This window comes from Cervus elaphus, chromosome 28, assembly GCF_910594005.1.
Source record: "Cervus elaphus chromosome 28, mCerEla1.1, whole genome shotgun sequence".
In the NCBI taxonomy this organism is placed as follows: Eukaryota; Metazoa; Chordata; class Mammalia; order Artiodactyla; family Cervidae; genus Cervus; species Cervus elaphus.
In genome coordinates this window covers 17,286,745-17,575,102 of record NC_057842.1, presented here as the reverse complement: position 1 = coordinate 17,575,102, position 288,358 = coordinate 17,286,745, and the positions used below count along the sequence as shown (strand labels likewise).

The following is a 288,358-nucleotide window of genomic DNA, read 5'->3' as shown; positions in this document are numbered from 1 at the left end:
TGGGAATATTCTTATTCATATTTTAAATGGCATTTATCCTGTGATTGTGAACATTAAGGGGCTAAATCAATTTTTCTCATTGAATGAAAGGCATATCTCTTCTCCATATGGAGGTAAACTGTGGGGGATTTACCACAGGAATTTAACAAATCATTATAAAGTTGTTATGAACATTTTCAAAAAATAGTATTACTTATAAAACTGATGTGTAGCCAAAATATACTAGGTTGAACCCTTTAATTAAAGTCAAATTTGTATTCAAGAACATACCTGTATGTCTGAATTCTCAACCACTGAGGAGTAACTTTATTAAAAAGTATTATTTAAACCTGATTAGCTGCTGACTCTGCCAGAATGTCAAAAGAGAAGGAATTGTAAACCTTTTGGGCAGGGTACGGGTTTGGTGAGAAGACTTTCTAGCAACACTGTGTTCACAGACATGCAGTAAACATTCTGTCTACCCAGAATGTACCTCTCTGCCAAAATTCAAACTAGTTTGATATTCATGATGTTCATAATGTTTCAAACATCCAACTAGTTCTGATGTTTATAACAAATAAAAGGGATTTAGTTATAACTTGTAGTGATACAAGCTGTTCTTTAAAGGACTCTTTCAAAAACACTTTTTATATGAAAACAATTATTAAAAGCAGCAGAATGATAAGTTTTAATGAAATGTAAACTTATATGACATTGTAAGAGAGGTATTTTTATATCTTAATGATGAAAATAATACTTAAGGACTTCTTTCAACTATATTGACAAGAGTAATTTGTTCAAAGTAGATCTCTGCCAATGTTTCCTTCTAATGAAAGGTTTTGAGCAGAGTCTCAGAAACTGGCATAAAGATTTTTGGGTCATATAGCTACCCCAGAACTGGAGCCAGCCATAGGATATGAACAATTCTGGCACAGAACTTGATAAACAAGCTTAGTACAAAAATTTCCAATGCCAAGACAGTTAATTAATATATATCAAACTTCTTTGCATAGCTAAACATGCCCTTTTTTTTTTTTTTTTTTTTGCTTTCTCATAAAAATTTTTTCATACTGTTGATCATCGTTGAATCCTTGCCTCTCATTATTTCTATGTTATCTTTCTGTCTTTGGGAATCTTTTGCCTCACCACTTAAATAAGAGATAAATCCATGCACCTATGGGCACCTTATCTTTGTCAAAGGAGGCAAGAAATGGAGAAAAGACAACCTCTTTAACAAGTGGTGCTGGGAAAACTGGTCAACCACTTGTAAAAGAATGGAACTAGAACACTTTCTAACACCATACACAAAAATAAACTCAAAATGGATTAAAGATCTAAATATAAGACCAGAAACTATAAAACTCCTAGAGGAGAACATAGGCAAAAGACGCTCTGACATAAATCACAGCAGGATCCTCTATGACCCACCTCCCAGAATAATGGAAATAAAAGCAAAAATAAACAAATGGAACCTAATGAAACTTAAAAGCTTTTGCACAATGAAGGAAACTATAAGCAAGATGAAAAGACAGCCTTCAGAATGGAAGAAAATAATAGCAAACAAAGCAACTGACAAACAATTAATGTAAAAAATATACAAACAGCTCATGCAGCTCAATTACAGAAAAATAAACAACCCAAACAAAAAAATGGGCCCAAGAACTAAACAGACATTTCTCCAAAAAAGACACACAGATGGCTAACAAACACATGAAAAGATGCTCAACTTCACTCATTATCAGAGAAATGCAAATCAAAACCACAATGAGGTACCATCTCACACTGGTCAGAATGGCTGCTATCAAAAAGTCTACAAGCAATAAATGCTGGAGAGTGTGTGGAGAAAAGGGAACCCTCTTACACTGTTGGTGGGAATGCAAACTAGTACAGCCGCTATGGAGAACAGTGTGGAGATTCCTTAAAAAATTGGATACAGAACTGCCATATGACCCAGCAATCCCACTGCTGGGCACACACATGGAGGAAACCAGAATTGAGAGAGACACGTGCACCCCAATGTTCATCAAAGCACTGTTCACAATAGCCAGGACACCAGTGTTCATCACAGCATTGTTCACAATAGCCAGGACATGGAAGCAACCTAGATGTCCAATGGCAGACGAATGGATAAGAAAACTGTGGTACATATACACAATGGAATATTACTCAGCTATTAAAAAGAATGTATTTGAATCAGTTCTAATGTGGTAGATGAAACTGGAGCTTATTATAAAGAGTGAAGTAAGTCAGAAAGAAAACACCAATACAGTATTTTAAGGCATATATATGGAATTTAGAAAGATGGTAACGATGACCCTATATGAGAGACAGCAAAAGAGACACAGATGTAAAGAACGGACTTTTGGACTCTGTGGGAGAAGGCGAGGGTGGGATGATTTGAGAGAATAGCATGGAAACGTGTATATTATCATATGTGAAACAGATCGCCAGTCCAGGTTCGATGCATGAGACAGGGTGCTCGGGGCTGGTGCACTGGGATGACCCTGAGGGATGGGATGGGGAGGGAGGTGGGAGGGGGGTTCAGGATGGGGGACACATGTACACCCATGGTGGATTCATGTCAATGTATGGCAAAAGCCACTGCAATATTGTAAAGTAATTAGCCTCCAATTAAAATAAATTGATTTTAAAAAAAAGATATTTCTTCTCTCTGTTACTTTTGTTTCTTTCCCTATTCATAGTTGGACTCCAGAGGGCCACCCGTAATGACCCCAGAGAATCATTTCATAGGATATAGAATTGAAAAGTAAAGTGATTTTAAACATCTCCACACTGAACTGTAGTATGCCCACATAAGGGCATAAAGTCATTCATCTTCTGACTGGTGTAGCTACAATGTAAGCATAGTGAAAATGGGTGCTGTTTACACTCCTGCAAAAGAATGAAATTTTCCTGTAGAAGGAATTTGATTCTCAATTACCTTTGCAGTCATCTAATGCAATTCCTTACATTATTTTAAAAAAGATACATATTTGTTGATTAATGAATGATTGGGTATTGTTGCAGTTGCAGAATCTGGATTATTTCATTTGCTTAGGACTGCTTTTAGTTGTTTAATCAGGACTAATTTTGCATATAGGCAAATGATGATCAACTATGCAGCATAATTTAGGGTGGAAATATTATTTCATAAAGAATAAAGGTTTCAAAATCTAGTCCTATCCCATTAATCCAGTAGCATAAATTATATATCTGTATCTATAATTGTTAGACTTTTAGCCCTCTTAGAAATAAGTGACTTAATGACACTTCCTAAGTGACAGTGACATATATCCAAACAGTTCTGATGGAGAAGTGGTGATAATGGTTAAGAAATGATCTGAGAGAAATAGACTTAAAGGTAATAAGATTTAGGGTTTTTTAGCAATAGCTGAAAAGCAGAGGGGAATGGTATATATGAAAATGGGAGACTATAAACAGTTAGTGAGTTTTTTAATTAAAAAAACTGCCAAATTCACAACATAAAGTTGATCGTATTTGTGATTTCATGGTGAATATAAACATGATTCTTAGCAAGATTCACAAAAGCTTTACAGCTGTACTTTGACTTGGAGAAGATTTCAATCTTCTGCTTTCAGCATCTATCCTTCAGTTAGAGTCTGTTCATCTCAAAAACAGTCATAAGGTCCAGCTCACTTCTCTCCTAGATTCTTTGAGTCGTGCATTTTTTAAGAAATCCCAGAAATAAGACTGAGTGACTGAACTGAACTGAAGTGAAAATGCACTATAAATCCACAGATTTCATTATAGTGTTGACTTAAATTCTATGTTGTCTGATGAAAATATTGTTACCTCAGCTTTCTTTTCATTTATTTGCGTGGAATACTTTTTTCCATCCCCTTACTTTCAGTCTTTGTGTGCCTTTAGATCTGAAGTGTCTATTATAGGCACTATATACATGACCTTGCTTGTGTATCCATCAGAAGACTCTATGGCTTTTGATGGGGGCATTCAGTTCATTTTCATTTAAATAAGTACTGATATGTTTGCTTTTATTGTCATTTTGTTAGTTGTTCTCTGGTTGTTTTATAGGTTTTTTTTTGTTTGCTTCTTCTTCTGCTCATTTTCTCTGTGATGTGAACTGATTGATCTTTTTTTTTTTTTTACTGTTATTTTTGGATTGTGTGTGTGTGTGTGTGTGTGTGTGTGTCTGTGTGTGTTAGATTCTTGTTTTGCAGTTACTGTGAGGTTCATCGTTCATCTATAACCATATATGTGTGTGTGCATGTGTCTGTGTGTGGGTATGTGTGTTAGACAAGTTGATGGTCTCTTAATTTTGAACACATTCTTACAATCCTTCACTTTTGCCCCCTCACAGACATTTAATGTTTTCAACATCATGTTTTACATGTTTTGTTTTGTGTATTCCTTAGTTATTTATTGTGGATAGAGTTGATCTTACTATTTTTATATTTTAACCTTCTTATGAGCTTTATAAGTGGTTCATGTTTGCCTTTACCAATGAGATTTTTATTTCTTGTTTATATTTCCTGGGTGATTTTTTTTTCTGCTTAAAGAAGGCCCTTTAGCATTTCTTATAAAGCCAATTTAGTGGCACTAAACTCTTTTAGCTTTTGCTTGTCTGTAGAATTCATCTGTCCATCAAATAGAATGATATATTTGCTGGGTGGAGTATTCTTGATTCTAGGTTTTTTCTTTTTGCCACTTAGAATGTATTGTGGTATCCATTCTGGAGGCTTCAGAGTTTCTGCTGAAAAGTAAGCTCATAGTCTTATGGAAATTCGTTTGTACATAAGTAGCTAATTTCCCTTTGGAGATTTTAAGATTCTCCCTTTATTTTTAATTTTTGTTATTTTAATTACCATGTGTCTTGATGTAGACTTCTTTTAGTTTATCATGTTTGGGAATTTCTTTGTTTCTTGGACCTAGATACCAGTTTCCTTCCTCAGGTCCTGCGTTATGACAGAACGTGGAGAGAAACTAAAGAGCCTCTTGATGAAAGTGAAAGAGGAGAGTGGAAAAGCTGACTTAAAACTCAACATTCAAAAACCTAAGGTCATGACATCCAGTTCCATCACTTCATGGCAATTAGATGGGGAAATAATGGAAACAGTGACAGACTTTATTTTCTTGGGCTCCAAAATCACTGCAGATGGTGACTGCAGCCATGAAATTAAAAGACACTTGCTCCTTGGAAGAAAAGCTATGACCAACCTAAACAGCATATTAAAACACAGAGACATTACCTTGCTGACAAAGGTCCGTCTAGTCAAAGCTATGGGTTTTCCAGTAGTCATGTATGGGTGTAAGAATTGGACCATAAAGAAGGCTGAGCCCTGAAGAACTGATTCTTTTGAACTGTGGTTGGAGAAGACTGTTGAGAGTCCCTTGAACTGCAAGGAGATCAAACCAGTCAACCCTAAAGGAAACCAGTCCTGCAAATTCATTGGAAGGACTGATGCTGAAGCTGAAGTTCCAATACTTGGCTACCTGAGGTGAAGAACTGACTCATTTGAAAAGACCCTTTTCTGGGAAAGATTGAGAGCAAGAGGAGAAGGGGGAAACAAGGATGAGATGGTTGGATGGCATCACCGACTCAATGGACATGAGTTTGAGCAAGCTCTGGGAGTTGGTGATGGACAGGGAGGCCTGGTGTGCTGCAGTCCATGGGGTCTCAGTGAGTCAAACACTACTGAGCTACTGAACTGAACTGCACTCCCCAGGTTAGGGAAGAGAAGTTTTCAGATATTGTTTGTTCAAATAAACTCTCTGTCCCTTTCTTTCTGCTGTCTCCTTCTGGGACCCTGTAATGTGAATGTTAGTATTCTTGATGTTTTCCCAGCAGTCACTTAAACTGTATTCATTTTTCTTAATGGTATTTTCTGTTGAGCTTGAGTAATTTTCACTATTTATCTTCCAGTTCACTGATCTATTCCTCTGCATCGTTTAATCTACTGTTGATTCTTTATATGGTGTTCTTCGTTTCAGTTGTATTCTTCAGCTCTGTTTGATTCTTCTTTACATTTTCTAACTCTTTGTTAAAACTTTCAGTGTGTTTATTCATTCTTCTCTTGAGTTCATTAAGCATCTTTATTCTCATTACTTTAAGCTCTATCAGTTAGGCTGCTTATCTCCACTTTATTTAGTTCTTTTTCTGAGGTTTTATCTTATTCCTTCATTTGGAACACATTCCTCTGTATCTTCATTTTACCTAATTCTCTGTGTTTATTTTTAAATTGCTATGTAGTTCAATTACATTTCTCAGTCTTGGGGAAGTAGTTATGTTGGAGATGTCCTGTGAGGACCAGTAGCACACTCTCCTCTAATCACCAGAACAACATGCTGTAGGAATTTCCCTTTTTAGGCTGTGCAAGCCCTTCTGCTGTGGTGAGTCTAGTTATTGTGGATGTGTAGGAGGACATTACTGGCTTTCAGCCCAATTTGGCTGCCAGGCCTTGTTTTATAGAATGGTTGCCAGCTCCCTGGTTGGTGGGGCCAGGTTCTATGTAGCTAGCTCTGAGACCTACAGGCTCCCAGGATTTGTGCTGGCTTTCTGGTGGGCACAACTGGGTCCCAGAAGAGGAGCTGCAGGACAAGGGGTGGGTGGTTAAGCCCCTGGCACTAATAGGCTACAGGAAGAACTCTCAAATGGCACTTGCCAGAATTAGTGTCCTCACAGAAGAGTAAGTTTTTCCAAATGGCCTTGAATCTCTGTCCCCAGGGGGAGTTCCAGTTAACGTCTGCCTCTCTAAGAGGCTTGCCACAACCAGCAAGTGGTTTGGATCTAGGCTTCTTTCAAACTACTGCCCCTGTATTAGAACTCAGAATGTATGAGATATTTGTGTGTGCCATTTAAGAAGAGAGTTTCTGTTTTCTGCAACACTCTGGCTCTTATTTATGCAAGCCCTGCTGGCCTTCAAAACCAGATGTTCCAGGATCTTGTCTTCTAGGCTTGGGAATCCCAGGCTTTGGGGCCCAATAGGGGCTCAGACCCCTGTTTCTTTGTGAAACACCTCTACAGTTATGATTATCTTTCCATTTTGGGGGTCATCTCCCCAGGGGTGTAGGTCTTGACTATACGGAATCTTTGTCCCTTCTACCTGTCTCATTGTGGTTTCTTAATTATGTCTTTAGTTGCAGAGAAATTTTTCTGCTAATTTACATGTTGTTATCATAGATAGCTGCTTTGCAAATAGTAAATTTGGTGTGCCTGTGAGTGGAGTGAGTTTGGAGACTTCCCACTCCACTGTCTTGGTCACACTCTGTACACATTAAACAGAGGAGTTATATGCTATGTACATCATATCTCAGTAAAACCATTATTAAAAATATATAATAGGGGCTACTTAAACCAATCATTTAAATAATACATGTGGAAAAATTGAAAGAACAGTTGCAGAAACTGGTCAAACAACAGTTTTCACAGTAAGCAAAGTTTCATGTTATCAATGGACTATTGATAATCCATACTTCTGATCAGTCAACCAACAGAATTAAAATTTTCCCTAAAAGGATAAAAGGGTAACTTCAAAAAAGAGATTAAGGTCTCATTGCCTATTTGAACTGTTGTCCAAGGATAATTTGTTTGAAAATTAATATGTGGGTAGTAATGTCTCACCAATATCAAAGTGGATCCAGAGAACATCATATATCTTATGAATATTTTGTGTCATAAATACAAAGTGACCTCACAAGTTTAATAGGGCACTCTCATCTTCAGAATCTTTGGCACAAAAATTGACTGAAGCATTTAGAAGCCTTACGCGAACCAAAAAGGAATATTCTACCTTGTCAAAGCAAAAATGGTCTTATGGGGATACTTTATTAATTAAATTTAATTAATTAATTAATTATAATTTTTATGATCAGTTAATTAAATATTTTATTTATTGATTATTATTTATTCCAATATCAGCATGTTCTAGCTTTACTAGATATCATAATCTCCATAGATCCATTGATCAGGAAGGCATAGACAATGAGAGATGTGTGGGCTTGTATAAAGACCTTGAGAATACACCTTGAAGGAAGAGTAAGAATGCATCATCTCTACTTCTGTCCAAAGGAAATCTGCCTACTTCACCAAGACCACAGATATCTACTCTGAGTAATTAACTATAACTACAAATCCTCACCTGGAGGAGGGCATGGCAATCTACTCCAGTATTCTTGCCTGGAGAATCCCATAGACAGAAGAGTCTGGTGGTCTATGGTCCATAGGTTTTCAAAGACTCAGACACAACTGATGCAACTCAGCATATACACATGCATAAATCCTCAGTGTTGAAATGTGTGTATTTGTGTGTATGTGCCTGCCTGTGATTGAACTCTCATAATTGATTAACATATTTTAAAAAATATATCTAGCATTTTATTTCTAGATACTTTTTCCTAAGCTTTCCTCTCTAAATTCTCCTATTTGTAGAAATAACATTTCCCTCTTCATTTGAAAATAGGCCTCAGGTCCTTTTAAATATCAAATTATAAGTGTTATTTAAAAACCCTGATGATAAAGAAAACCATCTGAGCTAGTTCATGCACCTTGTCATAGGAACTCATCATCGACTTAAGATTACCTAGTCAGAAGATGTAGACCTAAGAGAACAGACATGTGGACACAGAGGGGGAAAGGGAAGTTGAGATGAATTGGGAGAGTAGGATTGACATAATTTACTATGTGTAAACTAGATAGCTAGTGGGAAGCTGTTGTGTAACACAGGAGCCTCAGCTCAGTGCTAGAGGGATAGGGTTTGGGGTTTGTGAGGGAAGTTTAAAATGGAGGGGATATACATATATACATATAGCTGATTCACTTCATTGTACAGCAGAAATTACCACAACAATGTAAAACAATTAAGCTCCAATTAAAAAAGGAATATAATTCACTGAAATATGTATCTTAGACACATATGTTTAAAATAAATTTTGAAATAATAGTGGTTGAAATGTGATGTGTCCCAGAAAATGTCAAAACACAGACATTGCCAACAGTAGGTCTTTCTACTGAGGAAATGTTAGCTCAGAGTTTATTCTTAAAATTGTGTTCAAATTTCACCTTTATCTCCCCAAAGTAATTGGTTGTGTAACTCATTGACCATAAGAGCAATTAAGTCATAGTCCTTTCACAGAATGGCTTCCCTGGTGGCTCAGTGGTAAAAAAAAAAAAAAAATCTGCCAGCCAATGCAGGAGATGTGGGTTCAATCCCTGTGTCAGGAAGATCCCCTGGAGAAGGAAATAGCAACCCACTCATGTATTCTTGCCTGGAAAATACCATGGACAGAGGAGCCTGGTGGGCTACAGTCCACAGGGTCCATGACTTAGCGACTAAACAGCAACACCTCTCACAGAAACAGTTTATGCAACCTTTGGCAATTGATAGCCCTGTGATAGCTCTGATGAAACACTGCAATTTCAGAAGCCTATATCACATACTTTTTCTTATGATAAACATATCCTGATTACATTTCAACTTGGATTTTATTGCATGTTATTGATAATTATAATTATAAGCCTCTTTTTGTGGTTTGAAAGTTGCTTTTATACTATGAACCTAATCTGTGATCATTTGCCAAGTTTAGCTTAGTAAACCCAATATGAATCATTTACCATATTAGGTAAAAAGACTAAAAATGCAGTCTTTTTTCAACCTCAGCATTCCAAATGAATGAAATTGGTGCATTATCTTGCATAAAGCAAAGTCTGTTTTTGAAAGATGAGTGAAAAAGTACAATCCTCTCTGAACACATAGTTTGGATTTTGAGTAAGTTATCACCTAATATTAATATTTAATTGATTATATGAGTACATTTTAAAGGAGAAAAGAATGTGTAATTTACAAACATTTCCTTAAGATAAGACACTCCCCTAGAGGAAGATTTCAATGAACAAGATCTTATGTTCTAGAGTCTGCACCTTACTGATGACAAGATACTAGGTAGCTAGAAATCTGGATGAAAATAGTGTAACACTTCGACTTTTGAATGAAAATGTACAAATATATTTGTGGGACAGAGTAGAACACATCCCTTTATAGCTGGTTAAGCATTTTCAAATTATCCTAGAACCACACTCATATTAAACCCAAGCAATATCAGGAATCAAATCAAATCCATATTATGATACCACACTAGAAACTTCATGTCTAAACTAAGAGATCAGTGGGAACAATGCCGTGTGTGTCTTAGTCAATAGTGAAGCAAATATTTTGAATAAATAAATGTAAGATCATGAGTTGTGCAAGATAAAGCAAGTAAATACAAAACTGAGAATTAAAATCTTACCAAATTACAAATTTGATTAAAAAAAAAAATCAGCAATGTGTGAAAATATAGCCTACATGTATCCAGAACAAAACGTGGATGTTGTTAAGCGTAAAGAAGCCTTGCGATATCTGTGTTCCTGCTAATTGGAGTCTGACTGAAAAGAAAGTGAAAGTTGCTCAGTTGTGTCCGACTGTTTACAACCCCATGGACTATACAGTCCATGGAATTCTCCATACCAGAATACTGGAGTGGGTTGCCTTTCCCTTCCCCAGGGGATCTTCTAGGGATGGGACCCAGGTCTCTCACATTGCAGGCAGATTCTTTTTGTGACTGAAATAAAGAGCAAACTAACACCTTTACACACTCACATGCATGCACACACACACACACACACACACACACACACACACACACCCCTTTTAAGATCACAGTATGTTGACATGACTTCCATTGATGTCTTTGATGTCTTTGGAATGCCTCAAATCAGTCAGTTCTAATGAGGTAGATAAATTGGAGCCTATTATATAGAATGAAGTAAGAGAAAGAGAAACACCAACACAGTATATTAACGCATATATATGAATTTAGAAAGATGGTAATAATGATCCTATTTGCAAGGCAGCAAAAGAGTCACAGATGTAAAGAAGAGACTTTGGGTCTGTGTGGGACAAGGTGAGGGTGGGATGATTTGAGGGAATAGCATTGAAACATGCACTTTACCATATGTCAAATAGATGACAAGTGCAAGTCTGATGCTTAAAGCAGGACACTCAGAGCCGGTGCTCTGGGCCAACCCAGAGGGATGGGGTGGGGAGGGAGGAGGGAGGGGGTTTCAGGATGGGGGGACACATGTGCACCTGTGGCTGACTCAGGTCAATGTATGGAAAAAAACACCACAATATTGTAAAGTAATTATTCTCCAATTAAAATAAATAAATTAATTTTAAAAAAAAGTAAAGTAGTTTCTGGTGTGACAAGTAAATTCCTGATCAGGAGAGCCCAATTATAAAGTCTTTATTGGCAATGAACTTGGAGCAAGTTCATCAGTGAAACTGTTAGTCACTTCGGTTGTGTCTGACCCTTTGTGATCCCATGGACTGTAGCCTGCCAGGCTCCTCTGTCCATGGAATTCTTCAGGAAAGAATATTGGAGTCGGGTAGCCATTCCCTTCTCCAGGGGGTCTGTTTGACTTAGGGATAGAACTGAAGTCTCCTGCATCGCCGGCAGGTTCTTTACCTTAAGAGCCATCAGGGAAACCCTAAATTCATGAGTGAACGCTTAGAATGAAAGTGGGTCTTTCACTACTGACCACATAAGAGTATGATAAGTATATTTCACATAACCAACAGTGTGAAAAATAAAGTTGAGCTACATAAAAGAAAATGTGCCATGAAGAAACGGTGTTTGAGGCCATGATGAGTGGTCCACATAAAGATCATTAGGATATGAATAATGCAAGAAGTGAAATTCACTCAAGAAGAGACGATGATCTTAACAAATTAAGAGATTTGCATTAATTTCTTATGTGAAAAATTAGTATAGATATACAATTATAGTAACATTTCATAGTAAATGGTACACATTTTTCCTCAAAAAAAATCTGATAATTTCAATTAATTATAATTCTCATAGATTTCCAGGTTAAGTAACCACATTATGTTCTTCCATGTATGTAACAGAAGGAGACTATCACCCCTGACAATTGTCTTCAAGATTCTGGCTCCCACAGTGGGAAAAAACAAAAAGAGTTACCCCTAACAGAATGGCAACTTATTTAGGTTTACTTCTGACTAGAAACATGTTAAAGCATCTGCCTGCAATGCGGAAGACCCAGGTTCAATCCCTGGGTCAGAAAGATCCTCTGGAGAAGGAAATGGCAACCCACTCCAGTATTCTTGCCTGGAGAATCCCATGGAGGGAGGAGCCTGGTGGGCTACAGTCCATGAGGTCACAAGGAGTCGGACACAACTGAGTTACTTCACTAGCTCACTAGCTAGAAACAAAGAAATCACTGGAATAATAATAAAATAATAATAGGAATTTTCATGAATTCTTGCTGAATGCCAGACATTGTTCTAAATGCTATATTTTGACTCATTTAAGTAACAACCCTGTGAGTTAAGTATTATTATTAGCCTCAATTTATAGAAAAAGATAAGACAGAATGGTTGCAGAACAATAAAAAGGAGAATGTTCTAATCTGGCCTATGAATCGAACAAAGTTTCTTTACAAAGAAGTTGAGCCTCTGCTTTCCTATAATGATTAGGGAAAATGCTTAGGGAGAATTATTGGGTATGTTGACACTTGGTTAAGATGAACCAGTTATGATGGTGACTTGATATTCTGGATGAGACAGAATTTCTATCCTTCTATATTCATGTGATTGCTATATGTTATTATACATGAAATAATCTGATTAAGAGATGAAGATATTCTGGCAATTAATTCTAGATATTATAACTTCTGATGAGATCAAACAGATGAGCTTATAGCAACTTTAAATTCCTCATCTGATTTTCACTCCTTCTTAATGCATTCCACTGGATCACTAGCTTAGCATCACTTAAAATATTATCAAATAATATATGATACAGTGGTTTCCAAGCCTGGTGGCACATAAAAATCAGGCTAGGAGTGTATAACATCCAAGATGAAATAAATCAAAATGTCTTAAAGAAGCAGTCCAGAAAATTTAAATTTTTAACAAACTCCCTAGGTGATTCATATGAATCTTAGGCTTGCAAACAAATAATTATGTACAAGACCTAAAGTAATCTGGGATGTCTGAGACTGTATACATCAAAGTTTGGAAGGGGTCATAAAGAAGAATAAAAAAAAATTAATCCAAACAATTTCCTGAAAGGATTATTAATGAAGGAGGCAATATAAATGTTTTGTTTAGCTTAGACTTGAACCAAAAACTGAATAATGCAAAATGAAATATGTTGGTGTCCAGATGTGCAAAGTCACAAATATAGAAACATGTCAAGGCTATAGTCAAAGCAAACTCTAAAAGGAGATTCAAAACTGGTTTTATGTCAACATTTATTAGACAGAAATTATTTAAGTTCCAAACCGTAAGTCTAACAACTAGAACAAACTTCTTGACATGATTAGGCAATCATAAAGAAAGAAAAGTTTTATACAAATATATACTAGCTGTTTACAAAATACTGAAGATTTTAAGTTTGCCTAAAAAATTAATTTCCATGAAAAACGAGAAGAGTATCTTAATTTTTGCTGATGCCAAGAAATCCATTATTCTGTCCACTGTATATATTATGCAAATATGTGCAAGCTATGGGAGAAAAAAAGAGTGTATCTTTAAGCAGTGAGAAGACTTCCTAGCCATTTACAATTTTGTAGATTAAAAAAAATTTAACATTTTCTCAGTAACATTTTTCACAGAGTATATTTCTCTCCAAAAATAGGTTCCTGGTGAAGTCTGTAAATCACCACTTGCTATTCAGCCCCTGTTGCTTCTGCTGCTGCTGCTAAGTCACTTCAGTCGTGTCCGACTCTGTGTGACCCCATAGACGGCAGCCCACCAGGCTCCGCCATCCCTGGGATTCTCCAGGCAAGAACACTGGAGTGGGTTGCCATTTCCTTCTCCAGTATTCACCCCCTATAGGATATTTATAACATACATTAATACACTATAGATTCTAGATAGGCCTGCCATAATCTGTTCAATTGTATTTAATTCAGTGTTTCTCAAACTTTTTTTCACTATAAACATCCTTTAAAATTTTTAAAACTTCTCATTACCTTAAAAGGAACATGCTCTGGAAAACACTGAGTAGACAAATTTGAAAATATAACCTTATGGGGAAATTGGTTTTCACCAAGAAAACAGCTCCACAAACAGAGTAGAAGGAATAGTCTCAAAGACTTTTAAAATATTATAGTTGTTTAGACAAATTAAGACAAAAAAATTAGCAAGTTGTGTCTTCTTAAGAGGGGTAAATGTTTTAGCTTTCTTTTTTCCTTTTATTAGCTATTTTTCAATAAACATGGCATTTTACGTAACCATATTTTATTTGAATTCTTCCTGTTTTAAATCTTTGGATATAACTTCATATATGTGACCTCAATACAACGAGTCCACTTCTAAATATAGAAAAATGTATAACAAGCTAGTTCAGAAAAGTAGGTTAAACAAATGGTTCTAATAGAATCCTCATTTTTAACTAATTTTTACATCATGTAGGGAAAAAGAGCTGAAACTCCAATACTTTGGCCACCTGATGTGAAGAACTGACTCTTTAGAAAAGACCCTGATGCTGGGAAAGTTTGAAGGCAAGAGGAGAAGAGGCCGACAGAGAATGAGATGGTTGGATGGCATCACTGACTCGATGGACATGAGTTTGAGCAAGCTCCAGGAGTTGGTGATGAACAGGGAAGCCTGGCATGCCGCAGAGCATGGGGTTATAGAGTCAGACATGAGTGAGTGACTGAACTGAACTGCGGGGAAAAAAACAAAAAACAAATCCTAGGCTGTATTTTTTCTTCAGCATAAATAAAAGCTAACAATCAGTCAAAATTTAAGATGCATTGCAATATGTTTATATATAGGTAAATAAAGTCTATATATTTTTAATTAACTTTTGTAATTTACCAATGCATAACAAAATGCAGTTTAAAAATGAAAGGAATTTTAGAGACTGTTAGTTTCAAACTCTTCATATCTTTATGAGATAGAAGGTGGTCCAAAGTGATAAAGAATTTTAACCAAAGTCATATCAGGCTAAAACCCTCTCTGGTAACATTCAGTTCTATTTCTTAATGTAATTAAGTTCATCCAGCATTTATTGAGCACTTAATATGAATCAGCCTTATCCAATCCCAATTATAAGCACAAAGCTACTGAGGCTGCAGGATGTTGATGTTGCAATCACTCAGCAAACTTATCTGAAAGGAAATGAAAGAGGCTAGACAGAATTCTGGCCAGAAACCCTCAAATCACTTAGAAAATATGACTGTAAAGGGTATCCTGGGAAATGAGCTCCCCAATGCAAAGTGTTTACAAGTTAAAAACAAGTTCCTTCTCAGAAACAATAAATCGCCTCAGAAGAATCCCCCAAGAGTTCTCTGAAATGGCAGCTGGTGGTCTCTGCAGAGCCTTCAGAGATTTGCGGGTCATGCTAATAACATGTCTGAAAACCTGAGGATGAAGTAGCAGACTCTTTTCTCTCTCTTCCCTCTCTTAAATGTAGAAATTTCAGTAAAAAAAGAAAAAAAAAAAAAACTATGATAGATTACAAAATTGGGGGTTTGGGGCTTTGAAAGCTAGCATTATGGAGTTTTGCTAAACACTCACCCTCTGATGGTGGGAGGCCACAAGTGCCGCTCTGGCTGAGCCTCCTGTTTACACAGCCGTATTCACAGGGACCCTGAACTCCAGCGGGCTTGAGAATGTGTGATGGTGTTCAGCCCCTGAGATGCTGAAATGAACCGAGATCCAGAAGAATGTATTGTTTGGCTACAAGGAGAACTCAAATGCATAGTTATCACCCCTTGCTTTCCCAGTAGGGAAAAACAAACTTTAAATCTTTGGGGATCAAAATATAAAACATACACAGTTAAAATACTCACACTCTTTCCCACACTCAACAGCTTTTGTGCCACTTCTAGATATTTGATATCCAAAATTTCCACAAAAACTTCTTTTTTTTTTTGTAATGGTGATGGGCAGAAATTTTAAAGCTTGCTATCTGTGTATTTAAAGATGTCCCCATTTCCCCTTCCTAACAAGAGTGTTATATCAGGATGTGTAGTAAATATATTTTGTTTCCAAAAATGCTTATTTTACTGTTTTAGAGCCTGCAGCTCTTTGTGGTTCAGTTCTCTTTGCCTTGTGTTAAAAAAAAAAAACCCAGTTCCAGTCACATATGAAGTCCAGTGGGGCTTGACTCTGAAATACCTAGATAGGGGACTTGTGTAGCTATGTCAATACGGTCCCAAGGCCTCCATGTCTAGTCAAGATGGGTAGCAGATCAAACTCTGAAATTCAAAAAGGTGGATAGGGACATGGAACAACTGATAGAAGCTATTGAAACAGGTCTCCAATTCCACTTTGCTATTGCTCTTACATGCTGTGGCCAGAATTGGTTCTGCACTCATACAAGGGAGTGGTCATTTATACAGTCCTAGAATAAATAATTATATTTAGCAAAATCATAAGTAAGAATTCAATATAAAAAATCAACACTCTTTCTATATACTTATAATTAGTCATTGGACTGTGTGGATCACAACAAACTGGAATATTCTTCAAGAGATGGGAATAATAGACCACCTGACCTGCCTCCTGAGAAATCTGTATGCAGGTCAAGAAGCAACAGTCAGAACTGGACATGGAACAACAGACTGGCTCCAAATAGGGAAAGGAGTACACGAAGGCTGTATATTGTCACCCTGCTTATTTTTAACTTATACACAGAGTACATCATGAGAAACGCTGGACTGGATGAAGCACAAGATCGAATCAAGATTGCTGGGAAAACCATCAATAACCTCAGACATGCAGATGATACCACCCTCATGGCAGAAAGTGAAAAAGAACTAAAGAGCCTCTTGATGAAACTGAAAGAGGAGAGTGAAAAAGTTGGCTTAAAACTCAACATTCAGAAAACTAAGATCAAGGCATCAGGTCTCATTACTTCTTGGCAAATAGATGGGGAAACAATGGAGACAGTGACAGACTTTATTTTCTTGTGCTCCAAAATCACTGCAGATGGTGACTGCAGCCATGAAATTAAAAGACGCTTGCTCCTTGGAAGAAAAGCTATGACCAACCTAGAAAGCATATTAAAAAGCAGAGACATTACTTTGCCGACAAAGGTCTGTCTAGTCAAAGCTTTGGTTTTTCCAGTAGTCATGTATGGATGTGAGAGTTGGACTATAAAGAAAGCTGAGCGCCAAAGAATTGATGCTTTTGAAGTGTGGTGTTGGAGAAGACTCTTGAGAGTCCCTTGGACTTAAAGGAGATCCAACCAGTCCATCCTAAAGGAGATCAGTCCTGAGTGTTCATTGGAAGGACTGATGCTGAAGGTGAAACTCCAATACTTTGGCCACCTGATGCGAAGAGCTGACTCATTGGAAAAGACTCTGGGAAAGATTGAAGGCAGGAGAAGAAAGGGATGAGAGAGGATGAGATGGTTGGATGGCATCACTGACTCAATGGACATGAGTCTGTGTAAGCTCCGGGAGTTGGTGATGGACAGGGAGGCCTGGCGTGCTGCAGTCCATGGGGCCACAAAGAGTTGGACACAACCGAGTGACTGAACTGAACTGATAATTAGAAATTGGTGTTTAAAAACAACAATATAATCCATAGTAGCATAAAGGTATGAGATGACTATGGACAAGATTAATAAAATACCTGGGAAAGATATACCCTAGAAATGACAAAACATTTCATTAGAGAAATTAAAGACCTAATTAGACTGAGAGACATCCCAGGCTCAGGAATGGGAACAATCAAAATTAATGTCATTTCCTCAATTTGATTTATAGACTTATGAAAAGCCTAAAAAAAATAAACTCCAGGATGTTTTGTTGTTGTTGACATGAGCTAATCTAAGTATTTGTATGAAAATGCGAAAGAAAGAGAAAGTGTTAGTTACTCAATTGAGTCGGACTCTTTGTGATCCCATGGACTGTAGCCAGCTAGGTCCCTCTCTCCATGGAATTTTCCAGGCAAGAATACTGGAGAGGGTTGCCATTTCCTTCTCCAGGGAATCTTCCTGCCCCGGTAATTGAACCCAGGTCTTCTGCATTGCAAGCAGATTTTTTTACCATCTGAGCTACTAGGGAAGCCCATGTGGAGGACCTAGAATAACCAGAACAACTTTGGCAAAGCAGAATGAGGTCAAAATACTTACATTATCTGACATAAAGACTTATTATAGAGCTAGAATAATAAGACAGTATGGTATTGGCACAAGATCAGACACAGATCAATGGAGAAAAATTAAAAGTCCAGAAATATTCTACACATACTTGGATAACTGATACTCAACAGAGGCGCAAACATAATCAACTGGGGTAAAAGATGTCTTTTCAACAAAAGGTGCAGTGATAATATATGTCAAAAAATAAAAAAGAACTTAGCCCATAAATCACACTGGTATTAGTATTACAGACCCATTCTACTCAGTATTATAAGTTCAGTGTTACTGACCCATTCTACAGTTGCCACATATATAAGATGATTTAAAGAAGTGAATTTGGGTAAGTCACCTCTTAGATCACCATTCGTCAAATGAAGGACAGGAGAATTTCTATTCTCTTTTCACTAAGAAAATGTGTGTTGTTCTACAAAAGACAAAGTTTTTATCTATTACAGACATAAACATTAATATGCTACATTTATAAATGTTTACATGCATTGGAACTTTAAAAAAATTCAGCATAACCTAGATGTGAAACTTTTTATAGCAACCAAAACTGATAGTAAGGGACATTTCACTATGTACAATGCTTAATTCACCAGTTGTTTGAAAAAGCAAAAAAAAAAAAAAAAAAAGAGTTCCTCAGAAACTGTGTGTATATGTATGTATATTTCTCTCCAATTAGTAATTTTGGGCATTTTATGCCATAAGTAAAAAATAAGAATTCATGAGTTCCCATGACTTGGTCTCATGGGTCTGATAGTTTCTTCTTGAAATTTAAAGATATGAGCTTCCTCATACGTACTTGAGAATGAATTATTTCCTGAAGATGTATAAGAATTTTTCAGTATTCGGTTATTGATTGAAAATTGGAAAATTATGAAAATATGTTGGATAGCCAAGAGCTCCGGGAGCAGCTAACAGAAAAAAGAAATTTCTAAAGTACTTAAAAAGACATTGTTTATGAGATGGAAAATTGCTGTGATTTTTATAGAAGTCTCCCTATTAGAATTCTGCAACGTTTTTCTTAAGGAATTTTTCCTTTTAAAAGTGTGGTTAATACCCATATTACACTCTAGGCAATCAGAATTTTTTTATTTAATGTAGAAATATATTCTTCAAGGAGTGTTTCCACTCCAGTGAATATTTAAATATGCTCTAAGGTATTTGGGGTATTAAGGAATGCTCGAGGAACTATATGAGCATTTGTTTTTTCAGAAAGCCAGACAAGGAAAATGGATGAGGCATAAAACCTGAAAAGACCAAATTTCCAAACACAATATAGAATGTGTCTTCCACTCCCTCTTTTTCACTATAAAAAAAAGGGAATAAAATAAACATATCCTTCTTCTAAACTTAAAAGTTCAAGTGGATGCATGAGTCAGACTCTGATGAGCTGTACATTTTGCAAGTTATAACAACACATAAGCAGACTACTATGGAAAAAGTCTAGCCACAAGCTGCTTTTTCCTCCTTCTTCTATATAAATTAGGTTTCTAAAACCAAACCAAACTCGTATGCATTGGTTACAAACTTTAATTTTTGTTTCATTTTTAAATGACCCAACCAAAAATCCCTAAACCGAAATACCACAAGCAACTTTCTGACTTCTCCTTTCCAGTTTACCCAAAATAGGATTCTAGAGCTAACTATCTTGATTACAATTACATAGTCATTTTAAATGTATATGGTGGTCCTATTCTTGTCTTTGAGGTATACTGATATTTTTGAGCATAATATATTATCAATATTAACTCTCTGGTCCCCAAAGGAAACTATTTTTCTTCAAAAAGTGATCTCGTTAATCACTATAGAGTGCAATCTGGCAGCATCTACCAACATCTATCATTTATTTCTCACAAATATACTGATTCTTCTACTAGAATTTCATTGTGAGGAATTTATCCTCCAATTGTATTTCAAAAATGTTGTACAGGTATATGTACAAAGATATTTGCTGCAGCATTGTTTTGTAAGAGCAAAACATTGAAAACAACTCAAATGTCCACTGACATAGGGCTATTTAATAAGTGAAAGGAGGTCACTACAATGGAAAGTTGTTCAGAAGTTAAAAAGCATAAGGCAATTCCAATTGGATCTATATGGAATACTCAATAAGATACATTATCAAAAGAAGAAAACTAGGTTTTATAGAGGTATGCAAAGTATACAAATGTTTATGGTTATAAGTACATATATATACTCATAAATAAATATGATATCTCTGGAAGAATACATAAGAAATTGGTAATAGAATTTGCCTGGGAGGTGGGATCAAATATCAACTAGCATACAGAGTTTTATTAGCTTTAAAATATAAATTATGTGCCTATATTACCTATTAAAACAAAGTAAGCATCTTAAAAGATAAGATTCATCTAAAAAGCATTGTTTGCATTGAAAATGATGAAGAAGAGAAACACTGCTTATGAGAAAAAGAAAATAAACATGCTAGAGAAAATAAAACCTGGCCGAAGAACACAAATGACTTCAAGCTGTTAGTATTTAGTGCTAACATTTAAAAATATTACTGAGAAGATTGCAGTGTGGTAAAGATCACCACTATTTGCATACATTTTGTTGTGGCAAAGAATTGGAAAGAGAATACTTGTCAGCATCAATTAGAAAGAAATTAAAAGTAAAATACTGTTGGCCGATTGGATATTTTCAAACCACACATGAGGAAATAAAATTTACTCAAAGTGTTTGGAGTAAAGGAGAGCAAAGTTCCTAGAAAGAAGCTAGACTTTTCTTTCATGAGTCAGAAGCATTGCCTGTGTCTTTATTACCATCTGTATGTTCCTACAAAGTGAGGTTCAGGTGACGTGAACCCTAGCATTTCTTAATTTGTGAAAGAATGAGCTGTAATGAGAAGTCTCCTCTAAAAGCTTAATTTGATGGTTGGGAGGGAAGAACTGCAGTTCACTCTTCTAGAGCTATAAATCCATGACATATCCAGCCAATTTATCAAGCTGCTTAGAATTATATGCTGTGCTTTTGACTGATTGCTTCTTGATTCTTCTTGTCTCTAATGCTTTCCAACAATTTGGGATCATTTAAATAAGGTCTAAGATTTATAAAGTTGGACTGAGCACAATAAGACCTTAAAGAAATGAATTATCTGTATTCCCACCTTCACACATGGCTTCAACATCTTTAGTGACTTTTGACAGATAACAACAGGGACATTCTATCTGTTGTAGGGAAAAGAATCATAACACTTAGACTTTTGAAAACAAATATCTTTAACTTTTAAACTGAAGTAAACCCAAGTAACAGTAAAAAAACTTCTAAACAGCAAATATGCATCATTATATAACATATGCATCTTTTTGTTTTTTATTATCCTCCTCCTCTGCTCTCAGTAACCCAGATCCTTTTTCCTAAGCCATATTCTCTATGCAACTTATATTTAGTTGTTATTAAGTAGGTAAACATCATTTTCATAACAAAACTTATATTTTAATAACACACATAATTTAATATGTATTGACATGCATTATTTTATTAGGATTTTCCAGTAAGTCCGTAAGGAATTCAGAATAAAAATAATTAGTGGCATAACATTTTATATGAGGAAACTGATGTTTGTAGTTTTGTTTTAAGAAAATTACTTAAAGTTCTATGAATAATATAGAATAAAAGAGAAAACACACTCCAGTCTGATTTCTCTTCAACTGGAACAGCAAATAAGCCCCTCCTACCAAAAAAAAAAAAAAAAAAAAACCTGCCAGAGAAATTGGTGCTAGTGGGACAAGATAGTACCTTTTTCTTAAGGATTTAATAAAAATTTTAGTTAGTAGGCCTTATTAATGAGAGGTCAAGTCACTTATCATACAGTGCTCTGAAAGATCCCCTGATTTACTGAAAATCTCTTTATTATCACAGAGAAAATTCTTGTCAAAAGGTTTTATCCAGTGATAAGAGGTGACTGAAAGTACTGTCTTTCATCCATCACTGTCACCACACAGATTTCCAGACGAAGAACTATCATTGTTCAACACTTATTTTATTTTCTTTACAAATATATAATGACATACAATGAAATATTTCAAAGTATTTTTGATAAGCATTTGTCCCTGGAAAAATATCTACTAAATAATAAGTTTAAAAATTAAATTAGAAAAGCAATGGCAAAGAGTTATTTCCACAGTTTCCTTATTTCTTAATTACTATTACAGGTTGAACTCTGTCCTTTTCAAAAACAGATTTGTATATTGAGGTCCTAACTTCCAGTACCTCTGAAGGTAACCCAATTTGAAAATATAGGGTAGTTACAGGTGTGATTCATTAAGATGAGTTCATAATGGAGAAAGTTGGGTCCCTAATCCAATATGTCTGATCCATTATAAGAAGGAAAATTTGAACACAGACATGCACACAGGGAGAACACCACTTAGAAATAAAGGAAGAAATTAGTGATGCTTCCTTAAGCCAGCACTTCCCTGATGGCTCAGATGGTGAGGAATCCGCCTTAAAAGTAGGAGACTTGGGTTTGACCCCTGGGTCAGGAATATCCTCTGGTGAAGGGATGGCCACCCACTCCAGTATTCTTCCCTAGGAAATCCCACGGACAGAGGGATGTCTTTCACTTTCATGTTCACTCACTCTATAAGCCAAGGAATGCCAAAGATTGCCAGCAAATCACCCAGTTCAGTTCAGTTCTGTTGCTTAGTTGTGTCCCACTCTTTGTGACCCCATGGACTGCAGCATTCCAGGCTTCCCTGTCCATCACCAACTCCTGGAGCTTGCTCAAACTCATGTCCATCAAGTTGGTGATTCCATCCAACCGTCTCATCCTCTGTTGTCTGCTTCTCCTCCTGCCTTCAATCTTTCCCAGCGTCAGGGTCTTTTCCAATGAGTCAGTTCTTCTGACTCAAAAGTAGGTAAAACTCATGGAACGGATTCTCCTTCACCACCATCAGAAGTAGCTGCTCCTGTGGTCACCTTATCTCAGACTACTAGCCTCCACACTGAAAGACAATACATTTCTCCCCCCCCCCCTCCATTATTTTTATTAGGTGGAGGCTAATTACTTTACAATATTGTAGTGGTTTTTGCCATACATTGACATGAATCAGCCATGGATTTACATGTGTTCCCCATCCTGAACCCCCCTCCCACTACCCTCCCCATCCCATCCCTCTGGGTCATCCCAGTGCACCAGCCCTGAGTATTTGTCTCATGCATCCAACCTGGACTGGATCTGATTCACACTTGATAGTATACATGTTTCGATGTTGTTCTCTCAGATCATCCCACCCTCGCCTTCTCCCATAGAGTCCAAAAGTCTGTTCTATACATCTGTGTCTCTTTTTCTGTCTTGCATATTGGGTTATCACGCACTTTGAGGTATTTGTTCCCACAACCCTAGCAGACTAAAATACCCACCAATACCCACCAAAGAACAGGATCATCTTCTCAGTTTCTTTCTTTTCCAATTTAAGAATTCCAGGAGCGTATTTAATTTTAAGATGCATAGCTGGCAATACTGGGGAATTAGTAACAGAAATGACCAAGAGAAGAAATAATCAAGATTGAAGAAAAGGGGAGGGTGAGAATGGGAAGAATGAGAACCCATGCAGGATAGATGAAAGAAGAACTTCCTGGCTGAGAATTAAGTATATGTGAGAGAAAGGTGTTGGGAAGGGGCTACTATAACAGATTGTGAGTCAGACAGTGACAGAGAAAGAGGAATTTTAAGCTGTTTGTGTACCCAGAAAGTGCTCCCACAAACTCCCAACACATGCATACACCCTTCCAACTTTAAACATTTGTAAAAATTAAATAAAAATATAGATGATAAATATACGGATATATTTAAGTATATATGTATGTATATTTTTCCTTGCTAAATGCTGTTTCTTCAAATCAACACTGAATGAAGACTAAGCCAAAATTTATTACGTGTATGCCTATTACATTCCATTAGCTATCAACTACATTAATGCATATCTTACATTTATATTATATGTATGCAAAACATAGTATATGTATTGCAATATTTTATTGGATTTTAAAATATGGATTATATGAATATATATAAAAGTACAGATACCACCGGCCCACCTCACAGGCTTTATATTTCCATCTTATTTAATGAAACAAAGCATGAATTAATTTCTTCCACTATCATCATACTGGACTTCCCTCATAACTCAGTTGGTAAAAAATCTGCCTGCAATGCAGGAGACCTGGGTTCGGTTCCTGGGTTGGGAAGATCCCCTGGAGAAGGAAACAGCAACCACCCACTCCAGTATTCTTGCCTGGAGAATCCCACGGGCAAAGGAGCCTGGCAGGCCACAGGCCACGGGGTCACAAGATTCAGACATGATTTAACAACTAAACCACCACCATCAGTATCATCATAAGTTACCACAAATGTAGTGGCTGAAACAACACACATTTATTATTTACTGTTCTGGAGATCAGAAATCTGACATGGGTCTTACTAAGCTAAGATCAATGTGCCAGCCAGGATGAATTCCTCTTGGAGGTTCTTGGGAGAGAATCCTCCCTTTTCCTTTTTCAGTTCTTAGAGATGGCCTATATCCTTGGTTCACAGTCACTTGCTTCATCTTCCAAGACACATGGATGGGTCTAGTCCTCACACCATAGAGCTCTGCCCTCTTCATTTGCCCTTCTTCCTCCTTTGAAGACTCGTGTGATTACACTGAGCCTGCCCAGAAATCCAAAATGATTTCCCTATCATAAAGTCAGCCAAATAGCAGCCTTAATTCCACCTGCAAACTTCATCCCCACTTGCCACATAAGCTGAAGTTTTACAGGATCCAAGGATAAGGATGTGGACCTCATGGTTGGGGTGACAGCATTATTCTATCAGATATTGTCGTTCAGTCACTAAGTCACGTCTGATTTTTTGCAACCCCATGAACCTCAGCATGCTAGGCTCCTCTGTCCTCCACTGTCTCCCAGAGTTTGAATGAGTTCATGTCCTCTAAGTTGGCAATGCTATCTAAACATCTCAGCCTCTGTTCCCCCCTTCTCCTTTTGTCTTCAATTTTTCGCAGTGTCAGGGTCTTTTCCAATGAGTTTGCTCTTCACTGCAGGTGGCCAAAGCATTGGAGCTTCAGCATCAGTTCTTCCAGTGGATATTCAGGATTGATTTTCTTTAGGATTGACTGGTTTGATCTCCTTACTGTCCAAGAGACTCACAAATCTTCTCCAGCACCACAAGTAAAAAGCATCCATTCTTTGGCATTCAGTCTTCTTTACGGTCCAACACTCACTTCCATATTTAATTACAGGAAAAACATAACTTTGACTATATGGACCTTTGTCGACAAACAGATATCTCGACTTTTTAATATGTTGTCTAGATTTGTCATAGCTTTCCTTCCAAGGAGCAAAAGTCTTTAAATTTCATGGCTGCAATCACCATCCACAGTGATTTTGGAGCCCAAGAAAACAAAGTCTGTCATTGTTTTCACTTTCCCCTTTCTATTTGCCATGAAGTGTTGGGATCAGATGCCATGATCTTAGTTTTTTGAATGTTGAGTTTTAAGCCAGTGTTTTTGCTCTCCTTTTTCACCCTACTCGAGAGGGTCCTTAATTCTTCTTCACTTTCTGCCATTAAACTGGTACCATCTGCATATCTTAAGTTGTTGGAATTTCTTCTGGTAATCTTGATTCCAGCTTGTGAGTCATCCAGCCTGGCATTTTGCATGATGTACTCTGCATTTAAGTTCAATAAGCAGGGTGACAATATATTTTGCTTGAATAAAAATGTCTTCATTTTTATTTTTGAGAAGTAAGGGTTTTATTTCATTTAAATTTTAAATTTTAAATTGTATGAGTTTTACTTTTACCCTGTGGAAATATTGCTTGCAGCCAACAATATCTTTCAAAGCTTTACACAAGAATGTCTCCCACCTATAAGTCTTCTACAGTATGACCTTGAACTTTCCCACATTGAGAATGGGAATCTATGTCATCCTACTGCCCCCACCAAATCTGGCAGTTTTGTGACTCTCTTGTAACCAGTAGACTAGCAAAATGTGACTATATAACTTTCATGTAAATTCAAAAATGTTTATGCAAATTTCACCTTTTTCATAGATACTTCTTCTGAGTTCTGAGTGGCCATTTTGGTCTCACTATCCTGAGGCCACTTGGGGAAGTATAGGCCACTAGGAGAGACCACATACTCTGGTATGATCCCTGTTAACAACCAGAATCAGCCAAGACACACATGAGTGAAGACTCCTAAATGTCTCCATTCCCCAGCTGCTGAGTAACCCCAGCTGTCTTGTCCTAGACGAGGATTCAGACATTTGGAACAGAAACAAGCCCTTGGCTCCATGCCCTGTCCAAATTCCTGGCTCACAGATTTTGTGAGCACAATAAAAAGGTTGTTTTAAGACACTAAGTTTTATGGTAATTGGTTATGTAACCATAGTAACTGGAACACTAGTGAACCATCTTTTGATCTATTTTTATTGTTCCAAAAATGTCTTGGTCTCATTTCTCTTCATATAATATGTACCATCACTCTGGCTGCTTTCAGATTTCTCTTTTTGTCTTTGAGAGAGAAAGACATTTTCAAAGAAAAGTAAGGTATACCATAGGAACAAATAAAGAAACAAATGTAGGTAATATGAGTTTAAATAAAAACACCGCTTACCTCTGCTTCTGGAATGCAGAATTGCTTCTAACAAAGCAAACCTCCATTTGAGAATGCCTAGAAAACTACCTAAAATGTTTTTAAAGTGTGTTTGACAATGTTAGAGAACAATCAAGATAGTAAGAACTTGAGCGGCAAGATCCTGTAAAGAAGGAACGTAGAGAAGTGAGCCCAAAATTCAGTGCTATTTTTCTCCTCAAAGATTTTGCTGATTCATAAATAGACACCTATTCTGAGAATTTCAAGTAGTTTAATAGGAATATAAGGACCAAAGATTCTGAAAGCTTCAGATGGTTTAATAGGAATACAAGGACCAAAATTCAAGTTCATGGCTTCCTAAGGAGATGTTTTTGCGCCAAGCTTTGAAAGATATTGTTGGCCACAAGTAATATTCTAGAGGGTAAAAGTAAAACAAGTACAATCTAAAATTTAAAAAAAATCTTAGTTCTTAAAAGTCTAAATAAAGACATTTATTTTCAGAATTTTTATTTATGTTCAGGTATTTTTTCTTCAGAATTCCATCAGGTACTAAAGAACTATAACTCAGGAGAAAGTTGAAAAAGTAAGCTTCTTATTAAAAAAAATTTAAAAAATTAAGATTTATCTTAGAAGTTTTTCAATACCAGGCTGGATTAAAATGACCTTCCTCTACTTAACTTCCTGTCAGTTTCAAAGTAAATGACTCGGCAAAAGGATGCTTCCTCTGTCTGGCCCTCAAGGATAGTCTCTTTTTCTTTCATTCAAAAATATCTTAAAGTCATTGAACTCAATGGGTGGGAGATCATGGGGAAAAACTGCTACAGGAAGAGACAATTGCTGATTCTTTTTCCTTGAAACATTGTTCATTTGCCAGGTAGCCAAACCAGAAAGAAACACAGCTAAGGAATTAGCCATGACATTTGGACCATGAAGAGAGTCAATTTTGAAATTTCTGATAAAAAATTGGCTTTTTAAACAATTAAAGCCTTTGGCCAACTATACTTTCAAATCACTGAAAGTCATCCCTTACCCTTAGATTATTGTACTAGAACTTACTTTTTCAGCAACTTAACTTTGTGAAATGTAGATGCAGTGTTTCACTATGTTCATTTCATTTTCAGCATTGCAATAGAAAAAGTCAAGTTCAGTCACAAGATACACTCTGAACATGCCAAAAGAGGACAATCTCTAAGATCAAGAATTTGTAATTTCATCTCTATGTGGCTGCCATCATTGAGTTTCTTAGCTAAATTGTGAAAAATATGTGTAACCCCAAAGACGTTGGAAAGGAAGTTTCTTTCTTTTTGTTTTTATCTTCGGTTCCATACTTAGAAGAATTGAATAACATCATGTAGTACCTGAACCCAAATTTATTCTTCTGTCTTCTTTCTTACTCCATTCCTTTCTTCAAGTTCTAGTTCTCTGGCTATAAACCTTAATAGATTTTCCTTACTGTGTATCTCAATTAAAAAAAATTTTGTTTCTGTCCAAAATTTTAAAAAAAGAAAAAAATTAAATGACTCCAGAGAAATTAGCATCATCTAGAGCAGAGATCCCCAACTTCCAGGTCACAGATGGCAGCCCTTGTCAGATGAGAGGTGGCATTAGATTAGAAACAAAGTGCACAATAAATGTAACGAGTTTGAATCATCCCCCACTCCCCAGTTCATGGAAAACAGTCCTACAAAACTGGTCCCTGGTGCCAAAAAGATCGTGAAAGTCGCTTGGTCATTTCTGACTCTTTTGCTACCCCGAGGACTATAGAGTCCGTGGATTCTCCAGGCCAGAACACTGAAGTGGGTAACCTTACCCTGCTCCAGGGGAACTTCCCATCCCAGGGATTGAACCCAGGTCTCCCACATTACAGGAGGATTCTTTACCAGCTGAGCAACAAGGGAAGCCCAAGAAGACTGAAGTCGGTAATCTATTCATTCTCCAGTGGATCTTCCTGACCCAGGAATTGAACCAGGGTCTCCTGAATTGCAGGTGGATTCTTTACCAACTGAGCTATCAGGGAAGCTGCCAAAAAGATTGGGGGACCACTAACTGGGGGAATGCTAATCTAAAACTATAAATAATTTCTATATTTTTATTTTATTTTATTTCAAAATCTTTTATTGGCATAAAAATGAGAATGTTGTAAATAAATTGGCACCAAATACCCCCAACACCCAGGAAAGTGGGCAGAAGGGGGAAAAACAGCAAAGAGGGATAGTTTTTTTGACCCCAATACTGTAATTCACATTTAAATAATTTCTATACTTTTAATCATCTTACTTGGCATTAAATGAAAACATTACTTTGAACATCATGTAGTATGACCAAATAACCAAATAAATAAATATATATCATGCATCTATTTCTGCTTTATTGACTATGACAAAGCTTTTGACTGTGTGGATCACAATAAACTGTGGAAAATTCTGAAAGATGGGAATACCAGACCACCTGACCTGCCTCTTGAGAAACCTGTATGCAGGTCAGGAAGCAACAGTTAGAACTGGACATGGAACAGACTGGTTGCAAATAGGAAAAGGAGTATGTCAAGGCTGTATATTGTCAACCTGCTTATTTAACTTATATGCAGAGTAAATAATGAGAAATGCTGGGCTGGATGAAGCACAAGCTGGAATCAAGATTGCTGGGAGAAATAACAAAAACTTCAGATATGCAGATGACACCACCTTTATGGCAGAAAGTGAAGAAGAACTAAAGGGCCTCTTGATGAAAGTGAAAGAGGAGAGTGAAAAAGTTTGCTTAAAGCTCAACATTCAGAAAACTAAGGTCATGGCATCCGGTCCCATCACTTCATGGCAAATAGATGGGGAAACAGTGGAAACAGTGATTGACTTTATTTTTCTGGGCTCCAAAATCACTGCAGATGGTGATTGCAGCTATGAAAGTAAAAGACGCTTACTCTTTGGAAGGACAATTATGACCAACCTAGACAGCACATTAAAAAGCAGAGACATTGCTTTGTCAATAAAGGTCCATCTAGTCAAGGCTATGGTTTTTCCAGTGGTCATATATGGATGTGAGAGTTAGACTATAAAGAAAGCTGAGGGCTGAAGGATTTATGCTTTTGAACTGTGGTGTTGGAGAAGACTCTTGAGAGTCCCTTGGACTGCAAGGAGATCCAAGCAGTCCATCCTAAAGGAGATCAGTCCTGAGTGTTCATTGGAAGGACTGATGCTGAAGCTAAAACTCCAATACTTTGGCCACCTGATGCGAAGAGCTGACTCATTGGAAAAGACCCTGATGTTGGGAAAGATTGAGGGCAAGAGGAGAAGGGGACGACAGAGGATGAGATGGTTGAATGGCATCACTGACTCAATGGACATGAATTTGGGTAAACTCCGGGAGTTGATTATGGACAGGGAGGCCTGGCCTGCTGTGGTTCATGGGGTCATAAAGAGTTGGACTGAGCAACTGAACTGAACTGATATCACACATAAAGTTCTATTGAGGCTTCCCAGGTGGATTTAGTGGTAAAGAATGCACTTGCCAATGCAGGAGACATTAGAGACATGGGTTCAATCCCTGGGTCAGGAAGATCCCCTGGAGGAGGGCATGCCACCCACTCCAGTATTCTTGCCTGAAGAATCCCATGGACTGAGGAGCCCAGCAAACTACACTCCATAGGTTCACAAAGAGCTGGACAGGATTGAAGTGACTTAGCATGCATGCATATAGTTATATTAATATATGTGGTATGCATTTTTATAATATATTAAATATTTATTTAAATATATTTAAAAATTAAGCTGAAGCTCCAGTACTTTTTCCACCTGAAGAGCCAACTCATTGGAAAAGATGCTGATGCTAGGAAAGACTGAAGGCAAAAGGAGAAGGGGGCAACAGAGAATGAGATGGTTAGATAGCATCATCAACTCAATGGACATGAATTAGAGCAAACGCCAGGAAACAGTGGAGAATAGATGAGCCTGACATGCTACACTCCATGGGGTCTCAAAGAGTTCAGTGTGACTTAGAGGCTTAACAACAATATGATATTTAAAAATTTAAGAATGAATGTATATATCAACCACAAATGCTAGAGTTAAAAAATTAAACAACTGAAACTAAGACTCCATATATGGTTTTAACAGGAGAGTAGGCCTTACCATAGAGAAAAATAGAACACTGAATGGAATAAAGATCAATAAGAAATACCCAGACTAAAGCAAAGATAGATTAAAGGATGGAAAACAGATGGAAAACATAATTATTGAGAAGGAATATAATCAATAGTTTTAACAGATCTGTAAATGGTGCTATAGGAGAAGACATAGAAAAAAATGAGCAGAAACAATATTTTAAAAGATAATGACTGATAATTTTCCAAAAGCCGCAGATTTAAGATATGTAGCAAAGAAAACTACATCGAGACAAAAATAGCAACTTTGCTGAAATTCAAAGAGAAATAGGACATATGTTAGTCAGCCAGAGAATGAAACACACATAACTTTCAAAGAAGCAACAATATGAATCTCAGTGTATTTTCTTTTCTTTGCTTTTGATTCTACTTTTTAAAAATATTTAGTTGAAGTACAGTTGATGTACAATATTATGTTATAGTGTACAATATAGTGAGTCATAATTATTAAAGGTTATATGCCATTTATAGTTATTATGGGGCTTCCCAGGTGGCACTAGTGGTAAAAAAAAAAAAAACAAAAAAAAACTTCCTGTCAATGAAGGAGACATAAGAGATGTGGGTTTGAGCCCTAGATTGGAGAAAATCCCTTGGAGGAGGGCATGGTAACACACTCCAGTATTTTTGCCTGGAGAATCGCATGGACAGAGCAGCCTAGAGGGCTACAGTCCATAGGACTGCAAAGAGGGACTTGGCTGAAGTGACTTTACACACAACATAGTTATTGGCTCTATTCTGCGTGTTGTACAATATATCCTTGTAGATTATGAATAATAATTGTGCTTCTTAATCCTCTACACCTATGTTGCCCCTCTCTTATCCCATTCCTCCTGGTCACCACTAGTTTGTTCTCTATATATGTGTCTGCTTTTTATTGTTGTTATATTCACTATCATGTTATATTTTTTAGATTCCACATATATGATATCATACAGTACTTATTTTCTCTTTCTGACTTATTTCACTAAACATTATACCCCATCCATGTTGTTGCAAACGGCAAAGAACTCATTTTTTTTTTATGGTTAAGCAGCATCCCTTTGTGTGTGTGTGTGTACCATACCTTCTTTATCCATTCATCTGTTCCATGATGGAAACAGGTTGCTTCCCTATCTTGGCAACTGTAAATAATTTTGCTATGAACATTGAGGTGCATGTATCTTTTCAAATTAATGTTATAGAGGCTTTTTTTGGGGGGTATATATCTAGGAATGGAATTTCTGTGCCATATAATAGCTATATTTTTAGTTTTTTGAGAAACTTCAAGACTCTTTTCCAGTGTTGCCCTAATTTACATCCAAACCAACCATGTGCAAGAGATTGCTTTTGTCCACAGCCTCACCAAAATTTGTCATTTGTGTTAGTTTGCTATTAGCCATTCAGACTTGTATGAGGTGATGTCTCTTTGTCAGTGAACTTTCAAGAGAGATATAGTAGCCAGAAGACAATTAGCCTTAAAAATAAATAAAGAAAATTACTGACAACCTACAATACTATATAAAGCAAAAATACTCTTTCAAAATGACATTGCAGGTAACAAAAATGAAAAGAATTAATCAAGAAGATCTGTCCAAAAAATAATTAGTAAAAGGAATTCTTTAAAGAGAATAAAATAATTCTGGATAGAAACACAAGTATATATGTAAAGAACAACAGAAAATAAATATGTGAGCAAATCTAAAATAATACTGACTGTATAAAACAATGAGGGGCTTAATATATACATATAATTATAACAGACAACAAAGAAGTATAAAAGATGAGTATGCTAATAGAATTAAAATGTTCTAAGCTCCACTCAGTGTTCAGGAATTGGCAAAAGTATTTATATTAGATGTTGATAAAGTAAAGTGTAGATTGCAATTTTAGGTTGATCATCAATAAAAATTTAAAATTTCAGCTAAGAAGTGAACTCCAAGGAAAAATAGAATAATAGAAGTATTTAATACATCCCCTAAATGTAAGAAAGGAGAAAAAAAAAGAGAATATAAAACAAGTCAGAGAACAAAAAGTGAAATGGTAGACTTCAATACAAATAAACCTATAATTGAATTGCATTGTATTAAGATTAAATTCAATTATAAGAAATATGGTTCAATTTTTAAAAGTTAAAAGAAAAATATTTTCAGATTTAAAAAGTAGCAAGCACGCAAGACCACAAACTAAAGAAAACTTGTAAAGCTAAAAAATACAGATGTATGTCAAGAGGACATGAAGGCAAGAAGTAAAATAAACAAAGTGGGATGTTTAATAATGATAGAAGGATCAGTTGGAAGTAAAACAAATTCTACATATATATGCATCTCATAATACAGATTCTAAATACATCAGGTGAGTTAAAGGGTTAAATAGAAAAACATATAATCATAGTGCAAGATTTTAATGTACCTCTCCCAGTAACTGATAGAACAGGCAATCAAACAATATAAATAGTGGATTTAAACACCATGACTACCAACTTGGCCAAATTGCCGTTGAACCTAACAATCACAGAATACATACTCTACCAAAGTGTATATGAATATTTTTCAAAACTTATCATATGTTGGGCACAATGAAACCTCAACAGTATTAAAAATATTAAAATCATTAAGAATTTGATTTTTATTATAAGGACTCCAAGCTAGAAATCAATGTTTAAATTATTTCTAAGTCCCAAAATATTTAGAAATTGAATACTAAGGTTTTATTGACCCATAGGGACTTCCCAGGTGGTGCTAGTGGTAAAAAAGAAAAACCCATCCGCCAATGCTGGAGATGTAAGGGACAAGGGTTCAATCCCTGGGTTGGGAAGACCCTTTGGAGGAGGGCATGGCAACTCACTCCAGTATTCTTGCCTGGAGGACCCCATGGACAGAGGAGCCTAGAGGGTTATAGTCCATAGGGTTGCTGAGTTGGAAATGACTGAAGCAACTTATTATACAGGCACAGACCCAGAGATCAGAAAAAATACAGAAAGTTTAAAATAGAAAATATTTTTTAAGTTAAGGATAATGAAAATACAATATATTAAACCTTGTGAAAAGTAGGCAAAGCAATACTAAAGGAGAGATGTAGTCTTAGATGCAAATATTAGAAAAAAGAAAAGATTCAGTGGGAATTAACGGTATAAATATTTTTGTGTTTTGAAAAAATTTTAAAGCAACAAATTAAACACAGAAAGTAGAAGGGATAAAATGATAAGAAAAAAGGAGAGCCTAATTAATGAAATGAAAAGCAAATGTACAGCAAAAAGAATAAACAAAGCTAAATTTGGTTGAACAAAAGAAATTCTAGTAATCCCTACTGAAAGTGATTATGTATAAATTACCTACTTCAACAAGGAAAAGGCATACAACTTTAAGATCTTATCAATACTAAGGAAGATATTTTCATGAAATTGACAAATTCTGAGAAAAACATTGCCAATAAAAACTGAGAAAAGCATAACCAATAAAAACAGACAGGCAAAACTGAAAAACTTAATAGTCATGCATCAAAGAAATTAAATATCTTCGCACAAAGAAAACTCTAGACACAGGATTCTGTACTAGTAAATTCTAAACATGTTGGGGGAAAATCACTAATCTTACACAGGATTGAAATTACTCTTTGAAATTATATATTAGGAAAAGAGAAAATATTTCCTAACTCACTTATGAGACCAGATAACTCTAACTTCAAACCATAACAAGGACATTATAACAAAGGAAAATTATAGGTCATCCTCATAATCATACCTGCATACTCAAATAATCAAAATATGAGCAAAATAAATCTATCCATACATGAGAAAGGTAATATATCATTACTGAGGGGGTTTTATTATTATTATTTCAAGATTGCCATTGTCTACTCCTAGAAAGCAACCAATGTAAACACTGTTTTGGTGAATAAAAGGGAAAGTAAACTTGCTACTCTGGATAAATGAAGTTTAATCCCATGGGGAAACTTGGAGAATGGGTGTAAAATACAAACTTCAGAGATATCTAATTGATTAGCAAAGGAACTGCACTACTCAACAATTCTCATTGGGTTGAGTTCTCCTAACAGAGTTAATTCCTTGGAAATTCTGATTTGCTATTGCAAGCAGCAGAGTCTCCAGGGAACTGAGAATGTTTTCAAGCACAACAACACAGACACACACACACACACGCAAAGTAGGTGTTGTCATTTAGAAGTTGAGCTGATGACGTGCACTAAGAGGTGAAGACAAGAGGACCTGGTTGGGTTCCAATGAATCTACTTCTGCCTAAATAAAAGGTATACCATGTTTTAGGTTTTTAAACAATGTTATAAATGTATCAGTTATCCTCAGAGTAACAGTGATTCAATGAAATCCAATTGAAAAATCCTAGAAATGTTTCCATTAACTGGCTATTTCCAAAATTGATATGGAAATTTAAAGAGCTAAGGACAGCCAAAGCAATCTTGATGATGAACAAAGTTAGAAAATTTACACAAACAGATATCAAGACTTATTTTAAACTTACAATAACTAAAAATATGTAGTATTGGCACAAGAACAGACAGACACTGAAACATCAAAAAGAATCAACAAACAGCCCTACATATACATAGACACATGCTGTGACAAAATTTACAATACACAGTGCAGAAGAATGCCTCTGCATTTTCCAGAGAAACACATTGGAGTATTTAAAGATACATACAAAAATATAGCAGCAATTTTTCTAAAAGGAAAAACTGGGAAAGGTAAAATAGGTTTTTAAAATATGATATATTTATACAGTGAAACAATGTAGATTGATGAAGTCAATCCAGCAACATGGATTCATTTCTCAAAAATAATGTTAAAAGTCAAACACAAAAGTACACATGATATGATTTCATTGAAAAATTTCTAAAACACATAAAACTAGTCTCTGGTTTCAGTGGTGTTAAAAGTGAGACTCAGGTCTCTGAGAAAAAGAAAGAGGGGTCCTATGAAGCAGTATGAAGGAGTCTTCTGTGATATCGGCAAGCATTTAAAATTTACCTACCTGAGAAGAGGTGATGTGGATATGCTTATCTGTGAAAACACAGTAAGCCTATGATTTGTTTGGCTTCCGTGGTGGCTCAGATGGTAAAGAATGAGCCTGCAACACAGGAGACCTAGGTTCAATCCCTGGTCGGGAAGGTCCCATGGAGAAGGAAATGGCAAGCTACTCCAATATCCTTGCCTGGAGAATCCCATGGACAGTGGAACCTGGTGATCTACAGTTCATGGGGTCGCAAAGAGTCAGACACGACTGAGCAACTAACACATGATTTGTTTACAATTTGTTCACTTACAGTGTGCTTGTTTTTCTACATACACGATTTACTTTCATTGAAATGTTTATTGACAAAAATATTTTAAAAACAAATAACAGCCTATTCTTTATTTTTAATTTTCTTAATGTTAAATATATCTTACTAAGGCAAATATGACTTGAGTAAGGAAATTTTTATCAGATTTTGCCCACTTCTTTGAATGGATTTCTTTTCTTCTATTAATTACTACTGAGTTCAGTTGCCCAGTTGTGTCCAACTCTTTGCGAACTCATGGAGTTTAGACTGCCAAGGTCCTCTGTCCATAGAATTTTCCAGGCAAGAAACCTGGAGTGGGTTGTCATTTCTTCCTCCAGGGGATCTTCCTGACCCAGGAATCTAACTCGTGTCTCCTGCATTGACAGGAAGATTCTTTATCACGGAGCCACCTGGGAAGCCCATTAATTACTACTACACATAATATTTTATTGAATAAAATTATGGTTTTGCGTACTTATCTATGACATATTTATGCATGTATCATTCTGTGTGTAGCACAAAAAGTTGAATTAGAAGATAAACACAAAATAGTAACACTTATTATTTAGTTGTTTGTTGTATTCAGTATTATTTTTTATTTTTATATTGAACTCTGTAAATTTAGCAAAGGTAATAAAAGATATGCTTAAGAGAAATAATTCAACCTCTTAGGTAGTTTTCAAGTCATATCTTCTAAGTATATTAAATATATCATTTATTAAAACCATATTTACTAACATTTCTGCCCCATGTGTTGTTCTTTCTTCATCCTCTCCATCCAAGATAATCACAAAATAAAATACTTTCAGACTTTTGAACTATGTGGGAGAAGGAGAGGGTGAGATGATTTGAGAGAACAGCATTGAAACATATATATTACCATATGTAAAATAGATGACCAGTGTAAGTTCCATGCATGAAGCAGGGAACTCAAAGCCTGTGCTCTGGGACAACCCAGAGGGATGGGGTGGGGAGGGAGGTGGGAGGTGGGTCAAGATGGAGGGACACATGTACAACCCTGGCTGATTCACGTAGATGTGGCAGAAACCCCCACAATACTATAAAGTAAGTATACTCCAATTAAAATAAATTAATTTTTTAAAAATTAAAAATAATTTAACAAAAGAAATTTCAAACATCTTCAATTTATTATTCAATTTCACTTTTTAATCTTATTTCTTACTACTCAACACTACCTTTCAATTATTTTTCTTTTAAAAATTCCTACTGAATTCCCTTCAAATTTGCATGAATGATTTTTTTAGGGTCATTTGAGAGAATGATAATTTTATGTATCATTGTCCATGTTCCTCAAGCAGGTCACTAAAATTAAGATATATTTGCATATCTACACTAGCAAAAAATAAACAAACACATAAACATTTGCATATGTTTTAAACCTTTCAGTTCAGTTCAGTCACTCAGTCATGTCCAACTCTTTGTGACCCCCATGGACTGCAGCACGCCAGGCCTCCCTGTCCATCACCAACTCCCGAAATCTATTCAAACTCATATCCATCGAGTCAGTGATGCCATCCAACCATCTCATCCTCTGTCATCCTCTCCTCCTCCCACCTTCTATCTTTCCCAGCATCAGGGTCTTTTCAAATGAGTCAGCTCTTTGCATCAGGTGGCCAAAGTATTGGAGTTTCAGCTTCAGCATCAGTCCTTCCAATGAACACTCAGGACTGATCTCCTTTAGGATGGACTGGTTGGATCTCCTTGCAGTCCAAGGGACTCTCAAGAGTCTTCTCCAACACCACAGTTCAAAAGCATCAATTCTTCGGCCCTCAGCTCTCGTTATAGTCCAACTCTCACATCCATACATGACTACTGGAAAAACCATAGCTTTGACTAGACTGACCTTTGTTGACAAAGTAATGTCTCTGCTTTTTAATATGCTGTCTATAGATCTATATTTAGGTCTATGTCTACCTTATGTCTAAAGGTCTATGTTTATACCTTTATACTGCCTTTTGCTTCTCACTATCAATTTATCAGTTAAGGATAGAGAAGCACAGATTTCAAGTTAACTTTGGGAAGCTCACTATGACAACATTCTCTGCCTGCCATGGCTCTCCATAACCCAGATGATCCTTTACTTAGTTGCATATTTTTCTGATTTCAAAGTTATGTACAAACTTCCTGTTTTTATCTACTGAACCACATTCCCAATTGAAACCATAAATTTATAAAGACTACATCTTAAAACTACCAGTGAGCAACAATCCAAAATTCACATGCAAAAAGTACTCAGAATTTTTATTTTTGTCTCATCAGGAAATTTCTAGTATTTTAAACTTGTTTCTAAACATGCTGATGAAAAAACTGTGGCTGGAAATTGACCTAATTTTAGGAGAAAATATGTGCTCATGTACTCAAAAGCAAAAAGAAAAAAAGTCTCTGATTTTTTGAATGACAGACTTGCTTTTCAAAAATGTTACCACATAATCCTTTCTGAACTCATGCACGCTGCTGTTGTCTGCGCTCACGGGCAAGATCTTTTTACGCATTTCTGATGCTTTAAGCATAATCTTTCACATTACAGTGGTAAATGGATTGACAATGATAAGCAATGGTAAACAAGATGACCTCTGGGCTAAAACTATAAGATCCCTCATTAACAAAATATTAAATTTCTAATTGCTCATTAAACATAAAATGTATTTGTTTTTTGTTAAATGTGAGATTTGTTAATATGAATCCTGCCTATTTTCCTTTATTATATTATTTATTGGCTGTGCTGGTTTTTCTCTAGTTGTGGTGAGCAGGGGCTACTCTCTTGTTGCTGAGCACAGGCTTGAGGGCACACAGGCTTCAGTAGCTGGAGCATGTGGGTTCAGTAGTTGTAGCTCCCAGGCCCTAGGGCACAGGCTCAATAGTTGTGGTATATGTGCTTTGTTGCTTGGTGGCTTGTGGGATCTTCCCAGATCAGGGACCGAACCCATGTCTCCTACATTGACAGGCAAATTCTCTACTATTGAACCACCAGGGAAGCCCCAATTTCTCTTTTGAATGAAATTAAAACAGTATTTTAAGTGTGAACAAAATTTAAACTTCTTTCTCTATGCTTGTTTGTGTCCCCAGGATAATTCCACTTACCCAAAGAATAGAAGTACCACAGGGGAAAGGTTCAAAATGTTATTGAGTCCAAGTTTATACTGCTCATTGCATGGCGGGCCAATAAATTGAGAGGCGGGGTGTTAGGGCAAGGAATAGCAACTTTATTTGGAAAACCAGCAGACCAATAGGATGGTGAACTACTGTTCCAAAGAACCATCTTACTGAAGTTAGAATTCAGGCTTCTTTTATATTAAAAAAGAGGGAGGGCGGCTATTGCAAACTTCTTGGTGCTGGAATTCTTTGGTCTTGCAGTTGTACATGCAACTCTGGTCACAGTGTTCCTGTAAACCTCCAACAAGACAAATGTTGCTCTCTGTTCTTATGCATTTAAAGGTAAGGGCCTTGAGAAAGGGCTATCTTTTATATCTCAGACTATAGGCAAATTTATTTTACATTTGCAGAGCCAGCATAACCAAGCACAGACAACGTATCACAAAGGTTAGGGCTAAAGAAGTGGATCCAAGATGGGATCAGGTTTGATCCCTGTTACAAAAAGAGACCACTCCACCAACTTTCCGCTGAATGGATTAAATCCCTTTTATTTATTTATTTTTTGAGACTCAAGCATCATCCAATTCATTTCACTGGAGATTTGAGCCCAAAACACTTGAAAATTGCAGAGTGTGCAGAGTCTCTTATTTGCTTGTTTTAGAAATAAAAAGGTAACAGCATTCATGCACCCAGAGTGCATGAGCCTGCTCATCTCTAACATGAAAATTAATCAGTTAACCGGTGACAAAGAGAGGTCCCTACACTATGTATTACTGTTTTACTGGAACAAATAAATCAGCATATGGGCAAAGTATCTATAGTTTAGATGCACTTTGCCTCTTTGTATCTAAGACTGTCCCTAACAGTAGTGACTTGCACACTAAAATCCAGTCACAACAGCTTCCTTTCAGTTCCTTTCCATCCCAGGATATTTTCACAAGTGCTTTTCTTTGTCAGAAATCACATACTCACACACACGTACTCACTTTACCTGGCTGGTCAATATTCATCTTTTGGATCTCCATGGTCACATCAAATTCAATGCAGCCCACAATTATCATCATGTTTCCTAATTTGTATTACTTCATCATTTAAAAAAAAAAAGCAACTTGTATATAAATTAGCCAACAAAGGCGTACTGCATAGCACAGGGAACAGTACTCGATGTCTTATAATGACCTATAAAGGAAGAGGATGTAAAAAAAAAAAAAGAAAAAGAATATTGGAAAAGACCCTGATGCCAGGAAATATTGACAGCAGCAGGGGAAGCAGGCAATAGACGATGAGATGGTTGGATGGCAACACTGACTCAATGGCCGTGAGTTTGAGCAAACTCTGGAAGATGGTGAAAGGCAGGGAAGCCTGGCATGCTGCAGTCCATGGGGTCTCAAAGAGTCAGATATGACTTAGTGACTGAACAGCAACAATATGTATATGTATAATTTAATCACAGCATTGTAAACTATACTTCAATAATTTTTAAAAAATAATTTTAAAATAAAAAATATTTCCATATTTATTTTTCTTTGCATAGAAATATCATTTCATATTATATGGAGATGACATCAAGTGCTTTGGCCTTGGAATCAGATAGTGTGAATTCCCATCCCAACTTGGCCACCTACTAGCTATAGGGTCACAAGATACTTAATCTCTCTGAGCCTTCATTTTTTGATGCTTGACAACAATGACAGCTCCTATCTAATAGGGACTGAAATAGCATCTAGCACTTTGTAATTACTCAACAAACACTATCATTGACTCTTTTCTCCATTAATTTTTAGATTAAGCTAATTGACTTGGTCAAGATTAGACAACTAGGACCTCCTGGTGGTGCAGTGGATAAGACTTTACCTGCCAATGCAGGGGACACGAGTTTAATCCCCAGCCTGGGAAGATTCTACTTTTCATGGAACAACAGAGCTCTTGCACTATAACTAGAGCTTGCACTCTAGAGCCCAGGAACTACAACTACTGAGTCCGTGTGGTGCAACTACTAAAGCTGATGTACCTAGAGCCTGCACTCCACAACAGGATGAGACATTGAAGTGAGAAGCCCGTGAACTGCACCAAAGGGTAGTGCCCACTTGCAGCAACTAGAGAAAGCCCACACAAAGCAACAGAGACCCAACACAGCCAAAATTAAACAAACAAATAAATAAAAAACCTTTAAAGTTAGACAAGTAATCCTTAGATTGATTTCACCTGTTGTTTTGAGGGCTTTGTTTTTCAAAGCAGACTCATCTTTGCAATAATCATAAACAACTTAAAAATTTAGCATTTCTTTCCAAGAGATTGTATGGGAAATTTCACTGAATAAAAGTCCTGCCAAGAAGCACTTAATTTCCGTTTTCTAAATGACTGTTTTAAAATTTACGTTCAAGAGAAAACATTTTTCAGTGTCCTATTTTCGGTCAAATCCATTGACATTTCCTACAGATGACATGCTGTACCAACTGAAACCAACACAAAAAAAGAAACAAAGGTTATGACATTTAGCACTGAACACCAAGCTCTCCCATCATTAGCAAACAAAGCCTCTTTTTGTTCATTTCTGCAATCAGAAGTCATGACTTTTGTCTCCTTATTCAGTAATTAACCTAAACTTATACTATTATTGTGTGCAATTTCTTCTTAGACACTTGCTCTTTTTTATTTGCTTTTTTTAAAGTTTATGTTATTTCATTGTAATTTAGGGAGAAAAATATTGTCTTCACTTTCTTTTTTTAAGTTGACATTGATTTCTAACAATTATCGAGTAGAAATATAAAATAAGGAGAAAATTCCCATATTGATACTACTGTTTTTTTTTTTTTTACTTTTTAAAAATGAATTTATTTTAATTGGAGGTTAATTACTTTGCAATATTCTGGCGGTTTTTGCCATACATTGACATGAATCAGCCACAGATGTACATGTGTCCCCCATTCCAAAATTCCCTCCCATTTCCCTCCCCATCCCATCCCTCTGGGTTGTCCCAGTGCATGAACTTTGAGTGACCTGTTTCATGCATGGAACTTGGACAGGTCATCTATTTTGCTATGGTAACATACATGTTTCAATGCTATTCTCTCAAATCATCCCACCCTCACCCCTCTCCCACAGAGTCCAAAAGTCTGTTCTTTATATCTGTGTCTCTTTTGCTGTCTTGCATAATATTTTTCCTTACACAGGAGAGCAAGAAATGTTATCCCCAATTTGCTTGTGAATTCCTAGAATTCTTTTCCATTAAAAGTTACTGAAAAGCTAAAGACTTCTGGGAGCCGGGGTTTTTGCAGAATGCTTCAAGTTCTTAATACCTGAAATTATTGTAATATTTGTTACGTAAATATGATCATACATGTCAAAGGTGACTGTCAAATTATATAATTTTCCTAAGTAACTTATTTGTATGTCTTCATTTCTCAATGGTGTTTAGAAATCTAAGTTTAGAGTGCAAATCCAATCTTAATTGTTCAAATTTTTGTAAAATGTTTTGTAATACCAAAATTTATACTCAGTGATTTCAAGATTATTCACGGACATGTGCAGATCTGAAAAGTCACCCATCTTTATCAGCTGAGGTCAAATAAAGAAATGCTCTGCCTTCTTGCAGATCTCATACTGTAAATAACTGGGTCCTTTTCAGTCAATTTAATGCCACAGTTTTCACATTTTTGTGCTTTTTGTTGGTGATTTTGCTGTTTACAATGGCCCCCGAGTAAGTTGTTGAAGTATGGTCAGTCTCTAAGCAAAAGAATACTGTAATATGCCTTAAGGAGAGAACGTGTGTTAGGTAAGCTTTGCTCAGGCATAAGTTACAGTGCCATGGGCTGTGTGCTCAATGCTAATGAATCAACAATACATATTAAATAAGGTGTCCTTTAACAGAAATACACATAAAATAAGAACCAGGAAGAATTCAGCTCTGCAAAATGGAAGTTTTTGCCTATTCTACTTTTCCCACCTCCAGTAGGTATTATGAAGACTGTGGGATGGAGCCTGTCCATCATCACTGGCCTGCGATAATAAGAGCAGGGATAACTCTTCTCCTCTCCATAGAGTAGGGACTTGAGAGGCATGTGAGGAGATACTGAGAAAATATGACAAATAACTTGATACCAATAAACTCAACAATTTAGATGAAATGAACAAATTTCTTGAGATACAAACCACCAAAATACCCTTAAGGAAAAATTAAAAAAAAAAAGTAGACTTAATAGTCCTATATCTATTAAATACACTAAATTTGTAGAAAGAATATCCAAAATGAGACATTCCAATTTCATATGGTTTTACTGGTGAATTTCACAAAATATTTAGGGGAGAAATAAAACCAATTCTACACAGTCTCTTTCTCAAAATAGGAAGGAACACTTTTCAAATTGTTTTATGTGGCTGGCATTATCCTAATTCCCAAACTAGACAAAGATAGAACAAGTAGGAGAAAGCTATAAACAATATCTCTCATGAAGATAGACATAAAATCCTCAACAAACATGAGTAAATCATATCTTCTAATATATGAAACAAAACTACAACATGACTAAGTGGGGATTATTCCAGGAATGCCAGAATTACTTAAAAATCAATCAATGCAATCTACCATATAAACACTGTATAGGATAATAGCCACAGTTTCATATCAATTGATACAGGAAAACCATTTGAGAAGATTTACATTACCTTTTTATAATAAAACTGTCAATAAATTAGGAAAAGAAAAACACTTTTTCAATTGATAAAGAGCATCTATAAAATAACTGGGAGCTAATATCATACTCAATGGTATAAAACTAAATAATTTCCCTCTAACATCTGACAAAAAGAAGATATTCCACTTTTACTACTGCAATTCAGCATAGTATCAGATGTCTTAGTTGAGTAAAGCAAGGAAGAAAATAAAAGAGATACAGGTTAGAAAGGAAGAAGTAAAGCCACCTTATTCACAGATGATAATTAGCTATGTAGAAAGTCTGAAAGAATCCACCTAAACCAAAACAAAAAATTCCTAAAAGAAACAAGCACATGTAACAAGGTCAAAGGATACAAAGTCAATCTACAAAAATTGTGTATTTTTCTATATGAGAAATTAATAACTAAAAAAGCAAATTTAAAATAAAAATCATCTACAATAGCTTAACAAAAAAGAAATACTTAGATGTAAGCCTAATAAAATGTGTGCATAATCTGTCTGCTGAAAGCTACAACATACTTCTGAAAGAATTCAGATAAATTCTAAATGAATAGAGAGACAAATTATTTTCATGGATTAGAAGACTCACCATAGTATCATGTGAATTTTCACTAAATTGATTTATGGATGCAAACAATGTCTATCAAAAGACTTTTGAACTCTGTGGGAGAGGGTGAGGGTGGGATGTTTCAAAAGAACAGCATGTATACTATCTATGGTGAAACAGATCACCAGCCCAGGTGGGATGCATGAGACAAGTGCTCGGGCCTGGTGCACTGGGAAGACCCAGAGGAATCGGGTGGAGAGGGAGGTGGGAGGGGGGATCGGGATGGGGAATACGTGTAAATCTATGGCTGATTCATATCAATGTATGACAAAACCCACTGCAATGTTGTGAAGTAATTAGCCTCCAACTAAAAAAAAAAAAAAAAAAATTCCAGTAAATTTTTTAGATATATAAGCAAGCAGTTTATAAAATTTATATGGAAATATGAAGAGACTATAGAAACTGAAACAATATTGAAAAAGAGAATCTGTTTGGAGGAATCATACTACACAACACTAAGACTTACTTTTCTTCTGTGGAAACCAAGAAATGTGAAATTGGTAAAGTAGACACAGAGATCAAATGAGTAGAATAGAGCCCAGAAAGAGAACTACAAGCAGGTCTGCTTTTGACTTTTGGCAAAAATACAAAAATAGTTCAATGGAGAAGAATTTTTTTAATGAATTGTGTTGAAACAATTGGAATTCCACAGGCAAAAGTATAAATCCTTAACCCTATAACTTGTAACAAAATAACTTAAGATGGATCATAGATATCACAGAAGAGTGTATAGCTGTTAAAGTTTTAGAAAAAAAAAATCTTAGGAAAAATCTTTGTGACCAGGGACTATGGAAAGAGTTCTTAGACAGGATTTTCACTTACTTAGACATCTAAATCACTATAGACTGAAAAAATAGATTTCACTCAAATCAAGTATTTTAAAGACTTTCCTTTATGACATAACCCATAATAATGATTTAAAGACAAGCCACGAACTGGAGAAAAATATGTATAAATCATATATCTGATGACAAATTGCATCACAATACATGAAGAGATCTTTAAACTCAATACTAGAGAAACAAAGAATTCATTTAGAAATGTTGAAAGACTTGAACAGATCTTTTATCAAAGAAGATACATCAGTGTCAAATAAGAGAATGACAAGATGCTCAGCTTCATAAGCTATTAGACAATCACAAACAAAAACCACTTTGAAATACACCTTTACTATAGCAGCAAAAATAAAAATACTAGTAATATCAAATACTATTGAGGAACAACCAGACCTTTTGCTAGAGAGAACATAAAATGATACAGCTCTCTAGAAAACAGTAAAGAAGTTTCTTATAACTGTACTCTTACCATGTGTCCCAGAAACTGCACTTTTAGGTATATGTCTTAAGAAAAACTTATGTTCACATGAAAATCTGAACGAATGTGCATTGGAGCTTTGTCCGTAAGAGCCAAACATTGAAAATATTGATAACATAAATATTTTCAAAAGACAAATAAACTGTGATATAATCATAGAATGAAAAAATATTCATTAATTAAAATACATTAACTACCGATACAGGGCTTCCTAGGTGGCACAGTGGTGAAGAATCTGCCTGCCAATTTAGGAGATGTAGATTCGATTTCTGGTTTTGGAAGGTCCCTTGAAGAAGGAAATGGCAACCCACTCCTGTAATCTTGCCTGGGAAATCCCATGGACAGAAGACCATGGAGGGCTACAGTCCATGGAATCACAAAAGAGTTAGACACGACTTAGCAACTAAACAACATCAAGTCTAACCATGGAGGTAAAACACTTGTACAGTGTAAACTATAAATTATAGCTGAAAAAAATTAAGACATATTTCTCATAGATGCCCTTAATCAGGTTGAGGAAATTCTCAGTTATTCCTTGTTTGCAGAGAGTTTTTTTTTTTTTTAAATCATGATAGGATATTGAATTTTGGCAGATGCTTTTTCCAATGTTTATATGGTTTTACTTTTTAAATTATTCAATATGGTGAAGCAGTAGTTTTATGTATTAGTGTTAAATAGATTTGGCATTCATAATGGGTTTCCCAGGTGGCACTAGCGGTAAATAATATGCCTGCTGATGTAGGAGACACATGAGACCCAAGTTTGATCCCTGGGTCAGTAAGATCCCCTGGAGTAGGAAATGGTGACCCACTCCAGTATTCTTGCCTGGAAAATTCCATGGACTGAAGATCTTGGCAGGCTACAGTCCACGGGGCAGCAAAGAGTCAGACACTATTCTCAGATATTCCTTGTTTGCAGAGAAAAGTTGGGGATTTTTAAAATCATGATAGAATATGGATTTTTGGCAGATGTTTTTTGTTATGTTTATATGGTTTTACTTTTTAAATTACTCAATATAGTGAAGCAATAGTTTTAAGCAATAAGATTAAATAGATTTGGCATTCCTAGGATAGACTCTATTTTATCATGATGTATTATCTACAGGTAATCCCATTAAGAGTACTTTTTTATCTCAAACATTAAAATTTTCAACTCTAAAAAAAAGGAAGACCTAAATAAATGGAAATACATTTCATGTTCATGGATAGAAACACCACAAAGACAGACAACAAAAGAAAAACAGATAAACTGGAGCTCATCAAAATTAAGAACAGTTTGTACATCAAAGGATACTACCAAGAAAGCAAAAAGAAAACTTACTGAAATAGAGAGAATATTTGCAAATCATATACATAGTAAGAGACTAAAATTCAGAATAAGTAAAGAATTATTATAACTCAACAACAAGAAGCCAAACAACCCTTTTCTTTAGGGCAGTTGAAAGAAAAATGGACTGTGACCTTGAATAGATATTTCTTCAAAGATACACAAATAATCAATAAGCACATAGAAAGATGCTCAACATCACTAGTAAATAGATAAATGTAAGTAAAAATCATAAATGAATAATATTTCATATCTACCTGGAAGGTGATAATTGCTTAACAATGGAAAGCAACAGTATTGATTAAATATGGAAAAATTGAGCACTTGGGAATTACTAGTAGCAGTGTAAAATTGTACAGCCACTGTGGAAAAATAGTATGGTGGTTCCATGAGCAATATATATGGTTCCTCAAAGTATACAAAGCTAACAATCTCATTCCAAGCAATCAATCTAAAAGAATTGACAGTAAGGACTCAGACATTTGTACACCATATTCATAGCAACATTATTCACAATATCCCATGGGTCCATTGATATATGAATGTATAAGCAAAATGTGATACACACACAAGCACACACACATACTGAAATATTATTCAGTCATAAAAAGGAATGGAGTTTTTTATTTTTGTTACAACATGGATGGACCTTGAAAACATGCTGAGAGAAGAGGTAAAGTTGTCAGTGTAGAATGATGCTCACCTCCCCTTGAAAACACATCAAAACTGAAACTACATATAGAGTGACTTTCACTGAAATCTACCTGGGGACTAGCAGAACAGTGCTACTGCAACCAATTCTGTAAAGAAACTACATGGATTTGGGTAAGAAAGGAGGAGAAGCAATCTGGTCAGAACCCACAGCCTCAGCATGGGAAACAGAAGAAGAAGGGGATATCATAGGCTCCAGGATCCTCCCTAGGGAGGAAGAGGTTCAAGAAACATATTAGGCACTTCAGCCCTGGGGTCAGACCCTAAGAAGACAAGCCCCCTCTGCTGGGGGCTTCCTGGAGGGCTAAGAAACTGATACTTAAGTCTTGGAGAGTGTAGGTATATTTGACTACTTCCAGTCGAAGTGCAGAGGCAGCAGATTGAAAGCTGCTTGAGGCTCTACCCTGCTTTTCAGGACCACCCCAACATGCCCCCCCAACCTGCACCAGGCACTTGTTCCAGATGCATTTGCTCCAGCACTGCATTCCACGAGGGCAGAGGCCGCCATTGCTGATAAGCGTGCACTCAGACAGTGACAGTCATTGAGCATAGAGAAGGTTGGCTTCCATCTTAACTCTGGCTCTAGCCCTCAACTCCAACCCTATCTCCCACCAAAAAGTAATCCTACCAAATGTATAAAAGAAGAGTTAATGCTTATCTTTCTCAAATTATTCCCACAAAAACTGAAGAGGCAAGAACACTCCCAAATTCATTCTATGAGGCCATCATTACCCTGATACCAAAATGAGATAAAGATACTACAAAATATTGCAATCCAATATCCCTAATGAATATAAATGCAAAAATCCTTAACAAGATATATGCAAGTTAAATTCAACAATATATTAAAAAGATCATACATCATGATCAAGTGGGATTTATTCCAAGAATGTGAGGATGGTTCAATATTCACGAGTTAATCAAAGTGATATGCCACATTAACAAAAAAGAGGATAAAAATAACAGGATCATCTCAATAGATGCACAAAAAGCATTTGGCAGAATTCCATACTTATTTGTGATAAAAAATTCTCAAGTTTGGTATAGAGGCAACAAATCACCATCTATGACAACCCCACAGTTTATATTACAGTGGTGAAAAACTGTAGGCTTTTCTTCTAAAACTAGTAACAAGGATGCCCATTCTCACCATTTGTAGTCAACATAGTATTGGAAGTCCTAGTCATAGCAATCAGACAAAGAAAAGAAAAAGGTATTGAAATTGGAAGATGAGGTAAAACTGTCACTATTTACAAATGACATGATACTTAAAATTTCCACCAAAAAAAGAATTAGAATTAGTGAATTAATTTAGGAGAGTTGCAGTATACAAAGTTAATATACAGAAATCTGTTGCTTTTCTATGCAATTAAGAAACATCAAAAGAGAAAGCAAAAAATCCCATTTAAAAATGGATCAAAAAGGGTAAAATATAAAGGAGTAAACTTAACGAGGTGAATGACCTATACTCTGGAAACTATGACATTAATGAAGCAAATTGAAAGCAATACAAATAATGGAACACCATCCCTTCTTCATGGATTGAAAGAATTAATATTGTTAAAATGTCCATACTACCTAAAGCAATGCACAGATTCAATTCAATCCCTATCAAAATACCAATGGCATTTTTCACAAAATTAGAACAAATAATTTTAAAATTTCTATGGAACTATGAAAGACCTCAAATAACCAAAGCAATCTGGAAAAAAAGAAAAAAAAAAAAAAAGAACAAAGCTGGATGTATCATGCTTCCTGACTACACTACAAAGTGACAGTAATTAAAACAGTATGCCACTGATACCAAAACAGGCACACATATCAGTGAAAAAGAACAGAGAGCCCAGAAATAAACCCTCACACCTATGGTCAATTAACCTATGGCAAAGCCAGGAAAAATATCAATGGGAAAAAGAGAGTCTCTTCAGCAAGTCAAGCTGGAGAATCCAGGTAGCTACATGCAAAAGAATGAAATTAGAATATTTTCTCAATCAGAAATGAACTCAAAATGAATTAAATGCCTAAGTGTAAGACATGAAAGCATAAACTCATAGAAGAAAATATAAGCAGTAGACTCTTAGACATATAAAAGTAACCATTTTTTTTTTATTACTTCTGTCTCCTCAGACAAGGGAAGTAAAGGCAAGTATAAACAAACGGAACCTAATTTTTATAATTTTATATTATGTGCTGTTGTGCTTAGTTGCTCATTTGTGTCCAACTCTTTGTGACCATGGACTGTAGCCCACCAGGCTCCTCTGTCAAGGAGATTCTCCAGGCAAGAATACTGGAGTGGGTTGCCATGCCCTCCTCCAGGGGATCTTCCCAACCCAGAGATTGAACCCAGGTCTCCCACATTGAAGGCAGATTCTCTACTATCTGAGCCACCATTTACTCCCACGAGGGAAGCACATGAATACTAGAGTGAATACTATCCCTTTTCCAGGAGGTCTTCCTGACACAGGAATTGAACCAGGGTCTCCTGAACTGTGGATGGATTCTTTACGAGTTAAGCTACCTATATTACTGTAATTGATTTCCCATTCATGGATCACAGCCTTCTCATGTGAAAGGGTTTGTGTAATTCAGTGAAGCTATGAGCCATGACTTGTATGGCATGTCTCATGTATGTCCATCTTGGGTGCAAGATGGACAGGTCAGAGTGAAGACTTCTTAAAAAACGTGGTTCACTGGAGGAGGAAAGGGCAACCTGCTCCTGTATTCATGCTGTGAGAACCCCATGAACAATATGAAAGGCAAAAAGATATGACATCAGAAGATGAGCCCCCAGATTGGAAAGTGCCCAATAGGCTCCTGAGAAGATTGGAGGCAATTACTAATAGCTGCAGAAAGAATGAAGTGGCTTGGCCAAAGCAGACATGATGCTCAGTGTAGATGTGTCTGGTGAAGAAAATAAAGCCTGATTCTGTAGAAAGAAATATTTCCTAGGAACCTGGAATGTCAGGTCCATGAATCAAAATAAATTGGATGTGGTCAAGCAGAAATGGAAAGACTGAATATTGACATCTTAGGAATCAGTGAATTAAATGTACTAAAATCAGTGAAGTAAAATTAAATGCATGAATTTAATTCAGATGACCATTATATCTACTAGTGGGTGCAAGAATCCATTAGAAGAAATTAAGTAGCCCTCATAGTCAGCAAAACAGTCCAAAATGCAGTACTTGGGTGCAATCTCAAAAACAACAGAAAAATCTTGGTATGTTTCCAAGGCAAACCATTGAACATCACAGCAATCCAAGTCTATGTCCCAACCACTGATGCTGAAGAAGCTGTAGTTGACCAATTCTATGAAGACCTACAACATCTTCTGGAACTAACAGAAAAAAAAAGATGTCCTTTTCACCATAGGGTATTGGAATATGAAAGTAGGAAGTCAAGAGATACCTGGAATAACAGACAAGTTTGGCTTTGGACTACAAAATGAAGTAGGGCAAAGGCTACCAGAGTTTTGTCAAGAGAACACCCTGGTCATGGCAAACACTCTTTTCCAACAACACAAAAGATGACTCCACACATAGACATCACCAGATGGTCAATACTGAAATCAGATTGTGTTTTTTGCACCTGAAGATTGAGAAGATCCATACAGTCAGTAAAATCAATACCTGGAGCTGACTGTGGTGATCATGAGCTCCTTCCAGAAAAATGCAAGCTTAACTTGAAGAAAGTAGGGAAAACCTCTAGGCCATTCAGGTATGACCTATATAAAATCCCTTGCAATTATACAGTACAGGTGATGAATAGATTCAAAAGATTAGGTCTGGCAGACAGAGTACCTGAAAAACTATGGATGGAGCTTCATAACATTGTACAGGAGGGAGTGACCAATACCAAGCCCAAGAAAAAGAAATGCAAGAAGGCAGAGTGGTTATCTGAGGAGGCTTTACAAATAACTAAGGAAAGAAGAGAAGTGAAAGGCAAGAGAGAAAGAGAAAGACATACTCAACCGAATGGAGAGTCCCAGAGAATAGCAAAGAGAGATAAGAAAGCCGTACTAAATGAAAAATACAAAGAAACAGAGGAAAATAATAGAATGGGTAAGGCTAGAGATCTTTTCCAGTTGTCATGTATGGATGTGAGTGTTGGACCATAAAGAAAGCTGAGCTCCGAAGAATTGATGCTTTTGAACTGTGGTGTTGAAGAAGACTCTTGAGAGTGCCTTGGACTGTAAGGAGTTCCAGCCAATTCATCCTAAAGGAAATCAGTCCTGAGTGTTCATTGGAAGGACTGATGGTTGGATGGCATCACCGACTCAATGGACATGAGTTTGGATAAACTCTGGGAGTTGGTGATGGACAGGGAGGCCTGGCATGCTATTGTCCATGGGGTCGCAAAGAGTCGGATACGACTGAGCAACTGAACTGAACTGAGCTATTATCATTAAGAAAAAAATGTAGAATTTTAAACTGGAAAAATTTGTGGTCTGCCTCTACATCTTCAAATAAAAGAAGGACTCTAAGTAAGTTCCAATCATACATCTCACCTTTCAAGCTTCACTGTTAAATAAAATCAGCTTTAGAGTCTACCCAGAATTCCTACGACTAGCCTTTGTCCCCTTCTCCTCTTGCCTTCAAGCTTTTCCAGCATCAGGGTCTTTTCTAATGAGTCAGCTCTTCACATCAGGTGGCCAAATATTGGAGTTTCAGCTTCACCATCTCATCCTCTGTCGTCCCCTTCTCCTCCTGCCCTCAATCTTTCCCAGCATCAGGGTCTTTTCAAATGAGTCAGCTCTTCGCATCAGGTGGCCAAAGTATTGGAGTTTCAGCTTCAACATCAGTCCTTCCAATGAACACCCAGGACTGATCTCCTTTAGGATGGACTGGTTGGATCTCCTTGCAGTCCAAGGGACTCTCAAGAGTGTTCTCCAACACCACAGTTCAAAAGCATCAATTCTTTGGCACTCAGCTTTCTTTATAGTCCAACTCTCACATCCATACATGACTACTGGAGAAATCATAGCCTTGACTAGACAGGTCTTTGTTGGCAAAGTAATGTCTCTGCTTTTTAATATGCTATCTAGGTTGGTCATAACTTTCCTTCCAAGGAGTATGCATCTTTTAATTTCATGGCTGTAGTCACCATCTGCAGTGATTTTGGAGCCTAAAAAAATAAAGCCAGCCACTGTTTCTACTGTTTCCCCATCTATTTGCCATGAAGTGATGGGACCAAATGCCATGATCTTAGTTTTCTGAATGTTGAGCTTTAAGCCGACTTTTTCATTCTCCTCTTTCTTAAAGATGTTATCATTATCTTTTAATGACAATAGTAGCGAGTATTAATTTTGTAGCATCAATGGTCTTGCAAGTGGTTACAGCTTGTGCTTAATGAGTTCAAAGGAGGGCAAGCTTCATAGCAGATGTGACATATCTCAAGTACAAACAATTTAGTGTGCCAAATATCATTGAAATGGTAAACTGTTGAAGCTTCATTTCCTCTCAAACCTCAGTATCTCACAGTGTTTAAGTGCATGGATTACAGAACCTCTTTGCACAAGTTCAACTCTCAGCTCTATCATCTTTTAGGTTGTAAGCTGGAGGAAGAGTCTTATTCTTTGTGGTTCAGTTTTCTTGTCTATAAAGTGGTGGGGTAATAGTATTAACAGTTAGCTCATAGAATTGTGATGAGGCTTAAAGGTAAAGTATTCAAAACAGTGCTTGCACAGGTAAACATTTATAATTAGCAGCTAGCTTTTTCAAAAGCTACATATCTTTCCATTCAACATTAATGTTTTAGATTAACACTTCAATTATGTGTTGTACTTAATGAAACTTTCTTACCTTTACTACCATATTGCTTGCATTTCCTGAAAGCACTCTTTTGGTCTTTTGGCTTCAGTCTGTTTATTTGGGGGTTGAATGTTTCTTCCCAGGGACCATACGCTTTCCATGATTGACTGTGATGTCATCCTAACTAAACCAGGGCTCCTGTTTCTGGTACCCAAACAACCGTCTTTGTTTATAGAGGAGTTATTAACCTATGATGGTGTCAGGCAAAAATTTACTAAAAATGATGGGATCTTTTGTTTGGTTCTAGTTTATATGAAAAGTTAAATTTTAAAAATGTTATTGGTTATCATCATATCCAGAGTCTTACATATCTTTTGTTAACCTTAAAATGCCAGAAATCATAGTTCACGATGTCTATTGGTTGCAAGAATAAAAAAAATTCTCAGAGAAAACTTCTAAGGGGTTGGCTACTTTTCTTTATTTTCTTCATGCATTATACAACATTGAAAATGAAATAATGACTGGCTCTTAGATTCTTATTTATTAACAGAAGAAAATGTATAGCACAGATTAATATCATCAATAACTAGTATGTTTGTTAATTGCAACAGACACTCCAGTACCCTTGCCTGGAAGATCCCATGGACGGAGAAGCTTGGTAGGCTATACCCTATGGGGTCACAAAGAGTCGGACACGACTGAGTGATTTCACTGTGTATGGAAAATAATGACAGCATTATTTATATATTTTAAACATTATAAATCCTCTGGAATATTCCTAACCACATCTTGGTTATTCTTTCTGGAAAAATCTCTTGAAAATGTTCACCATCAAATCATGACTTGAGTTCATTCAGTTCAGTTTAGTAGCTCAGTCATGTCCGACTCTTTGCGACCCCATGAATCACAGCACACCAGGCCTCCCTGTCCATTACCAACTCCCAGAGTTTACTGAAACTCATGTCCATCGAGTCGGTGATGCCATCCAACCATCTCATCCTCTGTCATCCCCTTCTCCTCCTGCCCCAACCCCTCCCAGCATCAGGGTCTTTTCCAATGAGTCAACTCTTCGCATGAGGTGGCCAAAGAATTGGAGTTTCAGCTTTAGCATTAGTCCTTCCAATGAACACTCAGGACTGATCTCCTTTAGGATGGACTGGTTGGATCTCCTTGCAGTCCAAGGGACTCTCAAGAGTCTTCTCCAACACCACAGTTCAAAAGCATCAATTGTGTTCATTGCATGCATGCATGCTAAGTCACTTCAGTCCTGTCTGACTCTGTGCGACCCCATGTATAGCAGCCCTAGGACTATGTTAATAATTTGAAATATTTCTAATTCTGAATTCAATACATCTTCAGTGTTTTTCATTTGAAATAATCATTTCTATATAAAATATTTTAATTGTAATATACCAACATATAACATTGTGTAAATTTAATGTGTACACATTGACTTGATACTTTTATATATTACAATATGATTACCATGATAGCATTAGTTGACTCCTCTATCATATTACTTATTTATCATTTCTTTTTAGTGGTGAGGATATTTAAGATCTACCCTTAGAAACTTTGAAGAATATGATGCAGCACTGTTAATCATAATCACTATGCTGTACATTAGCTCTCTAGAACTTATTTTCTAACTGCAGGTTTCTACCCTCTGATCAACATCTTCTCAGTTCCTGCCCCACTATTCCCAGCTCCTGGTAACCACTATTTTAATCTCTATCTTTGTAAAATCACTTTTTTTTTTTAGTTTCTACATATAATTGACATTATACATTTCTTTTTCTGTCTGACTTATCTTACTTAGCATAATTCCTTCAAGGTGCATCCAAGTTGTTGAAAATAACAGATTTTCCCTCTTTGTTCTGGCTATATAATATTCCATTGTCTGTGTATGTATGTGTGTGTATATATATGATGTTTTCTTTATTTCTTCATCTGTTGACTTATGTTGTTTTCACATTTTGACTGAACAAAGCTACAGTAAACAAGCAGATATCTTTTTGATTTCCTGTTTTCATTTCTTCTGGATACATACCCAGAAGAGGAATTGCTGGATCATATGTTAATTCTATTTTAAACTTTTTGAGAAATTTTCATACTGTTTTCTATAGTGGTTGAAATAATTTACATTTCTACCAATAGTACACAAGTCTTTGGGGGTTTGTTTGGGTTTTGGTTTTTTTTTTTTCCACATCCTTGTCAACACTTGTTAATTCTTGTCTTCTTCTCTAACAGGTGTCAAGTGATATCTCTTTATGATTTTGATTTGCCTTTCCCTGATGATTATTGATGTCAAGCATCTTTTCATGTAACCTGTTGACCATTTTATGCTTTATCTGGAAAACTTAGTCAGTTCCTCTCCTCTTTGGTTAATTGTTTTTTGTCATTGAGTTGTGTGTTTTCTTCTGAAAATTTTATGGTTTCTGCTCTTATTTTTATGTGTTTAATATATTTTGAGTTAATTTTTGTGTGTGGTACAAGATAGAGATTCAATTCCATTTTTCTATATGTAATTACCCAGTTTTCCCAACACCATTTATGAAGAGACTATTCTTCTCCCATTGAGTATTCTTGGCTCCCTTATCAAATGTTAAGTGAGCTTATAAGTAGGAAGTTTTATGGATTCTCTTTTGTCTCATTGATCTATGTGTTTATTATGTCAGTGCCATGCTCTTTGTTTACTATAGCTTGTAGAATGTTTAGAATCAGGAAATGTGATGCTTTCAGCATCATTCTTTCTCAGGATCACTGTGGCTATTTGAGATCTCTTGTGGCTTCAAACAAATTTAAGGGTTTTTTCCTATTTCTGTGGAAAATATCATTGTAATCTTGATAAGGATTGCTTTGAATCTATAGATGGCCTTGTTTAATATGAATATTTTATCTGTGGATTTTTCTGATCCATAAATATAGGATAATTTTTCCATTTATATCTTATTCAATTTTTTCATCAAAGCCTTATAGTTTCCATTGTACAAATCTTTCACTTCTTTAGTTAAATTTATTTCCAAGTGTTTTATTGTTTTTTGATACTATTGTTAATGGAATTGTTTTCTTTATTTATTTTTCAGATATTTAGTTTTTGATGTGTAAAAGCACAACTGATTTCTGTGTGTTGATTTTTCATCCTGTAGCTTTACTGAATTCATAGATTACTTCCAGCAGTGTTTTGGTTGAGTCTTCAGAATTTGCTATATATAAAATCATATCACCTGTAATTATAGACAATTTTACTCCTTCCTTATTTATTTGAATGCCTTTTATTTGTTCTTTACCACAAGCACTACCTGGGAAGCCTAGGATCCCCAGACTATATTGAATAAGAGTGATGATAGAGGGCACTTCATCTTGTTCTTGACAGAGGGAAAGCTTTCAAGCTTTCACCATTACATACAGTATCAGCTGTGTGTTTGTTATACATGGCATTTATGATGTTGAGGTATGTTCTTTCTATACACAGTTTATTTAGGTTTTTTTATCATGAAAGGGTGTTATATGTTGCCAAATACATCTCTTTCTACTATTAAACATAAATTTAACAATTCCATTCCTATGGATGTTAGAAATAAAATTATTAGAAGACTGACAAAAGAACCTTATCAAATAAGATATATTATTAAGGTTTTACATTAAAGCCAATTTTCCCCTCAGATTTACTTCTAAATCAATGAGTGAGTGCATGCATGCTCAGTCATGTCCGAGTTCAGTCATGTCTGATTCTGCAACTCTATGGACTGTAGCCCACCAGGCTTCTCTGTCCATGGGATTCTCCAGGCAACAATACTGGAGTGGGTTGCCATTTCCTCCTCCAGGTGATCTTCCTGACCCAGGGATCAAACCTGAGTCTCCTGCATATGCTGGGGACCCAGTGAGTACGTTGTCTAATACAAATGCTTCTGAATTCCTAACACATTTAATAACAGGGCATCTTCAGAAAATGTTCCCATTATCTCCTTATCCCAGTTATTTATAAATGGCTGGTCTTGCTCTCCCTCCATTGAGAGAAAGAATTTAAAGCAACTTGTTAATAAACTTTAAGAAGGAACTTTAGTAATACAAATGTCAGTACTTTTGGCTTGTCTGAGGAGAATGAACAAAACAAAGAACACAATGTTAAATACTCATAAGACTTTCAAGCTTTGAAAATATTTACTTAGATGATTTTGAAAGTTTGAAATATACCAAACAAGTTCTTAGTCAAGTCATATTTCTTTCATTCTTTCTAAATCAAGCCTGAGTTCATAGTACCAAAAATAGTCAAACAATGGTCCTCACCCCTTTTTTTCTATCTTCCAAACAGATAACTGCAATAAAATTGTTTTAGGAATAGAGGCCCATGAAAGCATTATCCTGTGGAAAAATAGGAGAAGATGTAATGGAATGGGGTTTTATACCAAATGGAAGACTTGGTGTTTTTGCTCAAGCTATACAATTGTCCTGAAATTCTTTTCCTCTTAATTTTTGTATATGCACATTTATCCTATATTTCTAATCCAGCACCATGCTACCCACCTACCTCATAATCATCCAATAAGAAGCTCTTCCTTCCTTCTGGTAAGGTTCATACTATTTTGCTTGTATCTCTTTTGTGATATTTATCACTTTCCATTATAGAGTATGGTTGTTTAGAAACTTCTTTAGTTCTTCTCACAGGAAAGGGCTATGGCTAATTCTTCTACTTAGTTTAGTGTTTGAAGAACAGCAGGTGTTGACAGAAAGACAGATTCTCTCCTATGAATGAAATAAAAGGTCCCAGATTCCTGCAGATTTTTGGGAATGTGAAGTGAGTCAGACAATTCTTTTTAATCCTTAGTGTAAAAATTCTGCCTGGAGAGAAATGTATTGTACACCATCATGTCCCTTTCTTTCACACTGAGAATCTCAGAGGCTGCATGTGAAGCACCTTTAGAACTTGAGCGCTGAGCCTCTTTTAAAGGACAATGAACTTGCTCTTAATTCACCCTGTGGAACCACTTTGTATCTGGTTTGGAGGGAGGGGACTTGTAGAAGCCCCATTCTAATTTACTATCTTCCTGAAGTCGGATACAAATACTATCAACACTCAGAACACTATCCTTGCTGATAAAATTGCATTATTATCCCAAGTCCAAAGGGATGGGGTAAGGAGAAAATATTTCCAAAACATCTGAAAAACAAAACAAAAAATTAAATAACATCAATACCTGCAATATAAAGAGAAAAAAACATAGCAATGCAGGCAACTGTAATGTCCCAGAATAACTCATTGGCAGAACTGAGACTTGAAGACTATAGATTACTATTACTATTTGCACTTGTTTCTGCTCTCTTTCTAATTTTCCTTCTATGCCTTCATTAAAAATATTAATGTGTGTGAATCATCACAAAAGAGAACAGTCAGTCCCTTTTAATTCATTATTTCATTAAATATTATTAAATACCTCCTGATTGCCAGAACAACATTCACAACAGGCAGTGGAGTTATTAATCCAGAGTCCTAATTCCACTAAGTCAGTTATATTCAGGGTAACATAACATTCACTGAAAATGTATGAAAATCAAAGTTAAGAAAAAAATACCTTGTCATATAAAATATTCTTCCCTGAAGGTATACTAAATCTTTGGAGGTAGACAGCAGAATGATAAGCATCATATCTTCTGTGTATTATTCATCAAGAAGAAAATAAGATTATAAAGGGGTTGTGAAAAGGATTTTCATGTTTCTTGCTTGGTAGAGTGAGATAATAAAGGAGGATAATTATTAATACGCCCTTCACTTGGAATTTTTGCTAATTCTGAGAATATCAGATATGTGTTAAAAATGAGAGTCAATATTCAAAAGTTTGGTCAATTCAATTTAACCCCATTATTAAATATCCTCCTGCAGAAAAATAGCATTTTCCTACATTTTTAACAATACATACTTTTAACATTTTAGCATATCTGAAATTGGGATTTGCCTTAAAGGTGTTTGGTGAACTTATCCTCTTATTATTTGAGTGGTACATCTTATAGCTGATTGCTTCCCAGAATCTAAAAAAAAACATAAATAAGAGTCAAATAATTTTCAGAGCTTTTTCAGGTGAAACTTACAGAGACGTATCGCACAAAGTACCCCCTGACCAAGTGAGTACCTCATGACACGCTTGAGCAGTGCTATAGTGATCTCAGCTGATACATAGACCTCATGTCGCACATGCTCAGTGCTATGAGTGATCTCAGCTGTTACGTAGTCATTATTTACAAAATGTGGCGCAAGAGAGCCTGAACATGCCATCTTGGCTAATTTGCTCTCTCCCTACAGAGCAACAATTAAGTTGTGTCATAAAATTTTTATATTTTAAATCTTTAGTGATTGATAATCAAGTAAGATTCTCAATAAAAAGACTGTAATAACATATATATCTTAAAACAAGAATGAAATAGTGCATATCTGTGCAATGAACATTGAGTTTTACATAAGGATTAAATGTGCCATCTTTTTTGTTTTATTAACTTACATTGCAATAGAAAATAAAAGTAATTTGAGTAAGATGCATTAAGCAATCTCTTATATCAATCAACAATTTCGTTATTATGGACTGATCTGGCATTTAAATATTAGGCTAAAGAATTGGCATTGTTATGAAAATGGAATAGTCCACAGTAAATTTCAATATCATGTGTTTGATGACTAGTAGATCAAGAATGGAGTGTAAAAAAACAGAAATGCTTTTGTCTTAATTTGTAGAAAATGGAAATCAATATACTGACTGGATTTTGCCTGAACTTTCACAATCTAAATTAAAAATGTTACTTGGATGGAAAGTTTGAATCTTTATCTACATCTGGAGTCAATTCTAGGAAAAATAGCAGTTGGCTGATTCAATATTTCATGTCTACTTCTGTCTTCTCCAAGCATCTTATCCACGTTTGCTTGCTTTCCTAGGAAGAATATGTATTATAAGGAATAGAGTGTGCTCTTTACAGTCTTGAAAGACCTTAAAAATCCCAACTTTTTAGGGGGCTGACATATAACTAACTTTGGGAAAGTTGCCCTCTGAAACTGCTCATTTGTAAAGTGGCAGCATGGATAACCTCTTAGGTTTGTTTTAATAACTAAATATTACAGGAGTATTGTGTGTGTGTGTGTGTGTGTGTGTGTGTGTGTGAGATACACAATAAACATTAGCATTTCTCTACCTTGAGTAATATTAAATTAGCTACCGAACTTTTCATAGTTCATGTAGTTATTTTGTTCTCCAAATAAACATAGTTGGGACCAGGCTTGACAGAGTCAGTATAGAAAAAATACAGCTTTTCCAATATAAAAACTGTTTTCTTTGCTATATTTGTTAAATAGTCATAGTGGGTAGAAATGATCAATTTATTTTATTCATGTTGTAAGAAAACACATGTCTAGTATTATTGTAAATAACCTTTAAAAATACTAGAATCTGTGCAGAAATTTACCTTTACTGCATTTTTCTTTTCCCTAGATAGTTCCTATGATTTTAAAACTGAAATTTAATTTGAATTTAATCTAAAATGTATCAAAACAATAACCAATTAAAAGTTTTATAATTAGATAATCATGTGAATTATATTTATTTCTATATTGATCACTTCTTGAATATTTTAGTCTTTTCCATCACACCTTTAGAATTCTTCCTTTACTGTTGAATCCTATAAACAGGGGACATGAAATGGATAATCAATGAATGTCAAGCTATAGGAGCCAGAGAAATACAAGAAAAAGAAAAAGAAAAGGAAGGGAAAAGAGAGAGGGGAATAAGGGAAAGAAATGTAGAGTGAGGATGAGGAAGAGACAGAAAACGGAGGAGGGGTATATATATGATGAAGCCATGTCCAGTAGTAAGTACCTCATATCAAACTTCATGCAATACATTTTAAAAGCAATTTTTGGTCTGCTATTTGATTAGGGCTTTGAAATGCAAGGCATTTGCAGATAGAGAGTAAAAGTTGTCTGTAATTTTCTTTTAACACAAGACCTTTTAGCAGCTCTATAGTCAAGGAAGCATCCCCTGGTAGAGATCTCAAACATTCCACTAAACCACAGCAACCTCACTCTCTCTACCCAACTCTGTATAGTACTTGCTTCTCTGTGTAGAACCTAGCTTTGCCTGAAACAATGATGCATGGATATTGTTTTCTATCTCCTGTTCTAGAAATTCCTATAAGTCCAGGGGTTTTTGTCATTCATTTTTCATTGCATTATAATACCTAGAATAGTGCTTGATACATATTAGCAACTTCATATGAATTTAGTGAATAAATGAGCTTAAGAAAGTGACCATAGCACAGTCCAAGGAAATGGAGAAAGAGTGTGAGACTCAGGGCAGATCACTCAAACTAAGAAGAGTAAAGAAACAGCAAAGTTGCAGTCATTCCCAGAAGTAAAAAACATATAAAAGAAACAACAAACAAACAAAAAAAGCCCTTTATATCTAAACAGAGGCCTTACCAATTTCTAGAGAGGGTGAACTATAAATTCATATTAAAACCCACTATTAGGTTTTTAGAATGTGTTTTGCTATTTGTAATTATGCTTAGAAGACTATGGTAATTAATACATAGTTTTCCATCTACAAAGTGGATCAGCCATTTCTTTCTTTTTTTTTTTTTTATTTTCCAGCTTTATTGAGATATAATTGACATACAATACTGTGAGCTTTAGACTTTCCTGGTGGCTCAGATGGTAAAGAATCTGCCTGCAATAGGGGGCACCTAGGTTCAATTCCTGGGTCAGGAAGATCCCCTGGAGCAGGGAATGGCTACACACTCCAGTATTCTTGCCTGGAGAATATTATGGACAGAGGAGCCTCATGTGCTACAGTCCATGAGGTTGTAAAGAGTTGGACATGACTGAGTAACTTTTCCTCACTTTTACTGTGAGTTTAAGATGTACAACATGTTGATTTAAAACACATATATATTGCAAAATGATTATCACCATAGCATTTGTTAATATTTACATCATATCATATAACTACCATTTTTCTTCGTAGTGAGAATACTAAAGATCTACTGTCTTAGCAACTTTCAAGAACATAATACATAATTATAATCACTATGCTATAATTAGATCCCTAGAACTTACAGCTGGAAGTTTGTACTCTGACCAGTAATTACCCTTTTTCCCCCACCTTCCAGTCCCTGGTAACCACCACGCCAGTCCCTTATATGTACTAGTTCAGCTTTTTAGTTTCCACATATAAGTGATACCATGCAATATGGGTCTTTCTCTCTTAGCCATTTCTAATGAAGGTCTCCTGTTGTATTTATAAAGACATGTATTAATTCACTCGTTTAGACATTGCTTAAAAATATATGTTTGAACTTGACTAAAACTTAACAACTGTAACTTTGGTGCCCAGAGCAGACAGATCTTTAAAACTGGTGCATTAGCAATACTGCCAATGGTGCAAACCAACACAGAGATAGTTTTGCTAGCTGATTGTGAATACCAACTTGATGGTCACAGAAAAGGAGTTGTTATTGTACCTTTCCCTTCATAAACCATGAGCTGTAACAGAAACTGATATCAGAACCTATTCCAGAAGTCAAAACAAAGAAGAGAAATAGGGCTTTATATAGTTAATCTTTCTTATGCCCTAATGGCTTCCCTGGTGGCTCAGAGAGTAAAAAATCTGCCTGCAGTGCAGGAGAACCGGGCTCTATCCCTGGGTCAGGAAGATCCCCTAGAGAAGGGGATCTACCACTCCAGTATTCTTGCCTGGAGAATCCTATGGATAGAGGAGACTGGTTGGCTACAGTCCATAGGGTCACAAAGTCAGATACAACTGAGTGATTAACCTTTCACTTTCACTTTCAACTATATGCCAGGCATGAGTTTAAATAGTCAAAATAACCATATGCTATTCTTATTAAGAATGGGGAGATAGGCTTAGAAATTTTAAATGCTCATCCAGGTTCACATAGAGAGTGATGAATCTGGGATTTAAACCCAAATACAATCAGAAGATCAGCTACAAAACTCACTCTTTGCAATATACTTCTTAAAATGCATAAAGTTCATTTCAAATACTTCACAACTAATTCTGTGTTAGTTTGTATTCTGTAACAGTAATCATTTCTATTGCATAATCCTCTTTCTCAATGCAAGTATATGGATCTGTTTCTTCAAAGAATGAATCTACTCCAAAAATACACTGAGCAAATTTTTAAAAGACAAAATGTAAATTCAAACCATTATTTCTTGTCAATAAATTCATTGAAGAATATGGCACTAAAATCAGGTCTAGACTACCTTTTCATACAGTTGATACAGTGACATAAATGATATTATTTCACTGAATAAGAAGTGAAACAGAAAAGGGAATTCGTATTTATTTACTTGAAGTTTTTTAGGTACAGTGTATATTTTCTATTATAGGCACAATTTTAAATAACACAAAGTAAGCTACAGATTCTCAGTTGGAAGCTGTTTCCCAAAATAAGCTTTTATTTTTTCAAAATAACAATAGTATTTCCAGTTTTTTAAGAAATCTCCACACTGTTTTCCATAGCGGCTGTACTAGTTTGCATTCCCACCAACAGTGTAAGAGGGTTCCCTTTTCTCCACACCCTCTCCAGCATTTATTGCTTGTAGACTTTTGGATAGCAGCCATCCTGACTGGTGTGTAATGGTACCTCATTGTGGTTTTGATTTGCATTTCTCTAATTATGAGTGATGTTGAGCATCTTTTCATGTGTTTGTTAGCCATCTGTATGTCTTCTTTGGAGAAATGTCTGTTTAGTTCTTTGGCCCATTTTTTGATTGGGTCATTTATTTTTCTGGAATTGAGCTTCAGGAGTTGCTTGTATATTTTTGAGATTAATCCTTTGTCTGTTTCTTCATTTGCTATTATTTTCTCCCAATCTGAGGGCTGTCTTTTCACCTTACTTATAGTTTCCTTTGTAGTGCAAAAGCTTTTAAGTTTCATTAGGTCCCATTTGTTTATCTGGGCATACACACTGAGGAAACCAGATCTGAAAGAGACACGTGCACCCCAATGTTCATCGCAGCACTGTTTATAATAGCCAGGACATGGAAGCAACCTAGATGCCCATCAGCAGATGAATGGATAAGGAAGCTGTGGTACATATATACCATGGAATATTACTCAGCCATTAAAAAGAATTCATTTGAACCAGTCCTAATGAGATGGATGAAGCTGGAGCCCAGCTGGAGCCCATTATACAGAGTGAAGTAAGCCAGAAAGATAAAGAACATTACAGCATACTAACACATATATATGGAATTTAGAAAGGTGATAACGATAACCCTATATGCAAAACGGAAAAAGAGACACAGAAATACAGAACAGACTTTTGAACTCTGTGGGAGAAGGTGAGGGTGGGATATTTCAAAAGAACAGCATGTATACTATCTATGGTGAAACAGATCACCAGCCCAGGTGGGATGCATGAGACAAGTGCTCCGGCCTGGTGCACTGGGAAGACCCAGAGGAATCGGGTGGAGAGGGAGGTGGGAGTGGGGATCGGGATTGGGAATACATGTAAATCCATGGCTGATTCAAAGAATTAAAAAAAAAATAAAAATAAAAATAAAAAAAAATGTAAAAAAAAAAAAAAACAATAGTATTAATTATTGAATTGTTGTTTAAACTGAACATCTTAACAAGACCAGTATATCCCCATAAAATGCCATTTATCTCTCTGTATTTCTGTAAAGTACATTTTTTAAAAGGCTAGAAAATTTAACAAGTAGAGAAAAGGTTCTTGAGACTTGCACAGTTCCCAGTCCTTAGATGGTATAGTTCAGTGAAAAGACCACAAAAACAATAAATTTTTATTTAAAAAGGATGAGGAGAAGATTGGCTCTGAGAGCAAATATGATCTTTGGTAAGCCATCTGATTAGTCCAAGCCTCAATTTCTCTCCTCTGTAATATGGATTGAGCAAACACCTGCATTGCTTTCTTCATCTATGTCAGCATCCATCCTCTTCCAAATTCCTTCTTTCTACACAGAGAATTCTAACTAATAAAGTCTTACTGAAATGACCCCAAAATGCCAGTATCCATTGAATCATCAAAAAAGTGAGAGTTCCAGAAAAATATCTACTTCTGCTTTATTGACTATGCCAAAGCTTTTGACTGTGTGGGTCACAACAAACTGTGGAAAATTCTTAAAGAAACTGGAATATCAGGCCATTTGACCTGCCTCCTGAGAAATCTGTATGCAGGTCAGGAAGCAACAGTCAGAACTGGACATGGAACAACAGACTGGTTCCAAATTGGAAAAGGAGGACATCAAGGTGGTATATTGTCACCCTGCTTATTTAACTTATATGCAGAGTACATCATGAGAAATTTCGGACTGGATGAAGCACAAGCTGGAATCAAAATTGCCAGGAGAAATGTCAATAACCTCACATATGCAGATGACACCACACTTACAGCAGTAAACAAAGAAGAACTAAAAAGCCTCTTGATGAAAGAGGAGAGTGAAAAAGTAGGCTTAAAACTCAACATTCAGAAAACTAAGATCATGGCATCTTGTCCCATCACTTCATGACAAATAGATGGGGAAACAATGGAAACCATGAGAGACTTCAGTTTTGGAGGTTCCAAAATCACTGCAGATGGTGACTGCAGCCATTAAATTAAAAGACACTTGCTCCTTGGAAGAAAAGTAATGACCAACAGAGACAGCATATTAAAAAGCAGAGACTTCTTTGCCAACAAAGGTCCGCTTAGTCAAGGCTATGATTTTTCCAGTAGTCATGTATGGATGTGAGAGTTGGACTATAAAGAAAGCTGAGCACTGAAGAATTGATGCTTCTGAACTGGGGTGTTGGAGAAAACTCTTGAGAGTCCCTTGGACTGCAAGGAGATCCAACCAGTCCACCCTAAAGGAAATCAGTCCTGAATATTCATTGGAAGGATTGATGCTGAAAGTGAAACTCCAATACTTTGGCCACCTGATGTGAAGAACTGACTCATTGGGAAAGACCCTGATGCTGGGGAAGACTGAAGTGGGGAGGAGAGGGGGACGACAGAGGATGAGATGGTTGGATGGCATCACCGACTCAGTGGACATGAGTTTGAGCAAGCTCCAGGAGTTGGTGATGGACAGAGAAGCCTGGCATAATGCAGTCCATGGGGTTGCAAAGAATCGGACATGACTGAGTACTGAACTGAACTGAACTAAACTGAAAGGCCTTCTTCTGTTTCTGTAGCATTAATCCAATGTCATCTTTACCCCTTGAACTAAACTAACAGCTGTAGAACATTGGAACTTCATACATTCTGCTCTCTTAACTGAGAATAGAAAAGAAGTATTTTTTGTGTTTATTCCTTGATAGACATATGCTCCTTGAAGAAAACAACAAAAGGCCCCACCATATTTTATATAATTTAATACACCTTCACAGTCTCTAAGTACAAAAGAAGTACTACTTTAATTATAGACTGGTGGTAGTAATAGTCAAAGGCATAATCAAATGCTAAAAACAATCATAAAATTACATTGTATCACCATGCTTCTTTTTCTTTTTTCTTGGAGGAATTTGATTCTGTTCTAAATGTTAGTGGTTCTCAATTGTTAGGGGCTGTATATTGCAACCTCATAAATGGGGAGGATTTCTTTAATATCCTTACCAAAACCGATCTGTTAACTTAGGAACTTTTTTTTTTTTTTTTTAATTGGGTGGGGGAGTAGGCTCTGATGCTTCTCAGGATTTGGGAATGGAGATCCAAAATGGAAGACCTCTGATGATAAGGAATTGACAAATCACTGACCTGGTTTGAGAAAGGGTTGGAACAGACAGATTACAGCAAAGAGATAGATACTTATTAAATTTTGGGTTAGTTAATTGAGCATGTGCTTGGTCACTTAGTGGTGTCTTACACTTTGTGACCTATAGACTGCAGCGTTCCAGGATCCTCTGTCCATGGGATTCTTGAGGCAATATTATTGGAGTGGGGTGCCATTTCCTAGTCCAGGGGATCTTCCTGACCCAGGGATGGAACCCGCATCTCTTACATCTCACGCATTGGCAGGTGGATTTTCTACCACAAGTGCCACACAGAAAGTCCTAACTGGGCATAATGTTGATGAAAACAAAATAAATAATTTCAAATTTTAAATGATTATACCACAATCTGTATACTGTTTCCTATGTTTGGAGACAGAATCAGTCAATCATTGCTCCCACCTTTTTGACTTATGTGAGCTCATTCAATTAACATTCAGTAAGAGTTTTTTTCTTATTTCCCAAGTGGTGTTAGTGGTAAAGAACCTGCCTGCCAAGGCAGGAGGAGTAAGAAACATGGGTTCAATCCAAGGGCCATCAGGAAGATCCCCTGGAGGAGGGCATGGAAACCTATTCCAGTATTCTTGCCTGAAGAATCCCATAGACAGAGGAGCCTGGTGGGCTACAGTCCATAGGGTTGCACAGAGTCAGACGCAGAGTTCTTTTTCACTAATAAACACTTCAGTGAGACATTTTCTCCTCTAATTCCAATAAATGTTCTCTTAAAATTGGCAGTTATTTACAATAAAAATAAAGCAAAAAGTACAAAACAAACATCATTATTTTGTGGTTTCATATGGAAATATCAATAACCTCAGATATGCAGATGACACCACCCCAGTGGCAGAAAGTGAAGAGGAACTAAAGAGCATCTAGATGAAGGTGAAAAAGGAGAATGAAAAAGCTGGCTTAAAACTCAACATTCAAAAAACTAAGATCATGGCATCTGGTCTCATCATTTGTGGCAAATAGATAGGGAAAAAATGAAACAGTGACAAAATTTATCTTCTTGGGCACCAAAATCACTGCAGATGTTGACCTCAGCCATAAAGTGAAAAGATGCTTGCTCCTTGGAAGAAAACCTATGACAAACACAGATGGTGTATTTAAAAGCAGAGACATCACTTTGCCAATAATATCCATATAGTCAAAGCTATGGGTTTTCCAATAGTCATGTACTAAGCTGATATTTCGACCATCAGGAAGGGTGAGCACTGAAGAATTGATGCTTTTGAACTGTGGTGCTGGAGAAGACTCTTGAGAGTCCTTTGAACAGCAAGGAGATCAAACCAGTCAATCCTAAAGAAAATTAGCCCTAAATATTCATTGGAAGGACTGATGCTGATGCTGAAGCTGAAGGTCCAATATTTTGGCCACTTGATGTGAAGAGCTGACTCATTGGAAAAGACCCTGATGCTGGGAAAAATTGAGGGAAGGAAGAGAAGTGGGTGACAGTGGCTGAGATGGTTGGATGGCATCATCCACTCAATGGACATGAGTTCGAGCAAACTCAGGAAGATGGTGAAGGACCAGGGAAGCCTGGTGTGCTGCAGTCCATGGGGTCGCAAAGAGTTGGACACAACTTAGCCACTGAACAACAACAAAATGGATCATGAGTCCTTTATCCTTTCTGCCTTTAGAAAGTTGGATATGACAACAACAAAGAGAAAAATCCAAAAACATGTTTTCCCTCATTGTGTCACCCAGTCCCTCTATCATGGCATCATATTGATTAAATCCAAGGAGCACGAATTTCCTGGTTTTACTTTTGGAACCCTGGTCATCATCAAGAGAAACATTTCTCATAAGGACATGGGACGGGAGAGGAAGCTCAGGCAGTCACTAGTTTCCCTGAGACCTATGACCTGCTAGATCAGAATGGACTGAGCTCTTTCCTCTGGTCTTTCCTTTTTTTTTTTTTTTTAACAGTGTCCTCGAATATATTCAACTATCAAGCCAAAACATTTTCCTGCAGGAAACAGAATTTTCCCACCACTCCAAAGAAGTCCAATAAATAGCTTTACAGTGAAGGGTCCGAGGAGAACACACATGAGTGCCCACAGGTCCCCAAGTAGCCGCAGGGCTGAGGCACCCAGGGCGCCAACGCCTCCACCAGGTCACCCGCCATTTTGTCTTTCTCGGACGCAACCCGCAGGCAATCACCTCACCCTCACCCCCACCCCCACCCCCACCCTCACCCTCACCCTCACCACTGCTTTACAGAGTAAGTCCATCTGGTCAGCCCAGGGGCGAGTGAGGCCACAGAGCACAACTCAAGAAGTGGTCATAATCAGGTCTTCTGTCAAAGACCAGAGAAAGGCTTCAGGCTGCAAGTTCTTCAGCAGTGCATCCTCCCAGAGGACCGAGTCTCCCGCCACAACGTCACGCCGGGAAGAGCTCCCGAGGGCCCACTCCATAGCAGTCCTTTGCTATGCGATCCCTATAGGTGTTCTAGTGCTGCACGCTCTGAGATGAGGTCCTGCGTTTAGCCAGACACAATTCAAAGAGATCTTCGACTGCCATGAAGAGGTTCTGGAATGCCACTGCTGCCCGGCTACGGAAGAAAGGCTAAGGGAGAATGGCGCCACGGCAGCCATTGGACGAGCAGCCTTCACAGCAGTACTGCTTCATGCCAGGGACGTTGACGTTACATCAGCCATTCACCAGCAAATCTTTCCTCTCACAAACCTAACCTGAAAGTCAGAGACCAGTTCATCTGTAAGCATGTGTTTCCCTTGAACGGAGTTCAGGCACTGGTTGCTGGGCCTACTGCTATGGCCCGAGTTCAACTGCACTTTCCACGGGGGACAAGGTTGATCGTGGTCTTGGACCTGGAGGAGATTCCGACCTCTCACTGCCCTCTCCTCCTGCTTGAAGGTGCTGGTGACGAAGTAGACCAAGAGAGCCTGAAGACGAGGGCGAGCACCCACCTCTTCCGCAGGAGCCGGCACCACACCGAAGCCGCCAGGTTCACCTTCCCGGTGAGGAGCGCGGCAGGCCCGGCGGCCCTCAGCCCAGCCAGCTCTTTGCTAGGCTTTTATCATCACATTGAGAATACTGACTTTTTTCACACTTGTTTAAAGGTGTGTCTCCTTCTCTTATGCTCTCAACTTTCCGAGTAGAAGAATATAATAACCAGTACCTGGCACACAACATAGCACGTTGGATCCCATACCTGTTTAACTACGGAGTACATAAATAAATTAAGGAAGAAAACTCAGATGTTTTTCTTCATTGTTCTTTTCAGGAATCACTTCTCTTGGGTCATTCAGTGCATTTTCAGGCCTGTAATTAAGGTCATCTGACAAGCACAATTCTGCTTAAATACATATATCTTCCTCCTTTTTGACTTTATTTTCTTTAGTATAATATTCCACAACCTGGATGAGCATAATTTGATTCCTTTTCACAATATAAAGGTCTTGTAGTCTATACAACACCCCATTCTTAATCTAATTGTTTTATTATTATTTCAAGGAAAATAAATATAGGCATCCAAGCAGGAAAAATTAATTTCAAATTTTTAAATTTAGTAAATTCCCTGGTGGCTCAGATGGTAAAGAGTCTTCCTGAAATGTGGGGGATTTGGGTTCAGTGTTGGGGTGGGAAGATCCCTGGAGGAGGGTATGGCAACCCACTCCAATATTCTTGCCTGGAGAATCCCATGGACAGAGGAGCCTGGTGGGCTACAATCCACAGGATTGCAAAGAGTCAGACATGACTGAAGCAACTTAAGTACAGCACAATTAATTTTTTAAAAGGGTTGCTCCTTATTTATTTTTTATTCTATAAAAAATTGAAACTGATAGATGAACAAGTGGCTTTGAGCAAAAATGTTTATAAGCCAGTATTTTTTAATCCAGAAATTGTTTTTTCTTATATTTGAAGAAAAAAAGATAAGCATTCTTAGATAGTAAGGATTAAGGAAATATTCTACAAGTAGGCTCAAGTTGAAAATGCTTCTTAAATATGTACTGAACATTAAAACTGCTTAATTATGAAATTTAAACTAAATAGTTTTTGTGAATATAATTATAAAATTATTCAAATGTTTTTAAAAATTGTAAGAGAAGACATAAATTGCAAAGCCCAGTAATTTAATTAACAACTTCATTTGAGATGTGAGATTATACTAACACAAAGATGAGAAATGCAAGTGATAACATTCTCAAATTATAAATGAAATAAGAATCAGAATAATTGAAAGATTAGTACAATACCTTTTTCAAATACTTAAGGGTAGCAAAGAATAAGTGAAATGTTAATTTATTTTACATTACTATTGGAAAACTTCAAAGAGAAAGAAAAAACTAACTCGTAAGGTAAAAAACACAAAACACAGAGAACAGGAAAGGAGTATAAAAATTATAAATAAGTTGATTTCAGTAAAAATCGATAAATCTGTTACCAAAATACATACAAGTGCTTCCAGTCTTCTCACAAAAGACTTGTGACTCTTAGGACTTGTACTTTGGCCTCTCCATTAAAAATAAAAGAAAAAAAAAACTAACCATGTGTTTTGTAAAACAGACAATCTAAAATAAGTAGTTTGGAAACAGTCAAAGTAAAAGATTGGATGAGATATTTAAATTTTTTATATTATATATGTATAGTATTTTATATTATTTTTATAAAATCTATGTGTCTACAACACTGGTCAAGCTTTATGGATAATTTAGCATTAAAACTGAACAAAAAATAAAAGATTTAGAAGTACAGGAAATAATAGTGAAAACAAAGTAAAAGTACACAAAGTTGGTGAAAATAGAGTATAAAAAACTGACTATAAAGAAACTGTTATTGTTCAGTTGCTAGGTCATGTCCTACTCTTTGCAGTCCCATGAACTGTAGCTCACCAGGCTTCCCTGTCCTTCACTATCTCCCTGAGTTTGCCCAAACTCATGTCCAGTGATGCCATCCAACCATCTCATCCTCTGTTGTCCCCTTCTCTTCCTGCCCTTAATCTTTCCAAGTATCAAGGTCTTTTCCAATGAGGTGGCTCTTCACATCAGGTGGCTGAAGTATTGGAGCTTCAGCATCAGTCCTTCCAATGACTATTCAGGGTTGATATCCTTCAGGATTGACTGGTTGGATCTCCTTGCAGTCTAAGGGACTCTCAAGAGTCTCCTCCAACATCACAGTTCAGAAGCATCAATTCTTTGGCACTTAGCCTTCTTTATAGTCCAACTCTCAGATTCTTACATGACTACTGAAAAACCTATGGCTTTGACCAAAAACAGAGGTCTCTGTTTTTTAATATGCAGTCTAGGTTTCTTATAGCTTTCCTTCCAAGGAGAGTCTTTTAATGTCCTGGCTGCAGTCACAGTCCAGGGTGATTTTAGAGACCTAGAAAATAAAATCTGTCACTGTTTCCACTTTTCCCGCATCTGTTTGGCATAAAGTAATGGGACCGGATGCCATGGTCTTAGTTTTTTGTTTTTTGGTTTTTTCATTTATTTTTATTAGTTGGAAGCTAATTACTTTACAATATTGTAGTGGTTTTTGCCATACATTGATGTGAATTAGCCATGGATTTACATGTGTTCCCCATCCCGAACCCCCCTCCCACGTCCCTCCCCATCCCATCCCTCTGGGTCATCCCAGTGCACCAGCCCTGAGCACTTGTCTCATGCATCCAATCTGGACTGGCGATCTGTTTCACACTTGATAATATACATGTTTCAATGCTATTCTCTCAGATCATCCCACCCTCGCCTTCTCCCATAGAGTCCAAAAGTCTGTTCTATACATCTGTGTCTCTTTTTCTCTCTTGCATATAGGGTTATCGTTACCATCTTTCTAAATTCCATATATATGCGTTAGTATACTGTATTGATCTTTATCTTTCTGGCTTACTTCACTCTGTATAATGCGCTCCAGTTTCATCCATCTTATTAGAACTGGTTCAAATATATTCTTTTTAATGGCTGAGTTATATTCCATTGTGTATATGTACCACAGCTTCCTTATCCATTCGTCTGCTGATGGGCATCTAGGTTGCTTCCATGTCCTGGCTATTATAAACAGTGCTGCGATGAACATCGGGGTACACGTGTCTCTTTCAGATCTGGTTTCCTCGGTGTGTATGCCCAGGAGTGGGATTGCTGGGTCATATGGCAGTTGTTTTTTGAATGTTGAGTTTTAAGCCAACTTTTTTACTCTCCTCTTTCACCCTGATTCAGGGGCTCTTTAGTTCCTCTTTGCTTTCTGCCACTAGAGTGCTATCATCTGCATATCTGAGGTTGCTGATTTTTCTCCTGGCAATCTTGATTCCAGCTTGTGAGTCATCCAGCCCATCATTTCACATGATGTACTCTGCATAGAAGTTAAATAAGCATGTTGACAATATACAGCCTTGATGTACTCCTTTCCCAGTATGTGGTTCTATGGAAGGTTCTAATTCTTGCTTCTTGACCTCATACATGTTTCTCAGGAAACAAATAAGGTGGTCCACTATTTCCATCTCTTAAGAATTTTCCATAGTTTGTTGTGATCCATACAGTCAAAGGCTTTAGCAAGTAAATAAAGAAGTTTTTCTGGAATTGTCTTGCTTTTACTGTGACCCAGTGGATGTTGGCAATTTGATCTCTGTTTTTTTTGCCTTTTCTAAATCCAGCTTGGAACTTCTTGGTTCATGTACTGCCTCAAGGCTAGCTTGAAGGATTACCTTGCTGGCTTGTGAAATGAGCGCATTTGTATGGTAGTTTGAAATTTCTTTGGTATTGTCTTTCTTTGGGATTAAAATGAAAGCTGCCCTTTTCCAGTGCTGCCTGTGGCCACTGCTAAGTTTTCCAAGTTTGCTGACATATTGAGTGCAACACTTTAGAATCATCATCTTTGGGGATGTTTAAATAACTCAGCTGGAATTCCATGGAAACTAAATTTTCAAAAGAAACTCTTATGCAAAAAATTTTTGGAAGAAGTAGGAAATTATCCTGCAATTATAGGATATTTAGAAAATAATTGTTAGAAGACAATTTATATAAAAGAATACATGGTCAAAGATTTTCCCAAAACCAAATGCATGGCTTTAAATACATTTGTTATTAAAAATGCTAGGAACTAGATATTATATAAAACCTAGATAATATATCTTAAAGGAAATATATATATATATACACACAAACACATATGTATATATATAAAAACAAAAAATAGAAGGGATAATAGAAGGAAATTAGAAACCATGTTCAAAATAAGTATATTTTGCCTAATATATAAATAAAGTGCTGGATAAGACACTTGAGAATCCCTTGGACTGCAAGGAGGTCAAACCAGTCAATCCTAAAAGAAATCAACCTGAATATTCACTGGAAGGACTGATGCTGAAGCTGAAGCTTCAATAATTGGGTCACCTGATGCAAAGAGCTGACTCATTGGAAAAGACTCTGATGCTGGGAAAGATTGAGGATAGGAGGAGAAGTGGGTACAGAGGATGAGATGGTTGGATGGCATTACTGACTCAGTGGGCATGAGTTTGAGCAAACTCAGGGAGATACTGAAGGACAGAAAAGCCTGGCGTGCTGCAGTTCATGGGGTTGCAAAGAGTCAGACACAACTTAGCTACTGAACAACAACAACAAAGTACTGTGAGGTTTTAGAGTGTAGTATATACAAGGCAAGTCTCTTATATTCTAATATATTATATCAGAGTTGGAAGAAGCTTCAAGATTATTCCAATAATGTTTTATTATCAATCATCCCTATGTTAAAAAAATATCGTCATAAACCTTAATAAAGACAGCAAATAAAATTATGCACTTTAAAAGAAAAGGATATAACATCTGAAATAATTGATAATACTACTCTACTTGCATTCCCAATCATAAACACAATTGGCTTTTCAGCACTTACTCTCAAGTTACCAAGCCATGATATGCAACACGCTGAAAAGAATCTGTCACACACTGAGTTGTCTATTCAACCATTAGTAGATCTAGACTATGGGTGTTTTGTATCCAGTAGTTTACCACTAGAGAGCTGAAACAGCAATAATAAATTGAGTTTTGACATAATGTGGCAAAGATATAGGACTATATCAAATTTAGAGGAGACTTGGGATGAACAGAAAAAAAAAATTCTGATCATTCAGAAAACATGCTTTGACCTACACTGTAAGACAGGTTTCAAGGTTAATTCTATATCTCCACAGTGAATATACTGGCTATTTAATACATCATGTTCTGAAATTGCTGGGTCATATGGCAATTTTACCTTTAATTTTTTGAAGAATCTTCTTCCTATTTTCCATAGTAGCTGCACACATTTAGAACCCAACCAACAGTGCGTGAGGGTTCCTCTTCCTCACGTCTTTGCCCACAGTTGTCTTTTCTTGTTTTGTAATAATAACAATTTTATAATAGTTATTTTATAACTATTACATAATAGTTATAAATATAATATAATTATAATTTTATGTTTTATAGTCATATAATTTTTATTAATATAATGTAAGTATTTTACAGCTTTTATAATAATAACTATTCTGACTAGATGTGTGATGATATATCATTGTGGTTTCCCTTTTCATTTTCCTGATTATTAGTGATGTTGAGCATCTTTCCATGTGCCTGTTGGCTATCTATATGTCTTCTTTGGAAAAATGTCTTCTCAAGTTTTCAGCCCATTTTTCAGCTGGCTTGTTTGATTTTTTTGATGTTGAATTGTGTAAATTCTGGGGGAAACAGAAATTTGAAAATATATATGCACTTTAATGTTCATTACAGCTTTATATACAATAGCCAAGATATGGAAACAAGTTGAGTATCCATCAACAATGAATGGATGAATAAAAATGTTATTTCTTGGCAATATATAATGGAATATTTCTCATCCATAAAACATAATATTTTGTCATTTAAGACAAATGGATGAGTCTAAAGGATATTATGCCAAGTGAAATAAATCAGAAAGACAAATGCCATAAGATCTCACTTATATGTGGAATCTAGAAAGCAAAACAAAACAACAGAAAAACAGACTCATAGAAACAGAAAACAAAGAGGTAGTTGGCAGAGGGGAGTGAGGTGGGGAGACGGGTGAAATAGGTGGAGAGGATTAAGAAGTACAAATCTTTAGTTATAGAATAAACAACCCATGGGGATGTAACACAGAGCATAAGGAATATGCTTGATAACATTGTAATAACTTTGTATGGAGACAGATGGTTACTAGATTTAACATGGTGGTCATTTCATAATGTAAGGTCAAATCACCTTTTATACAAATAAATATGTGCAACATAATATTGCATGTTTACTATATTACAGTATAAATAAATAAATGTGTTATGTTCTAACCCTCTTTTTAAATTTAAATTTATTTTTAATTAAGGATAGTTACTTTAAAGTATTGTATTGGTTTCTGCCATATATCAACATGAGTTAGCAATAGGTATATGAATGTTCCCTCCCTCTTATAACATCTGATTTTGAGTTTTAATTTCTAAATTTTAATTTAATTAATGAAGAAATACTAAACATATGAATGCATTCTTATACTTTTCACATTTTCCCTCCATGAAGCTTTTGGGTTTCTCTAGGTTCTGTAAGTCACATGTAATATATGAGGGAAGTATGCAGATGCCAAACCTCTGTCTGCAGAGACAACTTTTTCAGGAGATGGAAACAGAAATAGAGCTTGCTAAAAAGTTTCCAGGCCTGGAAGTCCAAGGAGGTGGGTTGAAATTTGACCTCTGTAGAACTGAGACTATGGGGTAATATTTAAAAGCAAAATGTGGGCTTTAAATAACATTTCACATGCTGGCTATAGAACGCGGAAACAACTTCTGGGTGTCCAGGACATCTGAAGTCTTTAACAAATGGTAACTCGCAAATCAAGTCAGACATGGGACCAGACCAAGAATAAAAATATGACACTGCACTGTTATGGAAAGGAGTGAAATTTTAAGTCTTTAATTTCTTGGAATTGGGGGGGTGGGGTTTGTTTGTTTGTTTTGGTTTTGGTTTTTTTTTTTGTTGTTTTTTGGTTTTTTTTTAGTTTTAGAAACATGCACACTATAAACAGGATATTACTTGCTGTTTTTTCCTCCAAAGTGAGGTCTTTTTACATTTCAAGGGCATAGATAACAAATTTATTTTTAAAAAATCTTTTAAAACTCATATTCTGAATAAATACATTTTGCTTAATATAGAAGTAAAGAACTATCAGGTTTTAGAGCGTGGTAAATGCAACGCACCTTTCTTACTTTAACTCATCTCTTTCATTACCCTGTCCCACCTGTAAAGACAAAGTTCACAGCTCCGGTACATTTAATTAAGTTGCAAAAGGCACAACTGCTCCATTTTTACTCTTCTTCACTTCTATTAAATTATATTTGCATTTAAAGATATAAAAAATTAGAGCTGAAAGCAACCATAAAATCATCCCTATTGCCCTGTGAGAGTTGGACCGTAAAGAAGGCTGAGTGTCAAAGAATCGATGTTTTCTAATTGTGATGCTGGAGCAGACTCTTGAGAGTCCCTTGGACAGCAAAGAGATCAAACTAGCTAATCCTAAAGGAAATCAACCCTGAATATTCATTGGAAGGCCTGATGCTGAAGCTGAAACTCCAATACTTTGGCCACCTGATGTGAAGAGCCAACTCACTGGGAAAGACCCTGATGCTGGGAGGGATTTGGGGCAGAAGGAGAAGGGGGCGACAGAGGATGAGATGGTTGGATGGCATCACAGATTCAATGGACACAAGTTTGAGCAAACTGTGGGAGATAGTGGAAGACAGGGAAGTATGGCACATTGCAGTCCTCGGAGTTGCAAACAGTCAGACGTGACTGAGCAACTGAACAACAATCCTTTGCCCTAAGTGCTCCCAGCATAGATGATTAATAGAGCAGGAGAAAAATCAAATGTGTTGATTACAAAGCTGATGAAAAATACCACTGATTTTCCTTTTGCTTTGCTTACTGGTGATGCACATTTGTGGGAGAGTTGAGCCTCTTCATTCCCGAGCCTCTGGCTCTGTGGGGAAGGTGAATGCAGTAAAATCAGACCATTCATTGACTCACTGGTCATTGCTATGAAGCAACCAGTCTCAATACTGTATGGGGCTCACCCTGTTAGAGAATCTGCTTGCAGGTTGCCTTACTGCAGACTGCAGGAAAGATGCAGCTGCTTTACCCTGGACTCTTGGCTTCTCACCAAACATCTTTAGTGACCTGGTTTTTCTTGGTCTTAATTACAATCCCCTGGCCCTGGGACTCTGATTCATCCAAAGAAAGTGAATATATAACATTATGCACTGAATGCTGTGTCCCCCAAGAATGCATGAAGCCCTAACCCCCAAATGTGATGACATTTGGAAATCTGGCCTTTGTGAGATAATTAGTTAAATAAAGTCATTATGGTAGAGCCCCAATGATGTGATTAGTGCCCTTACAGGAAGAGGAAGGTAAACCAGATCTCTCTCTCTCTCTCTCTTCCCCTCTCTCCCACCTCTATCTCTACTAAAAAGGACATTGTAGGAAGGGGCTACTTGGTAAGCAAGAAAGAGAATTTTTACCAGGACCTAAATCTACCAGCACCTTGATCTTGGACTTCTCAATTTCCATAACTGCAAGAAATATATGCCTTGCTGTTTAGGCCCCTCAGTTTATTAGATTTTGTTCCAGCTGCCTGAGCTAAGAACAGGCCTAATGCCAAGTGAGAGCACTTTCCCACATCCAGCCTGGATACCCTAGATGTCTCTTTTAATGCCTTGAATACTCAGAGATGACCCTTTTTCTCCTGAGGACTATCAGGTGGGCCTGGCAGTCATTCTCCACGTGCCCAGCTTATTACTTTTCTTAACCAAACCCCTCTAATCAGAATGATAGACACAAGTGTTTATAGGATATGCAAACCAAGAAGATGAAAATAAGTCATAAGTTGTCATATCTATTAGTGTGGAGTATAACAGAATCATGCAGTTATAAAGCTGAGCTGTAGCTTGGAGATCACCACTACTGCTTTATTCCCTAACAGAAGAAAGTAAATCTCAGTAAGGATAGCTTACCTAAATCCACATTGTCAGGGTAGAAACAGGCCCAGGAATAAGATTCTGTAAATATATTTTGCTCAGCTCATTTTATGCTTTAAACAACAATTTTTATTGTATAAAATGTCAATAAAATGATTAGCTTAATTTTTTCAATTTCACACATGTATATCCAACCTGGTCTCATTTCTTAGGGTTTGGAAACACTGATATTACCATATGTACTTACTATTCTGCCACATGCTGCAATTACAGCATGACAAATCAAAGCCATAATAGTAACCATAGCTTCTTGTTCTTCTAATTTAAGTTGTCATCCCCTAAACCAAATGTCTTCCACATAAACTGAAGCAAAAATCAGGCAGGCATGTTTACATGCACTTGAAGATGGAGAGATAAACAAGGCAAGTTGTGACTTAAGCAAAACACAGCCCACTGGTAGAGACTGACAGTTGCAGGAAGTCTCTCAGAAGGAAATAAGTTGGGGTGGTCTCTAAGGTGCTATAATCAGAAACCAAATTCTCACAGTTGAGCAAAGGATGTAGGATCATTTCTTTCTTTTTTTTTTTTTTTCATTTATTTTTATTAGTTGGAGGCTCATTACTTTACAATATTGTAGTGGTTTTTGTCATACATTGACATGAATCAGCCATGGATTTACATGTATTCTCCATCCTGATCCCCGCTCCCACCTCCCTCTCTACCCGATCCCTCTGGGACTTCCCAGTGCACCAGGCCTGAGCACTTGTCTCATGCATCCAGCCTGGGCTGGTGATCGGTTTCACCATAGATAGTATACATGTTTCAATGCTGTTCTCTCGAAACATCCCTCCCTCGCCTTCTCCCACAGAGTCCAAAAGTCTGTTCTGTACATCTGTGTCTCTTTTTCTGTTTTACATATAGGGTTATCATTACCATCTTTCTAAATTTCATATATATGTGTTCGTATACTGTAATGGTCTTTATCTTTCTGGCTTACTTCACTCTGTATAATGGTAAAGACCATTACAGTATACTAACAGATAAAGGATCATTTCTTTTGGGAAGAATCAAGGAAGATTTCAGGCCAGAGGTTTCAAATGGTAATTAGAATTTAGAAGAAACAAAGCAGAAGAAGGCATAAGAAAGTAAAAGAAATGCTCTGAGAAGGAAGTGCCTAGAGGTGGACAGTGACAGTATCTTCCAGCCAGCAGTGACCAGGTCAGCATAGCAGAGGGTCATGGAGAATGGACGGGGTGGTAGTTAGATCAATAACTGGGGAGGCAGGTCAGAGCCAGCCAGATCATGGAGGACTTATAATCACATGCTAAGGAGTTCATTTCAATTTAGTAAACAGGGGAGCCAAGAAAAATAATCCTTAGCAGAGTAATAATCAGGTCTCTGTTAATTACAAAATCACTACAATGAAAGCAAATAAAGAGTAATAGCAAGCAATTTGCTGATGGTCTCCTTGCTGCTTATGTACAGTCAGAATCTGAGTCCTCCAGTTTATCACCAGTTATCGGGGCAATCTTATCACCAGAGTTATCTTCTCATTGTGATCTGCTTAATCTTTTCAGAATCTGCTGATGTTTTCACTCTTTGGCTGCCAAGATTCTGGCTTGGGCTTCAGTCCTCTCTTAACCGCTCCTTGGCTGCCCTTCTCCATTCATCCATCACATGCTTAAAGCCCATCCAAAATCTGCAGTACATCTCACTTTTTCCATTTCTTGTCACACTCGTGTTACATTGGCCTCGTGTACACCTGAAAATTAGATTCAAGCAATTTCTGGTTCTGATGTTTCAAACACTTCATGCCTTTGTGCTTACAGAGTGCCCCTCAGAGCCCTGATTGCACCCTTCTTGTTGAGTCTGGACTTAGGGAGTTTTTACCATCAAGATTCAGCCTATCAAAAAGAACAAAGGATCACCTTGGACTTGTCCGTGAAGTTGAGTTAGAGAATGTCAGGCTACTGATTAATATGCTGGGTTATTCCCAAAATTAACTATTATATTACCTGCCTCCTCTCCCTATAAACATTTTTCATAAATCTTAAGCCAGCTTAACTATTTAAGTGTTCTGGTGGTAGCTTCTGAAAATAGCAAAATCTTTTAATTTCGTGAAAAGACAGCATTTAAGTGAAATATGCAAATACCTGTTTTGATAGAGAAATTCTTATTCCCATGAATAAATTCCTCTAGAAACTCACCTATTGCTTCTCTCTCTCTCTCCCTCTCACTCTCTGTTTCTCTCTCTCTGCCCACCTACTTATCTTGCAATTTTTCATCTCTAACCATTTATCCCAAATGACTCCCTCAGCAATTCAATTGTTTCAAAGATCAGAGGACATTCCTTAGAGAAATAGGCCCATGTTAGAGATGAAAACTGAAATACAAGTAAGTCATATTTTATTTTTGCTTGTGAAGGTAATTACAAACCTACTATAGAAACTCAAAGCTCTCAAACCTCAGTCCAGCTGAGAAAGTTATAGCCCTGATTTATAAATTAGCTTGAAAGAGATGATGATTCTTTCTCCTGTCCTGGAAATAATATTGGTTTCTGGCTAAGAAATCAATTACATCATATCAATTAACTCAAGGACAGAAAAACTTGTCTAAAACTTGGCTGGTCCAGCACTTAGAAAAAAAAATCCAGCTTTGACTCAAAGAACCTCTTATACAAATGAACTAGCCTCAGTAGCCACTGCAGAATCCTATCATTTGCTTAAATATTCTTGTACTAAATTCTCGATTTAGTAAGTGCTACATAGGCATGATATGTTAGTTTTAGGTACTGAGAGAAATATTTTCATTCAGTTTAGAAAATAATTTCAGTTTGTCTGTATATAGAATGTTGCTACATATATATTGATAATTTTTCCTCTGTAATTTAATTTCATTTTTGCACAGCTTTTTCCAACATTTTTTAATTATAAATCTTGTTTTAATTTCTGAACATTATAAAAATAACTCTCAAGGCCATTATTACATCTGCAGTAAAATTGTATCACTCATTCATTTTTTATGGAAATTGTCAGAATTTTTGTCATTACCTTTACTAATAATAAGTGTGGAAATTATCAAGCACATGAATAATAAATAAAAAAGAATAATAAAATGATTTATGATTTATAAAGTAAATTGGAAGTGATTTGTATTATGTAAAGAGATATGGCTTTGGAATAAGGCAGACTGAAGCTTGACCATATTTAGGGCTTAGTCAAGTTATTGCACATCTCTTCACATGAAATATGGGTTTCTGATTACAATGATGTTGTAAAAAAATAATGTTATGAATACAGTAAAATTTCCCAGCTCAGGGATGGCTCATATTATGTGTTTAAAAATACTAGTACCCTTTCTTCTTTCCCAGGATATGCACCATTGTAGTAATGCCTTTCATGTTAACCCTACAGTTTCACTAGAAGTGACCATTCTTAGTTTCAGTAAGTTTGCAAAATTAATGAAAGAAGAAGGAATCCATTTACTTCTTTCTAATTGCAAAAGCATTTTGCCAACAGAGATCTAAAAAGAGGAATGTTTTAAATTATACTGTATTTTACTCAGCCAACTAGCACAGGGGGATTTAATCCTAATTTTACTTAACTTAAAAACTCCGGGTTGTTTTATTAAGCCAGAAGAAACTATTGCCTATTTACATGTCTAGTATTTACGTGAATGAACATTAATGAGCTCATATTTTTCTGAAGTATTTTATGTCATGTTTCAAATCCATCTTGAGAACTCAACAAAATGAAGATTTAATTTTAAACCTATGACTAGACATCAAGGTAATTTACTAAAAGAAGAAAAATTATAAAGGAGGTTAAAAGGGGAAAACAGAAGAGACTGAGGAGATCAAGAGAAAAGTGAAATGAGTCAGAAGAAAATTAATTAAATATTGAATGTTTAGTTGTCTCACAAAGCTAGAGACAGGGGTTAATTCAAGCTCTAAATATATTGATGTAAATGTACCTATGTTGCAGTCCAGGTATGCAATTTCAAGAACCCACTAACATGCTTTAAAAAAACACACATGTGAACAAAAAAAGTCTGTGTTTTATTAAAATGTGTTCATATTTGAACACAACCTGAGATATATTCTAAACATCAAAGACCTTCTTTACCTGAAATCACTCAAAGCAGTAGAAGATTTAGTGGAGACAGGAAGGTCTAACACATTGGAGTAGGTATTATACATGTTCCTTTTTTAAAAAATTGCATACCTGTAAATTTGTAATTAGATCTAAATTCCAAGTTAATTACTTATTATGTCAACACATTTTATCTCAGATCTATAAAACATTTTACTTTCTCACTAAACTGCCAACTCTTTGAGACAGAAGCCATTATATGTCTTTTGCTTTTCCTAGAGAACTGAATACAGTACTCAGCATAAACTAGCTAGTCCATTTATCATTGAGGAACCAAACTGAATGTGATGTGTCCATGACTGCAGTGTCATTCTCTTCTTGGGGGCCTTAAAACCTTGCAGTAGTTAAGACCAGCACACTCAGAAATGGAGAGAGTAGCACGGAAACATGTACATTACATTAACATATGTAAAACAGAGAGTTAATGGGAAGTTGCCCTGTAACCCAAGGAGCTCAACCCAAGTGTTCAGTGACAACCTAGAGGGCTGGGATGGAGTGGGGGGTGGGCAGCAGGTTCAAGAGGGAGGGGACATACATATACACTTATGGCTGATTCACACTGTTGTAAAGCAGAAACCAACACAACATTGTAAAGCACTTATCCCCCAGTTAAAAGTAAATTAAACAGACACACAGAAACACATACATAGGAAGAAATCATGACATAGGTGCACCAAGCAGGAAAATATTTAAAAAATACTTGCTTCAGTTGCTTCATTTGCATTATAGGAAACCATGAACACAAATAGAACAGTGACTCTTAGCAGGAACTGAATAATCTGCCACGTATATTTTACTACTGAAGCCATCACTCACTTTCTTTTACTCCATTTAGCTTGCTTTTCTCTTCCTTTATTCTACATTTGTTTCTGTATTTTGTGCTTTCATACCATTAAGTGTTAGTCACTCAGTGGTGTCTGACTCTGCAACCCCATACACTGTAGCTCACCAGACTCCTCTGTCCCTGGGATTTCCCAGGCAAGAGTACTGGCATAAATTGCCATTTCCTTCTCCAGAGTGTCTTCCCAACCCAGGGATCAAACCCAGGTCTCCCACTTTATAGGCAGATTATTTACCTCCTGGGCCACAAGGAAAACCATATATATATATATATATGCTATACATACATATACATACATATGTATATTGTTATAAATACATTTAAGTTTTGTAGGCATTTTTATAATTACTCAGTGAAATGAACATGTACGGAGTCTTGACTGGGTGTAAATCAGAGCCCCATTTGTAAAGCAAGTATTATGAGCACTTAAAATGGACGAAAGATTATAGAAGGGGAGGAAAAGTCCACTAGACAAGCCATTTTAAAAAAACCCTTGAATCTGTTTTCTTTAACAAGCTTACAAAAGGTTAGTGTTTTGCCATGACTTTGGCTGTATAACAAAGTAAAAATGATTTATCTCTCTGTTTACCAATGTTTGGTCTTGAACTTAATATTCTTATTTATAAATTTACTCTCAAAATCATTACTTGGTTGTTTAGACAATCTAGAAAATGTTGGATATAGTAGAGAAAAGGTGAAATTAGATGCATGTTGGACTAAGTAACTTAAAATGTTTTCCAAACACTTTTGGTTCTAAAAAATCTAAATTTATTTTCTCAGAAATCAGCTGCTTGTTTGTATTGAAAAAACATGAAGCCATTTTCCAATCTCTTTCATTTAATTCCTACTGCTTTTTAAGAACTATTTATTATACAGAGAGACTGAGTTTCTTTGAAATTACTGTTTTCTTTAATACAGAAAGAAAAAAAAACTGAAAATCTAGTAGGTATAGGTAGCTCTTAATGTTCATTTTTACTTGTTGAAATTTATGACATTGTTTTTGGTAAGTAGGTAGAAATCTAATTTCCTTGAAGATCCCTTGGATAAGCAAAAGAAATTCTAGGTAAAAGTGTTATTCTAGTGAATGAACCTCAAAAATGTGATTTAAAAAAGGTATCATTAAGTTCAGCTGGTAAAGAATCCACCTGCAATGCAGGAGAACCCAGCTCAATTCTTGGGTTGGGAAGATCCCCTGGAGAAGGGATAGGCTACCCAATCCAGTATTCTTAGGTTTCCCTGGTGGCTCAGACAGTAAAGAATCCACCTGCAACGCGGGAGACCTAGGTTTAATCCCTGGGTTGGGAAGATTCCCTGGAGGAGGGCATGGCAACCCACTCCAGTATTCTTGCCTGGAGAATCACTATGGCCAGAGGAGCCTGGCAGGCTACAGTCTATGAGGTCGCAAAGGGTCAGACATGACAGCGAGTAAGCACTGCACACAGCACCATTATGGAATTGCAAAAGTACCGTCTTCCCACCTGATAGGTAAGTTTTATCTGTCATAAAAAGGAGCCAATTTAGAGGAAAAAAATTGTCTTTTGTGCACATAAACACCTTACACTTAGAAAATTCCAGTGCAAATAGTAATACTAAAACTAGTTTTCTGGTAAGCATAAATTTTCTTCATATATCTATGAAAGAATTATATATTCATCACTACTTCATTCTTTCCGAAAATATTTATTGAGACAATTATATGTGGTTCTAGAAACATAGTGATGACAAGAAAGGGTTTCTTCTCTTGTGGAGTTGACATTACAATGGGAGACAGAAGATTATAAATACAGCAATTTCAGAAGAAAATCAACAGTTGATAGAGTACATAATGATAGTGAGAGAAAGTACATTTAGATAAGTCAGCCAGAAAAGCTTTTCTGGAATGAAGAGGCTGAGCTGAGATTTGAAGGAGTCAGTCATGGAAAGATTTGGAAGAAGAATTCCTGGAAGAAGGAACAGGCATGAAAGGCATTTAAGGAGAATAATCTAAGAGTACTCCCATAGTCAATTAAAGGTAGTAAATTTTTAGACATTTTTCCATTGCAACATAGCATCTATTTTCCCTCCCCTTGAATTGAGGTAGGTTTCCAACTGCTTTGACCAAAAGAGTGTTACAAGTGTTCCGGACTCGTCTCTCAGAGAGCTGGTAGCTTCCACCTGGTCTCTCAGAGCCCTTAGCAGACATGTAGCTCTAGAAATTCTCCCAGAGAGAACACAGGAAGAGCACAAGATGAGAAGCAGGAGCAGATGGAGAGGGGCCCAGCTGAGTGCAGCCTTCCTGCCTACTCTTTCATGGCCTCAGACACAGGACAGGATCTTTTTTTTTTTTTTTTAACCTCCCAAGTCCATTTGAAAACACCATGAAAAGCAGAAGCATCACCCAGCAAAGCTCTATTGGAATTCCTGACTCACATGTGAAAAATGATAAGACAGTTGTTGTTTTAAGCCACTGAATTTTGGAGAAGTTTGTTATGCCCTAAAGGTTAACTGGAACATTTCCTAGAGCTGAAAAAAGATCAGTATGGTAGGTACATGATGAATCCAGGAGCCTGTGATCTGGAACGGGGTCAGGTTTTACTCACGGTTGCCCCGGAGTGCAAGACTGAGGAGGGAGTATTATTCTTACCTTACATACATCTTTAAAAATACATCTCTGCAACTTTTCAGAAAATAGGTTTTAAAGAGGTAAGAGTATAAATAATCAGGAAGATCAGTTTTCAAAAACGCATTGTAGTCGAGGTATTCCATTTAATTCTCTCAACACTGAGCTAGCAACTTGCAATGTCTTTATTTTACAAACAAGCAGACTAAGGAACATAAATAATTAAATAATTTGCCCAGTGTTGCACAGATAATAAAAGGTAGAAGTATAATTGAAAGCCAGGCTGGTTCTAAAGCATTTGATGTAGAATCACCAAACCACAGGTTTGCAAAGAGTGGTCCCTGAACCTGCAGTATAAGCCATCACCTGGAAATCTGCTATAAATGTAAATTCTTAGGGCCTACCTCAGACCTACTAAATCAGGAATTCAAGAGTGGGACACGCACTCTGAGTTTTGACAAATGTTCCAGGTGACTCTGCTGCAAGGCAAAAACTGTCCCTGAGACAAAGAAAGAAGACTCAAAGTTGAGCTGAAAGGGAACTTTGGTATTTGAGCTTTGACCAAGAGACTGAAGGAGGATAAGGAGAATGAAGAGGGGTCATTAGTGGAGTAGAAAGGAACCCAGGAGACCCCGATGTCAGTCAAGTCAAGAAAGGACTGTTTCAAGGAGACATGGTTCCATTTTTGTCAAAGGTCACTGAACAGTCAAGTGAAGGGAGGACACACCAATACCAGTGGACTTGCCATGATAGGTTGAAGCTCTTGGTTACCTTGAAATAGGTTATTTTGTGGATTGGTGAAGAAAGCTTGGTTGGAATAGAATAAGGAAAGGATGGAGAGGGAAGAAATGAAAAATAAAACAGTAGTCAATCTTTTTGAGAAGTTTTTCTATGAAGTATAGAGATACGGTATAAGAGAAGTATTTTTAAATGTGTGTCTTTTACTACAAAAAAGATATGAAGGTTTTTTCATATACCATGAGAAACGATCCAATGTAGAGGAAACTGAATTTGATAAAAAGAGCAAGACACAATTATTATAGGAGGGAAGGTTCTTACGTGGACAAGAGAAGGGTGTTTGTCCTCAGTAAGATCACAGACTCTTCTTAACAAGAAGCGAAGCAAAGAATCTTGGAAAAAATGAAGACTGTCTGAAGACGTGGTGGTAAGGTGAAGAGGGTCACGTCAGCGAACTTATAGCTTATTAGTGCTGTCTGTTCTGATGTCATATGTCACAGTTGGGAGTGTCATGAAGAAGAGAAGGTATAGAATAGCTTAGAATGTAGGGATGGAGATGTAGTAGAAGAATGGAGAAGAACTACTAGCCAAAGCTGGAGACCATCTGGAATTTGTGATCATTAATTTAATATGAGGACATTAAGAAGAGTTTTTTTTTTTTTTCTTTCCCCAGCGAGCTATATCCAAGGCTGAGTTCTTTCCTGGTTAATATAATGAAGTGAGACAGGGGAAAGACTGTTTACAAGAAAGTGATTATAGTAGTGGACCATAGAGCCACTATAGGATTTCACTGTAAGGAGGAAATTGAACTATAAAGAGGATGCTGTAAAATAAATTGGAGATTCGAAGAGGTGAAGTTCATAGAGGCGTTGAAGAATTGTGGGTGTAGGAGTACTGGAACAGAAAAGAAAAAATCTGATTCCATACCTGATCTATTCCTCTAGCTCTAACACTGGTGCTCTGTTGCCTGAACTTAGTCATGCTGGCCCTGCACCTTCCTAAAAGAATGTTGACTAGAGCCTGAAATATACAACAGCCTATTCTCAAGGCTTGGACCATTAAACGTAAAATACCTTTCCATTCACACAGAGATTAAAAAGTTGCAAAACAGGAAATAGCAATAGTCTTTTTGGCGGTTAATAGGACCATTTTGACCAGACCTAGGTGGACAGCTGCAAGAATAAGGGACTCCTGCAAGAAGTTTACAACAACCAGTCATAGCTCCTCCCTGTTTTAGTATTAAAAAAAAGTCTGAATTCTAACTCAGGTAACATGCTTCTTTGAGACACCAGCTAACCATTTTCTCAGTCTGCTGGGTTTTTGAATAAAGTCACTATTTCTTGCCTCAACAACTTGTCTTTAGATTTAATGGTCTGTTGTGCAGCACTGTGAGCTTGGACTCAGTAACAGTACCATTTAACTAAGCCAGACGGATAGCAGGGACTCAGATCCCAACACAGAGTTTGGAGTTTATATAGCCATTATTGATGCAGATATACATAAAAGATTATGGGAGTAGGGAGCTAAGGTGAGGAAAAGAACACCACTGGATTGAGGAAGTGTGGAGTGAACAAAATGTCAAGTAGGCCATAAAGGAAAGAGCTGATGGCAAGAACGATGGCATGACCAGCGATAACATGACAATAAATGAGGTTGGCACTTCAGTGTGTATGTGCTCATGCATAAACATAAAACAGATGTTTTAACTTTCCTTCCAAAATGTGAGGTTCTTGAAGGTAAGGTCCCTCGTTGATTTTGGTCTTTCTTGTTGTGCTAAGTCTAGTGTGTTACATGTAAGATAGAAATATACTTAAAATATCTAAATATCCCTCTAAAGTGATATGGATAAAAAGCAATTGCTAGCAATTTAAGAAAACTAACCAGCAAGATAGAAAGTTTTAAAAGTAAATAACATTTATTTAAAACCTGATAGGCATAAGCAACTACTAATTTCCTACAAATATATTCTTACATCAGTCTTAAAAGAACACAACTCTATAATTTGTTTCATTTGTTCTGCCTACGAGTATGCTCAAGGATAGTACTGTTACCAAGTCCAAGCTCATAATGCTTGCTACACAACAGGTCACTAAATCTTAAAAAAAAGAAAAGAAAAGAATTACTTTCAAGAATTGCCATATATAAAATCGACAAGGACCTAGTGTAGGGAAGGACCTAGCACAGGGAAGTCTACTTCATATTTCGTAATAACCTAATGAGAAAAGAGTCTGAAAAAAGAATAGATATATGTATGTTCCTGCTGCTTGGTCACTTAGTCGTGTCCGACTCTCTGCGGCCCCTTGGAATGTGGCCCGCCAGGCTCCTCCACTCATGGAATTTTCCAGGCAAGAATACTGGAGTGGGTTGCCATTTACCTATTCCAGGGAATCTTCCAGAACCAGGGGCAGAACCCATGTCTCTTGAGCCTCTTGCATTGGCAAGTGGATTTTTTACCACTAGCACCATCTAGAAAGCTAGACATATGTATACATTTAATTGAATCACTTTTCTATACATCTGAACTAAAACAATATTATAAATCCACTAAAACTTAAATATATAAATATGTATGACAAAACTTTTTAAAAACATAAAACATATTTATATAAGATAAAAACTTCAAAGAAATAATTGTCCTAGTTGTCAAAATGTCCAATAAGGTCAAGTTCCTATAAGATCAGTAACTTTCAGGATAGCCAAACATGCCAGTTTTTTTTAATTTATGTTTATCTTCCAACTTCCATCTGATTAAGAAATTTTCCCAGATTAAAAATAATAACAAGATTTGATTATTAAAATAAGCTTTCATTGGTTTGATTCTACTCCATTTGGTAGTTCTAACTTCTACCACAGTCTCTTACTGATGAGTGTGTGAGACGCACATGAAGTATGCAGGGACTTCACAGACTACCAGAGTCTACCGTCTTTTTTTTCTCAACTGTTTCCTAATGTGAGGAATTGACACCTTGATTGCCAGGGCACCTTGCATTTAACCGGTTAAATGCTTGAATAAAGGACCACTCACAGCTCATTTCAGGTAATGACTGGAGGAAAACAACTTGGCATTCCAGCCAGGAGGGCCATGATTGTGCAGTTACTCAAGCCACCAGTAGGTGGGGCCAGTGGGAAACCCAAGGGTAACTGGAGGATGCATATGTGAAACACGTGTAAGAAATAGAGGGTTACAAATAATAAATGCTAGAGAGGGTGCAGAGAAAAGGGAACCCTCTCACACTGTTGGTGGGAATGCAAACTAGTACAGCCGCTATGGAGAACAGTGTGGAGATTTCTTAAAAAACTGGAAATAGAACTGCCATACGACCCAGCAATCCCCACTGCTGGGGATACCCAAGGAGGAAACCAGAATTGAAAGAGACACATGTATCCCAATGTTCATCCCAGTACTGTTTACAATAGCCAGGACATGGAAGCAACCTAGGTGTCCATCGGCAGATGAGTGGATAAGAAAGTTGTGGTACATATACACAATGGAATATTACTCAGCCATTAAAAAGAATGCATTTGAATCAGTTCTAATGATGTGGATGAAACGAGCCGATTATACAGAGTGAAGTAAGTCAGAAAGAAAAACACCAATACAGTATATTAGCACATATATATGGAATTTAGAAAGATATTAATGATGACCCTATATGTGAGATGGCAAAAGAGACACAGATGTATAGAACGGACTTTTGGACTATGTGGGAGAAGGTGAGGATGGGATGATTTGAGAGAATAGCAATGAAACATGTGTATAACCATATGTGAAATATATTTTCAGTTCAGGTTCAATGCATGAGACAGGGCGCTCAGGGCCAGTGCACTGAGATGACCCTGAGGGATGGGATGGGGAGGGAGGTGGAAGGGGTTTCAGGATGGGGAACACATGTACACCCATGGCTGATAATGTCAATGTATGGCAAAAACCACTACAATATCATAAGGTAATTAGCCTCCAATTAAAATAAATACATAAATTTTTAAAAAAGAAATAGAGGATAAGTCCTACCACAAGAGATGATAATCTGAATGCTCCTGCATGCTGTTTGTCATTTACTGGATGATGCAAATCTAAAGCAGTTACTTTTTTTTTTCTTTGCAGCACTTTTTAATTTTTAATAAACTTTTCAACAACAATGAAGTCAGCAAAAGCAAAATGCATATTAAATAAAAGATTAAATATAGAGTTCTTATTTCTCAAGAAGTTTTATGGTAAATGTGTGACATACATAAAATGTTTGTTGACAGTCGCTATTCACCATGAAGGTCATATAAATATTACTCTAGCAAAATAAAAGATACAAATACACTGAAAAAGCATGGGTATCTTTTTTTGAATATCATTCTTTTAAGGATAACTATGTCAAAAGATAATTTAATATGCATAGTTGTAGAGATGTGTTTATGTGTTTCTCTAGAAGCATGACTTTTTCATTCAGATCAAGTGGATTATTATTCTAAATAAGTTTGTGCATTTTATATTTCAAGTGATTTTTTACACACAAAGAAAAATGAAGCAACTGTTCTTAATACCTCAGCTTCATTAGCAGAGGAGAAATCATCACAGACAGAAAAATCATAAACAGTTAAAAAAAAATCATCATCATAGAGAAAAAGCAATGAGCTTGGAAAGTCATTCTGTTCAAGGTAAAATATCTGACAGTATTATAAATACTGTTATAAATTCATTTTAAAAGTTTGCAAAGAAGATAAAATTATGCTTTTTTGCAGTAATATTACAAGTATTAATTTTTTTGGAACAGAGCAAAATGGTACGAATGCTATTTTTTACTAAAAAACACAAGCATCAAGAATATACCTAGAGTTGATTGCTGTATATATACAGTTTACAATTTTGTTCAAACATGATTCTGTCGATATAAATGGAAACTATAGTCAAAATTAACATTTTTATATATTTTTATAGAGCAACTATACCTCAAAATTTTGTTACAAAACAGTTGTTGAATACAAAGTTTCTTTAGCATGCCAAAAAGCACTTTTTACTTTCTGTTACTTATCATCAGATATTTAAATGTTTGGAATTTTAAAGGATTATTCTGTATATCAACATATCCTGCAATTCATAAAAAACATTTTATAAATGAGTTCTTTATACTTCTACTGTGTAGAAATTATCTGGAATTTTCTAGTTAAATTATTCAACAAATAGAGTACCAAGAAAGCTTTTAATGATTTTAGTGAATTGCTTTTATTGTAAATCAAGCTTGCAACTGAGAAGACATCAATATTTATTCCTATAAAAGCACAAGAGTAATTGAGTTAATCAAACGATAACAATTTAAAAGTGTACAACATTTAATTTTGAAATTTTATAATTTCTCTTTGGAGAAATCTTTTTATATAGTCCCCTTATTTCACTGGATACAAGTGTATGCTTATGATTTTGCAGCATCTGACATTTACTTTGATTTTTGACATTTACTTTGATTTTCCTTATAAAAATAATTGCTGAGATAACTAAATAAAAGTTTGAAATGAAAACAACATCTGTATTTTGACTGATATATTTACATACTTCAATATAAAATTGGAATTGAGAATGTCCTATATTTAGCAAGATATGCACTTAACTTTCCAGGTAACTTGGTATTTGTAGAGAAAATATTTTCTCAATTAAGATTATACAGAGAAATATCTAAAGTACGAAAGCTTTTCATGTTTATTAACCACAAATATAACTTTGAGCAATTTCATGAATAAAAGATAATAAGCCTATGATGTAAGAAAAATTACATTCATTGGGAAAATCCCAGTTACATAGTTTTGAGATAGATATGGATTTTTTAAAAACCTGATTAAAGTTCTTGAATAACTACTTATACAATCTTTAAAATTAAAATGAGCAATATGAATCATTATTTTATACTGCTTATATGTGTAAAATATTACTGTAAAAATAATTTTGTTTTTTAATAGTTTTTAAAAAGAACTATTTTATCAGACTACAACTATAATAATTTTTCTTTAGTTAATAAATATCACAAAAGCTTATGTATTTTAAATTATTGTAGCATCCGTCTAAAAAATGCTCTGGCTTTATGATAAATTATACAACAGATATAGGTTTTTTTTTTATAATTACTCTGTTACTTCATTTTATTCACATTCAATTTTTAAGCAATTTTCTGAAATTCAAATAAATGTCTACTCTAGATGTTTTTTTACTAGAGCTCCCCCCAAATTTTAGAACCAAGAGAGATCATGGAGATTTTATAGTACAAATTCCACATTTTACTGCTAAGAAACCAAAACTTGAGGTGCTAAGTATTCAACCCAAGTGCATACCTCTAATTAGTAGCCAAGTTGGGCCTGGGAATTCTGCTCTTCTAAAGTCAGTCTGATGGAGAAGGCAATGCCACCCCACTCCAATACTCTTGCCTGGAAAATCCCATGGACGGAGGAGCCTGGTGGGCTGCAGTCCATCAGGTGGCTACGAGTCGGACATGACTGAGCGACTTCACTTTCACTTTTCACTTTCACTCATTGGAGAAGGAAATGGTGACCCACTCCAGTGTTCTTGCCTTGAGAATCCCAGGGACGGGGGAGCCTGGTGGGCTGCCGTCTATGGGGTCACACAGGGTCGGACATGACTGAAGTGACTTAGCAGCAGCAGTAGTAAAGTCAGTCTGAAGAGAAACCAGAGCATCATGTGAAACACCGGGCTGGATGAAGGACAAGCTGCAATCAAGATTGCCGGGAGAAATATCAATAACCTCAGATATGCAGATGACACCACCCTTACGGCAGAAAGTGAAGAGGAACTAAAGAGCCTCCTGATGAAGGCGAAAGAGGAGAGTGAAAAAGTTGGCTTAAAACTCATTCAGAAAACTAAGATCATGGCATCGGGTCCCATCACTCATGGCAAACAGATGGGAAAGCAATGGAAACAGTGAGAGACTTTATTTTTTGGGCTTCAAAATCACTGCAGATGGTGACTGCAGCCATGAAATTAAAAGATGTTTGCTCCTTGGAAGAAAAGCTATGACCAACCTAGACAGCATATTAAAGAGCATAGACATTACTTTACCAACAAAGGTCTGTCTAGTCCAAGCTATGGTTTCTCCAGTAGTCACTTATGGATGTGAGAGTTGGACTATAAAGAAAGCTGAGTGCCAAAGAATTGATGCTTTTGAACTGTGGTGTTAGAGAAGACTCTTGAGAGTCCCTTGAACTGCAAGGAGATCCAACCAGTCCGTCCTAAAGGAGATCAGTCCTGGGTGTTCATTGGAAGGACTGATGCTGAAGGTGAAACTCCAATACTTTGGCCACCTGATGTGAAGAACTGACTCATTTGAAAAGACCCTGATGATGGGAAAGATAGAAGGCGGGAGGAGGAGAGGATGACAGAGGATGAGATAGTTGGATGGCATCACTGACTCGATGGATATGAGTTTGAGGAAGCTCCAGGAGATGGTGATGGACCGGGAGGCCTGGTGTGCTGCAATCCATGGTGTCGCAAAGAGTCAGACACAACTGAACAACTGAACTGAACTGAAAGTCACTCAGTGGTCTTTCCCACACACCAGGCTTCGGGTACAAGCTTTCTATTTAAATGGCCCTACAAAGTGATGGTCATTTCTAACTAAAATGGAATTATGTTTGGCTATTATGCTCTCTGTTGGTTTTAACTTTCAAATGTATGAGTCAAGATTACATGTTTCCATCAACTTATTTCTTCCTAAGAATTTTTCCATGTACTATCCTGATAAAAACAATTGAATATGTAGTGTTCAAAGGTTGTTTTTTTTTTTTTTTGGTTTGGATCATTCTGACTTTTTTCATAACTTTACAATGAAATGAAAGCAACAATTTAAGGTCTTGACATTCAATTTGTGGTTTAAATGCTGACATTAGGGAATGAACTGTTCTTATTTATCTGAAGACTGCTATTATGATGCAATTTCTTTTTTTACAAAGCTTAGAAAATATGACCAACTCAAGCTTTTATTGATTTATAGAGGATGAAATCATATTTGTATTTCAAGTGGAAAAAAAACTCACCAAGCTAAAAAGCAGGTTGTCTCCAGTTGCATTCTATTCTCAATAGTTATGTGTGGGAATTAATATGCTCCCATTTTCATAAATTCTGAAGAACTGATTCTTTCAAATTGTGGTGTTGGAGAAGACTCTTGAGAGTCCCGTGGACAGCAAGATCAAACCAGTCAATCCTAAAAGAAATAAACCATGAGTATTCCATCAGAAGGACTGATACTGAAGCTCCAATACTTTGGCAACCTGAGGTGAAGAGCTGACTCATTGGAAAAGACACTGATAAGGTGATTGGATCGCATCACTGACTCAATGGACATGAGTTTGAGCAAACTGATAAGATAGTGAAAGACAGGGAAGCCTGGCATGCTGCAGCCCATGGGGTCTCAGAGTCGGACACAACTCAATGACTAAACAACTGAGCAACATTTTCTGCTAGAAAAATCTACCTAAGACACTTCTGAACTTCTCTCTCGGGTTATGAGAAAAAAGACACTAGCATGCTCTGTCCGTTTGCTGATAGAAGCTGACACTTTCTGGCTATTCTTTCCATGATCAATTGACACTTTCACTTTGGTTGGAAAAAAGAAAATGTCAATTTCCAAGTGAAGATGAAAATTTTCCATCAGATAATATATTCAAACAGTCATTATCAGTATTACTCTTGGAAAATGTTGCAGAGAAAGTGTCAAAAAAAAAAAAAAAAAAGATCTTTTCCCTACACAGCGCTAATGGAAAATTCGAAAGCAATAGCAAAAGCTATATATATATATATATATGTATATATATATATATATACACATATATATACACACACACATAATCCTTATTATTCAAGAACTCCATATTGCAAATTCATCTCCTTCTCTCTAAGATTTATTTGTAATGGCAAAATCCATACACCCGGCCTTCTGCCAGAACATTTTCTTGCTTTTCGTTGGTGATTTCCTTGTTTAAAATGGACACCAAGAGTAGTGCCACAGTGCAGTCTAGTGTTTCCAAGAGCAGAAAGACTGCCATGCATGTACCTTTTGAGAAAAATATGGGTGTCAGCAAACCTTATTCAAGGCAAGTGTAATATCATTCAGTGTAAATGAACCAATAGCATTTTTAAAAGGTGTCTAAACAGAAAAAACACACTTTAAAAAAGTCAAGTATTGATCAGCTGACAAAAAGTAACCAGAAGTTCATGTGAACCTAATCCTGTATTTCCTGTTGGAGCAATGCTTCAGGATTCACTAATTCCATGTCCACAGCAATTTCAGAGTATATAACCACTGGGGAATAATGAATCGAATGTGCATACATGTACATAAACAACACAAATACATGTATGAAGCAAAACCTCTAGCTGAGCATACAAAATCTAGGAGACATTATTTGTGGTGTAAACCTCTTCTGACTGCTCTGACTGTACTACCTTTAGGATTCCATTAAGGTCAGTTCTGAGTTTATTATGAGAAATAGAGAGCTTAATGAAGAGTCGTTTTCTTCCCTTCATCCTTTCATCTCTAGATTCTTGAGAATCCAGGTAAAGAACTCTCCATAAATAAAACTCCCAGGATCTTGTTTCTGAAGAGGGTCAGATAATGGCCCCCACAAAGACTCTTTCTTCTCAAGGAGGCCACCAAGCAGACTCTTTAAGATCCAGGAGCCCCATTATACACCTTTATACAACCTACTCATCCTCATTACAGTCATGAACATGTAAAACCCTCTCACTATTTACAAAAAGAAATTACAATCTCAGCACTTTGTTTTTAAAGAGAAAGCATCATTCCCCAAACTGTAAGATGTCAAACCTAACCCAATGCAAAAGGAAAAAAAAAAAGTTTTGCTAAGGGTAGTGTGTCTTTTATTGTTTTTCAAGGGGAAGATACTGTCAGGTCATTTGTGAAAGTCATATTACAGTTCATCTAAATGAAGATAAATCAAATGAAAATACTTAACAATGTTTTCCCAACACTTAAGTTCCACACATTTTAAGAGCCAGTTTTACAAAATATTTTAATTCATATTCAGGTTCAGATTATAGTTTTCAAAACACCCATTTTATGGCTTTGGATGTTTGAGAGAGATTGGTCAACAATGCAATACAATTAAAACATGTTTACCTTGACCTGTCTCTGCCTTTGTGATACTAATCTGCCTGGGAAAGTTGTACCGTCTCCCACACAGCCTCGCTGGGTCAATGAACCCTACAGTCAAGTACGAGTGAATACGGTCTCTGAGGACTTTGGATCTGTCACATTTCATGCATACCTTTTAACACACCAGAATGTGTACATTTCTACCTTATTGTTGGGATAACCTAACAGAAAGTTCTAGAACCTAGAAACTGCTTAACTTTTTATTAAAATGGAAATATAGATGTACACATGCATAAAAACAGCAGTATCACCACAAAGAGTATGACTAATTAGATCATCTCACTCTTTTGCATAAATACCCCCTGCACAAGGAATAAGTCCAAATACTCTCCTGTGGCCCACAAGACCCCACTTGACGTGTCTCCTGCTACCTCCCCAGGCATATCTCCTGCCTCTCTTCTCCTCGTCACTTCAGCCACATTGTCTTTCCTTAAGTTCCATGAATGGCAGATTTTGTCCATGCTTTGTCCACGCTTCTCAGTCTTTTCACTTGCTCTTCACTCTCCTTGGAATGTTGACCCCATGTCCTCATATTGTTAATACATTCTTATTTTCAGCTCTGATTGCAAAACATACCTTTTCATTGATTACCCATCCAACTGAAACCCAACATCCTTCTAACCCTCTGTCGTAATACCCCATCTCACACTTACAGCCTTCTGCTGCTTCTGCTTAGTTGTTAAGTCATGTCCAACTCTTTGTGACTCCATGGTCTGTAGCCCACCAGACTCCTCTATCCATGGGATTTCCCAGGCAAGAATACTGGAGAGAGTTTTCATTTCCTTCTCCAGGGGATCTTTCCAACCCAGGAATTGAACATGTGTCTCCTGAAATGTCAGGTGGACTCTTTACCACTGAGCCACCTGGGAACTCCCCTTCACAGCCTTAACTCTATCTAAAATCACCTTCCGTTTATTGGTTCACATATATTTTGCCCATCTACCTCCTTGCCCTATTCTCCACTATATCCTTAGCTCCTAGAACGCTGCTTGTAACATAGTCCAGCTCCTCATATAGTTGCTGGAAAGAGTAAACAAGATATTCAAACCATTTAAATGTAAAGTATAAACTCTCGGAGAAGATTAAATATACTCACATCTGGATGGTGGCAAAAATTGCTGTTGGGAAACCTTAAAAATCCTTTCTTTTATCTGGTTGCTCTGCCTATATAACAGGTAAAAGAGATTTGCTTAGCTTTTTTTTTAGATTTTCTTTCCATTAAATTTCCAGTACCAGCCAGACATGCCACAAACCTTTGCATTAACTTCTGAGGGTATAAAGAATAGCACATTGTATATTCTTGCCTCCTTTGCCGAAGATAAGGTGTCCATAGTGCTCGGGGCTGGTGCACTGGGAAGACCCAGAGGGATCAGGTGGAGAGGGAGGCGGGAGGGGGGATCGGGATGGGGAATACATGTAAGTCCATGGCTGATTCATGTCAATGTATGGCAAAAACCACTACAATATTGTAAAGTAATTAGCCTCCAACTAATAAAAATAAATGGAAAAAAAAAAGAATAGCACAGCCTGCTCTAAAGTGATGGAAACACATTTCCTTGAATCATCTGCATGCTTATGTACTTTCAAATGTAGGAGATCTATGTTATGGGGAACATTGTCAACTGTGAAAACACTGTAATAGACTGAACTGCAGGTAATTGCAAAATCCCAACCCCCATTTCTGTTAAAGGAGTAAAGAGAATTATAAGTACAGTAGTAGAGAAAATATAAGATGAGTAGCATTGTATTTCATCTATACTTAAATCTATGTCTCCAGTTTAATCTCTGACCTGCACTTCAACCCATGTCAGAAGATATCTAAAGAATGTTCTAAGATACCATGAGACTACCCAGGCCTCAACATATCTACAGCTGGATTCATTTTTCTCCTCCACAAAATGGCTCCCTTCACACACTATGATACGTGCAATCACCTTCCTGCTTGTCTCTTACTGTGCCACATGTTCTCATATACCCCAGATCCACCCCGTCTCTCTGCTTGAAATGTCTTTTGACTTTAGTCCTTATCTCTGTCCCAGAGCCCCACCTGACCTAGATCCATGTCATTTCACATCAAGACTGATGATTTCTCTTCTTCTGAGATGGGATGGTGGCCCCAGAGCTTGACTCTAACCCCCAGTTGAGGTTGGGACTATAGCCTTGCTTCTTGAACTCTAACATCAGCTTTATCCTCAGACTTATGTCTCAGTAGAAATGGCTTAGCAGAGTTATCTGATTGGAATGAGGGGTTATGGGACTTATTTTGAGGCTTCATGTGTATAGCACTTAAAACAAAGCCAGGGGGAAATATTCATTATGTAAATCAAATATTAGGTTGAAGGACTGATGGAAATGATGGGGATGACGAAGAGCTGAAAGTCACCAAAGCCACTCCTTGTCACCCCTGATACTTAGGATCCAATGTGCTCTATTTCTATACATACTGACCATGGTTTCTTATTCATGCAGAGGAAAGCACAGTGTTTAAGAGCCCAGAACTGTAGACTACAGGATTAGAACCAGATCTCCTAACTTAAAGTCCTAGTTCTTGTTGCTATTCGAAGGTCTCATTCAAGTATAAACACAAACAGATATGACAGTGTGTATGCATATCTTATTGTTTCTAAAATGAAACTAATATGCTTACTGATCAACTTAGGGTAAGACTAAATTATAATTTTAGAAGTAATTAATTTAATTAATACATCTAGTGTGCAGGCATGCTTAGCTGTGTCCAAGTCTTTGCAACCCCATGGACTACAGCCTGCCAAACTTCTCTGTTTGTGGAATTTTCCAGGCAAAAATAGTGGAGCAAGTTAACATTTCCTACATCAGGGGATGGTCCTGACATGCTGATCATCCAAATTTTTAGTGAATTTCATAATAGATGGAAAAAGATATCTGCAAGCTTAGTCAAAAAAATAGTTTTTATTTCATTTGTTGAGGCCTATGGATATTTTGATGAAAAGGCTATAGCCTAATTCAAAACTAATTGTTAATTCCTCAGTAACAAACCTTGAACTTCAATAAATGTGTATATTGTGAAAGAAGGTACAAGAAGTTGTTACTAGAGGTGATTAAATCCTTTGTAACAATGGTTGCTATAATACGCTAGCTCAGCTGGCAAGCGCAGAGCTGATCAGGCTGACAGTCAGGCTCACCACACGTGGGGTAGTTAGCTCCAGTTTGCTCCATAGCCACAAATTACATGCCTACCTCTTGTCTACCAATTAAAGTGTATGACTGTGGTCGTAAGGATGGCCAAATCAAAGAATGCAGCCCCTTGTGACAACATCACTACTGGAAAAAAAGCACGTTAAGTTCTATGCCTTATTGATGATGAATAAATGGTGTCATTGATGCATAAACATAGACAATGTTTTAGCATACTCTTTAAATCTACTCTTGGTGTACACTGTTTTTATAAAAAGGAAAGATGAACCAATTTTTCAGTGTCCAGAAAGTAGTCTTTTTTTCTGAAGGTATTTATTCTGACACTTTCCTAATACATCTAATTCTTTATTTCCAGTCACACTTGCTCAGTTGCAGATTGGTTTCTGTTGATGAGGCTAAATAGGAACTAGTACAGTGTGTGCATTTTCAAAATGCCTCCTTCAGAACTCTTTTCTGGGAACACACGTCTGAAAAGCAGAAAGTGTCTGCCCTCAAAGTTTTACAAGAACAATCAAAACCACAAATAACTTAGAAAAAAGTTGGTAAAATGTAGACGTACTTTCTTTCTGTATGACTAGATAGTATCCATCCATATTTTAATCCTCATTGGAAACACTGAAAGAGGAAAAGAAGGGTAACAAATATGGGGTCTGGAGAACCCCACATACTTATCCCTTCACAACACCTCCTCTTGGTAATTCTTAGTTTAATTTTTCTTTAGTTTACCTACCAGTCAAGATCCCTGTATTTCACTAATATTGCCATCAGAATGTCACATATTAGCTACTGGTAATTATGAGGCTTGCTTAACTAGTGGCACTTGGGGTATTCTTTCAGGAATCCTGTTTACCCTACCTTCATACTGTGAGTTTTCCCATATCTGCAACTTCTTCCAACACCATAATGGTTTATGTACCTACAGATCTTTAAAGAATGGTGATTGACCACAAGTTTGACATGTCTTCATTTGTGTCCAAATAAACATCCATATAAATTGATACATAAAAGTTTTACTTAACATTAAGAACAAGTATGAGAAGGAATGTGACATTTATGAAAGTACATCAGGCCAATGTTCTAAATGGCCCTTACTCAGCTAGGACCCAAATGAGATGGTTCAGTATCAAGAGGCATGTGCAGGCAATTCAGAGGTGTCAATCTTATGAGAACATCATCATGGGGTTCTAGTGCTCCCTACTGGATAGATAATAGATCCAGTGTTCTCAAATGAGCAAGTTCTTCAGAAGAGAGTGAACACATTATTTTTTTATTTTATTTCTCTTCTCATATTACAGAGATAAAGATTCCATTTCCTCATTCTACTTCTTTACCTGTAAGAAGACTATAATTTATAACCCACATCCTGAATGTATGAGTATCTCAAGATGATAGATGTAAAATGATATATTTATTTTAAAGTTTGCTTTCTGTTATATTTATTAGTCACTTTCAGGAAATGACATTAGTATCATAATTTCTTTCCACATGTATAGTACTCAACGTTCAACCAACAATATGTTGGTGTTGTTAAAAGGAAATCCCCTATCTGTAACACACACACACATTCATGAAATACTAACAATGTTCGGATGATATTTTTTTAAGTTTCAAAACTAAAAAAGAAAAAAACAGACTTCACTTTTGAAAAAGAAGCTAGAAATTAGGGCTTTGCAAGAGAAACATGATGCCTCTCAGACATTACCATCATAAAAACAGAAAAGGTCACTCTGTTTTCCTGATTAAGGAGACTTTTCATTCCAAACACTGATGTCATAGCTGCACTCTTGTCCAGAGATAGTTGATTAAGAAACAGTACTTACTCCTTCGTCTATCTGCCTCTGTGTCATTACACCAGTAAAAAATAAATGCAATTCAAAAAAAAAAGAAAGGAAAGAAGGAAAGAAAAAAGGAGGGTAGAAAGAAAAGTTTGGTGATATGAAAGAATTTCCACTGGCACAAAGACAAATCAAAGCAACTAACAAAAACACCGTACCACTTCAAGAACAGTGGGTTGCATTCTGTCAGATTGCATCCAACATCCACTTTATGCTGGGCACCTTTCATGGACTAGAGCCAGGGAAAAAGGAAACGGTTGCAGAAGACACTGCCCCAGACTGAAGGAAAACTTCAAGCATGGGGCACTTTCTATTTATTGCCCCCAAAGTAAGATACCTGAAATATAAATCAGCAAGATTAAAGCCCCCCAAGGCTTCCCTGTCACCACAGAGCATCACCTAGGCATGTCAGCATAGCAGATTGGCCTGCCACAGCTCTTGCCGATGCTCAAGCCCACTGTCCGCCCTCTTTACTTTGCATTTCATAGTGCACTTACACAAGATTGCCTACAATATCCCCCTGTCTGTCCCTCCTTCCTCAGCTTCTGTGCTTACTGTTAATACTTTAGAGTCCAATACAGGTGCCAGATCTCCTAATGTTGTAGGAAAACTGATGTGTGAGAGGATGGTCACTTCCCAGGCGTCCAATGAGTCTCTGGGATCAGCCGGCAAGTGAAGGTCCTTGGCTTCCTGCAGGAAGGAATGTAAGAATGAGCCACAGTAAAATGAAACCAAATTTATTTAGAGAGATACACACTTCACAGAGTTTGGGCTCTCTCAGAGGCTGAGAGGAACCAGGGCCTGGGGTCTTCTAGAAAAGTGGGAAAGGCGAGAGATGTGGGAGTGGTTAGTTTTTATAGGTGGGTAATTTTTAACCAGATGATCAAGAATGAGGAAGACTGGCATGCTGTAGTTCATGGGGGGCGGGGGGTGGGGAGGCAAAGAGTTGAACATGACTGAGTGACTGAACGATAACCAACAATTTTGTAGGCTAGTGAATGGGAAGAATATTCTAACTTCCGGAGAAGGGATAGAGATTTTCAGGAATTGGGTCACTGCCCACTTTTTGGCCATTTATAGTCAGCTTCATAACTGTGATAGCCCTGGTGAGTTGTGTCATTTAGATGTTAATGTATTATAATGTATTATAGTGTATAATGAGGCTAAAGGTCTATTGGAAGTTGAATATTCTGCCATCTTGAGCCTAGTAGGTGCTAACCAGCCTTTGTCATATCCTGTTCTTCTTAACAATTGTACTGTTCTTTTAGTGGTTGAGCCCTCTCCCTTCCCTCTTGCCTCACTAAGGGATCTTCCCTGCGCATCAGTTCCTTTTATCCCAAAGCTAGAGCCAGATTTTAATTCTTTAATCCCACAACAAGCATTTTTTTCCCTGATTTCATCACGTTTATTTTTCTTTTAACTCATCTGTTAATATGTCTGTCTCATATCAAGTGAAAGGACAGAGTTTGTACCATCTTTATATGTTCAATTTCTAGATTTTCAGTTGTTATAGGACTCTCATTTGTCAACTGAAGTGGTCTGAGCTATGCTAAAGCTGCTCTCTGGCCTGGCCAGTGAATCAAAGCTGTTGGCCTAGGCTTTAAAAGACTGCTGAAATGTCTTTCAATTTTAATATACTATGGTTTAAAGCATTCAGATCCTGCATTTAGAAACAATTTGCACTCTTGATTTTAACTGATATAAGACGATCCCAGACCTTCAACTCAGACTGCATCTTGCACCAGAGAGAGCACTTTTTTTCTAGAGCAGTTTTTTGATCACCTGCTCTTTGTAGTCATTCATGCCTATAACTCAGAATGGCTGGGCATCACTCCTGGCCTCTCTGCACAAACCTTCCCTAGTGTCTGCATCCTGTTACTTCCATGAATACAATATGGGGGAATCATGCCATCTTATGTTTGTTCCTATTTTTACTCATGTTATTAATGCCTGTACAAAATCTCTCATATTTTCTCCTTATTGTCTCAGGCCAATATAGTTTAGCTCACAGACATAGAGCTCTAGAAGAGTAATTTCCTTACAGAAGTTCAATCTTCATCTCCCCCTTCATTCACTTTTCTTCTTGCATCACAAAATAAGATCTAATATAAGATTATTCCTCTTTACTTCAGACTTACTGACCCTAAAGTGTTCTGTACCTATGGGGTAGGAAGTGAAATTCAACAAGTTTTTTTTTATCAAACACCTGCAAGTAAGATAGTCTTGGTAGACCAGCAGGTAATTTTTGAGATGCTATCTCTAAAAACTTGAACCTAGACTATACATAGGGCATGAACATAAGTACTATAAATAGGGCATGAACAAATCATTGTAAAATAAGAATACTATCCTAAAGCTTCTAATAAGTACCATATGAGAATTAAAGTCAAATGCTGTAGGAATTTGGAAAAAGAGTTCATTTTCATCAAAATGGCCAAAGAATGCTTAGTAAGTGACTTAGTAATTGGGATGTCCTTGCAGAGTCAATAGGTTTGTGGTAGGTGGAGATAGGAGGAAGGAGGAGGACAGGGATAAAGGAAGACATGAGTACAGAAAGGCTTGGAGGCCAAGGATGGCATCAAATTACTGAGCAACTTGTTTTGTTTGGAATAGCGGGAAACATCTGAGCTTTAGGCATGCAAACTCGGTTGGAGAGAGATCTTAGGCTTTGGTGATTCAACCGAGGACATTTAAGGTCTACTCAGAAAATGAAATGTACAAGACCGGTGAACTTTGTGAATTGCCAAAGGGGACTAGAACTGGAAACAAAGAAGCCCTGAACTCTTGAGTGTGAGGCCGACAGGAGGGCAGGTAGATGCTGCCCCATGTCTTCTGGCTACATGAACTGGCATATCCTGCTCCTCAGTAGTGAAATGCAGAGTTTGCAAAGGACAACTTTGTAAGATAAAAGAGGATATATTATTAGTACCTTTCCCTTCTAGAGGTAGTAAAGATTAAAAGAGATTAGTCATATACAGTACTTAGCACAACATCTGCACATAATAAAATGTAAATGCTCAGTAAATGTTAGCTATTATTTAATATTTAAGTATTTTAAACATAAACTCTAAGTACCTGGTTTTTGTCTCTGTCATATTTACCCAATTTCAAGAACTTCTCAGATTTTTTCAGCAACCCCAAACAATTATTATCTGTCACCTGTTCCCATGGCCCAACAAAAATGATCACATAACATACTGTGTGAGTTAATATAGTCATAGAGCAAAATTCTAGGAGGCAAGTACAGAAGACTGCTAATTTCCTAGATTTCTCTAGAAGCTGAGTATATATAGGGTTCTTACTTTCTACCATAAACATACTTAGGATGTTAACATTTGTTAACAATCACTAATTGATTTCATAAGAAAACAACAATTAAAAAATAAAAATATATAACAAAGGCAAATGGATATTTTACTTTAGTAATTCTCTTAGTAGCAACAGATAGTGTTCTCTATATATTCAGGACTACATCTCTTCTCAGAATCATAGTATACTATGCTTTATCTAGTCTTCTACTAAATCAAATTTCAAGACACTAGATTTAGAAATTACAGCAGAAAATGGGAGCATAAAAGACAGAAAGTTGGAAAAATGTTAATAATTTGGCAAATACCCTGTGAAGTTTCTAATACCATATGAATTCTTAACCAACTATTCAACTGTTTATCTGAAAATAAACATTATCAAGTACTTTTTCTCAGTTCCAGGAAATGAGTTAACTTTTTCCATCTTTCCCAAGAATAATTTCCATGCTTTCCTCCAATTGGTTAGTACTGAAAGCTAATTTGACATATTTACATCAAGGACTTTTTTTCTGTTATATGCACATATAGTTATTTTGGGCTTTCCAGGTGGCACTAGTGGTAAAGAACCTGTCTGCCAATGCAGGAGACCTAAGAGACAGAGGTTTGATCCCTGAGTTGGGCAGATCCCCTGGAGGAGGGCATGGCAACTCCCTTCAGTATTCTTGGAGAATCCCATGGACAGAGGAGCCTGGTGGGCTGCAATCCAAAGGGTCGCAAAGAGTTGGACAAGACTGAAGCGACTTAGCATGCACACACACGTTTATTTTAAAGAAATATTTTGGTGTGTGTTTTTTTTTTTTCATTTATTTTTATTAGTTGGAGGCTAATTACTTTACAATATTGTAGTGGTTTTTGCTATACACTGACATGAATCAGCCATGGATTTACATGTGTTCCCCATCCTGATCCCCCCTCCCACCTCCCTTCCCATCCCATCCCTCTGGGTCTTCCCAGTGCACCAGCCCTTAAAATAAAATCAGTCTTTAAGAAGTTCTCTAATAATAGCCTATAAATCTTATATACATTTTAGAAAAATTGTTTTCTAAATAACTTAGAATCCCCAAAATAATACACTTAGAAGGAAATTCTTAAGCCATGTAGGCCCAGAGACAGATGTGAGTATCTCCAGGACATATTAATAAGCCAGTGTTGGCTAGTTACGGGGCCTAAATCTCCTGACACTCAAAACTATGCTGTCCCTTCACAGTAGTTTTTACGTGCAGAAAAACTCCCTAATCTTGATGAACCCTAACCTTATGTGCAAGACATTTCCTTTAAAAAGGAATTTCTTTGAAAAAGGTTCTACAAGAAGAAGTGGTGCTAAACTTTGTTATTGTATTTTAACATACAAGTCACACCCTTTAAATTTTCTCGTCAAGATTTATTCTCTATGCTTCTGACATGTAAGTCAAAAGCATTTAGGAGTTTACTGCTATGGTTTTAAAAGATTTCAGAATGTGGTACAGTCATGTGAATAAGTCACGTTGTTGTTGTCGTTCAATTGCTATGTCACGTCCGACTCTGAGACCCCGTGGAATGCAGCCTGCCAGGCTCCTCTGTCCTTGGGATTATCCCAGCAAGCATACTGGAATGAGTTGCCATTTCCTTCTCCAGGGGATCTTCTCTACCCAGGAATGTCATATTGCTCTGCAAAGTCAGAAGAGGAAGGAAGTGAAATGTCCTGTTTTGACTTTGGTCTTTCTTTAAGATGTTCTACCCAGCGTCTGATCCTAGAAAACAAGATGATGGTTCCTATCCATCTGCCCTTTGATCCACTGGAGTTAACATGTTGTTGGTTAAGATTATTATTCACTGTGAAGCAGAACCACTATTTCTAGGTCTAGATCCTCAAGCCTAGTGGCTTCCCAGGTGGCACAGTGGTAAAGAACCTGCTGGTCAATACAGGAGACACAAGAGACGCAGGTTTGATCCCTAGGTCAGGAAGATCCCTGGAAAAGGCAATGGCAATCCGCTCCAGGATTCTTGCCAGGAAATTCCGTGGACAGAGGAAGCTGGCAGGCTACAGTCCGTGGGGTCACAGAGAGTTGGACACAGCACACACAGTGATGAGCAGTTGCAAAGACAGCTTGTTTTGCCTTTATGTGTAATCATTAGACTCTATGATATTAATTTAAGTTTTTGCATCTGGCTTATACTCAGAAATCTATACTAATATTCTTTTTTAATATATTGCTATATCTTATAGTTTACAATACAAAAGGTCTTTTCCCCCCAAAGTAAAAGCTTTTACAATGAGGGGAGGAAAAAATACTCTCAAGTAAAGTAAGCTTCTAGAATCTACAGAGAAATCAATACAATCTCTAGTTATTTGGAATATTCCTTACGTATAGAATTTCAGAAAAACAAATTAGGTTTATTTATTAATAATTCACTGAGTTCAAGGTTTAATTAGAAAAATGCTTATACCATTAATTTAGTTTATAAGTTTTTAAAAATTCACTAATTCACAAAAAAATATATTAAATGAAATACTGCTGAATGACTAGTAATAGAATTAAGCTAAATATTTCAAATAACATTGGAAAGGCTAGTCCTAAATACATAAGTAATATTCTACATGAGACCTTACTATGGGATATATGTTCCTTATTTACTATAACATTTTATTAGTATGTAACATTTCAAACTTTTGTAAGTTATTAACTTAGAAATAAATGTTTGAAGTACTCCTTTATAGAATTGTTTTACTGATGAAAAAGTTAATTATTTGGAAATGTATTCAAATGTAGTCAAGATGTATTGACTAAAAAATGTAGTCAAGATGTATTGACTACAAAATGTAGTCAAATGTATTTCAAATGCATTTCAAAATGTAGTCAAGAAAATTGTTTCTATCTACATTTATTTAATTGTGATGATTTCTACATCTAGTCACCCAACATTTGTTAGATTTATTCTAAAGAATCCTCAAGTGTGGACTTTGTTAATGGGTCTTGTGTATATTAATGTCAGCATTCTTTGGGGAGTCATTTTCAAGGGAAAGGAACACACAATTTTCTCTGAGGAGTATCTCTAGGCAAAGCACTTTCAACTGCTTCATGGACCACATTCAGAAGTTGCATTTCCTTGATATTCAGAACAACATGTGTTGCTCATGTGAATTATGGCTGTGGTAAATCTAAATAAAACTAGAGAATGTATAGGAGTGGAATATCCAATAGATTTCATTTTATTTTAAACAGTTTAAAAAGAAATCAAAGGGAAGGGAAAGCAATTTCTTAATATTTCTAATCTATATATTTTCTAATGTTAAGGAAACAAAAATGATATCAAATCCACCCAATAGTTTGAACTATATACACTATATTCAATAGCTATCATTTACAAGTTTTACAACTTAAATCATATGTTGTATGATACCTATAAATACCAAGGCTTTATAAAGCATTTTTTCTTGAAATTAAAATGGCAGGAGGATAAATAGCCTTTGGTTTTTATTTAGTTGATATTAAAATGTGAAGTGACAAGTCAGTGGGCTTGTTAGAGCAGGGCTGTGTTGGGCCTCCAAGTTCTCAAAGCCAAAGGGACCACAACCCTAGCAGTGTGCTTTTCCCAGCGTAGGACTGAGCAAGAATGCCTACAAGGACCTACAGGTACACTGATGGCCTGCATCAGGATAGCACTCATCAATGTCGTGAAGGTACAGTTTTCCTGACAATGTGGTTTGGCAAATCTGCAAATCTTCAGAGTCTCAGATCCAACCAATGGTGGATAGATTGGGACCACCCAGCACGTACATCTACCTGTTTATATCTGTAGGAAGGTTATAAACAACAGCCTGCCATTTCCTCTAAAGTGCAGAAGCTCTTCATCTTCTTCCATTTTTTCCCTCTAAGTCCTATCTCCTCCTTGAAATTTTCCTAGGTTTCCAGCTTATGCCTAGAGAACTTTTGAGAGATTGCTGGGTTATAACCAGTAATTTTCATTTAAACAACTACCCAAGATGATTCAGTGGCCCAAATATATATATATATATGCAGAATTGCTCTCTAGTAAAAAAAATTGAGAAGCTTTTACAGAATTTTATGTAGAATAAATGGCAAAAATTAAGTTATATTTTTCTCTCTTTTTTAATTAATTTGACTTTATTGAAGGATAATTGCTTTACAGAACTTTGTTGTTTTCTGTCAAACCTCCACATGAATCAGCCATCGGTATACATATGTCCCCTCCCTTTTGAACCTCCCTCCCATCTCCCTCCCCATCCCACCCCTTTAGGTTGATACAGAGCCCCTGTTTGAGTTTCCTGAGACATCCAGCAAATCCCCGTTGGCTCTCTATTTTACACATGGTGATGTAAGTTTCCATGTTATTTTTTCCATACATCTCACCCTTTCCTCCCCTCTCCCCACGTGCGTAAGTCTATTCTCTATGTCTGTTTCTCCATTGTTGCCCTGTAAATAAATTCTTCAGTATTATTTTTCTAGATTCCATATTTTAAGCAATCACTCTGGCCACCTTATTGAGAACATAGTAAAATCAAGAAGACACAGTGAAAGGTTTTTGCAGTGATCTAGGCAGGAGATGATAGTAGTTCCCACCTTGGAGGTCAGCAAATTCTGGATATACCTTGATGAAAAATTCAATGGAAATTTCCTGACATATTGAATGTAGGGTAACAATTAGCACACAAATACAACTCCACAGTATTCACCTGAACTAAAAGGATGTAATGCTAGTAAATGAAATGAGAGAGGTTTTGGGTGAAGTTGTTTGGGAGAGTAAAAAGAATCCCATTTGGTTTTGGAAATTATGAGTTTGAGAAGATTATTGGGCATTCAAGTGGATATATTAAATAGGCAATATGATATATAGGAGAGTTCTAGGCTGGCGAGTTAAAATCTTGGAAACTGTCAGCATACAGATGGTATTTAACACTATGCAAATAGTCAACTGGCCTCACAGCTTAACTTTTCCTTCTTTTCAATCCCAGCTTCCTTCCCTTTCTATCACAAGTTGATCTCCTGGCTATTCCTTAATAGAGTCCTGCATACTAAAGTCCATCTCTGAGTCCACTTCCCAAGGAACCTAACCTGGTACAAATTTTAAATAACATTATAATTTAGTATTTTTTCCTGACTTAGTTAAAATTTGCCTAAAAATAAAATCCACACACAGCCCAAATCTTTTGTCTGATTCTTACCAGAAAAGACTCAAAATTCCAGAGTTGTTCATTTTAATGTATTCACTTTCTCTTTTATTTATTTCAGAACTATTTACTGACTACCTACAATGTGCTGGTTACTATCCTAAGAACTAAAGGCTTAAGGGCTACTTAGTAGTAAGCAACTAAATGAGTTGTATGGCTTCCCTGGTGGATCAACTGGTAAAGAATCCACCTGCAATGCAGGAGACCTGGGTTCTATCCCTCAGTTGGGAAGATCCCCTGGAGAAGGGAAAAACTACCCACCTAGTATTTTTGCCTGGAGAATTCCATGGACAGAGGTTGCAAAGAGTTGAACGTGACTGAACGACTTTCACTTCACTTTCAGTGGCTATCTATAAACAGAAACTAGAGCATGACTTTACTGGGGCACCACATTTGAAGTCTATGAAGGATTCTGACACCAAGCATCATGTAACAATACAACTCATACTTGGCACCCAAAGTCTCAGGTAATAGGATTTTCCATAATGTCAGAGGATGAGCCTTTTCTTATCAGTAAATTTTAAGTGTTTTCTTCTATTGGTGATTATCAATTGCTACCAAATATTCATAGAATTATTGTTAGATTTCTCTCTTCAATAATTTCCCTTGTTTTATTTTTATTGTCTTAATTCTTTGTTGTTTTCTTCTAGTAAATAAAAGCCATGTGAAATAGGTGGCTGGTGAATTATTTGCCTTATTCAATAGGGCATAGTCCAAGAAAAGTTTTGAGAACTAGTAGCAAAATATAATTACTGATACCCAGGAGCTCACCAATCTAGTATGACTTTACAAGAAATGTGTAACCCAATGTGTTTGCTTGCAAAGTAGATACAAAATTATATATTCATAGGTGTACTATTTCAAGTAGAACATAATTAGTAGGTTCCTATTTAGGGGAAAAATAAACCAAAAAAGACAAGTGTGTGTGTGTGTGTGTGTGTGTGTGTGTGTGTGTGTTAGTAGCTCAGTCACGTCTGACTCTTTACGACCCTGTGGACTGTAGCTCACCAGGCTCCTCTCTCCATGGAATTCTCCAGGCAAGAATACTGGAGTGGATTGCCATTCCCTTCTCCAGGGGATCTTCCCCACCTAGGGATTGAAACCAAGTCTCCCGCATTGCAGGCAGATTCTTCACTATCTGGGTCACCAGGGAAGCCCTAAAAAAGCAAGTAGTTTATGTGTTATTACTTAGAGCAAAATTGCTTCATCAATTTGCATTCCAAAGTATCAGCTATCTGTGAGCAAGATGGCAGAAGAGGCAAATTTAGAGAGGGTAGGGAAGATTTAAATGATGGTTGATGGTGTTTAACCTAAACATATTTTTTTAAACCCTAAAACCAGGCTTTGGGAACTATGTTCAAAAAAGTTGCTCTGTAGGTCTGTGTGATCAGGAAGTTCCTTAGAGCACTGTCTTCCTACTTCCCACATCCTGTCTACCTGACTCTGTGCCTTTTAGCATCATCCTGTCTTTGTCTCCTGACTCTGGCTGCATGACCATCTCAGAAATCCCAAAGGAGTTATTAGCAGTTCCAGGTTCACACTCCCAAACCAAGACTGTCACTCTAGTTTCCCATTTGGTTTGGAGAAGGAAATCGGAGAGTAAACATAAGTTAAGAGCAAGGAAAGTTGGGTAAAGTGTCAAACAGGTAACTCACACAAGCAAAAGGGAAGAATGAAGTGTTGGTGCAACAAAGAGAAAAAGACCAAGATAAGGGTACAGTAGAAAGATAAAAAGGACAAGAGAAGGTAGGCAGACACAGAAGTCTCTGAGAGAGTGATGTCAGTAGCATGGCAAAGTGAGGAACTTGCTTTCTCTCTCCCCTTTAACCTACAACCAGCAAAACATCAAAGGTGCTTCTGCCCAACATACCAGGACGCCAGAGAATTCCATCAATCTGTATAGGTAGAGGTGGGTGGACCATAGAGAAGGTGAATGGTGGAGGAGGTTCTTTTGATTCTGGCCTTCAGATATGGCAGCTGAGCCCACAACCTCAGAGAACCTGGCAATAGCATGGGGACGGCGCACACGACTCCAGCCTCCTGGCCACAGCTCTACCCGCGGTAACTGCGCAGCAGCGGCCGTGGAGACTGAGATCACATCTTTTCCGCCACTGAGGTGCCCATGACTTTGGGATCCCTGCCCCTACCCCACTCTCAGTGGTGGAACTTGAAAACCTTGTAACATAGGGCACTCTAGAGGAGCTGGGGCGACCCCGGCTTCCCTGTCACCCACTTCTTCCCTCCAGGGGTGGAGCTTGAGATTCAGGGGATCCTGTGTGCAGAGGGGAAACTCACCATTCCAGAGCCCCAGGTGGTGATCAAGCACCACCGGCAGCTGGTAACCCCTGCGGCACAAGCAGCCACAGGGCGAGAGCTTTGACAGGCAGTGGGGAGTGGGAACGGCAGCCTCTCAAATAAAAGCAGAAGCAGTTTAGGCAAGGGGTCAGGGAGATCTCCTGGAGAAGCAAATGGCAACCCACTCCAGTATCCTGGCCTGAAGAATCCCCGTGGACAGACGAGCCTGGCAGGCTACAGTCCATGGGGTCGCAGAGTCCACCACTGAACTACTAATCATCAGCAGAGGCCTAGGTAAGAGAAATCAAAAACTTGTGACATAGCGCCACCTAGAGGAAAATGGAGGCAATGTCTCTATTTTTTTAATCCATTAAGTCATTAGAATCGAGTACAAAGGCGTCCATGCAACAAATGTCCCAGCGGTGAAACAACTCATCAAGCGCTATAAAGAAACGTATAACATCGTATCATGAAAAGAAAATGACAATTCTCTAGAAACCAAGCTTAAAGTCACAGAATATTGAAATCTAACTGAGAATTCGAAATATTTGTCATAAAGAAACTCAATGAGCTACAAGAAATGTCTGAAAGGTAGTTCAATGAGCTCACGACTAAAATTAGTAAACAGAAGGAATACTTTACCAAAGAGTATGAAACTCTAGAAAACCACTAAACAGGACCTTTGCCATCAAATAAACTAGATAAATAAAGCATTAGAAAGCATTAAAAAGAGAGTAGAACTCATGGAAGAGAGAATTAGCAAGATCAAAGACACAAAAATAGAAACAATACAATAAGAAGAGGAAAGAGAACCAAGACATTAAAAAGTGAGGAAATTTTATAAGAGCTATTCAACTCTTTTAGGAAGGGCAGCATTTGAGTAATGGGTATCCCAGAGGAAATAAGGAGAAGAGATAAAAGAGTTTATTTAAATTAATAATAGCTGAGTTGGCTGTAGCAACTCAGTTTGAGTATAGTTAAAATATTTTGAAGGCACACTTCAGATTTAATTAAAATTAAACTTTGTAATTGCAAAAGTAATAATAATAATAATAGCTGAGAACGTCCCATACTTTAAGAAGGAACTGGATATACAAGCTCATGAAACTAAGGACACATCTAATTAACCTCAGTGTCAAAAGGCCTTCTCCTTATAAGACAGATTATATTAAAGTTGCTAAAAGTCAATGACAAGGACTTTCCTGCCAGTCCAGTGGTTAAGACTTTGCCTTAATGCAGGGGCTTTGGGTTCAACCCCTGGTTGAGAGCTAAGATCTCACATACCTCATGGCCAAAAAACCAAAACATATAAAAGAAGTAATATTGTAAAACACTCATTGAAAAAAATAAAAAAAAAAATCTCTTTAAAAAAATCAATGACATTTATCTTAAAAAGTCAATTATCATTCACATAAAGAACAAATAAAGTTTTTAAAAAGTCAATGACAAACAATTTTAGAGGCAGCCAGAGAGAAAAAGGATGGTAACCTACAAAAGCACTCCCACTAAGCTATCAGCAGATTTCTCAGGTGAAATTCTATAGGCCAAGAGAGAGTGGAAAGATATTCTCAAAATGCTGAGAAAAAAGCTATCACCCAAGGACACTCTATCCAACAAAGTTATAAGGTCATTCAGATATGAAAGAGACATAAAGACTTTCCCAAACAATCCAAGCATGAGAGAATTCATTACCACTAGGCTTGCTTTACAAAAATGTTGAAAGATGCTCTTCTACCAAACACAAAAAGACAAAAGTACACAAAACTTTATGGTAATAAATAGACAGAATAAGAAAATTGCAACTCCATATTAGAATAGGTTTTAAAACGTTCTATCATAAAATAAAGGTTAAAGAAAAAAAAACAGAAAAAGCTAGTTCAATTGGTAATGACCTCAAACATTAAAAAATTAATCACTTGAGACAATAGAAACACAAAAAGGAAAGTGAAAAAGGACAGAATCCATATAGGTCAACAAAGATAAGGTACAGTCAGCAGAAAAAGGATGCTTTTATCTATGAGAAATTTTTTCAAACCTCATAGTAATCACAAAACATAAATCTAGAGCAGAGACATGAAGCAGAAAAAGAGGAAACTGAGAAAAACATCATAGAAACCCTCCAAGACAAATGGTAGACAGAAACACAGGGGGAAAGAGGTATAGAGCAACCAGAAAACAAAAGGTAAAATAGTGGTACTAACCTTCATTTATCAATAATCACCCTAAATTTAAATAAATTTGATTCACTAATCAAAAAACACAAAGTGTCTGCGTGGTTTAAAAATCAAGACCTGAGTATATGCTGACTACAGGACACTCACCTCAGCTCTAAAGACAAACAGGCTCAAGGTTGGAAGATGATACTCCAAGCAGATGGCAGCTAAAATAAAGTGTGAGCCAATGCAGGAGACTTGGATTCAAACCTGGGTTGGGAAGATACCCTTTAGAAGGAAATGGCACTCCAGTGTTCTAACCTGGAAAGTGCCGTGGACAGAGGAGCCTGGTGGGCTATAGTCCATGGGGTCACAGAAGAGTCAGACAAAACTTAGTGACTAACCAACAACAACAAACGCATGCTTGTGTCAAACAAAATAGATTTCAAGCCAAAAAGGTAATAAGAGACAAAGATAGACAGTATATAATGATAAAGGGGAAACCTCTTCAAAGCAGTTCTTATTCATATACATCAGAACAAGGCCCAGATTCCCCCAGTCAGTCTCTCCCATCAGGAAGCTTCCACAAGCCTCTTATCTTTATCCATCAGAGGGCAGATAGAATGAAAACCACAATCACAGAAAACCAACCAAACTGATCACATGGATCACAGCCTTGTCTAACTCAATGCAACTATGAGCCATGCCCTTGAGGGCCACCCAAGATAGACAGGTCATGGTGCAGAGTTCTGACAAAATGCGGTCCACTGGAGAAGGGAATGGCAAACCACTGCACTATTCTTTCCTTGAGAACCCCAGGAACAGTAAGAAAAGGCAAAAAAGATAAGCTCCAGGAGTTGGTGATGGACAGGGAGGCCTGGCATGCTGCAGTCCATGGGGTCGTAAAGAGTTGGACATGACTGAACGACTGAACTGAACATAGGAAAACAAAAATATGTAAAAAATTATTGGCAGGCCCAATGGGAGAAATCTGCAACAACATAATAATAGTAGGGGAATTTAATACCTCATTTACAGAGAGATCTTTCAAACAGAAAGTCAACAAGGAAACAGTAGCCTTAAATAAAATATTTTGACAGGACAATTTGGTAGATTTGTACAGAATATTCCATTCAAATGCAACAGAATACTAATTCTTCTCAAGTGCACATGGAACTTTCTCAAGGATAGGCCATCTCATCTGCTGGGAGGGAAAAAAAAAAAACAAGTCCTAATACATTTTAGAAGATTGAAATAATATTAAGCATCTTTTCTTGTCACAATGGTATGAAACTAGAAATAAAGCTACTTGAAGAAAGCTGCTAAATCACAAGTTCATAGAGAGAGACTGAACAATACACTAATGAATGACTATTAGTAAAGTGAAGAAATCAAAAGAGTAATCAAAACTTACCTGAAGACCAATAAAAATAGGACATACCAAAATCTGTGGGATTCAGCAAAAGGGTTACTAAAAAGGAAGATTTAGCTATATAGCCCCAACTCAAGAAAAAACGTTTCAAATAAACAATCTAATCTTTCTTCTAACAGAATGAGAAAAAGAACAAATGAAGCCTACAGTTAGTAGAAAGAAGGGAATAATAAAGATCAGAGTAGAAGTAAAGATATAGAAAAGATCAATAAAACTAAGAGCTGGTTCTTTGAAAAAACAAACAAAATTGATAAACTTTTAGCTAGACTCACAAAGAAAAAAGAAAGATGTCTGATAAATAAAATCAGAAACAAAAGAAGATAAGTAACAATGGGTAACACAGAAATATAAACAGTTATAAAAGAATATTAAGAACAGTTATATGCAAACAATTTGAATAACCTTGAAGAAACTGACAAATTCTTAGAATTACAAAACATTCCAAGACTGAATCACAAAGAAATAAAAAATATGAATAAGCCAATCACTGGTAGAGGTTGAAATGGTAACCAAAAACCTCCCTCACTCCCAAAATATCCAGGGTAAGATGGCTTCACAGGCGAATTCTACCAAACATTCAAATAAAATTTAATACCTATTTTCTCAAACTTTTAAAATTTTGGAAAAAAGGAAATGCTTCCTAACTCATTTTACAAGGCCAACATGACCCTGATTTCAAACTCAGACAAGGATAGCACAACAAAAAAGAAAATTACAGGCCGATATCTCTAATGAACATAGACACAAAAATCCTCAACAGATTATTAGCAAACTAGTAAAACAATGCATTAAAAAGATCATCCAAAAATAACCAAATGAGATTTATTCCAGGGAATTTAAGGATGGTTCAACATCCACAAATCAATCAATGTGACATATTAACAAAATAAAGGGTTAAAACCATTGACCATCTCAGTACACAAAGAAAAACCATTTGACAAGATTCAGCACCCAATACAGTGGGTATAGAAGGAACATATCTCAATCTAATAAAGGCTATAAATGTAGCTGCAAACCCACAGCAAACATCATACTCAATGGTAAATACCTAAAAGCTATACTTTTAAAATCATAATAAGACAAGGATGCCCACTCTCACCACTTTTATTGAATATAGTTTTGGAAATTCTAGCCACAGCCATCAGATAAGAAAAAGAAATGAAATGCATCTGAATTAGAAGGGAAGAAGTAAAATTGTCACCATTTGCACATAACATGATTTTACATATAGATACATATATGTATAGATTCATACATATAGGTTTTTTATTTCTAAAGCTTCTACCAGTATCTATTAAAAATAATAAATGAATCCAGAAAAGTTGTGGTGTGCAAAATCAACATACAAAAATATGTTGCATTTCTATGCCCTAACAATGAGCTAGGTGAAAGAGAAATTTAGAAAGCAATTCCATTTAAAATCACAGTAAAAAGAAAAGAATAAAATATCTAGGAATAAATTTAACCAAAAAGGTGAAAGACATGTATACTACAAACTATATGAAATTGTTAACAGAAATTGAAGAAGATACAAATAGAAAGATAGTCTATGCTCATGAATTGGGAGAATTAACATTGTTAAAATATCTATGTTACATAAAGCAACCTACATAATCAATGAAATTCCTCTCAAAAGCCTAAGGACATTTTTCACAGAGTAGAACACAAATTTCTAATATATATATAAAACCATACAAAGAAAATCCCCAAATAAAAATAAGACACCAAGAAAAAAGGACAAAGCTGGAAGTATCACATTGTTTGATTTCAAACTATATGACAAAGTCATAATAATCAAAATGGCATGGTATTGAAAGAAAAACAGATACATAGATCAATGGAACAGAATAGAGAGCCCAAGATAACTCACATGTACATGGATGATTAATTTATGTCAAAGGAGTAAAGAACATATAATGAAGAAAGGATAGTCTCTTCAATAAATTATACTGGGAAAACTGCATTGCCACTTGTAAAAGAAAAAAAAAATGAAAGAAATCAGGCCACTATCTCACTATACACAAAAATCAGCTTAAAATGTATTAAAGACTTGAATGTAAGACCTGAAACCATCAAATTCCTAGGAGAAAGCATATGCTCTTTGACACTGATCTTCACAATATCTTTCACATCTGTCTCTTCACACAAGGAGAAAAAAAAACAAAAACAAAGATAAATGGGGCTACATCAAACTAAAAAACTTCTGCACAGCAAAGGAAACCATCAGCAAAATGAAAAGACAACCTACTGAATGGGAGAAGATATTTGCAAATGATATATCCAATAAGTTTAATATCCCAAGTATATAAGGAACTGATACAACTCAATGATAAAAAACAAATAACCCTATTAAAAAATGGACTGATTTTCATTGTTAGTATATAGGAATGCAAGGGATTTCTGTGTGTTAATTTTATATCCTGCAACTTTACTATATTCATTGATTAGTTCTAGTAATTTTCTCGTAGAGTCTTTAGGGTTTTCTATATAGAGGATCATGTCATCTGCAAACAGTGAGAGTTTCACTTCTTCTTTTCCTATCTGGATTCCTTTTACTTCTTTTTCTGCTCTGATTGCTGTGGCCAAAACTTCCAACACTATGTTGAACAGTAGTGGTGAGAGTGGGCACCCTTGTCTTGTTTCTGATTTCAGGGGAAATGCTTTCAATTTTTCACCATTGAGGGTGATGCTTGCTGTGGGTTTGTCATATATAGCTTTTATTATGTTGAGGTATGTTCCTTCTATTCCTGCTTTTTGGAGAGTTTTAATCATAAATGAGTGTTGAATTTTGTCAAAGGCTTTCTCTGCATCTATTGAGATAATCATATGATTTTTATCTTTCAATTTGTTGCATTCCTATATACTAACAATGAAAAAACAGAAAGAGAAATTAAGGAAACAATACCATTCACCATTGCAACAAAAAGAATAAAATACTTAGGAGTATATCTACCTAAAGAAACAAAAGACCTATACATAGAAAACTATAAAACACTGATGAAAGAAATCAAAGAGGACACAAACAGATGGAGAAACATACCGTGTTCATGGATTGGAAGAATCAATATTGTCAAAATGGCTATTCTACCCAAAGCAATCTATAGATTCAATGCAATCCCTATCAAGCTACCAACGGTATTTTTCACAGAACTAGACCAAAGAATTTCACAATTTGTATGGAAATACAAAAAACCTCAAATAGCCAAAGTAATCTTGAAAAAGAAGAATGGAACTGGAGGAATCAACCTGCCTGACTTCAGACTCTACTACAAAGCCACAGTCATCAAGACAGTGTGGTACTGGCACAAAGACAGAAATATAGACCAATGGAACAGAATAGAAAGCCCAGAGATAAATCCACGAACCTATGGACACCTTATCTTTGACAAAGGAGGCAAGGATATACAATGGGAAAAAGACAACCTCTTTAACAAGTGGTGCTGGGAAAACTGGTCAACCACTTGCAAAAGAATGAAACTAGAACACTTTCTAACACCATACACAAAAATAAACTCAAAATGGATTAAAGATCTAAATGTAAGACCAGAAACTATAAAACTCCTAGAGGAGAACATAGGCAAAACACTCTCCGACATAAATCACAGCAAGATCCTCTATGACCCACCTCCCAGAATATTGGAAATAAAAGCAAAACTAAACAAATGGGATCTAATGAAACTTAAAAGCTTTTGCACTACAAAAGAAACTATAAGTAAGGTGAAAAGACAGCCGTCAGATTGGGAGAAAATAATAGCAAATGAAGAAACAGACAAAGGATTAATCTCAAAAATATACAAGCAACTCCTGCAGCTCAATTCCAGAAAAATAAATGACCCAATCAAAAAGTGGGCCAAAGAACTAAACAGACATTTCTCCAAAGAAGACATACAGATGGCTAACAAACACATGAAAAGGTGCTCAACATCACTCATTATTAGAGAAATGCAAATCAAAACCACAATGAGGTACCATTACACACCAGTCAGGATGGCTGCTATCGAAAAGTCTACAAGCAATAAATGCTGGAGAGGCTGTGGAGAAAAGGGAACCCTCTTACACTGTTGGTGGGAATGCAAACTAGTACAGCCACTATGGAAAACAGTGTGGAGATTCCTTAAAAAACTGGAAATAGAACTGCCATATGACCCAGCAATCCCACTTCTGGGCATACACACTGAGGAAACCAGATCTGAAAGAGACACGTGTACCCCAATGTTCATCGCAGCACTGTTTATAATAGCCAGGACATGGAAGCAACCTAGATGCCCATCAGCAGATGAATGGATAAGGAAGCTGTGGTACATATACACCATGGAATTTTACTCAGCCGTCAAAAAGAATTCATTTGAACCAGTCCTAATGAGATGGATGAAACTGGAGCCCCTTATACAGAGTGAAGTAAGCCAGAAAGATAAAGAACATTACAGCATACTAACACATATATATGGAATTTAGAAAGATGGTAACGATAACCCTATATGCAAAACAGAAAAAGAGACACAGAAATACAGAACAGACTTTTGAACTCTGTGGGAGAAGGTGAGGGTGGGATGTTTCAAAAGAACAGCATGTATACTATCTATGGTGAAACAGATCACCAGCCCAGGTGGGATGCATGAGACAAGTGCTCCGGCCTGGTGCACTGGGAAGACCCAGAGGAATCGGGTGGAGAGGGAGGTGGGAGGGGGGATCGGGATGGGGAATAAGTGTAAATCTATGGCTGATTCATATCAATGTATGACAAAACCCATTGAAATGTTGTGAAGTAATTAGCCTCCAACTAATAAAAAAATTTAAAAAAAAAAAAAAAAAAAAAATGGACTGAGAATCTAAACAAACATTTTTCCAAATAAAATATGCAGATAGCCAACAGGCACATGACACATGCTCAAAATCACTAATTATTAGGGAAATGCAAATCAAATCACAATGATATATTACTGTACACATTAGAATGACTATTATCAAGAAGGCAAAGAATAATAAGCGCTAGTGAGGATGTGGAGAAAAGGGAACCCTCATTTACTGTTGGTCTTGTCAATAGGTACAATGACAATGGAAAATAAAATGGAGATTCCTCAAAAAATAAGAAAAGATCTACCATAGAAATTACCTATTCCTTTTCTGGGTGTTTTTCCTAAAAATATTCAAAACACTAATTCAAAAAGATACATGATCTCCTATGTTTATCACAGCATTATTTAGGGTAGCCAAGATATGAAAACCACATAAGTACCCATTAACAGATAAATGGAGAAAAAAATGTGGTGCGCGCGCGCGCGCACACACACACACACACACACACACACACATTGAAATACTAACCAGACTTTTAAAAAAGAAAGAAAGAATGAATGAAATCTTGCCCTTTACGACAGCATGGATGAACCTGGAGAATATTATACTAAGTGAGATAAGTCAGGTGGAAGAAGACCTTATGATTTAACTCATATGTAGAATAAAACAAACAAAATAAAAGAACAGACAAAAATAAACCCATAGAGAACAGAGTAGTGATTACCAGAAGAGAAAAGGCAGGAGGAAGGCAAAATGGGTAAAGGGATCAACTCTATGGTGATGTGTGATGTTGTTCAGTTGGTAAGTCGTGTCCAACTCTGCAAACCCATGAGCTGCAGCACACCTGGCTTCCCTGTCCTTCACTGTCTCCCAGAGTGTGCTCAGACTCATATCCATTGAGTCAGTGATGCTACCGAACCATCTCATCCTCTGCCACCCCTTCTCCTCTTGACCTCAATCTTTCCTGGCATAAGTTGGCCAAAGTATTGGAGCTTCAGCTTCAGCATCACTCCTTCCAACGAATAGTCAAGGTTGGTTTCCTTTAGCATTGACTGGTTTGGTCTCCTTGCTGTCCAAGGGACTCTAAAGAGTCTTCTCTGGCACTACAATTCAAAAGAATCAATTCTTTGGTCCACAGTCTTCTTTATGGTCAAGCTCTCAGATCTGTACGTGGCTACTAGAAAAACCATAGCTTTGAGTATAGGGACCTTTGTTGGCAAAGTGATGTCTTTGCTTTTTAATATGCTGTCTAGATTTGTCATAGCTCTCCTTTCAATGAGCAAGCATTTTTTAATTTCATGGCTGCAATCACTGTCCTTAGTGATTTATAAGACAGGAGATGGGTGATGAACAGAAACTAAATTCTAGGTGGTGAGCACACTATGGTGTATACAGAAGTATTAATAGCAATATAATGTTGTATTCATGAAACTTATACAATGTTATAAACCAATATTATCTCAATAAAAAATGAAAAAAGAAGTCTCTGAGACTACAATTAAAATTTACCTGAAGGAACACATCAGGAATTGACCGTTTTCTACCTTTAAAATGAGGACATCCTTGGGTGGAGCCCTGAACTCACCAAGAGGAAGGGTTGAAGGCATTTTTCTTCTAAAAAACATTTTCAGACAGTAAGTTTAATTTTATAAAGCAAGCTATTGTCTTTTAAATCTTCTATTAAAAACAGAAATCCCAAAGATATGGGGTAATCCTACAAAGACTACTGGTGGGTTGTATTTAAGGTCTGTAGGATTTAATTTATGAGTCCAGTGTTTGTCAACCCTGATTGAGACTGACAACCTGCTTGATGTTGTTCTTGACAAGTGGCAGCTATGAAGGACTGTGTCAATAGCACCTAAACTGCTGCTAGTGCAACTGGGCACGTTGCTTACATAGGCCAGTGCTAGGCATCTTTAGAAAGCTAGTCAGTATCTTATGTCCTCAAAGATCCAGTTATCAGTTCCAAAGACTTCAGCCAGCAGCCTATTAGGATTTGTGGACTGAGTTAAATATCTGCTACAATATCTCTTGACTTAAATTACAAAAACAAAATCCCTTTACCCCACGTTTCCTTCAAGTCACCACATTTTATAGAAAAACTTCTCAGGATCTAATTTCTTTTCAGTTCTCCTTGAATCCACTTCAATAAAGCTGTTGTCCCTGCTATTTCACCAATTAACCTCAAGTTGCCAAACCCAGTTTAAAATTCTTAGTTCTCATTTTACATGATGTAACAACTTCTAACATGGTCGATCAACTTCCTCCTTCCTGAAAATGTATTTCATTTTCCATCTGGGACATTACTGTTTTTAGTTTTTCCCACTGGCTACTTTTGCTGATTTCTCTTCATCTTCCTGACTCTTAAACAATAAAGTGTCTCCAGGGCTCAGGCCTTGGAACTTCTTTTGACACTTACACCCAGAGTGATCTCATCCAGTCGTGGCAGTCAATGCTCTCTATATTCTGATGGCTTCCAACTTTATTATTCCTGCCTGAATGTGCCTCTAAATTCAAGCATTAAATATTCAACCACATTTTTCTCATCTCTACTGGGATTTCTAACAATCATCTGACAATATATCTAGAATATCTTGATTTCCTCCCCAAATCTGCTCCTCTAAAAGTCTCCCCCAGTTTATTATTGGGCTTCCTTGGTGCCTCAGATGGTAAATGTGCCTGCAATGCACTAAATAATCCTCCTGCAATGGAGACCTGGGTATCATCCCTGGGTTTGGAAGATCCACAGAGAAGGGAATGGCAACCCGCCCCAGTATTCTTGCCTGGAGAATTCTATGGACAGAAGAGCCTGGCGGGCTATAGTCCATGGGGTCGCGAAGAGTCAGATATGATATAGCAATTAACACTTTCACTTTAGTATTGGAAATTATGACCAATTCTTCCCCCTGGTCAAGGATCATACTTAACTCTTTCTTTCTCTCATACTCTACATCCTGTCCAACCTCAAGTCATTCATACCTTCTAAACACATTCAGAATTCAACCACTTCTCTCTGCCTTTCCAACTCTCACTTTGCTTTAAATCATGAACATATCTTAACTGTATTATTTCAATAGCTGTTCCCCTATAGTCTATCCTCATACAGAGATCCCCTAAATACTCATATCAGATCAGGTAGAAATTTGAGACAAAATGGTACAATGATTTTTCCATCACACCCAGAATGGAAACCAAAATTCTTACCTTGACTTATCAGATCCAGTTCTGCATCCTGTCTGACCTCATATCCTCCCTGCTTCATTCTATGTTGTTGACACTGTTGCCTTCCTCTTCTTCAAACACAAGAAGAATACTTCTGCCTCAGGGTATTTGAACCTGAATCTACTTCTACATGGAGCAGTCTTCCCACATATACCCTCACGGCTCAATCTTACTTTCTCCTGACTTTATTCAGTTCTCACCCATCACCTTTTTGGGAGAAGTTTTTCTGTTTTATTCCTAAATGTTGCTCTAAAAGAGCAATTTCCTTTCTTATTTACTTTCTATTTTTCCTGCCCTGCTTGAATTTCCTTCAGGAGTTTTATTACTGCCTGGCATTTTATGTAATTGCTGGCTACCTATCTCACCCTCATTGGAATGGACACTTCAAGGTAAATATTTCATTTCTATGTTTCACTGCTATAGCCACAGTACTTAAAACAGCACCGGGAGCTAAACAGAAGATACTTAACAGATAGGAGCTTAATTATTGAAATAATTAAATAAATGTCTTTACAGAGTCTATTTAATGCCAGCTGGAATCACTTTTCCCTCCCCAGTGTTGCCTCCTAAATCCAGCTGCCAGTACTGGGGAATATCTCTGAATGCTGGCTCAGGTAGCCATCCTAATTCCACATGCCACAGAAATATTTCTGCAGAGCATGGTACTGGGGCTTCCTAAATGGTGCTAGTGGTCAAGAACTCACCTGCCGTTGCAGGAGACATAAGAGATGAAGGTGAGATCCCTGAGCCTGCCAACCCACTTCAGTATTTTCCAGTATTCTTGCCTGGAGAATCCCATGACCAGAGGAGCCTGGTGGGTGACGGTTCATAGGTCTGCAGTCGGACATGAATGAAATGACTCAGCACGCACACAGCATGGTATACAGGAGAAAGAAATATATTGAGATTTGCCTATTTAATCATCATAGCTCAGTTGGTAAATCATTTGCATGTGATGCAGGAGACCCAGGTTCAATTCCTGGGTCAAGAAGATCTCCTGGAGAAGGAAATGGCAACCCACTTCAGTATTCTTGCCTGGAGAATCCTATGGACAGAGGAGCCTGGCAGGCTACAGTCTACAGGATCACAAGCGTTGGACACAACTTAGCAACTAAACCACCACCACCATTTAATCATCAAACTGACCCAATACCTATGCCATGCACTGGGTATTCAGAGATGACATCATTAGAAAACATACTATGAACAGTTTATAGAGTGTGTAAAGGGTTCTATGGGTATATAAAAGAGGGCCCTAATCCTCACTATGGTGATCAAGGAAGTAAAAAGTAAAGAATGTCGAAGATTGTGAAGATTTCCAGGTTGTTAGGACACTCTAGGTATAAAACAATACCTGTGGAGAGTCTTTAAGGCATTAAGAATACTGCAGAGCAAGAGATAAGCTAAAGAAAAAGATGAGTCAGATCAGTAAGAACGTGAATACCGTGGCAAAAGAGCATATATTTTATCTTGAAGTTGACAGAGAGCCACTGAAAGGATTTAAGTGAAAGAATGAAATGACTAAGATTTAGTCCTGGCTCTGCTTCCCACTGAGTAGGATTTTAGGTCAAGTTATTTGATTCAATTTCTATCCAATTGTTTTAGCCAAATAAAAGCCTTCGTTCAAACAAAGGGTATCCAGAACCAACACATAAATCAGATAAAACAGAGCATTCTGGTTGAAGACTTGCCTATTTGGCCCCTTTACACTTTGCAGCAGTCTCCAAGGCCCCTCCTTGATATCTTCAGAGCTCCATGGATTACAGGGTAAAAAACCACTGACTTTACATTTCTCTTTCTTTCTTTGTGCCAAATTCTACAATCTCTAGCAGGCTTAAAATATGTCTTTTCTATACAGTCTTACACAATTGATTTCCCCAGAGGCACTCTAAAGCCATCTTTTTAGGTCATTTGATTTTGCAAAGGTGTCAAAATTTTATTTTTACTTAAGCACAAAATAGCTTGTTTTACTAAAAAAAAAAAAAAAAACAAAAAGAATTCTTCCAGAGTGACTTTTATACTAAAAAGGAGGGTTCCAGATATAATTGTTAGATTAATCATAAGAACCTCATTGCATCTTCATCAACTGTGCATATTAAAGCAGAAGCAGAAGTATGGGTCAGCTAACCAGTAGAAACAAATCAATGGAAACATCACAGTTATGCTTCAAACATAAAGTCATTTAAGTATATTATTAGAAAAAACTAGTTAATGAGGTTTTGTTGCCCTTCGGGTTTATTCTTCTCAGATACTGTACTCAGATGCCATCTTTTGATGAAGGCATTATTTCTTTTCATTTTGTTTAAAATGTAATAGAAGCCTTCTGCTCTATGATTCTGTTAGTTTGATTAACACTTTCCTGAAGAAATACTCCAAATTCTCTTATATGAGTAAAGAATAGGCATTTAGAGATTAGGAGATTAAAGCATGAAGAAAAATGGCATTACAGTGGAGGTACCAAGAAATGTGTTCAGTTCCCATCCCATGGTACTCCATGGCTCTTCTGATCTAGGGCATTCTGGCTTTTCTGCCTAAAGGAAGGAAGGCTACAGCAGCAGAAGAAAAACAATCTGGGATTTACCATCTCAGAAATAACCAATAGCTTAAGTATGGGAAAAGTTTCAAATTTAAAAATTCAAAATCCTGTAGAACTCAGGGCTTGAAATTTATGTCCCCAAATTAAGTATATTTGTTGAGTAGAGGTCACCCAAAGACATCAGCCCTCTAGTCTTGAGAAATTGAATACACATGTCAAAAGGCAAATATGACTCAGCTAAGGACCTTGAAAAGGGAAGATTATCCTATATCATCCTGATGGGCACAATTGATTAAGAGAAAATAATAGGGCTTCTGAGGTGGCTCAGTAGTAAAGAATTCTGCCTGTCAATGCAGGAAACACAGGAGACTTGGGTTTGATCCCTGTGTTGGGAAGATCCCGTGGACAAGGAAATGGCCACCTGCTCCAGTATTCTTGCCTGGGAAATCCCATGGACAGAGGAGCCTGGTGGGCTACAGTCCATGGGGTCTCAAAGAGTCAGACATGACTGACTGACATGTAGAGGAGAGTTAGAGTTAGAAAACATGTTATGATGGAACAGAGGATTAAAGCTAGAAAAATAGCATGTTTCTGGCTTTCAAGGTGGAGAATGGCACTACAAAAGGACTGTGGCCCTGTCAATCTGTTTTGGATTTCTGACTTTCAGCTAATTATGTTGTTTTAAGCCAATAAGTATATAGCAATTTGTTTCAAGGAGAATAGCTAATAATACAGATTTTGGTACTGAGAGTAGGGTACTGCTATTGCAAGCACTTAAATATATAGAAGTAACTTGGAAATTGGATTTTGGGCAGAAGCCTGGAGAATTTTGAAGAACATGGTAGAAAAACTCTATAGACTGTATTGAACACACTGTTGATAAAAACATGATTAAAGGCATTGCTGGTGAAGGCTCAGAATGAAGTAAGGAATGTGTAGAGAAATTCTGTATCATCTTAGTGAATATTCAAATAATCATTAACAGTCTGTAGTTAGAAACATGAACTTTAAAAGTGTGCTAGTAAAGGATCAGAAGAAAATGAGGAACATGCTATCTAGAACTAACTGGAAGGGGATCTTTTTCACATAGAGGCAGAAAGTTTAGTTGAATTATGCCCTACAATTATGCCCGGTTATAAAAAAAAAAAGCAAACTTATAAAGGATGAACATATATATTTAGCTGAGAAGAGTTATAGGCAAAGTATTGAAGGTCAAGCCCACTTTCTCCTTGATGCTTATAATATGAAAGGAAAAGAAATAGATTGAGGGAAAAACTGTTAAGCAAAAAGGAACATGAATTTAATAATTTGTGAAATCTTCAACCTAACCAGCCTATCCTAATTTTAACTTGCAAAACATATTAAAATTATGAGATTTATTACTATAAAAGTGTACTCTGAAGAGAAACCTAAGACTGTGAGACCTGTTACCAGGATATCAGAAAGGTCAAAAGATCTAAATACACATTCTTACAGAAGACTCCAAGAAGAGATTAGACATGAGACCCATGGACCCTCAGCTTTCTAAGAAGAATCAGTCAGTAAAGATAAGATTACTCAGGAAACATCTAAGGATCTTTGTCTAATAAATAAATTCCTGCAATATACATGGGAGATAGACAAGATTCTTAAGAAGATATGTCAGCAGAAACAATGCCAAATTAGACTGAAAAAGATTGATAAGAGACAAAATTGAAGAAGTGTAGTGCCCAAACACTACAGGCAGGAAACGGCCTGATAAAACTACTCAACTGCTAACAAATATTGCCCTTGTTGAAAAAGAAAGATAATCTGAAGGTTGAACTGCAGAACCATTGGACAGAGCCATGGACTCAAAGGTTAGAGAAGTGGGTTATTCCCAGGCCTAATGGAGTTCCCCCAGGTGGGCTTTGAGAATTCTTAGGAACATGACTCTTTTTTTTTCTTTTCATTATATTTTATCCTTTTTTAAATGTGACTGTCTTTAGCTATTATATTATGCTTGTCCCACTATTGTACTTTGGGAAAAGATGATTTGTTTTCTTGTTTCTGCTTCAAGGGAGATAAAAATCCAATAAAGAAAAACTCTACCCCTAAGTTATATGAAGTAGTCTGTGGCTAACAGACACTCATAACAGAGATCAATTAAAGCCTGGGTGAAATGCGTGTGTTTAAAGCTACCTGAGAGCTACAGAAGAATTGAAGACTAGGGAACTAAACATTCAAAGAGGAAATGTATGCCAATCTGGAGCAAAGATGTTGTCTGAGAATTAAATTTAAGCCCTGGTAGAGCACTTTCGGGGACTTCCCAGGCGCTAATGCAGGAGATGTGAGAGAAACTGGTTGGATCCCCGGGTTGAGAAGATCCCCTGGAGGACAGCATGACAACCCACTCCAGTATTCTTTCCAGGAGAATCCCATGGACAGAGGAACCTGGTGGGCTATGGTCCATATTATCACAAAGAGTTGGACACGACTAAAGTGACTTAGCATGCATGCAGAGTACTTTAGATGTGGAATAAAGAAATCAGGAGAATTTTTGTGTTCCCACAGTACCAGAGTGATAAAATTAGAGGTTTGATGGGTCTCCACACAAAGGCAGCTTTCCCCTTCAAAACTTTTGTCAGAGTTGAAACTGTTCAAGATAGAAGATATGAGGAATACATGTAAATCCATGGCTGATTCATGTAAATGTATGACAAAAACCACTACAATATTGTAAAGTAATTAGCCTCCAACTAATAAAATCAAATGAAAAAAAAAGATAGAAGATTAAAAGCTAAGACAAAACTTTTGAAAATCAAAGCAGAAATTGCAGCAGTCTTCATTCTGAGGAGACAAAGGCCCTCCATGAGAAGAAGTTCTGTGAACAGAGCAAAAAATATATATATATATATAAAAGCACAGGACAGGGTTAGGGAAGTAGAAGAGAGTAAGCTGACAACTGCATCCAGTTTTTCTCTTGGGCTGCTTGCTGACTCTGGAGGCAGCTAGACTCTGAGAATCAAGGCTTAGTTGGCCCCTGGGAGGAGGTTACTGTGAGGCGTAGGGAAACCAACATATATTTGTGAGTCATGGAGATGGATGCAACAAAACTAGAGGTCTCAAGCACACAACCAGTATGTACTGTTAGATATTTAGTGAATTTTGAAGCTGCACTAAGTAGGAAGTCAAAGTCAAAACTGAAAATGTGTAAAACGGGGGGGGGGGGGGGAGGGAGGGGGGGGCAGGGGGGGGTTCTCAAACCTCTTGGTGTTAAGAAAACAAAGATCAAGTAAATTTCCCCTGAAGATTTGTAGTAGTATACCTTAGAAGAAGAGATAAACAAGAGGTAGATCAAGGCTTTATAATATTGCATTCCAGGTGAAATTTGGTTTAGTTACAATTTCCCACTCAATGTGCTTAATGGAGGAAATTTTATCCTCTTAATTGGACATAATATTACCTGATTTTTATAAGGAATTCTCTACATGCAAATCTTGATTTTTTTGAACTTCATTTTTCTGTGTTTCACAGATTTTTTTAATTTTTTTTTTACAAATTAGTTTGTGGCAACCCCATGTCAAGCAAGTCTATGGTCACCATTTTTCCAGCAGTATTTGATTACTTCAACTCTCTATGTCATATTTTGTTTTTTTTCACAATATTTCAAACTTTTTCTTTATTATTATATTTATTATGTAAAGCAGAAGGAGAGTACTAGTTTTTTGTTGTTGGTCTGTGACCAGTGATCTTTGACATCACTATTGTAGTGGCTTTAGGATACCAGGAAACATCCCCATATAAGACAGCACATTTAATTGACCAGTTCAGTTCGGTCACTCAGTTGTGTCCGATTCTGCAACCCTATGGCCTGCAGCACGCCAGGCTTCCCAGTCTATCACCAGCACCCAGAGCTCACTCAGACTCATGTCCATCAAGTCGGTGATGTCATCCAACCATCTCATCCTCTGTCATCCCCTTCTCCTACAGTCTTCAATCTTTCCCAGCATCAGGATCTTTTCTAATCAGTCAGTTCCTCTCATCAGGTGACTGAAATATTGGAGTTTCAGTTCTAACATCAGTCCTTCCAATGAATATTCAGGACTGATTTCCTTAGGAAGGACTGTTTGGATCTCCTTGCTGTCCAAGGGACTCTCAAGAGTCTTCTCCAACACCACAGTTTAAAAGCATCAATTCTTCAGTGCTCAGCTTTCTTTATGGTCCAACTCTCACATCCATACATAACTACTGGGAAAACCATAGCTTTGATTAGACAGACCTTTGTTTACAAAGTATTATCTCTGCTTTTTAATATGCTTTCTAGGTTGGCCATAGCTTTTCTTCCAAGGAGTAAGCGTCTTTTAATTTCATGGCTGCAATCACCATTTGCAGTGATTTTGGAGCCCAAAAAAATAAGGTCTGTCACTGTTTCCACTGGGAGAAAACAAAGTGATGGGACCATATGCCATGATCTTAGTTTTTTGAATGTTGAGTTTCAAGCCAGCTTTTTCACTCTCCTCTTTCACTTTCATCAAGAGGTTCTTTAGTTCTTCTTTACTTTCTTCTATAAGGGTGGTGTCTTCTGCACTTTTGAGGTTATTTATATTTTGTCCAGAAATCTTGATTCCAGTTTGTGCTTCATCCAGCCCAGCATTTCACATGAGGTACTCTGCATATATGTAAGCAGGGTGACAATATACAGCCTTGACATACTCCTTTCCTAATTTGGAACCAGTCTGTTGTTTCATGTACAGTTCTAACTGTTGCTTCTTGACCTGCATACAGGCTTCTCAGGAGGCAGAGAAAGTGGTCTGGTATTCCCATCTCTTGAAGAATTTTACACAGATTATTGTGATCCACACAGTCAAAGGCTTTGGCATAGTCAATAAAGCAAAAATAAAACTCTCTTGTTTTTGTTTTTTTGTTTTTTATGATCCAACGGATGATGGCAATTTGATCCCTGGTTTTCTGCTTTTTCTAAATCCAGCTGGAACATCTGGAAGTTCTCAGTTCACATACTGTTGAAGCCTTGCTTGGAGGATTTTGAGCATCACTTTGCTAGCATGTGAGATGAGTGCAATTGTGTGGTATTTGAACAATCTTTGGCATTGCCTTTCTTTGGGATTGGAATGAAAACTGACCTTTTCCAGTCCTGTGGCCACTGCTGAGTTTCTAAATTTGCCAGCATATTGAGTACAGCACTTTAACGGCATCATCTTTTAGGATTTGAAATAGCTCAGCTGGAATTCCATCACCTCCATGAACTTTGTTCATAGTGATGTTTCCTAAGGCCCACTTGACTTCACATTCCAGGATGTCTGGCTCTTGGTAAGTGATCACTCCATTGTGGTTATCTGGGTCATGAAGATCTTCTTTGTACAGTTCTTCTGTGTATTCTTGCCACCTCTTCTTAATGTCTTCTGCTTCTGTTAGGTCCATACTGTTTCTGTCCTTTATTGTGTCCGTCTTTGCATGAAACATTCCCTTGGTATCACTAATTTTCTTGAAGAGATCTCTAGTCTTTCGCATTCTATTGTTTTCCTCTATTTCTTTGCATTGATCACTGAGGAAGGCCTTTTTGTCTCTCCCTGCTATTCTTTGGAACTCTGCATTCAGATGGGTATGTCTTCCATTTCTCCTTTGCCTTTAGCTTCTCTTCTCTTCTCTTCTCAGCTAGTTGTAAGGTCTCCTCAGTTTAATTGATAAATGTTGTCTATGTTCTGACTGTTTCCCTGACCAATAGTTCCTCTCTCTCTTCCTCCTCTTTGGCTATTCCCTGAGACACAATAATATTTAAATTATGCTAATTAGTAACCCTACAATGGCCTCTAAGAGTTCAAGTGAAAGGATCGATTTTATGTCTCTTTCTTTAAATCAAAATTTAAAAATGATCAAACTTAGTGAGGAAGACATATTGAAAACCTAGATAAGGTGCCTCTTACATCAAACAATTAGCCAAATTGTGGATGCAAAAATAAAGAAAAGAATGTTTTTGAGGAAAATTAAAGCTACTACTCCAGTAAACACATGAATGATAAAAGAAAATAGCCTTGTTGCTCATATGGAGAAAGTTTCAGTTTATCTGGATAGAAGATCAAATCAGCTACAACATTCCCTTAAACAAAACTGAATCCAGAGCAATGCCCTAACTCTCTTCAATTCTATGAAAGCTGAAAGAGATGAGGAAGCTACAAGGGAAAAGTTTGAAGCTAGCAGGCATTAGTCCATAAAGTTTAAGGGAAAAAGCCATCCCTATAATGTAAAGTATAAGAGCAAGCAGTAAGTGCTGGTGTAAAACTGGAAAATGTTATCCAGAAATTTAGCTAAGATATAAATTTAGCTAAGATATAAACTTAGCTAAGATAATAAATGAAAGTGTATACACTAAACAATGGGGTTTTTTATTAAGTTTATTTATTTTTAGTGAAACAAAGATGAATATTGTTAATGATGAAAGGTACAATTCACAAAGATAGACAATATAAACCATTTGACACCTAATGACAAAGAAACAAAGATATATAAAGCAAAAATCAGAAGAAATATAAGGGAAAATAAAAAAGATACAAGCATAGACATATTGACATTTCTTTGAGAATACTTTATCAAGTGCAGAAAATAAAAGAATAGTAGCATCTTGAATGATGTCAGTAATTATTTAAATATAATAGATTTCTATTTACATTAATTTATATTAACCTTATATTCTACACAAATATATTTAAAATTTTGTATCTCATACATTGTTGTTAGATGGCCATAGGACATTTAGCAAAACAGGCAGAAAGATATACATTGCTAAAGTTCAAAAAGTAGGATTGGTTTGTGTGTGTGTGTGTGTGTGTGTGTGTTATACATGTACATATATATATATGTTATACATAGACACATATATTATTTTTGAAATTATTTTCCATTATAGATTATTACAAAATATTGACTATAGTTCCCCATGCTATACAGTAAACCTTTGTTGCTTGTTGCATATCTACTGTTTTAAATTAGAAATCTAGAAATTCTATTTCTACTAAGTCAAAGAAGTGGAATGAAATTCTTTAGTTAAGCAGAAATTCAGAAGTTTTCTAAAATATATATATTCTACATATTATTTTTATATATGCACATAAGAGATTTTCTGCTATGCTTGATAAAGGCTTAAGAAAGAATTATCAAAACAAAAAGAAGAAGGAGAGATGGAAAAATTGTAAAACATAAACTAAATGAAATGAGACACTAAATATGAAATAGAAAAAGTGAAGCAAACTAGAAAAAAGTAAAAGATCCTCATTTAGTCCAGTTGTTTTCAAGCACGACTGCTCATTAGAAACATATCTAGCACTCTGACCAATAAAATACTATACCTGGGGATTTGTATTTTTCAAAAAATTCCAAGATAATAGATCTGATATGAATCTTGATTTTTAAAAGTGATTACAATTTTTTCTATTAGATGGTAGTTTTGGTGATGTAGACTTCTATTATTTCTCTATTGACCAATCATGATACAATGGTATTAAGTGAGTGATAGTTACATAATCACAATAGTGAAAGATGTTTATCATTTTTCACAATCAAAAGCCAGACAAAAAATAAAAGATAGTTATATGTGCAAGCCATAATGGGAACATGGTTAACTAATATTATAAAATAATTACATACATTTTGAGGATCAAGCAGAGCAATATGGTAAGTGAAAGTGCATACATGCACAGGTTTTCATCTGCTCAGCCCGTCTATGTCTTTTGGTTGGTACATTTAATCTATTTACATTTAAAGTAATTATGAATATGTATGATTCTATTATCAGTTTCTTAACTGTTTTGGGTCTATTTTCTGTAAGTAGTTCTTTTCTTTCTCTTGTTTCTTACCTAAAGTTCATTTAACCTTTGTTGTAAAGCTGGTTTGGTGGTGCTGAACTGTCTTAACTTTTGCTTGTCTGGAAATCTGATTTCTCCATCAAATTTGAAGGAGAGTTTTGCTGATATTTTTGGTTGTAACTTCTTCCTTTTCATCACTTTAAATCTATCATGTCACTCCCGTGTGCCTTATAGAGTTTCTGATGAGAAATGGTAGTTTCAGATGGTAGCCTGATGGGAGTTACCTTGTATATTAGTTGCCGTTTTTCCCTTGTTCCCTTTAATATTTTGCCTCTGTCTTTAATTTTTGTCGGTTTGATTGCTGTGTGTCTTGGTGTGTTTCTCCCTTGGTTTGTCCTGCCTTGGACTCTCTGTGCTTCCTGGACTTGGTTGACTATGTCCGTTTTCATGTTAGGGAAGTTTTCAGCTATTATCTCTTCAAATATTTTCTTAGGTCCTTTCTCTCTATCTGCTCCTTTTGGGACCCCTATAATATGAACGTTGGTGTGTTTAATGTTGTCCCAGAGGTCTCTTAGGCTGTCTTCATTTCTTTTCTTTTTTTTTTTTTCTTCCTATGCTCTGTTCTCTGGCAGTGATTTCCAGCATTCTATCCTCTGGGTCATTTTCCCATTCTTCTGCCTCAGTTATTCTGCTATTGATTCCTTCTAGTGTGGTGTTCATCTCTGCTTGTTTGTTCTTTAGTTCTTCTAGGGCTTTGGTAAACATTTCTTGCATCTTTTCAAACATTGTCTACATTCTTTTTCTAAGATCCTGAATCATCTTCACTATTGTTATTCTGAATTCTTTTTCTGGAAGGTTGCCTGTCTCCACTTCGTTTAGTTGTTTTTCTGGGGTTTTATCTTGTCCCTTCATCTGGGGCATAACTTTCTGCTTTTTAACCCTGGTGAACTTTCTGTAATGTGGTTTTTGTTTTATTTGCTGTGGGACTGTGGTTCTTGCTTCTTCTGTCTGCCCTCTAATGGATGAGGCTAAGAGGCTTGTGTAAGCCTCCTGATGGGAGGGACTGTTGGTGTGAATAACTTGGTCTTGCACTGGTGCCAGGCCTTATTCAGTAAAGCTTTAATCTAATTATCTGCTGATGGGTGGGGTTGCACTCTCCCTGGGAGTTTTTTGGCCTGAGACAACCCAGTCTCTGGCCTATGGGCTCTATGGTTGGGGTTAATGGTGAACTTCAAAAGGGTTTATGCCAAGGGAGACCTTCCCAGACTGGTGCCCCCATCTCTGTGGTGAGTCGCTGCTGACCCATCCTCCACAGAAGACCCTCCAACACTAGCAGTTTTGGTTCAGTTTCCTGTGGAGTCACTGCTCCTTTCCTCTGAGTCCTTGTGCATGCAAGGTTTTGTTTATGCCCTCCAAGACTGGAGTCTCTGTTTACCCCAGTCCTATGGAAGTCTTTTAATCAAATCCCACTGGACTTCAAGGACAAATTCCCTGGGGATTACCAGTCCCTTTCTTGGATCCCCAGACTGGGAAGCCTGACATGGGGTTCAAAACCCTCACAATAGTGGGAGAACTTCGTTGGTATTATTGTTCTTCAGTTTGTGGGTCACTCACCCAAGATTTGATTTTATCATGAATGTGCCCCTCCTACCATCTTGCTGTGGCTTCTTCTTTGTCTTAGGACATGGGGCATCCTTTTTTGGTAGGTTCCAGTATCCTCCTGTCAATGGTTGTTCAACAGCTAATTGAGATTTTGGTGTTCTCACTGGAGGAGATGAGTGCACGTACTTCTACTCTGCTATCTTGAACCGGCAGCCTAAACAACAGGTTTTTAATGTAAATACAACAGGCTTACATTGAAAGATGATGCCATCTAGGATCTTCATAACTAGAGAGAAGTCAATTCCTGGTTTCATAGCTTCAAGAGACAGGCTAACTCTCTTCTTAGGGACTAATGCAGCTAGTGACTTTAGTTTGAAGCCGATGCTCACTTAGCATTCTGAAAATCCTAAGATCCTTAGGAAATATGCTAAATCTACATTTTTTATGCTCTATAAATGGAAAAACAAAACTTGACAATAACACATCAGTGTATAGCATGACTTACTGAATGTTTTCAATCCAGTGTTGGATCTACTTCTTAGAAAAAAAATTATTTCAAAATATCACTGCTTATTGACAAGGCACCTCATCATTCAAGAGATCTGATGGAGATGAACAATGAGATTATTGTTTTTACACCTGCTAACATAGTATCTATTCTGCAGCCCATTGACCAAGAAGTTATTTTTACCTTCAACTCTTGTCATTTAAAACATATATTTCAAAGGACTACACCTGGCACAGATAGTGATTCCTCTGATGAATCTCAGCAAAGTCAAATGAAAACCTTCTATAAATGATTCACCATTCTAGATGCCATAAAGAACATTTGTGATTCATAGAAAAAGGTTAAATATGAACATTTGAAGGAGTTTGGAAGAAGTTGATTTCAACTCTCATGGATGACTTTGAGAAGTTCATGAATTCAGTGAATAAAATACCTCCAGATATAAAGGAATTATCCAGATGAGTTAGCCAGAATCAAAAATGGAGCCTGAAGATGTTACTGAGTTGCTCTGTCTCATGACAAAATTTCAAGAGAAGAGTCCTTATTTCTTACAGATGAGGGGAAAACAGTGGTTTCTCAAGATGAAATCACAGTGAAGATACTGTGAAGATTTTTGAAATTGCATAAATTTCAACTGCATAATTGAATATTGCATAAATTTACTTGATAAAGCAGCAGCTGGGTTTGTGAGGTTTGATTCCAATTTTGAAAGAAATTATACAAAATGCTATCAGAGCATTGTATGCTACAGAGAAACCATTCATGAAAGGAAGAGTTTATCAACGCATGACTTTATCTTTGTCTTATTTAAAAAAAAGTTGCCACAGCCACCCCACCCTTCAGCAACCACCACACTGGCCAGTCATCATTCATCTATACTTAGGCAGGATTCTCCACCAGCAAAAATATTATGACTCCTTCAGGCTCAAATGATGGTTAGCATTTTTTGACAATAAGGTATTTTTTAAATTAAAATATGTACATTGTGTTTTAGACATAATGCTTATGACACTTAGTAGTACAGAATAGTATAACCATAACATTTATATGCAGTGGGATACAAAAAAAAAATCATGTAACTCACTTTACTGCAATATTCAATTTATTGTGGTGGTCTGGAACCTAATTCCCAGTATCTCTTGGTACACTTGTATCCAATTGAAAATTAATAAATATTCCAAAACACAGGACTATAGGATTGAACATCAAAGAAAAAACATGGTAAAACTGATTCATACTCAACCAACACATTGGAGTTGGTAGGCAAGAACTTGAAAAAAGCTACAATTAATCTGGTTCTAAAAATTAGAGAAAATGATGGAAAATATATATGGAAGATGAGTAGGTATAGAGACTATTTAAATCTGTATGAAGAATTAATTAAAAATTCTAGAACTGGAAGCTAAGATATCTGAAATTAAGAGCACAAGATATGAGTTTAATAGCAGGTTAGATACAACAAAAGAAAAGATTAATGAACTAGAAAGTAGATCAAGGACATACTAACATACCTAAATTGCAGCACAGAATTCTGATACAGGAAATGCAGAAGAGACAAATGGTAACAGTGAAAAGGTATAGTGTATCTATAATTATAATCTCAGAAAGAAGGACAAAAAAGGCAATGTTTTAGTTAAAGTAATATTTTATAGAAACAATGGCAGATTTTTTTTTTCAAAACTGTTATTAGACATCAAGCCATAAAGTCTTTGTAAACCCTAGGCAAATGAAGTAAAAAGAAAATCACAAGACACATCATAGTAAGGCTATAGAGAGCCAGAGGGAAAAAATTTAAAATTATATAATGTATATATATATATCTCATTATGTAAAACCTAAAAATTGCTTCTTAACAAAAACAATAAAATCCAGAGGACAGTTAATTCCAGAGGACAATGATATTGTTTTTAATTACTGAAAGAAAATAATTGACACATTGAAATCTATTCCCAGTAAAACTATCCTTAATTAATACAAGTTAGAAATGTTTTCAGATGAACAAAAACTGACAGAATTTGTCTTCACCAGACATGCATTAAAAGAAGTTCTTCAGGTAGAAATAAAATCATTCTAGATGGAAACTAAGAAATGTAAAAAGGGACGAAAAGAAATAAAAGACATAAATGTGTGCTAAACCTGTGTGTGTGTGTGTATGTGTTAGTCACTCAGCCATGTCCAACTCTTTGTGACCCCATGAATTATAGCCCACCAGGCTCCTCTGTCCGTGGAATTCTCCAGGCAAGAATACTGGAGTGGGTAGCCTTTCCTTTCTCTAGGGGATCTTCCCAATCCAGGAATTGAACCCGTGTCTCCCACATTGCAAGCAGATCCTTTACTGAGTCACCAAGAAATAGATTTAATTTTAAAAATGTCTAATGTATTTTAAAATATATGGAGAAATAAAACATAGGCTAACAATGAAAAAACTAATAGGAGTAAATGGAGTTAAAGTGTTCAAAACTTTTAGCACTGTTTTAGAAATAGAAATGTGATCATTTGTTATAGGGCAAAGATGAATGTTGTATAAACTAGTAACAACATAGGGAAGTAACCAAAATTAATGCTTCTAATTTTGATTCAACTAAGTTTTGACACATTTAAAGACTGAGATCATATATAATACATTCTTGAGCAGAGTGGAATTCAGATAAAAGTAAGAAAGACAAAAGATAACTAGAAAATTGCCAAATGTTGGAAAATTAAGAAATACTATTATAAATGGCCTATAAATATTTATATAAGAAATCAAAATTTAGCATTGAATTGGAGTTTAATTATAATTAAGTTAGAACACATTGAAAAATGGTAAATGTATTGAAAGTAGCTCTTAGAAAAAAATGTAATGCTTTAGAGTTGAACTTCAGTCCTATAGGCATGCATCTCAGGTACCTATAAAAAGAAAGGAAAACCAAACCCAAAGAGAACATAAAAACATAAATAATAAATATAAGAGCCAAAATCAATATATACAGAGAGGAAAATCAGCAATCAGAGTTGGTTCTTTCAAAAGATTAATAATATTGAAAAATCCTTACCAAGATTGGTTAGGGAAAAGAAAGATAAATCATAAAGACTGTAAAAGGACACATCTCTATATATATTAGTAATGCACAGTCTTTTTAAAAGGTCAGCAGAATATACGATAAACACCTTGTTGCCAACAGAAAAATTTAGATAAAATAAACTAGATCCATGAAAAATACAAATGATCAAAAAACAAATTATCAAAGCAAATAATAAATTATTTGAATATTTCAGCATCAGTTGAAGAAACAGAATGGGTATTTAAATACCTTCCCACAAAAGAAAGTCTTAGATCCAAGTGCCATCACTGGTGAATACTTCCATGCAATTCTTCTTTTAAGGAGAAGATTGATCTTGCACAATCTCTATCAGATTACATAAAAGGATACAAGCAATTTCTAACTTTTTTAAGATGCTATCATAAGATTAATACCCAAACTTGAAAAGGACATTGTTAGAAAGACATTCTCAGGTCCATTTCTTCTGTGAATATAAGCGCTAAAATGCAAAATAAAATATTAGCAAATTGAAAGCAGTGATATATAAAAAGAAAACACTATGACCATGAGCCTAGGAATACAAGGATGGATTAACACTCAAAAGTCACCCAATGTAATTCATTACATAAACATTTCTAAAAAGGTACATGATCATCTCAGTATTTACAGAATGAAAATATTTAATAAAATTGAATACCTATTCATTCTAAAAATAGAAGAGAATTTTCTTAATCCAATGAAGACTTTCTTCAAAAGAGTCTATAGCAAACATATTTAATGGTAAAATATTGAAAAATTTCTTCTGAGTTCAGGAAAAAGAGATAAGAGATGCTCACACCATTTCTAATCAACATTTCACAAGTGTATACAGAAGCACAACCATTTTCACCAGTGTGGAATAAAGCAAAGTTGTAGTTGGTATTTTATAATTTTCTTCTACCATTGTCCATTCAGTACTCTTTTGTACTAAAGCAGCAAATCAATTAGACTGAATTATTACCCAGTAGAACAATACAGTAGATAAAAGAGAAGAGTGAAAAAGCTGGCTTAAAGCTCAACATTAAAAAAACTAAGATCATGGCATCCAGTCCCCTCATTTCATGCCAAATAGATGGGGAAATAATGGAAACAGTGACAGATTTTATTTTACTGGGCTCCAAAATCACTGACGATGGTGACTGCAGACATGAAATTAAAAGACACTTGCTCCTTGGAAGAAAAGCTATGATCAACCTAGACAGCATATTAAAAAGCAGAGACATTACTTTGCCAACAAAAGTCCATCTAGTCAAAGCTACGGTTTTTCCAGTAGTCATGTATGGAAGTGAGAACTGGACTATAGAGAAAGCTGAGCAATGAAGACTTGATGCTTTTGAACTGTGGTGTTGGAAAAGACTCTTGAGAGTCCCTTGGACTGCAAGGAGATCCAACCAGTCATCCTAAAGAAAATCAGTTCTGAATGTCCTTTGTAAGGACTGATGTTGAAGCTGAAACTCTAATACTTTGGTGACCTAAGGTGAAGAACTGACCCATTGGAAAAGACCCTAATGCTGGGGAAGATTGAAGGTGGAAGGAGAAGGGGATGGACGGCAGAGGATGAGATGGTTGGACGGCATCAGTGACTTGATAGACATGAGTTTGAGCAAACTCCAGGGGTTGGTGATGGGCAGGGAAGCCTGGCATACTGCAGTGCATGGAGTTGTAGAGAGTCAGACGTGGCTTAGTGACTGAACTGAACTGAGAAAAATGCAAAACTTTATTTCTGATGGATTTAAAGTGGTCACTGTCCTCTGTTGTTTTTGATCACTAGAGTTGTATGTTAATTATTATTATTGGACACTAGAGAACTAAAAAGTATTGAAAAGAATACTTTGGGCCTCAGACATAGACAGCATGTAGTTCTGACAACCACCAAGCTAGAGATCTTTGTCGGGGAAAAGAGTAGTAGGGAATAAGAATGAAGAATAAGAGATTCGCTTAAATTCAATCCAGGCCCAATGCATATAGCCCAAGGTCTTTGTATCTCTTAAATCAGGGAGTTAGCTAAATGTCAGATCTAAGACTGACCCTGAGACTGACCATATTGCAATATTTTGACTTCAGGGCCCTGATTCCCATGAAGCCTCTCTTCAGAGCCCCCACCTCTGTCAACACCCTGAGCTTGCTTTATTCAACCCGTCATTGTTTCTCTGCTGTAATTGTAAAGTATGCATCTGGAGTTATTGCTTGCTTACCTTTTCATAATCATCAGAATGGGAATAGTAAGATCCAATCAGAAATAAATACTTATAAGTAGAGAGAGTGAAGAAAGTCAAAGGAACAGCATGAAAGAGCTTTCCACATTTGTTCTTCTCCAAGAAGAAATAAACCACCTTAACAAAGAGTACAGAGAAGGAGCCACAGTTTAAAAAGATCTGAGAGGAAAGTGTTCTTGTCTTCAATAGAGCTTAGAAAAATAACAAATATGGGAAAACAAACAAACAAAAACCTTGCACTCAGCATTAAATCAATCAAGAAAAAATTGCCAAAGGTTATATCTAAGCAGACGTATTGACATCTCAGATGGTATATTGCCAGTTGCCCCTCCAGATTCACCCTTCTCCCATCTCTAGCACTCTCTCTTTTTACTGGCTTCCAGGATGATTTGGCCAATGGGAGTTGAGTTTGGGAAAGGAAGAGGAACCAAGATCAAATTTCCAACTTTTGCTGGATCATAGAGAAAGCAAGGGAATTCCAGAAAAAGCATCTACCTCTGTTTTGCCAAATACGCTAAAGCCTTTGGGTGTGTATATCACAACAAAATGTGAAAGGCTCTTAAAGAGATGGGAACCAGACCATCTTACATGTTTCCTGAGAAACCTGTTTGTGGGTCAAGAAGAAACAGAACCCTGTATGGAACAAATGATTGGTTCAAGATTGAGATGAGTACAACAGAACTGTCTGCTATCACCCTGCTTGTTTATATGCTGAGCACATCATGAGAAATGCCAGGGTGGATGAGTTATAAGCTGGAATCAAGATGGGCAGGAGAAACATCAACAACCTCAGGTATGCAAATGATAGCACTCTAATGGCAGAAAGCAAAGAGAAACTAAAGAATCTCTTGATGAGAATGAAGGAGAAGAGTGAAAGAACTGGCTTAAAATTCAACATAATAGAAAAAAAAAAAAACTAAGATCATAGTATCTGGCCCCATTATGCATGGCAAACAGAATGAGAAAATGCAGAAGTAGCGACAGATTTCCTTTCCTTGGGCTCTAAAATCACTGCAGATGTTGACTGCAGCCATGAAATCAGAAGATGATTGCTTCCTGGCAGTAAAGCAATGACAAACCTAGATATTTTGTTGAAAAGCAGAGACATTCTACTGACAAAGGTCCATATAGTCAACACTATGGTCTTCCCAGTGGTTGTATATGGTTGTGAGAGCTGGACCGTAAAGAAGACAGAACACCAAAGAATCGATGCCTTTCAATTGTGGTGCTGGAGAAGACTCCTGAAAGTCCCTTGGACAGCAAGGAGATCAAACCAGTCAGTCTTAAGGAAATCGACCCTGAATACTCATTGGAAGGACAGATGCTGAAGATGAAGCTCCAGTATTTTGGTCATCTGATGCAAACAGCAGATTCATTGGAAAAGTCCCTGCTGCTTGGAAAGATTGATGGCAGAAGGAGAAGAGGGTGTCAGAGGATGAGATGGCTGGATGGCATCACCGATGCAATGGACAAGAACTTGGGCCAACTTCAGGAGATGGTGAGGGACAGGGAAGCCTGGTGTGCTGCAGTCCATGAGCTTGCAAAGTGTCAGCCTGGGTGACTGAACAACAAGCTGAGGAAAAAAATAAAGGAAAAGAATGATACCAGGCTAAGTCAGCTGCATTCCCTGAATGATCCCTGCTTCTTCCAAGTTAGCCTTCACTTCCTGTCTCTCTTTCTGCATTCTGGTGCCCACCCTCTTTTCACTTTTAGGGTTTGCTGCTAGCCCTGTGCTGTTTTTTGTGGTCTCCTTACATTCACTGCATCTTTTATTTAATTTTTGTGTAAATGAACTCTCCCTGAAATACATTAATTTGAATGTGCCACTTGTTTTTTGTAGGGACTCTTATGAATACAGAGTCTTACAAGTTTCTGTGATTCTACTATGCTTTGTGAGGACACAAAAGTTCAGTTTCTCATATTATCTAGAGAAGTATGGATATAGCAGTGAACCATTGCTATTATAAGGTATAACACAGTGACAAGGCAACGATCATAAAGGAATGTTGTTGTCTTTGCAAATGCTAGAATAAATAGATAATGACAAAGAAACAGACCCCTCTACACCTAATATCCAATCCCCAAATCCTTGACACGGCAAAGCCCTCCAGAGCATAAGGTCAGGAAATATGTTAAGTTTTATAGAAGCAAAACCATTTCTCTTCTGCACAGATTGAGTGAAAGAAGCATTCTTACACAATCAACTACAAAGTGTTGAAATATTGGCCATTTAGAACCACTTCTCCTTTATCTCTTTTTCAATTAGCTGAGTATGGCAATCTTTCCTGAAAAATACATCTCAGATTTATTTCTCCCTTTCTTTTTTTTAATAAATTATACTTTTACTTGGTACTTATCTCTCACTCCTGATCCAGTATAGTGACTTTTTAATGTTATTTTTGTATTAACTAAGCAAAAGCTAGAATTTCCCCTTAGTCTACTCACTTGTGAACATATAGTAAATGTATTTGATATTGACACAGTGGGAATAAGTTTAAACCCTGATACCAGAGAAAGAAGGATGTCAGCTCTCAGAACTAGGGCTAATTCTCTGCATCTGGCATGGTGCTCATTCCCAGCTTTAAGCCTCCCTCAACACTAACACTTCAAAGTTCATAATAAGTAATTTTTACCTTATTCTCTTACTACAAGAAGTTGCAAATTAAATAAATATTTAACTAGTTTAATGTTAATTTAATAGTTTGTTGGACTATTTGGATATAGTAGGATGCAAAATAAGAAATCAAACTTATTGTTTCCTACTGTCTTTACAAATCTGCTCCAAGATTAGCTTTCAGCTTTAGATAAAATTTGGGGCAATATTTATAGCTTTCCTGGTCACTACAAGTCTTTTTTTTAAAGTAACAAAAAGTTCATTCTCACATAATATTAGAATTCTTAAGTTTATTTAAATCATCTTCCTATTTCCTTCTCTAGATGACTTTCTTTTCGCAATACTGTGTCAGGAAAAACAGCCAGTTTCCCCTTCCACCAATCTCAAAACTTTAAGTGCCATTGGAGAACCCCCTTCTTCCTGAAAAAGAAGAGGTGAGTGTGGAAATGCTATGCATGACTGATTTAGTGGCATCTAGGGCTGTACCCTCCAAAAATGATTATTTTTTCTCTTGGTAATACCACTTTTGTTTTCCTGTAGGCCCACAAATACTTTAAGTTTTAAGGTTAGTTTTCCTCTTTCTTACCCTAGTTAACCCTGACTGACAACATATTATACAAATCAACTATCTCTCCCAGATTTTGAATAAATGAGAGATTTAGAGCTGCTAAAAATACATTCAATCTTTACTTATATATCTAATAGTCTAGGAAAATCTATAATATAGAGAAAAAATAATTAATGCATGTGATAGTCACTCAGTTGTGTCTTGACTCTTTTCAACCCTATGGACTGTAAGCCTGCCAGGCTCCTCCATCCATGGAACTCTCCAGGCAAGAATACTGGGGTGGGTTGCCATTTCCTTCTCCAGGGGATCTTCCCAACCTAGGGATTGAACCCAGGTCTCCTACATTGCAGGCGGAGTCTTTACTATCTAAGCCACCAGGGAAACCAATTAATGTATACAATAGCATTTACAAACATTTTATCTAATCTTCATAAAACCTCTTTATCACAATGTTATAAATGAGAATATGACACCCAGAGAAGTTGAATTGCCCAAAAGGAATATCAGGGGGAGGATTCCAGTATCATGAAAAATCAAATGAGTTAATATGTATAAGCCCTTGGCTGATACATAACAAAAATTAACCAACAGTTCATTAAGTAAATAAAAATAGGGTGGCTCAAAGAAGTCATTCTCTTATATCTCATCTGTCTTTAAGTTGCTTTTTTTTTTTGAGGGGGGGTGTAGTTCATTTATTCTACAAAACTGAATAGCATAAATTACTCTAGAGCTTAACTTTCTGCCTTTTTTAAGTCTCATTTGGAACTGAGGAATAAACCCTGGAAATAATCAAATAACACTGCAGGACAGTATTTCAAGAAACACTAATCACTGTTACATTTGAAAAAGGGAGAGATTGATAAAGATGCAGCATGTAAAAATGGAGGGTTAACATAGAACTTTAGTGATCTGGTTTCAAAAGGCAGAGATAAAAGAAATATATGCACAAAAATAAAAGCTGGACAAACACCCACAAATCACTTTTATATCCACTAATAAAGGCAGAATCTGAAAGCAAATTATGCAAATAACAGTTGTGTTACCAAATATTCTAAAAAATAAGCTGCATGATTTCTTATGTTTAATGATGGGTGGGGAGATGTGCATTTAGAAAAGAAAATTTTTATTTAAAAAAAGAAGGATATTAATCAAGTATATGGGATGAACAATACAAAATGGTCAAAGTTAGTAATATAGTTAAACTGATTATTCTAGGTGGTATGAGAATAATAAATTCTTAGTCAAGCTCCAAAAGTAGAAATAGAAATTTAAAGGATCTACACTTATACACATTTAATCATTAGTTGAATAAAGGTGTTTGGCATTGAATATAAAGTTAAAGTATACATATGCAAATTTTATATTCAAATTTGGAACCTAATAAAAGGCTAAAATTAATTTAAAGTGTATGTCTATTCTGTTATGCTTCATTTCTTACTTGAACTTCATTTAAAGACTACTTTGATTCCCTGATGGTTCAGATGGTAAAGAGTCTGCATGCAATGCAGAAGACCCGAGTTTGATCCATGGGTCAGGAAGATCCCTTGCAGAGGAAAATGGCAACTCACTCCAGTATTCTTGCCTGGAAAATCCCATGGACCAAGGAGCCTGGAAGGCTACAGTCCACAGGGTCTCCAAGAGTCAAACACAACTGAATGACTTCACTTAAAAGATATTTTAATAAATGATTGTCTTAAATTGGATGCAAAAAGTTTTTAAATGAATTCTACATAACTGGATTAATTTGATGACTCCAAGTATATTTAAAGTTTAACTTTTGACAAAAATGTGTTTTGTCTTAAATTATTATTTAATGAAAATACTTACTCTTAATTAAATTATAACTCATCTTTTTGCTTCATATTTCCCAACAGGAGGATGCAGAAAGAGGGAGATAAAGAAGAAAAAACTTACTTAAGAAATATTGCCTAAAATCTGAGGAGAGATATCAACACACAACTCTCTGAAGCTTAAAGGTTCCCAAGGAGCTTCAATTCAACAAAAATTCTACTGAAACATGTTATTATCAAGTTGTTAAAATAAAGACAATGAGAGAGTTGTGGGGAATTCTCTGGTGGTCTAGTGATTAGGACTCTGTGCTCTCACTGCTGAAGGCCCAAGTTCAATCCCTGGTCAGGGAACTAAATCTCACAAGGCATGAAACATGGCCAAAAAGAGAGAAAGAGAGAGAATTTTGAAAATAGTAGGTGAAGAAACTTACCACATTCAAGGAAATTCCTGTAAGTCTATCAGCAGATTTCTTAGCAGAAAGCTTACAGTCCAAGAGAGAATGGGGTGGTATATTTAAAGTGCTAAAAAATAAAAACTGGTAGTTAAGAATATTTTAACAAGCAAAGCTATCTTTCAAAAATGAAGGAGTGTATTTCTCAAACAAACAAAAGATGGGTTAAGTAGTAACTGCTAGGCTTACATTACAAAAAATGCTAAAGACTATATGACGAAATATTACAAATAGAGTTACAATCATTTGTTAACTGGTACACAATATAGAAATACATGAATTATGACACCAAAACCAACCTAGGGATTGAAAGTTGTGGACAGGGAAGTGAAGTTTCTGTATGCTATGAAAGTTAACTTGACATCACTTAAAATTAACTATACACACACACACACACACATATGTACATACATGTGTCATAATTCATGTATCTCTATATTGTGTACCAGTTAACAAATGATTGTAACTCCTTCAATGCAGGAGACCCTGGTTTGACTCCTGAGTCAGGAAGATTCACTGGAGAAGGGATAGGCTACCCACTCCAGTATTTTTAGTCTTCCCAGATGGCTCAGCTGGTAAAGGATCTGCCTGCAATGTGGGAGACCTAGGTTCAATCCCTGGGTTAGGAAGATTCCCCTGGAGAAGGGAACAGCTATCCAGTCCAGTATTCTGCCCTGGAGAATTCCATGGATTGTATAGTCCATGAGGTCGCCAAAGAGTTGGACATCTCTGACTGACTTTCATTTTCACTTTCATATATATAAAGCACATATGTTATTTTTTATGCCTCACAGTAGTCACAAAAGTTTATAGAAGATACACAAAACCTAAAGAGAAGGAATCAAAGTATGCCATTACAAATAATCAACCAATTATAAGGGTAGACAGCCAAAAGAAAGAAAGGAAATCAAAGACAGAAAACAGTTAACAAAATGGCAAGAGTAACTCCTTACCCATAAAAAATTAACTTAAATATAAGTTGATTCACTTCATTCAAAACACAGAAGTAGTTAAATGAATTAAAAACAAATCATAAACTTCAACTATACACTACCTATAGGATACTCACTTCAGCTCTAAGGACACATACTGGCTGAAAATGAAGACATGGAAAAAGCTATTCCATGCAACTGAAAGCCAAAAGAGAGCAATGTAGCTATATTTACATCAGACAAAGTACACTTTAAGCCAAAATGATAACAAGAGATAGAAAGTCACTATCTAATGATAAAGGGATAAATCCATCAAGAAAATACAATAATAGTAAATATATATGCATCAAACATTGGATCACCCAAACATATAAAGCACATATTAACAGATCTGAAGGGATAAATAGACAATACAATAATAGTAAAGGAATTCAATATCCATTTTTCAATAATGGATATATTATCCAGACCAAAAAATCAATAAGGAATTATTATACTTGAAATTTCACTTCAGACCAAAGGAAACTAATAAATATATATGGAACATTCCACCAATCAGTTCGAGAATCCATATTCTTCTCAAACACAAAAATAAAATTGACCAGGATAGATCATATATTAGGTCATCTAACAAGTTTCAACAAATTTTGAAGATTGAAATCATAGCAAGTAATTTTTCTGACCACAATGTTATGAAACTAGAAATTAGCAAAAAGATAAAAATTAGAAAATTCACAAGTATGCTAAATTAAATACATGTCCTGAAAAAAACCAATGAGTTCAAGAAGAAATCAAAAGGGAAATTTTTAAAATTGAAATAGTAAAATGAAAACATATCCAAAAAAAATTTATGGGATGCAGCAAATGAAATTCTGAGAAGAATTTATATCAATAAGTGCCTACATTAAGAATAAAGAGAGAAGAAATCAAGATGGTGAAGTAGGAGGACGCTAAGCTCACCTCCCCACATGAACACATCAAAAATATATCTACATGTAGAATCACAGCAAGATCCTCTATGACCCACCTCCCAGAATATTGGAAATAAAAGCAAAACTAAACAAATGGGATCTAATGAAACTTAAAAGCTTTTGCACTACAAAGGAAACTATAAGTAAGGCGAAAAGACAGCCGTCAGATTGGGAGAAAATAATAGCAAATGAAGAAACAGACAAAGGATTAATCTCAAAAATATACAAGCAACTCCTGCAGCTCAATTCCAGAAAAATAAATGACCCAATCAAAAAATGGGCCAAAAAACTAAACAGACATTTCTCCAAAGAAGACATACAGAGGGCTAACAAACACATGAAAAGATGCTCAACATCACTCATTATTAGAGAAATGCAAATCAAAACCACAATGAGGTACCATTACACGCCAGTCAGGATGGCTGCTATCCAAAAGTCTACAAGCAATAAATGCTGGAGAGGGTGTGGAGAAAAGGGAACCCTCTTACACTGTTGGTGGGAATGCAGACTAGTACAGCCGCTATGGAAAACAGTGTGGAGATTCCTTAAAAAACTGGAAATAGAACTGCCATATGACCCAGCAATACCACTTCTGGGCATACACACTGAGGAAACTAGATCTGAAAGAGACACGTGCACCCCAATGTTCATCGCAGCACTGTTTATAATAGCCAGGACATGGAAGCAACCTAGATGCCCATCAGCAGATGAATGGATAAGGAAGCTGTGGTACATATACACCATGGAATTTTACTCAGCCGTCAAAAAGAATTCATTTGAACCAGTCCTAATGAGATGGATGAAACTGGAGCCCCTTATACAGAGTGAAGTAAGCCAGAAAGATAAAGAACATTACAGCATACTAACACATATATATGGAATTTAGAAAGATGGTAATGATAACCCTATATGCAAAACAGAAAAAGAGACACAGAAATACAGAACAGACTTTTGAACTCTGTGGGAGAAGGTGAGGGTGGGATGTTTCAAAAGAACAGCATGTATACTATCTATGGTGAAATAGATCACCAGCCCAGATGGGATGCATGAGACAAGTGCTCGGGCCTGGTGCACTGGGAAGACCCAGAGGAATCGGGTGGAGAGGGAGGTGGGAGGGGGGTTCGGGATGGGGAATAAGTGTAAATCTATGGCTGATTCATATCAATGTATGACAAAACCCACTGAAATGTTGTGAAGTAATTAGCCTCCAACTAATAAAAAAATTAAAATATATATATATATATATATCTACATGTAGAGTAATTCTCACTGAAAGAAAATGGGAGAAGTGCAGAAAGACTCTTTTACAACTAAGAGTATAAAGAAAGATTCACACAAAGTCATGTAAGGAAGCGAGTAAAAGCAATAAAGTCAAGATCTGCATCCCTAGAAGGGAACACAAAAGAAAAGGGAACTATCAGGGGCTTGGAGATGGAGATCCTGGGGAATAAGAAATTTGAACCACATATAGGGCATCTTGGAGAAGGAAATGGCAACCCACTCCAGTATTCTTGCCTGGAAAATCCCATGGACAGAGGAACCTGGTAGGCTACAGTCCATGGGGTCACAAAGAGTCGGACACGACTGAGTGACTTTACTTTCACTTTCATAGGGAATCTGAAACTCGGGATCCAATACTAGGAAGACTAGTCCCCTCATCTGGTCTGAAAAATGAGTGCAATGTATAGGAAGACATTAAAAGAAGAGAGAGAGAGATTCTTCTAGTGAAGACCATGTTCACGATTGCTTCTTATTGGAAGCAAAGCTGAGGAAGCATATTGAGATGGCCCAGAGCCCTGGTTGATTTAATTTGACCTTGTACCCTGGCCTGCAATATGCACACACCCTGGCCCCTCTAGCTCTGGGGCAGCTCCCCACTGGGGGAAAGCCTGCTATTGCTGAAGAGATGCACACTTGGGAGGGACAGAGACAGCTTATACCTGGCATTGCTTCTGAATAGGGTGAAGGCAGTCATTGCTGGCAATCTTGGAAGCAGTGGATTGGGAGCTGTCTGGAGCTCTAACTGAAATACTAGAACTGACCTGGTACACAATCCACAGCAAGCACTTGCTCCAGACACTTTTGCTTCAGAGCTGCTTTTCTCTGGGGCAAAAGTGCCAAACCAGAAGTGAGGAGAGCACAAACTTGGAAGGGAACCAACTCAGATCCTACCCTCAGGGCTTCTACTCCAGCACCTTGAGACCTGCTTCCAAACCCAATGGTGTGGTAACAGCCATTGAGCATAGAAGGCATGGCTCACATCTGGTCCAGGCTCTAGCTCCTCAATCTCCATCACCCTCAAAGATGACAGCTGCCAGCACACCCAGGGGAAGACAAAACCAATGCTCACTCAGATTGCATTCTCCCACCAAAGTCACTGCCAAACTGGAAAGGAAGAATTAAAACTGTCATTATTTGCAAATGACATAACATATATGGAAAGTTCTAACATTTCAATTATAAACTATTATATATTGAAATCTCTTGCTTTTCTCAGTTCACTTCAGTTCAGTTCAGTCGCTCAGTTGTGTCTGACTCTTTGCGACCCCATGAACTGCAGCACCCCAGGCCTCCTTGTCCATCACCAGCTCCCGGAGTTTACTCAAACTCATGCCCATCGAGTCGGTGATGCCATCCAGCCATCTCATCCTCTGTCGCCCCCTTCTCCTCCTGCTCCCAATCCCTCCCAGCATCAGGGTCTTTTCCAACGAGTCAACTGTTTGCATGAGGTGGCCAAAGGACTGGAGTTTCACCTTCAGCATCAGTCCTTCCAAAGAACACCCAGGACTGATCTCCTTCAGGATGGACTGGTTGGATCTCCTTGCAGTCCAAGGGACTCTCAAGAGTCTTCTCCAACACCACAGTTCAAAAGCATCAATCTTTCGGCACTCAGCTTTCTTCACAGTCCAACTCTCACATCCATACATGACCACTGGAAAAACCATAGCCTTGACCAGACGGACCTTTGTTGGCAAAGTAATGTCTCTGCTTTTTAATATGCTATCTAGGTTGGTCATAACTTTCCTTCCAAAGAATAAGCATCTTTTAATTTCATGGCTGCAGTCACCATCTGCAGTGATTTTGGAGCCCCCCAAAATAAAGTCTGACACTGTTTCCACTGTCTCCCCATCTATTTCCCATGAGGTGATGGGACCAGATGCCATGATCTTAGTTTTCTGAATGTTGAGCTTTAAGCCAACAATTTCACTCTCCTCTTTCACTTTCATCAAGAGGCTTTTTAGTTCCTCTTCACTTTCTGCCATAAGGGTGGTGTCATCTGCATATCTGAGGTTATTGATATTTCTCCCAGCAATCTTGATTCCAGCTTGCGCTTCTTCCAGCCCAGCGTTTCTCATGATGTACTCTGCATATAAGTTAAATAAGTAGGGTGACAATATACAGCCTTGATGTACTCCTTTTCCTATTTGGAACCAGTCTGTTGTTCCATGTCCAGTTCTAACTGTTGCTTCCTGACCTGCATACAGGTTTCTCAAGAGGTGGATCAGGTGGTCTGGTATTCCCATCTCTTGAAGAATTTTCCACAGTTTATTGTGATCCACACAGTTGAAGGCTTTGGTGTAGTCAATACTTCCTTTTCTATACACTCATAATTATCAGAAACAGAAAACAGGAAAAAAAATCCTGTTCAAAACCACACAAAAAAGAACAAAATGCATAGATCTAAACTTAATCAAGAGGGTAAAAGAACTGTATTCTAAAGCATTTATGAAGGAAATTTAAGATGATACAAAGAAATGAAAAGATAACCCATGTTCATGGATTTAAAATATTAATGTTGCTATAATCCCCATACTACCCGATGAAATCTAAAGATTTAATGCAACCCTTAATACACATATTTCCACAGAACTATAACAAGTAATTCTGAAATTTATAATTTATGTGGAACCACAAATAGCCAAAGCAATCTAGCTATCAAAGAAAAAGCTGGAAATATGCTCACTTCAGACTGTACTATAAAGCTATAGTCATCAAAACAGTAAAGTGTACATATAGATCAATGGGACATGACTTAGTGACTGGACAACAACAACAAAGAGATAAACGCATGCACATATGCTCATTTAATCTATGATAAAGGAGGCAAGAATATTTAATGGATAAAAGTCTCCTCAATAAATGGTGTTGAAAAAATTGGATAATTACATGTAAAATAATAAAATTGCAACATTTTCTCATACCATATACAAAAATAAAGTCAAAACGGATTAAAGACCTAAATGTAAAACAAGAAACAATGAAAATTCTAGAAAAAATATGCAGAAAACCTTTTTATGTGAACCAAAGCAATATCTTTTGGATTTGTCCTCCAGGCAAAGAAAATAGCAGCAAAAATAAACAAATGAGACTTAACTAAGGTTGAAAACTTTTGCACAGCAAAGGAAACCACCAAGTAAATGACAAGATTGATTGGGAGAAAATATTTACAAATGATATGTCAGATAAGGGGTTAATATACAAAATAATGAAGAACTCATACCACTCAATATAAAAATAAAAACAATTTAAAAATGGGCCAAGATCTGAATAATGATTTTTCCAAAGAAGATACACAGGTGGCCAACAGGCACGTGAGAAAAGCTCAACACTCCCAATCATCAGAGGAATGCAAATCAAAATCACAGTAAGCTATCACCCCACAATAGTTTTAGTGGTTATAATCCAAAAGCCACAAATAACAAATGTTGGCAATGATATGGAGAAAAGAGCGCACTAGCACTCTGTTGGTGTGTATGCAATTGGTGTAGCTACTGTGGAAAAACAGCATGGAGGTTTCTCAAAAAACTAAAAATAGAGCTATCATACATCCCAGCAATTCCACTCCTGGGTGTATACACAGAATAAAAGTTAATTTGAAAAGATCACATGCACCCCAATTTTCATAGCAGCATTAATTACATTTTTCAAGATATGGAAAAAACCTGTGTCCATCAACAAATGAACAGATGAAGAAAATGTGCTAGATGTATACAATAGAACACTGGGAACCTGGTGCACTGGGAAGACCCAGAGGGATCAGGTAGAGAGGGAGGTGGGAGAGGGGATCGGGATGGGGAACACATGTAGATCCATGGCTGATTCATGTCAATGTATGGCAAAAACCACTACAATATTGTAAAGTAATTAGCCTCCAACTAATAAAAATAAATGAAAAAAAATTTAAAAAAAAGAAATTAAATAGATGTTAAAAGGACAGTAGAAACATCCCTAAAACTGAGAGTTTTTTGAAAACATAAGTAAAATGGGAAAACCTTTAGTTAAAAGACAATAGACACAAATTAATAGAATAAGAAGTGAAAAAGGAGACATTACAACTAATAGCACAGAAATACAACAGACCATAACAAATGATTATGAACAATTATATACAAATAGTACTAACTAGTAGAAATGGATAGATCCCTAGAAACATAGTTCCTACTAAGACTGAATTATGAAGGAATAGAAAATCTGAACAGACTGATTACTAGAAAGAAAATTGAGTCACTAATCAAAAGCTTTTTAACAAAGCCCAAGAGCACATGGTTTCATTCGTGAAACTGTAACAAAATTTAAAGAATAATTAATTGTAAATCTTCTCATACTCTTCCTTGAAGAACTGAATAGGGAAAAGGGAGGAGCAACTAGAACTCACTTTATAAAGTCAGCATTACCCTGATGCCAAAGTCAGTCAAAGACACTGTAAGAAAAGAAAATTACAAGCCAATATCTCTGATGAACATAGATGTAGAAATCCTCCACAAATTTTGCAAATGGAAATCAACAGAACATTAGAAAGATTATATATCATGATCAAGTGGGATTTATCCCTGCAATGCAAGGATGATTCAATCTCTACAAATCAATCCTTTTGCATACACACTAGCAGGAATGAAACATAAAAGTTATTTAATCATCTCAATAGATGCAGGAAAATTTGAATTTGACAAAATTCAGCTTACTTTCATGTCAAGAAATTGGATGTAAAAGAAATATACCTCAACATAATAAAGGCCATATATAACAAGTCCATAGCTAAGAACATACTCAATTGTGAAAAGGTGAAAACTTTCCCTCTAAGATCAGAAACAAAACAAACATGCCCAATTTCACTTCTCCCATTCAACACAATACTGGAACTCTTAGCCAAGGCATTTAGGCAAGAAATAGAAGTAAAAAAACTCTAAATTGGAAAGGTAAGAGTAAAATTCTCTCTGTTTGCACATAATATAATCTTACATATAAAATGCACTTAAAGGTTTCATCAAAAAACTGTTATGATTTAGTAAATGAACTCAGTAAAATTGCAGGATACAAAATCAATGTACAAAATTCAGCAGTATTTCTATACTCTAACAACTAATTACCAAAAGAAAATTTAAGAAACAACCCCACTTACACTAGCATCAAAAACAACAAAATACTTACAAATAATTTAACTATGGGGGTGAAATATCTATACACTAAAAGATATAAAATATTGATGAAAAATCAAAGACACAAATATATGGAAAGATATTCTGTGTTCATGGTTTGGAAGAATTAATTTATTAGAAGAATAAGATGTCCATAATACTTAAAGCCATCTACATATTTAACACAATCTCTATAAAAATCCTAGTGGAATTTTTCACAGAAATAGAAAACATTCCTAGGACTTCGCTGGAGGCACAGTGGGTAAGAATTTGCTAATGCAAGGGACATGGTCCTTCCTAGTCCAGGAAGATCCCACATACTGTGCAGCAACTAAGCCCGTGCATCACACCCACTGAGCCTGCTGTAGAGCCTGAGAACCAGAATTTCTGAGCCCACGTGTCACCTCGGCTGAAACCTGCGCACCCTGGGGCCTGCAAGCCACAGCTAATGAGCCCCCCGTGCCACAATTACTAAAGCCCAAGCGCCCCAGAGCCAGCAGGTCACAAGTACTGAGCCCGCATGCCGAAACTACTGAAGCTCATGCTTTGCAACAAGGAAAGCCACCACAGTGGGTTACCATGCCCTCCTCCAGGGGATCTTCCCAACTCAGAGATCGAACCCAGGGCTCTCACATTGCTGGTGAATTCTTTACCGTCTGAGCCAACAGGGAAGCCAAAGAATACTGGAGTTGGTAGCCTATCCCTTCTCCAGGCGGTCTTCCCAACCGAGGAACGGAACCAGGGCCTCCTGCATTGCAGGCGGATTCTTTACCAGCTGAGCCAGCAGGGAAGCCCAATGAGAAACCAGTGCCCCTGGCAACTAGAGAGTAGCCCCCACTCAACTACAGAAATCTCACATGCAGCAATGACGACCCAGGGCAGCCAAAAACAAGTCAATTAAATAAACAAATATAGCAGTGAGTACATATCAAAAATAAATGTTTTTTAATTATAAAAGTTTTATGGAATCACAAAATACTCCTATAGCCACATTAATCTAGAGCAAGAAGAATAAAGCTGGAGGCATCATAGTTCTTAACTTCGGATTATATTACAATGCTAGATTAAGCTAAAAAAGTGTGATACATAGAAACAAATAGACAGTCTACTGAAACAGAATAGAGAGCCCAGAAATAATCCCACACCTGTGTCATATGCTAGTCTGAAAAGGCACCACAAAGAGTACACAGTAGGGAAAGCAGTCTTCAATTGTTGTTGTGGTTCAGTCGCTAAATTGTGTCCGACTCTTTGTGCTAAGAGTCTTCAATAAATTGTGTTACAAAGCCCCTGTATACTAGCAGCTATAAGAATGAAATTAGACATTTATTTCAAAAAAGTTCAACTCAAACGGATTCTTAAACATAAGATCTGAAACTCTAAAACTCTCAGAGGAAATTATAGGGGGGAAGTCGTCGGTCTTGGCAATAATTTTTTGATTTGATACTGAAAGCACAGGCAACAAAAGCAAATATAAACAAATTGGAATACATCAAGCTAAAAACTTTCTGCATAGCAAAGGTAACCATCAACACAATTTTTCATTTTACCTACTGAAGTGTAGAAAATATTTGTAAATAATCTCATAAGGGATTAATACTCAAAGTATATAAAGAACTCATGAAACTCAATAGCAAAACAAAATCCAATTTTTAAAAATGGCAGAGATTCTGAAAAGGCGTTTTTTCTAAAGAAAACGTACAGATGGCCAACAGGTACATGAAAATGTATTCAACATCCCTAATCATCAGGGAAATGCAAATCAAACCCACAAGGATACATTTCCTCACTCAAATTAGAATGTCTATTATACAAAAGACAGGAAAGCCAAGTATTGTCAAGGAACTCTATGCTTTGTTGGTAGGACTGTAAATTAATTCAAGCCCTTGGAAACAGTGTGGAGAATTCCCTCAAAATTAAAAATAGAATGACCATATTACCCAGCATTTCTACTTCTGGATATTTATCCAAAGAAAAGAAAAACCACTATTTTAAAGAGATATCTGCACTTCCTTTTTTATTGTAATATTATTAAGTATTATATACAACCTGATTGTCAGTAAAAGAATGGATGAAGAGTAGTTGTGGTCTAATTACATAATGAAACACTATTCTATCTTTAAAAAGAAGGAAGCTCTGTTCTTTGTAATAACATGGATACTTCTGGAGGACATCATGCTGGAGTGAAATAAGCCAGACTCACAAAGACAAATACTTCATATTCTCACTTACATGTGGAATCTAAAAAATGTTGAACTCAGAGAATAGAATATTGGTTACCAGGAGCCATGGAGTGAGGAAGATGAGGAGATGCTAGTCACTGGGTACATACTTTTAGTTGCAAGATGAGTACGTTATGGAGACCTAATGTAAATATGATGGCTATTCAGTTCAGCTCAGGTGCTCAGTTGTGTTTGACTCTTTGTGACCCCAGGGACTGCAGCAACAGTTTCCCTGTCACGTTTCCCTGTCCATCAGCAACTCCTGGAGCATGCTCAAACTCATGTCCGTCAAGTCAGTAATGCCATCAAACCACCTCATCCTCTGCTGTCCCCTTCTCCTCCTGCCTTCAACCTTTCCCAGCGTCAGGGTCTTTTCCAATGAGTCATTTCTTTGTATCAGGTGGCCAAAGTATTGGAGATTCAGCTTCAGCATCAGTCCTTCCAATGAATATTCAGGACTGATCTCCTTTAGGATGGACTGGTTGGATCTCCTTGGAGCCCAAGGGACTCTCGAGTCTTCTCCAACACCACAGTTCAAAAGCAAAAGTTCTTCTGCGCTCAACTGTTCATGGTCCAACTCTCACATCCATACATGACTCTTGGAAAAACCATAGCTTTTACTAGATGGACCTTTGTCAGTAAAGTAATGTCTCTGCCTTTTGTAGTTAATAGTATATTATATATCAATACTTGAAATTTGTGAGAGAGTAGATCTCAATTGTTCTCATGTATTTCTCTCTCTTACTCACACACAAGGTAACTATGTGATCATGTGAGGTGGTAGATATGTTAATTAGTTGATTGTGGTAACCATTTCACAATGTATGTGTATATCAAAACATTGCATGGGACACTTAAATATATACAATTTTATTTGTCAGTCATATATTAAGGTATATTAAGTTTTATTAAGGTATATTAAGTTTTATTAAGGAAACTGGAAAAAAAGAGACCATCGAAGGTACACTACCCCATTAATTTCATCATTTTGGCATTCTATGAGATAAGTAGTATTACTATTCCCATTTTATAGACAAGAAAACTGAAGCATAAAGATTTAATTATTTGCCCAATGTAGAGCTGGGTTTCAAACCGAAGCAATCTGCCCCCCAGAGTCTAGCCTCTCAGTTACTCTATGTGATGACTTACTTACTACATATACTTTACATCCCCAGTCTATCTCACCTTACCTTTACTAAGTAAATTTGGACCTTGAAATAAAATTGGTTTCTCATAGGCCACAATAAAGTATTTATTATGGAAAAAGTCTCTTTGATTTGATTTCTTATTCCAACATAAATCAAATACATAAAGAATCAAAGATCTCCTTTGGTTCATCTGAAACTTCTTAATACATACCACTGATCCGATTCTGAGAACTAAGTCATACACAGCTCCTTTGAAAGCCAACATGAAGTAATGGCTTTCAGCCCATTTGAAGAACAATCCTTTGGAGAACAACCATATTATAGACATTAAGCAATCAACAACATTGCCCTGTAAATTCAAGATGTGAGTTTCTTCTAAGTTAATTATGCTCAAAGTTTAGTAAGCATTAGAAGCACCTGGAAGGGTTGTTAAAGCACAGAGTTCTGGGCTCCAACCCAACAGTTTCTGATTCAGAATGTCTAAGGTAGTACACGAGAATTTGCATTTCTAACAATTTTCCAGCCGATACCGATGCTGATGATCACAAAACCAGTTTTTGAAAAAAAATGACTGTGACCACGTTTTCCCAACTAGAGATCCATAGAAACTGATTTCTTAGAATAACCATGCCTTTTTGAAAGTGGATTTTTTGTTCAAAACAGCTTGATAAATCATACACACTTGAGGAATCACAAAATACTAATATAATATGAGAAGTCTTGGAAAGAGCATCCTATCTAGTTTAGTTAAACCCAGCTTTTCCCAAGCTTACATGACCACAATTTTGGCAGAATGCTTGTTAAATCACACAGAACTGGTGTTTTGAGGGACACTGAGGAATGCTTGGCTATCATTCAACATTAGCAGATTCTGCTCATAAACTAATTTAGTTACTTGTTTTTATTTTCCTCATTGATTTACACAATACCTCATTAATGGCTCCAGGGAATACATTTATTCCTAGTAGAGGTTTATTTTTGAGTGAGATATAGTAGAAACATTGCCAATCTGAATATCAGATCTCTTAAAATTTTGATGTCAACTGATGGTGCATAGCAGATATGTAAAGTTTAAAAGACTGTCAAATTGAGACCAGATACCTAAAAAATTTGCATGCACACTGGAAGAAATAGCATAATTGCCATGACATACCATGTTCATTTTGAAATCAGCTAAAACAGCATCAGATGAAAAAAAGCTTCTCTTATATGTTCCAGGTAATTAAAAATCATAGTTTTAACATTAAATATGATTAAATCATTTAAGCCATTCTTATCTATGCCAACATCAGTTTGCTGGATGGCAAGAGAAAAAAGGGTTCTAAAGTTCTGAACATGTGGGATTATGTTTTCTAACATAACTGGCTCCTCTAGCAACATTTTAGAAGATTTTACTGTATTCATTCAGATGTTTTCCTGAGCTAAGTTTAACAAAAGCTCATAGCAAGATCCTAGTGCATAGAATGTTTTCAGTAATTGAAATGTTTTCTTATTAGCAGTATAATTCATAAAGAAGAGTATTAGATTTACAGAAAGTTTGTACAGATAGTAACACTATTGGTTTCCCCTTCTATTACCATCTTACTGCTACTACATTTGTTCTAATTAATAAACAAATATTGATATATTATTATCAACTAAAATTCATATTTATTCAGCTTTCCTTAGTTTTTATGCAATACATTTTTCTGTTCCAAGATTCCACCCAGAGTTGTTGTTTTGTTGTTCAGGTTCTAAGTCGTGTCCAAGTCTTTGTGACCACATGGACTGAAGCATACCAGGCTTCCCTGTCCTTCACTATCTTCCGGAGTTTGCACAAATTTATGTCCATTGAGTCAGTGATGTTATCTAACCATCTCATCCTCTGGTGCCCCTTCTCCTCCTGCCTTCAATCTTTCCCAGCAGCAGGGTCTTTTCCAAAGTGTCAGCTCTTTGTATCAGGTGGCCAACGTATTGGAGGTTTAGTTTCAGAGTACCACATTGCATTTAGTTGTCATGATACCTTCAGTTCCTCTTGGCTTTGACAGTTTCTCAGGTGTGAGGTGACTGTTTTTGATGCCCTTGACAATTTCAAAAGTATTGGTATGGTATATTGTCAGATGCCTCTCTACAGAAATCATGTATAGAATGGTCTACAGATTCTCCAGCTTCCCTGGTGGCTCAGTGATAAAGACTCTACCTGCCAATTCGGTAGACACCAGTTCGATCCCTGGCCCGGGATGATCCCACATGCCACATAATAACTAAACCCATGTGCCACAACTATTGAGCCTGTGCCCTAGAGCCCAGGAGCTGCAACTCCTGAGCCCACGTGCCACAATTACTGAAGCCCCGACACCTTAGAGCCTGAGCCCAGCAACTAGAGAGCAGCCCCTGCGTGCCGCAACTAGAGAAAAGTCTGCGCAACAAGGAATTCCCGCACAACCAAAAGTAAATACATAAAATAAAAATTTAAAAGAAATCATGTTTTTTTCACCATTAGCCTGGGGTTCTGGATTTTGGGAGAGGATCTTTTCTCACTTAGAACCTGCTGTATTAGTCTACTTTGCTGGGACTGCTGTAACAAGATACCATAGACTGTGTGGCTTAAGCAATGGAAGTTTCTTTTCAGTTGTAGAGGTTGGCAGTTCAAGATAAAAGTATGGGCAGACTTGCTCTCCCTCCATGATTGACAGATGGCCTCTTCCTGTTGTTATCACATGGCCTTTGCTCTGTGTATGTGCATCCCGGGTTTCTCCTTTTTTTCTTCAAGAGACATCAGTCATATTGGACTAGGGCCTAACCTTAAAACTTCATTTAACATTATCCTGACTCACTCAAAAAGACCCTGATGCTGGGAAAGATTGAAGGAAAGAGGAGAAGGGGACAACAGAGGATGAGATGGTTGGATGACATCACCAACTCAATGTACATGAGTTTGAGTAAACTCCAGGAGTTGGTGATGGACAGGGAGGCCTGGCGTGCTGCAGTCCATGGGTCACAAAGAGTCAGACAGAGCTGAGCGACTGAACTGAACTGATCCCCCTAAAGGTCATATTTTCAAATTCAGCCACATTGGGAGTTAAAACTTCAACATAGATATTGGGGAGGGGTACAAATCAAAACTATAACATTCATTATTATTTAGAACAGGAAGCATGAGATATAAAAAAAAAACACTGTTAATTCATGCTTATTTTTACAAGGACTGAAACTAGGAGTCTAGGAAGGCTCTGTAAATAGTAGTAGTAGGAATGGGAGACTCTGAATATGAAACCATTATTTTTAGGGTATTATGTCCCTCTCAGATGTCCATCATACATCTATTTAATACATGCTGTGTTTGTTTTTCAAGAACAACAACTATAAAAGACAAAATATAAATTTTAAATAAAATTAGAAAATTAATTAACAGAATGTGCTACAAATTTAAATGTATACCACTAACAAAAATAAGTATAAAATATATAAATTTTGAGATAATTATTATAATAGACCATCATTATAATGAAGAAAATAAGCTATAGGGACACATTGAAAGCAAATAATAGAGATAAAAATGAACACCTGGAGAAGAACCAAAGCCAAGAAAAAAGATGAAAGAAAGATCCTGTGGGTGGATGCAATCTTTGTGACTTTTCTTTGGCAGAACACCTGTTAAATCACATGGAACTGGTGTTCTGTGGGAATATGTTCACTACAGAAGTCTCTCTTCTCCAAATTGCTCCAGAAAATTTCACTCTTGGGCATCTCACCATTAGGATAATGGTGTTTCAAGCTAAACTCATTTTTTCTTTCTTTCTGAACTGAATGTATCTTTCTAATTTCAGTGCTTGTTTCAGCTGTGGTATACTGTGCTATTTTATTATCCATTTTCTGAGAAGAAGAAAAATATTCATTACCTTGGACTCCCTTTTTGCATCTTCTCCTCGAACTCATCAACCAACAAGTCCTACCCACCCATACCTTTGAAAAACAATGAATTACTAAAACAATATCCCAGGTTAGGTGGTGTTCTAGGTGCCCCCCCCCCCGATGTATCCCAGGGTATGGTGATGAGCAATGTAAAAATTCAAGGACCCTACATTTCATATTAGAAGATAGATCATGAAATAAATAGGAAATAGAGTGATTGATGCCCTGATAGGAACAGGGGAAAGAAGATTAAATAACACGGTCATTAATCTTTTCCTTTCACCTCTGTCACTGAGCTACTGTATTCCTACTACACTTGCAATAAGATTCAAATATCTTAACTCCATACCCCGAAAGTGTTGCATCATCTGCCCCAACAAACTCTTGAAGGTATTTCCTCCATGTTCTTCATCACTCACTTCACTACAGTTTTCTCTTTCCTCAAGTGAACCTCGCTATTCTGTAGATCAAGGTCTTTACAGCTGTTATTCCTCTCACTTTAGAATCTTTACTCCACACTCTAGTCAGACTTCATCCAGGGTTCCACAGGTCCCTCACCCTCCATTCTTTTTCTCTGCACCAAATTATATTATTTACTTGTTTGCTTGCCTATTACTTGACTATTTTCAAGTAAGGGAAATAAATGTTATATTTAAATACAGAACTCTATACTAGCTAAAATCAAAAATAAGAATGAAATTGTTAAAAGTTAAGGCTCAACCAGCTTTTCCCAGTCTGAGAACTCTTGATTCCAGGAATGGAAACAACCAGTGGTATCGATTTTATATATACATATATATGTATATGCACTATGTTTAGTCTCTCAATAGTGTCTGACTCTTTGCAACCCCATGGACTATAGCCTGTCAGACTCCTCTGTCCATGGGATTCTCTAGGCAAGAATATCAAAGTGGGTTGCCATGCCCTCCTCCAGGAGATCTTCCCAGCCCAGGGACTGAACCCAGGTTCTCCTCCATTACAGGCGGATTCTTTATCATCTGAGCCACCAGGGAAGCTCATACATGTGTGTGTGTGTGTGTGTGTGTGTATAATTCAAGATATTCCTTAAATGAAAAAAAAGGTTTTAATGAGAATAAATAAACACATACATTATAATGTGAACAATGTTTTTACCATGTGTTCCTACTCACAACTGACTGGAAAGTTTATACAGAGGATTCTAATTAAAACATAGTCTTAGTTCTTCTTCATTAAAGAAATGGTGATAAGCATATGTCTCACTCAGTCTTTACAGAGATGTCCATTTCTTGTTTCTTATTAGGACTAATAACTAAATTTTTGGTTTTCATTTAAATCCTCATACAAGGTAATGTATTAAGAATCATTTTTTTAAAGTGATTTCGAAAGTAGTCTTTGCTCCTTCCTAGAGTGTCCTACAAACCTGCTGTACAAAATGTTCTGAAACCAATAGCATCAACATAACTTGGCACCTCATGGTAAACTTAGAATATTTGAATTCCCAAGATCTGAACTGGAATCTACATTTTAATAGGATTTCCCAGGTGATATTTATCCATATTAAGGTTTTAGAATCTCTTGTAAAAAATGCTTGCTGCCTGCTTTTTCTTGCAAGTAAATAGCAGTATGATGTTACAGCTGTTTCTCTCTAGTGGTACTGTGTTGTTGGCAGTTGAAATCTCTGTGTGAATTCAACAAGCTCCACAGGACAGTTCAGTCGCTCAGTCGTGTCTGACTTTTTGCAACCCCATAGACTGCAGCATGCCAGGCCTCCCTGTCCATCACCAACTCCCGGAGCTTGCTCAAACTCATGCCCATTGAGTCAGTGATGCCATCCAACAATCTCATCCTCTGTCATCCCCTTGTCCTCCCACCTTCAATCTTTCTCAGCATCAGGGTCTTTTCAAATGAGTTAGCTCTTCTCATCAGGTGGCCAAAATATTGGAGTTTCAGCTTCAACATCAGTCCTTCCAATGAACACCCAGGACTGATCTCCCTTAGGATGGACTGGTGGGATCTCCATGCAGTTCAAGGGACTCTCAAGAGCTTTCTCCAACACCACAGTTCAAAAGCATCAATTCTTCAGTGCTCAGCTGTCTTTATAGTCCAACTCTCATATCCATACATGGCTACTGGAAAAGCCATAGCCTTAACTAGATGGACATTTGTTGGCAAAGTAATGCCTCTGCTTTTTAATATGCTGTCTATGTTGGTCACAACTTTCCTTCCAAGGAATAAGCATCTTTTAATTTCATGGCTGCAGTCACCATCTGCAGTGGCTTTGGAGCCCCCCAAAATAAAGTCTGACACTGTTTCCACTGTCTCCCCATCTATTTGCCATGAAGTGATGGGACCAGATGCCATGATCTTAGTTTTCTGAATGTTGAGCTTTAAACCAACTTTTTCACTCGCCTCCTTCACTTTCATCAAGAGGCTCTTCAGTTCTTCTTCACTTTCTGCAATAAGGGTGGCATCATCTGCATATCTGAGGTTATTGATATTTCTCCTGGCAATCTTGATTCCAGCTTGTGCTTTGTCCAGCATTTCTCGTGATGTACTCTGCATATAAGTTAAATAAGCAGGATGACAATATACAGCCTTGATGTACTCCTTTCCCGATTTGGAACCAGTCTGTTGTTCCATGTCCAGTTCTCACTGTTGCTTCCTGACCTACATACAGATTTTTAAGAGGCATGGCAGGTGGTCTGGAATTCCCATCTCTTTAAGAATTTTCCACAGTTTGTGGTGATTCACACAGTCAAAGGCTTTGGCATAGTCACTAAAGCAGAAATAGATGTTTTTCTGGAACTCTCTTGCTTTTTTGGTGATCCTGTGGATGTTGGCAGTTTGATCTCTGGTTCCTCTGCCTTTTCTAAAACCAGCTTGAACGTATGGAAATTCATGGTTCATGTATTACTGAAGTGTGGCTTGGAGAATTTTGAGCATTACTTTACTAGCCTGTGAGATGAGTGCAATTTTGCAGTAGTTTGAGCATTATTTGGCATTGCCTTTCTTTGGGATTGGAATGAAAACTGACCTTTTCCAGTCCTGTGACCAATGCTGAGTTTTCCAAATGTGCTGGCATATTGAGTGCAGCACTTTCACAGCATCATCTTTTAGGATTTGAAACAGCTCAACTGGAATTCCATCACCTCCACTAGCTTTGTCCATAGTGATGCTTTCTAAGGCCCACTTGACTTCACATTCCAGAACATCTGGCTCTAGGTGAGTGATCATACCATCATGATTATCTGGGTCATGAAGATCTTGATAATGATATGCACTGGACTATACAGTATATCTCTAGGACTTATTAATCATAAATAATTGACTTTTTGCACCCTCTGATCAATGTACTACCATTTCCTCCAGCCCCAGCTCCTCATCTCTGCTTTCTAATCAATGTTCTGCTCTCGGCTTCTATGAATTTGACTATTTTAGATTCCTCATTCATATAAGCAGTATTTGTCTATCTATATTGGCTTATTTCTCTTAACATAATGCCCTTCAAATTCACCCATGTTGCCAAAAAATGAAAAGAGTTCCCACTTTGTTAAGACTACATGTTCCATTGTGTGTGTCCCAAAGAAAGGCAATGCCAAAGAATGCCCAAACTACCACATAATTGCACTAATCTCACAGGCTAATAAAGTAATGCTCAAAATTGTCCAAGCCAGGCTTCAGCAATACATGAACCACGAACTTCCAGATATTCAAGCTTGTTTTAGAAAAGGCAGAGGAACCAGAGATCAAAGTGCCAACATCCACAGGATCATTGAAAAAGCAAGAAAGTTCCAGAAAAACATCTATTTCTGCTTTATTGACTATGCCAAAGCCTTTGACTGTGTGTATCACCACAAACTGTGGAAAATTCTTAAAGAGTTGGGAATACCAGACCACCTGACTTGCCTCCTGAAAAATCTGTATACAGGTAAGGAAGCAACAGTGAGAATTGGACATGGAACAACAGACTGGTTCCAAATCGGAAAGGAGTACATCAAGGATGTATATTGTCACCCTGTTTATTTAACTTATATGCAGAGTACATCATGAGAAATGCTGGACAAAGCACAAGCTGGAATCAAGATTGCCAGGAGAAATATCAATAGCCTAGATATGCAGATGACACCACCCTTATTGCAGAAAGTGAAGAAGAACTGAAGAGCCTCTTGATGAAAGTGAAGGAGGCGAGTGAAAAAGTTGGCTTAAAGCTCAGCATTCAGAAAACTAAGATCATGGCATCTGGTCCCATCACTTCATGGCAAATAGATCGGGAGACAGTGGAAACAGTGTCAGACTTTATTTTGGGGGGCTCCAAAGCCACTGCAGATGGTGACTGCAGCCATGAAATTAAAAGATGCTTATTCCTTGGAAGGAAAGTTGTGACCAACATAGACAGCATATTAAAAAGCAGAGGCATTACTTTGCCAACAAATGTCCATCTAGTTAAGGCTATGGTTTCTCCAGTGGCCATGTATGGATATGAGAGTTGGAATATAAAGAAAGCTGAGCACTGAAGAATTAATGCTTTTGAACTGTGGTATTAGAGGAGACTCTTGAGAGTCCCTTGGACTGCAAGGAGATCCAACCAGTCCATCCTAAAGGAGATCAGTCTTGAGTGTTCATTGGAAGGACTGATGTTAAAGCTGAAACCCCAATACTTTGGCCACCTGATGAGAAGAACTGACTCATTTGAAAAGACCCTGATGCTGAGAAAGCTTGAAGGCAGGAGTAGAAGGGGACGACAGAGGATGAGATGGTTGGATGGCATCACCAACTCAACGGACATGAGTTTGGGTAGACTCCGGGAGTTGGTGATGGACAGGAAGGCCTGGCATGCTATGATCCATGGGGTCGCAAAGAGTCGGACATGACTGAGTGACTGAACTGTACTGATATATATGTATATACCACATTCCTTATCCAGTCATTGAGAAAAATTTTATTCCTACTAATGAAGGAAATAACTTGAGTGCCCTGCTTCAAGCATCAAACTTGCAGTATTTTACATATGGCCAAATTACATATGGTAATATTCATGTTTCAATGCTTTGTCTCAAATCACCCCGCCATCACCTTCTCCCACAGAGTACAAAAGTCTGTTATTTACATCTGTGTCTCTTTTGCTGTCTTGCATGTAGGATTGTCATTACAGTCTTTTAAATTCCATATATATGTGTTAATACACTTTATTTGTGTTTCTCTTTCTGGCTTACTTCACTCTGTGTAACAGGCTCAAGTTTCATCCACCTCATTAGAAATGACACAAATGTCTTCATTTTAATAGCTGAGTAATATTCCATTGTATATATGTATACCACAGTTTCCTTATCCATTCTTCTGCCAATGGACATGTAGCTTGCTTCCATATCCTAGCTATTGTAAACAGTGCTGCAATGAACATTGGGGTACACGTGTCTCTTTCAATTCTGGTTTCCTCGGTGTGTATGCCCAGCGGTGGGATTGGTGGGTAGTATGGACAGGGAGGCGTGCTGCGATTCATGGGGTCGCAAAGAGTCAGACACAACTGAGCAACTGAACTGAACTGAACTGAATATGGCAGTTCTATTTCCAGTTTTTTAAGGAATCTCCACAGTGCTCTCCATGGTGGCTATACTCGTTTGCATTCCCACCAACAGTGTAAGAGGCTTCCCTTTTCTCCACACACTCTCCAGCATTTTTTGTTTGTAGACTTTTTGATAGCAGCCATTCTGACTGGCGTGAGACGGTACCTCATTGTGGTTTTGATTTGCATTTCTCTAATAATGAGTGATGTTGAACATCTTTTCATGTGTTTGTTAGCCCTCTGTATGTCTTCTTTGGAGACATGTCTGTTTAGTTCTTTGGCCCATTTTTTGATTGAGTCGTTTAATTTTCTGGAATTGAGCTGCAGGAGCTGCTGGCATATTTTTGAGATTAATTCTTTGTCAGTTGCTTCATTTGCTATTATTTTCTCCCATTCTGAAGGCTGTCGTTTCACCTTGCTTATAGTTCCCTTCATTGTGCAAAAGCTTTTAAGTTTCATTAGGTCCCATTTGTTTATTTTTGTTTTTATTTCCATTATTCTGGGAGGCGGGTCATAGAGGATCTTGCTGTGATTTATGTCAGAGAGTGTTCTGCCTATGTTTTCCTGATAGTTTTATAGTTTCTGGTCTTAGTCTTACATTTAGATCTTTAATCAATTTTGAGTTTATTTTTGTGTATAGTATTAGAAAGTGTTTTAGTTTCATTATTTCGCACATGTTAGACCAGTTTTCCCAGCACCAGATGGGGTGGGGAGGGGAGTGGGGGGGGGTTTCAGGATGAGGGGACACATGTGCACCCATGGCTGACTCATGTTGATATAGGCAAAAACTATCACAATATTGTAAAGTAATTATCCTCCAATTAAAATAATTAACAATAAATAAATATATTTTTTAAAAAAGAAAAAGAATAAAATCTACACTGACTCCAGAAAAGACAAATCAATGAAAACAAAAGAAAATAATCTAAATACAGAATTTGACCCATATATACACATAACAAATATTGTCAAATATGTATGTGTATATATATATGTGTGTGTATATATATATATGTGTGTGTGTGTGTGTGTTTATATACACACTGATATATAATAGCAGAGATATATCAAATTAGCAAGGATGAATTATTCAATAATTAGTATTCATATAACTGGCTAATCAGATATAAATGTAAAGTTGGATCCTTCCTTCACACCGAAAAAGTTGCAGATGGATTCAGGACTTAAATATTTAAATATGCCCACATTTTTCAGTAATTAGAGATTCACTGAGTTGAACTATGAATCCCTTAGAGAAATCATCTCCAAATGGAAGCCACGGTCACTATCTGTATGACCCTCACCTTGTGGACAAATTTCTCAAAGGTTTGTTTGTGGTTATCTAATTTTGGGGGTTAAAAGGTGGAAAAGATGAATCACATTTCATTCAATGCGTAGAAAAGTGCCCTCTGTAGATGTTTTCCCTCCTCTTGAAAGTATTCCTAAAGCAGCATAAATAAGAAATTAAGTTTATTGTTCAAAACAACAACAATAACAAAATAATCATATGCCACCTCTTCCTCTGAGGTAATCTTACTTCAACAATTTTTGGCTCAACTAATAAAGTAATGCTGTGTCTAGGTTTAAGAAGATAAAAACATATAGAAAAAATAAAAAAGGAAATAAACTCTGACAATATTTGTTGCAATATTCCACAACTTTTCAGACTAATTAACTATGAGCTATCTCTATGGCCATATAACCCACAAAGGACTTGAGTTACCTGTTTCCATGTATGTACTTTACTATAGAATTAAATCAATGGGTGTCAGCTGGGGACATTTTAGGGGGTTGTTTTAATTTAGCAAACACATTCAGTAAACACTATCCAAGTGCTCACACTCCATTCACAGAGTCATTCTGCCACCACTTAGTTGTCCAAAATAAAAGGTTTCTCTTTGTATTTCAAATTTGCTAACCCAAGGTCATAAGTATGTCACAACTATTTTGCAATTTTCCTTCTTTCAGGTATTGCCAATAAAATCAAATGTGTTAATCATCTGGACGTAACATGACACTTATTTTGGCCCAAGTTTTCAGCTGAAAACATCCCCCCAAAATTACTAACCAAGTAAATACAAACCTATTGTACCTCAAATAAAGAATCAATCAGCCTAACAAGATGCTAATACTTTTCCAAATAACAAAAGTATTATTCTTTTTATAGACACATCAAATATTTTCTAAATGGGCATTTCCCTGTGTAAATTGGCAATATAAAAGAATGCAATTGTGATGTGGTTATTAGCTAGAATTTTTGTTGAAAACAGTGGGCTGCTTGTTTTTGATTTGAAATTTTCCTGCAACAATATTTTCTTAGGTAGATCAGACATTCTAGATTTTCTAATTTTACAAAGTACATATTTTCACTTACTCTGGAAAATTTTCTAATTTTATGTGTTAGCAAGTGGAGAAAACACCTGAATGCTAAAAAACAAAACAAAAATCTCTATGAGCTCTGTATACTAAACTTTGCCTAAATTACCCTCTCTCTCTCTCATTATCTGTTAGAATTAGACTAAACTAGAATTTTCTTTCAGATAAGAAAACTGAAGCTAAAACAAAAACTTCAATAACAAAAACCAAGCTTCTACTCCAGAGTTTCTTAAAGTCTCTCAGTCCATGGAGCCATTAGGTTACTAGAAATTTTTTTTGTGATATTCTTAGTAGAAAATAATATCTATCAGTGCCATTTATTAAGTAGTCCCTAAGTCATGTCCAGCTCTTTATGACCTCATGGACTGTAGCATTCCAGGCTCTTCTGTCCTCCACTATTTCCGAGTTTGCTCAAATTCATGTCAGTTGAGTCAGTGATGCTGTCTAACCATCTCATGACCTGCCACGCTCTTCTCCTTTTACCATAAATCTTTCCCAGCATCAGTCTTTTCCAATGCGTTGGCTCTTCACATCATGTGACCAGAGTATTAGAGCTTCAGCTTCAACATCAGTCCTTCTGATGAACATTCATGATTGATTTCACTTAGGATTGACTGCTCAGATCTCCTTGAAGTTCAAGGGACTCTCGAGTCTTATCCTGCACCACAGTTGGAAGGCATCAGCTCTTTGGTGATCTGTCTTCTTTATGGTCCAACTCTCACATCCATACATGACTACTGGAAAAACCATAGCTTTGATTATACAAACTTTTGTCGACTAAGTGATGTCTGTGTTTTTTAACATGCTGTCTAGGTTTTCACAGATTTCCTTCCAAGGAGCAAGTGTCTTTTAATTTCCTGGCTGCAGTCACTGTCCACAGTTATTTTGGAGTCCAAGAAAATAAAATTTGTCACTGCTTCCACTTTTTCCCCTTTTATTTGCCATGAAGTGATGAGATAGGATGTCATGATCTTAGTTTTTTAATGTTAAGCAATTACATGCAAACAATAATTTATTTATTCTCTAACAACTCAACAGCCATTTAAACAAATTCATGCAGGCTAACTGAAAGAAAAAATATCACCTTTACCTCATTTTTAACCAGGTACTTATTAATGAGATATATGCTCCCTCTAGGAACTGCATGATTTCTCTGACTTTGGAATCAGGCTGCATATTGCCACCACATTTCTTGTTCCATAATGATGTTCCGTGCTATTTGCTGTTATCACAGTGATTGTTGAAACCTCAGTGTTACAAAAATATGATGTAATTAAAGGGGCTGTAGTATGAAATAATGTCAAAACCGTGCACTATCTCGAGCTAGTGACTTGTACAGTGTCCAAAGCATGCCAAGTGTCACTGTATTTCCCTCAGAAAATGTGAAAATACTTCATGTGCCCCTGAGTTCACTGCCTGTGTCCCAGGGTGCTTTGGTGAAGTTAAAGAACTATGCATGGAACTAGACTAAGACAGAGATGAATTTGGAATTCAAAATTTCTGACTCTAAATTCAATGTTCTCTCCACTATATTAAAAAATCATAGACAATATATTTTATTTCTTTTCCAATTTTTTAGCATCTTGTTTCTACTTAAGCAAATAAACTTTTTTTTTTATGTAGCAGGAAGAGTACTAAAATAGTTTGTGTGTTGCTAGCTGCATAATTTACTCCTTCATCTTCTCAGGGGCTTTCTTCTCAGCATGGATCATAACATTGTTGCTGTTTTCAGTCAGTCATGTCCGACTCTTTCCGACCCCATGGATCGCAGCACGCTAGACTTCCTTGTCCATCACCAACTCCTGGAGCTTGCTCAGACTCATGTCTATTGAGTCACTGATGCCATCCAACCATCTCGTCCTCTGCTGTCCTCTTCTCCTCCTGCTTTCTATCTTTCCCAGCATCAGGATCTTTTCTAATGTGTCGACTCTTTGCATCAGGTGGTCAAAGTATTGGAGCTTCATCTTTGGTATCAGTCCTTCTAGTGAACATTCAGGATTTATTTCCTTTAGGATTGACTGGTTTGATCTCCCTGCAGTCCAAGGGACTCTCGAGAGTCTTCTCCAATACCACAGTTCAAAAGCATCAATTTTTTCAGCGTTCAGCCTTCTTTATGGAATCATAATATCATGATAACATTATGTTATGGAATCATAACATTAAGAGTTACATATGCAAATTCATCTCTCAATGCAGTGTGGTGATAAAGATGAGAAATCTTGGAGTTGATTACCTAAATTTAAATAATGGTTTTGCCACTTACTCAAATATGAGTTAAATTACTTACATGCTCTACTTCAAGTTCTTCATCTGTAATATAGAGATAATAATATCTACTATAGAGTAGTGATAAATAGCAAATTAGCTGTTCCTAATGAATTACCTACACTGGGTCAGAATATGTTTCTTCTGTTATTTTTTAGTTCTCATCACCACATATATATCAGCTAGTATTTCAAGTTTACATTAAACAATAATACCTATCACTGTCACTTTACAAAATACCTTAGGTTCTATCAACTTCAACTATGCTGATTTTAAAATGTAAATGCCATACTAAATCTCATTTTGAAAAACATGACATTGAAGTATTTCACCTGATATACATAAGGTTTACATATAGTAAGATGAAAAGGCACATACTATGAACAAAGGAGAAATGATTTACATACATAATACAGCTTACAAATAGTATACTTTGGAATAGTATTTTATACTCTACTATTTTTAAATAAATCCCCAAATATTTGTCCTTGTGTATCATATATGCTAATTTTTTTCTCATTGAAGTACTGGAGAAGTGGAATATTCAGAAAAAATTATAAAATATTTTACAATGTCATGATAACAGTGAATATCTTTTGCTTTGCCCTCTAAGGTCATCACATCCTTTGTCCATGAGAAAACACATTCTTTTAGTCCTAACTACACTGACCTTGAATATTGAGCTAATGGAATGCCTGATAATAAAATCCAAATCCTGCAAGATCTAATTAAATGGACAGCTATGGGCTTTGACTCTTCAGAACATCATGTCTCAGAAATAAAAGAAGAAAATATTTTATTCGTATTTTGAAGTGATATATTCACTATGACCTGTGAGGACACACAAACAATTCAATAAAAATGCTTACTAAATGGTCTAAGAAAAACAAATCATCAGCAACTGCTCTCACCACATCATATCCTCCCACACAAGGCTCTATGACTAATGTGAGTGAGTCTCAGAAGCAGACTCTAGAAATGCAGGACTACTCAGTGATGACTAATTCTTCAATATCCAATAGGGATCAATTAGACATTTTTATTTCCTGAGGTTGTCTGTAACTCCAGCAATTTGAACAATTCTGTTCAATTAGGATGATGAAATAAAATCCATTTTAGAGTTATGCATGACTATTCTTGATGTTAAATTCATGTACATTTAGAATCTGTTTTTGATTACAATACAAACTAGTCTAGTGAGATGGTATTTTACTATGGAAGCATCGGTGGGGACATGAACAGACAAATAGACATTCTGAGTTTTCTTATTCCCAAAATATTCGTGTGGTTTTTTCCTTCCTTCATTTGACTTCTTGGGATCCCAGGGTATGTACTTTAAAACTATTCTCCTTAGAGAAAGAAAGCTGAATTGTAAAGAGAACTTACCTAAGCATTTAGATTGCAGAGAAATATTCAATTGAGCAATTATACACTTAATCCATCTTAGATTTTGGCATTGTGTAGGCCAGTGGTTCAATTCAAAATGAACTAAACACTGCCAAAGGAACTAAAAATACCAGGGTTCAACCACCAGGCATCCTGAATTGAAATCTTCAGGATCAAAACCTCTCAACTGGGGCCAGACTTTTTGCACTTTTTTTAAATACTAGAGGTAACTGTGATTCTCAGAAAGTTTGACAAGCAACAATGCAATAACTTTTTCAGGCCTTGATTTGAACCTTGAAATGGGTAAAATTTTTGGCAGTTTAGAAATAAGTGGGAAAGAATTGTGAAATATATATATATAATTAATGTGTGCAAAAAAATAGTGTTATGCCAAATTTTATGTATCTTTGAAATCTTAAATTCATCTTTGTGAATATTATTTTGGGTCCACATGCTTTGTGTTCTATCCATGTATGGCCATTAGCTATTTTTGAAAGAATTCATGTTACAAGTTCACCTTTGTGCTTTTGTCCTGCCTTCTTCTTTACCTGGCTAAGTAAAAATGAATCAAGAGAAGAAGCCAAAGAAAAAGTACCCAAATCTAAACAAAACATTTATATGTCTTTTCCATCACACTTTCTGTAGACATATCCACATATTTCATCTGAATCAATCACTCCCACTTCTATTTTTCTGATAACATTTTACTCATGCCATTTTTATAGATTAATTGTGTTTCAGTATATAATCATTTGTGCTTTGCATATCTGCATTATGGTTTCCTTTGGCAGAAAACGAAGCCTAAATATTTTTGCAACCCTAAAATGTTGGCATAGTGTCTGGCAACTAGACGGTTTTGAATATTTGCTTCATCATGTTGATGTCCCTCTGATATATTGTACTTCTTCAATAGTGTTTACTATAGATCTGTCTTTTATTACCATTTGTGGGGGGTTGTGGTTGTGGATTTGTGGATTTATTACCATTTGTGGGGGGTTGTGGGAATGTGTTTGTCTGCTATTTATCTGAAAGTTCCTTGAAAGAGGGGACTGAGTTGTAGTTTAATCTGATCCCACCCTAATTCCTCCCTTAGAATGTAGTAGATACTTTTTTTTCTGCTTATTGATCTGGGGCTGGCCTAACTGTATCCAAGACTAACTATTGGGACCCACAGAAGAGATTTTGGAAATCAGTGGATTTAAAAAGAAAAGATTTTGGAAATCACTGAATATTACAATAAGAATATTGACTTGCTTCAGTAAGAACAAATTCTCATTATGATTTCTTGAAGGGAAAGGAAATGGAGGTATAGTGGGAAAAAGAGCTTTCTCTGCTCCTTGTTAGTCACATGTTTTTTGGTAAATTGTCATTTAGTTTTCTACATCTCAATTTTGTCATTTGTAAAATGATAGAACTTGACTGTGTTAGTGGATCCCAACCTTCACTGATGACCAGGATCAACTGGGGAGATACATTGAAAAGCCAGATTCCATGTTGTCACCCAAGTTTGACTAAAGTTGAATCTCTAGGAATGGACCCCAGGAGTCCATATATTTTTAAAACATCCCCAGATGATTCTGCTAATAGGGCAAGTACAATCCATGGACTAGCAGTATCAGCATAATCTGGGAACTTAGAAAATGCAAACTGCTAATCTCCACCCCAGAGCTATTGAATCAAAAACATTTAGCTGGATCCAGCAATTTATATTTTAACAGTTCCTCCAGGTAATCTTGATGAACAACAAATATGAGAATGATTAGAATAATGATAAATAAAAGGCATGTAAATTTTGAAATTAGGTATTATATGATCAAAAGTAAGCAGGAAGACTTATGAAGAGGAGAGTATTTCTATAGGAAAAGTACTCAAAGCTAAACAAAACACTCATGTAAATGCTTCTTCCAGCATGGAGAAAAGTAACTTGAGTTTGGCGTTTGCATGAACATGCGTGCTAAGTCTCTTCAGTCCTGTCAGACTTTGTGACCCTATGGACCATAGCCTGTCAGGCTCCTCTATCCATAGGAATCTCCAGGCAAGAATACTGAAGTGGGTTGCCATGCTATCCTCTAGAGGATCTTCCTGACCCAGGTATTGAATCTGCATCTCCTATGGCCTCTGCAATTGGTGAATTCTTTACCACTGAGCCACCAGGGAAGCCCAAGTTTGGCCTTTAGCCTTAATCAATTGCTATACTCAGAATTCAACTATCAGATTATGTCACCTTTTCTTAGATGTGTGTCTGTCCTTACCTCTGTATCCAAATAGCACCCAATACCCTTGTACTGACTCCCACTGTATTCCAGTGACGTCCTCTGCAAATGTTTATTATAGCATTCATAATTCAATAATGTTGCATTCATAATTCAATATTGTTGTATTCAAAATGCAATATTGTTGTAATACTTAACAATACAATATGTTGTATCATAGGGAAAGCAAGGGAATTCCAGAAAAACTTCTGCTTATTAACTACCATAAAGCCTTTGACTCTGAATCACAACAAACTGTGGAAAATTCTTAAAGATGTAGGAATACCAGATCACCTTACTTTTCTTCTGAGAATCTTGTACATGGGTCAAGAAGTAACACTTAGAACTTTACATGGAACAACTGACTGGTTCAAAATTGGGAAAGGAGTACAACAAGGCTGTATATTGTCACCTTGTTTATTTAACTTTTATACAGAGTACATCACGCAAAATGCCAGGTTAGATGAATCACAAGCTGGAATCAAGATTGGCAGGAGAAATATCAACAACCTCAGATATGCAGATACCACTTTAATGGCAGAAAGTGAAGAGGAACTAAAGAGCCTCTTGATGAGGGTGAAGAGGAAAGTGAAAAAGCTGGATTAAAACTTAACATTCAAAAAACTAAGATCATGACATCGAGTCCCATCATTTCATGGCAAATAGAAGGGGAAAGATTAGAAGCAGTGACAGATTTTATTTTCTTGGTCTCCAAAATCACTGTAGATGGTGACTGCAGCCATGAAATTAAAAGACTCTTGCTTTTTGGAACAAAAGCTATGATATACCTAGACAGTATATTAAAAAGTGGAGACATCACTTTACCTACAAAGTTGCATATAGTCAAAGCTGTGCTTTTTCCAGTAGTCATGTATGGATGTGAGAGCTGGCCCATAAAGAAGGCTGAGCACTGAAGAAATGATGCTTTTGAATTGTGGTGCTGGAGAAGACCCTTGAGAGTCCCTTGAACAGCAAGGAGATCAAGCCAGTCAATCCTAAAGGAAATTAACCAGGGACATTCATGGGAAGACTGATGCTGAAGCTGAAGCTCTACTACTTTTGCTACCTGATGTGAAGAGCCAACTCATTGGAAAAGATCCTAATGCTGGGAAAGTTGAGGGTAGAAGGAGAAGAGGGTAGCAGAGGATTAGATGTTAGATAGCATCACTGACCCAATGGACATGGATTTGAGACAGTGAAAAACAGGGAAGCCTAGTGTACTGCAGTCCATGTGCCCATGCTGCAGAGTTCAAGCACAACTTAGTGACTGAACAACAATAAATACAATATTACTATAATTTATTCTAAACTGCTTAGAGACAATGTTGATTTCATGTTTTCTCCATAAACTTACCTCCTAACATAGTGTCTGGCTGCTTGCAGATACTCTAAAATGTTTAATAAATGAGCAAAGTGATAGATCCTAAACACCACGTGATATAAAATGTAATTTGAATGGCTTATTTATCTTGACTCTCTCATGCAATCAAGATTATTAGGTGATTTACAAATTCCTATTTCAAATTAAAATGACATTTTTTCAATTGATGATATAATATTTCATAATTATTTGGTAATAAATAAAGCTATAATATGAACATGCCCTAAAAGATGAACAGTCAAATATCTAGTAGTCAGCTTTGACCAAGTAATCTGTAGCCACTAAACTACCTCAGATTTTGTGTGGACACAACCAATATTACTGAAGGCTGGAGGCTTAAACAACCTCTTAAGAGACACCTGAAATGTTACAATAATATAAAAATAATGCAGGGATTAGATGTCTTTGTTAAGCAGTGCTGGGAAAATATTTTTCCTAATTTGCAGATATATAAATATTTGCACATGATTTAAAGATTAAAGTTCAAAGTCCATTTTGTTAATGGCTAACAGCTGTCCAGTAGGAAAAATGATGGTTTCTTATTATTAAGTTTGAGCAGAATTTTGCTAAGTGTATTTTTTTAAAAAGGAGTTTTCAACTTCTCAATGCTATGACAAATAGTGTGGAAATTCTTACGTCATACATAGGAGAAAAGATAAGCTTTGTTGCTGTCCCTTTTCCTTTTAAAAAGAATTACTGATATCAAAATAACAATCTAATTTGTAATACTCTGGTTTTTAGAATATTTCGTTATCAAAAATCTTACATTGTGAAAAGATATGTTTGATTTTTCTAAAGTAGTAGAAAGTGGAAATTGATATACCTAATATAGGAAACTAGACTGTATACACTTTAACAAGGTACTTTTCTCTCCATACTTCCTTTCTTTTGATTACATTTCTTTTGTACAAAAACAATGTAAAATGGGCCAAATTATTTCATTTTTCTAAACCTCATTTTTTCAAATCAGTTCACAACACTGACAATTTTATTGCCCTTTGGTAATTGTTATATCCAATTATAATTCACGTAACTAATTATAGCAGCTGAGGCTGATAATTTTTCATATGAAGCTCCCTATTTGCTGGGCTCAGATGGTAAAGAATCCACCTGCAATGCAGGTGACCCAGGTTCAACCCCTGGGTTGAGAAGATGCCCTGGAGAAGGAAATGGCAACCCACTCCAGTATTCTTTCCTGGATAATCCCATGGACAGAGGAGCCTTGTGGGCTACAGACCACAGGGTCACAAAGAGTTGGACATGACTGAGCGACATAACACATCCATTTGCTGCCCTGCACAGCATATTATGAGCCTGTGTAGAAAGTTGTTTTTCAGTCACTAAGTTGTGTCTGGTTCTTTATGACCCCATGGACTGCAGCATGTCGGGCTTCCCTGTTCTTCACCATCTCCCAGAGTTTGCTCAGACTCATGTCCATTGAGTCAGTGATGCCATCCAACCCTCTCCCTCTGTGTCCCCTTTGTCTCCTGCCCTCACTCTAGGTTTGTCCCCTGTCTAGGCTTGTCATAGCTTTTCTTCCAAGAAGCAAGTGTCTTTTAATTTCATGACGGCAGTCACCATCCACAGTGATTTTGAAGCCCAGGAAAAAATTTTGTCACTGTTTCTATGTTTTCCCCCATCTATTTGCCATGAAGTGATGAGACCAGATGAGTAGAAAGACACCTTTTCAAACTCAAGATTACCTCTCCTTTAATGGCTATATCTTCAGACACATGAAGAGGGCAGGCTCTGGATTGGTTCCCCAACCTCCTCAATAAAGCATTTCCAATAAATTTTATTACTCCCAGACCCAAATTTTTCACCTTTTTCAAGTGGAACCTCTTTTTGGCCCTCTCCAAAATCACTGTCTTCTTTCAGCTAATTCCACCCTAAAAACTCCTATTTCTAGATGACAGCTAGCAGCTGTGCTTCAGTATGGAAGGCTCAAGCTGTTGCTGACAGCTGGACTTCTCAAGGTGTCCAGTAAACTCCCAGAACTTCTGTTACTTGGCGTGGTAAATCTTAGCTATAAAAGAGGACACAGGTATAATTCCTGTTTAAATGGAAATGTCCGCATCTTCTTTTATTGTAGTGTCACCATAATATTCAATTATTTAAGATGTATCCTTTCAAGACAAAGATGATACTACTGCCCCTCCTCAGGAAAATTGTTTTGCTAGTCATTTTAAAGAATGTTGAATGACTCATGTACCCGTACTTTATTTCCATTTGTAACCCAAAACAACTACTTTGAGAGAGTTGGCTGCAATTAGAAGTTCAATCTCTGGTCACTGAAGGAAACGGATGATAACCGTACCAAAACACTGGAGTCAATATCACTTTGCCCCTTCCCTCACCTCCCCCTCTAACCTTTCCCAAGAGATTGTCTTCCTCTTTAAAAAAGACAAATGCTATAATATCTTGACTTGTTAACTCTTAATTTATTATAAAGCTTTGGTTGAGTTCAAAATCCTATGTCTAAAGAAATAGGATGCTTTAGAAAAAGTTAGGTACACTTCCTTCTTAAGGAGTTGGTCTTTAAGACAAATAAATCAAACATCACTCATGAAGGATATTAAAACAAAGAAAATGGTACCAAAAAAAGAAAGCATTTTTTTTTTACTTTTAAAAAATAAATACACAAATTACCTTAAGATTATTTTCCTTCTGAGGATTTAAAAGAGTTCAGTATAGAAACTATTAAAGAATTTTGTGGGAAAAAAAAAAAGTCCAAAAGAAACCAGAATTTTTTTCTAAGAAAAATATTTTTAAGAAACTACTAAAGAATTCCATGTTTTTAAAAAGATCTAACATGTTAATATTTTATTTATCTCTGTGAGGTTTTTATTTAACAGTTTCTTCTTTTTCTTATCCCATACTTTCTAAGTAAATATAATGAGTGCAAATTATTTTGAAAACCAGAGCATGTAAATTCTATCATATATTCTCAGAAATTTTAATATTTTCTGTTTTACAAAATATTCAGTAGTTTTCAGCTTTTTGGATGACATAAGTGATTCATCCTTTGTTCCTCCTTACTCATATTCCCAAAGAGCCAGAATCAAGACACTTGAATTTGAGTTCCTCACACATGACTTTACAAGATTCTTGGCATGATTTCCTTTAATTTTCAAAAAACAGTTTCTAGAAAAAAAAAAATCACAATGGATTCTGAGGTGGTAAAGAATAATAGCTGAAAAAAAGTAAAAGAAATGTTAGCTCAAATGAAACCTGCTTCAAAAATTATTCACCTGAAGATCTATCAGTCAAAAAGGCAAGCCAAAAAAATTACATTTTTACTAAACCCACTCTCTGAAAACAAACTTACAGGTGAAGTTGGGAGCAGGAATTCTAAGTAAAGATTACACTTGGGACAAACAAAAAAGAGACAGAAAGAAAGAACATTTTGTTGCTTCTGTTCCAGAACCCATTAACACAAACCCTTACTACTGTAGACAATTTTCCACAGATTCCTAGCAGAGGATTTATTACACCCAAGAATCAGATAACTCTGGAAAATGTCCTTGGTAAAACATTTTATTGCTAGCAAATAAAATGCTTGGAAATTTCCACTCTGCCCATTCTCCATTATTCTTACCCCCAAAGGTTTATTGCAGGGGTTCCACTGCAAAAGAGAGTGGGCACCTTCCCCAGAGTTCAGTGCGGGAGACCCCATCCTGTGGATAGTTTCCTCACTAAAATATTGCCCCACAAATCTCAGCAGGTACTAAGTTCAGGGAATGTGGATAAGAAATAATTTCCAATTTCAAGGGTATGAATGTCAAGGTTTGAAAGCTTATAACCCAAAGGTAGGAAATGAAAAAAAAAGCAGAAAGAATGGCCTAACATGTCCTCAGGAAATATTAATGCTCTTCAGAGAAAATATTTCTTCCCAGATAATAGTTTTTTTCTTAAAAATACAGAAGAGATCTCATTGTATTTGATTTTATAATTTTCTGAGCAAATATGTATTGCAAAATTTGAGGAAATATCTAAAGACATGTAAAATCTAAAATCAGAAGTTAAAAGCTACTAATCTTAACATTTTTGTTAGCAACCCATTTAGATCTGATCATTCACAGTGAAGAATGCATACTTTCATGGTTTAGGGATAAATTTACCACTTGAGGAGTATTTTAGATGTGATGATGGATTTTAATACTTTAGTTTCTATATATTAAAAAATGGTTATTCCATTTTAAGAAAATTCGTTTATGTCACAATTTTATTTTGCTTAAGACTTTGTATAAATATGTGTGAACATTTAATTAATCCAAATTATTGAACATAAACTGAAAAAGGCAACTTACTGTCAGTATACTTCTAAATACTAGGATGATTAGAATGAATTTTTTTTATCATTACCTAGAAGCCTGGCATTATGAAGATGCTGCCTGTATCTACATTTCAGATGTTGACAGATCATTTGAGTCACGAAAAAATTTCCCTAATTATCATTTGGCAGGATAAGAGGCTGTATCTACACAACTACTCAGTTGGAATAAGAGCCATCATCAATCAAATCATATTGTTAAAACAACACCCAACAACAGGATGAATATGTCACAGTTTTCGTGTATCTTTTTTTCCCACTGAATTTACTATTTTATTTGGCATATTAGACACACAGCCTGAAGGACAGAAGAATTGACTGAAAAATTCTGGGAATATAGACAAAAATATTAAGTCATTTGGAAATTATTTAGATGTGAATAATGGATTAGTAGCTTCCTCATATCAGGGTATACTAGTGTAGAGATAAAAGCCCTGCACTGATCATGTTATTAATAATCTGATAACTTCAGCACTAAAGAATGAATACAAGTATCCTTCACTTTTCATAAGTTCACTTCACGCCACTTCACTTTTATGAAAGAATTATACTGGCACAGGTTTTTGCTAATGAGAAGAAATTGAAAGAGGATTTTCACTTTTTATTTAAAAAGGTGAAAAGGGAAAGTAGCATTCAATGTTTACTCTGCATTGAGCTGTTGTAGAGGTTGAGAACCCCCCAGTAGCCAGAGCGGCACCACCAAGCTCCTTCCCTGGGAACTACACTCAGCCTCTCAGCATCAAGTCATAGCGTTGAACTGTATCTGTGAGTGTCCCTGCTTTATCTTGATCTCTTTTGTGCAACCATTAGCAAGATGGTTGTTAAGGTAATTGCTTCTTCACGTTATGCCTTTTCAGCTTACAAAAGGCTTTATAGGAATGCTCTGCTTTCAGATTGTGCAGAAAACCTATACATCTTTCTTGGTCTTCCCTCCAAGAATACCAAACTGCGTTTAACGGAACAACAAAGATGTGCAGAAAATACTGGCCTTTCACATTTTCTCTTCTTATTTCACTAAATAACCAGCTCTACTTTTTCACATTTTTTTTATTCATCCCGTTCACATCACTACAGAAAGGTCATACATGCCAAGTTATTTTTCATTGAGCAAGAGATACTTTTTGACATATTACTTTGACTCTTTGACATATTACTCTTTGACTTTTCACTGTTTGACCATCACCAAAGACAACTGGATGAGGTCTGAAGCCTCTAGAAGAGTGTGAAAATTTTGATCTGAAGCTTCACTGCTATTGAAAGTCAGGAATCCTGTCCTATCCATTATGATTCCCAGGAGGCTCTTGCCTCCCACACGAATGAGCACAGGATTGATAGACCCCTAGTGATGAGCTTTTAGAAGAATGAATCCCTTTAATCATCACAGCAAATAAAATCAAATATGTGCTTTGGCTGCCCATTGGCTCTTGTATTTAGATAGAAGATTCTCTAAATTTCAAACAAAAAAAAAAAAATGGTCATTTACCACACTTCCGTTTCAGAGCTGAATGAAAATAAACATATGTGAAGATCTGTGTGAGTACAACAACACACACACACAGGCCATGTTGGCTTATGAGCACTTACCAAAAATAGCCAAAATGTAATAGAAACTTTAAACTAAAAATGTTTGTCACTATTACTCAACATTACAGAATTTTCAGTAAAGTGTTTAACTCTACTGATTAACATTCATGCATACCCACATATACGGACACAAACACAGACCTATGTGTACACAAGGGCTTTCTTTAAATGAGTAGCTTACTTTCAATAAATTGCTGTATTTTGGAATAATTTTAGATTTATGGAAGGGTTGAAAAGATAGTACAGAGTTCCCATATGCCCTGGGTTTAGTTTCCCCTAATGTATCACCTTATTTTACCGTGGCACATTATACAAAACTAAGAAACTGATATTGTTAACATATTTTTATTATATAAACTTCAGAATTTATACGTTTCACAGGTTTCAGTTCTTGCCTTAACATCTGGGTTCTGTTTCAGTTCCGATCCAATCTAAGGTCTCATAATACATTTACTTGTCATGCCTCGAATTAGGCTCCTATGGTCTAGGACAGATTCTCAATCTTTGTTTTTCACGGCCTTGACATTTCTGAGGAGTTAAGTCAGATGTTTTATAAAATGCAGTTCAGTTGGATTTGTCTAATGTTTCTCTGATAATTAGACTGAGGTTATACATTTTTGGAAAGATTAAAGTGCTTTTTCATCAAAAGCTATCGGGGTACATGATATGAACATGACTTAACGCCAGTGAGGCTAACCCTGATCACTTGGTTACAATGGTGTTTGCCAGGTTTTTTCACTATAAGGTTACTATTGTTTCCTTTTCATACACTATTCTTTGGAAGTAAATCACTAACTCTAGCCCACACTCAAATGAAGGAAGTGTGGTAAATTTCTTCTTCTGAAGGCAGGATTATGCACATAAATTATTTGGAAATTTTCTGGAAGGAAGACTTGTCTTTTGTTCTAATTCATTTATTCATAATGGATTATTTAATATAGAATTGTGAATATTACCTTATATTATAATTTAATTCTATTTCTGTGGCTTGAATGGTTCCAACTTTGGCCAATGGGAGCTCTTTCAAATTGGCTCCTGGTGTCCCTTGAACATGTCCCCATCCTGTTGTTTCTGTTTCTTGTTTTTCTTCTTATTTTCTGTTTTTTTTCCCTACACTTTTTACTTTCTGGCACTGTGAAATGACCCAAATTGATCTTGTATTTTTTTCTATCTCAATTCTAGAGTCAATGATTTAAATCACAACTTTTAAGAACTCCATTAGGAAAGCTGGCATCTTTTAGAATCAGTGTTGCCAAATTACACCATACACTGCAGGGCTTAAGAGACTTGCTGTTCTTACTTTTTAATGACACATATGATCCCTTTGTCTGTCTCCTTTCCCTTCTTGGCTGCAGTTATGGTCACCTAATTGTCTGCTGCTGAGACACTTAAGCATGATCTTGACGCAACACAGAGCCAGAGCCATGGGCCCTCAGGATAATGGATAGAAATACATTTTTCACAGAATTAAGATCACTTGTCTTGAGAGGCTAACAAATATGTGCTCTTCCATTTATTTTCATAAGCACAAACACAACAATATTATAACTTACTTTATTTCACTATTATTTCCCAAGGAAAAAATTAGTTACTACTTATTTTCAGTTTAATTTTTGAGCCTCCTTACACGGTTCAGAAGTCATTCAGTGTTTTTATAAGAAAACCAGTAGTTGATTTCCACTATTTCACATCTTTCTAAAAGTCATATCTCATCATGACTACTCTGCATATTAGTCATGTGATCTTGGAAAAATTATCTTAACTTCTTTATTCTCTCCATAGCCACCTCTCACCTTCTCCATCCACCTTTCAAAAGTCTTTTAAGTACCACATGACTATGCAGACCTGAAAGTACTTTATATCACAGGGTACTAAATATATACACACAAGGTCCTAGGATAATGCAAATTTTAATTTTTATTAACAAATACCTTTATGGAGAGTAAAATATGTGACTGCTGAAACATGCCACTGTATTCCTTTTCAGATCAGTTATTTCCCATTATAGAGACAATAGGCTTCCCTGGTAGCTCAGTCAGTAAAGAATCTGCCTACAGTGCAGGAGACCCCAGTTCAATCTCTGGGTAGGGGAGATCCCCTGGAGAAATGTCAGTGGGGTGTGTAATTTCCTCAGTTCTGTCTCGCCACAGCAAAGATTTGAAATGGTGGACTAGTGTTACAGCTAGGTTACAGCTCAGTTTTATTCAGCAAGCAAAGGATAGTACACCTGTGAGGCATGAGGGCAAGACAACACCAAAGGAGAGGCTTCAATCCTTCTTGGCTTCATCCTTTTATACTGTTGTCTCCTCCCTCCTCCCACCCTCAAGCCTGCCTTGTGCAGATTGGGCTAGCCAGGAGGGCTGTTTGTTTCACCTGAGGTTCTCACTCCAGTACTCGGATTTTCTTTTATTCCATTTTCGTGGGCTTTTTCCTTTCTTTGTCTTCTAGCCACTGCCATTTTGGACTCCTTTTCCCTATTCTAACTATGTAACAGGAGGAAATGGAAACCCACTACAGTATTCTTGCCTGGAAAATCCTAGGGACAGAGGAGACTTGGGGGCTACAGTCCATGGGCTCACAAGAGTCGGACATGACTTAGCAACAAACCACCACCATAGAGACAAATAAGTATATACATAACTTCATATAGTTCAGTCAACCCAAGCCTTCTTGAAATTCATCTCACCACACTTAGCAAATTACTCCCAAGACTAATGTTCAGCTAGAAGTCATGTTTGTTTGTGTGTTAGTTGCTCTGTCGTGTCTGACTCTATGTGATCCCATCGACTGTAGCCCACCAGGTTTCTCTGTCCATGGGATTCTCCAGGCAAGAATACTGGAGTGGATTGCCATGGCTTCCTCCAGGGGATCTTCCCAACCCAGGGATTGAACCTGAGTCTCCTACATTGTAGGCATACTCTTTTACTATCTGAGCAACAAGGCACCTGTAGGCACTACTGAATATTTGTTAATGGTGTCAGGGGAGTTTGTAATTTCCTCGGTTCTGTCTTGTTGGAACAAAAATTTGAAGTGATGGGTGGACCAGCATTACAGCCCTGGGACGGACCAGTGTTACAGTTCAGTTTTAATTTAGACAGTAAAGGAAAATACATCCTAGAGGCATGAGGGCATGCCAACCTCAAAGACTCGAAGGGAAAGAGGCCTCCCACCCCAATTTTGGCTCCTCTTTTATGTGTTTCTCCTCTCCCTGGGCATGTAAATTGGGTTAGCCAGAAGTGCTGTTTGTTTTACCTGAGGTCTTTACTCCAGTCCTCAGACCTTCCTTGGTTCTATTTTTGTGGGCTTTTCCCTTCCTTGTCTTTTAGCCACTGCCATTCTGGACTCCTTTTTCCTATTCTAACTACCTAACAATGGTATCCTTTTGGTGATTAGTGATTGATGTCTGTTCTAGTTTGTGATGCATCTTGTTCTGATTGTAGGTAACTAGACTACAGTTGTGCCTGGGTATTTTATACATCACCTTTAACCACACATGTTTACCTCAGCTGAAAGAAGAAACACAAATCATCAGTGTCTCTTTCCTGACATTCTTACATAGTCTTACTGCATTTTCATTTCCTTTGGGCCTGAAGGCCCATGGCTCTTTTCTCTGGTGCACAGCCCTATGTTGCATCACGTTTATGCTTAAGTGTCTCAGCAGAAGACAATTAGGTGGCCTTAATTCCAGCCAAGAAGGGAAAGGAGACAGACAAAGGGATTGTATGTGTCATTAAAAAGTAAGAACAGCAAGTCTCTGGAGCCCTGCAATGTATGGCGTAATTTGGCAATGCTGATTCTAAAAGATGCCAGCTTTCCTAACAGAGTCCTTTAAAGGGGTGTGGCATAAATTAAATGCATTAATTTATCTGCGTTTAAGGAAAGTTTTCCTTTATTTTTTATTCTTAATAGCAAAAGCTACAAAACACTAAAAGTTTTCTCAAAAAAGAAATCAAATTACTGTTAAAATCCAAAAATGTAATGCAATAGGAATAAATTGTAAAGGTAAAAACACTTAGAATTTGTGACAGACGGCTGTGAGGACTAAATGAAATAACTTTGTTATAACCTGTTAACATAGTGTTGGCACAAAGCAGTCTCAGAATAAATGCTTATTTCTTCACTACTGAATTTACAGTACAAATGCTATTTTATGTTGAAACTGTGAATCACATTAAATTGGCTCTAATGTAGCAATAAAGTTTCTGAACAGCATATGGCTACATCTCAGGAATTAGCATTTTCCACTAACAAAAAGAGGTAGCAATGCAATAGGAAATCACAGCACAAGCACTGACCTTGGAAGTATGGAGGAAATGGTCATGCCAAACGTGGATGTTCTCTCTGATTCAAATCTGTGAATTCTATCAGCAGAAATCCTTAAGACAAACTCATTTTCATCTACAAAAAAATGTTATACTGATTTCAGAGAGACAACAGTGAATGATGGCTTGAAGCAACATCTTAGTTCCCTGCCCAAGAATTGAACCTGGGCAGCCTGGATGAAAAGCAGGACTCCTAGGTGCTAGTCCACCAGGCATTAGAGGCTAAAAGCAAAATTCTCTTGGCCCTTGCCCCCATTGAAAAATGCATTTCTCAAGGAAGTAAAAACTATGAAACCAGGTACAGATTCACACCCTGCTCACACCCTAAGCTTGTCAGAGATCCCACTTATAAAAGCTCTTACCAAGTTTTCTGGAGTTGAGGCACATTGGTTTTTGAGGCAGAATCCTGAGGTGTCTCCCTTTGCCTAGCAAAGCAATCTAAAGCTATCCTTTTCTACCTCTCCCAAAATTCTTGTCTCTGCAATTTGACTCAGTACTGGTATACAGAGAGTCCAAATTTTGATAACAGCATCCCCTATTCTGGGGTAGTGACCTCTACTTTTTGACCTCAAAGGAGACTTTCTGCCTATGTGCAGTGTCTCCCCTGCCCCAAGGATGGGGAATATATGACCTCCTGATCATTTACTCTAACAGGGGTTGGCCCCTTTCTGTTCCTGCCCAGACTGTTACTCTCCCGAGGGGGAGTCAGAGCCTGGGTATTGACCCTGTTTCTGTTGTTATTTCTATTTTGAAATGGAAACAGGAGGCTGATTATAAATGTCTGACCTGGAGCCCATCTATCTCCTGTCTCAGGAAATGCAAACAAGAGGCCAGTTGTTCAGTGTCCGGCCTGCAGCCCACCCTTTTCCTGCCCCAAGAAATGTAACAGGAAGCCAGTTGTAAATGTCCAGCCTGGAGCTCAGCTATCTCCTGTCTCAATACCAAAGCCCCATGATACTTTAAAATAGACTTTTGTAAATATGTGTTTCATTTATTTTCTGAGTCACCCCTGAGTCTTTACAATACACAAGCAAAATCTTGATAACACACAGTTTCTACTCTCAAGCAGCTTGCAGTCTGAGCCAATCAGATTCAAACTGGAGGAGGAAACAGAAAAGGCTCTCTCTTGAAAGCAGGACTCCATCTCGGGCCGGACTGTGGACTTTGAGCTATATGCCCAGTATCTATGGAAACGACACACCAACTGGAAAACCTGGCCCCCGGAAGGAAGAGCCCCAGGGCTCATACCTAGCGTCTCCATCGCCTGAAAGAATACCCTAATTGTCTGTGTAACTGAATAGAATCATACATTCTATTATGCTTATTGGGGTATGACCACAGGCCTATTGATAATTGTCCATTGTTAACTACCTAGGCCTAAGGCATATGAATCATGGGTTAACTTTGATTGTATCTTTCTTTTTCCTTTGTTCAGACTAGTTTCAGGGAATTTGGGAAGGTGGGTTTGTGCACATACACTTAGGGTATATAAGGTTTTCACAAAAACTGATCAGGGTCCTTGGCTAGAAGGAGACTCTCTGCCTTGGGCCCACCGGTGTAATATACTGCATTCCACTACCTGCAATGTCCTTCTGAGTGAGTTTGTTTCCCTGAATGCGTGGCTACAACAAAGCCACCATCTTATCTCCTCTGGATCCCTCTGACTGTGGCAGTGAAGCCAGATTGCTGAAGTTTGATGACTGACTCAGTCAAGGTTACTGCATTTGGATTAGCCAAGGTCACTACATTTGGATTTTGTTAGCTATTACAGGTATAGTGTGTAAATGAAACTGGCAATGTTAAGTACTTAAATTTTTAGATAATCTTCCTTACTACAATAAACTACCAAAGTTACTTATTTTTTTTTCTTTTAATTGTTTTGTGTGTGTGTTTTGTTGTTGTTGTGTTGTTGTTTTGTGCTTTTTTTTTTTTTTTTTTTGGTATGGTGGCCAGAGCAATTTCTTTTCTTTGCTCTTACAATAAAATTATGATTATGTCAATACCTTGCTTCAGTGACTTGCTGTGATTAGCTGAAGTTCCTGCATGATTGGGCCTTTTTGTACATCTCTGGGTTTTCCTTCTTTAATGTAATTCAAATTTCATTGAATTAATGATCCCTAACAAATAAATACCTGAGGTCTCAGTAGCTTATAACTTCAAAGGAAAATCTGTCACTCGACATCACATGTCAACTGTGACCAGCTAAATTTCTGCTCCAGGTTGTGGAAGAAATGTGATTCTCATCATTGTCTTCACATTTAGGAATGAAGGCCAAAGAAGTCAATTTCTATCCCATGTGTGCTGTTCTATTCAGGTACAAAAAAAGGGTGGAAATAGACCAGTTAAGCCATGACATTGCATTCAAAGCTTTAACTTATACATAAGAATACTCATTGTCCAAAGGATGTCATATAGCCAAGTTTCAAATTCAGTGGAGAAAGAGGCATCCAACGGCAGACAGGGAATTCATAGTTGTGAAAAAATACATCATTCACCACACTCTCTGAGCTCCACAACACTCAGCTGTCCTTCTTTCTCTTCCTGTGCTGTCTTTCTCTTGCTTTTTAGGTCCTCCCAGAAGCAGGTTCCTCTGTAGGGATGTTCTCTTTCTGTCCCTCATCTTCCTTCCCTTATCAACCTTTCAATTTCAGCTTAAATATCACTTTCTCAGAGAACTTCCAAACTTATATATATATATATATGTATATATATATATGTGTGTGTGTGTGTGTGTGTGTGTGTGTGTGTGTATACACACACATATGTATATACATATAAGCCCTGGAGGACTACAGTCCAAAGGGTCACAAGTGGTTGGACACGACTGAGCCACTGAGCACAATAGCATGTTCCTGTTTTCCTTCCTAGCACTTATCAGAATAGTAAGTACATTAAAAATGGGCTGAAAGTGTTAGTTTCTCAGTCGTGTCCAACTCTGTGTGACCCTGTGAACTGTATCTTGCCAGTTTCCTCTGCTTATGGGATTTTCCAGGTAAGAATACTGGAGTGGGTTGCTATTCCCTTCTCCAGGGGGTCTTCCCAATCCAGGGATCAAACCCAGGTCTCCTGCAATACAGGCAGATTCTTCACTGTCTGAGCCACAAGGGAAGCCCCCAGATGGGCTAATTGAATCTTTAATGTCTTTCCTCACCACTTCCAAATATAAACTTAAATGCTTTGGAGGGATAGAAGGGGTGTTGAATTTCTCCTGAAAGGTCACCATTTGGGTCACATTTGAATTAGCTACTTATTAAGGCCAAGGGGACAGTGATGGTCAATTTTTTCCTGGACTTGACCAGGCTCAGCGATGCCCAGACAGCTGACATTATCTCTGAGTGTGTTCATGAGAGTGTTTCTAGAAGAGATTATCATTTGACTCAGTAGACTGAGTAAAGATGATAGTTCTCACCAATGCAGGTGGGTGTCACCCAATCCCTTGAGAGCCTAAATAGAACAAAAAGGCAGAAAAAGAGCAAATTCCGCTCTCTCTGTCTGAGCTGAGGTATCTATTTTATGCTTTCAGATGTCAAAGCTCGTGGCTCTCAGCCTATGAACTCAGACTGGGACTTCTATCATTGATTTCTTTGGTACCAATGAATCTTATTGGTTCTGTTTTTCCAAAGAACCTTGACTAATACAGAGGCTGACTTTTTGATTAAGCAAAGTCCATCAGAGACTTGGGGCAAGTATGTGGATTAATCCAGTTTCATCCTCTACTTTTGATTTTATGTGGAGACACAGCCCGAAGGACTTTAGAATTAAAGACAACAATAAAAATCAAGATTAACTTGCAAGCAGTAATAAAAACAGGTTATAGGTACTAAAGTAACAGGAAATTCATTTTGGAATGTCAAAGCCTTTTAAAAATAACGTTATTCCTGTTCTCTCTCAGGAGTCTATAACTATATTTTACAACACAGGAAAAACTAGTTAGAACCAAGTTTTTAATCTGTGTTTTATTTACAGGACACTTTCTTTTTATGTTGAGCATCTCACTATGTTAGATTTACTTGCTTGTCTCTTAAAAATGCACATTAAAAAAAAAAAGACAACTTATTTTCCATTTGCAAGCAACAAATGGATTTTGCATTTCTAACGTCTTTAGGAATTGTTCTTGAATTGACTGTGGCTAGAATTGACAACCCACTCCAGTATTCTTGCCTGGAGAATCCCTAGAACAGAGGAGCCTGGTGGGCGATAGTCCATAGGATTGCAAAGAGTCAGACATGACTGAAGCAACTCAGCATGCATGCACAGGATTTCCTTTGGGCTTCCCCAGTGGTAGAGAAGGAAATGGCAACCTATTCCAGTACTCTTGCCTGGAAAATCCCATGCATGGAGGAGCCTGGTAGGCTGCAGTCCATGGGGTCACAAAGAGTCAGACATGACCCAGCGACTTCATTTCCCCAGTGGCTCAGCAGCAAAGAATCTGCCTGCAAAGCAGGAGATACGATTGGATCCCTGGGCTAGAAAGATCCCCTGGAGGAGGGCATGGCAACTCACTCAGTATTCTTGCCTAGAGAATCCCACAGACAGAGGAGCCTGGTGGGCTACAGTCCATAGAATGGCAAAGAGTGGGACACGACTGAAGTGACTGAGCATGAACAGGATTTCCTATAACACTAAACATTGTCATTTAAAAGACTAGTTTTAATTGTGTGACAAAGGGAGACCACTCTTTCTGGTTTTATTTATAATCATGAAATCTTGAAGAATCTTCAAAAAAAAAAAAAATCAAAGCCTATTCCTGTACTAGAAGGACTATAGTTCCCCACTCCTCCCCATTAGCAATACAGTGATGATGGAATAGCAAGAAACAGAATGAACACAATGTACAGTTCAACCTTCATGCAGGCACGTCAAATAACAGAGGTAATGAAAGAAACTCACTCTGCTCTCAACGTACTTCTCCTGGGGATTGCATACCGTAGTGAAGAGTAATTCTTCAGGAAGCAGAGAGCAGAGAGTATACTTTACATGAATGTTATATGCATCTTTGTGTACATTTGTGCATTTTTTACTTTACTGATTTATAAACATTAAGAAATCTTTTTTTCGCTTTCTGACTAATGTTGGGTAAATGTGCACAAACACCTCAAACCTATGCTGTATAAGATCCATATTTTTCCCCTCTTTTCAGCTTAGGCTGTTGCCAAAGCAGTTTCATTATATCATCCCATGATTCAAAAATCTCCAATAGCTCCCCATCACCTCTGTGGCCAAAGACAAACTCCATACCCTGTTATGAGATTGCATCCTTCTCCTTGTGCAAATGTATCTCCACATTTACCTTTACAGGAATCCTCTCCTCCATCTAGACCTGGTCCTCACTGACCCTCAAGTCCTACTCCTTCTCAGTCTTCCTTCATGCTGTTTCTTTTTTTAAAAAATATGAATTTATTTATTTTAATTGGAGGATAATTACTTTACAATATTGTAGTGGTTAACTACAATTGTTACCATACATTGGCATGAATCTGCCGTGGGTGCACATGTGTTCCCCACCCTGAACCCCCCTCCCACCTCCCTCCCCATCCCATCCCTCTGGGTCATCCCAGTGCACCAGCCCTGTCTCATGCATCAAACCTGGACTGGCGATTCATTTCATATATGATAATATACATGTTTCAATGCCATTCTCCCAAATCATCCCACCCTCGCCCTCTCCCACAGACTCCAAAAGACTGTTCTATACATCTGTGTCTCTTTTGCTGTCCCAAATACAGGGTTCATGCTGTTTCTTAACCCCCTTTCCTTAATCCACAAGGTATCCATCCCTCAAGGTCCATACAATCCTACTTGGATTTCCCACTTCAGTGAACTGCTATGCATTTGTTCTTTCTCTGGTCACCTCTGGCACTTGTTCATATACTACCTTGCATCATTCCTTAACTGGTTCTATGCCTATATCAGCCTCCCTTGTTAGATTACAACCTCTGTGAGGTGAGAATGTCCATTTATGTTTTTGTATACCCATTATACCTACTAACATAATGCTATACATTTCACTATCAGATTTTTTTAAGTATATAGCAAAGCAAAGTTAAGTATTTATAAGTGTGTTACATGAAAGGTTTTTAGTGCTGTGAGTTTTCTTTTCCCTGTTTCCTAAGAAAGGTTTATATTTCAATATTTTTCAAAGGCTTCTAGGTGACCATGAGTGAGATAAACAAATGTGAGAACCAGGATATCCCTTTGAACACTTGCCTAAGGCCCACGCTATTTCCTCCTTGAATGAGGAAAATACACAATACGGGATTGGTTTCATAACTCCTCCCAGACAAACTCTCTGTGACTTGCATGATAAATTGATATATTCTGTGGCCGTTCACTATGCAAGGCTATACCCTATGCGAGGCATGGGGTATAGAAGGCAAAGGCAAGATATGATGACCATAGATCACTTCCACCCATGTCTGTGTCCCACTAGGTAAGATCAGATCAAAGTTAGTCTGGATGCTTACAACCCAGGAGTTCGCGGGGAGTTTAATGCAACAGTGTAAAGGGAAGTTTGGAAAACTACTACAAGCAAAGCTCTTCTTCAGGAGACTCCCTTTGGAAAATCCAGGGACATCTCTGAAAATTTTCTATCATACTGGCTCTGTAATTTCATATCAAGTTGGCATGAAATTTTCCCAAGAATAGCAAACTGCAGTGGTTCATTTCTTAGAACTAGGAGCCCAAACTTGGAAAGTGAGATATTGACAAAAAGTTTAGAGGTCTTGAGAGGTAGGTCTGTAGAAGGTTTCCCGTGATCTTTGCTGTGAAAATTGTGGAGTAGGGTACACAAAAGAATGAGTCACTTACTAGATAGAGACGACATAAAATACAGGAAATTTTAAATTTCACAGTTAAATTTCAGATAAACTATAGTTTTAAAAAAAATAAGTATGTCCCAGACATTGTATGAGGTACACTTATACTAAAACCTTATGTGTTATTTATCTGAAATTGTATCTTTACTGGGCATCTTGTACTTTTATTTGTTAAATCTAGCAACCATGAAGACAGATTAATATACTCACTTATGTCAGAAGCAACATTATAGGGGACTAGAATGTAAAAGTAGGAAGTCAAGAAACACCTGGAGTAACGGGCAAATTTGGCCTTGGGGTATGGAATGAAGCAGGGAAAAGGCTAATAGAGTTTTGCCAAGAGAATGCACTGGTCATACCAAACACCCTCTTCCAACAACACAAGAGAAGACTCTACACATGGACATCACCAGATGGTCAACACCAAAATCAGATCGATTATATTCTTTGCAGCCAAAGATGGAGAAGCTCTATACAGTCAGCAAAAACAAGACTGGGAGCTGACTGTGGCTCAGATCATGAACTCCTTATTGCCAAATTCAGACTTCAACTGAAGAAAGTAGGGAAAACCACTAGACCATTCAGGGATGACCTCAATCAAATCCCTTATGACTACACAGTGGAACTGAGAAATATATTTAAGGGACTAGATCTGAGAGACAGAGAGCCTGATGAACTATGGATGGAGGTTTGTGACATTGTACAGGAGACAGGGATCAAGACCATCCCCAAGGAAAAGAAATGCAAAAAGGCAAAATGGTTGTCCCAGGAGGCCTTACAAATAGCTGGGAAAAGAAGAGAAGCGAAAAGCAAAGGAGAAAATGAAAGATATTCCCATTTGAATGCAGAGTTCCAAAGAATAGCCAGGAGAGATAAGAAAGCCTTCCTCAGGGATCAATGCAAAGAAATAGAGGAAAACAACAGAATGGGAAAGACTAGAGATCTCTTCAAGAAAATTAGAGATACCAAGGGAACATTTCAGGCAAAAATGGGTTCAATAAAGGACAGAAATGGTATGGACCTAACAGAAGCAGATGATATTAAGAAGAGGTGGCAGGAATACACAGAAGAACTGTACAAAAAAGATCTTCACGACCCAGATAATCACGATGGTGTGATCATTCACCTAGAGCCAGACATCCTGGAATGTGAAGTCAAGTGGGCCTTAGAAAGCATCACTATGAACAAAGCTAGTGAATGTGATGGAATTCCAGTTGAGCTATTTCAAATCCTGAAAGATGATGCTGTTAAAGTGTTGCACTCAATATGTCAGCAAATTTGGAAAACTCAGCAGTGGCCACAGGACTGGAGAAGATCAGTTTTCATTCCAATCCCTAAGAAAGTCAATCCCAAAGAATGATTAAACTACCACACAATTGCACTCATCTCACACACTAGTAAAGTAATGCTCAAAATTCTCCAAGCCACGCTTCAGTAATACGTGAACCATGAATTTCCATATGTTCAAGCTGGTTTTAGAAAAGGCAGAGGAACCAGAGATCAAATTGCCAACATCTGCTGGATCATCGAAAAAGCAAGGGAGTTTCAGAAAAACATCTATTTCTGCTTTATTGACTATGCGAAAGCCTTTGACTGTGTGGATCACAATAAACTGTGGAAAATTCTGAAAGAAATGGGAATACCAGACCACCTGATCTGCCTCTTGAGAAACCTGTATGCAGGTCAGGAAGCAACAGTTAGAACTGGACATGGAACAACAGACTGGTTCCAAATAGGAAAAGGAGTACGTCAAGGCTGTATCTTGTCACCCTGCTTATTTAACTTATATGCAGAGTACATCATGAGAAACGCTGGGCTGGAAGAAGCACAAGCTGGAATCAAAATTGCCGGGAGAAATCAAACATGCATCTTCTCTGAGCCTATCAAATATTACAATTGATACTTTCATTATAGAAATCAAATAAGGTGACATTTGTCTAAAATAGCAATAGTTAATGAAAGAATATGACTATAAAAACCTAAAATTTCTCTTTTTTTTAAATTTTATCTTCTAAGGTGAGATACTAATTTTACCTTGATCTTGAGCAAATTTAGTGATGAGAAAAAATTATTATAAAGCTGGGCATCCATATGTATGGGAGTGTGAGAAGATATGAAAGTCTTATTTTTAAGCCAGTGTCATAGAAACCACTTCGGAAAAACTTTCCTAGTTCCAGCTAAGTCAGTCTTATGCTGGGCTCTCCTAGCTCCTTGACAGTCTTCCTTAAAATGACTGAATTTACTAGCCTTAGGCTATGTATTACATGTAATAAGTGAGGGGAACAGGAAGACCCGCCTTGCAGCTCAAATGTGTATTTTTAGATAGACCTCTCTCACTGGCCCCTGTTCCCTCTAAATCACAAAGATCTGTTCCTGAATTCTCAGTGTGGTTGTTTATCATCAATGAATAAAACTCCAGAGAAAACAAAGGACATCATCCAATTTGGATTCTACCCAGTGAAATGTAATGTCTTTAGTGAATACGAGACTGTGAAATAGGATGCTTTCCCTCTGACTGACTGTGTTGGGATGACATCTGGGACAACATCTCATGTCCTGATTCACTTGAAAAGGTCACTGCAGAGGAGCAACAAAGATAGTGTTAGAGTTTAGTCAGAGATTCAATCAGAGCCACATGCAAGGACAAGAAGTGTGCAGCCAGTAGACTTGGCCTCGAATTGTTTAACTTGGAAGATCCACATTGCCAATCCCATGGTTTTGGATAAAATGTTAAAGTGTTTACCTAGGACTTTTGACTGGCAAGTTGATGGTTGATTTAGAAGTTAAACCAAGTCTTCATTTGGGACACCCAATCGCTAAGTATACTTAGTTGCTGTGCTTTGTTAAAAGTTAAAGGAGGCACTCAAAATGAGAGCCAGTTAGAAAAATCATATGAAAATTAAAACTTAATGGAACTTAAGTCCTGGGGAGCTCAGGTTAAACTGGGACTGCCTTTATTTACATAGACTTAAGTTTACCAAATTAAACATATTATTTAATCACCCATTTTATTTGGAAGCATCTTAGTAAAGTCTGTTTTATTTTTTATTAATTCAATTTCACTGACTAAAAATCTTTTCCAGAACCAACTCCATTTCTAAAATAAGAGAGGTTTTCCTCAGCCTTCAGAATTTCTTTCCTAAGCTCAAAAAAGGGGTGCCATCTGGTGGAAAAGTGCTAGAACTATTTTGGTTACATTTGGGCCATTTAGTAGCTGTACATCTTTCTCTTTAAAAATGTACTTGCTTCCTGTTAGTGAACAGGAATTATTTCTAGCACTTCAGAGGAAAAAAATGTTTTAGGAAATGATATAGTTAAACTTCAATGAGATTTATTTTATGACAGAAAGATTAGGAAGTTTAGAAGACTATGTTGAGAGAGAGCATTATGTCATAGAAAAGGGCTCCCCCAAGTCAGCAAAGATGCCATGGTAACCTGGTTGGAGGAGTTTACAAAATTCCATTTGATTAACATAAATGATTGCTCATGAAACTAAGTTTTCCTCCTGCCAGGATTTAATCAACAGTACAGAATTATGTCCTATCTTCTTCCTAAGAAATAGGAAGTTTAAAGGGAAAAAAAAAGAAACATTGAACTTTAATGAATTACTGCTTACATTTCCATTTTTTTCAAATTATAAAATATTTAATCAGAATCTAAAGACTGGACCAATTTCATATGAGTGCCTTCTGTATACTTCTGTAATGCTTAAATCATCCTCTAAGAGAATATTAGGTCACACAAGGTCGAGGGCTAGGCTGCTAAGCAAAACATTTCAGAAAAAAACTGTTTATTCTTTTTAATTCAGAGAATGAAAAAAATAAAGAGAATGCCAGAGAAATACACAGGGAGAGAAAGATAGCCTGAGGGAAAGAGAGGCAGAAAGTGAGAGCAAATAAATGAGAGAAAAAGAAGTGAGAGGAGGTGAGAAAAAGGAAGGGAGGGAAGATGTGAGGCTGACCATAATTGGTCACCCCTGTAGTTGTTTAAGGAGCAATATTCAAATCTCTGCAGAAAGGAAGGTCAGGAGGCTCCTTTCTAATGGTCAACACTTGTTCACTTTTCAATAATCTTTAGCTGCTAGAGTTTTGAAAGTATACAAAGAGAGCATCTGAATTTTTGGGTAAGGGGCTATCACTGATGTCTAAATTTAAGTTTGTGAAATAAACTCATCTAGAGAGTTTTCACAGACCTTGAAGTCTCTGTAAACACCATTTTTGACCCAACCTTGAACTCTGGCTTGTAAAATTGTGCAATTTCTGAATACTTTTATGTGGAGACTAAAACCAAGAATTTAACACTATGTCACTGGCCTCATTATTTTTTTTAAAATAATTCTTATTTTAGTAAAATTGGTAATATCCTCTTTATTGCTTCCCTAGCACCTTTACAGAATGAGCCTGAACTCATAGTCCTTGGAACACAGCAGGCAGCTCAGAAATTTTTCTGAAATAATGCTGACCCCACCAGCTCTGCTGAAACAGACCTGTATCACAGGGAACGACTGAAGGTCAGGGCAAAGGAGTTCATGCCAGCCTTGTTACTGAAATCAATGTATTTCCAACCAAGACACCCTCACGGATATACAAAGTCTCCATCTAGAGCAAAGTACATCAACTCTGCCCACACTGACGGATTGCAAAGGTGGACATTTTAATTTCAGTGGTAGCCGAGCATTCAAACCTGTTAGGGCATATGCTACATGATTTAGATTTGAGAGTGTTTAAGAAAACTAAAATCTCCGTGTATGGTAGACTATCACCAAATAGAATATTTTCAGAGGATATAAAGTATTTAAAAAGAATCATAGCACAGGTGAAATATTATGTGTCCAGTCAACAAGAGATAGTAATTCACAAGAGGAAAAACCTACTGTTAAATCAGGGAAATATAGGAGTTTGATAAATTAAAGCCTAATCAGGTAAAACATCATTGATAAAAAATTTTATCACAAATATAATTGGTATCTGGTATCAAGGGTTTAGGGTCCCCAGTAGCTCAGCTGGTAAAGAATCTGCCTGCAGTGCAGGAGACCATGGTTCAATTCCTGGGTTGGGAAGATTCCCCTGGAGAAGGGATAAGCTACCCACTCCAGTATTATTGGGCTTCCCTTGTAGCTCAGCTAGTAAAGGATCTGCCTGCAATGTGGGAGACCTGGGCTTGATCTCTGAGTTGGGAAGATCCCCTGGAAAGGGAAAAGGCTGCCCACTCCAGTATTCTGGCCTGGAGAATTCCAGTAACTGTATAGTCCATGGGGTCACAAAGAGTTGGACATGACTGAGCAACCTTAAAAAAAATTTAAAAATCAAGGGTTCAAGTAGTGTCTATAGATTATTCTTAGCAGCGAAATGTAAAATAATGACCAGTTTTGTAAAAAGATCCCTAACAAGAAAGAGATCATCGGGATGGAATATGGATGGAATTGTAAAACTTTGAGAAACTCATTAACTAACTTATTTCACAAAAATATATTCTGGACTTGAATCTTAGTTTCTTAAGTCCATTTGAGCTTTAGAAAATGGACTTAAACAGGTTTTTGAAAGCTAATGACTATAAGGAGCAGCTGTACATACATACCATATTTTCATTAAGAAATTGAGGAGAAATTTTCAATCACTAACTTAGAAGAGACTTAGCCATTCTTTCTTTCATTTTCCTGCATTTGGCCTTCTCTTTCTCCATCTTGTTTTCATACTTTGAATTTCATTAGCATTCCTCTTTCCTGCTCAGACTCAATTTCTAATCTAATACAGATATTTGTAAAGGACTTTGAACAGTCAATTTGAGAAGAGGAGGGTTTCTGTGGCAGGAAACTCAAAGAGACAGCAAGAGACAGTTACTCCTGCTGGCAAGTTACAGATAGACATACAAATAGACATATCCGCATGAATTTTTTTCATAGTATCATAAACTCTAGGACAAGCAAGAAAAAAAATTATAAACATAATTTAACTTTGTTCTGAAGTAAAACTACTCACTGTATCATTTCCATGAAGCTTCCGTTTCATCTCCAGTTGAACATAACCAAGATATCAATCATTTTCAAAGCACTCCATTCTACTTTGCACATACCTCATCATTAAAAAGCTCTTTTTAATATTTAATTGGAGGACAATTACCTTACAATACTGTGATGGATTCTGCCATTTATCAATATGAATCAGCCACAGGTATACATATGGCCCCTCCATCTTGAACATCCTTCCCATCTCCCTCCCCACCCGACCCAACTAGGTTATCATAGTACACTGGCTTTGGGTTCCCTGAGTCATAGAGAAAATCCCCACTGGCTATTTTATATACAGTAATATATGTTTCAATGCTACACTCTCACATCATCCCAACCTTTGCTTCCCTCACTGTGTCCACATGTCTGCTCTTTAGATCTATGTCTCCTTTGTTGCCCTCCAAATAGGATCATCAGGGCCATCTTAGAAATTTCTTTTTATTCAACCTGCATCTGCCGTGCTGTATCTTCCATTAGTCAATGTTTCTTGCCTTGGTCATAGAATACAAACCAAAGAAATAGTGAGCTGGAGTGTTTTCATTGGTGCCCCAGGATCAGAAAAGCAGGTTCAAATCCTGGCCCCACCTTTCAGTATCTCTCTGTCTCAGGAAATTTTCTGGACTATTGTGTGCTGGATTTCTCCATCTGAAAAACAGAAATAATATGATAATACAGTCAACAGTGTCTGCATCATAATGTTAATTTAAATGAAAATAGGGCAATTTGTGTAGAGGCCTGAGCACAACACCTGCCCCATAATAACCACATAATCAGTGCGAGCTGGATTATCACCTCAGTTCAGTTCAGTCCCTCAGTCGTGTCTGACTCTTTGCAACCCCATGGACTTCAGCATGCCAGGCTTCCCTGTCTATCACCAACTCTCGGAGCTTACTCAAATTCATGTCCATTGAGCCGGTGATGCCATCCAGCCATCTCATCCCCTGTTGTCCCCTTCTATTCCCACCTTCAATCTTTCCAAGCATCAGGGTCTTCTCCAATGAGTCAGTTCTTCACATCAGGTGGCCAAAGTATTGGAGTTTCAGCTTCAGCATCAGTCCTTCCAATGAACACTCAAGACTGATTTCCTTTAGGATGGACTGGTTGGATCTCCTTGCAGTCCAAGGGACTCTCGAGTCTTCTCCAACACCACAGTTCAAAAGCATCAGTTTTTCGTCACTCAGCTTGCTTTATAGTCCAACTCTCACATCCATACATGACCACTGGAAAAACCATAGCTTTGACTAGATGGACCTTTTTTGGTAAAGTAATGTCTCAGCTTTCTAATATGCTGTCAAGGTTGATCATAGCTTTTCTTCCAAGGAGCAAGCGTCTTTTAATTTCATGGCTGCAATCACCATCTGTAGTGATTTTGGAGCCCAAAAAAATAAAGTCTGTCACTGTTTCCACTGTTTCCCCATCTATTTGCCATGAAGTGATGGGACTGGATGCCATGATCTTAATTTTCTGAATGTTGAGTTTTAAGCCAACTTTTTCACTCTCTTCTTTCACTTTCATCAAGAAGTTCTTTAGTTCTTCTTCATTTTCTGCCATAAGGGTGATGTCATTTCTCAAATTATGACCATTCAAATAATAAGGATTGCTCCTGATGAAAATGAAAGAGGAGAGTGAAAAAGCTGGCTTACAACTCAATATTCAAAAAACTAAAATCATGGCATCCAGTGCCATCACTTCTTGGCAAATAGATGGGGAAACAATGTAAAGAGTGGCAGATATAATTTTATTTTCTTAGGCTCCAAAATCACTGTGGACAGTGACTGCAACCAAGAAATTTAAAGACAAATGCTCCTTGGAAGAAAAGCTATGATAAACCAAGACAGCATATTAAAAAACAGAGACATCACTTTGCCAACAAAAGTCCATATAATCAAAGCTACAGTTTTTCCAGTAGTCATGTGTGGATGAGAGAGTTGGATCATAAAGAAGGCTGAGTGCCAGAGGATTGATGCTTTCAAACTGTGATGCTGGAGAAGACTTTCGAGAGTACCTTGGACAGCAAGGAGATCAAAGCAGTCAATCCTAAAGCAAATCAGTTCTGAATATTCATTGGAAGGACTGATGCTGAAGGTAAAGCACAAATATTTTGCCCACCTGATGTGAAGAACTGACTCATTAGAAAAGACCCTAATGCTGGGAAAGTTGAGGGCAGGAAGAGAAGGAGGCAACAGAGGATAAGGTGATTGGATGGCATCACTGATTCAATGGACATGAGTTTGAGCAAACTCTGGGAGACAGTGAAAGACAAGGAAGCCTGGCGTGCTGCAGTCCATGGGGTTGCAAAGAGTCGGACATGACCTAGCGACTAAACAACAATAACCATCTATGTCTCATCTGGAAGCTGTGTCCATCTCCTTTATCTAATGATATCTAGCCTTTGAAACTGTCATTTTGTGTATAAACAACAGCTTTTATTATGGAGCAAGAAAGATATCTAGAAAGATCTCAGAGTATTTGTGTAAATCACTAAGTAAGACAATAAATAAAAACCTGGCCCTCCGAAGGAAAAAATAAAGACCAAGCAAAATAATCATACTTCAGAAATCACAGAGCACAGATGCTGTGCTTGGTCCACAGGTCATAATCCTTTGTAGTCATCTGCATTTTACTTTCCTAGGATGGCATCAGCCTATGAAAACACACTGCTTTCTTTCTAAGTGTTTTCCCTTCAAAACATTTTCCTCTTTCAAAGACAGAAAGCACTATATCAAGGAAGATTTCATACACCTCAAATAAAACTCCAATTTTTGTTTCATTGAAGTACTGAGTCGTCAGCTCAAATATTAAGCAACATCAACTTCTTCTGTACCACTATCCCCACCCAGTCCTAGTTTCAGCTCTCATAACATTGTCTTTGGTATCCTTGAATTAATTTAATACAAACAAAGCTCATCAGCTATCTGATGGAGAAAAAGGTATCTTAATGAATGACCACTGAACCATAAGAAAAATTAATACAAACTAAATAATGAATGGGCTTCCCAGGTGGTTCAGTGGTGAAGTGTCTGCCTGCCAATGCAGGAGCTGTGGGTTCAATCCCTGAGCCAGGAAGATCCCCTAGAGAAGGAAATAACAACCCACTCCAGTATTCTTGCCTAGGAAATCCCATGGACAGAGTAGCCTGATGGGCTACAGTCCATGAGATCACAAAAGAGTCAGACATGACTTGGCAACTAAACAACAACAATAATAAATAATAGTAAGGAAAAAATGAAGAAAATAAGGTATCACAGAATCCAAGGGAAGAATGTAGTTCTTCTTTGAAGAAGCTACACTGTTAATTAAAGTGGAATTCTACTAAGACAGCAAATGATATTTCCTTATCTAATCTCAGCAGGCGGTATGGAAAAAAGTTATGCTGTGTCCTTCTGCAAAATTTATGACTGGAGTCTTGGGTGCTGAATCCTTTTCTCATCAATCATGTAAGGATGTCTAATGGATGATCATATGTGGAGTCCCGACTCTCTGACTGATGAACTCAATGACGAGGTATTATCCTAATGGTCTCCACAGGAATTGGATTCTCTTCATCCTGCTCATCAAATGAGACCCAGGTGGTTATTGAGCTCCTGGGAAGATGATGGGTTGTATAGGTGAGGCCCTGTTGTGAGAGGAGGAACCTGGTTAAACAGAAACCTTCAGCAAATCTAAGGACATACTACATATTTCTTCTCTCATCCTGGAGGAACTGTCGTTTCTTTTCACCAGTTCCCATCTATTCCTTTCTTTGTGTTTCTCTCCACCTGCTTATTGAAAAAAAACTATAGAAGTGATATGCTAATCTTTCATTCCAACCAGTGATTAATTTATTCACATAGAATTGGTTTATTAGAAAGATGGTGATTTGATGCCAAGGAAAGTATTTGCTATTGTTCTATTTACAAAGTAGTTTGGAAACTTTGTCATTAAAGCTTCTTATTCTCTGAACTTAATATCTTTCTTGAGTTTGTGAATCACCTCAGAATCCTTTCTAAATAGTAATCTTAAATATATGAAATTAGAGTATTTCTCTATAAAATATATACTGGCTCATTACTTCTATTCTGACAAGATATTTGTATCTTTCGAAATTTTTGAATTATTCAAACAGGAAATGATTAAAATGGGACAACAGGCTTTTTTAAGACTTAGGAAGCATCATACGGGCATTCTGTTAGCAAAAAGTACTAATTTAATATATGCAAGAAGAAATCAAACTTCAATATAAAAATATCATCTTTGTTTTATGATTACTTTGAAAAAGAGAAGACATTAAATAAGGAGAGGGAAAGAGTAATAAAGAAGAATCACAGAAGGGAAAAGAAGACACTGGGAAAAATGGAAGAAGAAGAAGAAGATGAAGACAACAGACAATGGAAAGCATAAATGGTATGCAAACAGATAGGGTGGGGTGGTCCCAGAGAAAGAGAAGCAAGCCTGGTTTTCTTGACACGAGATAAGCCATTTTTGGTCTAAGTCATTTTGTGGTCTAAGCCTGGCCACAATACTTGCCCTTGAATATGTCTCAGTAATTAATTATCTTTAGGGGACAAAAAAATGCAGAAATAAATGATTGTCATCAGATGAGAGAATTAGCAAGAACAAAGATAATAAACCAGTTGTAAAGACTCCCAGTTCTGTTTCAGTGCTAAAGATTAACCTGAAGACTCAACCTCCAGATCAACTGAGACCCGAGGGATAATGATGTTGACGTTTTCTGGACCCTGTGACTTCCATCAGCTAAAACTTGGACTCTGTCCACCACTCAAATCCCTTCACAAATATGTGTTTTAAGCCCCTTTTATCTTAAAACATTCCCAATTTTGCTGTTTGGAGAGACACTGTGTTGGGGAAGATCTCCAGTGTTCTCCATACTTGCTGCAAGTAATAAACCTTTCCTTCTCCCAATCTTTGGTTGTGTTTCTTAAATTGACACCCACCAAGTGGGGGGAAATGAGTTTTTCAGGTAACAGCAGGAGGGAGGGGGAAAGAGCTAAAACAGAGAGGAAGTAGTCTTTCTTTAAAATAGAGTTAACTTGGGACAAATTTGCCTTGTTTACCATAAATAAACCAAGCAACCTAATCATTTACCTGAGCAGTGGTCATCAGAATAAGTTCATATCCAGACTCAGTTCTTTTCAAAATTTTTCTATTAAAGTACTAAGAGACTTCTATCCAAATAGAATTAATTTATTCAGTATCACTTTTTAAAGTACTTATTAAAGTATGTGCCAGATATATAGGTATGGTTAAAGCAACTTACAGGTTAGGGGAAATTTTATTATATGTGCTGAACTAACTGAGTTATAACCTTTTTCATCACAGACACTTTCTCAGAAAACCTCTATTTTTGGCTTTAATAAATATAACCAAAATTCAGGCACAAACCCAATGTCCTAGAAAGCCTAAGAAAAGAATGAAAAGTAAGACCCACTGTTTGGCTTACTCAGAATAGCAACTATTAGTCAATCCTAAAGGAAATCAGTCCTGAATATTCATTGGAAGGACTGATACTGAAGCTGAAAATCCAATACTTTGGACACCTCATGTGAAGAGTTGACTCATTGGAAAAGACCCTGATGGTGGGAAAGATTGGGGGCAGCAGGAGAAGGGGAAGACAGAGGATGAGATGGTTAGATGGCATCACCAACTCGATGGACATAAGTTTCAGTAAACTCTGGGAGTTGGTAACGGACAGGAAACCTGGTGTGTGGCAGTCCTTGGGGTCACACAGAGTCATTCACGACTGAGTGACTGAACTGAACTGAAAGGCAATAAAAAAAGCAAACACATGTAGGAAAAGAACAAAATATAGTTTTATTAAATTTGAGAGCCTCTTTTTTAATTTTTTGTGCATTTTGTTACTTCCAGCTCCAGGAGTTTCTGTAGCAAACTTTGTGGTGACCTTAGTTCTTTCCAATTACATCTCAGATATCCAGAATTACTGACTTTCAAAACCAAAAGTTATTACCTTCTTCCACACATATTTGAAGACAGATTAAGTTATTATTGACAATTCTTTAGATGCTCTTAAATCTGGAGAAAAACCTTTTATGATCACAGAACACCTCTTTTATAGGACCCTTTAATAACTGAAAGAATGACAACCTACAGAGACATGGCTTTTGTCCAAGAAAAATCATATATTTGATTAAAGAAAACAAACCTGAAAAGTCATGTGTATAGTACCAAAGATAACAGCAGCCTGGGGTAAACTATGATATCTCTTGTCATCTAGAAAATAAGCCCCATCATAAACAGAGGTATTAGGTTTAATTATCCAATGCAAGTTTCCCCCAAGACTGCCTAAGTATTTGTAAATTACCATCTTTCTCTTAGAATGTATGAGGAAAGGGTCTTCATGAATTTGGCCCTGGCAGTTTATTTTACCAATATCATCAATTATTTGTGCTACTTGACATGAACCATCAATTAAGTCAATATGTAAAATAAGCCATTGAAGAGGCTCTATCTGCTAATTTGTTTAATGGTGTGTTTGCCAAAGCATTGTTCAGTTCAGTTCAGTCACTCAGTCGTGTCCGACTCTTTGCAACCCCATGGACTGCAGCACGCCAGGCTTCCCTGTCCATCACCAACTCCAGGAGCTTACTCAAACTCATGTCCATCGAGTCAGTGATGCCATCCAACCATCTCATCCTCTGTCTTCCCCTTCTCCTCCCGCCTTCAATCTTTCCCACCATCAGGGTCTTTTCCAATGAGTCAACTCTTCACATGAGGTGGCCAAAGTATTGGATTTTCAGCTTCAGTATCAGTCTTTCCAATGAATATTCAGGACTGATTTCCTTGAGGATTGACTGGTTGGATTTCCTTGCAGTGCAAGGGCCTGTCAAGAGTCTTCTCCAACACCACAGTTCACAAGCATCAGTTCTTCGGTGCTCAGCTTTTATAGTCCAACTCTCACATCCATACATGACTACTGGAAAAACCATAGCTTTGACTAGATGGACATTTGTTGGCAAAGTATTGTCTCTGCTTTTTAATATGTTGTGTAGGTTGGTCATAGCTTTTCTTCCAAGGAGCAAGTGTCTTTTAATTGCTTGGCTGTAGTCACCATCTACAGTGATTTGGAGCCAAAGGATTGAATGTTCTAATAATCATTGCTAAATTCATGTTAGTAATTTCAGCCAGAGACACTGTATATTAAGCTGTAAGCGCTACTCTAAAAACTAAAGGTAAAATGCCATGTGCTTTATTTTATATAGAACATAAGCACATCTTTACTACATATATATATATATATATATATTTTTTTTTTTTTTTCTGGGTTATGAGCTAAAATTACTAAGGTATCATTAGGACAAAGGAGTTTATCTAAACCTCTAAACTTTAACAATCTCTTCTTTGGTCTTATACTCATTCTCCCAGATCTTAACTTTTCTACTCATTTCCCAAATATATGCTCTTTGCATCCAAAGGAACCTTAAAAATCTTCAAATAAAGCATAAGAAAGAGTAGGGTGGTGAAGGGAATATTGTCAATGAACCTAATTCAGGACAGAAGCAGAAGCTCTGGCCCTAAATCAACAAGACAGATCCACAATAGCTCCCTACTGCCTCGTCTGCCAACTTCCACGAAGCCAGAAGAGATTAAGATGCCTCCAAAAACAATTTGGGGGCCGACTAAAGATGTGGCCAAGCAGTAATTTACATGAGTGAGTTATTATAGCTACTCCAGAAGCAGAAATTCTACTTGAAAGGCCAAATTATCAACTTGAAATATAGAGGGTTTGTGAATTTATAGGAATTTTGCCACTCATCATTTTCTGGCCCACAGTTAAAATTCAAATAATTTTTATATTTTATTTGGCTTTAAAAATGAATATTGAAAACTATTGAGCATTCCATTCAAAATAGACTTCTCTGAAATACATTGAAACTCATACATTTTCAGTCAGTAAACAAATAAACCTTTCCCATCTGGGAACCATATTACATAGCTGATTGGAGGGTGGTATTATTATTTCCCTTCTGGGTATATTTTTAAATCAAAATGTGTTTTACTTTTACAGGTGTGACATTGAAAGACTTCCTGGTTTGACATGGATAGCATATATTTATTTTATGTGGAAATCTGCAGTAGAGAGCTTCTGGGTTGCTTCGCAGACAGCCAGCTCCTCTTTCTGAGTTCTTCCCCATGTGTTACTGTGGTCTTTCTTCCATAGCACCATGCGCTGGCCCATCAGGGAGGACCAAGTTCAGTGGGAACCTATCCACTGAGCAGAGATAGGATAAAACTGGTAAGAAAGCAGATCTGTATCATCAAAGACAGATTTTGCTTGAAACTGCAAACATTAGGAAAAACTGGTTGACAAACAGCATTGATGACAGCCTTCCATTTTGTAGTTAACTATTGTTTAAAACATAATTTTTGATGTGTGTGCTCTATATGTAAAGTTTTGTTGAAGGTATACCAAGTTTAGGGCTTCCCTGCTGGCTCAGTATCACCTGCAGTGTGGGAGACTTGAGTTCGATCCCTGGGTTGGAAAGATCCCCTGGAGGAGGGCATGGTGACCCACTCTAACATTCTTGCCTGGAAAATCCCTATGGACAGAAGACCCTGGCAGGCTACAGTCCATGGGGTCACAAAGAGTCATACAAGACTGAACGACTAAGCACAGCATAGTGCATACCAAGTTTAAGACATGAACTTGAAAGGATGATTATATTCTAATGCTTTAGAAATGTTTACTTGATGTAGAATAGATTTTGCTGCTAGATCTCGGGAAAAACAAAAAAAAAAAACAGAAAAGTTGAAATACAGGATTCAGGACTAAGAGTACTAGCTACTCCTGGGATAAGTCCTCCCATGGCCTAGCTGATCTTAGATCCTGCAAAATACCTACTGCTGATCCACAAAACTCCCATTGTGGCTTACTCATTTGATTTAAATGAGTTCCTGCTCATTTCAACTAAGAGGACATTGATTGAGGCATAATAATTTTTCCCAGCAGAATGATCTTCAACATTATTAAGAGTTGAAAAGGACAGTCTTAATTGCTAATTTTTTTTTAACAAAACTCAGTCTTTGTATAAAATATTAATTTACTGGAGTGAAAGATCCCCCTTGCCCCCATGTTTTTGTCTTTATGCTTCTTCAGTTTGTATCAAAATATGATGTGACATTTCTTTCCTGCTGTTCTTAGTCGCTCAGTCATGTCCGATTCTTTGAGACCCCATAGACTGTAGCCCGCCAGGCTCCTCTGTCCATGGGGATTCTCCAGGCAGGAATACTGGAGTGGGTTGCCATGCCTTCCTCCAAGGGATCTTCCCAACCCAAGGATGGAACCCAGGTCTCCTACCTTGCAGGCAGATTCCTTGCCATCTGAGCCACCAGGGAAGCCTCAAATAACCACAAATACCTTTTAAAAAAGTACAAATAACGGTTTTTCCTTGAAAAGATAAGAATCATTCAACATTAACCTTGTTCTTAAATTCATTAGTCCATCAGTTTTTTAATGCTTGATAAAGATTTTTATTACCTTAATACAAATTTACATCAGTCTTTAAAATATTGCACAAAGAGTTCCACAAGCCTAAACTTATTTAATCCTCTGAAAAACCTGTCAGGAAGTTCAAAGAATTATTATAATCCTCTTGTGCAAAGGAGGAGAGTACAGTTCATGAAAACTAAATGACTAGCTTAAATATTAATAATATTTAGAACTAATATTTATTGGGGATTTACTGTGTTCTTGGAACTCAGCAAGTCATTTTTTAGATAAGTTATCTCATTTCGTTAAGATAACAACTACATAATGTCTACGTCTCCAGTTTTTTAGCAGAAAAAACTAAAGTTCCCTGTGGCTCGATTACTGAGGGCCAGTGCTGGACCTCAAGTCTGAGTGACTCTGCTTTAGCAGTTATTTATTGACCACCTTTTACTATGTGCCAAGCACTGTGCTAGCTGCTCCAGTCATCAGAGAGGAAAGGATACAAAGTAGTAAAACAGACCTATTCTTGAGATAATATCTCATTCTAAAGTCTAATTCAAAAAACAATTTACTGAAAGCATCTCAGCCTTCAGAATGCTAGGGAGGACAGGAAGAGCAAGCAGAGGGAGTTGAAAATTCAGCACGGGCCCTGAACCTAAGAGAGAAGAGAGTTAGTACCAAAAAAAAAAAAAGGAAAGAAGAAGAAAAATTAGATGTTGGGATTCATATTGCAAAACGAACTCTCTTTTGGAGAAGAAGAAGTTCAAACTGTGTCTACAGCTCTGCTTCATTCCTCTCTTCTCTTTCTTATCACAGGAGTAAAGGAAGGATGGGTTAAGAGCTGAAAGGCAGAAGGACCGGATGGAGCATTCTGACCCTTCACATATTGGTGGATGGTTACATAATGGCATTCTTCACTGAAACGTCACTGCTGCTTTTCTGCTGAAGTAGACAATGGATACTTAGCCAAGGACTAGTGGTCTGAAGCAAATACCACAGACGTTCCTTCTTCCATTGCAACTATCTCATGGTACACTAGGTCTACAAAGAATCTTCTTTATATCTATTTAAACATATGTCTTTTAAAAGTGACCTAGAAAAGCCAGTCCCAGAATAAAGCTGACAAAGTGTACGGAAGACATCTGCTGCTGTTATCACTTAAATTAGTTTTATGCGTCTATTTGCTCATCTAATCCTTTAGAGTTTATCTCTGGAAAATATTACATTGTGAAGATTCCAAAAATTCACATTATTCTGACGAAACTGTGAATGTCTTTTAAATAGACCCCCAAATGATTTATAGTTAGTTTTCTATCTGGAAAAGTAACAAGTGAGTTATTTACACGGTAGCTGCTTTCTTCATTCATCTGGTTTGGATCAAATGAATCCCATTTTTGGATGAAAGTTGTCCTGAACTTAATGTTTATGAGACACTGTGGTATATTTACTAGATATTACACAACTCCTTCATCTATGTTTTGGCTATTTCTGCTCTTTTGACATTAGAAAAAAAAATTTCAGCTCATTAGGAAGAAAACTGTGATGATTTTATCATAGATAATAAGTCAGCAAAGAGAGAGAAAATTTTTAAATGATGGCAGTTGTTCTAAGGAGGGCTGGTTTGAAAAGATACCAATGTTCCTTTCTGTGAGCTGCTTTCCAGGGCAAACGGACAATGAGCAACTTTCAGCGTCCTCTCTAGGTCTGCTCATCTCTCTGTCCCTACTCCATACATGATGCTTTCTCCCTACTGAATTTGAGAAATCAGAAAGCTTAACTTAATAAAAACCTCCACAGTTGACATTCTTCAGGGAATCTTTTTCAAATCTCGCCTTGAAATACATATTTCAAAGAATAAAATGGTAAGCTCTCATTACAAAATGACTATCACTTATTTGTGTAACAACATATTTAGGTACATAGACATACATTGTGTGTGTGTGTGTGTGTGTGTGTGTGTGTGTGATGGTGTCCTCAATTTGTGATCTATAGATATAAATATATCTATCATAATAGTGTGCTTCAATTATGAATCAATAATGGCTAGTAACCAAAGTAAATGTTTTAGGAAGATATGATAATGGAACAATTCTTTCCTAAAATATTGAGCTCATTATTTATTAATCCTGTGTAAGGCAGGAAGCCAGGAAAAAGGATTTGTCACAACCACACTTGATAAATATGACCAGAGCTGAGATGCAGCCCAGGCTGAAGATGAGCTCAGCCTTCCTTGTTTTCCTTTTTATTATTTCCTCCACATCCGGCCTTTCATTCTGTATGTACTCCACTTATCAATGAGATTACATCCAAAAGATGAAATGAGGACAGGACTAGATAATTTGGAAATTCCTTCCTTGATTTTTTCCAGCTTCTTCTAAAGCATTCTATTTAGTCCCATTAATGTGGCTGTAAAGCTTCGAATAAACTACCTGATAGTGGAAAGAACGGCCTCCCTGAAAATGCTGCTGCTGCTGCTAAGTCGCTTCAGTCGTGTCTGACTCTGTGCGACCCCACCAGGCTCCACCATCCCTGGGATTCTCCAGGCAAGAAGACTGGAGTGGGTTGCCATTTCCTTCTCCACTGAAAATGCTAAGCAGTTCTAAAAATATCTTTTCTTGAAACAAATAAACAAATGAAAAATAAATAGATCACAGGCTCTTCCATTGACGGTAAATAAACAAAGGATTCATCAAAAATAGCAACAAAGATGATGCATGATGTAGAAATGTTATATTCTTATTTGTGTTGAGATTAACACTTCAATTTGTTATATTGCTGGAATCCCTTACTTTCATCTCAGTTTCAACATTTGCACAAATATTTCTAAAAGTTACTTTGGAAATTTTTTTTTCCCTTCCAGATAGACAAAGAGAACACCAAATAGTAAAGAGAAAAACAGAGACAAGTTCATGATGGCAAAGTTTGCTCTCACCTCAAGCTGCTAGACTGTGAAAATATCACTTTTTCTGATCCCTGGCGCTCATGCATGCCCTCTCTTCATGCTTCTTCTAGGATGCCAGCACTGTCCTGCTTGGCTCTCCTTGGACACTCATCCTGGCAGCCAGCACCCCTGAATTTGTCTTTGGCTCTTCTAATTGGGGTCCCACACCCTTTTCACACAACTTTGATTAGTACCCATTCTCTCGATTCTGGAAAGAGCTAGGTAACCTATGATTCAGTTCAGTTCAGTCGCTCTGTCGTGTCTGACTCTTTGCGACCCCATGAACTGCAGCACACCAGGCGTCCCTGTCCATCACCAACTCCCGGAGTTTACTCAAACTCATGTCCATCGAGTTGGCGATGCCATCCAACCATTTCATCCTCTGTCATGCCCTTCCCCTCCTGCCTTCAATCCCTCCCAGCATCAGGGTCTTTTCCAACGAGTTAACTCTTCACATGAGGTGGCCAAAGTATTGGAGTTTCAGTTTCAGCATCAGTCCTTCCAATGAACAGCCAGGACTGATCTCCTTTAGGATGGACTGGTTGGATCTCCTTGCAGTCCGAGGGACTCTCAAGAGTCTTCTCCAACACCACAGTTCAAAAGCATCAATTTTTTGGCACTCAGCTTTCCTCACACATCCCTACATGACCACTGGAAAAACCATAGCCTTGACTAGACAGACTTTTGTTGGCAAAGTAAGGTCTCTGCTATCTAGGTTGGTCATAACTTTCCTTCCAAGGAGCAAGCATCTTTTAATTTCATGCCTGCAATCACCATCTGCAGTGATTTTGAAGCCCAAAAAAGTAAAGTTTGACACTGCTTCCCCATCTATTTGCCGTGAAATGATGAGACCAGATGCCATGATCTCAGTTTTCTGAATGTTGAGCTTTAAGCCAACTTTTTCATTCTCCTCTTTCACTTTCATCAAGAGTCTTTTTAGTTACTCTTCACTTTCTGCCATAAGGGTGGTGTCATCTGCATATCTGAGGTTATTGATATTTCTCCCGGCAATCTTGATTCCAGCTTGTGCTTCTTCCAGCCCAGTGTTTCACATGATGTACTCTGCATGTAAGTTAAATAAGCAGGGTGACAATATACAGTGCTGACATACTCCTTTTCCTATTTGAAACCAGTCTGTTGTTCCATGTCCAGTTCTAACTGTTGCTTCCTGACCTGTATACAGACTTCTCAAGAGGTGGGTCAGGTGTCTGGTATACCCATCACTTTCAGAATTTTCCACAGTTTATTGTGACCCACACAGTCGAAGGCTTTGGCATAGTCAATAAAGCAGAAATAGATGTTTTTCTGGAACTCTCTTGCTTTTTCGATGACCCAGAGGATGTTGGCAATTTGATCTCTAGTTCCTCTGCCTTTTCTAAAACCAGCTTGAATTGAGCTGCAGGAGTTGCTTGTATATTTTTGAGATTAATCCTTTGTCTGTTGCTTCGTTTGCTATTATTTTCTCTCAATCTGAGGGCTGTCTTTTCACCTTGCTTATAGTTTCCTTTGTTGTGCAAAAGCTTTTAAGTTTAATTAGGTTCCATTTGTTTATTTTTGCTTTTATTTCCAATATTCTAGGAGGTGGGTCATAGAGGATCCTGCTGTGATTTATGTCGGAGAGTGTTTTGCCTATGTTCTCCTCTAGGAGTTTTACAGTTTCTGGTCTTACATTTAGATCTTTAATCCATTTTGAGTTTATTTTTGTGTATGGTATTAGAAAGCTGGAGAGGGTGTGGAGAAAAGGGAACCCTCTTACACTGTTGGTGGGAATGCAAACTAGTACAGCCACTATGGAGAACAGTGTGGAGATTTCTTAAAAAACTGGAAATAGAACTGCCATATGACCCAGCAATTCCACTCCTGGGCATACACACTGAGGAAACCAGATCTGAAAGAGACACGTGCACCCCAATGTTCATCGCAGCACTGTTTATAATAGCCAGGACAGGGAAGCAACCTAGATGTCCATCAGCAGACGAATGGATGAGGAAGCTGTGGTACATATACACAATGGAATATTACTCAGCCATTAAAAAGAATTCATTTGAATCAGTTCTAATGAGATGGATGAAACTGGAGCCCATTATACAGAGTGAAGTAAGCCAGAAAGATAAGGAACAATTACAGCATACTAACACATATATATGGGATTTAGAAAGATGGTAATGATAACCCTATATGCAAAACAGAAAAAGAGACACAGAAATACAGAACAGACTTTTGGACTCTGTGGGAGAAGGCGAGGGTGGGATGTTTCAAGAGAACAGCATCGAAACATGTATATTATCAAGGGTGAAACAGATCACCAGCCCAGGTTGGATGCATAAGACAAGTGCTCAGGGCTGGTGCACTGGGAAGACCCAGAGGGATTGGGTGGAGAGAGAGGTGGGAGGGGGGATCGGGATGGGGAATACGTGTAAATCCATGGTTGATTCATGTCAATGTATGGCAAAAACCACTACAATATTGTAAAGTAATTAGCCTCTAACTAATAAAAATAAATGGGAAAAAAAAGAATAAAAATTTAAATAAAAATAAAACCAGCTTGAACATCTGTAAGTTCACAGTTCACATATTGCTGAAGCCTGGCTAGCCATCTATTCTCACGGGCTGCAAATTACCAACTTTGAAACTCAGTGTCTATACAACCAAGTCCTTGTCAACACCTCACCAAAACTTCGTGGTGCTCCGACCTCATGCCTACTTTTGAGACAGACAGTACTGCTCGTGAGAACTTGGGTTACCTCATTGTACCACACATAAACTTGCAGTTTACTGTCCAAGGGGCTCTGCATGCTATTGTGGGGATTTGCTGCTGAGACAGGAGCCTCACCTGGCCTCCCGCCTGTGAGATGCATGAGTCTGGCCCAGTAACTAGCTTTTTTTTTTTTTAATGAAATTAAGTTTTTATTCTTAAATAATATAGGACATGGATGAATCCTATCAGCTAACTCTTCCACAGTTAGAAGGCCTGAAGACAGGACCCTGGAGAACATGATTATTTAATGAATGAGCACAATAAAAGGAATAAATGCAAATAACCCTGGAGAACATGATTGTTTAATGAATGAGCAAAATAAAAGGAATAAATTACTATTTTAGGGGAAAATAGTCAATAATAATAAAATTTTTCTAAGATATTGCCTTAGAAACTAAGAGAGAAAAATGTTTCAAGAGCGAGATAAGAGGAAACAGCCCAAGCTCTCCAGTAGTAGTGAGATCAAGATGAATAAGACATATAAAAGGGTGCCCCGGAATGTCCAACAGTAAGTTCCTCATTAAATTAGACTTTTAAAATACAAAGACAACTCTTCCTCTTTCTGTTCCCTTTCTTTTCCAGGCAGTTTAGGCCCCAAACCATCAGGGAGCATCAAGCAATCTAGTGGAGCTGCAGTGCCCCAGAGGCGGGTGTGACAGGGCTGCCCAGGATGGGTGTTGGGGCTCAATGTTGGTTATATTAGAGTCCTCAGTGGGTGAGGAGGGCATCTCTGCAGGGGAGGGGGGGCACTGGCAGCAGGAGGTTGGTTACAAGCAGAGGATTGATTAAATAATAGATATATTAAAGCTAATGGTCATCAGATTTCTGACTGTGGGAGAAGGGAGTTAACAGTATAGAAAGCAAGAAAACTAGGATGGACCCTGTAACAGTGGATCAGAACTGAATATTGAAACGTGAACTCATCCATTGGAACACACATACAGGTAGATGTGAAATTTACTATAGCTTTGTCCTCCAAAATGACCTGGGGACAGCAACACCCACTAACAATAGGCAAACCTAACCCTCAGATTGCCACTTCTAATTGTCATTCTTCAACCGAAGGAGCATGGAGAAACAGCCTACTTTACAGTTAGAGCAGAGAAAATACATAATGGAGAATGCTGTGCCAGAAAATTTAAGAACGAACTTTTTGAGGTGGTAGAAAAATAAGAAAATATCCAATGAATAAAGAGGAGCTTTTTTTTTATTTCTTATAGCTTTGTTGAGATATAACTAACTTATAACATTGTGTAAGTTTAAAGTGTACAACATGATGATTTGATACGCGTATATGTGGTGAAATGATGCCACAAAAAGATTACTCAACACAGCCGTCACCTCACATAATTATAATTTTGTTTTTGTGTATGATGGGAACATTTAAGATCTACTTTCTTAGCAACTTTCAAGTATAAAATACAGTGCTCCATCACTTCAGGCGTGTCTGACTCTGTGTGACCCCACGGACTGTAGCAGGCTCCTCTGTCCATGGAACTTCCCAGGCAAGAAGAGTACTGGAATGGGTTGCCGTGCCCTCCTCCAGGGGATCTTCCTGACCCAGGGATCAAAGCCATGGCCTCGCCTCTTATCTTCTGCATTGCCGGCAGATTCTTTACCACTGAGCCACTCAGAAAGCCCATATAATACAGTATTGTTAACTAAAGTCATCATGCTGTGTATTAGATCTTAGAATGTATTCATCTAGAAGCTTGTCCCTTTGACCAACATCTCCCTCTTCCCACACCCCATCACCACAAGACCCCGGCAATGACCATTCTACTTTTTCCATGGGTTCAGCATTTTTTAGAATTTCACATACAAGTGAGATCACACAGTGTCTTCCTCTGACTTATTTCACTTAACATAATGTCCTCTAGGACCTTCCATGTGTGACACATAGCATAATTTCCTTAATTTTTATGATTGAAAGGAATTCCATTGACTATCTCTTTTTCTCTCATATTTTCTTTATCCATCTGTTGGGCTGCTTCCATGTCTTGGCTTCTATGAATGATGCTGCTATGGAATATGAAGGTTTGTATATCTCTTAGAGACAGTGATTTTATTTGCTGCAGTGCATGCATGCATTCTAAGTTCTTCAGTCATGTCTCTTCTTTGCAACCTCATAGACTGTAGACCACCAGGCTCCTCTGTCCATGGAATTTTCCAGGCAAGAATACTGATGTGAGTTGCCATGCCATCCTCCAGGGGATCTTCCCAACCCAGGGATCAAACCCATGTATCTTATGTTTCCTACATTGGCAGGCAGGTTCTTTACCACTAATGCCACTTGAGAAGTCCCATTTACTTTGGATATACACCTGAAAGTGGAATTGCTGAATCGTATAGTGGTCCTTCCCTGGTGGCTCAGATGGGAAGAATAACCCAGAGACAAGGGTGCAGTCTCTGGGTCAGGAAGATTCCCTGGAGAAAGGAATGGCAACCTATTCCAGTATTCTTGCCTGGAGAATCCCATGGACAGAGGAGTCTGGTGGGCTACATACACTCCATGGGGTCGCAAAGAGTTGGACACAACTAAGCGACTTTCACTTTCACAGTAGTCCTGTCTAATTTTTTGAAGAATCTCCTTACCATTTTTCATAATGGTTGTACCAGTTTACATTCCAACCAACAGTACACAAAGTTTCCCTTTTCTCCATATTTTCCCTCACATTCTCTTGTCTTTTTGATAACAGCTATTCTAACATGTGTGGGGTGATATCTCACGGTGGTTTTTATAAGCATTTCCTTGATAATTAGTGATGTTGAGCTCCTTTTCGTGTATCTGTTGGTCATTTGTATGTCTTCTTTAGAAAAACGTTTATTCGAGTTATCTGTTCATTTTTTTAATCAGATTATTTGGGGATATTTTTGCTTTTTTGTTGTTGAATTGTAAAAGTATATTTGGAGTTCCTTGGAGTGCAAGGGGATCAAACCAGTCAATCCTAAAGGAAATCAGTTCTGAATATTCCTTGGAAGGACTGATGCTGAAGCTGAAGCTCCAGTACTTCAGCCACCTGATGTAAGGAACTGACTCATTGGAAAAGACCCTGATGCTGGGAAAGATTGAAGGTGGGAGGAGAAGGGGATGACAGAGGATGATGTGGTTGGATGGCATCACCTACTCAGTGGACATGCGTTGAGCAAGCTCTGGGAGTTGGTGATGAACAGGTAAGCCTGGTGTGCTGTAGTCCATAGGGTTGCTAAGAGTTGGACATGACTGAGTGACTCAAATCAACTGAACTGAAAAGTATATTATATATTTTAGATATTAACCCACTATCTGATACTTGGTTTTCAAATGTTGTCTTCTCTTCTGTAGGAATGCCCCTTCATTTTATGGATTGCTTTTTGTCCTGGACAGAAGCTTTTTAGTTTGATGTAGTCCCACTTGTTTAATTTTGCCTTTGCTGCTTTGTGCTTTTGGTGTCATATCCAAAAAAAAAAAAAAAAAGAAAGAAAGAAAAAATCATTACTAAGACCAGTGACTAGAGGCTTTTCCTTGTGTTTTCTTCTAGGAGTTTTATGGTTTCAAGACTTCCATTTAAGTCTTTAATCTATTTCAAGTTAATTTCTGAAGTTAGTAAGATAGGAGCTCAATTTCATTCTTTTGCTCTGTGAATATCCAGCTTTCTCAACACTATTTATTGAAAAGACTATTTTTTCCTTGCTGTTCTTGGCTCAAAGAGCACTTTTTTTAAGGAAAAAAAGGGGGGGGTGGCCAGAAGCAAGCCTAAGTTCACAGGAGCCATTGACTAAACATGAAACATTTGAGAATGAAAATAAATATTTAGAATAATAGATAATAACTCATTGAGCAAAGTAGGAACTAGGGATTCAACTAATTAAATAAATGAGAGTTTTATGAAGAATAGGATAATTACACAGTTTCAAGCTACCTTTCTACAAAATATTTATTTATACAAAGAGAAAAGGTGTCATTTTACAGTGGAGAACCCTAGCAGATATCACATAATTCTAGGGATTAAGGTAAATATTATCAGTAACAGGAAAAATTTTAAATATTGTGCCACCATTTAGGAGGCAGTTAAAAGAACACAGCATCACTTCTGTCATATTCCTACCAAATGCACAGAACATGAATCTAATCAGGAAGAAACATTAACTAAATCCAAGTTGACAGACATTCTAAAAAGTAAAAAAATGATTAAACACAACAAGCTCATAAAAGACAAGGGATCCTGGGAAATTCTTTAAAATTGAAGAATACTATGAGACATAACTAAATATAACATGTATTGGTAACATGTCCTTCTGCTATATAGAACATTGGTGTAGCTGGGAAATTTGAGTGACGTCTAAGGATTAGATGGTAGTAAACTATCAAAGTAAGTGTCCAGACTTAGATGATTGCATTGTGGTTGTATTGGAGAACATCCCTACTCATAGGAAATATACACTGCAGTACTTGAGGTATGATAGAATATCATATCAGGAACCAATTCTCAACTGATTCAGGTCAAAAAACGTTTTGTACTATACTTGTACAAATTCCTGTAAGTTTGAGATTGTTTCAAATTTCTTTAAAAGTTAGTCATCAAAAATTCTCAGTTTTCTGTCTTTGGCTTATTGAATTGATTTTACTTGGCAACTAAAAGATTAAACAATATAGCAACTAAAATATTAAAGGTGAAATACACTTTAATTATTTAGAATTAAAGACCCTGGATAAACTCCATTTTGATTATTCTTAATATTGTCATAATGTTACCAGTAAAGCAAATAGAAGCAAAATTAAAAGATCAAAGGCATCTATTTCATCCAACACGTTAGAAATTTTCTCACTAAGAAATTGAACATTATGTTAGAAAAACTATGAATTAGACTAGTGTGGCATTATATTATTATGACTGTAACAGCGTAGCCTGTTTAGAGTAGTATCTATTTTTTTCTTTATTTCACCAATTGAAGAAAAAAAATAGGTCTTTCTTTTCTATATGCATTGGTGCTAAGTTGCTTCAGTCATGTCCGACTCTGAGACTCTATGGACTGTAGCCCAGCAGGCTCCTCTGTGCATTGGAATCGTCAATCAAGAATACTAGAGTGGATTGCCATTCCGTCCACCAGGGAATCTTCCTGACCCAGGGATTGGACCCACGTTTCTGATGTCTCCTGCACTGGCAGGTAGGTTCTTTATCACTAGCATCAGCTGGGTGGTATTTCTGCAAACACTATTAAATATACACAGTGCAAAATGTACTCAGGGGAAAATGAGGAAATATATTTCCTAATTATGGAATCAAGAAATTTCATCTTCTGAGATGAAGAATGGGCTGCTGCTGCTGCTGCTCCTGCTAAGTTGCTGAATTCAGTCGTGTCTGACTCTGCACGGCCCCATAGATGGCAGCCCACCAGGCTCCTCTGTCCCTGGGATTCTCCAGGCAAGACTACTGGAGTGGGGTGCCATTTCCTTCTCCAATGCATGCATGCATGCTAAGTCGTTTCAGTCGTGTCCAACTCTGTGCTACCCTATGGACAGCAGCCCACCAGGCTCTTCTGTCCACAGGATTCTCTAGGCAAGAATACTGGACTGGGTTGCCATTTTCTTCCCTGGAAGAATGGGCTACATGTAAATATTAGGAATATACAAAGATGAACACATTGCAACAATCTATGTTTATAAGAAGGGCAATCAATAGCATTTGTAGAAACAAGTGAATTATTTGATGATACTTCTATTGTTTTAAGAATTCTTGACCTAAAACTAATATGAAGTTTGTTAATTGAAACCTTCAGAAGGCTATATATTGTTTAAGCAGGAACTCAGAAATATAAGAGCTCTCTAATGACTAGACTGTCTGGAGATGTAAAAGTTAAACAACTGAATGCAAAAATGTGAATTTCCTAAAGGCAAATGACCCAAGACAGCATAACAACATGAGACAAGGGTTGGCTCCAGCTTAACATTGCAGACATTATTACCTTCAGCAGGACAGGGAACAGCCGAAGTACACAATTACCTAGAGTACATTAAAAAGATCTCTCACCCACTTGAATGGGGTTGTAACTTCCGGGCTTTCTTTTTAAAACACACTTGGAAGTTTTCCTTGGAAGTTTTGGCCTCCTAGTCCTACTCGTAAAGAAGAGAACAAGATTAAATGCAGACAACCTCCCTAGAACCTTAGAGCTCAGGCATACTAGTGGCTTGTTAGAAGCTTAGGAAGGGTGACTTGCAGAAGGACAGCGGCACTATTGTTTTACCTGGGATGAGCTGAGTGAAGTCTACAGGTGGAACAGTTCATTTTACCCAGCTTCAAGGCAAAACCAAAACACTGGTTGGTCTGGCATCCAACGAGTGTCGGATGGTGTCCACAATAGAGCCTGAGCTAAAGACTGTGGATGAACCTGTGTAAATCCATCACCACTACTGGAAAAACAACTCCAAGGACATGCTCTGGCGCCTGTGGATAAATAATGTCATATATGGGAAAGGAAATGAGGAGGAAAACAGAACAAATCCACTTTACGGATTCCCTACCCGCTCCCCCACCCCCCCACCCAGGGTCAGTTCTAAATAAGCAAAGGAAAAAACTGAAAAAAAGGAAACTGAAAATCTGAGGTGTGTTTTTAAAATTATTATTTCCTTTGGGGAATAGGCAAAACACATGATTAAGAAATTACTTGGAGGATGCAAAATTTTTTTATATTTTATATTTTTCTTTGAAATACATTCTACATCAAGATATAGATACATATATATATATTATCTGTCTTTACCAACTGAGCTAAGAGGGAAGTATCTATTATCTCAATAGTAACTCAAAATCTTAATAAACAATAATCAAATACTACATTAGCAAAGAAAATGAAATCAACAGTGTATTACATTAGATAATTTATTGCTGAGGTAGTCTTTTATTCAAAACATCTAGATAAAAAAGAGAAGACCTTGGTATTAAATTAGTTTTTATTTTTGAAAATGCCCATGTAATTGTCTCATTGTTCAGACTCAATTGTATTGCTCTGTAACTGCACATTATAGAAATGCATATGCTATATTACTCTAAGCCCATCCATTCTTTGACGTTTTCAAAACTATGAAAAATTACCTCTATTTCTGAATGAGACAATACCAGACATTTTTTAGTGTTCTATTGCCAGCCATGTGTTTTCACTATTCCTGAAATGATAATATGCAGTTTTGTTATGAAGAATGTTTTTCAACTTTATGTACTTCAGGACAACTGTTTCTTCATAAATTTGGGTTATAAATAGCACTTGGAATTTCTTTCTTATATGTCAGTCAAATTAACAAAATGAAATACATTACATTTATACTGTCAAAAAAGTGAAAATAACAACTACAACAATAAATCATGTGGCAGACACTGTACTTTTTAAGTCTCACAATTTTTAATATTATTAAAATTTTAATAATTTCAATATTCTTATAATGTTGCTTATTATAATTTTAACTCATTAGGAGAGAAATTTGGAGCTTAAAAAGATTAAACAACATATCAAAGAGTTAGTAGATGGCAGGACTATGGTTTGTTAATTCTGGATAAACACATTTTTGAATTAAAGTAAATTCCCCCAAGACTATGAGATGCCATGATTGACAATCTTCTATTTTATATAATTGTTTATTATTAAGACACTTGGGACTCATAAACAATAATTTGAACAGCATAGAATATGCCAATGAAGTTAAATTTAAAGATACAGAGGCCTTAACTTGAAAAAATTATCAAATAATTTTATGAAATAACATAAATTTTCAAGAAATTTTATATTTTTTCAAATATAAACTTTCTAGAAAAATAATTTCTGTACTTCCTCTTTCTGTGATTAAAACAGAGCATTAGAAGATTTTTTATCATGATCTTAAGATGACAGCTCAGTAAACCTACTAAAGGGTTGCAGAAGAAAATATGTGAACTAGTTGGGTATCTTTATTAAAATGTGAATATTTAATTTAAAATTCTTCTCACTGTTGGAATACAGTAGATAATTGGGTATCAGTATATAATTGGATATATAGTATATAATTGGATATCAGGTCATGATATCCAATCTCACAGGAAATTGTAACTATATATATATATCCATATATATGGATAGATATGCTCTCTATATACGCTCTAATATATCCATTGATTTTTCAGTTGCTCAGTCATGTTCAACTCTTTGTGACCCTGTATCTGAGGTTATTGATATTTCTTCTGGCAATCTTGATTCCAGCTTGTGAGTCATCCAGCCCAGCATTTCACATGATATACTCTGTATAGAAGTTAAATAAGCAGGGTGACAATATACAGCCTTGACAAACTCCTTTCCCAATTTTGAACCAGTCAGTTTTTCAATGTAAGGTTCTAATTATTGCTTCTTGACCTGCATACTGGTTTCTCAGGAGGCCGGTAAGGTGACCATTTTAAAGGTATGCCCATCTCTTTAAGAATCTTCCACAGTTTGTTGTGATCACACAGTCAAAGGCTTTAGCATAGTCAATGAAACCAAAGTAGATGTTTTTCTGGAATTCCCTCGTTTTCTCTATGATTCAATGAATGTTTTCTCTATGAATGTATTATTTTAATACTTAATTTTTATTGTTCTAACTTTAGATATTTAAACACTTTCAGGTGACTATCTGGAGAAAAGAAGATTATTGATCATAGTTCTAAAAAGTAAAATCTACTGTTTAATCACACTTGAGAGAAGGGGTCTAAATTTTCGTGTGCTTTTTTAAATGCCTATTTTCTTAAACTTATTAAACTAAAGATAATTCTATGGGACAAATAAAATAGAGCAGGTAAAATTGTGTCCTCAGGACACCCATTAGACGTGGTGATTGTGTCACTGATGACTTGCTCTAAGGACATAACTGTCTTGCTGGTGGGTATAGTATTTCTCTTCTTCCACTGAACTGTGTCATGCTAGTTTTGATCTTGTTGAAAGTTAAACACTAAATGGTGAAATTAACATTGCAACAAACAATGCTATTAGTAAAGTAAAAAAAAAAAGTTTGAAAATAAAGATGAATGATGAAGTCTCTTATAACTGGTTCTAAAAGGCAGGGACTTTTTCCTCAACAATACTTTAATATTTGTACTGACCTGTTTATCTCCAAGAACATGGTAAAGACTCCCTCAATGTTCTATTTTCCATCACAAACCTCCAGAAATCTTCACCAGAGGAATCAAACATTGTGATCATAAATATCTGCCAGGCAAAGTGGAGGGGTGATTGAAGCATTCCAATGGAAGGTGAGAGAGTCCCATATCTATTAATAAAATCCTGCCATTTCATTTTGCTACCAGAGCAAAACCACAGGTGATGCTACCCAAGAGGCTTTAATACTATAAACTATTTTCACTCTCTCTTTTTTCTCAATTGAAGTATAATTCACTTACAATTCCACATTAGTTTCAGGTTCACAAGTGACTCAACATTTTTATAGTTTATATTCCAGGTGAAATTATTATAAAATATTGGTGATACTCCCTGTGCTGTACATTCCATCCTTGTGTCTTATTTATTTCATACATAGCAGTCTGCATCTCTTAATCTCCTTCACTAATTTTGCCCGTCTACCCACTCCTCTCCCTACTGGTTTGCTCTCTGTATCTCTAAGTCTGCTTCAGTTAGAGAAATACTGTATTTTTCACTTGTATTTTCACTCTTAGAAGACCAGTTGTGTTTCAGCAAAGATATAGGAAATCAGGTCTATGGTTTTATGTGTAATAGTAACTGTTTCCAATTTTCCTGATACTCTTTGAGGGGGAAAATAAATGTACTATATGGCCCCAATATATTTCATGCTTTAACTTTGAGTGTGAGTTTGTGGAAGAGTCATTTAATCTTGGATTTATTTGTTCTTCTTCCTTTTGTTTTCATAAGAGAGCATGGGAATGAAGGAGAGATGAAAATTGATAGCAGTTTGGTGAAAGCCTTCAGTGAAGGCAGCTAAAATTTATGAGGGGGAATTTGTACATGAATAACTAACTTCCTAAGTTCCCAACTGTTGTAGAGTTTGAACATCTAATACCAGTAACAGAATTATTTTGTAATTGAAGAGAATTTCCAAGGGACTAATATTTCTGGGTTCAGGGTATAAATATTTTTAATCTTTGAGTGTTATTTATTGCAGAGGTGAAATATTTTTTGAATAGCAAATTTTTTTTTTTACATTCAAAGGTCAAAATTTAATGAAACTTACATATGCATTTGAATGTCTCATAATTTTCTTAGTGATATTTATTAGCTCAAGTGAACTCTTTTCTCCTTGCTTCTTCTTTACCCACTTTTGAACATGAACTTGAGCAACCATGTGAACTAAATGCATTTATTTCTTAGTGGAAGGGCACAATGGATTGTTTTGAATATGACTTCTTAAAGAGGGAATAGAAGATATTTTAAAACATGATATAGCACATTTTTAGTGAAATGCTTAAGCAATAAAGAAAAAAGAAGCTTTCATATTGAGTCTGGGCACAACGATTTTAATCTGGATCTGGCTCAGGCAGTTCCTCACTTCTAGTTACTAAGCTAGCCTCAGGAAAACAATTTTTTTTTCTTGTATTTTAACACTAACTTCATGCTGTTAGCACAATTTTGCAAGCACTTAATCTAAGTCTAATCATTTCCCCAAACCAGGCACTTTTCTGCATAGTCATTCATTTTTCTTTGTTCAGTTCTACAAAATATAAACTATAACTTTCACCAACTAGTAAATGTTCTGTTCACATCATATTTTAACAAATTTTTGGTCCTCTTAGAAAACTGGAAATTTGATTATGAAACTATACAATGCAATTCATAAGCTTCTTACAGTCAATATTTACTGTATCTATTTACTATATGTTTGGAGTATTCTTATAAACATAACTTCACTCCCTTTTCTAAGAATTTATAGCTTGAAAATTAATATCCTGGTCTCCATTTGAACTTAAAGTCAACTGATTGATCCATTATTTCAATATCACTGAAGGCACTTTTAAAGATGAAGAGAAATTTTATGTTTAAAAAATATATTCAATGTTAATGAAACATCAAATATTATTTAACAAAATTAAAATAACCCAGCAATGAAATATCAAAATTTGGGGGGGGGGGAGAGAAACTAAACACTTAAGCAGAATGCTTCCATTTCTTTTTTTCATAAATATATAGAAATTCTTTCATTTTTTAAGATCATTCCTACTCAACCTCTTAGCCAGAATTTCAAATTGTACCATTTTGAAACATTTACTATTTTAATGATTCAACTATGTGTTTCACTATCTTTGTTATTAGCCTTTCAGACACGTTTTTCCTCTTTGGTGTAAACACATAATTCCCACTGGGACTAGAGGAAATTAGTAATGGCCATTGTGTAAAAACTGGGCTCAAGTGTCTGACGACTTTTTGGAAGCAGACAGGAAATGCCAAAGAAAGATCTTGATCAATGTCATATTGTTAGTATTTTGTTTTCTCATCTAAAGTCTGGAGTTATGGAATCTCCCTTTCAAGAGACAAAGTGAATTTTATAATTCACTTTTTAAAATTTCTTACAAACTGAAAATAAGAAACTCTAAGAGGGGTAAAAACTTAAGGTAATCTTTCTATCCCCCCAAGCATGCCTACAGTTATCAGTTGAAAGTAAGTGAAAATGTGGCCAACCAGTTGAGTGTTTTACAAGCAGAAAGTGTCACCTTTTCTCTTCATAAATCAATTTTGAAACCTTCAATAATTTCTAATTACTCTTGAGATAAAAATCAAAATCCTTACCAATGACCATAAGGCAACAAGGCTCCTTTCCTTTAACCTCAAGCTCCCTCAACCCAAGAGCTTTTGCTGTGCAGGTTGATGAGGCATCTGCCTGAGCCAGACCTTGCTGGTTTTTGCCTCACTGTCAGCGTCAGCTCCGACATTACTTACTCACAAAAACCTTTCATATTTCCACTGATGAAATCAAATTCCCCTTTATAAGCTCTTGCAGCATCCTTTAACACTCCTTTAAGATTCAAATCCAGGTCTACATCACTGGTAAATTCATACAAAATGTTTATTTTCTATGTGCCAGGAACTGTGTTAGAAGTTACAGACCCAAAAGTGAACAAAATAAGGCATTGTCCCTGCCCCCACAGAAATTACAGTCTGGTAGCAGACATTAGCCTCACTCAAAGAATGACACAAATTATGTATGTTACTATGATAATAACTGCTCCAAAGGAGTTATTGAAAGTTATTGAAAGTTTCATTAACATTCAGAAAACTAAAATCATGGCATCTGGTCCCATCACTTTATGGCAAGTAGATGGGGAAACAATGGTAACGGTGACAGATTATTTTCTTGGGCTCCAAAATCACTGAGGACAGTGAGCACAGCCATGAAATTAAAAGACACGTGCTCCTTGGAAGAAAAGCTCAGTTAGGTCCGACTCTTTGTGACCTCATGGACTGCAGGACACCAGACATCCCTATCCTTCACTATCTCTCAGAGTTTGCTCAAACTCATGTCCACTGAGTTGGTGATGCCATCCAACTATTTCATCATTTGTCACCCCCGTCTCCTCCTGCCCTCAATTTTTCCCAGCATCAGGGTCTTTTCCAGTGGGTCAGCTCTTCACATCAGGTGGCCAAAATATTGGAGCTTCAGTTTAAGCATCAGTTCTTCCATTGAATATTCAGTTTATTTCCTTTAGCATTGGGTGGTTTGATCTCCTTGCAGTCCAAGTGACTCTCAAGAGTCTTCTCTACCACCAGAGTTCAAAAGCATCAGTTCTTCAGTGCTCAGACTTCTTTATGGTCCAACTCTCACTTCCATACATAACTACTGGAAAAACCATAGCTTTGACAAGACAGACCTTTGTTAGCAAAGTGATGTCTCTGCTTTTGAATACATATTTGTGTATTCATTTGTGTCTACATTTGTCATAGCTTTTCTTCCAAGGAGCAAGTGTGTTTTAATTTCATGGCTGCACTCACTGTCCCCAGTGATTTTGGAGCCCAAGAAAATAAAGTCTGTCACTGTTTCCATTTTCCCCCCATCTATTTGCCTTGAAGTGATGGGACCAGATGCCATGATCTTAGTTTTTTGAATGTTGAGTTTTAAGCCAGCTTTTTCACTCTCCTATTTCACCTTCATTAAGAGACTCTAGTTCCTTTTTACTTTCTGCCACTAGAGTGTTGTCATCTTCATATCTGAGGTTATTGATATTTCTCCCATCAATCTTGATTCCAGCTTGTGATTCATCCAGCCTGACATTCTACATGATGTACTCTGCATAGAAGTTAAATAAGCAGGATGATAATATACCTCCTTGGCATACTCCTTTCCCAGTTTTGAACCAGTACATTCAAGCAATTTATAGATGCAATGCAATTCCTATCAAGTTACCAATGACATTTTTCACAGAACTAGAACAAATAGTGAGACACAAAAGACCCTGAATAGCCATAGCAATCTTGAGAAAGGAAAATGGAGCTGGAGGGATCAGGTTCCCTAACTTCAGACTATACAACAAAGTTGTAGTCAGTAAAATAGAATGATACTGGAACAAAAACAGAAATATAGATCAACAGAACCAGACAGAAAGCCCAAAAAATAAACCCTTGCACTTATGGTCAATTAATCTATGACAAAGTAGGCAAGAGTATACAATGGAAAAAAAAACAATCTTTTCAACAGGTAGGCATGGAAAAACTGGATAGCTACATGTAAACAATGAAATTAAAACATTCTCCAACATGATATGCAAAATAAACTCAAAATAGATTAAAGATCTAAATGCAACACTGGATACTACAAAACTTCTAGAGGAAAACAGGCAGAACACTCTGACATAAATTGCAATACATTTTTTTGGATCTGTTTCCCAAAGCAATGGTAATAAAAACAAAAATAAACAAATGGAACCAGCAAAGGAAACCATAAAGAAAATGAAAAGATAGCCTACAGAATGCAAGAAAATATTTACAAAGGATTCTTACTTTAACATGTCAGCTTTCTTAATGTTGACCCATTTTTTGTATTTGCCTGAGACAGTACAAAGTCTTGCTATTTCTCTAATTCTAAACACTCTTTCAATGGATTTGTGTGATCACTCCTTTAAATTGCTCCACATACTTATCTCTGAAACACAGTGAGCCTAGTCTGCCCAAGACCATCTCCTCAGAACGGAGAGCTCTTCACTGTCTCCTATTTTTTCCTCCCCCTTAGAGTCAGACTAGGCTACTTTAATTCCAAGAAACATATCTTTATTCACTCTGATTCACTGTATCAGTTAGACTTAATACTAATGATAAGTAGCAGAGCTAGAAGAACATGCAAAAGTTAAAGTAAATAGATATATACATGAGAGTTTCTCATAGAAGCCAAGGGCAGAAATGTGACCAGGCCAGGCCTCAAGAACAAGTTGAAGCCAGTGGTAGGTCATTTGTTCTTACTTTTCCTTTCTCTTCATTTCTTCTCTCTAGTCCCTAGACCACATGGCCAAAAAAAAACTGGCTCTTTTTCTCCTTTCTCAAGAGACAGGTCTACACTAATACTAGGATTTTATACTCTCAATTCAAGATTCCCAGAGAAGAGCCTGTGGCCTGGCTCATATTAAGTGCCTACATCTGAGTTAAGCAGCTGTGAGCTTGTGTTTAGGGTCAAACTGCGCCACTGGTCGTCAGGGAAACTCATTGTGGCTGAAGGCATGCAGTTAAATGGAGACTGATATGAGTTAGGTAGTTCTTACTTTCCATCAAGCTAAATCCTACAAAATGCCCAAGCTCTATCTCCTTTTAAACAACCTGCACTAGTTTGGTTCACAGTGTCAGACTCTTAGGAGCATTCTCAGAGGAACATAGATGCAAGGACATTCCTGGAGGCTGTGGGTTCCTGGAAAATCCATACAGTGGGCTCCCTTTAACTAGTATCAACAGCCTCCTCTCCAAACACTCTGGTGAAGTAAATACCAAGGGCAAGTTCAATAGGAGAAGATAACTTTAACAGCTTACCCCAGATTCCTAAAATGACTGTAAGTGACAAAAAATATTTTGAAATGATCATCATAATTAATTAAATGTAAATAAAAGATTTTCATATAATTTTTAATCTATCAAACTTTAAAAAATATTCCACAAATGTGTAATCCCAGTGTTCATGTGGGCACAGGAAATGGGCCAGTTTACTCATTGCTCACATATTACTTTCTGAGTTACCTTTAAAAACTATGTATCAAAATCCTTATCATCAATGCCTATTCCATGAATCAGCAAATCTCAGTTTATAGTTACTGAGGGCTACCTGGAAATTACTTCTTTTTTTGAACTCTGACAGAAGTTATTACCAGGGTTCTTTATTAAAACATCACATATCACTTTATGATATACTTTTTATTAATGTTTTGCCTAATTAACTTGTAATCCATACTTTTCTTTGTTGTTCCTGAATATTTACACTCACATTCCCTCAATATTTTAGAATGCCCATCATTTAACATATCATTTTGTTTTATTATTTTCTTCTTAATACATATATTTTATTGACATATAGTTGACTTACAACGTTTCAAGTGCACAGTAAGGTGATTCGGTTGTACATATACATATATAGTATAAACATATTATTTTATAGTTCCCATTTTTATTCCTCTTTAATCCAAGATTTCTTCCCAGGTGGCTCAGTGGTAATAAATCCACCTGCCAAGCAAGGAGATGCAGGTTCCATCCCTGGGTTGGGAGGATCCCCTGGAGAAGGAAATTACAGCCCTCTCCAGTTTTCTTTCCTGGGAAATCACATGGAAAGAGGAGCCTGGTGGGCTATAGTCCATGGGGTTGCAAAGAGTTGGACCCAACTTAGCAACTAAACAGCAACGACAGTAATCCAAGTTTTGATTAGAAATTTCTAGTACTTGATGAATATAGAATGTGATATCAACGTACTAGAGAATGATTCTGCACATGCAATTTTTTGGTAAATGTTCTATGGGAGTTAATTTGGTGAAAAGTCAAATTAAGGAGACACAAGGTTATAAGTCTTTTTCTCTCATGCAATATGGGAACATGGATAATTCAATGTAATTGCTATCAACTGGTTCTGTCCTCTGTTAATGAAACTTTGCTCTTTAAATAAAAGGATCTTGTAAGACATGCAGAATTCAGCCATTTTTGCCATGTCCTGGGAAAATAACTTTGGAAGAAAAGTCTGTCCTACTTTAATACATTGCCTGGTCATTATGTAATGTGTTCCCTTAAAAGGCTTAAGTATCTGTTAACTTTGTCTGTCAAATCAGAAAAAGACCATTGGCACTTTCTTCTTCTCTCATATGTTCGAAAGACTAATAAAAGCCTGTGAGTCAGCCATATTCAAATAGATGTTCAAATAAATTTGAATCTTCTCTCATTACATTAATTCTGTAACTATAGTCTCCTCACAAGTAAGACTGAACCTGAGTTCACTTTTTGTTTGCATTCCATCACCATGTTGATACCCCCAGGAGTTTAATAAAAAATGAATATTAAACGATCGTGAATTGTATTGATTTAGACATTCAATGCTGTTTGCTTAATGACTTCTATCATTTTGATTACTCACCATAGTTTCTTGCATCTCACTCTTTTCTTGTGGATGAAATGTTCTTTTTGCAGGTGTCACTACTAAAGAGAGAATTTGTAGAGAATTAACTTCCCAGGTTTTTCTATATATAAAAAGTGCCTTGACCTCACTTTTGAATGCTGGCTTGGTTGAGTAGAGAATTATAAACTCCTTTTATTTCTTTGAAAGTTAGAATCCATTATCTTCTGTAACTGTTGAGAAAGTCGGTTTTAACCAGTCTCTTGTACCTTTTAAGTAGAACAGTCTCTCTCTCTATCGTAGGTTCTAGTATTTTCTCTATCTTTAATGTGTCATGCTGCACTCAAGATTTTTTCATTGTTGGCCTTTATTTATCCTTATAAAGATTTGTAATGTTCATATATCCAAATCCCCACCAACCACACCACATTCTTTTATGAAAATTAAATTTTTGGCAATATAAAAGTTTAATTGTTATTGTTACTGGAAATTAGTTTCAGGGAAAGTGTGATTAACAGAGGTTTTCCCCACATACTTCAGAATCCTTTAGGTAAACCTAAGAATCAGCTCTTTAACTGATATCCTTTTACACATGTACATACATTAATGGCCATTCAGCAAAAGTGGCACATAGTTTGAAACTTTTAAATATATAAAAGCATATACTCACTTTTCTGTTTGACTATGTGATTATTACAAATATGCATTTAAAAATTATTTCATGATATGCCTATAGTCAGAAATAAAAATTCTGGTTATAATAATAATTCTATGGGGAAATTTATTGTTAAAGAATCACTTTTAAAAGTTAATTTTAGTAAAAGCTAGGAACTTTGTAAGAATAGAATTAGACATATCTTGGTTTGAAAAGATGCTGATAGAGATCACTGAATTTCTAAAAACAATTACATAATGTTTATGGTATTCTTTATTAGCAAGTTATAAAATTAAACTCTGCAATGCATATTTTACATATTAGAATGTCTTTTAATACTTATGATCAGCTATTTTCTGAAATTTATATCAAAACTTTAATAAAGCAAACTCATCTTCAGGAAGGTGATTTATTAATTCATGATCAGTTTTAAAATTATATTGATACAACTGTTTAGGTTTTTTTAAAATACTTCACATTAAATTCATTTTTAAGAGTTTATTTGCATCAAAAGCCAAGAAAGTTAAAATGTATTTTTCTACTAAAATTACATATTTAAATTTTAATATAATTTTTAATTTTTAACTTAAATATTTTAATCTAAAAAATCTTACATTCAGTAAAAATAGCAAGATTTTATGCTTCATAAATTATTATTTACATATGTTTTAAAATGAGTTTATTAAATTTATCAGAACCAGAGACCTGGATCATGTTGACAGTGTAGGAAGACCTTACCACTTCCCACAGACATACCAAAACTAAAACTATATAGAACAACTATCTCTGAGAAAAACCTGAAGACTAGCAAAATGTATTTTCTACAAATAAGATAGCAAAAAACAAAAAGGCCATATTGAAATAGGTAGGAAGGGCAGAGATGCGTTCTAGTCGAAACCCAGATCCCCAGAGAAAGGAGAGTAGCTAAGATGATAGAGTAGGAAGATCCTGAGCTCACCTCCTTCCATGGACACACCAGAATTACAACTATTTACAGAGCAACTACTGATGAGAAGGATCTGAAGACTAGCAGAAAAGATATTCCACAACTGAAGATAAAAAGAATAAATCATAACAAGACAGGTAGTAGGGACAGAGGCATAATATAGTCAAGAACCACACCCTCAGGCAGGCAACCTGTAAACAAGATGATAATCACGACTGCAGAGATTCTCCCCAAGGAGCAAGGGGTCCACTCCCCAGACCAGGGGTCCTGCACTAGGAAGACAACCCCTGGAACATCTGGTTTTGAAGGCCAGTGGGACTTACTTTTTGGAGATCCAGAGAGCTGTTGGAATAAAGAGCCTGTCCCTAAAAGTAGCACACAAAAGCTCACACACTGCAAGACCCAGGCCAGAAGCAGTAACATGAAAGGAGTTGTGGTCAGACACATTTGTTGATCTTAGTCAGCCTCCCAGAAAGGCAACAAGCAACTGGGACTCTGTTTGAGACAGAGGGGCTTCCATGCTGGCACAGACACTAAAGATTCTGCCTGCAATGCAGGAGACCCAGCTTCAATCCCTGGGTTGGGAAGATCCCCCGGAGAAGGGAATGGCAACCTACTCCAGTATTCTTGTCTGGAGAATCCCATGGACAGAGGAGACTTGGCAGGTTATAGTCCACGGGGTCGCAAAGAGTCTGACACCACTAAGCGACTAATACTTGAGATGCATACCGAAATCAGCCATCCTAGGCAACTCATCCTACTATGAGGACACTGGATCTTGGAAAGTAACATTTTGGATTCTTTCTTCTAGCAAACTAGTAGCCAGGATCTGGCCCACACACCAGCTTTTCTGCATAAGTCCTGGGACACCCCCCTGCCCTCATCCTCAGACCAAGCAGCCAGTTGTGCAAGGAAACAACCCCACCCACCCATATGTAATCAACAGCCATAGACCCCCCCTGAGTCCTCAGTGGTGCAAAAACCTGGCCCAGGCCAAGCCTGCCAGTGAGATGGCACTAATTCTAGGATCTCTAGACCCTTAGCCAGTTGCACTGGGACCTGGTCCCACCCACCAACAGCAGACACTAGCTCTGGGTCCCTGGAGTTCTCTAACCAGCCACATCATGATCCCACTCTGCACACCAGTGGGCCAGCACTAGCCCCAGGACCAGCCTCACTCATTAACAGGCAGGAAGCAGTGCCAGGACTACCTTCCCTCCCCAGCTTCACCCACCAGTAAGCTAAAACTAGTCCTGGGATCTGCAAGTCCACCTAGTCCATGAGCAGGTCAATACCATCTCTGGGACAATCCAGTCTCTCAGTCAGCTTCCCCAGGGTCCAATTCTGCCCAACAATAGGACAGCACTAGCCCTTTGACCCAGTCTCATGCACTAGTAGGCAGGCAACAGCCCTAGGAAAAGGGCCATGGCCATGCCAATCAGCAGGCTGACACCCCAGCCCCCTGCATCCAGCCTCTCTAGACGGCACTAACCAGTGGGCTGGCACTAACCCCAGGAACCCCTGTGGCTGCAGCCAGCTGTCTGGGGATCCATCCCCAAACACCAGTGGGGCCAGTAGCCTCCATAGCAGGCACAGCCTGGCAGCCACTAGGCCAGGGGCCAGCCCTGCCTATCAGCATGCCCACAGTGGGCAGCCAAGTCACAACAGAGGAGTCCATACAGGCCACATAGGGAACATCGCTAGGGCACATGGCTCTGGCGGAAGAGGGAAATGTGCTCCTGAACCCATAAGACATCTCTATAAGGGCACTTCTCCAAGATAAGGATCAGGGAATATAACTGACCCATTTGATACACAGAAATAAAACCAAAAAATCAAGAAAAATGAGGTGACAGACAAATATTTTTGAAACAAAGAAACAAACTGAAACCCCAGAAGAAGAGCTAAGTGGAGATAAAAACTTACACAATAAGGAGTTCAAGGTAATGACCATAAAGACATTCAAAGAATGTCTTTGAGACATTCTTTGAGAGAAAAGTGGATGAACAGGGTGAGAAGTTTAACAAAGACAGAAAACACAAAGAAGAACGAATAACTTAAATGAAAAATAAACTAGAAGAAATCTACAGTAATTAAGATTATACAGAGAAATGGATCAGCAAATTAACTGGAATAGAGAATAGTGGAAATCACACAACCTGAAGATAAAAGAAAAGAAAAGAAAAAATGAAGACAGTTTAAGAGACTTCTGGAACAATGTCAAACATACTAATATTCATATTATAGTTGTGCCAGGAGGAAAAGGAACAAAGGGACAGAGAACATACTTGAAGACATAATAGATGAAAACTGCTCCAACCTGTAAGAGAAAACAGACATCCAGGTCCAGAAAGCACAGAGTCTTACACGGGATCGATCCAAAGACACCAAACACATTGTAATTCAAATGACAAGAAAGATAACGGAGAATATTAAAGGCAATGAGAAAAAGCAATAGTAATGTACAAGGAAGCTCCCATAAGAATATATGTTGACTTCTCTGCAGAAATTCTGCAGGGCAGGAGGGAAAGGCATAGTATATTTAAAGTGATAAAAGGAACAAACCTACAACCAAGACTACTCTATTCCATTGAAGGAGATACAGAGTTTTACAGAAAAGCAAAAGCTATGAGAGTTCAGCACCAATAAACCAGTTTTATAAGAAATATTAAAGGGACTCCTCTAAGTGGAAAAGAAAGAAAGACTAGAAATATAAAAATTAGTAAAGGAAAAATCTCTTCAGTACAGGTGAGAACATAATAAAGGTAGTATATCCACCTAACAAAGTTAGTAGGAAGGTTAGTAGGAAGGTTAAAAGACAAAGTGGTAAAATCATCTATAGCCACAATAAGTAGTCAAGGGATACACACAAAAATGACAGAAAATATAATGTCAAATGCACACACATGAAAGTGAAAGTGAAAGTCACTCAGTTGTGTCCAACTCTTTGTGACCCCGTGGACTACACAGCCCATGGAATTCTCCAGGCCAGAATACTGGAGTGCGTAGCCTTTCCCTTCTCCAGGGGGATCTTCCCAACCCAGGGATTGAACCCAGGTCTCCAACACTGCAGGCAGATTCTTTACCAGCTGAGCCACAAGGGAAGCCCAAGAATACTGGAGTGGGTAGCCTGTCCCTTCTCCAGTGGATCTTCCCAGCCCAGGAATCAAACTGGGGTCTCCTGCATCGCAGGTGGATTCTTAACCAACTGAGCTGTGAGGGAAGCCCAATGCACACACATATATAATGTCAAAAATATTAAACATAGGGAGAGTAAAATGCAGGGTTTTTTAAAAACATCTGAACTTAAAAAATCATATATAAATGTACATATATATATAGGTTTATATATGTAAATCAAACCAAAAATATGTAATAGATATACAAACAAAAAAGAGGAAAGAATCCAAACAAAACAGTGAAGATAGTTATCAAATCACAACAGAAAAAAAGCAAAAGAAGAAAGAACAAAAATAATTGCAAATACAACCCAAAAACAATTAACAAGATGGCAACAAGAACACCCATATCTATCACTAATTACATTAAGTATAAATGGGCTAAATTTTCCATTAAAGACAAAACAGCTGAGTGACCAATAAACAAGACCCAATACATGCTACCTATAAGAGACTCACTGCAGATTTAAAGATACACACAGACTGAAAGTGAGAGGATGGGAAAAGGAAATCCATGCAAACAGAAATGAAAAGAAAGTTGAAATAGAAATATTACATCAGACAAAACAGACTTTAAAACAAGACTGTAGCAAGAGACAAAGAAGAAAGAAAGTGGTCGTTCAGTCGTGTCCAACTCTTTGCGACCCGTGGACCCAGCAGGCTCCTCCGTTCATGGGATTCTCCAGGCAAGAATACTGGAGTGGGTTGCCATTTCCTTCTCCAGGGGATCTTCCCAACCCAGGGATCGAACCCAGGTTTCCCGCATTGCAGGCGGATGCTTTAACCTCTGAGCCACCAGGGAAGCCAAAGAAGGCTATTACATAATGATAAAGGGATCAATCCAACAAGAAGATATAACAATTATAACTGTATAGGCACCCAATGTAAAGAGCATCTGAATACAAAAAATAAATATTCTGGTTACCAGAGGTACATGGGTGCTAAATCATTTCAGTCATGTCCAACTCTGTGCAATCCTATGGACTGTAGCCCATCATGTTCTTCTGTCCATGGGATTTTCCAGGTAAGAATACTGGAGTGGGTTGCCATTTCCTCCTCCAGGGGATCTTCTCAACCCGGAGCCTGAACCCTTGTCTCTTACCTTTCCTACACTGGCAGGCTGGTTCTTCACCACTAGGACTGCCTGGGAAGCCCAGGGGAGGAGGGCAAAGGACTGAGTGTGAATGGAACGAAGAGGTACAAACTTCCTTTTATAAAATAAATAAGTCACTGGGATGTAATGCATAGGAAATATAGTCTACAATATTGTAATCACTTTTTATGGTGAGCAATGCTTACTAAACTTATAATGATCACATTGTGATGGATATAAATGTCAAATCACTATGCTGTATGCTTGAAACTAATAGAATATTGTACAGCAACTACACTTAAGGAATGAAAAAGAAAAAAAGAAGAAATTCTTTTTGTAAGGAAAGTAAACTTAGTTGTAATTTTAAATCTTATATCATTAAAAGAAAACTAATGTGTTTGAAAAGAAATTCTTCAGGACTATAACCACTTGACCTAAAACATTTTATTATCCATGCAAACCACCACCATAACCTCTTGACCTAACACACTTTATTATTCATGTAACTAAAATAACTTTTATTTGATAATGAAATCAGGAGAGTTTAAATGCTAGTTACAGTAGGTCCACTAAATGTTGTATGATCTGATAAAACTCACAATCCCTCCAGATGACAGATCCTATAAATTTTCTTTTCTGTATTTATTTATTCATTCTCCTTATACCTTCTGATATTTGGTAGTGCAAGGAACAGTGTTGGAAATAGCCAAAGCAGTGTCACAACGCTCACCCTGTCCACGAAGCCCAGCTGTGCATCCCACTTAGGAGGGTTCAAGAGCAAATGCAGAAACTAATCTTTGGCTTTCACCCCCCTAAATCCGCAGGTTCACTTTCAAATTCATTCTGATTTAACGATCTTTGGGATATAATGTCATTCTCCTTTGGGAATGTTGAATTAATTTTAGGTGCATTTATACATACATGTTTGAACTTTGAGGAGAATTTTTCCTTGACACAAAACAGATCTCCTTTTCATTGTTAGACATTTCCCATAAGTCCTTTACATTTTCCCAGGGGAATAATTAAGTGTATAAATTATTACACTGTTGTTTTTAAGTGACATCTGGCTTGGCCCCTGGATTAAAACAGTACTTGGCATTTTTCAGCTCCTTTCAACATTTGTTTCAGAGTCACTATTATCCCATGTGTGTGGGGCATGTGTATGTTTATGAGTATGAAAGCACTCTTTTCTAAAGGTACTAAAATGCATGAAAAATACAAGATGAAGATCATGATATAGACATATAAGCCTGTGATATGGAATATTAAGCCAAATAGAAGAGAATTTTTTATATTTTTGTGTGTTTAGAACATCATTGAGTCATGAATTAGCATTTTGAAAGTATTTAAATAAAATTTATTGGAAACTAGGTATGGAAAATGTATTATACTTTGACTTTTAAAAACACAATTGTAGATATAGTCTGCTCCCAAATCCTAATGAATATAAATTGTTAGGGGAAAAAAGTCATAAAGGTAGAAATAGCACAATAAAGTCACTTTCTCTTGGCTTTATACCAATTAATTTTTCTGTAAATCTGTGTTAAGACTCTATTGCCCTGGGGAATTCCTTGGCAGTCCAGTGGTTAGGATTCCATGCTTTTACTGCTTAGGGCCCGGGTTTGATCCCTGGTTGGGGAACTAAGATCCCCCAAGTCACATTCTATGGCCAAACAAACAAACAAAATAAACTATTGCCCTAAATTCTATAGGTACTACAAAGACTGACATACAAGGCTTCTATTCCCCCAAAATTTACAATATAGTTGAGGAGATATAACATTTGAATGTAGACATTTGCATATACCAGTAAGGAAATCCTAGTTGAAAATCGTATCAATTGACTTTTGGGACCTCTTTCCAATTTTAAGATACAAAATATTAAGGGTTCACTCATTAATCCATATAAATAAAGGTACATGGAAATATTTATTGAGTATAGGAGATGACCATATAACCAGAATTATTTATAGTTGTAAACGGAGCAGACAGATCTTTTTATTATCATAGCACTTACATTCAAAGGAAAGATATTGGCAATAAATAATAAAAATGAATATTTAATCAATTGGTGTTTAGTGTTATGGAGAAAAATAAAAATAGAAAATGAGAAGGGATCGTACTCGTCTGGGGCAAGGAAAAATCACTTTCAATTTTAAGCTTAGTAGTCATGGAAAGCCATCACTGAGATGACATTTGGACATATACTTGAGAGATGAGAGAGTGAGCTTTGCAGAGAGCTGGGGCATAGGAAACAGCAAGTGAAAATTCTTGAGGTGAGTGAATGCAGAAGAGCAAGGTGGCCACTGCTGCTGGAAAAACATAGAGACAGAGAGAGAGAAAGAGAGATGAGTCATAGATACAATGTAGCTGGGTAAAAACTGCTTATTGAGGGTTTGTAGAATCTGGAATGGACTCAACTTTGATCCTGAATAACATTTATGTTCATAGTTGCCAGATCTAGACAATCTAGGATCTTTAAACATTATAATTAAATTGATTTTGGTGTGATAGTTAAACATAACCAGACTAAAATGGCTTGGATTTCCAGTTAATAAACCTTAAAATATTGTAGTGGTACTCTTCTACAGTCAGATAGAGAAAGCTGTCAGATAAAGTTTTACATAAGAGTAAATCTAGCAGCAACCAATTTGGACTTTCAGGATCAGAGATATATTTAGGAGCCTTGTAAGGCATAGATTTTCCTCCCCTGCCTTATAAAGATCTGAAGGGATGACATACTTTAAATAATGCAGCTTGTTACTTCTAGCTTAGCCATGCTTCTCCTGGATCAGTCAGAAGGTCAATTCCTTGGAAGAAGCTGCCCCCAAAGGTGAATGAAACTCCAGTTGGAGCTTCAAATGTGGTAATACACAAGATGTTCTCAGAACAAGGCAATCATCAAATAGGGCGCCTGACTAAATCGGTTGAGGATGTTTTCTGCTGTGGTCATGCTTTGGCAGATAGAACAAAGAGAGCGAGAAAGAATCCCAATGGCTAGAACACAAGAGGATGAGTGTGGAGTTCTGGGATCTGCCCTCCATTTGTGTGGGTCCCGGGACAATTCCTTTAATCTCACTGTATTTGACTTTACCATAAATATAACTAAGACTCTGCATATTTCCTAAGATGTTTTCCAGAAAACATTACAGGCAAAATTATAAAGGTTAAGTATAGAGGGGAAACATGCCTCTATATTGGAGAATTTTCTTCGGTAACAACTTGGATTTATTTCTTCCTATTTTCTCCTCAGTCAGCACGCAGATTCACATGGGGCATTTTCATATGGATGAAAGTGTTTGAGGAATAAAGAAACAATGACAGTCAAAGCTCAGGGACCAAGGCACTTTCATGACAAAGGGCAGTCTAAAGTCAAACCCATCTGCTCAATGCCTTATTTCTTACTATTGACCCTGAAGTTGGGGATTTAGTGAACGCCTGAAAGCAGAAAAGCTGCCAGATCAGGAACCAGCCTTACTTTAAATGAGTAAATGTTGGAAAGTTTAGAAATAACTAACATGAAACCTGGACAGAAAGAAAAAAGCTGTTTCAAAATTTTAGACAATTTAGAATTAGAGCATGAGGGATTAATACTATAAGTAATCAATGAAGTTCTGCCCTGCCTGTTAGTCTGTGGGCTGCTCGAGGAAGGTTCCACATCGATCAAGTTGCTCCAGATTTCCTCAGTTCTAGCACAGTGTGATAAGAAAGAGCTCCAGCTGGGAAGAAGGTCAAGAGCGCAGAATTCAAGAGGCTCAATTCGGGTCAGAGATAAACCAAGGTCATATGAGAGAATCATAACAAAAGATACGACCCAGAAACTAGGAGGTGTCATAGACACAAGGGGAGCAGAAGGTACTCATTTTGAGTCCAGGACTGAGGAACAGTGAATGGCCATAACAGAAATCAGAAGCACCTTGTGGGCCAAGAATTACCAGAGGAGATGCTAAGACTGGAGGTGGAGGCAAATGCAGATTACAGCACCTCCACTCAGAAATCCAAGGGAACATGCTTTGATCAGGACCTTAGAGAGGAGTTGTTTCACACCACTAGCCTAGACTTCCCATGCTAGTCTTCCCACTTCTGCAGAGACCTCACTTGTATTTTCTTTTCAGTGTTGTGCTCAGTCGTGTCCAACTCTTTGCCACGTAATGGACTGTAACCTACCAGGGTCCTCTGTCCATGGATTTTCCAGGCAAGAATACTGGAGTGAGATATCATTTCCTGCTCCAGGGGATCTCCCAGACCCAGGAATTGAACATGAGTCTCTTGTATCTCCTGCATTAGCAGGTGGATTCTTTACCGCTGGCACCACCTGGGGTAATGTAAACAATTTCTGTTAAACTAAAGGAAGAAGAAGAAGGAAAAAAAAGCAGCTAAATGATCTTTCACAACTGGTCAGGGTGTGGTCAGCCAGGAAAAATCAAAACTAAGCAATAATCCAATGAGACACACAAGAATCAAGAGACTCCTTGATCAAAGTATAGCTTGAAGGCTTCAGGCTGTTGGAAGATTCTGACACTACCAATCTTGAATGGATATAAGTCACTTCAGTCATGTCCGATTCTTTGTGACCCCATGGAATAGTCCATGGAATTCTCCAGGCCAGAATACTGGAGTGGGTAGCCGTTCCCTTCTCCAGGGGATCGAACCCAGGCTCCTCGCATTGCAGGCAGATTCTTTATCAGTTGAGTCGCAACTGTTCCTGAACTTTTCCTCATTCTATGGAGACATTGCAAATCACAGTTTTAGAAGTAGCAATAATGTCGTGGCAAAGTTATTTATTTTTAAAAAACTTGAAAAAATAGTGTTTTGAGTTTTGAAAATGCTCACTTTAAATATACACATATTTATTTAACTGTAGCTAGTCTTTTGTTTCTTAAATTTATGAAAATCAACTAGTTTCTTTTGGTGGCTCTTCTAGTCAAAAAGTAAATCTACACATCATGTATTATATTGCATAAGCACAAATGTGCTTGCTGGGTTCCAATCTAAACCTCTTGACTTTTTCTCCTCTAAATAAATGGCTACTATTAATAATTCAGTCCCCCAAATCAGAGAAAAACATCAAATTAAGCCCCTCTTCAATGACTTTAGATGACATAACCAGGCCATGACTTGGCTATGATTCATTCCATGACTAAAATCACTTGAGAACTGCTCGTTTCTCCCTGTCATCTGGTCTTACGTGGGATCGTGGGTGTCTTATACTAGAGACAGTAGATCAGTGGCCAGAAGTCAATGGAGACAAACAGATGTTGTGCTTACCAAGTTGGAGAGGAAATATATGAATTTTATTCCAGAAGCCTCTTGTCAGAATTGCTATAAAGAGAAAATTCATGCTTGATCGTCTACCTTCCACTTGATGGAAATATTCAGATTCATTTGTCTGAACTCATCAACGAACCTTGTCAAGGTGATCTTTCCAATAAATATATATTTATAAATATATTTATAATATAAATATAAATCCCTTATGTATTGTAATCCCCCCAACCTCAATATGCACATTCTTAGAAAGGTGTGAGAAAAATTAAAGCAAATCCTACATGCAAACAAAAATTTACTTTCCACTAAAATATGGGGGTGTTAAGAAGAAATAAGCATGTATTTTTGCTGAGCAAGTTCATCTCAGGAAATGTCAATATGTGCTCTCCTTGAAAACCTAAAAGATCAAGGGACAAATGTTACTTCATTATAAGAAAAAGGAAAGTGGACCAATTTAGTGCATTTCTATGCAAATATTCTAAACCCAAAACTTCTTATAAATAGAAAATGAAAGGATTTATTTTAAATACTGTGGAACTAGAACCTGTCTACCCACCATGGACTTTGGAAACATCTTGACATCAGAGCTCTGACCATGTAACAGAATGCAGATTTTCTGATATAAATGGTTCTGCAGCTTCCACAGTCGTAGTCACTGGTGTTATATATAGGTGTGTGGTAAGCAAAGTTCTAAGTTAACCACCCCCTCAAATGACCCATGCCCTCATAAAGCCTCTTCCTTTTGAGCATGAGCAGAACCTGTGAAGAGGACAAGATATCACCCCTGTGATCATGTTAACACGATACAGCCAAAGAGACTATCCAGGTGGGCATGACCTAATCACATGATCCTTTTAAAAGCAGAGTTCTCTCCAGCTTATGGCAAAAGGGAAAGTCAGAGATTCGGAGCACCGTTATTGACTTGAAGATAGAAGATGCCACGTAGTATGACCTCGGGGCAGCCTCTAGAGCCTCAGAGCCACGGCTCAGTGACAGTAGACAGTGGAACCCAGTCCTTCACCCACAAGGAAATGAATTCTGCCTGCAATCAACGAACTTGGTGGAGATCTCAAGCTTCATCAAAGAACAGCAGCCCTGAACAATATCTTGATCAGCCCAGTGAGACACTGAGCAGAAATCCTAGTTATACTGTGACCAGACTTCTGATCTACAAAATAAACGGATGCTATTTTAAGTCGCTAAATTTGTCACGGGCTTCCATTGGTAAAGAATCTGCCTGCCAGCGCAGGAGACACAAGATACTCAGGTTCAATTCCTGGGTAAGGAAGATCCCTTGAGGTAGGGAATGGTGACCCACTCCAGTATTCTTGCCTGAAAGATCCCATGGACAGAGGAGCCTGGTGGGCTACAGTCCATGGAGTCACAAAGAGTTGGACACGCTGAGCACACACACGTGTCATACTGTTGTACAGCGACAGAAAATTCTTATCCACTGCTATCTGTGCTTGCTGGATCGATTACGATCAATCTGAGAAAATGGCTCCTTACATAGTGAGTGTAAATTATCTAAGACTCTTCCAACTCTGAGATTCTGTATTTTTAATAACGACCTTCTCTGATAATGTAGCATGTAGTCACTTGCTTAAAAGTAACTCCTTGAATTGAACAAATAACATACTTCTTTAGTATCTGTGAGGTGTTTCTCCCTAGGAATTGTTTAAAATAAATCCAGAAAAGATATTTCAGGGTTCTTTCTTTTTTTTTTTTTTTTTTAAGTAAACAGAGTTTCTTTTTTATTATTACACCATAGGGGGTTTGCATTCAATGTTAGCAAATTTACAACTTTTTATGGGAAATATTTTTACTTCCAAACCTGTGTGAAAATTGTAAGTAGTTCAAATCACATGTTCATTTAAAGTCACCTTGGAGTGTTTTCCAACATAAGAATTTAATCCAACACTAATAATTTCAAAGGCTATAAATCTGGTAACCATAAAACAGTAAGCCAACAAGGCCAAGTGCAGAAACCACGAGCAGTGAAGCAGGTATGCCTCCATTTGATCTCTGTTTCCTTATTCCAGAGAAACCCTATTCCTCGCCCAAACAAATCTTGTTTTACTTATATCCGTTCCTTTTTATAAAATTTCCATCTGTTTTAAATAGCCAGTGTGTACAGTAAACTACCACATATGGTAACAAAAACCCTATCACTTAAGAGCAAATTTAATACTGATATTATAGTTTGTTTAATTGAAAAAGATGAATCACAAAACCACAAATTAAACAACTTTTGTGGGTGAAAAGTCTCATATACTTAAAGGATCATCATGCAAAATTGTACTAAGTAGGGAAAAATAAGTATTCTATCATTTCCTGTGGAATGAGCCTATATGGCACCTTTTTTTTTTTAAAAAAAAAGCTTGAAATAGTAACAGTTTTTAGTTGTAGTTTGCATTGTAATTTGTGTCACAAATAGGAATTCTGAAGGCTGAAAACAAATCTGGCTTTTCAAAAAGTTAGAAACATCACACCTCACTTCTGAAAAGTAATGAAAACAGGATTTAAATAGTATGCCTGTGGCAGAGAGGGCTTCCCAGGTGGCTCAGTGATAAAGAATCCGCCTATCAATGTAGGAGATGAAAGAGACACATGTATGATTCCTGGGTCAAGAAGATCTTCTGAAGTAGGAAATGGCAACCCGATCCAGAATTCTTGCCTGGACAATTCCATGGACAGAGGAAGCTTGTGGACTGCGGTTCATGGGATCACAGAGTTGGACATGACTGAGCAACTGAGCACAGACATGGCACAGAAAAACTATTAAATAAAATTAAATATACTAAAATTCTGAGAAAAATCCTTGCCAATATTATGACAAGGCAAGTGCAGCCAAGTAAATGAGTTAATATATTTTAAAAACCTCTAGCTGCTCAGCATTTATCATCATCATCATCATCATTTATAACTGCACTTACCTTTTGGACCTCACTTGACTTTGGACATTATTTGACCTTTTTTGTCTACCACTGTGGTTCCAGGTATACTTTCAAATACTAGGAGTTTATGGTAATAGAACTGAAGGGATTGAAAGATTCTAAATGATCCTAAGACAGATCAGAAGTAACCATGGTGCAATTATTAGAGCTATAGTGTCTAAAAGAGTATTCATGGTGTTGCCTATTTCTTTGTCACCTTTTATTGCCATGTCTGCTCAGATCTATTCACTTGTGACTGGTGAGACAAATACACTCCAGTACATATGCAACCACTCAACATCATTCCAGTCCTCTCGTCCCATAGCCGGCTTGCCCCGCAGTATCACTTTGCATGAGTCTCTTGATTTACCATTTCATCCCACAGACTTCACAGGATGATTACTCAGTGGGAATAGAGATACATTGTTCCCATTTATCATCATTTGATGAACATCTGGGAAGGCATCCAACATGCCATAAGACATTGATTTTAAAATATTGTGCTCAACAAGTTCTTGTGCAACTAATTTATTGAATGGACTGAAGAGTATAAGTAGGAAACATTTTTATTTTTTCGCACAGCTATCTTCAAACCTACTCTGTCACATTTTCCTTCCCTACCACTTGGCCATATCTCAGGCAGATTCCATAGCTTTCTGATTCCTTTCAAGCATTAGAACAGTTTCCTTTTCCATCCAATTTCACCCAATTTTTAACCTTCTCCTCTCCACCCGCACTGAAATCCGATTTGTGATTTCACAGCAGTTGGAAGCAGGGTCATGGCTTGATCTTTCACTTGTATCAGAAAAAAATCCTCCCCCTGCAGAACCAACAACCCTTTTCAAAGCATCTTCCTCCTCCATAAGACTCCTCTGCTCTGCTTTTATCATCTCATGTAACATGGGCTAAGGTCACATGATCATTTTTAGTTACCCCATTAGCAAATCCTACAGAAATATCAGTCTTGGCTTCAGAACAGGAGACCAGTTAAAATCCATTATTTTCAGTTTTGAACCCTCTGCTGGAACACTGTCCCAACAGGAGGGCCATATAATGCCCTAGGAGGAAAGAAGAATAAACATATAGTTTCTGTGGGTTCATTTAACCTAAAAATTAGCTTAGACTTTATTAAGAATAGATCTATAGCAATCAGAAACAGATCAAGCTCTCCAGAAGTCAAGAGAAGCTTTTTCCCAGGTAATAGGAGAAATAGAAAAAGAAACCTCTCAAAATTAATCCTTAGTGGCTCACTTATTCTGGGTCATTTCTCCAGAACCTTCTTCTTGCCTTTTCCATTTGTGCAGTGGTTTTAAAATGCATCCACAAATTCTTTTGTACTCCTCTCTGCAAGAGCTGGAACTTCATTCCCCTATGTGGCATATGAGCTAAATTTACTGATTGATGTCTAAGAAATAGAATACGGCAGAATTGACACACTGCAACTAGGCCATAAAAGTCATTGAGGATCCTCCTTGTTCTTCCTCTTGGACCACTTGCTCTGAGGGAAGCCAGCTGTCATACTTTAAGGACTTTCAAGAATCCCATGAGGAAAGGGGACTTCTCAGCGGCCCAGTGGTAAAGAATCTGCCTGGTAATGCAGAAGATGCAAGAGTAGTGGGTTTGATCCCTGGATCAGGAAAATCCCTTGGAGTATAAAATGGCAGCCCACTCCAGTATTCTTGCCTGGAAAATCCCATGGGCAGAGGCATCGTGGGCTACAGTCCATGGGGTTATAAACAGTTGGACATGACTGAGTAACTAAGCCCCGCCCCGACCCCCAACACACACACACACACGAGGCAAAGAACAAAGGCTTCCTACAAAAAGGTGTGTGATGATGATGAGATCTTAGAAGTGGATCCTCTGATAAAAGTCAGATGATACTGACTGATTGTTAGAGGTCTGTTCTTCAGATGATGTGGCCCCAGCTGACAGCTGAGCTCCAGACTCATGAGAAATGCTGCATTAGAACCTCAGCTAAGCTGCTTTCATATCTCTGACTCACAAAAACTGTGTTTTAATAAGTGTTTGTTGTTTTAAGTCACTAAGTTTTTGGCTAATTTGTTATGTAAGAATTGATAACTAATACCATGTGGTATTTAAAGTATTCAAGTAAATTAAAAAACCCATATATTCTTTCCTGAGATATGCATACTTTGTATGCCCAAAAGGTGCCAATATTCAAAAGCATACCTTAATCATTTCACCATTTACAGGTGTATCAAATCGTCACTTTGTTCACCTTAAACTTACACAACGTCATATACAAATTATAACTCCATGAAGCTGGAAAAAATAGTGCTTGACCCCAAGTCAGATGCTATAACTTCTTTTGATATTAGTCTACTTAGTCACACAAGTGTGATTCGTAATGCACAGATGGTTCAGCTGATAACCTCCTCTACTCTCAGTAACAGGAGCTGTTCTAACAGCAGTTACTTAGAAGATGTTAACAAATTAACATAATGTGAACCTTTTTATTAGAAAATCATATCAAGGTCAATAGCCACATGGGCCACTAGCAAATAATAAAGATCAGACTCCATTGTATAAAATTATTCCTTTGGTATTAATATTTTAAATTCCAATATTACAATTTATTACTATTTGTTTGAGATAAGCTCACTGTTAACATTCAATTCACTTCAGTGAATTACCTTGTTCGGGGAGCATTATTCTTCTTAGTATGAATGAATGGTGTAAGATTAAGGTATGGGCCTCCGAGGAGGAAAAAAGAAGGAAAATGATTCAAAAACTGAGAGTGTTAAGGAGAATTTAATTGTCTTTCCAGACAGTTTAAGAGTGGTCCTGCACACTTTTAAGATCTATGAAGTAGATGGCAAAGTAGTTCCCCCAAAGGCAGAGACCAATTGTGTATTTGTTATGGATAGCACAATACCATCCAGTCAGTGGAAAACTAAACCACAACACAATCACCAGGCACCAGATAATGTCAGACATCTATCCTAATTAGTAGCTGTTAGACTTGGAACTGTCAACAGTATCATGCAAAACTTCCTGGACATTTTCACTGGAGTCACCTAGAAACCACATCAACAATAAATAGCAAGACAAAAAATGTACCCAAGGAACAAAACCAGACTTGTGGAGTGTTGCTGGTGCTGAAACAAAGCTTGCAGCCACTCAGCAGAACATTGTTGTATGTAATCAAGTGATGTCGCTGAATCCTACAGCTATTTGAGATGGTCAACCAATGTTGACCACAAACAATCAGAAGAAATAGCGCCACAGTGAAGAACTGAATCAAAAGGCATCCATTTTCTACTGAAATCAAAAGCAAAGAACAGGCTATGCTAGGGATCAGAAATCACAGAGGTCTCAGAGTGCAGCTTTAGCAGTAAGCAGAAAGAGATTGTGGATACAATCTCCTTCAGATGTAGAGAAATTTAACCAAAAAATATAGTAAGCATCATGTTATATACACACATATACACATATAATCAACTGTCCAGGTTGTGCCCTACTCCTATCAACAACCTGCCCAGAATATACACATGGAAGCTACCACTACCCCTGAGTACACTTATGGAGCAATTTTTCCATTTTCTATTAAGTTAGACTCCATGGAATAGAGAGCCCCTTTTCAGCATGTGTAAAACTAAAATGTTGTCTTAGATGATTCCTAAAGCCCTCAGGATTCTCAATCTTTGACATAAAGATCACTTGAGATCACAGGAAAACAAAGCATCATCATAAACCAATTTTTTTAAAATGCTTAACTTAGATTCCAGTGAAACTGTTTAATGGGAAAACACTAAAAGGTCAGAAATATGAGGCATATATTACTTTGACACTCTAGATTTTTTTTAACCACAGATTGAAATTGGATGTTATTTTACAGTGGGAAAAGCCATTAAAGTTGATTTTTGTCGAATTTATATTCAGGCCACAGATGTTAGCATGACACTTGATACTTTTGGTTTACGGGGAAAGTTAGAACAGAATGTTCACAGTTCAACTGATACATAGCCTGTCTGCAATATTATTTCATTTTTTTTTTTACAAAATGTGAAATGTGATTTTGATAATTGAAAGGATTCCACAATAGAGAGACTGGCTTAGTAGCTTGACAGGAAGATCTATAAAATGGAGGTCAAGTTTAAAAAATACATATATATATTACATTATTTACTTATTGCCAAGTAACCTAAATTATATTCCCAACTTGCCATTACTTATCTAAGAATATTTCATATGTTTTTAAGATTTTAGAGATAAATAGGGAGGACATGGGTTGTCTTATACATTGTATTTCATAAACACACAGTTAACTTTTTTAAATTGTGTATTTAATGTGGCAGCATGTTAAGCAAAATAGTTTGTTTCCTAAAGTCACAGGATCAAATATTTTCCTAACTCTAAATAATACCATCCCAAAATAATTTTTCAGCTAGATTCCAATATTATTTTATGAAAAAGAAAACAAATAGCATGTTAAACCACTTTAGAAAGTAGACTCTGTCTTCCGATATCATGCATAAACAAAGCTTTGTGACTTGTTGATGGTGCCAGGAATTAATTTGCCAGTAAAGCAAAAAACCCTTCAATGTGTTGGCAACACTCTGCCTCTGGCCTTTTAACTTTTTAATTCCTTTTATTAATTATGTTAATTCCTTCCACAATACCTCTAATGCCAGAAGTAAACCACCCAATACACTCTTTAGACACATTCATATGTCCATCATCCTTAATCCATCTCCATGAGACACCGGTATCAATTCATGTCAGAATAAGCATAGATACTTGACATTCCTCTTGGGCCACAGGGAGATAGGAAAATATCAAGTCATGGTAAATGACTTATGGCCCAATATGGAAACACTGAGTATGATGTGAATAAATGAGACAAATCCAAAGATGATGAACTGCTAGAAGGCCTTCAAGTTCACTGGGTTCATCTATGATCATCAGAATATAATGTATTTTTCCCAAAGGGAATCTTATTCTGTCTTTCAAAAACATCACAGCCAAGTTAAAAGGCTAGATATCTCACAACAACCAAGAACTTGAGTTAAGACTCCTCCAAGATTGTCTGTTATAAATTCTAACTATATATATGAGGTAATTCAAGCTCAAACATTTGCCCTGGGTTCCTAGGGATTTTTACCAGCACTCTTTCTTTAAAAAAAGAAAAAAAATCACTTCTTATTATTAAATGGGCTTCCCTGGTGGCTCAGATGGTAGAGAATCTGCCTCCAATGCAGGAGACCTGGGTTTGATCCCTGAGTTGAGAAGATCCCCTGGAGAAGGGAATGGTTATCCACTCCAATATTCTTGTCTGGAGAATTCCATGGACAGAGGAGCCTAGTGGATGGACAGTCCCCAGAGTCACAAAGAGTCAGGCATGAATGAGTGACTAACACACTAACAACATTCCATGCATAATCATACACGTATTTATATTCATTTTAAACAATAATATTAGAAAAAATAAGCACCCATGTACCTCACCCACAATGCTTGAAATAGAATATCACCAGTGTAGTAAAGTCTCCAATTCCTTCTACAATGGGATCCCTTTCTCTCCATCACTGGTAAACTACTATCCCAATTTTTTCTTTCCTTCCCTTTTAAAAAATTTTACCATTCATGATACACACATACCTATTATTGTTTTGGGTTTGGGGTTTTTCTTTTTTACTTTTTATTTAATTTTCTTTTTTTAATCTTTGCTTATTTTTAGGAGTGACTGTATAGTCCCTGGAATTCTCCAGGCCAGAATACTGGAGTGGGTAGCCTTTCCCTTCTCCAGGGGATCTTCCTAACCCAGAGATCGAAACCAGGTCTCCTGCATTGTGGGTGTATTCTTTACCAGCTGAGCCACAAGGGAAGCCCAAGAATACTAGAGTGGGTAGCCTATCCCCTCTCCAGCGGATCTTTCCAACCCAGGGATCAACCCAGGGCTCCCGCATTGCAGGTGGATTCTTTATCACCAGGGAAGTCCAAGAATACTGGAGTGGGTAGCTTATCCCTTCTCCAGGGGATCTTCCAGATCCCGGAATCGAAGCCACGTCTCCTGCAGTGCAGGTGGATTCTTTACCAACTGAGCTATGAGGGAAGCCCTTACAAGTGACAGGGAGTTTTTCAACTTGGAAGGCACAAAAGGTTATACTTCATGGAAGGCAGAGACTGTGCTAATAAATGCTCACTACAAAGCTGTTCTGACAGGGAAGCTGCGGAACTTCTCAGGGCTATCCACCGCGTCCCAAATCTGAGTTGGTAGTAAGTGTAAATCTGAAGGAAATCCATGTGTCCAACAAACTGCAACCTCAAGAGCTCTTATCCAGGGGAAATCAAAAAGTGAACATTCTTCTGGTCTCCTACTCCTCCATTAAGTAAATGGGAATGATATAGGCAATGAAATTCATGACGAGGTGCAGAATGTTGCTGGCAAAGAGAAAATCAGCAAAGCCTCCCTCCAGCGAGATACCTAGGAAATTCATTTTGCTCTGTGGATTGATCTGTATTCTCAGATTAGCCTCTAAAATGAAGGTCCCCACACAAGAGATGAAGCCCAAAAGGAAAGAACTGAAGGGGAACGTCCCCATGAGGACACAATAACCAAACTGCAGCATCCTGGTCAGTAGTATATATGGAGATATGCATCCACCACTTGAGACAGGGAGGAAGGGAACCCAAGGACTCCTCTAAGAACTGAGAGGTGACCAACAGCACTGACACCAACATGACTACACCCTCAATATCCAGCCCACGTACCCCAAACTTCCAGCAGACCCAAGCAGACGTCACTATGTTTGCTATTATTTAATTTTACTCATTTTGTCATGTACATAAATGGTGTCATTTCATATGCATTCACCTGTCACATTTTTTGCTTAGTGTTGCATTATGTTGACAAACATGTTGATGTGTGTAGTTACAGTTAATTCATTTTCACTGTTGCAAGCCATTCTGTTGTGTGTGCATGATAAGTAACTTCAGTCATGTCTCACTCTGCGCAACCCTATGGAGGGTAGCCTGACAGGCTCCTCTGTCCGTGGGATTCTCCAGGTAAGGATACTGGAGTGGTTACCATGCCCTTCTCCAGGGGATCTTCCTGACCCAGGGATTGAACCCATGTCTCTTATGTCTCCTGCATCAGCAAGCATGTTCTTTATCTCTAGTGCCACCTGGGAGGCCCATTCTGTTGTATGCATATACAGCAATTTGTTTTTCACCTCTTCAATTGATGGACATTAAATTGTGTCCTAGTTTTCACTCTTAGGAGCAATGCTAACCTGAATGGTCTCATATGTGACCTCTGGCAGAAACATCCAATAGCATCTCTAGGGAATATACTCTGGGAAAGGAATTTATGGGCCATCAGTTGTGTACATTTTCAACTTTATAAGGTATTGATGAACTGGTTTCCAAAGGAACTATATCAATTTGTCTAACCATTCTTCCTTGTTGATAGCATTATCAATTATCCAGGGGTCCTTATTAGGGAAAAGAAGGAGGTTGGAGGAGAGTCAGAGAAGATGTGATGATGCAGTTCCTTGGCAACAGATCGCGGAATTAAGCAGCTGCTAGAAACTGGGAAAGACAAGGAAACAGTTCTCCCCTAGAGCCTGCAAAAGGAGCAGAGCCTGCTCTTCCATTTCAGACTTCTAGCCTCCAGAACTATATAATACATTTGTGTTTTTTAATCCACTAAGTATAGGGTGATTTGTTATAACAACAACAGGAAACTAATGCAAATGCGTAGAGGCTGTGAGGAACAAAAAGTTGTTCTTTTCATTTCCGAAGATCCCAGCCCAACCACTAAAAATGCCTCGTTACAAGTAAAATTCACGTTTTTGTTTTTAAGAAACAATGAATCAAATATGTCCATTTAGTTAGATAAAACAAGTATTTATTGAATGCTCAGATTCTAGCAATTAGGTTTGGGGAAATGAGTTTGGTTAGGGACCTTGTGATTATTCAAACCAGAGTGTTTGTTCCCTGTAATTCAGTTTATGTCAGGTTAACAAATAGTTATTGACTATGTAGTATTTGTGCCAGGAGCTGGGGGGTTCAAAGACAAAATTCTCCATGGCTCCAAAAATTTAAAACACTCCTAATTGGAAGGACCAACATCTAACCAAAAAATAGCAGTATAATGAAGTAAGTGCTATGAGAGAAGTGGGCGGGACAGTTTGGAGGTGCACAGTTTAGAAACACCTTTGCTGAAAACAAAGAAACACGGTCCTGAACCAGGGGCTGCCTGAGCTTGGAGGTATAGAGTGGACAAGTCTTCTTCCATAGAAGTGATCTCACACGCAAGTGCACAAAGACAGAGAACTCATGTATTTGGCGGAACCACACAAAGTTTAGCATCCATGTTGGGTTGTTGCTTTTTAATCGCTGAATCGTGATCAACTCTTTTGTGACCCCATGGACTGTAGCCCACCAGGTTCCTCTGTCCATGAAATTTCCCAGACAAGAGTACTAGAGTTGGTTGCCATTTCCTTCTTCAAAGGATCTTCCCGACCCAGGGATTGAACCCATGTCTCCTGAGTCTCCTGCGTTAGCAGGTGGGTTTTTTACCACGGAGCCACCTGGGAAGCCCATCCATGCTGGGTACCAGGTGAAAAAAAAGAAAAACAAAGCAAGAGACTGAAAGAGAATTATAGAGGTTCCTGTGTGCCTCCTGAGTAGATTCTATTTTATCTTATAGGTTATGAAAAGCTTTTAATTGATCTTGACAGGATTTGATCTGCATTTTATATAGATCCTCTGATTTCCTAGTGGAGACGTTTCTAAGACGGCATGATCAGAGCAGAGAGACTGACTATAGGTGGAGGCCAGAGGTATCAGATCAGAGGTGGGGTGGTAGCAGACAGAGACAAGAAGGAGGAAGATTAGAGAAATGACTACGGAGACAGATCAGCAGGAAAGAAACTGGATTGATAGGTGAGAAAGAGGAGGGGCCTAGAATTATCCTTACCCCCCTGGCTTGGACATTAGGATACTCAGTTGGGTCATAATTGAGACAGGAAATACAGGAGGGAGTTTCAATTTTTCTGAAGGGGAATAAATGAGTTCCCTGTGGGACATACTGAGTACCAGGGAGAATGTCAGTTCAGTCTGTTAAAGGATAGAAGGGAAAAAAAAAAAAAAAAGCAGGTCTGACTGAGTCATTGAAACTGAAGCAAGCTCACAAAGAGTCCAGGAGTTTGTTCTTACCTTCAGAACTGTTTTCCCTAAAGAGTTTTTTTCTTTTCCATTGATTGCCTACCATGTGTGTTTGCTTCTGCTTTGAAAGCATTAAGAAGAGGTTTTGAACATCTTATGTGTATGATTCTCTGTATTTCCAAGTTGAGCATCCAGTGACTAATGGGCAATTAGAAAAGCTGAGTATTAAAGTTATCAAGAAACTATATGTACATAGTTTATACATAAATGAGTGTTAGGTAAATTGTGGAGTGCCTATAAATCTTGCTCTCAGAGGGATGAGGGTGGGGTTTACTATGGGAAATCATAAACCACAGAGAGGTTAACCTAAAAATCCTGGCTCTTTTCCATCCTCCACCATGCAAAACAAACATCCTCTGAGCAGTCAGCATGAGAGTGCTTGGAAAACAGTCATAATAATTACCCCATTATTTTCTGGATAGGTCCTTGATATGCTCTTCTATGTTCTGTTTTGTTTTTTTTCCCCACTCTAAATTTGTTCTCTGAGGGGCGGATGTCTGATTCCTATAATGATCCATACTTATCTGCTCTGATATGAGGCCATCCATTCAGCACAAATGAAAGTTGTAGAATCCAATCCTATTCAGAGAAGCCATATCAAGACTGCTAGCCATCAGTAACTGAGTAAGACTGTATTTCTATGAACAAACATTAGGCAGAATGGCCCTCTCTCAGAGCAGAGTACAGTAAAGGTAAGAAAGTAATTGGCCTAACTTCATCTCCTCTATACTCCAGGAAACTGGAAGACCAAGTTAATAAAAGATCAAGAAATTCCTGAAAAAAAATCTTGCCCTCAGTGTAGGAATTTGTTCCAGAAGTTGGAGCTTCTAGTTGGTGGTGCTTGCAGTTTCTGGCTAAATATAATGCTACTGTAAAATTGCTTGCGTGGATTCCTTATGTTTATTAGAGTTCCAAGGGTGTGAAGAATTGATCATGTAAGAAAGAATATTGGAAGTTGTAAAGCTTAATATGAACACAGCCTAAACCAAAAAGTATGGTTGGGCAAGAATGCAAAAGCAAAGATGTGCTCCAGTCTCAGGGGTACAAAGTATTGTATCTGGCAAACATTGATAATTAAGAAATTCTTCAGAAAGCAAACTAAATCCCATACAAGTAAAATTCAAAACTTTACACATTTTAGAAAATCTAAAATTGGTCATCTAAACAACTCTTTCAAGATAATGAGTAGCCATAATTTAGAGCTCTGTTTCATATGTATGAGGTTAAACTTCTACATGCAAAATTGTAAATTTCTGTTCATGAGTGTTAATCAAAATTGATATTTAGCCATTATGTCTTTAAGGTATAATTTTCTCTTCATAAGTAATTGGTAAATTGAGGACTTTCCAAAGCCATAAAGTAATACAAGACCTCAAAAATTGTTCCAATGTATATGTCTATTCTCTAAATAAAACTAGGCCAGATAAATCTGCAGTTTCTTTCAAACCATATTAGAGATGGGCATAACCCTGCTTCCATTTGTCATCCTTTCTGATATTTCATCACAGGAACATCTCCTTGGGTCTTCTTTCTCCTAAATAATTTTTTTTTCTGAACTGTTTGAGTTCTACTGTTTCAAATCAGTAGGAGATGACCATCCTGAGATAATTTTTACCAATACAGTTTAATAGTTAGTAAGCACATGGTATTCCAAAGTCAGTGATATATATAAACATCCCCCTGGAATAGCTAGTTGAATCTTTAAAGAAGGAGTCTTATGTTATATAGAGTGCAGCATTTTTAAAAAGACCTTCATTTATTTTTAATGTTTTAACTCTTAAATGTCTTTCAGAAACAAAGTGGATTTTGTTCCATTTCTATGATTGTGTGGGAAAAAAAAAATTACCCTGAAAATTAATAGCATAAAATAACCTAGGGCCTCAGTAAGAGGACTTAAAAGCCTGGGTTCTGAAATGACATAAAGACTTCTTGACTCATGTGTCTGACAGTGGATGTTGGCCGTCAGCTGGGAATTACCAATGTAGCCGCAGCCTGCCGCAGCTGCGTGTAGCCTCCCTATGTTGCTCCTCACACCATGGTATCGAGGTCTCGAAGGAAACATCCCAGAAGAGAGAGCAAGGAATAAGTCATAGGACATCTTATGCTCTAGTCTCAGAAGCCACACGGTATCCTTTCTGCCATATTCTACTGGTCCAGGCATTTAAAAAACCCACCCACATGTGGGATTAAGAGATGCAAATTACTATGTATAAAACAGAAAAGCAGCAAAGATAGATTGTATAGCCTAGGAAAATATAGCTATTATTGTGTAGTAACTTTAAATGGTACCTAATCTATAAAATATTAAATCCTAGTTTGTACACCTGAAACTAATATAATATTGTAAATCAACTTTATGTCAATAAATAATGAACAAATAAATAAGCTAAAAATATATTTAAAAAACATCCATATTCAAAGAAAGTGTTCACCATCCCAAAATTGGGCCAGAGAAGGGCATGCCCCATTGTAAGAAGAGTACAGACTAGGCCATATACATTGGTGTGGCACTTTTTAGAAAGCGTAATCTGCCACAAGTCAGATTCCAGCAAGAATGTGTCACACATCAAAGGGCATTGCTAAAACAACACTAATATCAGAAGACAGAGTAATAATGAAGCAAACACATGTAACAACGAGAAACATTTTTCTTATTTTAAATATTATTTATATAGTATCCACAAGAAAAAGAAAAACAGAAACTACAGCCATGCAGAATTTTACATAGATAGTGAGTGAATATAAATCTTGAAGCACGGATAATTCCACTTTCAGGAGAACATTTCTAATATTTACTATATTCACAAGCAATTAAAGAGCCATCAGTGTACAGCTTAAACAGGAAGCAGTGAAATCACTAAAGGGATATGGAAAGATAGAAACTTCTGTTGTAAATGTAAGGGATGCATTCTTCAAATGCTGGTGAGGTTTATTACAGTTCTTATGGGAAGGCAGTGCAGAATTTGCTAACATGCAGATTGGACTGCTATATTCAGAAGAACCGCATGGGTTGAAAGACCCCAGGCTTTTCTGCTTTCTGAAGTTACCAAAACATATTATGTCATGGGAATCTGATATCTCCTATTTCGCTCAAATTTGTTAAGCCTGGGTATTAAAAAATAAGCCACAAAAATTAAAAATAAAAAATAAAGATGAGACAACTGCTCTTATCCTTAACCACATAAAATACGTAGCTCACAGTGGGCAATTAAATAGACACACAAGTAGGTTGCTCCTGTTACTAATGCAGACATTAGTAACATTAGTAACACAGAGCTATCGACCTATGTTCCCAGAATGCCCCACTGCTAACGCCCCTTTCAGCTCCCTGGGCATTTTGTCCATCTATATGCTTTATCTGGGAACTGTTAAGTTCTTAAAAGGTTTCAGTCCTCTAGCTAACACTGTCAGAAGTGAAATCTGACATAAGCCAAGACAAGGGCACCATTCTCCAGAACTTGAGGACCTGGTGGCAGGAGCTGAAGATGTAAAGCTGGGAGCTAGGAGTTGTCATGTTTCACCATAAAATCTACTCGGGTGCAAGTAAAGAATGAAGCCAAAGGAGAAATAAAAATGTAAATGGAGAGTCTTGGCTTCGTTTGTGCTCTGGTTGTTCTTGAGAATGGGTCACATCACTTGCTCTCTGAGACACATTAGCCAGAAATCACCCACTCCACTACAAGGAATGAAAAGCTCAATCAATAGTGGCTTCATTTTTTTTTTTTTTTTAATCAGCCTACAGGAAGTTCAGGGCTGAAGTAAAGATGACATCAAGGATCCACGTTCCCTCCAGCTGCCCGGCTCCACCGCTCTTTAGAGCATTTATCATAATGGTACAAGAGGTTGTAGCTCCTCTTAGGTTTGAAGAGACTCTGCAAGGTGATGTTTATGAATTTCACACAAGATGAAGAGCATGCATGAGGCAAAGTGCACAACCCTTCTCTTCTTGAGATTTTATTTGAAAAAGAGCTTTCCCAGGGATTCCCACCAGAACACAGGTTTACTCCTAGCTATAAAGGAGACCGGAGAAGGCAATGGCAACCCACTCCAGTACTCTTGCCTGGAAAAATCCCATGGACGGAGGAGCCTGGTAGGCTGCAGTCCATAGGGTCGCTAAGAGTCGGACACAACTGAGTGTCTTCGCTTTCATGCATTGGAGAAGGAAATGGCAACCCACTCCAGTGTTCTTGCCTGGAGAACCCCAGGAACGGGGGAGCCTCGTGGGCTACCATCTATGGCGTCACACAGAGTCAGACACAACTGAAGCAACTTAGCAGCAGCAGCAGCAGCATAAAGGAGACAGAAATTTCTAATTTTATTGAGAAGTCTATAGTCATAAATTATAAACATGCAGGGAAGATGCTCAAAAATTTCAGTTTGGCCACAAATAAAAGTATCAGCTAATCTCCATATATTCTGACTGATTTACCTACTTTGCCAACAAAGGTCTGTCTAGTCAAGGCTATGTTTTTTCCAGTGGTCATCTATGGATGTGAGAGTTGGACTATAAAGAAAGCTGAGCACAGAAGAATTGATGCTTTTGAACTGTGGTGTTGGAGAAGACTCTTGAGAGTCCCTTGGACTGCAAGGAGATCCAACCAGTCCAACCTAAAGGAGATCAGTCCTGGGTGTTCATTGGAAGGACTGTTGCTGAAGCTGAAACTCCAATACTTTGGCCACCTGATGCAGAGATCTGACTCATTTGAAAAGACCCTGATGCTGGGAAAGATTGAGGGCAGGAGGAGAAGGGGACGACAGAGGATGAGATGGTTGGATGGCATCACCAACTCAATGGACATGGGTTTGGATGGACTCCGGGAGTTGGTGATGGACAGGGAGGCCTGGCGTGCTGCGGTTCATGGGGTCACAAAGAGTTGGACACAACTGAGCGACTGAACTGAACTGAAGCCAGCTTGAGTTTCTGAAACTAGACACAAATGTACAAATGAAGTTGATCTCTTTTATTTATTTCTAAAGTACATAATGGCAACTCATCATTCATTGACAGCTGGCTTCCCAGATGGCTCAGCTGTTAAGAATTCCTCTGCCAATGCAGGAGATGCAGGAGACAGGGGTTCGATTTTTGGGTCAGGAAGATCCCCTGGAAAAGGAAATGGCAACCACTCCAGGCTTCTTGCCTGGAAAAATCCCATGGACAGAGGAGCCTGGCAGGGCTACCGTCCATGGGGCTGCAAAGAGTCAAACATGACTGAGTGACTGAGCGCGCGCGCACACACACACACACACACACACACACACACACACACACGTGCGTATAATGACAACTACACTGGATCTTGTTCTTCCCAGTTATTTTGATATTTCAGTCATCGTGCACATACACCCGCAAAGTCACGGCTCAGATAAACATCTTAAACAAAAGAGCAAGTAATATCTTGAAAGAAATATTTTTTGAATCAAGGGAGCTTACATATAGAAACAAAATATACTAACAAGAATTCTTGTAGGTCTAGCTTTCAAGCTCTTTCTCCTCTGTGAGATATTAGTTTTCCCCATAAGAAGACATGTATCATCTGATGCCTTTTCTGTCACAAGGACAAACAAGTGTAAACTGCTAAGCACAGCTTGTGGCTCTGGGTGAGTCTAGCGCACGTCAGCTTTTCCTACCAAGTTCCAGGACTTCATCTCAAATGCATCCTGTATCACTCTCCCTGAACCCTGCCACCCCGCTGACAACGAGGTGTTCATTATTTCTCACCAAAGGTAGCTTTCCTTAGCTGTTTCTATGTGAAGCCACAGTAAACCCAGTTGCCTAGGTTTGGCATCCCTCCCTTCTTTCACTTTCCTCTTTCTCAGCTGTCTCGAATGCCAACATAAGCCTCCAAACCAAAGTGTCGCTTCATCCCTGACACCCACCACCTCCTCAGATGCTCTGCTTCACAGCAAGTCTTTGTATCTGAGGACATTTTTTAAAAAAGGAAAGCTACTGGCTTGTTCAATAAGATGAAATGCTCTCAAACCCTCCCAAGTTATCTGTGAGAGGAGGCCCTTAAGTGGAGATGGTGGCAGATTTTGTAGCCCAAAGCCTGTCACGGTTCCTGCAAAGACCTCTCTCTAATTCCCATCCAGAGGACTCTGCTTCCTCCTAGATGATCTGGCTCAAGGAGGCATACGACTCTTTCTTTAAGACTATGTATTATAGCCTTGGATGTGCCTATGTGTGTAAAGTCACTTTAGTTGTGTTCAGCTCTCTGCAACCCCATGGACGGTAGCCTTCCAGGCTCCTCCATCTATGGAATTCTTCAGGCAAGAATACTGGAGTGGGTTGCCATGCCCTCCTCCAGGGATGGCCTTGGATAGAATGTTCTAAATAGGGTTTTGTTAAATGTTTAGATAACAGGGGAAAATATACAGAAATAAAAGCATATTTTCAGTGACTCAAACCTAATTTAAAAGCTACAACTTACACTTCAGCTTGAAGGCCCTTGTTTTTTGGACACTGAGATTGTCTCCAAACAGGGCTATATTCCTTCATACTGGAAGGGGGTGGAGGGGAAGAGAAGGAAGGAAGGGAGCGGAGAAGGATGGAGAGAGGGAAGGAGGAAGGGAAGGAAGAAGTGAGGAAAGGAGGAAAAAAAGGCAGGCCTAGAACAGCCATGGATCTATCACCTGTGAAATACTCAAAAGAACACAAATTCTACTAACTCAGTTTCCAGGAATGGAGATGTTTCCGAACTCTCCAGGTGATGCTCAAGCTCCTGGCCTCCTGCTAAGAGCCTGGCCAATCAGTTCTGAACACACCCCTGGTGAGCTGGAGATAGTGGCCTGCGTCACTGGCTAAGAGCAGAACTGTTTCTGAAGTTTCAAAAGGTTTACGATAAACCTTGGTTTATCATAAACATCCGTGTGAGTGTTTCTTCCAACTTGGTGATTCAGTAATATTTGTCTTAATGTAAAAATTCCCCTGCATCTACACATAAAATCAATGCTTCAGGAATGTGCATATATTTTCCCTGTGGCTTTAAGAACCAGAAAAACCTTTACCCCCTTTGAAAAGCACGGGATTGGAGAGAGAAGTGGATCCTCCATTCCCTGGAGGAGAGTCCATTCCAGATCCTCTCTTGGATCAGCCTCTCCCACCATGGCTAACCTGGAGAGTTTCTTTCTGCCTTCCAGACACCCCCACCCTATGGAGTCAACACTTCTGGGGGCTCAAGTCCACTCCCTTTCTTCTCGTCCACAGACCACCTGTCCTGTTCTGGATTTCAAGTTCCTCATTCTGTCCTGATTTCTGGAATATATGCTTTCCTTCTTCCTGCCCACATGTCACTTTTTTCACCACCGTTTCATGCACTCCTTGCCCTATTACATGCCTCGGGCCTTTGGTAGTTCCAAACAGACCATTTGCTCTGAGTAGCCCTGGGCCTGACTCAATTCTTCCTGCATCGCCCTGTGCTATAAGACTTCCAGTGTATGACCCACTCTGGTCAAAAGTCATGGCCCTTCTTCCTTCCTTGTGTCTCTGTGCCTGGCCCCTTCCTTAATTTCCATTGCTGAGCAAAAGAATCAATAAGTAATCTGCAGAGCCCAGGGCAAAATGAAAACATAGAGTCTCCTTTGACAAAAAGTTATAAATTTCAAGGCAGCAACAGAAAAGCATTATACCAAACATGAAGCCCCTGTAGATTGGTGTCCACAGGCCCAGGACAAGGAAGCTGTCCCTGCTTGCCGCCCTATTCAAAGACTTTTTACTACGTATTTTCTCTTACTGAAAGTAATTTCTAGCCACTGTCTCTGACACTAGCTGACTAGCTGTCCTGTAAGCTGCTTCCATTTTAGTGGTCTAATAACATCATGCCCTTGCTCATTCAACAGTAAACATACTGTAAAATCACTGTACTCTCCTGCTTTCTTAGACAGCACAGTTTTCATACATTCATCCTGTTATCTTGACACAAATGGCTATGTTTTGCTTCTGTCTCTATGTTCAGGCCACCCCCTCCATCTGAAATGCCTTTAACCCACTCTACCAGTATGTCCATTCTGAAAAGGAAAAGTTAAAATTTATATAACCTCCTTCTCCTTCTGCCTCTGTAACTCAACTTGCCCCTTGTAAAGTCTAGATCACGTAGGTCAAGTAGTCTCAGAAAGTAGGGACTTGCAAAACTAAAAACTGGAGTTTATCTCACTCACCCTTGTCCTGCTCTTTGCAATCGCCCAGCCCCTGCAAACCTGCTTCATCATACCTGTCCAGGCGAGGCATCCCCCCTCCCCATCTTGACTGCTGTTCCCACGAGCATGAAATCCCTTATTTTACACCAGCCATGTGGATGCCTCTCTTTTCCAGTAAGTCTGAGAAGGCACTTCTGCTCATTCTTTGCTTCAGAATGAGACCAAGATGTTTATGCATAGGTTGGAGAGAGAGCGGGAGAGAAACATAGAAGGGGGAATTAGAGATATTCCCAATTCCTCCCAAATTGGAAGACATCCAGATCTCTTGATTCGTTGGTAGTGTCTCTCCCAGGTTTTTGACATGAATCTGCCTGTAAACACAGAATGCATTCCACAGTCAAATGGGTTGGGGATCTGTTTGCATATTAATGAATTTAAGGTTTCTGTTCTCATCATTAGTGAAGATGACCAGAAGTAAACTGGGTAAAGTGAATATGTGAGTCAGGAAATAATGAACTAATAAAAGTCCTATCTTTTGGTTTCTTCTGAGAAAATTGGGTGGTTTCTGAAATGTACATTCAGCAACAATGGAAATTTTATTAGCTTATTGAACCAACTCTGTGTTAGTTACTATTGAGCACTGAGGATTTAAAGACTAATGAAATATGGTGTGTGATTCTGAGTAATAGCAGAAGAGGCAGGTTCTTGCCACTGAAATAGGTGGGGCAAGGGGAGTAGCAATAGAACAAAGTAAATTATATGGTGATTAAGCAGAAAATAACAAGAGCTAAGGTCATTCAAAGACCCTCCCAGGTGTTGGAATCTGGCCTTCCTCTGTCCCAGGAGAAACTCATGCTGAGAAATAAGTGAGCGGCTGCCAAAAGCTGCTAGGTGGGAGTCAGAACACAGAGCCAGAACATCTGTTTGGGAGTGTCATCTGTTTGGGAGCAGACATTTGAAGTGCGGAACAAGGACCAGCTGGCCTGAAGGATGCTAAATTTACCGCAACTGGGGAATCCAGGTATTAGTAAACAGAACCGCCCCTGGGAATTTTCCCAAATTAGGAAACAGTGTAATCCTCTCCTGTGCCCTTCATTCACTTATTTTCTTTTAGAATGAAAAGCTATGTCATGGCCCTGGAAATTGTTATAAAACTAACTAATCCTGACAAAAAAATCTCACGATCATATGAAAGAGTAGAAGGTATAAAATGGCTTTTATAGCGTTGCAGCTCAGATGGTAAAGAATCCACCTGCAAAGCTAGAAACTTGGGTTGGGAAGATCCCCTGGAGAAGGGAAAACCTACCTACTCCAGTATTCTGGCCTGGAGAATTCCACGGACTGTATAGTCCATGGGATCGCAAAGAGTTGGACATGACTGAGCAACTTTCACTCACAAGGTTTATTAAGCAAATATTTGACTATAAGATGTCATTGTGCCATCTCTTTTTCACTTTGCCTCCCTTCCTTTCTGAAGAAAAAAAAAATAGTGGACTACAGGGGAAGGGGGAATCGTCTTTGCATTTAGAAAGCAAAGGCATTTTCCAAACTTAGGTGAATGACATCAGTCCCATTAGAATATTATTATGAATCATAAAATATTAGTTGTATAACACTTTTGAAAGTATGGATGGAGAAGAAGAATTGGAGAGGATGATAAAATTACCAGGAAAAATCAAAGACAGTCAGATATCAACCTGGGACTCTGACAAAGCCCCTGTAGGCTAGCATATATTCTGTGAAGATATGAGAAGCATTCCCAAGAGGTACTTGAGGAAAGAGAGTGTCTTGCAACTGTTAGTAGAAATGAAGCAGGAACCCTATAGCCAACATTCCATTCCCACCCCTTGAAGCAGAGATCATGAAAGCATGCACACATGACAATATTTTTGTTCTGATCCCAGACTCCCCAGTGGACTTTGGCTTGAAGGGAGGGATGGCCGTGAGGGGCTCAAGCTTATAGGGAGGTTTCGGGAGTATCTTTTAACATTGCTTTCAGAATTGTTTGTGGTGGGGGAGGCAATTTGTTTAATTTTTTAAACTGCTTCATTTTGCCTTTTCAGACCCATATAATTTCAGCATCATGTCTTAGTCTTTGACTCCAAATGGCTGCTGCAGTATCTGAGTTAAAGTAGAATGGTCCTTAAAAAGAGTGGAATATGTTATGTGACACTGGGTTTAAAAGCTGGAGGGCACTTCTGCCATACCCAACAGGCAGCTGACCACAACTTTGCGGCAACTGTTGTGAACATGGCAACAGAGGATAATCTATTCTAAAACAAGGTCAATAATCAATTTAGGGAGTTTCTAATATGGGAGCCTAGCTGATCAAATGTCTTGAATTGCAGAATTGTACCACCATTTTTCCTGACTCGGGAGATACAATCCAGGACAGAGGAGGAAGGCAGAACAACACAGGTGGTCTGATTAGTTCAGTTGCCCCATCCCATGACTGGTGTTGTCTAAAACCTCTTAACAGACCACCCTCATTTCCAGCAAGTAAGTAGCAAAGCCACAGCTAGAAATAAAATCCCTCAATTCTAGAGTACATTGCTCTTGCGCTACATTTGGTCTTCATTTTGCGCTTGCCAAAATAGAAAACCTTTCCAAAAGAGTGAATCAGACTAAGAAAAAACCAACAATAGATCCAATTCAAGTCAGTACAGTTGGAATTATTATCACTAATTCTATCTAGCAAAATCTCAGCCACCATATCCTCAACCTCCAGAATCTTCTGGACCATTTAATCCCTAAGATTAAAATATGCATAAGATTTAGTACTAGTTGTAAAATTTACACTTGCCAAGCTAAAGTGTTACTTGCTTTATGTATTTGATCATCACAGTCAGGTTGATTATAATCTCAGCTTTATAGCTAAGGCCATTAGCTCCCAGTTTTATAGCTAAGGCCACTACGCCATAATGGAGTAGTGGAGACCGACTTTAGCTATTGAATGTAGTACACAATACATCCTGGATGCTTTGTCTGCTCCCACTATCAGTAAGGCATTTCTGTCCTGAGTGTATGAACTGGTTATACCTCAGGACAACCATAAGTCACAAGGCAAATGATATAAAATGATATAAAAAGCAAATGACATATAAAAGGTAGGCACAATTTAAGACAATATTTGGTTAAAATGCATCTATTGTGCCCTAATCAATATAACTATATACATGTAATACAACCTAGACATACAGAGGATACATTCTTTTGCACATTAAACCACTCAGTTGTCAAACTGGTACAATTTACACAGGATTAAGATTATACAATGACTTAATATTTACCCATTACATATCTCAATGTGAAAAATGAGCTAAATAAATTATATGGATTTAGAAATTCAAACATTTGAGACAGCATTAATGGATATATAGTGTAAACTTCCCAGGTTATCATCCCTGCCATTAGTGGTTTTAATGGCCTATAAGTTTTCCTAAATAAATGTTAATTTCCCTAAAACTACAAAATGATTAGCTGATAAATGTTTAAAGAAAAATATATTTGGGCACCAGGGGAAAAAAAACAATCTAGTAATTTTCCATCAGATAATTTTTTCCAAAGCTTTATTTGCTCTTAGATAATACAGTATGTTTTGGATTTTAAATCTCAGACTTGGCATGCCTATATCTCAATGAGAAACACATTCTTTTGTGGAAAAAAGGCTTTGTTGACAGAGTGAACAAAAATTATAACTTTAATGAAAGATTACGCTCTACTTCAGATAGAATCTGTGCCATACTTAGCCATCTGCATGGTGTAGTTTGATGTACACCAAAAAAAAACCTCACAGATTACAATAAAAAGCTCTTTGTCACTTTCTTGCCTCAGTGCCAAAATTGTCACTGTTGGTTGATGCTCTGGACTGAATAAAAGGCAGTTGTCAATCCATATGTTGTGTTTGAGAAAAACTGTAGCTGTCAATAGTAATACCTTAGAGGTGGTTAAGCTATCACGCTATCTCATGTGAAACTGAGACAGAGAATACCTGAATATTGATAGATGGAAGTTTGGAAGCACAGAGAATCAATAAACAGACTGAATGAGGGCTACGAAGGAGCTGGAGAAGCATTAAAGAAAGCTCCACCAGTTAACTGCTCATTTTACTTTTGGTTGCATTTGTTCTTTTATATCTTGTCCTTAATACAACCTACTTTCAGTTATTGATACTTAATTAAACACTGGAAAATCCAATCCTTAGAATAAATATTATAATATTAAAGAGAAAGAAACAAGAGTTTCAATATTAAATTTCAAAAAGGTTTAAAATGCTAAAATATTTAAACAAAATGTTAAGACAGCTGGAGACTGGAAAGTTGCAGCAGAAGATACCTTTTATCAGTTGATAAAATTCTGTAGCAGAAATACCAGTGTTTGGCCTTTCTGTTGTTGCTCTTGACAGAAGTGTATAAAAGAAATTTAAGACTTTATAGGGAATTTTTTAAAAGAACTCAAATAGATATCTCTCTCAAAATGTTAATCAGGATAATAAAATGTGTATTTGGGGACAAATCTTAAAACAAATAGTGAAAAATATAAGAAAGTCTGCTCCTGAACTTCACTTTCCACTATTGAAAATGTATGGGTGAGGTTATCCATAGGTGAGCAATTCCAGGCACCAAAACCTGTATCACTCCCCAAAGTCATAAAATGCCTTTCTCTTTTTCCTCTAAGTTAATACAGAGAATAGTTCTCTTCTTCAGCAAGTCATAAAGAATGCAAATACTCTGCCAAACATGTCACAAAGAAGATGAAAAACCAAACTATTGGTTATCAGTACAGGCTCTTTCGGCTAACATCACGATGACTTTTGTAAGGGTCACTTGGAAGTACCTATCCATCGAAGCACATGAGGTCTCTCCCAGGGGAGGGAGGAAAACAGTGGTGCCCCAGTTCAAATTGCACAGATACTGTACTTCATCACTGGCTTATCAGGACTTGAAAGCTTTTGCACAAATAAAACATTTGGGGTTTGCTTTGTTTTTCACTGAAACCAGGAAACCATGAGTCTTGAACTTGCATTCTTAATACAGCCTAACAGCTGTAATGTAAATAGTATAATGCATAATAAGCCAGCAGCCGAGAGGAGCTACCCCGCGACCAAGGTAAGGAGCAGCGACTGCGCTTTGCTGGAGTAGCTGTGAAGAGAGACCCCATGTTCTAGGTAAGAGAAACCCAAGTAAGATGGTAGGTGCTGAGAGAGGGCATCAGATTACAGACAGACTGAAATCACAATCACAGAAAACTAACCAATCTAATCACATGGACCACAGCCTTGTCTAACTCAATAAAACTAAGCCATGCCGTGGGGGGCCTCCCAAGACTGACGGGTCATGGTGGAGAGATCTGACAGAATGTGGTCCACTGGAGAAGGGAATGGCAAACCACTTCAGTATTCTTGCCTTGAGAACCCCATGAACAGTATGAAAAGGCAGAAAGATAGGACACTGAAAGATGAACTCCCTGGGTCGGTAGGTGCCCAATATGCTACTGGAGATCAATGGAGAAATAACTCCAGAAAGAATGAAGGGATGGAGCCAAAGCAAAAACAACACCCAGTTGTGGATGGGACTGGTGATGGAAGCAAGGTACAATGCTGTAAAGAGCAATATGGCATAGGAGCCTGGAGATGGCAAGATTGAACATGGACATTTTAGGAATCAGCAAACTAAAATGGACTGGAATGGGTGAATTTAACTCAGATGACCATTATATCTACTACTGTGGGCAAGAATCCCTTAGAAGAAATGGAGTAGCCATCATAGTCGACAAAAGATTCTAAAATGCAGTACTTGGATGCAATCTCAAAAACGACAGAATGATCTCTGTTTGTTTTCAAGGCAAACCATTAAATATTATAGTAACTCAAGTCTATGCCCTGACCAGTAATGCTGAAGAAGCTGAAGTTGAACAGTTCTATGAAGACCTACAAGACCTTCTAGAACTAACACCCAAAAAAGATGTCCTTTTCATTATAGGGGACTGGAATGCAAAAGTAGGAAGTCAAGAAACACCTGAAGTAACAGGCTAATTTGGCCTTGGAGTACAGAATGAAGCAGGACAAAGGCTAACAGAGTTTTGCCAAGAGAACACACTGGTCATAGCAAACACCCTCTTCCAACAACACAAGAGAAGACTCTACACATGGATATCACCAGATGGCCAACACTGAAATAAGATTGATTATATTCTTTGCAGAAAAAATGGAGAAGCTCTATACAGTCAGCCAAAATAAGACTAGGAACTGACTGTGGCTCAGATCATGAAATTTTTATTGCCAAATTCAGGCTTAAATTGAAAAAAAGTAGGGTAAACCACCAGACCATTCAGGTATGACCTAAATCAAATCCCTTACAATTATACAGTGGAAGTGACAAAGAGACTCAAGGGATTAGATCTGATAGACAGAGTGCTTGATGATCTATGGACGGAGGTTCTTGACATTGTACAGGAGACAGGGACCAAGACCATCCCCAAGAAAAAGATATGCAAAAAAGCAAAATGGCTATCTGAGGAGGCCTTACAAATAGCTATGAAAAGAAGAGAAGTGAAAAGCAAAGGAGAAAAGGAAAGATATACCCATTTGAATGCAGAGTTCCAAAGAATTAGGAACGAGAGATAAGAAAGCCTTCCTCAGTGATCAGTGCAAAGAAATAGAGGAAAACAATAGAATGGGAAAGACTAGAGATCTCTTCAAGAAAATTAGAGATACCAAGGGAACATTTTGCAAAGATTGGCTTAATAAAGAACAGAAACAAAGAAAGAGAGACTTATTAACTTTAATCACATTTGGATTTCATCATTTATAACTTTGTGCTCAACTTGCTAATATTTATTCATGTGTATTTTTCTTTCCTTGGAAATGAAAATAAGTCAAAGGATGTTGACTGGATTATATTGATTTAATTATATTATTCTTACTATAGTCAAATAAAATTTTTTAAAATAAAAAAGAAAAGGACAAAAGTGGTATGGACTTTACAGAAGCAGAGGATATTAAGAAGAGGTGGCAAGAATACACAGAAGAACTGCACAAAAAAGATCTTCATGACCCAGATAATCATGATGGTCTGATCACTCACCTAGAGCCAGACATCCTGGATTGTGAAGTCAAGTGGGACTTAGGAAGCATCACTACAAACAAAGCTAATGGAAGTGATGGAATTTCAGTTGAGCTATTTTAAATCCTAAAATATGGTGCTGCTCTCAATATGTCAGCAAATTTGGAAAACTCAGCAGTGGCCACAGGACTGGAAAAGGTCAGTTTTCATTCCAATCCCTAAGAAAGGCAATCCCAAAGAATGCTCAAACTACTGCATAATTGCACTTATCTCACAGCCTAGTAAAGTAATCCTCAAATGTCCAAGCCAGGCTTCAACAGTACGTGAACCGTGAACTTCGATGTTCAAGCTGGATTTAGAAAAGGCAAAGGAACCAGAGATCAAATTGCCAACATCCTCTGGATCATCAAAAAAGCAAGAGAGTTCCAGAAAAAAAATCTATTTCTGCTTTATTGACTATGCCAAAGCCTTTGACTGTGTGGATCACAATAAACCATGGAAAATTCTGAAAGAGATGGGAATACCAGACCACCTGACCTGCCTCTTGAGAAATCTGTATGTAGGTCAAGAGGCAGCAGTTAGAACTGGACATGGAACAACAGACTGGTTCCAAATCAGGAAAGGAGTATGTCAAGGCTGTATATTGTCACCCCGCTTATTTAACTTACATGCAGAGTACATCATGAGAAACGCTGAGCTGGAGGAAGCACAAACTGGAATCAAGATTGATGGGAGAAATATTAATAAACCCAGATATGCAGATGACACCACCCTTAGGGCAGAAAGTGAAGAGGAACTAAAAAGCCTCTTGATGAAAGTGAAAGAGGAGAGTGAAAAAGTTGGCTTAAAGCTCAACATTCAGAAAACTAAGACCATGGCATCTGGTCCCATCACTTCATGGCAAATAGATGGGAAAATAGTGGAAACAGTGGCTGACTTTATTTTTCTGGGCTCCGGAATCACTGCAGATGGTGATTGCAGCCATAAAATTAAAAGATGCTTACTTCTTCGAAGGAAAGTTATGACCAACCTAGACAGCATATTAAAAAGCAGAGACATTACTTTGCCAACAAAGGTCCATCTAGTCAAGGCTATGGTTTTTCCAGTATTCATGTATGGCTGTGAGAGTTGAACTATAAAGAAAGCTGAGCCCCGAAGAATTGATGCTCTTGAACTGTAGCATTGGAGAAGACTCTTGAGAGTCCCTTGGACTAGTCCATCCTAAAGGAAATCAGTCCTGGGTGTTCATTGGAAGGACTGATGTTAAAGTTCAAATTCCAATATTTTGCCACCCCATGCAAAGAACTGACATATGTGAAAAGACCCTGATACTGGGAAAGATTGAATGCAGGAGGAGAAGGGGATGACAAAGAATGAGGCGGTTGGATGACATCCCTCACTCAATGAACATGAGTTTGGGTAAACTCCAGGAGTTGGTGATGGACAGGAAGGCCTGGCTTGCTGCAGTCCATGGGGTTGCAAAAAGTTGGACATGACTGAGTGACTGAACTGAACTGATAATATAAACATACAAGGAAAATGTGATATTGCCTATAATATTCTCACTTATTAGTCAGTTCATTAGGAAAATAAATACTTCACTAGTTTGAGTATTCACAGCAACTAAACTGCATAAGATATCAATGACATAGGTACTATTTTCTGAGATGACATATATTTCCACTCACAGCTTTATAAAACAGAATGAGAAAGTTGTGTATCAGAGAATATCAAACTTGTCCGGAACTTTGAAATAATCTAAACCAGTTTCCCCCCCCAACCCCACAATTCCAAGGCCTACAATCTGGAGATACACATACAGAGCTTTAAATAACTTTGACTGACCATCTAAGGAAATTACTTTCTTTTCAGTTTTTTACTTTCCAGTTAAGTCAAGGAAAAGAATCTTAGTTACTCATCTTCTTTTTTTTAACAAACAGAGCTTTAAGTAGACCTGAGTACCCAATGTTCTCCATGTTCATTGTCAGAGGTGACTTTTATTCAAAATATCATTATCCATTTTTCAGTTACAATAGTTATATGGAGTTTCCTACCTAGATAAATTTACTTCTGTGAAATAAAAGTGTTTTTATACTGCAGATATGACTATTTACTGTAAAATGCATTAATGGAAAAGGCAGGACGTGCATTTTGAACAAGTTATTTCTAATCTACACTCCAGGAACAATCCGTTACTTAATCAGGACTCAATACCTAAAGAGATCTCTACTTGAAAGATAATGTGTCCCTAATCAAACCTATACTAAATGCTTTGTTCAGCAGTATAATATATGTTAGATATCATCTTTGTTGGTTTTAAATAAATGCTCTTCAAGAGAAACAATGAGTTAGAAGGAGTCCTGCACTCAGGATCCTGAATTGGGACGATCCTGCATCTTCTCATTGCATGGAGGACCATGTGGCCTGATCATATTCCAAGGATATTAAATAATAAGGATATTATCTGTCCATAATCAAGGATGGCTTCAATAAGAACACTACAATCACAACACTGGCATCAGAACACTGTGATGTCCCTTTTGGAATAGTCTTTCTTGCTAGAGCTAGTGTTCAGAAGTGGAACTTCAAAGGTCCTTGCAAAATATATAAACTTTTTTGGTTCTTAGTTGCTAATACCTTATTTATTTCATCTTAGAGTGCACATTTTCTTACATTTTAACATTACTGAAATTGGACATGTCATATAATCAATCACATTAAAATTATGATTAGAAGTGTTTCTCTCTCAGTGGCTTATAGAATTATTGTGCATGTAACAATATGTAGTATCTCAGTTTTGGTGAAATATGGTAAGTGTTTGCACATTTGACAGAATTTTATCTGAGATTTTCATCCATTGTAATATATTATCCGGCAACAAAGTCATCAGGAAGAGGAAAATGTCCTTTACCAACCTGCTGCCACTGGAAAATTCATTTATCAAAGAGATGTTTGCTAAATGGCCTAATTGACTCAAAGATAGTTTTGCATCATGATACAACTCAAGAACTCAGTAAAAAAAAACATGTTAGAGGTTGTTAAGTAGATATGGAAAATACTAGAAAGCCTTAAATGAATGAAGTTTGGGAAAAATTAATCTGGTCAAAACCTACAAATTAAGAAACTAAGAATCAGTTAAGTAGTCAAATGGCCCGACTAAGATTCGACAATAAACAGAGTGGCAGAATTCATGTAATGGCCAAGGTTCATAACCACTTCATGCTGTGTGCACAGTCACTCAGTCGTTTCTGACTCTGCGGCCTGCCAGGCTTCTCTGTCCATGGAATTTTCCAGTCAAGGATACTGGTGTGGATTGCCATTTCCTCCTCCAGGGAATCTTCCCAATCCAGGAATCAAACCTGCCTTTCTTGCATCCCTTGCATTGGCTGGCAGGTTCTGTGTTACAGTTATCTATTGCTCTGTAACAAATTATCCAAAGCATGGAGGTTTAAAAGAGCAAATATCCTGTCACAATTTCTGTAGGTTGGAAATCCAAGTTTGGCTTGGTTGAAAGCTTCTGACTCAGAGTCTTTCACAAGGTTTCAGTTAAGTTGTTGGTCAAGAATAAGATTTCATCTGAAGGCTTAAGTGGGTGAAACTGGGAAGAATAAACTTCTACACTTGTTCACATGATTGTTGGAAGGAATTTTAAATGATGACAATCTCTCCAGAGACAAGAGTTCTCCATGTCGTTTGTTGTATATTATAATAAACACTTAGCCACTTTTCAGTTTGTATTGCATCTTCCTGATAGTAATGGCCAAGATTATCATGGCCACAGACAAAATTTTCAAATTATTAAATTATATCTATATTAAAATTATATCTATATTTTGTGCCTATTAGTACATACTTTTTAGGAAAGGCAATTAAAGTTAACAGAGCATTTCTTCGGATAATAGAATTATGGTTGATTCTGTTTTACTTCTTCAGAGTTTTCAAGTTTTCTACAATAAGCATGTAAAATGAAAACTATTTTAATAAATGAATTTTCAATGTCTTAAATCTCACCAGCAATTTAAGTAAACTGTAATATATAAGCTTTCGTGTTTGCTTAAAATGTATTGCCTTCTGCACTTAAGATTTTTTCCTTGAAAGTTCAGAATTATAAGTCCTTGGATATATTTCTCCCTGAATAAGTCTAACACCAAAAAAAGACTTTCAGCTCTGTGGCCAATTCAAAGTTCATGCCAAGCTGCAGAAGCAGAAAAAAAGGTAGAAGAAAAGGCCCGGTTCCTTCTGCTCTCTCAGACAAGGCAAAGCAGTCAGAAAGGTCAAATGAATTGTTTTCTTTATAAATTTGGCTTCCTGAGCAGGTAGATCAATTCAGAGTATTCACTTCTGTCTTGCCACTTTGCACAGTCAAACATGGGCTATATAAAGGCATCATTATTAGGGAAAATCTCTTTGCAAAATGTCCAAATGCAGTCATTTGGATGGAGAGGACTTTTTCTCACCAGGCACAGCCTCTTACAAACTGGGTATTGGGTGTCCAATGGCCCTGAATTGTGCCTCGGGCTTGACTAATAACTGATGTCCCAGTTACTCTACAGAAGATGTCCTACCTATTCTAATAGATCAGCTCAGGAACCAGGGAAAGTCAAAGAAGAAGAAGAAAAAAAAAAAAAACAAAAAACGATGCTGCTTTATCCTGAGGCAAGTTTTGGAATGTGAATCATTTACATTTCAACATTAAAAACAACTGCATGGCTTTTTGGCCCCACCACTCACACTGAGTTGTGACCCCACAGAAAGACTTGACATTTTGGCCCCTGACATATGATTAATTCTTTTTAAATCAAAATTGTTTACTTTATTAACAGATCAGAAAGACTTATTTTGTCTTAAATGTTTCCAGAATGTGCTTCTTTCTGAGGATCCCACTGCAGTAATATAAACTTGTACATATGTTCACACACAATTATAAGCTTAGAAGAGATCATAATTCCATGACTTCATCACAGTGGCTTTCAAGGCTGGAATAGTCATTACAGCTGTGCTCACTGTATTCATCATGCTCTTCACAAAAAAAAAATAAAAATAAAAATTCATATGAAACAATAAGTGCCTTCAAATTGTTTTGGAAATAGGGTGGTATGTAAATAGAATAAACAAATATATTAGAATCCAAATGATGATTTATATTTACAGTCTGATATGATATTTTTACCCCTGGAGAAGGAAATGGCTACCCACTCCAGTATTCGTGCCTGGAGAATTCCACGGACAGAGGAGCCTGGTGAGATACAGTCCATGGGTTCGCAAAGAGTCTGACAGGACTGAGTGCCTAACACTTCCACTTTCTTTTCTTCATAGTATTCTTAAACAATTATAACCACTTCCTTTAATTTAGCATTCTCAAAGAAAAAAAATAACATGTTTACAGATGGGTAGGCAAAAGCAACTCATGCAGTCAAGCATAATCGTGAAGAAAATCAGGAAGGCTAATTTTAAAATAAATTTTTGATAAACAGGAAGGTAGATAAGAAAACTGCTGATTTATCTATCAGCTTTGTATTATACATTAGAAACTCCTAAGATTTTGAATTTCCAATGTGTATATTTCAACTGTGAGTAATGTCTCATGTAAAACCTGCCATTTAAAAGATCAAGAAGCAATATAATTGAGCCACCCAAAGATAAATGAAACCTGCCTTGCAAGTTTCATATCACCCCAACGCCATGTCTTTTGATTCAATAAATCATGACTATCATGATGATCAGCTATAAGTGGGAGAAAAGAAAAAGTTAACATATTAAATTCTAATGTTTAATAAATGGAAAAAGAATAGCATATCAATTAGAGGGGATACAGAAAGGGAAAAAAAGGAGGAATTTTCATACAATGTTATTTAACATAATCTCTCAAATGTACATATGATATGCAACAGCTACTTTTCAAATTTAAAGAGTGCCAAATCAAAAAGAGTTCCAAGAAACTCTTCTGTTGCTTTGTTTTATTTTTGCTTTTGTCATTTGGCTTTACTTGGGACTATGTCCTGAAGAATATGCTTGGAAAATATCAAATTATCTGAAAAATATATAGGCACATAGATACTTTAGTAGTGTGAAACAATATTCATGCAACAAAATTGAAGGCCTGTTATGTGTTCTTTTGACAGTAGGATTAATTTGAAACTATAATACATAGTCCTTTTCCTTAAGGAGTTTCCCATGTGCATGCATGCTAAGTCACTTCAGTCTTGTCAGACTCTTTGCAACCCCATGAACTGTAGACCAACCTAGACAGCATATTAAAAAGCAGAGACATTACTTTGTCAACAAAGGTCCGTCTAGTCAAGGCTATGGTTTTTCCAGTGGTCATGTATGGATGTGAGAGTTGGACTATAAAGGAAGCTGAGTGCTGAAGAATTGATGCTTTTGAACTGTCATGTTGGAGAAGACTCTTGAGAGTCCCTTGGACGGCAAGGAGATCCAACCAGTCCATCCTAAAGGAGATCAGTCCTGGGTGTTCATTGGAAGGACTGATGCTGAAGCTGAAACCTGGAATGGCTCCAGGTGAGTCATTCCACCTGATGCAAAGAGCTGACTCATTTGAAAAGACCCTGATGCTGGGAAAGATTGAGGGCAGGAGGAGAAGGATACGACAGAGGATGAGATGGTTGGATGGCATCACTGACTCAGTGGACGTGAGTTTGGGTAAACTCCGGGAGTTGGTGATGGACAGGGAGGCATGGCTTGCTGCGGTCCATGGGATCGCAAACAGTCAGACACGACTGAGCGACTGAACTGAACTGAAACGAAACTGAACTGTAGCCCACCAGGCACCTCTGTCCATGAGATTCTCCGGCAAGAACTCTAGAGTGGGTTGCCACTTCCTTCTCCAATAATGTGGTCATTTTAGGTCTTTCAGCTGTAAATTTTCGTTAGCTCCTTATCCAAAGGGGCATAGCTAGTAATATAAATTAGTGCATGTGGCTCAGTCATGTCTGACTCTTTGCGACCCCATGGACTGTAGCCCGCCAGGCTCCTCTGTCCATGGAAATTTCCAGGCAAGAATATTGGAGTGGATTGCCATTGGCTCCTCCAGGGGATCTTCCCGACCCAGGGATCCAACTCGCATCTCTTATGTCTCCTGCATTGGCAGATGGTTTCTTTACCACTGTGCCACCTGGGAAGTGCTAAAATAAGTTAGACCCACCACTATTTTCTGTGTTCTTCTATTAAAATGTTAACATAATCCTTCTTCTAAGATTCTTTGCTCTTGTTCACATAAGCAACTGTTACTGCCCCCGACAAGGAAACTATTCAGTAGAATTCCCCAAGGATAGTGGTGATCAATTTTACCTGCTCTGAACATTGAAACTGTGTATTTAAAAGAAACCTAGTGGATGTATTTACCTGTGAAGATACCTGAAGGCATTGTTAAACCTAACCTTACAAAGGTAATAGTAAAATTTCTCAAAAATGACCATATGCATATTTCATAATGAGAATCCTCTTTAGTTCATGATATACATTTATGTTTAACGGAGAAGAAAGACTCTGTGCTTTTCCAAGCTAGGTATGAAGAAGATCACCCCCAGAATCAGAGCACAAACAAGATATAAAATTCTCAGATGTTTAATTTTGAAAGTAGTCCAGCTGTATGACAATCATATTTGGTGGAAGATGTGATCAGCCACAGGAATTTTTATCACCATCTCCCACCCCCAAACTAGCTGAAGTATCTTAGCCAGGAGGGTAGAGGAGATGGCCATGTCTGCCTCTCTTCAGGCAGACCTCCAGGGAAGGACGCATTCTCAGAGGTCTCATTGTCAGGGGCATATGCTGCGTGCCTCTCCAGAGCTGCAGGCAGTAGCCTGGTCAAAGTACCCACTTGCCTCCACAGGAAGGGGGGGAAGAGTAGCTACAGAGCAGCCCGGACCACCACGTGGGCTCACAGCACAAGGAGTCTTTTGCAATCCCCTCTACATGGGGCAAAGCAAAGCAGCAAAAGAGCATGGAAGTTAGCTGAGAAATGAAATGACCTGGAGATAAGGAGAGACAATGTAACCAGAACCAGCAGAACTCAGAGTGAACCAAACACAGGCTGTGACGGGTAGCCAGCAGGTTATGTGAGCCCCCAGAGCTCAGATGATTTCCTGAAGAAAAATAGAGCCCTAGAAGATGTCTGAGCTTATCCAGAATTGACTAGATTCAGTGCCCTACCATCAAGCAGAATGAGTACTGAGAAAGTAACATTAAATTGATCTGCAAGAAAAAGTGTTACATTTTTTCACATTCATCTCTAAAAACAGTATCCACAAAACAATGACTTATACTATATAACAGCAAATCCTCAAGTGCTCCTCAATAGAAAACTAGTGATAACTCTGACCAGAGTGACAAAGATACTGGCCTCATCAGAAGCCTCTGCGACTCTCTTGTCCCCGGCTGTCAACACTGATACGGCTGCCACTTGGCTTTCATTCTTAAGAAATCATCTTTATCGTATACCTTCCAAACTATAATTTTTAAGCATCAAATCATTATCAGCTGATTTCTGTGAATGCTTTGGCTTCCTTCCAGTTAGCTCGGCAAAACACTCACTGTGAGACTGCCATGTTCCACCCTTCTTGTCTAACTCTTTTTTTTTTTTTTTTTTTTATTAGTTGGAGGCTAATTACTTCACAACATTTCAGTGGGTTTTGTCATACATTGATATGAATCAGCCATAGAGTTACACGTATTCCCCATCCCGATCCCCCCTCCCACCTCCCTCTCCACCCGATTCTTCTGGGTCTTCCCAGTGCACCAGGCCCGAGCACTTGTCTCATGCATCCCACCTGGGCTGGTGATCTGTTTCACCATAGATAGTATACATGCTGTTCTTTTGAAATATCCCACCCTCACATTCTCCCACAGAGTTCAAAAGTCTGTTCTGTATTTCTGTGTCTCTTTTTCTGTTTTGCATATAGGGTTATCGTTACCATCTTTCTAAATTCCATATATATGTGTTAGTATGCTGTAATGTTCTTTATCATTCTGGCTTACTTCACTCTGTATAAGGGGCTCCAGTTTCATCCATCTCATTAGGACTGGTTCAAATGAATTCTTTTTAATGGCTGAGTAATATTCCATGGTGTATATGTACCACAGCTTCCTTATCCATTCATCTGCTGATGGGCATCTAGGTTGCTTCCATGTCCTGGCTATTATAAACAGTGCTGCGATGAACATTGGGGTGCACGTGTCTCTTTCAGATCTGGTTTCCTCAGTGTGTATGCCCAGAAGTGGGATTGCTGGGTCATATGGCAGTTCTATTTCCAGTTTTTTAAGAAATCTCCACACTGTTTTCCATAGTGGCTGTACTAGTCTGCATTCCCACCAACAGTGTAAGAGGGTTCCCTTTTCTCCACACCCTCTCCAGCATTTATTGCTTGTAGACTTTTGGATAGCAGCCATCCTGACTGGCGTGTAATGGTACCTCACTGTGGTTTTGATTTGCATTTCTCTAATAATGAGTGATGTTGAGCATCTTTTCATGTGTTTGTTAGCCATCTGTATGTCTTCTTTGGAGAAATGTCTGTTTAGTTCTTTGGCCCATTTTTTGATTGGGTCATTTATTTTTCTGGAATTGAGCTGCAGGAGTTGCTTGTATATTTTTGAGATTAATCCTTTGTCTGTTTCTTCATTTGCTATTATTTTCTCCCAAGCTGAGGGCTGTCTTTTCACCTTACTTATAGTTTCCTTTGTAGTGCAAAAGCTTTTGTCTAACTCTTTAAACTAATCTGCACTATTTAAGGGCTTCCCTGGTAGCTCAGATGGTAAAGAAGTGTCTGTATTTCTGGAACTGGGCTCTCTCTGCACTAACAGAAATTTTGTAGATATGGGACAAAAGAAGGACCCTGTGAAGGACTTACACTGAGAAGAGTCAGTTGCTGTTTGACACTCACGAATTCAATAAGTACTTGCAGGGGGTTAAGAAGTATAGGAAGCCAATAAATGAACCTGTAGACCTTCTATTACATACTCATATGAACACTATAATTCTCATGGAGCACCATTAAAAATTATTCTAGAGGATATGGAACAAATCATAACAACTTCTGAAAAGCAGTTACCTCTTTATATGGTACTCACCGATTTCCTTATCTGTTTTCTAAACCAGATTATCAGCTCCTTGAAAGCAAGAACTGTATTTTGTTCATTGTTGTCATAACTAATTCCTCTAACAATGCCTGAAATATAATAGGTATTTAATAAATGCTCTTAAAGGAAAAACTAAATTAAAGCAAGAAATTGTCTGAATTTAACAAGCATAGATCTCTCCAGCTGTGTCTAAAATATACAGCATCAATCAGAATCACATGTTAATTGTTCTTTCTCATATCCTGCTTTATGTCTAAACGAGATCATTCCAGCAAGAACTGGAACTTCCTCCAATCATTAAGAACAAACCACAATATCCCTTTCAAGGTAAACAGGAAACTGTGTCTAAAGTTGTTGCTGGGCTGCTGAAATGTTCCCGTTCCAATAGAAATTCTCTCATGTATACACAGGTTGACCAATTTGAATTGAAACTTCTGACTCAACTCAGCCAGTGATGTCATTTCCTCTCTACATTTTAGGTGTTTTGTATTTGATTTTTGCATATTAACCTGAAGAAGGGGCCATTAAAGTTCAAAGTACCACTCTGCTCCCAGTAGACAGACAGACAAAGTGCTTCCATGCACTTTCCTATTTTGGTAGTCTCTTCATTCATATTACTTAATTTAATCCTCTCAAAATTCCTATGAGCTAGATTCCCTCTTATCAGTTAATGAATAAGCTGAGGCTAATGGATTTGCTCAGGGTCACATTTCCAAATGGCAAAATCAAGACCAAAGCCCACCTAGGTTTTCTAACTCTATAGCACCCTCCCTCTCACTCTACACAAACTGTCCTTTTTATAGAAAAATATGACATTTTGGAATGCTTCTCTGGAAAACTAGAAAACTTTATTTTGTTATAAAGTATATAGAAATATACTTAACAGTCTTAATTATGATTGTGAATCAGTAATACTAAGGAAGAAAAGCTGAGTGTAACTGCTATGTATCTGTTAAAATGTCTAGGGCGTAAATATACATCTTAGGGTAACGCTTTTTCCTGAGAAGAGTTTGTGGATACATTATCTCATTTCCTGTGGCAAAGTTTTCTTGTCCTGGCTCTGAATGCAGACTGAGACACAGAGCCAGAGTGTAACTCCTGATGGAATCCTGGCAGCAGAGTCCTGGCTTCGCTACAGCTTACTGTCACCCAGAAACCCTAAGGAAATATGCAAATGTTCAACAGATTTGCAAAAGTGGATTAAAGTGTGAATAGTGGTTTTCTTTTTTTAAAATCACTCACACTGACCTTAGTTCTGTACATAACCTTGACATCTTACTAATGCACATGAATAATTTCACCATCAATCCACAGCGGAAAGGAAGCAGGTATTGTTTGTCATTATTTCCATTTAGCCTAGTTCTTTGTGTGTATCGGTAGGTGCTTCAAAAGAGTATGAATTTAGTATAAAAGTATGTGTGAAAAATTATTGCTATTACGAAGAAAATGTCTCACTTCCTCACTCCCCTCACACCTTGCTTCTAAGAGGGGTAGATTGTGTGATAATCAGTATGGTGGATATGAGGAGGCAAAGACAACAAAGAGACGAGTTTATCTGCTTAAGGGAAAAGGGTGAAGATAAAGAAATATCAGAGAAGGATTTCAGGAAGTGGAAAAAAGATAAAATGAACTGGAGAAACTGCAAGATGAGTTTTCATGGAGAAAGCAATCTAAGACAGAAAAATAATTTGGAGAGGAATAGAACAAGAATTCTAATGGTTTTTTTAAGGCCTACTTTATGGTCTTTGAGCCTAAGCTCTCCATTGCCCACAAAATATTTAGTAAAATCTGTTACTCCCTAACCTCATGATATCAGATTTGTTTCAAGAACATGCAAAGAAATCCTATGTACCTCAAGGTAGGAAAAAAAGATTGTTTAGATCTGTGTTCACTAGCTTAGTGTTTATAGTATCTTTTCATCATGTATGCAAATTCATAGACTTTTAGAATGAGAAACATCCTCAGAGACTCACTATCTAAACCTCTGTGCATACAGAAAGGAAAACCAGACACAAAGAAATTAATTTACTTTTACTCTATTTCATTAGATCGAGAGTCATTGTAAGAAATACCATTTTTTAATATATCACCAAGGAAGAAAACTGAAAGCCATTAATTAACCTATAGCACAATGTTCTTTATAATTTAGAATTTTATTTTATGCTTAATGAAAGAGCTATTTTAGAAGAACATATTAAAAAGACACCATGAAAATATAGTCAGCCGAATCCAAAATGTGAGAAATTCTGTTATAAAAACAAAACTGTTTATTTAACAACAGCAAAAATAGCATAAAGAAAGGGTGAACTATTATAGATTAAAAGAAAGTTGAAACATACTAACCAAATATAACATGTAGATCTTATTTGAAACCTAATTGTAACAAACCAAATGTACAGATTAATTTTTCAGGTAGCCAGGAAAAACTGAATATGAACAGGGCATTAACTTTTATTATAGAATTATTATTAATACTAGTGAGTGAAATAATACTATGAAGGTTATGGGTTTTTCAATTCTTTATGTGTTAGAGATATACAATAAAGAATTTTAAAATGATGTGATATCTGGCATTTGATTTTGAATCCTGTTACCCATGCCAAAAAAAAAAGAGCAAGAATAGATAAAAATGATAGGAAGCTGATCACTTTAGAAGCTAGAAAATAGATATAATTGGGTCCTTTATATTACTACCTTTCCTGCATATGCTTTAAAGTTTCTGTTGAAAAAATGTTTTTAAAGCTTTTCATATTTATTTAGGCAAAAGTCTTATTATATAACATATATTAAAACATATAACATATAAATAAAATGTGTTGTTTTTTAAAGCATCTCACATTCAAAGCCAAACACTTCTAAATCCCTTTTTGGAAACTGTTTTATAATAGTTTTAGCTTTACTGAGACATTGCAGAGATAGTACAGTTTTATAGTTACATAGTACAGAGTATATATAACTATATATATGTATATAACCAGTTTCCTTTTGCATTAATATCTTGAATTAGCATAATATATTTGTTATAATTAATGAACTAATCCTGATAAATTATTAATTTAATTATTTTAACTAAATGTAACTAATTATTCAAATTTCCTGAATTTTTACTTAATGTCCTCTTTGTGTTCCACAATATCATCCATAACATAGCTTTACATTTAGTTACCATTTCTTCTTAGTCTCCGGTTAAGTGTGGCAATCTCTCAAATTTTCATTGTGTTTAATGACATTAGCAATCTGGGGCAGTGTCATCTAGGGATTTTATAGAAAGTCTTCTATTAGGATTTGACTTATTTTTCTCTAATGATTAGACTGAAAGAATAGATTATAAGGCAGAATATAATAACATATCAAGGGTACCTACTATCAAGATGACATCACATTCGAGTTGACCTTCAACACCTAGCTGAAGCCATCTTTGTCAGGGTTCTCCAATGTCAAGTTCCATACCATATGCTTTGGAATAAACTTACTCTGACCTTCCCATATTTTTTTTTAATGTCTGAAGAAAACATTTTTTGTTGTTTTTCTTTCTAAATTTTTAATTTTTTTTAATTGAAGGATAATTGCTTTACAGAATTTTGTGGTTTTCTGTCAAACATCAACAAGAATCAGCCAGAGGTACACCCATACTTTTGTGCTCCACCTCCTTGAGGGTGGAGTATCTATGTAAAGTATTTTAAATTCTTTTACAGAGAGATTTGTCTCTTCCTCCCCATTGCAGGCTGAGTCTCTACCAGCTGAGCCACAAGGGAAGCCCGGGAATACTGGAGTGGGCAGCCTATCCCTTCTCCAGCAGATCTTCCCAACCCAGGAATCAAACCAGGGTCTCCTGCATTGCAAGTGGATACTTTACCAACTGAGTTATCAAGGAAATCCCATTTATTTACTCATCCAATCATTTATTTAATTTCAGTATGGACTCACAGATATTTATTTTATACTTTGGATTATAGTCCAATTCCATTATTATTTACTCAAATTATTCAAATTATTCCAGTTTTGACTGGAGCTCTTCATTTGGCCCTAGTGTTTCATTAACACACTCTTATCACTGTGTTGTTTTTTTTTTAATACTCCTTTATTCATTGTTACTAAAATATTCTCCAGACTCACATATTTCCTAGCCCAGCAGAATCATTGTTAACTGAGTCATCAGTATCAATGTTTTTTCACATAATTTGTCCTCTGCATTATCAAGAATATTAGTGAAGAAGTGTATCATATAATGGAGAAGGCAATGACAACCCACTCCAGTACTCTTGCCTGGAAAATCTCGTGGATGGAGTAGCTTGGTAGGCTGCAGTCCATGGGGTTGCTGAGTCGGACATGACTGAGCGACTTCCCTTTCACTTTTCACTGTCATGCATTGGAGAAGGAAATGGCAACCCACTCCAGTGTTCTCACCTGGAGAATCCCAAGGACGGCAGAGTCTGGTGGGCTGCCGGCTATGGGGTTGCACAGAGTCCTACACGACTGATGCGACTTAGCAGCAGCAGCAGTGTCATATAAGTGTTCCAGTGTTGTGTCACAGTTTTCTTCCAAAATGTTGACACCATTCTGAATAGGCCTTTTGACATAATATCAGAACATAAACAGTTTTTTTATACAGCTGTGAACATGTTTTCTCATGTGCTTTCAGTTACAACTATTTCACATCTGCCAAATGGCAGATAGCAATTATAAAATCCTTTAGCACAGTTCTCCTGGTGACAAATTCTCTCTTTTTTACATGGAAACTTTCTTGTTTAAGTTTCACTTTGAAGACTCTTTTGGTTGGATATAGACTTCTAGGTTGGTAGTAACTTTTTTCTTCCAGAATCTGGGTCCTCAGCCCAAATACCAGTGGGGGGTCTCAGTCTCATAACTCAACTAAAATTATTACTGGAATTCCCTCTCTCCCCACCTGGCTGCAGACATTCAGCACTTTAAAGATTTAAAAATCTGGTGTTTTCTTTCTTCCATAACTTCAGTCAAGAAGTTAGCTGTCTATCTTAATTGAAGTGCTTTTAGTATTCTCTGTCTCCTTTCTTCTCAGTTTTTCCCCTTTTGGTTTTAATTGTTTTTCTATAATATGCCTGGGGTGGATATCATGTGACAAAGACAAATTTTGAAAATTCTTAATCATCATATTATTAAATATTGATATTATCCAATTCTCTCCACTGTGTCTGCTATTCAAATATATCTGTGTTTATTTAAATCATATCCACACTGCCCTTTGTTTCTCAGGCTTTCTAACCTTGAATCTGGCTATTTACCCCCATCCTTCTTCTAGGTCATATATTCTCTTTTCAATGGTTTCTAATCTGCAGGCAATTCATCCACTGAGGATTTTTTTTTCTCTTACTATCCTATTTTCCTCTGATATAATTTAGCTATATCCACTTCTCTGACAAATTTTCAATCATGTCTTGAATTCCTTGAAGATGTTCATCATAATTATTTTAAAATCTGTCCATGATAACACATAATTATTTGAATTCCCTGTGGGTCACTTTCAACTTGTATTGTTTTTCTTTGACTTGAGTTATTCTTTGGTTTTATCATTTGCCTAGTTATTTTCTCATGGAATGTCAGATGTTATATTTGAAAGTTTGCAGAAAGAGTTTTAGACTCTGAATCATGTCAAGTCTATCTGACAGGATATTTTTGGCAAGAAGCTAGACTAGGAAAAGTAGAATTTTTAGACTATCTTAATCAAATTAGTTACTGAGATAATTTTAAATTGGACTTAAATTCCTTGAAAGGTACTATTTTGATGGATTACTCTTATTCCTAAAGGGTAGGTATTGGGAAAACAAACAAAAACATATTTTTTCCCGATACCTATTCTCATAAGATTCTGACTCCTAGTTTTGCCCTTTT

The 288,358-nt window shown here is 37.2% G+C and overlaps 1 protein-coding gene, 2 long non-coding RNA genes and 2 pseudogenes across 4 annotated transcripts; 1 reads left to right on the top strand and 4 right to left on the bottom strand.

Annotated features, from left to right (window-relative positions):
* Nucleotides 1–1,257, top strand: part of LOC122685326 — a 6,779-nt pseudogene extending 5,522 nt beyond the window's left edge.
* A 68,567-nt stretch (nucleotides 1,258–69,824) lies between these two features.
* LOC122685241 lies at nucleotides 69,825–88,726 on the bottom strand (annotated as a pseudogene).
* Nucleotides 88,727–95,779: 7,053 nt separating this feature from the next.
* On the bottom strand, nucleotides 95,780–190,103 carry LOC122685328. 2 transcript variants are annotated; one of them, XR_006338351.1, is made up of 4 exons: nucleotides 189,810–190,103; nucleotides 189,421–189,523; nucleotides 103,476–103,610; nucleotides 95,780–95,940 (listed from the first exon to the last, which is right to left on the bottom strand). It is a non-coding gene; the product is annotated as an uncharacterized LOC122685328 (long non-coding RNA). The 2 variants fall into 2 exon arrangements; XR_006338352.1 differs by lacking the exons at nucleotides 189,421–189,523; nucleotides 189,810–190,103 and adding an exon at nucleotides 113,694–113,824.
* Nucleotides 190,104–223,370: 33,267 nt separating this feature from the next.
* LOC122685329 lies at nucleotides 223,371–226,563 on the bottom strand. The gene is made up of 3 exons (XR_006338353.1): nucleotides 226,494–226,563; nucleotides 223,639–223,838; nucleotides 223,371–223,507 (listed from the first exon to the last, which is right to left on the bottom strand). It is a non-coding gene; the product is annotated as an uncharacterized LOC122685329 (long non-coding RNA).
* A 27,778-nt stretch (nucleotides 226,564–254,341) lies between these two features.
* Nucleotides 254,342–254,708, bottom strand: LOC122685240 (dolichyl-diphosphooligosaccharide--protein glycosyltransferase subunit DAD1-like). Its single transcript, XM_043889830.1, is given in 3 exon segments — nucleotides 254,342–254,616; nucleotides 254,619–254,633; nucleotides 254,636–254,708. Coding segments are annotated over 3 exon segments (363 nt in total).
* Nucleotides 254,709–288,358: the final 33,650 nt, after the last annotated feature.